Source organism: Chamaea fasciata, unplaced genomic scaffold (genome assembly GCF_029207755.1).
Source record: "Chamaea fasciata isolate MVZ Bird 193981 ecotype frontalis unplaced genomic scaffold, bChaFas1.0.hap1 SCAF_16, whole genome shotgun sequence".
Taxonomy (NCBI): Eukaryota; Metazoa; Chordata; class Aves; order Passeriformes; family Sylviidae; genus Chamaea; species Chamaea fasciata.
Genome location: NW_027094101.1, coordinates 1612680 through 1900318, shown reverse-complemented (window position 1 = coordinate 1900318; position 287639 = coordinate 1612680). Strand labels below are relative to the sequence as shown.

General features: G+C 41.3%; 2 protein-coding genes across 4 annotated transcripts; one reads left to right on the top strand and one right to left on the bottom strand.

The window, feature by feature from the left end:
• Window positions 1–23146: 23146 nt before the first annotated feature.
• Window positions 23147–62165, bottom strand: CPPED1 (calcineurin like phosphoesterase domain containing 1). 3 transcript variants are annotated; one of them, XM_066198197.1, is made up of 4 exons: window positions 62090–62165; window positions 51918–52136; window positions 37063–37485; window positions 23147–24421 (listed from the first exon to the last, which is right to left on the bottom strand). In XM_066198197.1, the coding sequence occupies exons 1-4, from the start codon at window positions 62121–62123 to the stop codon at window positions 24189–24191; spliced, it is 909 nt and encodes a 302-aa protein (XP_066054294.1). In that variant the 5' UTR covers window positions 62124–62165; the 3' UTR covers window positions 23147–24188. The 3 variants fall into 3 exon arrangements, with proteins under 3 accessions (XP_066054294.1, XP_066054293.1, XP_066054296.1); XM_066198196.1 differs by lacking the exon at window positions 62090–62165 and adding an exon at window positions 61740–61867; XM_066198199.1 differs by lacking the exon at window positions 62090–62165 and adding an exon at window positions 52605–52674.
• Window positions 62166–79690: 17525 nt separating this feature from the next.
• SHISA9 (shisa family member 9) lies at window positions 79691–255289 on the top strand. The gene is made up of 4 exons (XM_066198385.1): window positions 79691–80393; window positions 87482–87609; window positions 235005–235160; window positions 252648–255289. Exons 1-4 carry the CDS (start codon window positions 79786–79788, stop codon window positions 253013–253015), a joined length of 1260 nt encoding a protein of 419 aa, XP_066054482.1. The 5' UTR covers window positions 79691–79785; the 3' UTR covers window positions 253016–255289.
• Window positions 255290–287639: the final 32350 nt, after the last annotated feature.

Genomic DNA, 287639 nt, shown 5'->3' with positions numbered 1-287639 from the left:
TGCAACGTTTATTTCCTGTCATCTTCTTTGACAGATATTTTGAAGCGAGGATATTGGTACCTGAAAAGAGTCTTTTAACTGTAGTTAAGGAAGAGTTACCTGGGTAATAATACAGCCCCTGAGTGGCCTCCTCTCTGAGCGGCAGGTGTGTGTGCGTTATCTCCGTGGCACAGGAGGAAAGGCTGATGCGATAAGGAGTAACGCAAGTTTCCCTGGCACATTTTGTGTCATCCTCCTGAATTTCAACACCTCTTGCATACCTGTGAGCCACCCCACTTCACGGAGACAGGGCTGAAACCTGAACAGAGCGACATGGGCACGGATCAGCCCTGGGCCGGGGAGGGCACGGATCAGTCCCTGTGGCCGGGGGGGGCACGGATCAGTCCCTGGGCCGGGGAGGGCACGGATCAGCCCTGTGGCAGGGGAGGGCACGGATCAGTCCCTGGGCCGGGGAGGGCACGGATCAGTCCCTGTGGCCGGGGAGGGCACGGATCAGTCCCGGGCCGGGGAGGGCACGGATCGGTCCCTGGGCCGGGGAGGGCACGGATCAGCCCTGTGGCAGGGGAGGGCACGGATCAGTCCCTGGGCCGGGGAGGGCACGGATCAGTCCCTGGGCCGGGGAGGGCACGGATCAGTCCCGGGCCGGGGAGGGCACGGATCAGCCCTGTGGCAGGGGAGGGCACGGATCAGTCCCTGGGCCGGGGAGGGCACGGATCAGTCCCTGGGCCGGGGAGGGCACGGATCAGTCCCGGGCCGGGGAGGGCACGGATCAGCCCTGTGGCAGGGGAGGGCACGGATCAGTCCCTGTGGCAGGGGAGGGCACGGATCAGTCCCTGGGCCGGGGAGGGCACGGATCAGTCCCGGGCCGGGGAGGGCACGGATCAGCCCTGTGGCCGGGGAGGGCACGGATCAGTCCCGGGCCGGGGAGGGCACGGATCAGTCCCTGTGGCCGGGGAGGGCACGGATCAGTCCCGGGCCGGGGAGGGCACGGATCAGCCCCGGGGCCGGGGAGGGCACGGATCAGCCCCGGGGCCGGGGAGGGCACGGATCAGCCCCGGGGCCGGGGAGGGCACGGATCAGTCCCTGGGCCGGGGAGGGCACGGATCAGTCCCTGGGCCGGGGAGGGCACGGATCAGCCCTGTGGCCGGGGAGGGCACGGATCAGTCCCGGGCCGGGGAGGGCACGGATCAGTCCCTGGGCCGGGGAGGCACACGGTGTGCTCAGTCCCCGCCATCAGGCGCCCGATGAGCCCGGAGGCGGTGGCGCAGGCGGCCTTTGGCCGCAGTGCAGTGACAGAGAGCACAGAGGGGCGAGCGCCTTCCAGCGCCGCTCCGCAGGGAGCCGAGCCCTCCCTCAGGTGCCTGGAGCAGCCTCACGTGCCCTTCAGCCGCTCTCTTTGCCAGCTGAAATCTAAGTTTCGGGCTTTGCCACAAGCTTTCCTCCCTGCACAAAGCATCTGCCACATTTTTGGCTGCGGTGGGGTTTTCTCCTCTGAAAGGTCACCTCAGCTCCCAGCAGCCGCTGCTGGCTGCCGATCAGCGCTGCTGCGGGAACTTTTTCCTATTCATCAATCTGAAGTTTTCCCACACTCTCTTCCCGCGGGTTGCCCTCCTCCAGGAACCTTCTGTAAATTAAAACCGGGATGATTTTGCCGTGCTCACCTTGCCGCAGTTAACACTGAAGGGCAGCGGCTGCCCCCCGGCCACCCCCCCCCCCCGCCTCAGCCGCCACAGGCCGAGCTGGGGGAGCCGGCGGCCTCCGCAGGGGATGGGAACACCGATGGCGTCTACTGTGCCAGCACCTCCAGGAGACACAGTTTAGAGCAGATCCCGAGGCTCCCTCCTCGCAGCGCCTCACAGGCGGCGTGGGAGTGTGCCCGCGTTTTCCCTCACAACCGGCTGGGTGCCGTGCCCGGGGTTCTCTCAGGAGCGGCCCGGCGATGTCCCGGGGTTCCCTCAGGAGCGGCCCGGCGATGTCCCGGGGTTCCCTCAGGAGCGGCCCGGCGATGTCCCGGGGTTCCCTCAGGAGCGGCCCGGCGATGTCCCGGGGTGCCCGGGGTTCTCTCAGGCAGGCGTTCCCCAGCCCCGGTGGCGGCCGGCTGAGTGCGAACCCACGAGGGGAATCGGCCGGGCAGTTTACAGAACCGAGGGCTCAGCCCTGCCCTGCCCTGCCCTGCCCTGCCCTGCCCTGCCCTGCCCTGCCCTGCCCTGCCCTGCCCTGCCCTGCCCTGCCCTGCCCGCTTTCCCTGACTTCCCCTGGCATGGAGGACCTTAATCAGAACATCGTTTAAAACCACAGCTTTTAGCCCGAACGTCTGTGGTGGCCGCGGGTGTCCCCACCAAGGTTACAGAGCTCTCCGGGGAGAAGCCGCTGAGGGAAGCCGTGAGTTGCCTTGTCCCCGGCGTGCCGCGGCCGGCCGGGGTGGCTGCCGGCTGAGCAGAAAGGCAGCAGATGTTTAATGTCTGTCTGTGAAATGCGAAATGCCACCAGGCTCTTCACTGCTCAGCCCTTTACGGGATTTCCCTTATGGCTGCCTCGCTTCTTTTGTTCTTCCTTGGCAAGCTCAACGAGGAAGGAACTCGTGAATTAATAGAGGAGGAGGTGTCAAAATTTAAATGATTTTTTTTTCTTGCTAGTATTTACTCAATTTGCAACACTTGTCACTGAGGGAAGTAATATAGTTACTCATAAAAGAGAAATCCGGAGACTCTTCATGTGAGAGTTGGCGAGGCAGGAGGTTCTGGAGGAAACCTGCCTTTTCTCCCTCCTCAGAAAGGTCGAGAGTTACCCTTTCTCCCAAGGGGTGTGAGTCCTCTGCTTTCACCGTTACTGTTGTTAGCTCATTTGGCAAAAGGTTCACTTCTTTATACAAAATATATAGGAAAAAAAAACTTTACCTAACTTCATAATTGGTTTTTGAAACTTAAAATCTCAACTCATTCCTAAACAGGTCTTTGTGCTATAGATGAAAACCCTCAAAAAGCCTGGAGACCAGAAACCTTTTAGCTCTTCAAAATTAAGCTTGAAACCTTTGTCCTTTCTCTGTTCAGTCTGTGTTATAGACTCGATGCTCTTTTGTCTTTGAGTATATTCGTTTTTCCCTCGGTACTTTACTTCAGCAGCACTCACCAGGCAAATTAATCTAAAATGAAGTTTACAGCCATGTATCTGAAGTTTCCAGGCCTCAGAAGGACTTGATTTGTGTAATGGGACAGGATTTGATTCAGTTGTAATTTTTAATACAAGTTTAAGTAGCAGTCCTTCATAATTCTTTAGCCAATTATATCTAACTGCTCACAGATTATGTATTGTATGTGGTTTCAGTCAACTGTGTAGAACCGCATCAAACTGGTAAATAGAATTGTCCTCAGCTTTTGATAGATTACAGAAGGAGACACAGATATGAATAACTTTCCTGGAATGACAGATGGGACTGCAGCAAGAACCTGGCCATTATCTTTCAGTTGCACTAATATGTTATGGATCAGCATTACAAAATAAGCCCATTAACACAGTAGAGAAAGAGGAAGGCATTGGCAGAACAAGGAAAAGAATTTATGAATACCATTTCCTAATCCTTCAGTCTAAACACTAAACCCTGTAGTCATTAAGAACTCAAAAACAGAGAATATTGTTATTCCTAAACTGTGATCGTGCATTTTTATTTAAGGGTTACCTCACATATTGTATTATGGGAGATGCTGACAAAGTGGAATTTCTTAAAGGAACGACAGTCTATCATGCAAAGGCTGCTTTATTTGCAGTGTCTGTGACTCAGTGGACTGATGATACTTCTTGGAAATTCTGAGTGGAAGAGGCTACAAATAAACCAAGTCTCCAGCTTACCAGTCATAGGCAAGGAATGGCTATCTGATAAAGGGAAATTATATAATTACATAAGCACATCATTTTTTTTGCGACTGTGGAAACAGCCCCTGTTGTTCTCTTTACGGGGGCAAGTGAAATGTGCATCAGATAAATGCATGTTTAGTCTATGCATTTCCATAGGAGAAACCTGACCCTGTCCATCTTTCATTGTGAAGGGTTTTGGACAACTTCTGCATTTGAAAAAAGAACGGGTGTGAAGTGAAGGAAACATGTTTGGACCATGAGGAGTTACTTCATTAGTTCTCAAAATACAAAGGAGAACTCTCCAGCATCTGCAGCAAAGTGGGCTAGAAAGTCTTTCACAGCTTGATCTGCAGCATAATGGCTGTGGAGCAAAAAAATCCCATGTGGTTCATGTTCATGGTGTCTGTTATTACTGGTGATTAAAAGAAGCCACAAACAAACAAACAAACAAAAAATAATCCTTGATTCTTGTGCTAATTAGTGTATGGCATACTGCAACGCACCGAGATAACTATGGCTGATTTAGTTAAGAAAAAATTGTGGTAAACATGTAGAAAAATTCGACAGAAAGATAATCCTCACAAACCCCTAAATATTGCATTAAAAAATACAAAGTGAGTCCAGTATTGGTCTCTGCTGCTTTTAGCGGCGGGAGGATAATTCATCCATTACCATTCAAGGAGCAGAGGCTGTCACAGGCCGTGTTTTCTCATTGAGTATTGATGGGCTGTATTTGTACACATTGGCTGGGAGTGTTTTGGATCATTATAGCTATGCCTCTTGTGAAGTGTAGGTGTTTGCATTCCTGACTCGCACAGAGCTGCGAGGGCTTGGAGAAAACAGTCTCTGAGCTGGTGTTGAATGTGCGTGTGTGGGGCTTTCTTTAGCAGAACCAGAAGTCTTTGCCAAGCTCTCGCGTAATGAATGAACTTGCTGAAAGCAAAGCATGGAAAGGTTAAATGGAAGAGGGAAGGTAGATCAGGGCATGTCTCTTGAAGGTGAACGATATGGGAGTTCAGGGATTCAAGAATTAATCATTGGGTTCTGTGTGTGTTTATCACAGGCAATTATTGGGTACATCACTGCTGCCTTTGAGTGCTGTGTCTTCTCTCCTCCTTCGCAATAACCCAGGACTGGGTGCCAGTTTTCTTCCTTTTTCTCCTGTGTGAAAAGAAAGTTTGTGCCTTTCCTATGAAGATCATGAAAAGGGTAATTTTCCCCTCTGGTTTTCTTTTTGTACCACTAAAGTAGAGACACTGGAATGACTCCTCTAGAAGACACAGCTCCACTTCTTATTTCCATATTTTCTATACATAGCAAATCTACTTTCCTGTTTCTCTGGGAACTTGGGGAGATTTCTTTAGTGTTTGAAAATGAAGCATCATTTTCTTTTCCACATGAGAGCACCCAACCTGATCTTCTGGCTACATTAAGAAAGAAGTGCTATAAAACATTCAGGCATGGCATAATAGCCTCTGATGGATGTTTCCCATGTCAACAACTCTATTTGAGACCATTGCCTGAACCCCAGGTTTGCACAATTTCCTACCTTCAGAGGGACTGGTGAGATTATTTCTGAAGTCATTTAGTAAGAATTTTAAAAAAATAGGGCATGAGCAGAAGCAGACCTGCTCTCCTCTGTCTTTTAATGTCGGAAAAAATTGCGTAAGTAGGCCATGGAGAACAGGAATTGTAATGGAATCTGGTGGGTTCTCCACTTTCTCTAGCTTTTACATTCACTGAGGCGATTCTTATTGAAGAAGTCTCTACATTATCATCCTTTTGTAGGGTTTGTCTTCCATGTGTTTTGGAGTCAGTGTGGGTGGTTTTCACAAATCTCTCTGGTGTTACCTTTGGACACCATATTTCCTAGACTTTTCATTCTTGCTGTGGTTACTTGTTCACTTTGATATCTCCTTACACTGACAATATTTCCAAGCAGTTCTGGAATAGCTAATGCTTGTGATTAAAATCTGACACTGTTGGTAATGGAAACTTCGTTTAGATACAAGATTTAATAATAAAACTGCAGAAGAGAAATATTCACATATGATTTCTTTTAAAAGAAGTTCTGGTCTTTGCAGGGTTTTTGCAAAATGTGTGTACACACTTTCAAATATTAGGTTTCCTAAACTATGAACTGTACAGGGTAGCAGGCTTGCCATTAACTCTGTTTTCTTGTTTTTCTACAGTAAATGGCAAACTATTAAACTGGAAATGGCAAACAAAAACTGTAAAGGGAGAATATGTGATGTAAGCTCTGGCTTCTGTGGAGATAGAAGGAAAAAGGGAAAGAAAATAAAATATCCAGATTTCCCAGATTTTCATTTAATCCCCTTCTTGTCCATCTGACTGTATTGTAGAATGTAAATCTGTTACCTCGTATTCCTTTGCCTTTTCAGCTGCCTTGCTTTTTATGACGCATGCTGGATTCAAATTTAGACTAAGCCTAGTGACTTCTCCAATCTTATATTTCAGATTTGCATATAAACAGAAAATATACAGCCCCAACAGCAACGCAAATATTGCATTGCATCTATGTATAATTAGCATTAAGACTTCTAAGAAAAATGGGAAAAGGATTTATGGTTTTGCTATATGAAAAAGCTACTTACCATTATGGATCTTCATTGAAAGTTGTTGTCATCTGGGCGGTGTTTTTGGGGATTGCATACGAGGGTGTCCTGGGTTGAAGTATATTCTATCACCATCTTCAAGAACTGTTGAGACCAGGTGAGGCAGTGCTCCCTGCCTCCTCCACTCTGGCTTATCTTCTGTTAATGGGCCATCAGCACCTTTGCTACACAGCTCACAGATAACCCCCTCCTGGACTACCTCCTGTTAATGGGCCCATCAGGCCTTATCACATGACTCACCATCCCATTGTGGGATGCTCCGCCCAGAGGGAGAAACCAAGCATTCCAGCCTGGATATAAGCTGAGACTCTGAACACCAGAGGGGCACTTACCCACTGGATTCCCAGAGGACCCGAGCTACCAGACCTTTCTACAGGATCACTGCTTCAGGAAGACCACCTCATCTGGACTGCTTCCATCACTACGCTCAGGTTGTATTCTGACTCTGTCAGTGGTCTTTTGTATTATTGCATTGATTTTATTTTACTTTCTTTCCTTTTTTTCTTTTTTTCCTATTAAATTGTATCTCTGACTTGGAGCCTCTCATTTGTTTTGCCTTCAAACTACTACAGAGGGATGAAAAGAAATACACCTCCCTTTTGTCATAAGCTTTCCTTGTGACAACAGTGAATTGTCTTGCTCTGTCCTGTAGTCTGCTAAGATATCAAATTGGATTTGCTTATTCATCTGTGTGGCAGTTACACTGTGAAGTGTTTCCATCCATTTCACAGAGCCATTAGTAAGTGTTGATATGTTTAATACTACAAGACAGATTGTCTCACAGTTCCTGTTCTCAGGATGCTGTAGGGTCTGGGAGACTCTTGAAGTGTTCTTAACATTATTTCTATATTTTTGAAATGCTTTGCAGGATTATATAAGACTTACTTGGGTATTACTGTTTTTTTTTTTAAAAAGAATCTCATCCTCAAGAAACTTAATGTTTTCTTGTGAATTTATTTTTAGTTGAAGTAATAAAACTTAGGTGTCTCCCTCAAGGAATTTCCTTACAGTTAAAAAAAAACTTACAAGAATTGCCTTTTGATAGGCTTTTCCCCTGTGCTTGCTGGCTTACAGAAATCTGAGTAGGTCTGGTTATCCTCTGAGGATTGTGTTTCATGTCTTAGACTTTCCAAGCTATTTACTGCCTGTGATGGACCTTTCAGACTTTGCATCTTGTAACATTTTTGTGGTGAAAGTGTACTGGGAGAATATTCCTGAAAGATACATTTTTAAAATTCAACTTCAGTGCAGGCTCAGTGGTGAGTATGCTAAATTAATTTGGTTGCTTAGATCCACCACCTGGGGATAATGAAACCCTGCAGTGCGGAAGAGAGGCAATAACACTCCACTGTTTGTCACTCCCCTGTCCATTCCTTGGGAGTTCTGGTGTTGATCAGAACACCAATAACAGTAAAAATGCACAGAGAATCTTGTTGGGTCACTGCACAGTAGCATCCCCAGGTTCTTTGCTTGCTGTTTGCCCCATTGAAACCTCTTTTTTCATGGCATTGTGTTGGGTTCTGAATGCGAGACTCTTACGCTGTACTGTCCCTGTGTTTATCTTAAGCATTTACATGCAGTCCCCCTCTGCTAAGTGAATTCCTGTGGGGGAAATAGCTCCACTGTTTATTGAATTCCAACTGTTGAATTTTTCTGGAAAGCGTCATTGATCTGTAACAGGGTTTGCCTATAGCAGCTACATGAGCTCTGCTGCGGTGCAAGGGTAGGGAGAGAAGCATTCCTTTGGGATCTTTGCGTCACCTGCAGGCTTCCTGTTGACCTTTTTCTCCTTTGGGGTGGAAAGGGACCGCCTGCTTCTGTTATGTTGATGACACATTTTGGCTGCTGCAGACGGGATGAAGAGGATCTGACCTAGGAGCACAAGTGTGAAAGGTGGTGGAATCTCATGCCCAATCTTTGTGCAGACTGCTTTGCCATTTGACGAGCATCCAGCCAGTCACTCTTGATAAGTATTGCTGTAAGTGACCTAGAATTCAGTGTTTTTTTCATTTATTTTCCTTTTATAATCAGGCAGGCAGAAACATTTGCTTTGATCAGTCATCTTTCTATTTTCTTATTCCTTTACCCGCAGGTACCAGCTTTTATCATTTCCCACAGCTCTGTGCATACAAACACTATAAACAAGTAGTAGAGTGTCTGAGTCATCAGATATAGTTCCTCAGGGAGTCTTGCAGAAGAGAAGTAGATCCTGATTTTTGCTGCTGTTGCTGTGCTTATGTTAAGAGTCCCATGACACTGGCCTGGTCCTCATTTATAAGGAAACAAATTCATAACCAGATGAAGAAATCAGGAAAATCAGAATATTGGTTACCTTCTGGTGGGTCTTATGTGCATTCTAAACAACAGATACATACATAGCAGGAAGTCTTTCCCATTGGGTTTTAAAGCAAAAGTGGGAAATAACTGATGTCATTAACAATGACTAAATTTGCATATTTATTATATCATGCCAATGAAGAGCAAGACTGTGAATAAACTAATGTTATAACTGGCAAGGGATGTTTTTTGGCTGGTTCCTTATGTGGAATCTTATTGCTTTGACAATTGCTGATTTGATGCCTTCCCAAATGCTGCTTTTTCAAATAGCTTCTTCCAGGGGAGCCTCCTCAAAAAATTCCCTCCAGATTTGATAGCTCCTGCCATAACATGAATTATGTTTTTGCCTCCATTTCTACAGTGTTCTTTGTATTTGAGAGAGTATCTGAAGTCACACATGGATGAAATATGGAAACATTCAATGAAGGTCCACAAAATTTGAATAGATCATCCTTCTTCCAGTCTCCTTCCTCAGATAGCCTTGCAAACTTGTAATGCATGTGTATTCCAGATATTGTTTATTATTTCTATTGTTGAAAGACAATTATTGAGGAGAGGAAAATAAAACCAGCATTAACCTGATAGAATCTCAAAAAAAGTATTTTCTCTCCAGAAAGCATAGAGACAGATAAAGCACATTGGTAAGTACACTAGTGCAGGTGAAATCAGATTTAACATCAATATCATATGGTCATCAGAATCTGATGTACTGTAAATTATTAAAGATAATCTTGACAGTTGCTCCCTGCAGCTTGTGGTCTTAAGGTGATAAGAGCCTTTGGACAGAAGTCCTTGGCTAGTAATAATTCAGTAATGGTGCTGGATGTGCACTGCCTGTGGCAAGGGCACTGACTTGAAAAGAAATCTAGTGAAATCCAGGACAGAGCAATGAGGAAAGAGTAATTAATATATCATAACTGATGTGAGCTGAAATTTACATGAGGCCAACGGAGCAAGAACTGAGAGATTTGCTACAGAATTCAAGAATTGCCAGTACTGGGAGAGGCTACCAAAGGATATGGATGCTTTGGTCATGCATTTGCAGTGAACTGATTTTCAAAGTTCAGCACTAATGTGGCATCTCGCTGTTTTCAGACTGTCATGTTGTCCATGTGGTGTGTAAAAACTAAAATTCAGGTCGATGTTAGGGAGTTTTAGCGGTACGCTACATGTGACTTTGTAGATTACATGAATCAAACAAACGAATAAAGAAGAAAAAAAAAACCAAACTCAGAGCTCTTTCATTTATCTTATTGCATGTATATGTTTTGTTTCTGCAAGATTTATTAGAGAAGAAAGCAAGTCACAGTTTCTTCAGGTTTGCTTAAGGTGTAGTCTCAGTGGAGTGTGGTTCTAGCCGTAGGAACTTAATAGATATAAATTACTTTTCCCCTCATCTTGACAAGAAAAATTGGCAGACAAATTTTGTGCTTCTACAATATAAGTCTTCTAGCAGATGAAATACAAAAACACATCTCTGTTTTTAATGCGTGGATTCATGCACTCTAGAAGTTTAAAACCATGGATATTCAAAAGCTGTGATCAGTAGATCAGATTGGCATTCTCTTTGAACAAGTGAGGACAGGTTTTAATGACATGAATAAAAATAACTTTCTAACAAGTAGATTCTTACAAAATAACCTTGTCCTCATTTGCTACAAAGGACTTCAATCTCTGTTTCAAGTGGAATGGAATTTTTGGAGTAAAATTCCAGGTAGTTGTAGACGTTGGGACATCTGTTGTTTGTGGGACATTGAGTTCCAGTTTGCCCCCTTAAAGACCAGCGAGAAAATGTCTGCAAAATAACATGGATACCCAGAGTGTGAAGCCAGGTCACTGAACTTCTAATATCATTGTATTTTCTTGAATAAAAATGGAACAGTAAGTGGAACTGCGATTAGAGGGTGCCAAATTAAGATTTTATTTTTCATAAATATTTCATGCTGATCGTCACAGGAAGAAGAGGTTATGTGTTTATCTCAGCTTAAGTGCATGCTCTGAGCAGGGTCTGGGTAGATGACATCCAGAGGTCCCTTTCAAAATAAAATTGTCTCTGTTTCAATGTCTGATATATTAACAAGAGCGTCTGTATGTATGAAACAAAGTGAAAATTTATTTTTTTAATCTTTGCAGGCAACAATATGCACAAGTAGGGATATTGCAGGAATGTTTTGGTTCCCCCAGACTACTTCTGCACCTGCACAGCGATGTATGAGAACTCTTTACTGTGGCAGAACAGTTCATGGAGGCCCAGAGAGGACACACATAGACCACGCTTCTGGGTACTGTTCCCATCACCTCCGGTAAGTTCTGCTGACTTTCATTCCTTGGTTCCTTTAGCCTTCCCAGGGTATTCCCAGGCCTTCAGCTGTTTAACAAAGCACATTATTGACATTCATCTGGTTTATTACTCCTTGACCATGAAAGATGGTCCTGGGCACTTCTGCTCAACTTGTTGATGGGCTTTGCTAAACCCTTCCCTTGGTAGTTGATGTCCATTACAATCCTTGCTTTTACAAAAGGACTTGTCACAGAGTCGGTGAGTCTGGAATCAAAGTTTTGGGATCAGTTATCCTGGACTAGAGTGTGCATCTTGGAACCTGAAAGTCTTAGGATTTCTTTTTTGTTTGTTTCTATTGAAGTTCAGCGAAACAAAGTGGCTCTACTTATTTGAGACTTGGATGTTTATGAACATGCTACCCAATAGCAATGTGGAGGACAGTACAACCTGCTGCCACGTGACATACTTCTAGAGGTGGTATATGAATATGAAATTATTTCAATGATCTGAAGTTTCTTCTTTCTTCCAGCATGTCAAGAAATACAAGTATTACATGTGCTTAGAGCACTAATGTGATTATGTCTCCACAGGATACCAGGATTTAATGTGTTGGACAGAAACTTTAATATATAGTATCATGCTCTTGCTTACTATATTTGCAATTACTGTTGGGTTGAAAACTTGATCTGACTCTAAAAATGACATATATTTCATTTTTATTTAAAAAAGAGAAGCGTGTTCATTGGTCATCATGAAAGAGGTATCACAGTCAATGAGGCCCACTGTAGAAGCATAATTAGTCAGATGACGATCTGGCACGGGCAGGAAGAATCTAACAAATTTATCAGTGTGTCTGAAGCAAGTTAATTTGGCTGCCTCAATCTATGTTCCATATAATCATTATGACAAAGAGAGTAACCCAGTTTAATTTTAATGTTCAAAAAGCCAGGAGAAATTGTCATTAGTTAAAATTAAGAATGGTTCAAATCAGTGAGATAATATCAAAACAGGGCCCTGAAATATCATTCTAGCCTCGTTTTTCCAGAATCCAAAGCAGTAAAAACTCCCAGTAATTCTGTAATTTAGTTATGATCATAAGCACTCTTTAAGTTGGATTAGAGTGGAGTTCCAGATTAATGTTCCTTATTACACCCCTTAGGCTGCTTCTTTTTTTCAATATCAGTTCTGATAGCCCTATATGCTGACTGTTCTTGTATGTACAAAGGAGAAAGCTATTTGGAGGGCAATGGTTAGGTTCATCCTAATGGATGGTTGTCAAAAATACGTTTCCCTGAGTTCTTGGCCTGTAATTCTCAGTGAACTCAGTGATACTACAGGTCAGTCTCTATTCAGATGAAAACCCCAGTGTCTAAACGTGACCATTTGGAAGCAGAAATGTGTAAATATTTTTGAAAAATTTAAGTCTCTAAGCCGGCATTGGCTTTCAGAAGTGTCACCTTTCACATGCAGATCTGTTTTCTGCTCCCCTTTGCAAAGTGAAAATAACCAATCTTAAATAACCGCAGATGATACATTGTAGGACTTAAGTAATTGTAATCAGCGGACAAAGCAACTTGCAGTTACTCACTTTGATTCTGTTCCTATGCTCCAGAGCACAACGTGGTTACTGCAGTTCCTGACCATCTTAAAGACATGATTCTGAGCCTGTGCAGCTCTCCTGCTCGGGCAGCGGGGCACTGACGCTGCCGGAGCTTTCCAAGCCTGGCTCAGGCTGGCAGCTGTGTCAGGATGTGGAGTTCAGTACCTCAGCCTTCCATGTTCCTTAACATCCTCATTGTTTGCCAGGACTTTTCCCTGCTTTGATTGAACAACTTAAATGGGATGGATCCACAGAGACTAGGAGGGATGGCTGGTGCTTAGTCGACTTTGAAACCCTGGTCTGTTAATGACTGGGGCAGCATGAAGAAAATGAAGCATTTGTCACCAAAATTTTTAAAACTCATTGTAAAAATACCTGGCAAATCTCCCTAAGGCAGGCAACCCTCTTCTGCCACTGGTCATCCCCAAATCTGCTACCAGGTAACTGATGTGGAGGACTGAAAGTGACAGCACTCTGTTTGTGTGTTGAAGAAATACAACAACAGACACAGAGCTTGAAAAACATTCACTGTAAATGTTCTGGACCAGACAACTGGTTCTGCTGTCCTTTCTGAAACCACACATACACACTGTCCTCCAGAGGTGCTGCCCTATTTTCTCTCTTCAGCCCTCAGAGGGATGGAATTTGGGGAGACTGAGAGGACGTTTGCTATTGGCACAGAAATAAATGTCAGGCTACAAATTCTTCCATTCTATTTAAGAAAATCCATTTTTCACCACAATGGTGGAAAAGCTTGTGCAATTCTTCTTGTATGACTGAGATGTACTCTGTAACATAGAAACGTTAATGCTTCCTGCTGCTTTTAAAATCTGTGCCTCATTTTGACTGTGGGTTTCAGTCTTTTGAACAAATGCCTTTTTTTTTTTTTTCCCCCAACTCAATCACCCAGATTTCTTTAGTTGTATTATGCCACCTGGAATGGAAGGAAATGTTGACTGAAAACTGCTGTCTGCTAGAGGTGAATGATCAGATCAACGTTTCTTAAGACAAATGTTGGAAAGAGCTTCACAAAGATTTTTACAATTTGTAGCTCATTGTCAAATTTAATCAATGACGGTGTGAAGGCTTTCGGCTGGGCCTGTGTGCAAAGGTCATGGTAGCTGAAGGTGTTCCTGGAGTGTGATGGGCTGCACGGCAATGTTGAAGAGGCTGGCTGTGCCTTAAAGCACACTGGTGTGGTTAAAAAAGTGATGTGTTGAACACCGATATGAAAAAGCCTTCTTTTCATGTGTGCGCACATTTTCAGAAGAAATCTCCGCTGCTCTTCAGCAGCTCTGTGCTGCTGGCAGTGCCATCAGGAGCACTGATCAGCCTCACAATTACCAATCCAGCCAGCTGATCAATGTGCTTTATCAACTGCCTGCAGCTCTGGAGCTCTCTCAAGGGCTGGAACTCCTTTGTCTTTCAGGAGTTCAGCCTGTCACCCCAACAGATCATCTCTCTGTTTGCAGCAGAAGGCAGTAAGAGATCTGTACTGTTTTTCTCAATATCTCAAAGCAGTATTTGGCTTGCTTTCTCCCAGTTTCCCTTTGAACAGCATCATCCAGCAGAAAGTGGAAAACCTGCTGCTGAGAGTGAAGTTAAAGGCATGTGATGAGTGCAACAGCAGTTGGAAGCATCCCTCACTGGGAGTTTCTCTTTGTTAACACCCAGTGCAGTTATGTGTAGAGATGAGGGGGAGTTCTAATTATGCATTTTCTGAACTTAACATCTCATAAGATCATTGACAGCTAATCAGAAATTTCCAGACTCGTTCAGCATTCAAAGACACTTTGTAACCAAATGTAAACTTCAAATTAACACCTTTATATCACACCTTATGTAGATCCTGTTTTCAGGGGCCTTTAATGAAAAACACACTGGCACTTCAGAGGATTTGAAATGCTGACTAGTTCCCTCTTGCTCTAATTCCTTTAGAGTAAGCACAAGAGCTTTTAGGGAAGGTTCAACAACTTAACTCCCTAATTAGACCTATGTTCATAAATATGTTCCGAGCATTTGATTTGCCTCAGTACGAAGTAGTAACGTTCTATTTTAGAAGCAGGGTAAGGAAATAACAATTACTTCCACATTTTGTTTGGGGCAAAATATTAGCTAATAAATTTCCCAGTACCATTGCTGCTTTTACAATGTACCTGGGAAAATTTAATGTCCGGGAGCAGAGATGACGACGGGCTGACATTTCTGAACACAGCCCTTCCAAATAGTTTGATACCAGGTCGAGTAATGAAATTAGGATATTTTGGAGGATTATGAAGATTTTAATTTCCTTCTCCTTTGATGTCACTTAGAAATGGGCTAACAATTCCAGCACATCAAAATGTTTTAGAATAATATTTCTGAAGGCTTTTAGAGTCTTAATTTGAGTGAAGTTTGGTTCTACTTTGCAAAGGCTGTAAGACTATTCAAACACATAAGGCTTTCTTACTAAAAAGCTTTCTTTGCTAAATAGTTATTTTTATCAAGACTTTTAATGCATTAAAATGCATTAGTCACATGTCTTTTTCAGTACTCAACACTGAAATATTTCCTGCTCAAGGCTGAGGTGATAAAAAGGTGCAATGCACATATTCAGTAGTACATTAGTTGCTGTCATGGTGCCAGTTTTCAGGCAGAGTTCAGTTAAGGAAAGTTCTGTTTGAGAAAAAAAAAATCTACCTGTCTATCCTTTCTTCTTCTTCTTCTTTCTTCTTTATTAAGCCTCTGAATGTGGAGAGCCAGATGGACAATTTCCCTGTCTATTTCTGGGCCCAGGTGTTAATTTAAAATAATTGTATTGAATTTAAGTTGTCATAATTACTGTCTGAATTCACAAGACCCCGCTGGAAACCCGGCTTACCCTGTTCCCTCCGGGATGATTCTGTGTCTCACCCTGCAAGAAATGCTGTGCACAGTTGGAGGCTCTTTCTGCAGTGAAACCACTGGACATAATTTAGTTTTCTGGTAGTATTAAAGTAATGAGTCAAAGATGAACTTAAACATTGAAGAAAAGGTACTGCGAGCTCCCCAGCTGAGAAATAAATGGTGCTGATGGATGTGCTCTAAATTTGCAAGGGTTTTATTGTGTTGAAGAATGCAGTTTCTAAGTTGCTTTTGTTTTAGCTTGACTCTGCTTGTTAACTGAGAGATTCCACAATGAAGCCTTTTTTTACCCCTGACCTGGAAAACACTGATGTTTTTAAGAAAATGAGTCGTTGCAATTCCTTTAGGGAACTCTTTCCTATGGCCTTGTATGAGGCCACTGCAGTATTTTCCTGCAGGGAAGACAGCTCATGTCTTCACCCCCAGATAGGCAGATGGGCCAGTACAGAATAATAATTAAAAACCCTCAAGTTTTGGATTTTTTAAATATTAATAACATTTGGAAATATTTTGCTTAAATGTTTAGAGTTACTTCTACAAATACGTTCTTTGTTGAACCAGTATAGAAACTTCTTGCAATGGAGTGTTTCTAGCATTGATATAAAGAAGAAAAAGAGATACAATTCTGAGAACAAAGCTATAAAACTGTATTGAGACACCCCACAGACAGGTACATAAGATATTATATCCTTATACAATATAAGTATATTGCAGCAATTCATGTTCTACTTGCTTAATGTATATATAGAACTTAAAAAGAAAATTGCAAACTTCACGCAAACTAAGTTCAGAAGGTAAGAAATAAACCTTATTATTAATTAAGTATTACGTTAAGGATTTGTATGCTTAATGACACTTGTAGAACTATCAGGATACAGTCCTAATTATATTCTGTATTTTTCAGGGTAAGAGTGATTTATTTATCTTAAAATATATTAAATTAAAAATTCATTAAAATTAAAAATTGATAGGCATAATATTCACCAGTTATTCTGTGGTGTGTTGGAAATACTAATGCTACTACTGAGAGTGAACTATGAACTGGATCACTTTTAATATTATGCTGAAAAATTCCAAGTGTTGCCATCAAGTATCAGTTTGATGTCGGTCTCATTAACAGACCTTACTAAAGATGTCATTCATTCCGAGTTCATGGGAGGAATAATTAAATATCCTTTGTGTAGTGGTAGTTGACATGGTAAAAACCACAAGTGAGCTGAGTGGGAAGATCAGTGAGAATTTACAGCACACCTGGGCTTGCACTGAAGCTGTGCCTGAAGCTCTGGCTTTGCTCATCTTTGAGACAGAGAGCAACAACAGCCAGAGGAGAACGAGAGAACTCATCAGTAGGAATGAAAGGATTATCTCCCCAGGAGAAATGGGGAATCTTTCCAGTGTTAAGAGACAATTTTACTGCAAAGAAATACTTGGGTTGAACAGTTTCTCATGCTAAAGGACCCAACTAATTCCAATAATGGCCTGAACTTTACTTAAAAATTAAGAGGTCAACTCCTGTGGCCGTGCTTAAGGGAGATTTGGTTGTAGAGCTGGAGGCTGAGCCTCTGTCAGATCTCTGAGTGTGTCTTAACTATACTGCCTGGTTTACAGCCAACTCCGGTTTTTCTGCTCAGCCTCTGCCAGGCTATGTCCTAATTTCAAAACAATATCTTCACTACGTTTCAGTCCCCAAGGGCAGTAGCTACACCAGATTTAATTAAAACTGGGAACGCTAATCAGCAGGTCCTCCCGCAACTGAGAGATTTCTCACTGTCCCAAAGTTAAGTGGCTTTTGCCTCCTACCATTGTGGGGAGCACTGAAACAACGCTCCTGGGTGACAGATCGCAGAGTCTGCAGTGCCGACATTCCTTACCTGGAACTGGGGAACAGCAGCAGGTTCATTCAGGGAGAGCTTGCCTTCAGATACACCAGTGGAGACATCACACAACTGAATTCTGCAACAAATCCCCTTTCCACATTTGCAAATCATAAAACAACATCAGGACTTTTACTAATGAATACGTGTAAGGAGATAAAAAGAACCTTGACTAACTTAATGCCCTTCCCTGCACTGAACTGGATGACAATTACACATTATTGCAGATTTCTGTTCAAGGCTCAGAGACCTTGATTTGCCAGGCCCCTCTCTGGCCCCTGTAATCTGTGCAGCTGGACTTCCTCCCCAGGGTGTGCAGTACAGGGGCACAGTTGGAAGTAGAAGCACACTTGGAAGCAGGAAATGTCCTGAAGTTCAGCAGTTGCAACTTACCATTGAAGTCAACGAGGCGAACCATTACTTACTTTGGTGCTTTAAGGAAAGAGGGGCAGGGTGAGGAAGGGGGAATCCAGTGGAAATAGTAAGCAATAAATGTAATTGCTTAAATCTTCACTGCTGTAGTGTTGTGTTAGAGTACAGAAATTTCATGGGTTTTACTTTACTTCCACAGGAAGTTTTCTGTTTGTATTTAATTTCTGGGAACCCAAGGGCAAAGCAAAGCAATTAACACGTTGAAGACTTAAAAATAAACTTCAGAAGCTTCAAGTAAAATACCTTTAGCTGATTAGTGTTACAATGCATCTTTAATGAGAAATAAATGAGGAGTGCATTGTTTCTTAGGATAAGAAGAGTTGTTAGATATCTGCATTGATAATAGAGGGCTTAGAAATAATCTGTGAGCTGATTTTCTAGAAAAAAAAGACAAAACTTCTACATGGCCTAGTGCACAGATAATAAAAACAGTGAAACAAATACATTTGTACAAGTTTTTTTCTGTAAAAAGCTTACTGCAAGGTGAGTTTTAACACAGTCCTGTCACTCATTGGATTGTTTAGACTCACCCCTTGATATGCATCCATGTTTCTCTGTTTTGGTCCAACTGTTAGTTTTTCTTAAACTTTGACTTTACTACAAACTGATTTATATAAAAAGTGCAAGCTGTAAAACGTAGATTTAATTTTGAATGACCCACATATAAAAGACTACCACCTTTTGTACCCACAGCAAACAAGATTCCATGGAAAACAAGGCTCCGAAATAGACCTTACCAAGTATTTCTTTACAGTTATCCTGTAATGGCTGTGCACCAACTAAAGGGAATATGAAAAGTCCTTTGATTGGGAAGATTGGCAGCATCTATGTGTTTAAATCAAACGATTTTGAAATATGCATAAATTTATTCTCTTGGTTAAGTTGCTGCACAGTAAAAAGGGATGCTATTCTCTGAACAGTAATTGGTCTGTCTCAGCTCCCAAATTGGGTCACAGTAAACAGACAGAATGCTCTGGTATTTCTCTCTTCCTCTGTTACCTTGCTTTCTTGGAAAAGTGATTGAAACTGTAATCATTACTGCGTTGAGGCAGTGTACTGATAAGAACCAGTGTTTTTCATGAATGATAGATCCTCTTCTTTTGTCCTGTTTTTGATGGTATTGTATTGTAGAACAGCTTAAAGAACAATGTAGAAATCTGCAGTCTTAACAAAATATGCTGAAATGCACTGAATGAGCACAGCAATCCAAGTTATTGCTGGAGTTTATTTTTGGTAATAAACACTTCACCTTCTGTATGGGGCTGTGCTAAAATGAAATAAATTGGAATTATTAATATTACACCATTTAACAGTCATCATATTCCTAAATATGCTAAATAACACTCTAAATATCCCCAAAAAGGACTGAGGGTGGGGTGAAGGTGACAATACTGTTCTACAAAGCTCATGTGCTACATCCCTTCTCTCCAGTTATATCTCCAATTGCCCCAACAATTAAATAGGTTGGGAAGAGCTTTTTAGAAGGTTGTAGCTTTTACGTGGTGAGCCAGAGCAGGAATGCTGTGAACCAGCCAGGCCTTTTTATGGCAATAGGAGCACACTGAGAAAGGTACCATGGGACCTCTGAAGGATTCTCTGCCTGGTGTGGACACAGTGACCACCACCAGGGCAGCGGGGGAACCTTCCCCTCTGGGACACATGAAAATATATTAACAATATACCATGCAGTTGGTATTTATGTTTTGGATAACGGTGAAAATGTATTGATGTTGAATTGCTGTGAGTACCCAGCACAGGCTGGGTAACAGTAAACAGTCTGCAGGAGTGTCCTCTAGTCCTTGAGAGTGTCCGGAGAGGATGGTGCCAGCTTCAGCCAAGGAGGGAAGCCAGTAGCTCTTGATGGGCTGTTTCCCACTTCTGTTTCATTTCTCACCCCCGTCTTCTGATTTCATGGGGTGACAGCTCAGGCCCTGAACTCTCGCCTTCTGCCCCAAGCTAACTGCTTTAGGACTCCTGGGAAGGGAATCCCATGGATTAGCACAGTGGGGGCCTCTTCAGTCCCTCTGGCTTCTGCATCAGCTGCAGGACAGGATGAATCCCCTGCTGCAGTGACCTGTCTCCAGCGACAGTCTCTGGCTGGCCAGAGGGGAAAAGCAGCTTTTACACAGCTGAAGCAAAGTAAGGTGGCCCTACCTTCTCCTCACTGGCTAAGACAGAGCAAGACTTAGAATTATAAAAGGGTGAGACTGAGTTCAGCTCGGGCTTTGTAAAAAAGTGACAGAAAACAATCACTGTGTTCTTTTAGCAGCCTTGGCTTCAGTACTTGCAGGGTGCTGCAAAAACCACATTCTGCTGTGGTAATTTTGTCTTTGTCTCTCACGTGTATCCAAATAGAGTCACCGGTGTCCTACCTGGAATGCTGGTGACACGATTCAGGAAATCCCTGGACAAGCAGCTTGCCCTGCGTCGGGCTGTGGATCTTGGTTGGTTAGAGCAGTATTAGCCACCTTTCTGGATTGCTGTGTCTTTTTTATAGGGAAGAAGGTGAAAGATCTGAATACAGATAATGCCATTACCAGTTAATTTAAAAGGCCAAATGGTGTTTTTTAACAATGCTAGACCTTTGTAAGCAATGTTTGAGAAAGATAAGGATATATTTAGAAGATGAATGTTTCAATTTCTGGCTGCCCAAAAGTGACATAACAACATTTTAAATTTAAATAGGATGAGGCTTTAATGGGTCTCCTAGAGGAAAAAAAAAAGGTGTTTATTAGTAGAAATGTACTAAACTATCTGCATTTGACAGAGTGCTAGTGGAGAAAATTACTTCTAGAGAAACAAATGAAAATGTCAATTAAAAAAAAGTAATGGCTCTGAGTTGAAGGTTGTGGTTTTGGAGATTTTTTTTTTTTCTTTTCCTGAAGAGAAGAGCTGGGTATGTTTTCTGTATTGCTTGAAAAGCTTTTGATTTGTCTGTGTTGCCTCAGTTCTGTGAGTGTTGGGGGTTTTCTGGGGACACCTCTTCTGTATCTGCTGCTGCACAGTTGTATTTCATGTAGGCTGGGAGCTAGTTTAATATGCTGCTCTAATGCTTTCTCTCTGTTATATGTTTTGTTTTTGCACTTTATTTAGGGAGCATTTTCCAATAAAGTGTCCACAAGCCCAGTGTCTGCAGCTTCAACCACCTGGCTTTGCACTTCCATACGTGCCAGGGATGTGATGTCTCCTATGTCAGCAGAGACATTCCTGGTAACTGCAGAATATTAGGGAAGTGGAAATTCCCTTTTTACAATTTTCTCACCCCTATCAGCTTTTCTCCCTGGTGACTGGGAATCCTGAGGGGCCAGGTGATGTCAGGGCTTGCTTGGCAGGCACACTGGGAGCTGCTGGGGGTGTGAAGGTTGCCCTTGCTCTAAAGGATGTTGTTGTGTTCAGCTGGAGCCTGCACAGAAAGGCTCAGGGAGGGCATGAAGAGAAGCAGCTTTTTCCCAGCATTAAGCAGTGACATGAGGAGTGTGAGCCTGCAGTGACACACACACTTGTGCCGTGACACACAGGGGCAGCTGAGCCCTTCTAAACAATGAAATGTTTAGGTTTTTATGCTGCTCTTTGATTTGCTTCTGTTAGATGTGTCTTCAATTATTTGTCTCATAGCAGAATAAAACCAGCTGAGGATAATGTCTGGAAAAACCAGACACTAAGGAACCAAGTTGCTGAGCTTGAGGTAAGAAAAGAATCATTGAGCAGTGACCATGGCACAGGCTGTCTGCAAATAGGGGTGGCAGGGGAGACTTTACTTCTGCCAGTGTAAAATGTGATTAAGTTTTAACGAGAAATCAAGTGTTTCACTTCTGTCTCTAATCTCCAGGAGCTGAGTACCATAGCCCTATAAAAATACTACCTCTATTAAAACCTGCAAGATGAGATGCTGGACCCAAATGCACTAAAGGCAAGCAGCAGGCAAACAGAGTGTACTCAAATCTTAATGACTTTTTGGAAAGGTTCAGAAATAGTGTGTTCTCCGATTTGCTGCTTACACTGAGGCTGGCAAACCAGGATTTCTCTCAAAGACTTTGTTTTCAGTCATTTGCCTCACGTTCATAGGTCTCCTCCTCAGACTGTAATTATGCAGTATTTGGTTACCTTCACAGGTTGCTCTGGTGTTCTAATGTGAACTTTCCTCATTTAGTAAGAGTCATCAAGGTTTACCTCATCCTTTTGGCAGCCTAAGACAAACCAAAATGAACTGGGGTCACTTGGTGTTTTTTAATCTCTGCCCAGCCTCTTGAGCCCACAGCAATACAAGGAACCCCTTGCTCTCTTGTTTCATCAGCACTTTGTTAGTGATATCTTGCTTTAAAGGCAGTCATATGCTGACACTGACAGAGAGCTACAATTACCAGCCCTGCTGGAGGTACCAAAATAATGTCCTCAACATCAAAAGATGTTGTTTGAAATTATAATTTGGGTCTCCATGGGTGATTTGTTTCATAATCTAACATATTTTATTTTTCTTGACATAAACAAGATGAGGCACAGTGACAGCAAGGACCTCTGCCATTTCAAATTAGTTAAAGCATCAGTATTAATTCTAAATTAGCTAATTACACTGAGAAAAGCGAGGAAACGCAATTTGTCATTTATGCTGGTAAAAAAAAAATCACAATTCCAGATTATTTTTGTGACTTTTTACTACGTACAGGAATGTCCAGCCACAAACTACGTTTAAATATCCTTCCCATGATAGTATTATATGGCTATAAAATGTTCTCTCATTTTCCACATTCTACTGAAAATGAGACTGTGAAAACATTCAGCTAAGCAAAGGCAGATGGAGAATAAAAGCAAACTCACTTCTCCTCTGAATCCGACATTACGTCTCGTCAAGCTGCTGCCATGTGGCTGCAGTCCCCAGGTGGCCCTGTCCAGCTGCAGGTACAGCCACTTCCCTGCTGCAGGCAATGCTACAGAGGTGGTTTTACAGCCTCAGCAGTTCCACAAATCAGGCTTGAAGGAGACTCCTTGATCAACTGTTGTGACTAAATTGTAATTAAACCGACTCTTCAGCACAGCATTTCATACCTCTCACCATATTTAAATACCTGCAATACCCTCTAGGGAACACTGTGTTATGTGAGGACATACATAAAACATGATAGAATGCATTAATGATGCTCACTGTGTTCCTCCCTCCTCAGGTGCCAAAGCCGCATCAGTTCCAGTTCCGGATAACCCATGGCAAGGATTGCAGTGTGTTCAACCACACACTTAAAACCCCAGCAGGTGTAAGTTAACTGCATGAAGACTTTATTTGCAACAAATCAGATACATTTGCTAAGAAAAGGTGGATTGCAGCAGTAAACCATTTCGTAAATTTGTTTTTAAAGACTTATTGCAGTGAAGGAAACATACTTTTTAGGGTTTTCGATATTCTGTACTATTCTGTTCTGCCTTACAGTAAGGCACTCTACATTGCATTGGGAAATCAAAGATCTCTGCTTGTCTAGGAATCAACAGAGTGACTTCTGATTACAGTGTTCTGTACAGAATATTCTCCCCAAGCAATTATCCCAACTTCCACAGCTAGAGCCAGGATGTGTGCTAATTAAATGGCAGTGAAATTTCAAAATGGAAATAGTTGTTTCACCTTTACTTTCTGTCAGTGACATTTATATCAACCTCATTTACAGACTTTTCATTATATAAAACTATATAATGGAAACTATAAAACTATATAACATTGTATAAAACTTTACAACAGATATAACAGAAACCCAAGCTGTGACTGCAACCAGAATGTGTCTGCTCTCCTACTGCTCCTGGCTCTGAAGAGCTAAGAAAACAAGGTGTGGAAAATGGGAGAAAACATGACACCAAGGTAACAGGATATGATCCAAAAGTTGCTGAAAGTCAGCAGGAGTCTGCTGATTTCACATTTTTTGAGATTTGTTTCTGTAAAAGTGTGCCCCATTCATATCGTCCAGGAGGTAACAGAAATGACTAAATTTACTGATTTTGAAATACCCTCTCAAATTAAAGGGTTATACAGACACCAGTTTCTCTGTAATAAGAAAGTATCATCTAGGAGCAAAGCACAAATTCTCACAACTGTACTTTTCACTGACACATTACCATATTAGCTCTGCTCTCCTCCCATATTCCTCATCGGTCTCATTTTCCAAACGAAAAACACGTCAACAACTTCCTTGTTATTTAGGACGACAACAAACTGAGAGCTGTTCTGGGACACTGCAGTCAGAAATCTGTGGTTCTGCTTGGGGAAACTTTATGGAACTGTTTATCTAACATGGAAAAACACCTTCTGACACAGCCTACTTTTGCTCAGCAAGCATATCCAGCAGCTCCTTCTCTATGCCGTGGCTGCCCAGTTCAGTTAAGCTGTAGTATCTGTGCACCACCTTCTCCTCTGTCACAACCACCACTCGAAGGCCATGTGTATCCTTTCCCAGCTGACATCCTATGGCTGATGACACCACCATTTCCAGGCTTTTGTAGAACCCTCCAGCATTCCTATGGTAATGCCCGGAAAACACGGCCTTAATGCCTATTAGAGAAAGAAAAAAAAAGAAGACAGAGTATGTATTTAGTTAGCACCTTCCAGGTGTCACATTCACCTTCATTCTTTAATGGCTCACCATTTACCCAAACTTGCATTTTAAATAAATAATTAGCAAACAGTAGTAAATCCTTCTAATAGTACTAAATGATTAATCAAACTTTATTGTGCTCCACCAGCCGTGTTTAGGGCTACTGGCCACTGAGTTCGTTCTGCCCACTGCAAGGTGTGTTTGTTGTCTCCCCACTCCTTTGCCTGGAAAGAAGGGACAGTCCAGAAGCAGCTGATTAAAATGAGATACCTGCCTAGAGAATGAGGGCACTGAAACACAGTCTGTGAGGCAAAGAGAGCGGAGCTGCATTTGTCAATTAGTGTGAAGAAAATTTTTAATGACTTAACGATGTTCTGTTTCCTTTTTTTTTTTTTTAATAGATTACTTACTTGTATTTTGGACTTTACTGGAGTAAAAAATACGGAGTTTTTACAGAATTTTGGAAACAATTTGAAATTAAATGAATTGTGTCATCCTCACCTCCAAACCAGTGATTTCTACTTTTTGTTTCTGCTGTCTTGCAAACATAAACAAACAAATGGGTAGAAGCTGTGCTCGTTACTCTGAATGGCCTTTTTGATTGTCTTTACAAGTCAGATCCATGCTGCCAAATAGACTATCTTCCCCTCCCCACATTTGATAGATTTTAATGAAATGGTTTTATTACTACAAAATTATGAAATCTCCTTGATTCGGAGTAAAAAGAAGTCGTATCTTGTTGCTAAGTACTTCTCTTTCCTGTCAAAGTTTGCAAACCCCTTCACCGGAGAGTTGAGAATGCAGCTTCCTCCCCAAGAGAGAACGTTCTGCCCTAGACAAAGCTTTTAATTCACATGTTATTCCACCCTCCTTTGCCATTTAGCCTTTCCATGCTCTGCCCACAGGTACAGCTGAACGCCACAGTGAACAGCATTCAGAGTTTGGTAAAAAATATTCATCAGTTTTCTGACTAATTTAAGGTAGTGCATGTGAGACACTACAACCTTGAATGACATAAAAAAAAAAAACCTAGAAACAACTGATTTTGCCTTCAGACAGCAGAAATCCTGGAAAATATCAGAAGCAATTTGAAGTCAGAGAGCTGTAATGAGGAACACACTACAACTTCACGTGGAAATCTGTATTTCTCTAGCCAGAAAAAACTTTCCACATTTTCTCCTGCAGTAGATTCAGATCTCTTCCACAGAGATAAAATGAAAAGGGAAGTAGGTGAATCCATCTGAAAACAGCTGGCTAACATCACTCCTTTGCTTTTGTGGGAGTGATCTGAAGACTGATATAAAATATATAAACTCGGCTCAAAGTACAGTTAAAAATTAAGCAGCTTGGAAAGCAAAATATAAATTATTCTGCTGTGTGTCTGGTAAGAGCTACATGGGCTTTCAGATTTCAAATCCAAGCCCTTCTCAAACAGCAAATGAGTCAAGGTGGAACACAGAGAATGAAGCCACCTTGTCACTGAGCAATGGTGCACGGGCCTTGTCAGCTCCAACTTGTCTGTTCCCCTGTTTTAGTGTCCCAGGGCTGATTATCCTGCTGCTGGAACCACTCCTCTGGCTGCTGCATGAGTACACTGTGAGTACACTTGTGAGTGACTGCAGGACAACTCTGGGAGCTTGCTTTGACTCAGCGGCACAAACCCAGCAAAACTGGCGAAGTTTTGAAAAACCCAATGAGAATTCCTCAGAAGGCAGTAGTGGAATGCAAAAGTCAGTGCGGGTGCTGCTGGTGTAACAAGGTAACAAGGCCTTCTCAATATTTTCCACTCTTTCTGCAGGTCAGCAGAACTACTTTAGTCTATGAAAAAATTAGGAAAAAGTAAGAATCATAAACCCATAGTGGGGTGCAAGCCCATGTGACACACGTTTAGTAACAGAAATAAGTACTTTGGAAGGGAATTACATTCTCTCTCTTACTGGAAGAATCTGTGTCCTCAAGTAGCATCTTCCCACCATCCAGAGAATTTAACATTTCGATTCAGAACAGGACAAGAGGCCAAGATTTTGTGTCATCATGTATGTAAACCAAACCCTAACTAAGTGTAATTATAAGGACAGAGGATACAAAAGTCATAAAACGAACCGCAGTTATGCCAAAGAAAAAAATGTTCCACTTGTCTGATAATCTGAAAGATTTTGAGAAACCCGTCCTAGACAGAGACAGACATCAGTAACAATTTTTGCTCAGACTTCAGTTTTCAGACACCCTTTAGCGCTAGTGCCAGTATTAACTCTTGTTATTGCTGGGTTACAGCATGTTACACCTTGAACAAGGAAACAAACGAGTCACTGCTGGGTATTGACAGGAGGCTCACTGATGGGGTTTTTCTGCAGGAGCACTTCTCTGCTCACTCAGCCGTGCTGCACCCACTCAGTGAGTGAGCACAAGGAGGAAAGCTGAACCAGCCGCTGCAATAATACCAACATGAGAAGCAGGCAATTTACTTTGCTCTTGCTTTTGATCTTTAACATGAAAAGAATCTTAGAGATGTATGCACTCAAATTTAATTCATTGATTTCAGATGTTTTTCTGAAGTAATAATGTCAAGTTGCTAGCACCAGACGCCCCCACCCCTTCCCCCCTCCAGCTCTGTGAGGAAGGAACAGTGTCCTGGCAGACCTCGTTTTTACAGCCCACTTTAATGTATCCCCAGGTCACTTAAATGCATCCAGCTATACACTAAACATACAGTCCTTTCCCACTGTACCAGAAGAAAAAAAGGTAGAGCAGTGATTTGTTTTTTATCACTGGGTTCTTACACAGCAGCTGGAAGAAGCATTGATATAAAAGCTGTATGAAACACTAAAAAAATTCCTTTGCAAAGAAATGTCCAAAGAACACCACCTTCACAAGCATTCACTATTTCATTTTTTTTTGTGAAATACACAGTTATCTGAATTTAAATGTGACTGGAGGGTTCACAGTATCCATTTACTAAAAAAAGCTGGATCCATTACTGCAAGACACTATTCATACCTAATGGATTATTCATTAAAGAAAAAATGGATTAAAATCAGAATAAAGTAAAGAACTGTGCAGACAGTTACGCTAAAAAAAAAAAAAAAAAAGCCAAACAATCCACACATCCTCATCTGATGTCAGACTGCATAACAACATGCCACAGATTACAGAGTATCTGCCACGGAAAAAAGGTCTGAACTGCCAAATCAGTTTTTGATCAGGACAGGACTGCAAGCCAGAGATCCAGGGCAGACTCCATCCAGTGCTGAGTACCAGGTCTTGTTCTGTCTCTGCTAAAACTGTTCTTGGGTCATGAAAGCAGCCAAACCCACTGAGCTTCATGCCTGCTACCTGAGTTTTATCCATCAGTCAAAATGTGGAAAAAGTGTGTCTTTGTAAAAAAAGGTTTAGATACAGGAATTGGTTCTGATTTTAGTAAACCAAAGGTGTTCTCCTGCCATGCAATTTATCATTATTTTCTGATCAAGCACAAAATGTCCTTCTTAGTTCTGATCCGAAAAAGCTGAATCTAAAAGACAAAAAGATTTTCCTTCTCCAGATTTGATGATAACTCTTTTTCCCTTCAGAATAATGTATCCCTACTAAAGAATGAAATACCTCTTTTGGTACAAGTTCTTCGAGCCCAGAGCAGCCTACTTAACAAACATAATTCACGATGTAACAACAAACCCAAACAAGGGCTGTTCAAGAGTCATGTGATGAGATGTAACACTTAAATATGTTGATAAGCCTTAGACTTTACATCAGCTCAACCATGAAACAAGCATATAAACCCTTTGGTTTCATGCTAATTCACAGACTGCATTATGGCCCTTGGGGCTGTAAGGCCACACAGGGGCTGTGGCAAGGCAAGAGGGGAGTGCTGGGGAGGAGAATTACCAGCTCATGCAGCTCAGCATGCTGCCTTTGATGCTACCTGTTTCATAGGCAGAATCTTTACAGCACAACTCAACTTTAATGAAATTTCAAACTAAGTTCATATTTTAATTCGGGTATCTTTTTCCAAGGCAAAACCACATTATGAACGCATGACTCGGGGCTCCCACTGCAGACATTTTTCAAAAGGAAATTCAAAAGGGCCTCTGAAGACTTTCCTCCCCTCTTTTCTTGTTTCCCGTGTCTGCTTTCTAAAGCCAGCTCACCAAGTAAGTAGCAGAGATCCACTAAGCTCTTGTTGATTTGCATCTTCTCACTTTTAACAGCTTTGGGAAGTTGGACAATTTTTACCAGCATTTCCCATCTTGACTTTTTCCGTTGGTTCTCTCGAGGCTTTGTGACCCACGCCAGCAGCATGTATTAAAAGGCACTTTTCTTACAGAGAGGGTGGAACAGGTACTGCTCCACTGCCTCACTGGCCTAACGGGAAAGGCGTCTCTACACACGTGTCTGAGACGTGCTCAGGATGCTGCGCAGAAAAGCCTGACACAGAAAGGGATCAGGAGGCTCCAAGCAGGCTCAGAAGCAGCTGCCCATGTACAACCATCACATCCTCACAGGCTGCAGCAGCTCTAATTTTATAGAGATTATGCTCTGTAACTGTGGCCATGTTACAGCACTTAGCTCCCAAGCAACCCAAAGCAGAGAAATGTTCCGGAAGAAGCCAAGTCCTAACTGAAATATTCAACACCTTTTTCAACGCTGGAGATACTGAAGGAAACGAGAAGAAAACTTTAGCTATCCCAGTGTTGTTAGCACACTGTTGACTTTATTTCTGACAAGAACCAAGTGAGAACATACTTCATTACACAAAAAGAAACTACAATTGAGTATCGTGCAGGAGGCAGTCTGTCTGTTAGGAGGACAAGGAAGATGGGGTTATTTCGCAGAATTTTGAAAGTGAAGCATACTCCTCCTACAAATGATCATTTATCACCCAGAAAAACCCTTCTGTGGCACCAGGGAAAAGGGTCAGCATGATTTACATTGTAAGAGAACGAAGGCCTTTAGCTGTGTCTCATGGACAATCCCCCTGGGAGCGATAACGTTCCTGTCTTAGCTTATTGTGCAGCTGTAGTCCTCCAATTCCCAGACTCCCAAGTTCCCTTACTTGGGATTCTACTGCTGGCTTCTGTAGCTTAGAAAAACGTAAGGATATGGAAGACTGGGCATGTTTTCAATTCCATTTGGGCAGGAAAGAAAGGGGACTCTGGCCTGCCTTCTCTGTGTGGCCCAACAAACAGCCACATCTTTTCTATTCAGTGTTTTGACCAGCCTTTCTATTTCAGGAACAGTTAAACCATGTCAACGTCTCCATTTTAAACAAGAAACGCTAGCCAAATCATCTCTTTGCTTTATTAAAGAAACAGGTGCATTCTGTAACCGTGCAACAGTAAGATTTTGTGAAACAGGTAACACCTCTTTTCTTAACTTCTTGAAGAATTTACTGCTTTCTAGTTTAATTCAAGAAACACAGACTGAGTCCCAGCCTCTCGGGAAACCGAGTTTCAATGACACAGGATGGAAAACAATGCACCCATGTTTACCTTGAAATACTAAAAAACCCCAAAGAAACATGCACCTGGAAAACTATTTTTCTCACATAATCAGATAATATTGGGTTGTAATTGAATTGAACTAGTTTAAATTCCAGAGGTGTCTGACTCCAATTTCTGTAATTACGCTTACTTCTATGGCTTGATTCCAAAACCCCCTGAATTCAGAAGAAGCTGTTTTTCAACTCTAGTTCCAAATGTACAAACCCCATTTTTGAGGCAGGTTTGCTGTGTTCAAAATGTGACTGACCTCACCTTAGCTGGAAATCAAACCGCTCAACCCAGCACTATGGACAGAATTAAAATACAAGAAAAAAATTACCAACATAAAAATAAACCAAAGAAAAGCGAGCAGATTTTCCAAATTAGGAGGAGAATGCCTGGAATAATCAGCATAGGCAATCAGTAGCATGCTTTATTTAGACTGAGCCTTCAATTAAATAAATGCTTTTCTCAGCAAAAGCAAATGAGACTGTAAAATAAGGAGAGGGCTAAATTAGTGCAATATGAATGACATAATAAATATGTAATGGGTACAGTACAGACCTTGCCTCTCTTCCCATGCTCTCTGTAGAGAACTTGGGGAAAAAAAAAAGTGGTTCTGACTGAACCACGAAATTTCTCACATGGTTCAGATTATCACCTTTTCCGTGCTGATTAATGAACTATTTTTGACAGTAACTGCATACATGAATCAATGTTCACTGCATTTCATGTACAGGTTGATGGCTCTCCATCCAGAGAGGAGAAGGTGAAGTTCAAGGCAAAGAAAAGGAGAGCTGCGAAACACGAAATTCCCTCCTGCAGACCACTGTGAAAGCTGTCAGTTTTCACAAATCAACTGAACAAACCTAGAGAGGAATCACTAAATTGCATTATGTTGAGAACATTAATACGACACAGTAAGTCCTTGGAAGAAAAATTCTTGGAGGTGGGAAGAGGCCTGGAAAGAAATACCATTATGCACTTTTCCATCCTGTGCCCTTCACAAGAGTTTGGGGAGTAGGAGCAGCAGGAGACTGGGCTACTGAGGCCCTCATTCTGGTCCCATTACTCTGCCTTTCAGTTAGCTGTTCAAGTTTAATGATCAAATTAGATTTTAAACAGAGTTATGCTTATCCAAAAGTCCTTGAGCCACCACACAAATCTCTTTCTCAGTCAAGGACTGAAGAAAGAGGACGGACTAGAAAAAGCTGATCCAAGATATGTTTGTCCCCAAAGGTCCAGGAGCTAGAGAGGAGCACCTGTAGAGCCAAAGTGGAGAAGCAGTTCTGTACAGACATTAAATTGTATTGGAGGATCTGAATGTTATCAACACTCTGGTACCCTGTCATGGTTTTCAAAGAGAGGAGAACCAAGTAAGTATCCAGGCACAGGGAGATGCTACTCTGAGATGTGTGTGCACACCCCCACACAGGTAAGAGTACATAGGTATTTTGTAAAATGCAGTGTTTCTGGCAAATACAACCATTTAAGTCATATGGATAAATTGAGCTTGAACATTTTCCCTTGAGTATAAGGCACAAACTGGCTTTTTTTTCCTCCTTTCACTTGCAGAGTACAGCTGCTGTCTGAAGTGCTGAACAATGCGGTCGGTTCAAGAGTAATTCCTGTTCTCACAACAATTTTGCACTCCAAAATGATGTTCTTTCAGCTTCCCTACAAGAGCCACATTAACCATAGGCATTTTTTGCTGCACCTTTTTTTCTCCCCCTGGGCACGTGGTGTACCTCATCTTTTCAAGCCTCCAGTGCTACACAAGGAATGATAATATTTAGAACTCTCTGAAAACAAAATCTCTTCAGTGGAACAGAATTGATTTTATCTCATTGCAATTTCAGAGTGCTCGCATTGCCTCATCTGCCAAGCAGGTGTTACAGCAGCAAACAAAGATGTGAAAGCATCAGTCACTGTTAACTGCTCAGTGTTCAGGCAGTTCTCAGACCCTGTCATCAAAAAAAACCCCCAATGATTTCCCACCAGAGCACCAGTAAAAGGAAACAGTCCCACTGGTAAGTACTGGGGATCAATACTCTCCCTTTCATAAGCTCTTTGGTCGGCCCTCAGTAAGAGACAGAATTATTTTGTGCAGCCCTTTGGATGCTCTTTGTTATCCTTCCTCCTCAGAAGAGCTGTATGAAGAAAAGAGAACTAGTAATTAGAATTTACACTGCACAGCTCTATGAGCATCTCAATAAAAATACCCCAGGCACTCTTTTTTGCAAACATTATCCTGCAAACGTGCAGGAAACCTCTGGTTTAAATTTGCTTTGCACCCTAAAGAATCAGGAGTTTGGTGCGGCTGGTGGTCAGCGGGTCTGTGTGAGCAGGAGATGAAATATCATTTTGAAAAGTGTATTTATGTCAAAAGTTTCTTTCTATAAGACAATACTCAATAGAGCCATATAGAAAAGGATTTTAGTGTCACTTGTTTTTCCTATATAATCAGAGAAACAACAGGCACAGCTAGAGGGTGATTCCACATCACCTAATTAGAGCACTGGTCTAAATAAGCCTTTAGAAGTCCTGTCTCTAGAAGGCCACTCTGCCCTTCAAGTTCATTTCTGTGAATGCCTCTTGTGACCTTTCAGTGGAATTCACTTCCTGGTTTTGTTACTTTTTTCCATTTGAAAGCCACTCTTTCTCAGAGAGCTGACACGAACCCCAACCAGTCCATGACTGCTGTGTGCTCTATGGATCAAGAAGAAGCTTTAGCCCAGTGGATAAAACTGATTTCAAAAATTTATCTGAGAACAAATATTACTTTCTGTCCTTACAGACTGTATGTGTTTTGTACTTGCTGCTGAATTTCTGAAAAAAAAATTTAAAAATCTATGTCTCTGTGTATCTCCACGCAAGATTTACATTACCATACCTGGGGAATTGCTCTTACATAGAATATATCAAATGTGGTCACTCTACCTGGGCCATTAGTGCATAACTGCCACCTTGAAAGAGATTGATCTAAATCACTGAAGTTGAGAGTATTTAAATTACCTTAAATACTGACACATAAGCACTGAGATTACTCACTCAATGTATGGGCTTTGCCAAAATCAAGGTCTCAATGGCAGGAAGATGAAAATATTACTCCCCTGTCAACTCTGATTACACAACAAAGAAAATAATGAAACATAGCATATGTTGTCTGGTAAATTTTAGAAACAACAGCTTTCAACACTCCATGCCTTAATTTTGTGCTCAAATATATCTCAGCTGTGGATGTTCTGAGAGCTTCTTCTTCCTTTAACACTGCTCTCCTGTCACAACATTTCTAAGAGGAGAATGTAGATATATCACACTCTTTTAATGAGTAAAGGTGTTAGAAGTTACAGCACCTCCAGTCACAAATATAATGAAAAAATGCACCATTTAATGAAGTTAGGTTGATATTTTTGCCCCTATGTACGTATTAAGTACTTTTAACCACATCTGAAAAATTGCTTTGAAGACACTTGGATGAATTTAAAACTTTTTAATTAAAAGAAGCTGATGACCGTAGGGTATTTCCAACTGTATATTTCTATCTCTGGTCTAGTTATTTTTCTCTAAGATGCATCATCTCTCAGCTACGTAGACCACCTAATACTCTTAACCTAACTCTGAAAGAAGATCTTTTTTCAACCCTGTTGGTGAAAAAACCATCTATTAATTTAGGTTTTATTCAACAGAGCTCCTAAACAAATTCAGACATTTGCTTAAATGCTTTAGTTGATTTGTGCCATCAAGAAACATTTATTACTATATTGTATTAACTAATATAAGTACTGCTCAGTGCGTCAGTGATGGTTCTGAGGACAAAAAGTCTTTAAAAGACTGTCTATAGCTCACCAAAAATATCCATATTTCAGGTCATAGAAAAAAAATATTTAATGTCCTAAGAAAACTTTACTGGAACGAGATATGTAAGAAAAAAGTAGGTCTGCTATTACATAAACTGCCTAATTTGAAAACTTAATTTGCTGCTTATGTTTATCAAAGACACATGACTTGCAGACCAGATTTTTGGCTAGACCATTACTACTTCTTTATTTTCCCTACAATGCTATGAGGAAACCTATTTATATCAGCACTGTAAAATCCTTAGAAGCTGAATATGCATTTCATGCAGCAGAGTCGAGTGACTCCAGCAGATCTTACAGATGAGAACGTCAGGTCAGCTCTTTCACAGTTCCTGCACACAAGTTTTTTCAGTACTTAATGTCTGCTGGTAGAAGAGACAGAGCCTTGAAGCCTTTGACAACTTCGGCTTAACTTGCAGAAGTTATACCAATACACCTTCAGAAAGGTGTCTCTACTCAAATGCCAAACTCTGTCCTCAACTGAGCTGGTTTTCACTGTGACCGAAAACACATTTTCAAGGACAATAGTTGTTATAATGCATTTAAAAGAAACACGGTCTAGCAGGATTTCTTACACATGCGGCTTACAAGTATGGTTTAACTTTGCACAGTAGTAATACATATTTACAAGTGCCAGATTTTCAATTATAAATATTTATCATAAGGACATGATTTTATCTTTAATTAGACCAACTGTTAAGGACACTTCTAATGTGAGAAATGCAATTCAGTATTTCATACCAGATGTAGCTTCTACAGCTAGTCTTTTATCTCTGCTTGTAATGAGCAGATACTTACACCAAAACCATTACGTAACACGGGAGCGATTAGAAGAGAGGAACTACAAAAGATCTGGGCTTTGGAATTAAAATAAGGATTTTCTGAAGTTGCATACCTCAGTTTAAAGCACCTGTGACCATATGACCAATATGACCATACTTTAAGTATCTATTTCCTACACAATCCATACGGATTTCTTTGTTCTCATGAAGACCTGAATGACTCGATTATCTTTCCTTTCCTGTACCTCTTTAACCTGCTGAGTTATGGCTCCATGTTGGACACGTCTAGAAAAAGTAGAAACATGGTCCTGGGTAATAAAAAACTGAAATATGACGCCCATCAAACGATGTCAAACTCCCTAAACCATGCATGTTACTGACATAGTGACACAACAGACATGGTTACAAGCACTGAAACAGCAAGAGGCAGAAGGAAGGACTGGTGACAGGTTGGGGGAGAATAGTGGTGGTCTCTTACACAGGTAGACTGACTGTCTTTCTCCAGAATAAATAATTATACCAAATTTCAAAATTAAAAAAAAAAAAGCAAAGTATGTTGGGATTTCATTAGCAATATCCTGTGTTTTGATCCTCCAAGAAGGTACGAAGTGAACTGGGGAAAAACCAAGTTCATGCCTAAGGATGTGCTAAACTTGATTATTCTTTGGCAAAGCAGAGAAAGCAAGTGGTGTCCTTGCATCTCTGTGCCTCTACCCCACCAGCCTCTCTGCAACCCGCTGAGACCCCTGTGGTCTCACAAAGGCTGCTCTTAAATGGAATAATAAAATGGAAACAGAAGGCACCCGTTACTAAGGTAACTCGGAGCCAACTTTTGATTCAGCTCGTTTTTCTCAGCAGTCTGAGTTACTGAGCTGCCTGTTCTCTGTATTCATTTCATTAGCAGAATGTTTGATTATTGGCTTGCAAATGTTACCTATTGACTCAGTGCATAGTAATGAGCATGCCAGAGATCAGTGTTTAAAAACACTCATTAAGGAACCAAACAACTTATTAGAGATGGATGGGAATGAGGGACACAAGGAGAAATGATGGAGGGAACAGAAAAGTGGCACAGAAAGGAGTTTGGGAATTTCTTCCCTAGAGCTGTACTGCTCACTTCCCATTCTGTTCCTTTCCCCCATGATTTGAAGCCTTCCCAACTTCTGGTTAATCCTCTGGACACCCTTCTAAGGAACAGGACAACATAATGTTACAATGATAATGTTTCTTTTACCACTTGAAGAATTATATTCCCAGCATTGAGTGTTTTTAAATGTTAGTAAACCAACTGGATGACAGAAAACCCTAGAGCGGAACTGCTTTGGTTCCCACATTAATGCCAGTTTCTGGGGATACACCCATGAACTAGGATGTGCTGCAGTCCATGGTACACAGGCAGTCACAGCTGCCCAGCTCTCCAAGAGCAACACTTTCCACTATATTAACACTGACACGAAAATGAAAAAAAAGATATGAGGTGTTCTCAGCATGTCTCCTTATGGGGAAAAAAACCCCACTTGTAAATCCTAAATCTGCAGATTTATCACTGCCCTGGAGAGCCCTCAGATAGCTGTGAGTTTTTGCCCCACTGATTGGAAACAGTAGGAGATTGAGAGCTTGGAAATTAGGCTGAGTTGGATGAGGCCAGGCTTAACAATTAGACGGTAAATCAGGAACAAGATCATAAAAAATTTGCATTGTTCAGTAATCCAAATAATGTGCTCTCTTATAGATACAGAGAAAATGACATTGTGATGCAGTGATGGCAGGATGGCAGGAAATTTTGAGGGACTGGCACACTCCAGGAACATGAAGGCAATTACCAGAAAACAATGGGAACGGCATGGAGGGGTAGCTGTGTACTGTGTCTGTCTCCATGGCGCTCAAGTGGCATCACACAAAGCTGAGGGATTTGGTACAATTACTCATTTAGCACATGCTCCACCTGCCCTTCATCCCAGACATGGCCCCTATTAGAAATGGATGTGCAAAGCAGAGCAAGACTTGTTTTAACACTGAATAAATCTGGGGTGCATTACACTCTTGGTTTAAAATTGGCTCAAGTGTGGGAGAAAGCAACCTCCAAGGTAATTGTGAATTCTGTTTCCATGTTTTATGTAAAACATAAATTCTGTATTTTTCTCCTATGGCAATACCTGATCCTCTGTAGGCAGGAAAAACTCAGGTTGTCTTGGATCTGTCAGTACTCGCAAAATGGAACCCTTGCTATTTATGTTAAGAACTTTTCATGTTTAGCCTTTTACTTTTCACCCAAAGTTTTACATTTTGTTTGGTACTTTTTACAGGTGAGTAGATTCAGTTGATAATTTTGATCTACGGGAAACAATGAGGCTCATAAACTGCATTCGAAAATTCCTTGAAAACAGTGCCATACAAGTTAAATGTATTTTGTCTGGCAGCAGAGCCATTAACAATTTGAAAGAAAAAATCAAGAGTAGGAAAAGTTGGGAGAAAATACCTGCTTTATGAAACTTTTCCATTATCTCCTGACGAACCGATTTATTCAAGTTGAAATAATCGTCGTCTTCATCAGGTTTGCTCAGGAACAGAGGGATGTGCTGAAATACAATTACATGCTTGCATTTCTGCTTTGCAGCAGTAGCCAGCTGCTCATCTAGCCAGGCATCCTGGGCTTGCCTTAACTCACGGCACTTGGAACAATCAAAGTACAGCTGAGAATTCAACACAACAAAGAAAACACCTCCAACCCAAAAGCTGAAGTAGTCATCTCCCCAGTTCTTGCAATAATCATCTATGGTTTCACTTGTCGGAGTATTGCCAATATCATGATTCCCACTGACGAATACCAGCGGTATGTCCTGGTCAGTGTTTTTCAGAACATCCTTTAAATCCTGCTCTTGGTTTTTTTTCCATCGGCTTCCTGAAGGAAAAGGAAAAATACAAAACATTAGAGTGTTTATGTTTTCTCACCTTCATTTTTAGCTTTTGTTTATGGGATTGCGCACAGTAAGAAAATACTGTGTATTAGATGTGATGATGAAAACATCTCCACTTTATCCCCGCACATCCACCCAGCTGTCCCTCCCTCAGCAAGGCCTGAGCCATTTCCAGTAGCTGGCCTGAAGGCAGGCTCTGGACAGGACCCAGCAGAGAGCACAGCAGTAGGTGATGCCATGGTCACTGCTTCGCACCCGGAGCTTCAGCTGATTCCTTTCAGCTACAGACTGATGATGTGGTGAAAAAATACAGCAGCCTCGGATGGTGTAACGGCACAAGGGTAAAAACCAGGTCAACTTCTGGCTTGTATTTTATGGCTGTGCAACAAAATTAAGGGTTGTTTGGTTTGAGGGTTTTTTTTTATTTTATTTTATTACAAGAACTATTTTAACAGCAAAAATTTAATCAGTGTCTTGTGGTGACCCATTTATATAATAAGGCTCTTTTAATAATAAGCATGCCATTAAATTGAAAAAAACGTAGTTGTGTACTTTGCTAGGTTTCCCAGAATCTCTGCCTTTAAATTAATATGCATATCCATACAGGTACTCTTCTGGATGTCAGGCCTTTGTCCCTGCCTATGAAGATTTATCTTATTGACAGATTGATTTACAATCACTGAAAAAATTTAGAAAAGAAGTTTTAAAAAGGGCAGTCATTTTCTTCCAATGACAACAGAGGTTTTCCTATGTTTTCTAAGGACTAATCTTTAACTAGAGGCCACTGATATAATTATTATTATTATCATCAATGAATTAAATGAACGTGTTTATATTGGTTTTGTCCTGCAATACGTAACACACGTCTAGCATGGGTCCATTTCACAAGTTTTAACTCCATCTTTTTAACCAAAAGCTGTAACAGGGTTTTTAGAAGAACTCTGAATTCAGGTTTCTAACATACACTTGCGCACAGGTCTGTGCCAATCAATCACCGTGTACTTTTAAATTGTGTTCTACTTTCCTAACTACACACGTACCTTATACACAGAAATGCATGAATGGGTTCCTGTATTGCAACTATGAGATAAAAGGGGTTTTTACGATTTCTTCAAAATACTTATGATGAATATGTTGACAAACACTGACCCTTATTAACAAATATTTTGTTTTACATACCCTACAGTTACAGGCTTTAGTACCACCTCATCGCTGTCACCTGAATTCTATAGCTTTAGAAAAATACTGTGAAAAAAAATCCTATTAGGTCTAAATTATGGTTAAATGCAAGGACATTGATATGAGGTGCATTAAGTCAAAATCCACAACTCTCTTGGGTTGAACTGCTGCAGAGGATAAGAAGTTATTGTAGGGAAATCTTTGAGTACTCTGACAAATACTGGGCATATGATACCCAGGGGAGTCTAGAAAGCAGTGGAGAGCAGATGACTTTTTGGGGTATATTAATGGTCAGTTTAGGCTGTTCTTGTTAATCCCAGAAAAAAAACAGGGCAAATAATATCTGTATTACTTGGAGAAGCTGAATTTTAAAAAATAAAACCAAAAATTCAAATAAACCTGGCACACTGCTGTCCACAGAGTAAGGAACCTGGCGGAGAGCACTGCTTTTACTGACGCTTCCCATCTTCCTATGGAAAGAGTTGGAAATTTCAAGCTCTAAATATGAAAATGTCTGGGGGAGGAGGGCGGGGAAATGCAAGGGGAGGAAGGCTTTGTTCAGATCCATGTAAACACATTACACCATGTTAAACTCCATGCTATCACTTTGGGAAATTTAGCTAACAGTTGCAGAGTATAAAGACATTTATGCAAAAGTTAGAGAAATAATTTGCAGAATTATGTATACCTCATCCCAGTGGTGAAATTCAAGCTCTAGAGACTAACATTTAGATTAGATTTGTCGACAGCAGGGCACTGATTCCCTCGTTTAATGAAATATTATTTCTATAGCAACAGAGAAACATATTCAGTGTTTATTGCAGAAAACAGATTGCTCAAAATGGAAAACAAGGTCTCTGCCTAAGAGCCTAGGAAATCCTACTAAAGAGAGATCGGTTTAGAACAACTGCATCTCGGCTTGACCTTTCCTTGGCAGATGGTCAAAACAACTCCAAAAGACGAGAATCCCAAAGAGATAAAAGCGGGGGAAAGTGGAGGAATGTCTCAGGACCCCTTGGTGCAGTGCTGGGGAGGAAGGCTGGATGTCCCACAGGCGCTGAGCTGCGTGACCACGACACAGTGTGTGCCACAAGGAGCCCTCCTGAGGCACCTCCCCCTGACTTCACATCTGAGCTAAGTAAGAAGAAGACAAAGACAGTGGTAAAGAAGGAAGGCACTGGAACATTAAAGTGGTCCCTGCCACAGCATAAAAAAACCCCTTTTAATCTCTCTCAGGCACAGAGCTACAATATCTAATTATTCCAATTTTTATGAAAAACATTTCTGTTTGATGGACATGTATTTCTTTGGCTTAGAGGGAACTTTGTTGTAGGTGAATAGGGAAATAATACAGTGCCAAAAGGCAATACAAAAAAAAAATTATTTGTGAAGTGCCAGGGTAGATGCAACTGAAATAAATTTCTGTGATGTTTATCCTGGCATCATGTGCAGTGACATTTTTAAATCCGGGGCCACAATTTTCTGTCTTTATGTTAGGCTGTGTAAATAAAGTCTTGCCCTGAGATAAATGACTTCACAAATTAATAGCCCATAAAGGGCAGCCTGGCTTTTATGAAAAATATGAAAGTGAGAACTGTTGCTGGTGCAGTTGTGTGCAATTTCCCACAGCTTCCCAGTCTATAATTTCTGAAAGCTGAGCAATGTGAACAGGGGCATGAAGGTGCAATGTCACCGTGCCTGTTGTTTTCTGTTGTGTATCCCTGTTCGCCTCGACAGCTCCAGTGTTCCGTCCTGCACTGCTTAAAGGAACCAAGACAGCCAGCCTTCTTCACACACTGAAAAAGCAGATTTCAAGACAGTATTTTACAGCATTTCTGCTGGAGCTGTCTTCAGTCAGCAGAATTACAGATTATTCCGACAAAGGAATAATCCTTTAGCTACTAATCCTTAGTTACAGTTTTCTTTGGTATTCCACAGAAGGGTACACCTCTCCAAGAACAGGTTCAGTTTAATTTTTGTAAGGCACTAGCTATTAAAAACAATTTAAAGCATTGTTTCCCCCAAAAGCTGGGCCTGCAATGCTGATGGCAATTTTTGTATAACACAATCCTTCCCATACAGTAACCTCCACCAACTCTGTAACTTTTCCTGGAAGCATTCTGATTGAAAATTTATCAATTAATTAACAAGAGCACCAGTTTTTCTTCTGATAGGCATCAGGAGGGGGGGAATGGGTGGGTTATGATGGCATTATGAGGTGGTACCCACAGGCATTCCTGGCTTGGTGTTAGAAGCAGAAGTACTCCCCCTAAGGCAGAAGAAGCCTTCAGCTCAGACATCTTCAAATAATTTAACAACATGCAAAAATGTGGCACAGTAATTTCCTGTATTTCTCATTACTTGGTCTAGTATTTTAATATATCTTAAGTGCCCCAAACTTAGAGGAGCTGCAAACACATTGTTTCTTAATGGAAAGCACAGATTTTCAGTTTGAAGGAGAAAGAAAATAAAAATTAAGTTTTATGCCAACAACACTCATGAAAAGCCCTGATATAATAACTGCAATCTGTTTAACATTTAACCCAAGAGACTATCAAAGAACAAGAGCTACACTGCAGACAAAAACACTATACATAATATCAAACAGAAATTGTACCTACATTTGATAAAAGCTAAACAGAAAATCTCAAAACACCATGGAAAGAAGATAAGAAGATTTAGAAAAAACACTGGGCCCATTCCTTCTGTAATTTATGATGATACCAGAAATACTCTGACATCAAAAGACAACTAACTATTGTTGAAAGCAATCAAATAACTGTTAAAAAACAACAGATATATTTGGGTATTTTCCTGGGCCTTACAGTGCATCACAATTGCTTCAAGAGTCTAAGTATTTTGAGCACTTCCTGTTCTTAAGACATATGTCCTGTTTTGTGCGTTTTCATGACTGTCTGCAGCTGCCCTACTCCTCCATTCAGAGGACCTCCCCCAGCCCTATTCTCTAAATTTCCAGGGAGGAGGGGAGTCCAAGGCTATACTCAAACATGCTCTTTTTTTAGCTGCACTGGAGGAAATGTAACTGCTACCTCCATCTCTGTGGGAAAGCAGCCTCCTCCTGTCAAACCAGGACTGCCTTCCATCTCTTCTCGTCTTGGATACCTGCCTGTTTGGTCCAGATTAAGAGGGCTACAAGCAAGATCCTACATCGCCCCTGTCTGCTGAGCCCTCCCCAGGGACAGCCCCACTTGGTGCCCCTGTCACTTGGAAGACATCACAGGTCCAAACCCAATGGTATCATCAACACCACACTGTACCTGCCAGGCTCCTTCTGCAATTCCATCGATTGCTATGCACTAACATACACGAAAACCTCAGCTCTAATCCTGCCACTCCTCGAAACACCAACCCACAGCATCCCTTCAGAGCACTGATGCAGATGGAGCTTCCCCACCCTCACCTCCGGCACTGCTCCTCTCCCTGTGCTGCCTTCTTGCCTGCCCTTCCCCACCTCATCAATAGGGGTGACTCCTCCTCACTGCCAGTGCCCGACTCTTCCCTCTGCTCATCTGTTTACAATTGATCACCCCATAAAAGCAGTGATTCGATCGTGGGCCATCAGCGGAATGAAACACCACGGTCTCCATGTTCTTTTAGCCCAAGGATGCTACAAAATGTGATAATGGAGAGGGCATTGTTCAGAAAGGAAAGACCTCTCTGGCCACCCAGTTCAGTCTTACCAGTGCTCTTCACTGTTTCTTGCTTTAAACTTAAGAGCTTCCCCTCTGGTGTCTCCTGTAATGAACTAATGCAACACACTGCGTCATTCCAAATTATTACATGCAAGAATAAGCTGATCCATTTTAATAAACCCATTATGGTCATGTTCTGAAATAGGTTTTTTGCTTTAGTCTGTGCTGTAATAGCTAAATTGTCTCCTCTCTCTTTTTAAGACATATATATTTCTAATCTTCAAATAGCCTGAAGACAATTTTATGATGAACAAAAAATGATGCAGTTCAAAATAATGTAAATATGACTATATTCACTCCTGAACAAACTGACTGACTGTTCGGTCTAACTTACAAAGAACCTCATTTCATTAGTTCCAGTGAAAAGCAGAATCTGCAATACTCATTTGTCTACAGCTGTAAGCGACTTTTTCAGTACACTGGAAACAAGTAATAATCTGTTCTGAGACTCAAAAAGTGATCACACAAAAACTTCCTTACATGAAAACACAAATTAATTTTATTATATAACTTTCGGCATTAAAACAAGAAGAAATTTTAACTCTAGCTTAAGCTAATAATGAACAATTATTACACTACAGTAATGACAAAGTCCCCAGCCGAACAAGGAAGCCTATTAGGGGATCAACTGGTCCTGGTTTCAGTGCGTGACATCAAATATAATGACTGCAAATGCTGACATTTTTCTGAGTGCCAGCCACACAGGTGCCCACGTAACAACCTCATTCACGGCATTTACTGCTCCATGTTCCGCTGTGAAAATAAGTATTATCCTTCACTTAAGCTCAACTCTGCTCTTATCCCTACTCCCCTCCCAGCAACGCTGAGCTGCCACAGCAAGCACAGGCCACCACTGCCTTTGGGTCCATGCTTCTGACGAGATCATCGCAAACAGGAAAAAATACCTCAACACGCAGTACCAAAACCAAACTTAATTAAAAATGAACTTCATACAAAGATCTAGTACTTGTACTAGATTTTTAGTCCTGTCTCCAGTACTTGTATCATAGAATATAAGTCCTGAGAAAATTGTGTAACTAATTACGTCTCCAAGATTTTAATATTTAGAGATATCTATCTGCCAATCAGATTTCTAAATTCAACTGTCGACTAGATTAGAGAACATACAAAATACAAATAAATATATACTTGCTGAAGATGAAACATTTGCTTCTGACAGCCCAGTGGTGTCTGCAATACGAGCCTGTTGGATGTGTGTGGAGATCTCTGATGCTATCCTACTCTGGGCCGATTAGAGCAAATTTAATTTCACAGAAAGCTGTTTGAGGCTTTGAACGCTCCATTAGGTTTTACTAGAATCAAATAATTACTACAAAATGTTTATTTATGCAACTGCAGCGGCATTTCTTTAAACAGTTATTATGAGATATTTAACAAATAATGTGCTGCTTCCCCAAATTCTTAGCTATTATTAATTAACATTGGTGTAAGAGTTTGGAGAAGAAAACAGCCAAGAAGCATTTTGGTTTGGATTCTATCCTGCCAAGAACATCAGTTACAACAGCAGAAGAAACAGATGCAGTGAGTTTATTTAGATGGAGCTACCTTGTGGTGAGGAAATTAGGTCACATCTAACACTGCCCTATTGATCAGGCAGTGACATATTAATAGAAATGATACCTTGCACTCAAACAAATACAGCCTTTACTTATACCCTGATTCAGTATAAACATTTTAAAGCCTCTGCTTCTGCCTTGCACCTAAAAAGTCAATCTGTGTCTTTTCTGCTTCATGCTCTATTACAATTCTCCACTGACAAAGATTCAGGAATTGGGATTCAGCTGACAATTTTTGCTGAAACTGCAAGTGACACTGGAATACAGCTGCCTCCTCCCCAGCTGTGCCACGCTGCTGGGAGTTAAAATAATACACAAACTTGCTTTTGTCAGTCAACCAAGCTGCCAGTTCAAATGGCAAAAAAAAGCTAATATAGTAAAGGTGAAATGCTTACAGCCATTTTTAAAGGTGGGACCATATTTTAAGACATTATTTTTTAACCTGCTCATATGCCTGTTATATGGACAAATCAAACATCAGCATTCATGCTCTTGCCTTCTAGATGAGAAAGGGATTTTTTGAGAATTATTTTATTTTTCCTTAAAATTAAAACTTGACAAAATATCTCCTTATATACATGCCTCACTTAAGGACCAGCAGTGCAGCCTAATTTTATCTGGCCAATTTTTTTTAAAAAAAACATTAATGATCCTTTGTTTTAGCAAAATTGGTTATTTAATGGTAGTTTAAAAGCAGTATTAAAAGCAGTTCACAGATTTTTTTTTTTTCCTTTGTGGAATGTCTTACAAGATCACTGTACATAGCATTAAGAACTTGAATTGGACCTGACATTTCTCTGTAATTTATTCAGTTCACAAATGTATAAATGGCAGCTTGTGCATTTGCATGCCGATTTCAGCATTACATTCCCATCTCATCCTGTGTGCAGAGCCCACCAGCAGCAGATCTGCAGCTCCCAACACCTCGGTCCCTGCAGTGTGACCATGCCAGTCCCGCGTGACGCAATAAAGCACGAGCGCAGCACCCGCCTCGCCAAGGACAGCTCAGCAGCTGCAAATGTGCAGCTCTGCAAATGGACAGCAAAGGCCTGGGCAATACTTCCTCACAAGGAAGAACGCACGTGGGCAAGTGACTGCGGACTTCATCAAGTGTGACAAAACCGGCCATTTCCTCAACGTTCCTTTTTTAGTGGATCCTGGACCAGAAGACGGGTAGGACTTCCTGGGAAATACCAACCTCAGCTCTTACACAAACCAAGTATTTCACTGACCTTTCCTGACCAGCCTGAGATGGTGTTTTAAGTCAGAGAATTCCAAACATTCACAAATAGGTTTCAAACAACAATGCTTTGACTAGGAACATTTGCTATGGTGTGTGCTTTCCCCAGTTTAGAAAATTCAGCAAATTAAAGAGGTTTTTTTTTAGAGCTACCCTGTAAGGTGCTTGCAATTATATGCTGCAGCCTGTGTCTCGAGATTTATTGTCTATAAAACTGCACTTTTGGAGAGAGTCATGTTAAGGCCCTCCATATTTAACAGAAACAAGAGACAAATATTTTGGACCATGGCAGTTGCAAAATCCAATTTGGGCATGGGAAAGAAGCTCAAGCTAATCCAGTTGTGATTCTCCCAGGAGAGACGATGCCTTCAAACGCAACAGTGATTATAAACAGAAATGAAGCCATGCTGCTGCCTGGCCACCAGAACCATCAGCTCTGATGTTCCTCAGCTCTGCAGCTTGTCTACTCTGAATGCAAATAACTTCACTCTCCTCTGCGGACGTGTCACAGCTCATAAGAGGGACTAATTGTATAAAAGCCAGTATGCCCATCTCATCTCACATTCTGATCCTCAAATTGTCAAGCAGAAGTCAAACAGAGAAGTACTGATTTGAAAAACTGTCACTTAATTGCTGTCCAAGTATGAACTCAGAACCCAACATTTGGCACCTGTTTTTAAAATCTTGTTGCGCATCATTGCCTGCTTTATTATATGAAGAAACACTGCATGGAAGACAGCAGAGGCGATATAATTTTGAGGAGACATGCAGCCAGCAGTTTAGCTTTTCACATAAAGAACATACTGTTGCCCCAAATTGTAATTAGCTGAACTGAGCTGATGTGCCTTATCGAGGCTTTGTGGAGGAGTTAAGAGCGTTAGCGGAACGTGCGAATTCCTGGGGGAAATGCAAAGCGGTGATGCACACACCCAACTACACATGCACAGAGCACAGCATGCAGGCAGGGGGAGCTGCCTGGTGCCACAGAATGTCCCAGAAGAGTTGGGGCCCCTGGCAGCAGCAGCAGCAGCAGGACAGTCACACATCCTGGCTGTAGGCAGGGGCCCTCGATGCTTGGAGGAGAGAAAGCAGGGAGAGAGACAGAGGAAGGACACTGGCGCAGGGAGAGCACTGGCATCCCCCGCAGTCCCGCCGTGATTCTGTCAGTGACAATTCTTCCCCAAATTCATGACTGCTTTTTACAGAATGCCAGATGTCGAAGGTGAGTCTGTGCCTTTCACCAGCACAAGCTGCGACAGCTCCGGGACCTTGCCCAGGCGTTTTTACCCCCATGACACAAAGTACCGTTCTGGCAGCTCTCAAGGCTGCGGTGCCTCAATGACCACAAACACATCAGCAATGAGCTGTGTATAGTTTGGGCACCTCTGTTTTCAGCTTGTCTATTGTCAGGGCCTTTCCTGTCACCTCCCGTTTAAACTATTAACAGCAACAACACATGCCTGGGCTCCCAGCCTGAAACACACATTAGATGGCACAGGAAAAACATGAAAATATGTAACAGACATAGTCCTGAAAGATCTTACCATCCAAGTATGGCCCAACCAAGAGAGTGAGAGACACAGCAAGAACACCAAGGAGCAGTAAAAAACCATTATTAAATATAACTGCAGCTCTGTAAAGGTCATTGAAACAATCAGATGTTTTAGCTTGTTCCATGTAGAAAAGATACATTTATAAAAGCACAAACGGTGAAATGTGTTATAAATAATGATTTGAAAACCCTTAATTAAACAATTTAATAATTTAAAACAAGGGTAGGAAAAAAATGGAAAAATATCACTACTTGGGCTTAATTGACAGAAAAGGCTGATGTGAGATTACAGAGCACTGCATGACGTGGGTAGGCAATGTGTGTATTAGAGATTATTACACCTTCACATTAAGTAAAAGAATTAGTACAAGTGTTCACAGTGTATTTGAAGTGCCACAATAGTAAATTCCAGTGATTTTGATTTCTTGTAATTAACATATACACACAAACGAATTTAAAACTGCAAGCATAAACATTACTTGCTCACTGATCCATTATCACACTGCTACCAGATCGAGCTTAATCAAGTCCCATCAGTTTTTTTGTGATTATACACATTATTACACAAGTCTCGTTTCATTTAGTCTCTAAACACTTACATTTTATTACAGTCAGAGCTAAGTCAGTTTGCAAGAGACTTGCTGTCTTGTTCTTTTACTCATGTAGCCAGAACAATTCATAAAAAAACCCCCACAAACACCTGCACTAAATACATCACATAAATAACTTTCCTGGCCAGAACTATCAAGTTACTGATAGCAGTAGCATCATTAAAAAAATGCAGTTAAACAATTTCCTCTGAAGGAATTCGGCCACTTAAAAATAGTTGCTGGATTCTCAGCTTCACAGTCAGTGTTTCTCAGTGGCTTCAGCAGGGTGACCTTGGCTGCCAACAGCTGAATTCTCTGCTGCTGTAACAAAAGGTGTTGAAATGCTGACGCTGTTACCTGGACACCAATCTACACTTGAGGTGTGGGATGGAGAAAGAAGCACAACGTTCACGTTAAACTGGAACAGGAAGGACAGGCAAGAAAGAAGGGGGGGGAGTTTGCCCCATGTTTGGAGGGCACTATTGTATGGAACAGGCACCAGCCTCATTGACCTTGAGTCAGGATCAGGAAGAGCACAGTCACTAAAGGTGGGATTTTGCTACAGACCATCCAAAAGGAGCAGAAGAATGGATCAAGTCTACTACGAGCAACTTGAAAAAGTCTCTAGATCAGCCCAGTTGTTATGGGATAACTAACTTCCCTGGCACCTGCTGACAGCAGGGCAGGAGATCTGGTACCAAGAGGCAGTCTGGGACAAGTCCTTGACACAGACAGGCCAACCAGGGCCCACTCTCCTGGTCCTACTACTACAGGAGTGCTGGGGACGTGTTAATCCTGGCAGCCCTGGCTGTAGCAGCCTCCAAGGTGGAGCTCAAGATCCCAAGGGGAGCAGGAAAAGCAGAGAGCACATCTGGGGCCTCAGGACGGCAGAATGACTTATTCAGGGATTAGCTACACAGGATCCTGTGTGAGGCTGTTCTGAAAGCAAGCGTTTGAGAGGGTTGACAAGTCTTCAAAGACAAGCTCCTACGAACACAAGTATGGTCCTTCTGGATACTCAGGGAAGGCAGGGGGAGACAGAAAAATGTAGGCTACAAGGAGAATCATCTGGCTAAATGAGGAACTCATGCCCGAGAACCAAAGAAAAAAGGACATAGAAGGGGCTGGAACCAAAGACATACTTGAAAGGAAGAACACTGAAAAATTCCCTGGGTATGCAAGGCTGCTGTCAGGAAAACTGCTCTGAGGGCTGCAACTAGCAGAGGGCAGCAAAACCTTCTACTGCTACTTATGCAATAAAACAATAAAGGAAATACAGCCCACTGCTGTGTGAGGCAGTGACAAGTGACAGGTACTCACAGCCTCCTTGGCCTCCCTGCACTGAAATGTTCTCCCAGGAGAACAAAGGAGCACAGGAAACACAAGGAATGGAACCAGAATCTCCTGGAAAGTTGCAATCCAGGCCAGCCCATGGGACTGACGGGAATCCAAGAGTACTGAGAGTGCTGGCTGATGTCACTGTGAGGCGCTGCTCCACAATCATCAGAGGGCTGTGGAGCTGGGAGGTTGCAGTCTGGAGGAGTGGAGAACAAGATGGGTGAGGAACTGGCTAGTGGACTGGAACTGGACTGCTGAGCTCAGAGTGTATTGGTAATGCAACAATATTGGAAGTTTTCATAAAACCAAACAGAAGGTTCCAACTTTATATGAGAACAGTAACATTTTTAGAAATAAATTTCCAGAGTTTTAGAAAAATGCAGTCGAATAAACATACAATCTGATCAACAATATTTTACCGATTACCATTTTTGTCATACTAAATTATATGACAGTTAATGCATACAAATGCCTTCAGAAGGAAGTCCTTCATTGTCATGGTGTACCCAAGTGTAAGCCTCGAGTTCATAGAAATGATATTCAGTGACACAGTTGCACTATAAGGTATCGCTTAAAATTCTTGATGTGATTGTACCACAATATTAGTGTTACCAAGAATAGCTATCCTATTCTTGATTATGTAATCAAGAAAAACTTCTGGAAATAATATTCAGAGTACAAACTACTTTTAATCAGCAGCTAAATACCAAGATATGATTACTTCGTTGCTCTAATGACATCTGTAATGGATTCCAAGTGCTGTGCTGATTGCTTCCCAGCTGATCAGGATTCTGTTCATCACTTCTAGCTGCTGGAATTCTGAGATTTCTTGGAGTTCCGCTGCAAAAGGCTTCATCACTGGTTCACCTAAACGGCTGCAGTGCATGCTTTAAAACAGTCCATCAACAACCTTACCCTTAGTACTCCGTGATAAAATGTTTTAAGGAAAGAGAGGAAGATCTGTGTTGCCTACTCGTTTTTTACTGCCAGGCATTGATTGGAAAGCTGTATAATCTCCCTGTCCTTTTAAGCAACTAGTCCAAGACTGCTAATCCACAGGTATCTGCACCATAGAGCAAGTCACTGTTACCTCTGTCGTCAGTTTAGACAGAGAGACAAAGGGCTGTAAAATTGTATTTTTATGTACAACTTAATGGTTAAATTGTACTTGTATGTTTATCAACACACGGCAAAGCAAGCCATTTGTATAAACACAAAGGCAATAATGAAGTAAGTAATTGTTCCAGCTGAATATTCTACAGTTCCTTTTAATAGTGCATTTCCTTAACCACTTTATATAACTACATGATAACAGAGGCTTGAAAACTATTAACATAATTTCAATCACCAAGAAATTATTAGAGAAGTTAAAATATGGTGGCTCAAGTGAGGTAATCATAGAATCATTGAATCATTTAGCCTGGAAAAGACCTTTAAGTTTACTGAGTAATGAACTGCTCCTTGCAATTTCCTGGAAATTGCACAAGGCAGCTTCAAATATTTATACAAGGCACAGCGCACCCATCGCACAGTGAAGGTGATCTCACCAGTACAATCCACTCAGTTTCTTTCACGTCTGTTAGCAAAATGAATAATGCTGATGTTTTGCAAAGCCCTACCAGGTTTGTATTTAAAACATTACGAAGTCTGAGACATACACTAGCAAGAGGACAATAAGGACTACAGAGAACCACTGCTAGAAAAAAACCCAAAACAATCAAATAGAGAAGTACCATACACTTACTGTATCCAGCCATTCCGTGCCCAGTGCAAGTCAGAAGATTGCTGGCTCTCTAGTTCACACTTAAACTCCACCAACAGAGAAGCCTTACAATAATGTTGTTTCAAGTCACAAGAGACAAAAGTACTCAGAACTTTGCACTGTTTTGTGAGTATTTGAGAAATATCCAGGTAAAAAGAAACTAACTTAGCCTCCTGGATTATTTAAATCTTTTGAGAGAAACATCCTTCTCAACAGGATGGGTAACACTCCTTATTTGTCCTGACTTTTCTTCCTCTTACAAGGGATACTGAAACCAAAATATTTGGAACACCTACACAAATTAGAACTGCTAATCAAAACATTTATTAAAACTCTGCTACAGGAAGATGATTCCAACACTAATGGAAGCACATAGGCCAATAAAAATGCATCATGGCATACTTTATGATCAAGCTGCCGAAGTGTTACACAGTAGATTCAATCAAGCTCAAATCTGTTGGTTTTTACACTTCCCCACTCTTTCAGCAAAACTGTGTTCTGATCAAAAGAAAGCCTATAAATACTGTCAATCAATTTGACAGCTAAAGTCTTAAAATTAACACTGTGGGACACTGAAGGAATTACTGAAAGGTCCCCAGTGTGCTTGAAGCCCTGCTGTGTGAGCAGGGGCTGGGAAGCAGCTCCTCAGGTGCAGGTGGAGTGTGAAGCGGAGTAAAGCACACAGCACAAAATGTCTGCAGGCTCCCTGGGTGGGTTGTGGTGCTGGCAGTGACAGAGCCAGGGCTGTCTGCAGCTCTGCTGCTTATCAGGGCTAACAAATGTGAGACACTATGCTTAGATCTGCTTTCCAGACCACTTCTCAGCAGGTAACGCCACTTCTTAATTTCACTTCCAAGAAAAGTACTTCTCTTTCTTGTAACTCACCTTTCAGGGCGGTTTGGTGTTCTTCCTCTTTGTGTACAACGAAACACACTGAGCTCAGAGTCCCACAGCCACAGGACAGAGTTGCTAGAGCTTGACCTCACTGACCTTCAGCATTTCAATAACTTAAATATTTGAATTTATTAAGCACTAGGAATCTAGAGAATTCTTTAAGCCTTACTCAATTTAGGTACTCAAAAAGCCATATCTAGTTTTTGCAATTTTCTTGGCATTACTTTTCCCCAGTGGCTAGAGCCCCTCTTTGTAATCTCAAAGCAATTTGTTTAGGCGAAAGACTTTGATTTTTAAAAAAAATTCTTTTACTGAAAAGGAAGCAATTAATTAATGAAAGTACAGCCTTAACATGAATGCTACGGGAATTCAGATGAAGAAATCAGAATAATATCTCAAGAATCATCTACGGATCACAGGTTTTTTCCCCCAAAACACCAAAATGGTAACTAATACTAATGATACCTACGAAAGACTATTTTGAAGTCAAGTAAATTAGCCTTATTACCAATCTGAAATATATTTAAAACATGGAGTTACTACCTCCATTCTGCACTTTTAATTGCCTTACCTGGCATTCCATGGACAAGGTCTCCACAGAGCACAAAGAACTTGGGTTTAGGGCTTAGTTTGTTAACGGCCTGCACTGCTTGCTCTGCTAATTTAATTTCTTCTCCCCATTCATCATCTCCATTATCAGTGTCTCCATGTGTCCAAGCTTTCATCAGTCCAAACTGAGGATCTGCTCCTTGGATGAAGTAGAAGGGCCCCTTCCATTGGTACTCAGCATCTAAGGAGAAAAAAGAGGAAAAAAAACCCCGTAGAGACACTTAAAAGAGAATGAAAGCTTCCACGCATCATGAAATTGCTTGTTCTTCACCTCAGTAGGTTGACACTGCTCTAACGCAAGTACAGAATTCCGTACTCATTCATACAGGACAAATATAAAGGCAGAAGTACAAAATTTTCCTCTAATGTGTAGTTGTAATAAACGAAAGTATATTAATCTAATTATACCACATAGTAATTACAGACTGATTAGAGGAGAAGTATGTGAAGAATTCAGCAAACAGTGCTGGAAATTACAAGACTGCAACACAGCACAAGTGTGTAACGTTAGATTTCAGTTGACTCTTTTAAGATTCCAATTATTGCTTCTTTAATTAACATGTTAAAACATACACAAGTTTCACATTTTATGGTTCCAGCAGACCTTTTCTTAAATTATTAAGGAGTTAGATGCTTTTTGTTCTCATACTTTCAGAGAAAACTTGGATGCAGCACATTCTCTGGAGTCAGAACTGAAGCTGCTCAACAGGACCAAGGTCAGCAAACACTAAATCCAGCAACATCCGAATCATCAGCAACAATGAAAATATAAATTTACTGCGGCCACAATTGTTCCCAAGACCTATGACACAAAGGTGAGAACTCAGAAACAGATTTCCATTGATAGAGTCAGTGTAGGCAGAGAGTAAGACAGAACCTGTACTGGTACCATTTTTTGTATACTTCTTTCTCCAGTACTGTCATACCAAGTACAACAAATCAAGGGTGATATATACGACTACAAGCCCTACTGGAAAAAAAAACTCTCAACACTGGGCAAATCAAACAACAGTTGGCTACAAATTTAAAACAAAAATGGGTAGCCTGTTTCCTACACTTATGTCTCAAGCTGGAATTGACGTACAAACCCAAGTACACTCTGGTTTCTCCAGCTGTCTATATGCATTCATTTGCAACCTGAATATTTTAGTTTTGACAGCTCTATTTGGCTTAATACATTTACTGTTATTGGAGGTTTTTACACAGCATTTAGACATTTAGTTTAAAACTCACTGACTACATCCATCCATAGCCATTCATCTTTTGAACCTAAAAAGAAAAGATATGAATTATTTAAAATGAAAATATAATCCATAAATATAGTCTCATACGTCAGTCTTATCTGAAATTCATTTCGAGGCAAAACTGGTCTTCTAGTAACAGCAGAGAAGTAGCATGTCCAACACATGGACGGGCTTTTGATTTCCTTCCAGAAGCTCTAGAACTGAAGCTTCACACTTTTCAAGAAGGGGAGTGTGTTTCTTTCAAGGAAGGTTAGGAAACAGAGGCCAGAACTCATCTCTTGCACCATGGACATGGATAGGCTGGAGTGAGGGATGAGGAATGTAGGCAACTCCCGGAAGCTGCTTGTAATTGTCATCTGTTGCTATGGCATCAAATCTTTTTGCCAAATGAAAGCTTCTGCACTTTAGTTAAACTAACATTTCATTTCTAAACAAAATTATTTATATACCAGCACTGACTTACTCTAAATAATAATCACATCTTTTATAGACAGAAACTTCTAGTCACTCATTGGCTTTTAAGTCTGAAATAAAATTTACTCTTCAAGTTACACAACTGTTCAGAAAAATGAAATGATCCATCTATCCATGAGTTTGCAGTAGAAGCCTTATGGAACCAGTTGAATGCCACAAAGTAACTTAGATTTTTATTTTATGGCTTGCATGAAAAAAAAATTTGTCATAAAGGCAGCTTACATGATGCAGTAAAGGCACTGTTTGTGCAGAGAAATCAACTTACAGTTTTCATAGGTGGAAAGCTATAGGAAAAAAATCAGTTAAGGAAGCTTGCATCAGAAATCCTTTACAACCCCTACAAAATGAAAATGAAAAAAGGGAAAGTCTGAAACAGGAACTTGGTTTGGAGGAGTGGCACAATTTATTCACTACATGGGGAAAAAAGCTCAAAGCTTTGAACAATATGGTAGGACTACTAATACCTGTCCCTTTTCCAGCAACTTGATAGACACTACTGATAAATCAATGCTGAGAAAAACCTACTTGTTTTGTATTGTTTAATCTGAAGCCAGTACTTTTACCATAGTAGCCTAAATAAAATAGTTGAATTTATTTATTTTTACAGAGACTATTTAGAAAAAAGAGGTGTCATTTGTTTTTCAAGACTGTCTTTCAAGTATGGACAGACTGTGTTATCCTTTCAGAGCCCCAGCAAGGGTGGGTGGTGGCCACAGGCAGCTGGAGCACCTGGAGCAGTCCTGGCTGGGGGCACAGGCAGCAGGGCTGGCCCACGTCCCAGGGAGCTTCAGACAGAACACTTGAACGTGGACAGGTCTGGCAAGCAGACAATGCACAGTCAGGGAGCAGGTGGGAAAGCCACCTATTAGAATAACCAGGGCTTATTCTTATATACGTTTCAGGGGTATTTTATCTTCCTGACTTATATTCATGCCAATGCAGTAACTCTCTAGGTTTTAAGTACCTGAACGTTTCTAAGACTGTGCACAGATGCTTTGGTTTGAGTGGGTGAGTGATGGTCATGTGAGGCAAAGAGAGAGACTGATAAGATGAATTTCAAAAGAGAAGTTCAGTACACAGACAGAATCAAGAAATGGCAGAAGAAAGGAGAAACAGAAGATGCAGGGGTGGAGGTGGTGAAAAATGGGGAGAAAAGGAAGGAGATAGGAGGTGAAAAAAGAAAGGAACTGAAAATGATGCAAAGGTATATGCTATATTCTCCTGTAGGAAAGAAAAAGATAAAATGAAGAAAGTGAAGCAGGGATATCAGAAGAGAGCCAGGAATCAGGACTACATAAATAACATTTACTTAAAATGTTAGTTTAATTAACTGGTCTTAGCCAAATAATTCAGTCAATAGCTATTTCTGTGGTTTTCAATAACTCATCAAATAGTTACAAAAATAACAGCAAGGTTAAATAAATATTTTCTACCTTTGTCTTGTTATTTGATCACTCCAACCAGAAACACTAAAAAAAAATTACCCTAGCACTTACTAGTACTTAAACCAAATTCCATTAGCTTGTTACTAATCACTTGGTACTCGCCGATTTTGTTTCCCATGAAACAAAAGCACATGGGAACAAAATAACGTAAGGACACTGTTTAAACTTCCAACTTAACTTTTTACTTAAAATCAGGAATGTGCTTTAATTACTGCGAAGTACTATAAATATAAAACCAGAATATCGTGATGACAGTTGTAAAAGTACAACACCACTGGTGCAAACTTGCACCTGGCACCAATCTGAAGGCTGTTCTGAATTCAGCTCATCCCGGAGGTAGTTCTTGAAGTGCCCTCACCGGTCTGTCTTCAGAGTTGCTTTTGCAAGTTCCTCCTCATCTGTGCAAGCCATGACACCAGTCCAGCTAAAGTTTCAAGTGTTGCTACTAGTGCAATTCCACTAATTCTGCTGAAAACCCCAGGACCAGGTCTGCACGAGTGCTCTTCCAACAAACCTATATGGTAAGAGGGTGGCAAGGAAAATCTGGGAAAAGCATCTTCCACAGATGGATCCAGAAGTCTTCTCCCTTACAATGAAACGGTTTATCAACGAACCCTGTTCCGGTCATTATCCTGTACCCTCCTTTTCTCCCTCACCAGCTGCTTCTTTGCATCCACAGAACAGACACTGTGGGCAAGCAAATGAACCTTATCTGCCCTCTAAGTCAGGCCCTTCCATCACAAAATTGAATGAAGCTGAGAATGCCTGAAAATTGGCTCTTCATCCCTGCAGACATTGGAGCTGTTCGCGATTTTCAGAATTTGCCATAACAATAAGAAAACACAGATGCAGAACAAGGTTGACAGACTTCTCCAGTAACTGAAGTACATTTGGTTTCCATTTCTCAAGGACAAACTATGTCTGTGGAGCTGCTCCTGCACACCAAGCAAGAGAAAACTCCTATTTCAAATGAGTTTTGGTTACAGACCTCCTGAAAAGCACAGCTGATTGCCAGAGAAGAAGTCCAACTTCCAAACATGCTGTGATGCCTTAGTTTCAATAGCTTCCTACTCTTTTTCTGCTCCCATGCATGCCAAAGTACAGACAGAGGATCAATGCAATGTATTTTTAGCAGCACTGGCTGAAAAACAGTGCCAGCTTCTAATTTTATCTAAGGATTAATTCTGTGAAGGACCAAAGAAGTCAGCAGCAACTCACCAGAGAAAACCTCAGCCGCGTATTGTGATCACAGGCAAAAAGACACGTCAAGGACTTAGGTGGGATTTCAGCCCTATCTCCCAACTTCGAAAGAACAATAGCTAATCTCTTGCTGTCCCTTCATTTCTTCCCCTTTTGCTTTTCCTAGTTTCACCTCTCTTTTCTTTCCCCATCTCCAAGGATCACAACCACATCTACTGAGAATGCTCACAGAAACCACTGGCCTCTGACAGGCACACAGTGCTGGTGGGACTTCCAGTATTTCCCTGGTAGGATTTTTTGTAAGTACATTGGTTGGGTTCAACAGTATATTGGTGTTCTTCTTCCTCTACACTCTGCAGAATTTCATGGAAACAAATTAGTTATGGAAAGTCACTCCTGTCCAAAATCTCTCTCCAGACACTACGGTGTCAGAGCAGTCTGGACATGGACACATCTCCAGTGCCTGCTCAGTCCGTCGTGGGTAGTGACAAATACAAAAATGCCCTCATTGCCACGTTGGGTCTGACAGGGGAATCAATACCACTTCTCTGAAAATCAAAGCACAGCAGAAACACGAACATGGTTCCCTGCCCTGAGTTGTCTCTGCCTACAAAGTGTGCCAGTGACTCTTCTTCTGGGCAAAATTAAAAAGGAAGCACAACCTTGGTTTTCCAAAGAAGCTCTATGCAGGAAGGAGAATGGAATCTCTTAAGTGAGGTCAGTATGTATACATCATAGACAACACTAAGAGCAACAATTTGTTCCCATCATTCTCTGTCCTGAAATAGCTTGAAAACCAATAAAGGAAGTGCGCTACATTCTTAATAACTCCCGTTATATATTAAAATATTATCAATAGATACGGTTTAGAAACTCATAATTTTTGCATGTCTAAATACAAAAGATTTCAGTCTAAAGAAATGTGCACGTCTTTCAGGTGTTTTTTATCCATGTGTGCCCAGGAGTCTACCAAAGATACGACTAGTGAAGGTTCCGCTGAATGACCAAGGCAACCCGTCATGAATTACGCAATTTTAAGTACCAGGAAAAAAAACCCAACCCTCAAAACAGGTATTAAAATACATTTTCAGAGAGAAAATAAAACCTTTTAAAGAGTAATTATTCTAGAAATTATGTACTAAAAAATACTGTCAGCAGAACACTAAATGACAGAATATGATTTCTCAAATAAATGAGACATTGGTACTGTTATCAAAAGACATACTTTTAAACTTCTTAGATAACCATCAAGGTAAGAAATGCCCCCTCAGATACAGTTTATTTGTACTGAGGGCTACAGAAGCTAAATTCTAGTCATGCCTTATGCCCACTCCCAAATTTAACATGTAAACTCATTACAAAAACTTTACAGCCCAGAACTGTAGGTGTGAAGGGGGGTGGCTTGCATAATGACAAGGTGAAGTCACAGAAAGTTTCTCAAAACCCACATAAAAATTTCCCTAATTCATATGAGAGTTGGAGACAGTACTGGGAATGGAATATGCAAGCTGGGAAGCAGTTCTGATCAGTGCTCAAAAATATTACTGTTGAAGAGCTCTAGAACAGTAATCATAATGTGCCAAGATCCAACACTCTTCGGAAAGCAAGAAATCAACTGCGGTTGTATTTCATTTCAAAGGAAGGCGAATTATATATAATTATGATGCTTTTACAAAGTGCAAAAATCCTTGAAGGCAGCATGGAAACCATTCAAATACACTAACCTAGAGGCTCAGATCATATGCACAGCACTCACTAAGGACTTCAGAAAGACCAAGAAGAATCCAGACTGTCTAAACTACTTAAGTAACAGGCATAAGGAGTTAGTAAGAGCAGGACAGCGTCCTTTGGAAAGCTAAAGCATTCAAATAAAAAAAAACCAACAAAACAGGAAAGATTTATACACTGGGAAGGTTAGATACTCAAGTCCAAGAAGTCAAGCTAAAAAAAGTGAAGAACTGGAAACAGCATAAACCTGAGAACTAATAAAACACTGTGTAGGGGAATTAGGAGCAGGTAGCCTGCCAGACACTCACTAAGGTTAACAGATGTTCCAGACATGCAAGATGCACTCAAAAATAAAGGCTGAAAAGAAGGTACATTTTTGCATCCACCTGTATTGTGAGGGAACTTGTGAAGATCTAACGTGATCTGACAATTCCTCCTGACAGGTAGCACATCAGATCTGCCTCGAATCAAAATACCAGTAGATGATTCAACAAATAGACACAGGCACTAAAAAACCACTCAGATTAGGCGGCATCCACAGACCTTTCCAAAAGTGAAAACCAGTCAACTTCTGGAGAGTTATCCTTAAAACTGCCCTCGCACCAAAGGAACAGGGAGGCGCCCACTATTACATCTACATTTAAAGGGGTTTCCTGAACAGTCTGGTAACAACTGACTGCAAAAGTGGCATCTGTACAGACAAGTGATGGAAATGCTAACCAAGACAGTAGCTCCTGTGTTTTCTGATTCTTCAGGAGTAATCAACGGCTTTTACAGGGACATGGGAGATCCACTTTGATCCCATCTCCAAGAGGCTTCCAACAGTTACTCACCAAGCCAAGCTGTCTGGAAATACGACATGAATCCTCGTATGCATAGAAAACTGGTATGAAAAACATAAATGGACAAGAGACCTAGCTCCCACCTGGATCTGTACTGGGACCTATACACTGCGCAACAAACTGAAAACAATCTGTCACAGCAACTGAACAGGAGGAAGTGGAATTTGCTAAAATTAAGCCATTTGGCAGCATGAAAATCAGGCCTGGTTGTGAAGAGCTGAGGAGAGACTTCCTGTGCAGTGACTGTTCAAAAAAGGAGGAACTTTGTGCAAAAAAAGTGCAGCACAGTGCACATGGGAAAAACACCACCAACTTCACAGGAGTTTTACCGAGTGCTACCAAGGTGTTACTTCAATATTCAAAAATGGCAAAAAATCAGAGATTGGAAAGGAACAGAGAATAAAGCAAAATGAAAATATGAGAAGTAATTGAATAAACTTTGACAGTATGTAAAAGACTGGTAAGGGAGGCATGACAGGAACACAAAATCACGTGTGGAGCTGAGAGTGTGAGGATGCAATACTGGCTATTTGCCTGCTCCACATAAAGGTTGTGGAACCAACAGCTGAAACTAGCAAAAGACAGGTTCAAACAGACACTTCTCAACCAGTTAAACTCGCAGGACTATCACTTGTTTAGTTACTTGGAAAAAGCGTTCTACCCCTTTTCACAGAAATTCTTTGCACAGCATGCCACTGACATACTTGGGACCAGGAAAAACAAAACAAAACAAAAATCTAAAGCAAAATAACCCCCTGACTTCTGGAGAGAAGTGGTGAAGACAGCGCTTACACAAACATATGGTCCTGTTTCTTCACTCAAATACTAATAGAAGGAGTAGACAGCTGAAGCAAAATTTCACACGGGTAGGACAGAGATAATTTATTTTAGAAAGTAAAGCCAAACCATACAAAGGTCTCTTGCCAATGACGTTTTTATTTATACACTGTTTACTACGGTGCCTCATTGATTATATGGATGATTTCAATCTCTCACCTCAAGCTCCTCACTCACATGCCCTACACCGAGGGTGGAATAGAGGAGGTTACAGGTATAAACTCCATGTTATGTAAAAGCAGATTGAACAAATTACAAGTAGGGAAGAGGGTGTAGAAGAGGGACTCTGCAGAAAGGGTTGTAAGAAAAAAAGGAAATTTAGCCCTCAATCGTGGCTTTCAAATTTTAAAAGGAAACACCATGCCAAGCCACAGCAGTGGCAGTACATGCTTTATGTGGATACATGTTTAACAGGAATGGAACCCTAAGACTGAGAAAAGCAACGAAACAGAGATAACTGATTTTCCTCTTGAATTTGCCTCAGTTTTAACACCCCTTGGTTCTCTCTTTTTTTTTTTTTTCCCTATCATTTGGTTATTAAAACATGTTGAACTTTAGCCTCTTAAGAAAGACCCAAGTAAATTATTTACAAAAAATATTGCACCCGAGGATGGTAGCTGGACTGTGACAGCCTAACAATCTGAACAAGATTAAAAACAACCAACTGGTAAGAAAAATCTTTACTAATATTTAAAGAATTCCAAACCAGGACCCTTCAGGAGAAAGAAGCACACCTGGAAAACAGCTTCCCCAATGAAGTTTTCTTCCATGCTTCAGGAAATTTTCAAGGAGTTAGATACAGCTTTTATTCAGAAATTTTTACACTGCTGTTGAACACTCCTTTTGTCAAAATTTCACTATACAGTTGATTTAACTAGATGGCTTGTCTGCCATCTGTCCCCCCAGCAAATGCTAGGCATTCTGTTCCAAACCAACCAGACCATCTGCAATTAATAGGTTGCCAGAACGGCTGTATACATATACTTCACATGCTCCAAGTCGGTGATTTTTCTTTATTTGGCAACAAGCAAAGCCAAATATTTCCAGTGCAACCCAAGAAAAGACCACAAAATTGTTGGGACGGAACAGCCTTGCTGATCTCACCAAACCGTGACAATTTGAAATTCATAAATACAGAGAAATAAAAGACCTTCGACGCGTGGCCATAGGAAACGATGTCTTAACACAGCTGCGTCCCTGCAAAACCCCGGCACACTGTAGAACCTCCATCCTTGGGAGAACTGTACAAACAGGTAACGCGTTCAACGTGCTCCTCAGTGTCCAGCCACAGGCAGGAAGCAGCAGGAACAGGCGGCTGCCACCTTCGGCTCGGCCTCGTCCCCGTATCCACCCGGCAGGTGCGGACGCGCGGGAGGCTGCAGGGCTCGCAGCGCTGCTCATGCACGGCGGGGAAGGGCCAGGGGAGCCCCTGCGCTACTGACCCGCACCCTGAGCCAGGCGGAGCACCCCGGGGACAGCAGCATCTCACCAAGTTGTGAACCACCCTACGGCTGCTTTTCGTTCCAGCACCATCAGCAGCGACCCAGCGGTAACCTGCTAGGTCACCCCTACAGGTACAAAAACAGGACAGCACACTCATAGGCTATGAAACTGCTGCGGCATGTTGAGCAGCACGAACGTGTTAAGCGTTTTAAAACGAATCCGATGCAGGACGCTGTTGGCACCTTCACGGGACCCGGAGCGTGGGGAGGAATTTGTGCGGCTCCGGGCGCGCCCCGGCACAGAGGGGGCAGCGGGGCGGCCACGGCCCCGCATCCGTCCGCGCCGCGGCCGCCCAGCGTCCGCCGTGCCCCCCGCTCCCCGCCACGGGCCCGCCGGCAGACGGCCCAGGCCCGGGCGCTCCACGCCTCCCTTTCCCCGGTGCCAGCTCCTCCCGCCGCCGCCGCCGCCGCCGGGGAAGCCCGGGGCCTCCCTCCGCACGCCCCTCCCGCCCGGCAGCGCGGCGGGGAAGAGCCCGCGGGCCATGGCGCGGCTCGGCCGGCGCTCCCCGTACCTGGGCGGAAGGCGGTCAGAGTCCTGCCGCGGGCTCTCAGGAACATATCCCCCGCCGCCGCCGCCGCCGCCATGGCCCCGGCCCGCCCGGCCGCCGCCACCGCCGGGCCCGGCCGCCGAGGGGGCGGCACCGCCTCCGCCGGGGGCGGCGCCTGGCGCGGGCGGGAGGCCGCGCTGGAGGCTCCGGGGGCCGGCGTGAGGGGAGCGGGGGTCGGGCCGCTCGGGGATGGCCCCGGGAGCCGGCCGTGCTGCGGGGCGCGCCTTCGAGTGGAGCGTGCCCCGAAGGTGCGCGGGCTTTTAAACGAATTGTAATAAAGTCATAGGTTACATCGTTTTCAGCTTGTTCCTAACCTGCGAACTGAAGGAACCCCGTGTGTAAAAGCATTGGCAGCCTTCCTTTGTTCCTTCATGGGCTGTCCTCGTCAGGTTTCCTCAGTGTTTAAACGTGCTCCCGGATTTAGGTATCGCCAGCAACTCTCTGAAAAAGAAAAGTTACGCAGAAGCAGCAGAAGGAGCAAAGGCCCAGTGTCTCCCTGCGGTCAGCGCCCCGGCTCGGCCTGCCCTGCCCTGCCCGTGGCTGTGGGCGCTGTGGCGGGCACGGAGCAGGGCCCGCGCCGTTCCTGTTTCTGTCAGAACCAAGCTACACAGGGAGGGCATGACTGAAATACATGGCCGACTCTTACAAGGCGATGTTTTCTTCATCTCTTCTGACCGAGAATCCCTTTTTGACCCTGCCATACAGGAAACAATACGGTTGCAGTTTCCCAGCTGAACAGTCGGGACCCCATTATTCTGCATGGTGCAACATGCAGAGTTGTGAACGCCTCTATTCATCGTGTGAAATCTGCAGCAACGTGCTAGGTAAGGTTAATGTTGTCAGCTAAAAGGCATTCCTATGGCTAGATGGCTTTTCCATCTGTAAAATGTGGGTGTTATCCACAAGTAAAAACAGCTTCTTCAGTTTACTTGTAAACTGCTTGATGATCATTACGTGGAAAGCGCTAGGGGAAGTCTTTTTTATTAAGTAGTTTTTGTCAATTCCCCTCTTTATGAGGCAGCATGTGGTATATTAAGCAAATAAAAAACTAAAGTGCGTTTTTAAGTCTCAGGTGCAGACTATCTAAATATCCCAACACCATCGTAGGAAGAGATGATCACGGTCTCTTGGTGGAACTGCTCATGCTAATATAAGAGCAGTTGGCTCAGTCATGCAAAGAAATTTTTTACCTCTTCTGTTTCTTTTCCATTTTCTTCTCATCTGCTTAATAGGGCTGAGCAGCTATAAACCAGAATATATGACTGCCGCATGACTTCAGCTAAATTCAGGATTAATTCTGCAAGTGAAATCACATCAAGATCAGGCCAAAAAACCCAGGTTATTTTAGCACGGCGGTATAGTGTGGTTCTGGAGCACAGGGACATGAGATTGTGATCAACACCTGAATTACCTTTGTCTTAACCTGGATATGTTGCTGAAGGCAACCATGCTTCTTGTCAAGTTATGCATGCCTGAGAGATTGAATCAGACCTGGCAGAGATGGGGATTGTAAAATCTTCTAGATTTATCTAAGTCTGTAATTCACAGCTCCTTTTTTTTTTCTAGACATGTATAGGGTGCTCTCCTCTACAAAATTCTGCTGTCAGTACTGTGTTTGATGTCTTTGCAGGATGGGTCATGGATGAGCCTCGGGATGCTCAGCTCTTTCTAGGTGATGATGATGGTGAGCGTGCAGCCTGCCTGTGTTGCCTCCTCTTCAAATGGAATCCTTTGATCTTAGATCACCTTGAGCACTCCTTACGGTAATGAGGAGGCCACGAGAAATTTTAATTTTGTAATTTAAACACATTTTCTTGTGATTTTACAGCCTGAGTGCAGAAGTGTTTTCATCTGCAGAAATAAAGGAACATTTGCTTATAAACGTGAGAACTGAGAATCAGGACTGTGTGTGCAGGAGGGGGATTTCAGCTCTCTCCTGCTTCCTTTACTCTGCCAAATTTGAAGTATGCATTTTTGAAGCCAAGCTCATGGACCAAATGCTATATAGCTAAACTCGTTTTACTATGACTAAGTCGTTTAAAGTTACTACAGATCTATGTTGGTTTAATTATAGATTTTCATGGACTCATTCCAGATTGGGCCTAGATAAAGCATCAGAATTTTGTCATAGGACTTGATTTGTTTTACAGAGTGTCATGAATATAATGGCACTGAATAAATAATTTACAGTAGCACGTGTCTCCTCTTATTTATAGAGTATAAATTGAGAGTTTTACTAATTTTATAAAGTTAGTGTGAACATACAGAGGGAAATGTACCATTCTGGGAGGGCATGCACTATACTGAAAATAAGAGATTAAAATTGGGAAATGTGGGCATTGAAGATCAAATTCTTATATAAGGTTTAGCTTAGGAAGGACTGTGAATACAATAGTGCAGATTTGTGGAGTCCACATCTTGTAAGACTTACTCAAGTGTGCTTTAGATCATGCTGCCAACACTTACAGTTCTTGGAAGTTCTGAAAAATCCAGTAACAGGCATGCTACCTCATATTTTACTGCAGTTTAAAGTAAGACTGTATGCACCTTTAGAGACCTAGATAAAGTACTAATAAAACAAGTAAATGATTCTAAAATTTACTATCTCTATTGAGAAATTAAAATAAAGAGCAAAATAGCCAAGGCAGTGGTTGAAGAATGGGAATCTTTTTTTTCTAATCTCAGCAAATGACAAGATGACAAAAAATAAAACTGGAAGAGTACAAAAGGTGAAAAGGACATAACAAGGTTGGTCTAGGCATTGGAGTCAAAATTACAAAGCACAGACAGACATGCAGATTTGAAACGAAACCATTTTAATCTTATATATAGAATAGAATGACTATGTGCCATCTGGAATTCAGGGAATCCAATGAAAGTTGGAGGTGTAAACAACACACACAGCAGTATCAACATCTGTTTTCAGTGTCTGCTGATATATATGAGTCCTTGAGGGATAAGCTGGAGAAAATAATGGAAACTGATAAAACCTGATGATAGAAAAAGGATCACATATAATTGTGTTTTTTTAGAAAGAATATGGATTTACTCACACTAAAAACAAATAGTGCATACAATGTATTGTCTGTTTTTAAAGAATCTCTTCTCCCTGTAAGTCCTTGAACAGGACAGCATTCATAGCAGATGCAACTTTTTGGAAGGTTTGGCATGGGATACAGCTCCTCTCCTTCCCCAAGAACAGCTAATGGATAAAAATCAGTAAGTTCTGAAAAGCTACAGTAGTAACTCTTATGAGTGCACTCCTATGTCCTGCTGCACTGCTGAGAGTGAGACTCCAGGATGGCTGTGCCATTACAAGTAAATTTAGCAATCTGAGCCTAAAACATTACAGAATATGGTAAAACATGAGATCTGATGTTCAATACAAACAAAAATGAATTATCACACTAGAAATGAATTACTGCTAGCAATGAGTGCTAGCAATGTTAAAAAAAAGGCTCTGTTAATACTTGGCCTTGGTACCAAATGGCCTTCCATTTTCAAAGGGCCTACAGAATAATAACAAAAATATTAAAAAATATTTTTCACAAAGCAGCTCAAAAGGATTGGTTGACCAGGACCAATATTTTGTTGCTAGGAAGGGAACAATGATGACATTGGTTATTTCCACAGCTAAAAATCCACAATGTAATTGATTTTTATCTGACTCATTTAAGTGTGGGCAGGCTCCATTTGTTCAAGAAACCTGTAATATATTCCTTGAATCACTGTAACTATGAGAGATATAAAAGTTGATGTAATGAGTTAAACACGCTATTTAACTCAATTTGTTTTGCACACTGAATTCCAATTTCTGACACAGATACAGGTTCTATCTAGAGCTACTGCTCATTTTTTAAGATGTCTTGTTAATTTTCTGTGCTCACAAATATTCAAGAGTTCTACTTTATTCAAGGTGCCACTGATTTTAGAATTCCCTATCCTGAGATTTCATTTTCAGGTGCACTAAGAACTTGCAGCTTTCATTGAGTGATTGAGACTTGGGCTACCAGCAAATTTGGAAGTCGTGACTAGTAAAGACTCTAGTGAATGAGAGCCAGACTAGGAGGAATTATTTGAGCTGCTGCATATCTTTGACACATTCAGTGTCTACTCCTGAGAAGTCACGGATATTTGGGTCATGATTTTGTATTGAAACTGCTAGACAGAGAAAAATCGCACAGGAGTCCAGCGGGGCTAGAGGAAGTGAAAAAAAAATAAAAATTGGTGTTTCAATTGAAGTATCCATTTCCAAAATTATGCAGAATATTTGTGATTGATTGCCACCCCATCCTGAACTGTCTAAGAAATTTCTGACTTAACTGTTCTCCAGATTTTTCCCATCAGAATCCCTATTTCTGAAAAAAAAAAAAAATCCATCTTTCAATTATTAAATTTCAATAAACAATCACAGCATTCTGATACTTTCCAACTAGGCATGCAACAAGGGCATTGGTCTTTTCCTGTTACACTGGTTAATCCAAAATGTGTTGCATATGCACTGGATGAATCTCTTTGTTTCCTTGCTCAAAGCATTTTTTTTTTTTCCAGACTGGAAAAACTAATTTTTGCATTACAGGTGACATACAAGCAATTTGGGTGTTTTGAAAAAACCTGATACCTCCTTTTTCTTTCCTTCTATAAAGAGATTCCATCCTCTTTCAGAAAAGGTGAATTTTCTTTATTCACCTAAATTTTTACCGAATATATTTCTCAGAAGCACATGTGCATCACCAGCGGACAGGCTATAACAAACTGGATATAAGGGAACAGTGATGTCAGATGACTCTGAGAAGAAAAAAGAGTGACCACAAAAAACCTGTGAAACAGAACCCATTGTCATACCACTTTGCAAAGATGCAGCTTCTGCTACAGAGTGAAGTTTGACACCACAGAAATGTTCTCTAGGTGGACGAGATTCCACTTAGTTTTTCTGAAGTGGAAAAGGTAGTTGTACATCAATCAGGCAAATAATTTATCTTGTTGATTTGCCTTCCTGAGTCCCATTCTGCCACTACTCTCCCCTCAAAATATAGCCTAATGAATTGCATCAGTGGTTCAGAGAATCTTTGCTGCTTTGGAGAATGATTTATGTTCTCTAAACTCTTCATAGAACTCTTCTACACATTAGTATTCACTCATATTGTGTGCCAGGTTTTGCATGTGAAGTAGATCTTAAATTTGACTTTACCATCTGTGATGTCACTAATGTAGCAGTCACTGAACTTCCTGAAATAGGATGACTATGAAGGATGCATCTATTTTGCCACAGATTTCTATAAAACAAAATGTTTTTCAGTAATTAAAGCTGGAGGTGAACAAAGGAGGTACTCCGGGAAAAACACAGATTAATTTAACCATAAATGACCCATTTAAGTATTTTTTTTTTTCACTCAAGTAATGACTGAAGAAAATTGGTTCAGGGACTGATGAAGGATGCTGAATAGGTAATTATCGCTATTACAAACCTCTTACTTTAATTTGTAAGAAATGTGATTTGAAAATTAAATAGTACTTGGTTTTGGTTTTTTTTTTAGGTTTCAGTGTGGACTCTCTTTTAGCTGTGTCTAGCACTTTTGTTTCTCAGAGTTTCAAGGACCTTTCTTTTCTCATTAGTGATTGTATGAGATAGCCAGAAGGATCCATTTTTCAACAGTATTATCTCAGCAATAAATTACATTTTCCACTTCCCTCAGATTCCTGGTCTAAAGATCTGTAGGTGTTTTACAGGTCTTGGGTAAAAAGAGATAACAAAAAGTTTGGACACAGGTAGAGGTACACGGAGGCTGATTTATGAGTGAAGACATTACATGCACCACAAAGCTTCTACTTTTAAAATTAATAATAGATGAGGAAAAGGCTGCATGCCCTACAAGGCAAATGTGATTCACCTGTTTTGTACTACCCTTCACTTCAACTACCAGCCTCCTTCCCCATGTTTGCAATGATTTTTTTCAGATTCCTTCCAGTTGTACTTATTCATAACAACTAAGCCAATGACAGCAAACACTGTCTGTATTCCCAGAGTGTTCTTTCAAATTTTTAATGCTCCAGTATTTTTTAAATCTCTGTTACAAATGTAACAGAGTCCAATGTCCAAGCACAAAAATCCAGACTAATTGACACTAGGAAAGTGGCTTTCCCACTCTTTGAATTTCTTCCGGTTTCGAAACAAGGCAGAAGTAAAATTTTATTCATGGAAATATTGCTTGGTCTCATTGATCCACTCCTACATTTGCTGAAGGATGATCACAATAAAGATATGTCCCCTGTACATCAGGCAAAAGATAGAAATTAACTCAAGTGCCTCTTCTGCAGATGACTTGGAAGCCTTAAAGACCATTTTGATGTTTACCAGTTGGTTGCAGGAATACACAGTAAGGAATTGCACAAGGCTGTGTACAGCACTAGGCTACAAATGAGAAGATGCTACATCCAACCCTTCCAAAAGTACTCTGTGGCTGATAAACCCAGTTTCCTTGCAAAACAAACTGTGCCACCCATTTCTGTTTCAGACATTCTAGCATTACAATCAGATGGAATTAAGACCTTCCTGCTATGAGGCATAGCCAGGCTCATTCAAAAAGCATGGTGGACATTGCACACTGTCCCAGAGTGGGCCCGAGGGTCAGCAAATGGCACAATGCCAATCCACCGAGTAGGGACGCTGGAGGCTGTTTACCTGTAGGGACATCCTCACCCCAGAGATGGAACAAACCCTCTTTAGCCATCCTGACCACACCCACTTGCCAACACAGAGTCTGGCCACAAACCCACAGTCATTAACTTATCCTGTGCACTTACTTTATAGACCATGGTACTGGAATGAGTGGTAAACCAGAAACAGCTCAAAAATAGTGAAGTGTGATAAGCATTTTTGTTGAATGCAATTGGATGGATTCATCAACCGTAACAAATTTTTGGAACAATTAACTGTGCTGAATTTTTCATTAAAATAAAAGCACAACATTCATATGGAGTAATTACTGCGGTGTGAAACACGTCTGAATTAGAACAAGACAACTTTGTCACTGGGTAGGTAAATTCATAGTGCCAAGAAATGTTCTCCTCCCCAGGTTCTAAGAATCATGTGCCTGACAGTCTCCTGCAGCACACAGTACAAGTTACTATTAATAATATATCTAGAGCTGAACATAAGGTATGGAGGGAGTATTTAAAATGTTTAATTATTCAAATGAAGGAATTAATTGACTGTGCCTTTTTTGCAGTTCCACAATATTTCTAAACATCATAAGAACTCAGCATGCTAAGAAGAATATAATAATGTATCTGAATCTGCACTCCAAGACAAGCACTATGGAAAAAACATTATAAAATGAGGCATTTGGAACAGAGCAACTAACTTTGGGGAAAAGGCATATCTATGTATAATGTATACATATGCAAAATATGTATATAATATGTAAAAACTGTGATTAACTGGATTCAGTGGGTGAAGACCTTAGTGTGCCTATTTGATGTACAAAATGTGATGTAATACTGTATCAACAAGCTGCACTTCACAACAATATTTATGTCACTTCCTTTTAAACTCACCAATTCTCAACCAATTCTAATCTAATTTAGTCTTATCTATGATAATTTCTACAAAAAGTATTAAAGAATTGTGAAGTGGTGAGAATTTTCCAGTGCTGAACTTCTAGCAAAAGAGCATTCATTGTTACACTTCCAAGCTTACCTAGATGGAGTTCACTGCATTCCTTGCTGGAACAGGCATGTGGGAAAGCAAATATTCCATTTGCTTCTCTAAAAACCTTCAGGACTAATTTGTCCCCAGAGAAGGTCAAACAACTGAAAACCAGGTTGATTTACATATTTATTTTCGGGCAAACTGTAACTGTAACTTCTGTTTGCCCTAAGTTTTTCTCCAACAATTTTTTTGGGGGCTGAACAAACTATTTGTTTAACACTAAATTTCATTCCTGTGCAGTTGCAATTTTTTAAGCCAGTACTGTTAAACTGTAGTAGGGACCCTCCCACGGAGCATTTTAAAGGATTGAGAGATCTGCACGTGGGCTGTTCATGCCCTTGATGTGCCACAGTAATTGAAGTCCAGCTAGTGTGAAAAAGGATGGAAAGCTTGCCTAGGAACAGGTTGGGAAACCCTGACCTGAAGAAGCATCTGTTACCTTGCTATCAGCCAGAAATGATTATATTATAAGCAGGCTGGTACTAGAATTTCCAGTCTTTTCTCATACCTCCTTATAAATTTAAAACAGCAGTGTTTACTATTTAAAACTTAGAGTTAGTAAATATCTTGAGAAAGATTTAGTGAATCAATGAGACTGTTATTATTTTTCACACCTTTCCTGTAAGAAAAGAGAATTGTAATATTTCTGGGTTCTTACATAACCTAGTCTAGCAAGTATTTATTTCATCTTCTAGATAAAAAAAAATCAAGCCCCCTCATCCTTAAGTAAATCCAAGTAAACAGAAAAAGTACAAGGTAGAAGTTAACCTAGAGGACTTTCTGTTTAAGCCTCTGAACCATAAATCTCGCCAGAACAAATATAATAATACCATCCTGAGGAAAACTTTCCTAAACTGACTGAGCAGACAGGTATATAATTTTTTTTTCCAAGAAGGAGAATTCACATTTATTTATCAGTTAGGGTTTTAGAGGAAGATTTTTTTCAACACAATATATCATATGGGTGTCATTTCTGAGGAAAATCATGCACCTCTCATACAGTCTAGACTAAATCAAAATGAAGAGAGCATTTTGTGATTTCTGCAAGTAAATTCGTAAAGACCAACAGGACTCAACAGATTTTTAGGACAAAATCATAAACTTGTTGTGGTGAACACCATGATGTGTGGGGGAGGAGGGAGAGGTGCCAGCTGGATCCATCGTCTATCTTGGCATTTATGCTGTGTTCATCACCATGGTATCAAAACACCTTTACAAGTTCTAAGTGTAACCACAGTAAAGGATCTGTAGTTTCTCCTTGAGTCCCAGGAGGGACTAGGCTTTGTTGTTGTTGTTGTTGTTGTTGTTGCTATTATTACAATTATTGAACAAGCAAGTAAAAATAAGGGATTTTACATTTTATTCCTAAGGAGCTGGGATTCCTCAGGGAATCAACTCCACAGCTGTATGTCATTTGCCAAGAAAATTGTATCTGCACATGGTATAGAGATGACCCTTCTTTTGTCCCAGAAAATTCCAGCTGGAGTTAGTGAAAGGTCATGAAGGGATTGAGAAGGAGCCCTCATCCTCTTACACAGGGCACAGAGAAGATGCTTAGGATGGATGGAGGCAGGGAGGTGGAAACAAGAGTTGATGAATGCACTGCTGATTTTTCTTGGTTTCCCCAGCAGTGCAGGCAGCTTCCCTGAACGTATGTGCCAGAGAGCTCTCCTCATCCCTGTGCCAGCAGAACGTGCCTCCCTTGGGCTTCCATGGATTGATGCACAGAGACACCTGAGAGCTGGCTGAATACATTTGCAGGAAAATACAGCAGATGCACTGGAGCTCAAAGCTGTATTGTATGTGGAAATATTATTTCCTTAAATATTTCTACATTTTCTCACCTGATGAGCATCAGACTGTGGCCTTGGTAGTTTTGTCTTTAACTTTTCCTGTATCTTTTTTTTCCTGCAGCCTTTAATGTTAGATTTTGGGTTTGCTTTCCTTATGAAGAACACTAGCATTATAAAATTGCCCCATTGAAACAAACAGGATATTATGTCCTATCAAGAACATCTCAGTGAGAATGAACATATAAAATCTTGGTCCTTAGAGTGAAGTCTTCACTCAATTGAATTTAATGCTAATATTCTTGTTAATAATAATGAGTCAAGACTTTGCATACAGCTATCAATAATTAATTATTGATCGACAACAGACCTAATACTAAAAACATCTGGTGCAATGAGACAAAAAAAATTGAAAACTGGACCCAGGCTTGATCCTCCATCCTTTACATGGACGATCTATTTCTGATCTTGCTGTGCAAGTGTTTTAGTGTTTTCTCTTCTCTTTTTGTTAACCTGAGCTAAACATAATGACAGAAACAAGTGAGATAATTGGGTACTATGAGATATCTGCTCTTTTTCTCTTATGGTCATTTTATGTGTTGAAATATTTGCATTGTTTATATAGAGAAGTGATCTATTGTTCAGCCATCTAAATTATCTCTTTGTTAATCATATTATCAAGGCTCATGTCAACTCTTCCAGTTGGCCTAGAAATTACGAGCAATTTCCTTTTAAATTTTGTTATTTTTTCTTTTTAAAGAAGATCGATCCTAAATTCGCAGGGAGAATTTGTTAAACTGGAAAATCCCATTTAAGGGTTCAAGGTGTATAGAAATTACAAAATTGCCTTTGAAAAGGCCAGCTTTCTGTCAGGTGTGTGGGAGTGAATGACAGACTAATTCCCACACACACCCAAGAAAGTTGTGAGTTGTCCTCTTGCCAAGTATTCTGTTACAACTGGCCCTATAGATGTGTCTCTCTGTGTGTATATATCTGTAACCATATATGTAAGTATACACATGTATATATTATTTCCATAATTTACTGAAATATTCCTTTCACGTCTTCTTTACATTTTACTCCTCAGTTACTTGCAAATATTGATTATAGATTAAACAATCCATTCTGAAAGTGTACTCTCAGATACCAGTGTTTTGTCATAAAAGTGTGTTTAACCGTATTGTACTCTTCAATAATCTCCAAAATACATGTATTAGAGAACAGATATTCTAAGTATGTTATTATCATTAGATTATATTTAGCAGGTTAGAGATAATCTGCTGATTTAAGTAAACACTACAACAAAAAGATGCCACAAGAATCTGCTGTCAGCACCTTTTTGCAGCACTTCTGAAGACTCCCTGATGTGCATTTCACAATGCAGTTAAAATCCTTTTATTTGTCGTATTATTTATCCAGCTGTGGGATCACTGCACTTTCTCAAGAATAAAAATACCTTGAGGCAAATATATGCTACAAAACAAAAAAAATTATTAAAAATGTTCTGCTGCACATTATTTACTCTAAGCATTAAATTTTCATTACATATTGGCTTTATACAAAGAGCAAGGAAATTAGATTGATGCCTTTTCATTCAAGATAGTATAACAGAGTGCTTAGACAGATGTTCTAGATAGATATTGCATTTATGTAGGTGTAACAGAATTGCACTGTGTTCAGAACTATCAATGATGAATGCTGTTAGCATTATCAGAATGCTGTCTAGAAAGAAAACATAAGGAGCGGCGTTTACTCTTCCACCTTGAAATCTTCCTGGGTTTTTGACCCATCTGTCAGTATACTGGTTGATAGGTTATTTCTTCTCACTGGCTATCATGCTAAAGGACAGAAGAGCAAATCCCTTTGGAGCCAGTTTTAGCACTGCTCTTTACAGTTGGCTGTCAAGTAGAGTCAAGAAGGGACAGTTGCTACCATCTGCCTAAAAGCATGGTCTGGAACCTGTGTGTGTATTTGTGCACGTCAACAGCTTTCCAACATATGGGCCTAAATTTAGTTTCTGAGTTCATTATTGGGCTTTCAAATATGTGACCCGGTTTTCAGATGTACTGACCACTCAGACATCTGGTGGTTTCATGTGAGCTGTGATTATTCAGTATCTCTTGAGCAAAATCACTCAGGGCAGTGAAGTTTCCATTTTAAATCAGTGAGAAGACAGTTGTTGAATTTAGCAGATACTGAGTTGGTCTGTGGTAACCTTTGGCAACCACATCTGACACTCTTGGCCAGGCCCTCAGTCATATAAATGAATGTGACAGCCACCTGAAAACTGATGACAGCATCACCTGACACTTTTAACTGTGTCATAGATATTAAAAGGGTATCACAGAACTCTGACCATTGTTACTTTGTACCACTTATTTAATCTGTCTCGTGACTTAGCATTTTAAAATCCTGAGCATCTTTCTGACAGTTAGCATCCTTTAAAAATGGAACTGTCAAGAGAAATTTTCTTATTCATAAATCTGAAAGTTCCTGCATCTATATATTAGTACTATATGTAAGACTCAAAATACATCAAGCTCCTGATGGGCATGTTGTGACAGTGATACAGGGAGACATCATTAAAGCTTATTATCAGGGAAGCACACTAGAAAGGTCTAATTTTCAGGAAGAATTTTTGATTTTGGTTGCTTGACAGAACACTTTGGAAGACATGCAAAGTATATGGCGGCTAAAATATTTACTTGTTAAGTAATACAGCAACTTTACATTTCTGTGAAGAGCAAGTTGTTAATTTCTGAGGTTTACAGCTCACTTCTATAGCCCTTGAGGGTTATTAGTGCTGAAACTGGCAGACTTTAACTGATTCATTGATTTGACTTCTTGTTCTGCCCACCATCCATGGAGGTTTCAGGCCCAAAGAATGCACATTGTAGGCTAAACTTGTCTTCCTCTTTATCTCAGTTGCTGAGGAGTTTTAGAAGAGGTACTGGTTAGATCTGCTCCTCAACTGGTCTAACATATGCCAGGGTCAAACAGCAGAGGATCAGAAAATTTTCTCTCCTATGTGTCCTGTTCTATATCTAAGAACAGTTTCTCTATGCTCAGGCACAGTATACAGCCTATGATACTCACTTTAACCTTGACAATTTTTAATGCTATTTTAGGCCTGTTTAGAAAGGCTTCCTTTCTGCCTTGAAAATTTGAACTCATGGGAACAAAGGTGGTTTTCTTTTCACTTGGAAAGATACAAAAGCAGTTCCAATTTTTTTGATCCTGTGTAGCCTTTTTTCCCCCCCTCTTTTTTTTTTTTTTTGTTAGCAAGATAAAGATTTTGTTGGCACAGGTTTGCAATGATCTGCAGAACCTTCTTTGTCAGCTGCAGTAATCCCCAATCATTCCAGATCTAAATTCCATGTCAGTATAATTTATAACAAGCAGACACGTACCTTGTTCACAGGTACTTGCAATACTGCTACAATTCAAAAGTAACATCAGTTTTGCCAAAGAGAGAAACTGGCTGTCAACTTCTCTTGTTCAGGATAAGAGCAGTAGCTGTGCAACAGGCAAAGCTGAGGGCACAGCTCATTTTTCAGCTACAGTGCTGGAAGCTGCTTTAGACGTGTTGGCACTTTTTTCCCACTGCTGTATACTGAAGACATTTGCACTATACATGCTTTTCCTCTTGTATATTTATTTGCAAGTACTCTATTTTCCTTCTGCATTTATCTGATTTTGTCTGAATTTCCTTTGAATTAAGCTGGAGCTACAAGAACTCTTGGGATTTCATGAAGTCCACTCCAAATGTGGTTGCTGTTACTGCCTGCCTCAAAACCCAACCCATGAAATTACTACAGTTTAGGTTTTACAAGAAGACTGAAGAGAAAATGTTAGGTTATAAAGGTAATTTCTACATTATGTAATTGCAATAAATTATATATTTCTCCTCAGTAAGCCATAAAACCAAGTCTCTCATGGTTTCTCATTCATGCAGTGCCTCGGCTCATTAAAATCTCTTGATGGTGATCCCTTTGCTACGTGCAAAGTGTATTTTTTGAGATCTGATGACAACAACAAAGAGGTGCTCAATGTTTTTGAGATGTTCCTGTTAAAATTGCTATGGATCCATGAAATCATAAGAACAAGCTGCTTCTGTCCTAGTCTGTATGTGCATCTTTTCTAATGAAAAGGGAAAGGTTAGTTAGAAGGTTAGAAGATGTGTGCTGACTTTTTATAAAAGCAGATGTGTATTTAGTATCAACACGTTGCAGGTTGGATTTCACACATTGCTCTACCGATATACTAATGATTGCAGTTAGTGGTTAAAAGAGCAAAGGCTTATGAAGTGTTTCCTATGTGACTAAAACCAAATGCATTTTAAGCACCCAGCAAGACTAATACCATTGGGGAAGAACACTGCTCATAGAGCAGTGACAGAACTTGGTAGAAGCAAATGGGTCTGTCTGATCTTCATGAATTCATGAATGTAGAGCTGTTCAAAACAAACTTCTGTGCTGTGTGATTCAGGGTGTTTACACTATCTGTGAATCATAGGACTTTTTCAGTATCTATAAACCTTATGTCACTTGTAGCCTCCTTGGTAAAACATACCTCTTGAACTCTTTCTTGAAAGAGTTCTTTAACTCGTATCTGCTAAAACATTTCCAGGTCTCAAGCTTCCTAGTGCTGCCCAGCAGACATCTTCCATCACTGAACTGTTCTTTTAAAGACAGTGATTGCAAACCTGCTGCCACTTGGCCTGGCACAGAAGAATCATCACCTCTTCTGTTCTCCAGGCACAAAACATTTTGTATCTACATCCAGACACGCCACTACAGCATGAATTGAAACAAAGAAACAGACATTGACTGCTTCATTCCAGTTTCCACATGACATTTCTTATCACAAAATACCTTTCACATCAATACTGTCTGAGATCAGGCCTGTCTAGTGCTCTTTTTGACAGATATTCACAGCTCTGGAATGTCTGTTAATAATAATGATTGAGCTATAGGGCATTTCTTGGGAATTAATGATTGGCTAGAAAGCTCTGTTGACTCAGTGTTCAGCAAAGGACTATTCTCCCTGTCAGGTAATCAGTCCCAGGGAAATACTCAAAGGTTACCCCAACACTGTTGTTACCTACAAAAATTAAATACAGAATTTTGAATATAATAATTGCTATTGCTCCATATGGTCTAATTGTTCTATACTGTTCACATTTGCCACCACCTGAACATTTTCAGGTTAACTCACTGACTTTCTCTCCTAATTTTACTCTTTTTCAGACTCTCTTATTTTCATAAAAAACCCTGCAAGAATCAGTCCTATGTACAATTCCACACAGAATTCAAGAAACATAGCTTCCACGTGACATGAGTATACATTGCTACTGAATTTACCAGAAAAGGTGCCTATTTTCTAGGTTAAAGTTGAACCACAAGCACTGCCATTGATCTACATTTTCTTGGTGAAAACAAGCCAAAGAAATTAGAGGGAAAATACAACAAGAATTTAGTATACGGCTGGTGCCTAAAATAAGAATTCCACTTAATTAAATGGATATGCACTTGAGTAAAGAGAAGTCTGTAGGTTCAGGTTGAAATATATATCCTCTCAGTTACTTCAGAGGCAAAGAACATTCGTTATGGGATAAATCTATAGATAAGTAGGTAATTATTACTTGCCTTAAAGCAATGTCAGAAAGAGAAGTCTTGAAATTGTTGAAGTTTTGATGGTGGAAGATGATGGTGCGAAACTGGGAAATCTTCCATGTTTCTCAACTTGTTAGGCACAACTGAAATAAATGAGACATTTATTGACTGACTTTTTTGTGAAAAGCTTTATAAAATCACACAATGACCCAAGATATGCCTCAATACTGTCTAAGACTAATTTCTCTCAACTACTTTTATTTCCATCGTTGTAACTAAAGGTTTATATTTTGGTCATGCAGGTGTTCTTAGAACTAAATGCTAAGAAGCCATTAAAGCACACTGCCACAGGTCCAGTAGAAAGGTTTTGTGCCCCAGTCTAGAACAACATCAGTTCACTATTTTTCCAAAGCACATGCCACTTATGGTTGAGTTTTGATCTCATGGACCTGAGTCCCACAGATGTCAGGTTCTAGCCTAAATCCTTTGAGCTTCTTTTTCGTAGGAGAATTCTTAAGGAAAACCCTAGGAACTGAGCAAAACAAGAAACTTGTATCATATTTACTGAGAATTTACAACCCACGAAATAAATCCCTTTTGGATGTTATTGTTTCCGCACACGTATAGCATTAATCATCCAAAATATTTAAGCAGCTTTTTAGCCATCAAATCAAAAGGGAAACTTGCATAATCTCAAGTGCTTGACAGACTGGACCATAAATGTCTCTAGATGAAATAATAAGTATGGGAAAAATTCATTTTGAGCAGTGTTTTCAGCACAAACTGCATCACAAAGTGTTAAATAATAAATAATAGCAGAAAGAAGTATACACAAGGGAGGAATGATATGATTTCAGAGGAGACTTGAAAGGGGATGTTGATGAGGTGGAGGTTTTAAGAATTAAATATTAAAACCCAGAAAGGCTGGTTTTTGGCTGGGACTGATTGTTTTTCTCTGCTGAGAAATAAAGGGGCTTTCTAACCTACTCCTGGGCAAAGATGCCAGGCTTACTGTCAAATTGTTCAGTGGAATCATCACTGTACTCAGAGTCTATTTTTAAGAGAAGGCAAAGGATCGCAATTAGCTAACTGCAGCCCTCTCCGATTCCAAACGTCTGCTTTGTCCTCTGCCTCACCTTTCCGTTTATTTACCGTGTAACAACTCCACACGGACTTGGCCCAAGTTCCTGAAGAGCGCCAGGGGCGCAGAGGGAGAGGGAGGGCAGCCTGGCACGGCAGAGCCCCAGCACACCAGCCTTCCCCAGAGCCAAGGGCAGCCCGCGGGGCCACGGCAAGGCGCTCCCAGACGTGCCCCCCGGGGAAAGGGAAGCGCCTTTCAGCACTGTTAAATCACGCCATTGTGGGCTTATTTCCTACATTTGGTGGCAGCATAGTATTCAGGAAAATATTATTGCTACTTGCACAGGTTACCGCCGAACCAAACGACAGAGATGAGAGAGTTAAGTAACAGGGATGGAGAGCGAATCGCTAAAGTCTTTCCCAGAGTCAGTTCTCTGTTTGGGGGAAGTTACTTCAATTCTGTATCTCGCAAACAACCCGCTGCCTCACCGTGTCCTCTGGAGCCAACTGACTGACATTTTAAGGAGATTTTTAAATAAATGATGTTCAGGAGCAGCTCACGTTTAGCAGACCAAGCCCTGCTCGGCAGCACGCACTGCGAGCAGCACTGTACCTGTGCTCGGCACGCCGGGGCCGGGGCAGCGCCCGCTCCCGCCCGGCCTTAGCTGAGGTGCGGCCCCATGGGCGCCGCTCCGCCCGCGGCACCTGCCTTTGCCTCGCAGGTGAGTGCGTCTCCGGGGAGCGCTCGGAAAGAGAAGGAGCGCTCTACTTATCGGCAGAGAAGCTCTCCTGCCGCGGATCTGCCCCCGGCTCGCCCAGCCCGGCCCGGCCCGGCTGCCCCCTTACCCCGCTCGGCGCGGGGCGGGCTGAGGGAGGCAGGGGACGAGGAGGAGCTCCCGCGCTTTTGGAGACGCACCTGTGGGGAGCGCCCGCCGGGGCGGGAAGTCTCTTATGTAAGGGATGGAGGGGAGCGGGTGAGGGGGAAGAGGCGGGGGTCGGCTCTGCGGCGGGGCTGATGCGAGGAGGGAGAGCCCCACAGAGGGGCTGCGAGGGAGGAAGAGAGAGCGGGAGAGAGAGAGAGAGAGAAAGGGCGAAGTGGCCGGCCCCTCAGCGGGGCTGCCGGAGGGGACAGGCGGGCGGGCAGCCCCGTCTCTGGCACGCAGCTTCCCCGGCACGCGGCCGCCTCGGAGGACGGGCTGAGCTCTCCGCGCCGGCACCGCGCTCGCCCGCCCGCCACGGCGCATCTCCCTTCCTCGGCGGCTGGATGCCGCGGCGGGTCCGTCCAGCCTCCCGCGCCCTGCCCTGGCAGCCCGGCCCCGGGCGGGGCTCGGCGGGCGCCGCGGGTGTCTGAGGGAGTTGTGCGAGAGGAGCGCGCCGGGCTCCGCGGGGTCGCGGAAGGTGGGTGCCCCCGGCGCCCCACGCTGGCCCCAGGCTGCGCGGGGAGGCTCCTCGCTCGCCCTCTCTCCTCCTCCCGCCCCTGCAGCGCCCTCGCCTCAGCCCTCCCGCTTGGCGGCCCCTCCACGCCCCTCTCCTCCAGCCCGGCGCGGTGCCCCGCACGCCGCCGCCACCTCCACCCCTCGGTCCTCCTCTTCCTCCTCCTCCTCCTCCTCCTCCTCCTCCTCCTCCTCCCGCGCTGCCTCTCACGCGCACTCCGCTCCACAAGTGCCGCGCGCTCGCTGCTCCGGAGCGGAGCGGGGCCGGGCTGCGGACCCTGCGCGGGGGCTGCGGACCCTGCCCGGCCCGTTCGGGGCTGTCCGTGGTGCTGGAGGCGAGCGCGGGCTGAGCGGACGCCCGGCCCCTGACGGAGCCCCTTTATGTTCAGCTCCTGGCGCAGCGCAGCATCCAGCAGCTCGAGCGGCGGCGGCAGCAGCATCGCTGAGCCGGGGCTGGGAGGCAGAATGGAAGGCTTTATTCGGCTGCTCTTCGGCTACTTGGTGGCGGACCTTCTCACGCTGGTGTGTCGGGCTCAGGAGAAAGCTGGCCAGCAGCTGGGGAGCTTTGTGGTGCTCTCGGGAGGAAACCACTCCAGCCTCGGGGAGCAGATAGACCCCTCCGAGCCACCTCCCACCCCAGACTTCTGCAGGGGCTACTTTGACGTGATGGGGCAGTGGGACCCCCCCTTTAACTGCAGCTCGGGGGAGTTCATCTTCTGTTGTGGCACTTGTGGCTTCAGGTTTTGCTGCAAGTTCAAGAAGACAAGGCTGGATCAAAGCACCTGCACAAACTATGAGACGCCGTTGTGGATGAACACTGGGAAGCCTCCTTCCCGCATAGACGACCCTCTGCATGACCCTACCCGGGATAAAACCAACCTTATTGTCTACATCATCTGTGGGGTTGTAGCAGTCATGGTGCTGGTGGGGATCTTCACCAAGCTGGGGCTGGAGAAGGCACACAGACCCCAGCGGGAGCACATGTCCAGGTAAGGCTGAGTGCCAGGCAGCAGGGTCCCCTTCCCTCCTACCTCCTGCCCGGCCCCTAGAGAGGAGAGAGGAGCCCGTGTGTCCCTGCCGAACAAACAACTCCTGCCAGGCAGGCTGCATTCCCCTGCGAGGTGACCGAGAGAGACCAACTTTGGTGAGCAGAGCTCCTGTGGTGCCCCCAGCCCGGGTTATCACAGAACATGCATATTGAGGAAGACTAGGGATAACTGCACTGACAGTAGTCCATTTTTATCTGCAGTGCCTGACCCTCTCCCTAACAAGATCCAGCAAGTGTTCCCAGATATACTGTGCATAAATAGAAAAACAAAAAAAACCCCCCTGAAACCAGCAACACTGAATTATAGAAAGCCTGATGCATTCCCTCTTCCAACAGTTTCAAAGATTGGAAAATGTTTTTACTTCTCAACAGAAGGATGTAAACAAATGCCATCTCACCCTCCCTCTCCAGCTGCAAAATGATTTTGGCAGGACCTTCCCTACTCCTCCAGCCCTTGCAAGTGTGTGAGCTATTTGTAAAATTTCTAAGCTGTGAAAATGAGTCAGGGTAGAAGGGAAGAGGAAGACACAAAAAGAAAAAGCTATTGTAGAATTTTTAAACATTTTTTCAGTTACTGTTGAGAGGTAAAAAAATGTAATATGAAAGTCTTGCCTCATCCATATGTGTGTGTGTGTTTAACTCTGTCTCCACGGTGTAATGGCTGAGTTATATCAAAGAGAACCTCCCCCACCTAGAGTTAGGCATGCTGTGTACCATCTACTCCAGATCCTGGCTGCCTAGTGGTGGATAGGCAGGTGGGCAACTCGGGACAGAGCCCAGTGTCTTTAACAACATATTCCAAACCCAGATTGTCACAGCAGTTCAAAATCAAGGCATAACACATTTGTCAAGTTTGCAGCCTGTCTGATTCTTCATGCTAATCCCAGGCACATGAAAGTAAAGCAGATGGGGGAAAGGCATTAAAAAAGGCAAACAGATCCATTAAAGAGTCTAAATAGATCCCAACATATTGGGCAACTTTAGCGATGAAATGCAATGAGAGGATACCTTCTACTGGATGTGCAGTGTGGCAGAAAACTTCCTTTTGCCCTGACTGCTAGTGGTGTAGCTCACAATCTTTAAGGCTTAGATGAAGAGTCATCCTTTGAAAGACAGTCCAAGAGATCAACTCAACACCTGGAGCCTCATTTTTTACTGAAGTTTCTGCATGACTTTTTGATTAACTCCTTATCCTGAAATGAACAGAGAAAGTCACAGAAATACTCCTGAAAATGCATCATCAGTCCATGAGCTATCATTTGCTATTTGTAACCTGGTTGATATCGATGTGCTTTACTACTAAGGAAAAAAGCACATTGCAGAAATCTTAGTCAACAGCGTGTGCCAGTGACACTTCTGCAAAGACGGGCTTTGATGAGGCAGGTGTGATAATCCTTTAGACATTTTGAATATAAATTGAGAAAAACAATTAATGGGTCACAGTTTAGCTTTTTTTTTTTAAATTTTAATCTACAGAGCTTGTTTGCAAAAAGCTCTCCCTAGCTTCAGTCTCTCTCTACAGTGTCTTTGTGCTGGCAAAAAAAAAAAAGAGGGCTCATAACAGTCACAATGCCCAGAACAGAGTGAAGTTATAGCCATCCCTGCAAATAATGGCTTAAATAGGTGCTGCCTCTGTGAGTAGAAATATTTTCTGTCTAAAGTACAGGTGTGAAGTATTCTGGAAGGATATTCTGTCTCAGTTTATGGCAGTAGAATTATGGGGGATTGGAAAATCACTCTGATATCCTTCAGTCATGTGTGCATAAAGATTAGGTTTCTGAAGTGGGTCTTAGCTAAGGTCATCTGTTACCTTGATTACTTAACAGCGTCTGTGATCTTGTACATGAAACTGTTCAAGGCAGGATTATATAGAAACTTGGAAAGTCATGATCACATGGAAAAACAGTCACCCACTCAGTACACATAATAGCTTGTCATGTTCTGAAAAAGAAGATCTATAGCTTTTTTTTTTTTTTAAGTTCTCTCTTATTCCAATTGTGGGATGAATTTAACATTAATTTGAAAAGGAATTAGATTTGTAAATCCCTTTGGAAATCTATAAATATATTCATTGAGTGAAGAATTGAAGTAACCCTATAGTCCTCAAGTGAGTGTTTAACTAAAATATTCCATTCTAGCTCCTTTTACACTACTAATGTTCTGATAAAAGGCTGCAATACTTAAAAAATAGTTTATCTGTTCAAACAGTTAATAGTACCAACAACTGATATAATATGTAGGCTGTGTTCATAGTCACCTTCTTTTATAACATCACTACAATATCAGAAAAACAAAACAAAAAGGAACACCGCCTACTTTTTTTTTCTGTACTGAACCTTATTAAAAAGCAGAAGTTTAATGCATCGAGAGTGTTAGGTAGGCCAAAGCAAAAGTACTAAGTGTTACTCCATTTTGGCTGGCAGCAAGAAACACACAGAAAATGATTTGTCATCTATTTCCTTAGTTAAGATTGTCTCCTTTCCCTTGCCTAATCAATGGCTACATGAAACGTTCGAATCCCCTTCATTTCTATGAACAAGTTCACCTAGGAAAGGGATAGTATTGCTTATCAAAAAAGACAATGCATAATGGCAACTGATTTTTTTTTATGGGGGCTGATATTTTAAGAAAAATGAACAACTGAATACAACTGATGTAAATGATATATTTCCAGTTTTGATTTACTAAAAATATTTCAAAGTACGAACAGAGAATAAGAACATGTGGGAATAAGAACATTAACTTCTAAATAGGAAGCAAAACTGTGCCACACTTTTTAATTCTTTGCACTTTTTACTTCATCTTGCAGTCAGTAGATCTGCTGTTGAAGTAAGACACTGGTGTGTCTAAGAGCGGTGCAATGTTAATAAAGAAAACTTCCTTTGGTAACTGAGCATAGTTTCCATACAGCTGCCTTTTATTAAATTTTGTTTATTACTATAACGAAACAAACCAAGAACAGTCCTTTAACTTCACAGAATTTTCCTGAAATATTTGACAGTTAAAAAAGCATTGTGAAAATGTATTTAATTAGTGAAAAAAAATTAATAGGAAGACGTCTCTATTGCGCAAGTCCCTTTAGAAAAAGAGTCAAGACTTGTCCTTTGTTAGAGATCTTGTTACTTCCTTTTGTTTTGAGGAAACAGGCCAGGTATGGCACTGTTGACATGTTCGTTCTGTTGGCACAAGCTGTAAATCTGGAAGATGAACACGGAGAGGGGAGTACAGAATTAACTCTGCATGGTGTATTTCATTTCAGACCTCACATGGGTTCTTTTTCTCCTCATTTTAAAATTTGTTCCTTGATGCTGAAAGGAGATGAGTATTCCCTTCAGCTACAGTGTCCAAGACTTAGCAGTAATAGTAGTATCCAGAGTAGGTCTTCCTTTTCTCTCCTGTTTTTGAGGAGAATAAGGAAGTCAGATGGTGTAGGAGGGAGCTATGGCAGAGGGAGGGAACGTGGCAGTGTTGTGCATGAGAGGACACAGATTTGATCTGCCTGCTGAAGCAGACCAGGAGCTTTGTTAGGCATATGAGGGCAGCACGTTCTTGCTGCTTGAGACTACACCAATGGGCCTGCCAGGCTCCATCAGTTCAAGTGGAGAATTCTCTCTCAAAAATAAATAGAAAAAGCTTTACCTCTGTTGCATGGAGGAGATTATTCTGTAAATACAAGTCCACCTTTGTCTTCTTCCTTAATCCTTTGGAGAATGTGCAAACAAACCAAGAACTGAAAGGACAATGTTTACAATCCTGCTCTTATGCTGTAATTCCTGTTTTTTAAAACAGTGCCTCTGACAGTGTGTTAGCAGTTTTCCAAATATTGTGAACCATCTGAGCTCTTCTTTCTTCCTTCACAAGGAAGGAAGTGACTGGTGCTGAGCTCAAGAATGAAGTCTTGTATTGATCTTGTAAAGACATGTAGTTAAGGCCAAAAATAGCCTGACTTGCCAGAATCCTGAATCCTATGTGTGAAATTTTTTCCCTTATGGGTTTTGCCCCGGTTTTGGAGACAAAATATGACAAGTGACCTTTCATGAAATAACCTGTGTTTCAGCTTCTTTCAGCTTGTACCCAAAAGGGAAAGGCCTGGTTCCACATGCTTTGTAACACCCCAAAACAATATTACATATCCAAAAAGAAAAATCTTATGGCAAGAGAAATGCTGAAGTTTTGTGATACTAGGATAGTTCTGGGCCATGAAATCCTATGTAGGTAACATTTCTCCATTTTTGTAATACTACAATCAATATCACTGCACAGGTCTTAATGATACTGCTCCCTGGTTAGAAGGTTATCTTGCACTTTGCATTTCCTTAAAAAATCATCCAGTATATGAGAGGTGTAGGTAAAGACCCTCTGTGTAAGTTTATCTTTTCAATGGGACTGACTACAACAATTCCTTCGGATGATGAACACAATCTATATGACTATATTTAGGTGAGACAAATGCATGAAGGTATTTTAAAAGTCTTCTGGCCTATGTGGAATTTTTCAAAGCAAACATCTGTTCAAGGATTTTTTCACGTGCTGGGGAACAAGCCTCCCTTTATCCATTTCATTATATGGGCAAATCCCTAAAAGAACAAAATGCAGGTACAGCATTTCCTTTGTACTTCAGTGATACTGAAGCTGCTGCACGTTTTTGACTCTCTCTGACATTAGTGGAGAATAAGGACATGCTCTCAGTTATATCAGCTATTCTGCCCTGAGAAGACTGTGCAACTTTGGTTAACACAGTATAGGTGCTCTGTTATTAAAAACAGAACTTGATGGTGAATAGTTCATCTTTTCTTAATACAGAAGAAGGAATTGGACAGGTAATTCCTTGAAAACCATTTGAAAAAAAGCCACCCTGAACTGGTAAAAAACTTAGCATTACCATGGAAAGTCAGTAGTTCATCTGCCATCCTACAGGGTGTTATCTGAAGTTTTCAGCAAACAATATTTACCATCAGCTTAAGAGCAATGAGGAAAGGATTTCTGAGAATGCACTCTCACAAAGTTGGGAAATACTTAGATCTCACAGTTTTAACTCCCACACTGGAGTTAAGAACTTTCATTTACTTTTTTTCCCTTCCCAGAAATGTGTCCAGCTGCCTCTGGAATTAGAATTAACATTGATGTCAATAATTTCCCCTGTATAGAGAGACATATTTGCATAAATTGACCAGATATTAATGGTTTTGGTCCCCACCTATTTTAAATTGTTTTTGCAATATAATGCTTTCCTTTTGCATAATTTCTGCATGTCTTTGTGAGATCTCTTCTGCTGAATTTTTATTATTCTGCTATGTAGGCCAGCTCTGCTATTTCTGCTGTATAAGCACTGCTTCAAATGGGAGCATTACTCTGATACCATTAATCATGTGGTTACTGTCTTCTGACCTTTTCCAGGATCAACAGAGTATTCTCTAACATGTTGATCACAACTGCAACTAATATTTTAATAACATAATGTTAGCTATAAACACAAGAAAATATCAGTATTGTTCAGCTGTGTACCCAAGCAATCTGCAAGCAAGATCCAGCTCAGGATTTCTCTCTGTAACTTAAATGAAACGACGTACTTTTTAATATTTAAAAGTATAGTGCTGCTTGATTGAGAAATCACAACGTCACAGAAGTACAGTGGGGGAGCTAGGTGGCACTTGCCATGGCTTTCACCAAGGAATGTGCTTATTTAATTTATTTATTTAGTAGTTTATAAGCTTGTATTTCTTGATGTGGTATCTGGGACACTGTATACAATTTTGCAGAAAATAAAACTAAACTGGGCCTAGTGCCCAGAAAATGTGTCCACACCCTTAAAAAATTGCTCAGGAGGTCTAAAAATTAAAAACAATAAAACAAGAAGGAGGTAAATAATGGTCCATGATGCATTGACCTGAATAGAAAACATTTGCACTGAACCCTGAAGACACTGGTAACGCATACTACAGCTTTCCTTTGCCTAAGGCAACAGCTTCTGCAGGCGGGCCAATTATTTCCTAGTGTACAGTAGTTCAGCAGGTGGTTCTGTCTCATAGCTAAGGGCTAATCCTGCTCCTATGGAACTCTGGAAAAATAGCACAGACTCACAGACACAGGTATTGACACGCTGGGAGTTTCAGAGCTTAAAACTTGGTCAGAAACTCTGGCTCCACAGGGCCGATCCAGGTGTGTGTGTTTATCTGAGTGCCTAAGGCTGGCCTTCCCCTCAGCAGGGCCCCTGGCAGTGGAGCTGGTCCTTCCACAGTCACCAGAGCAGGATGAGTCTGTCACACTGCCTGCAGCCCTGCAGGGCAAGCACAGCCAGCACAGGCTGGGCTTGACCTCACTGAGGAACCTTTTGCTTACTCCCTCTTTGCTAGCACAAAGCTTTCATCCTGGTTCCCAACTGCCTTCAAAGGAGCAGGGAGTGTTCCTGGGCAAGCTTTGCTCTATGTTAAAGACTGGGACACTCACAGAAGTTAGTAAAAGACTTTTTTGATCTCCCCATCTGGATGAGAAATCCTTAAATTCCATGCTTGCTGGATTTCTGCGTGGAAGTTACATGACTTTTCAACCTGAGTGACACTTTTGAATGAAAACTGTGAAGACCACTGTGTTGTGTGTTCTAATTGCAAATGCATGTGTGAGAATTTCCTTTGAAATTAGCAGTCTTGGTGTGAAGATAAGCAGTTTGTGAAAGGTGTAGCCATCGGCTAGGTGCTGAGGTGCTGGGCTTAACCAAGATGGCAAAATGTTACTGAGCATATGCAGTGGCAGAGCTCGACAAGGCTCAAGGAGTTTAAATTCTGTTCCTCCAAAGCCAAGATACCTAAAGAACTAATGTGTTTTACTTCTAGCACAGTTAAGACAACCTAAAAAAGAGCCTTAGGTGTGAAGTCTCACAATGAATTTACTTCCCTGCATTTACTGTGAAGGGGGCTGGTTTCTCCAGCAGACATTATGATCGACTGCATCACAAACTGAAATAGATCTTGGAACACATTGTTAATGTCTCACAGATTTTGCAGATTCATTCTGGTTATGTTTGGTTTTCAGGGCTCTTGCTGATGTTATGCGACCTCAAGGTCCTTGTACAACAGATCATATGGAAAGAGATCTAAACATTGTAGTACACGTGCAGCATTATGAAAACATGGAGACCAGACCTCCTCCAAATAACTTACGTAAGTTGCACTTTAACTTTATCAATAGCTGGAATGCTGGCACTGAAAAGAGCATTATGAAATGAGTATTGCTGAATGTCAAACGAGGATCAACAGTACAAGAGTTCTTGGAAATTAGAAATATCCATTTTCTCAGAATCAGAAAAATTTAGTTTCCTACTGCAGATTAGTGCAACAGTGAGAGAAATAAATTTTGAACAGAAAAATTAGTTTTTATATTTAATTGAAATTAGTTTTCTTGGTTGGCTAATATTGGTTTTGTATCTTTGCCTTCTTCTACCTGTTGTGTTTGCTCAGCTCATCAGCCTTGTTGTACCAAATACAAATTGTTGTGGTTACAGCTGAATTTAACTATATGTTTCACAGGGCTGTAACATCCAGTAGCAAAGTGGTCTCATTAGGCTGTTAGATCATATCCACTGGTATAATAATTAAATACTTCCTTGGATTGCATCAAGTTGTATGTGGTTTTCATTTCCTCGAGGGAAAGATGAGAAGATTGTTGTTTTAAGTTTTACATAATATTTTTATTCTGTGTCTGCTGTTACATGTTTATGTTATTGAAGGCAAGAAAAAAGTGAACCTTGGAGTTTCAGATGAGATCTGGTGACATTTCAAGTGGTTCTAAAGTCCTAAACAACTTATTTCCCAGTCTCTATTAGACCACAGTACAGATGTTTCTCATGCTCAGATACATGTTCTCCTTGTGATAAACCATGCCACTGCAAATTTAATTTTGATACTTATTTACGTGACTTATATTCAACTATATCTTAAAAAAAGACATATATACATGCTTAAATTATGTATATATTTACAAAATCAAGTTCAATATCTTGATAAAATAAAAAGGTATCATTCAGGAAAGTTTAGATTGTCAGGCAGTGGGTGACTTTATTCTGTGCTGTAGATCACTGTAGATGTGCATTTTACTACAACTATACTTTTACTGCATTGGTATTTGCATTTTGAAACATTTAAAGTATGTGCACTCATCTTTTCCGTAAGTATAGAAAGAAAGCTTGCTTATATTTGGAGTTTTATTTGGACTGCATTGTGTAGTTATTGGTGCTTTTTTTTGTGGAAGGGTGTAAAGACAATGGGAGAAAGGGCAGCTCCACGTGCTGCCTGCACTGCTGGTGCCTGCTTTGTGGGAGAGGCTGGTGGCCATTCCTCATGTGCATCCTCACAGAGTAATGGGAGAGAATTAAAGCTGTGCCCTCGGATAAAGGTGCCACATACAGGGAGATGTGCCACCTCGTCATGTGACACTTCACCTGTCTGCCCTGCTCTCCAGCAAAGAGCTTCCACCTGGGGCTGTGCAGTGTGCAGTGCGGAGAGGGAATCACACACCCTACCTGTGTGAAAGCACCACTTCTGGAGGGGAGCCTCGGCTGCTCCCTCAGTCAGAGGTGCTCTCACACCCTGCAGCTTGGCCTCTGAAGGGTTAATGAGGACGGGAATGTGCACTGCATCTCTTTGCTCTGTGTATCAGCTCCTTGCTGATGTCTGATCCATCTCATGACCATGTTTGCAGGATCGGTACCAAATAGTAATGAAGTTTGAGTCCAGTATTTTCTCTCATGTGAAGTGTTTATTCAGAATCCCAGCCAATGAAGGAGCCAGAAAGTAAAGAGGTTCTTGCTGCGTTGATTTTATCTAGATTTTTGTAACGATCACACTGAGATATTTTGCTTAAAACTCTTTGTATATTCTACAATATACAACATAACATAGCAAGCCTTCAAGCTCATTGTTTCTCAGATTTGAATCCAGATTTAAGCCTTGCTTCCAGGACCTCTTGCATATAAATGCAACTCAGAGCCACATAGGTACTTCATCATGGAAGAAAAAAAATACACATTTAATGGGATGTTGATTTATGCTGACCCCAGACATCCATACCACCTCTGTCTCAGAATATGGCCTTCTGGCACAGAGAGAAGAATTATATGTAAAGCAGCTCTTGTACCACTGCAATTTACAACACAGAAGCACTGCTGCTGCTTTGGAGCTGTCCTGATCTTTTGGGTCATGTAGAGGGGCAGTGCCAACAACGCTTCTTATGCATCTCAGGCATTCCTGCTGCAGAAGGAAACATCAGAAGCCAGCAGCTCGGATGGTAATTGTTTCAGTTTTTAATCAACTTTATGCATTAAGTCAATAATTTTGGATTGTTAAGTGCAAAGCTTCAAGGGGTGAAATTACTCAAGGCATTTTATAACCAATATTACATACATTTACTTCATAGCAAGTGGATTGTTGTTCTGTATTTGTTGCCATTTTATTCTTATAAACTCATGTAAAACATGACTAAATTACCTACTAGTATTAACCATGACATCACAAGTGTTTGAAACCTGTTGAAAATGTGCATTGATGGTGCAGGAAAAAAAATCTTTATATAAAGACAAAACTCTTATGACAAATTTTCCTAGGTCAGTATCTTAGCAAATCGGAATTTTACTGGGAAGTTCTGAAACACTGCAGGAGTGGATATTACAGACAGAAACTTTGGCAGTGAAGCATTATCTACTACCATGGCTGGAAAAACATCAGGCTTTTCCAGGATACTTTAAAATAACCTAATAAACCAAACCGAATCACAGCTTTCACAGAAATTCTATTCCAGATATTTAATTATACAGAGAGAATGAAATTGTGTAGAATTATTGCATCATAAACTTTAATACTAATTTTTAAAGTTTTCTAAGTTACCACTTTCTATCTACTTGCCATCTCATAATGAGACTTAAATACTTGAGACTGATGTACTTCTCACATTGATCCAGAAATATGAAGAGGGCAGAAGGAATTTCTTAGTCTTTACATATCCCTTCCATACTGTGTCTTTCAGACAAGCTGCTGAAAGCCAAACATTATTAAAAATGTTATAATTTGAATGTTCATTTGCTCTTTCTGTCCTCTTGAAAACATTTTGCTCATGTTGCCAACACGTTCTGAAAGTGTTTTGTGAAGGGAAGCTCTTTTGTCAACATGACAAACTTCACATGGTCTCTGACACTGGAAATGAGTGTGTTTCTGTTTCTGGACTGTTTGTTACCAGAGGACAAGGATTTTCTCTGATGCCTGCAGCTATTTGCCAGAACTCACAGGCCAGTAGAAGGCCAAAAGCTCTTTTCAGAGTCTTGCAGTTTACTCAGTTTCTTGTCCCTTATTTTTTGATATTCAGAAAAGAACAGACATTTTGGAGGTTCCCAAAAAGCACAGGTTTTTCCTTTGCACATAAGAATCCAAATAACCAGGATGATTTTTAGTAAAAGCCATTTTGTCCTTAGTGGTTGTTGTCATAATTTTCTTCCAGTACTGTGCTTTCCTTAGGATTGCTTTTCTATTATTCCCCTTCATTCATACACATTAGAATGTAGTGGCGCTTTGTAAACAAGCAGCAGATATCTATCAAAATGTAGCATTCAAATCTTCTAACATGAGATGTTAAATAAAAGAAACTAAAAAATTATGTTAAAAACGTCAAACGAAAAGCAAACCTTTCTGCAGAGTTTGAGTTGTTGTGTTAATCTCTGACTTTAAGGTATCTTAAGAAAGCAGCAGCATTCAAGGTATTATTTTCTCTCTCTCTCTCTTTTTTTATTTTTTTTCTTCTTATTGTGTTAGAAGCAGGGCATTTATTTAACTTGTTGGGATTGTAACACTGATGGAGTGGGAGTTAGGAGGCTTCATAGCTACATCCTCATTTCTGAAACGTGATTACTGCTATTATTTCTGATTCATGATCTATGATAGCAGAGTGAAAAAATACTTCAGTTGGTGCAATTCACAGTCACTTTTCCTAATGATCAGTAAAAGCTCTTTTACTCTTTCCCAAGAACCAGCCTCACACTAGTAAATTCAAACAATTTATGCAAGCTCCCAAGGTAAAGATGATTTTAAAAGGAAGCCAATTATAGATTAAGGAGCTTTTTGAGATGAAAAGTACTTTTAGTTAGTTTGACATGTATGAATTATTTCTTTATTTTGAATTTAACTTTTAAAAAGTGGACTTTAAACACATGATCCAAAGAAGGAAATGTTGCGCTGTTTCAAATGGGCAATTTTAATACTGGCTAAAGATTTGCAGCACACGTGATTAAAATGACCTTTAAAAAAATATATTCAGAGTTGTGTTTGCTGCTGCATTTGATTGTCAGTTGTCCTGGATACTGACTAACAACAAATGCTAATGCTGAAAACACAGCTATACCATCTCTATAACTGGTGCCCTATGATGAGTTAACTTTTGTTTTTTCTTTATTTCTTGTTGAGACAGTAGGCATTTAAATAGGAGGGTAATTTCTGAAGTCCTTGTATATTGGAATAAAAATTCTGTATTATACATCCCTGTTCTCGTCCCCATTTCTGTTCATAGAAGCTCAGCCTGTGTTTTCCAGTGACAGGAACTGTCGCTAGTTTGACACTGTGAAAATAGAATTTGCAAGAATATTTTTCAGTCTTTTAACACTAGTGAATAAGCATTTTTGTTGTTGTTGTCTTTGGCGAACTAATTATTTTTGTGTTTAACCTACATAACATGTTTAAACCAGATGATTCATTGTCTTGCATTGCCTAAGTATAATTCCTACCGTTGGTCACTGCAAATAAGCAGGGAGACTTACTGAGAAACTTCAGTAAACAGAGGTCCCGTTGTTCAAAATGTAGAGCCCGTGGAGCACATCAAGCATGAGAACTCCTTTGCTTGCACAGCAACTGTTGGACAGTTAATTGCATGATATTGAAGAAGCGGTTGTTGAGGATGTGCAGCATTACTGTAACGTCCTGCTGCTGGTGGCAGGGGCCTTGCAACTCCACCAAACCCTGCAAAATGCAAAGGACTGAGAAAACATTGTTTGGCTTCTTTGGTGTCTGGGTTGTTTGATTACAGTGAAGTGCTTTTTAAGGCCTGCCTTTGTGCATGGGTCTAGCCCAGAGGAATTGCACTGTTTTCTTTATAAACTTCAATTGGTTGCTAATCTGCTCACTTAGATGGAAAAGAGACTGGAAAGTTGAGCTGTGGAGACAAGGCCATGTGCTATGAGTAGAAAGATGGACGACACCAATAAGTTTTCAGGCAAGAGAAAGATAGTTTGAGCAGATTGACAGAAGGAGTGAGTAAGTACTGCTGATGGAGTGCTCCAAGACAGTGAAGAACGAGGGAGAATAAACTGGCCAGCTTATCTGGACGATGTCCTTAGTGCACAGGAGTCTACAGTGCTGTGACAGAGGGGACTGTAGCCAGCAGTGCTGGGAGCTTGCTTACATTTAAAGTCTTATTCTTCGCTGCAGGTGTAAAACACTCATTTTACTGGGGTTTCTGTGATCTGTACAGGAAACAACACTGAAATAATCTGATAATTTAGATTAAATTCCTGAGCTAAACACAAATTTAGCTTTCAGTTAACCCTGGGAGAGAGCTGCTTATGGCATTCTGATTGTAATAGACAGCTAAGAGGACAAAGTCCACATTTAAATGATACATTTTACAAACTAATCATCCAAGTAAAAGCCCACACTACTATCACCAGCTATGTCAAAAGAAATATTGTGTTTTTAAATATAAGTTCTGTTCGAGTTTAGAAGCCGCAAGCTGCTTTGTCACAGCTATCTTGAGAAATTTTTAAACCTTAAAATTAATTTCTCCTTACTGACTTAAACTGAAATCTTGCTACAAGTACAACTTCAAAGCATGAGGAAATCAGTGATAGAATTTTTGTTAATATAACCACAGCTATAGCAATGCATTCCAGATATCCAGAGCTTCCATGCTGGAAACCAAATTTCCCATATAAATAGAGAGTCTGGAAATCCATTCCTCTTGCAACTCAGTCACTGAAAGACAGTAATGTTTAATCAGTTCTGAATGTGTGTTTAGCCTCACAATCATTAATATAAAACGTTTCTAATTTACATTCAGATTTTAATTCAGATGCATGATGCTGATTTATGAGAAGATGCTCTGAAACTTCTGAAACACCAATGAATATTTTCAAGGAAGTTAATTACAACCTGAGAATGAGAGATTTTGGGGTTGTTTAGGAAAGGCAAAAAGTAAAACAAATGAAAGATCTCATTTGTCACTAACTGTTGGTAGATTTGATCAATTAAAATTTAAAAAAACCAGGATGGTTTTGAAAATGTTACCAAGTATCATATACAATATCTATTGATTTATAACTACACCAATCTTCACAAAGTGTACCACATCAGAACTCTGGCATTGCTGCTACCAAACAGTTAATTCCACGCTTTTGGAATCATCCTCTTTGCTTAATCTGGCAAATGAAAAACATGGAAAGCAAAAGTAAATATAAAATTTTGCATGAACAGGACTGAGGAATTTGGTCTGTAATAAAATCAAACTGTGAATTAACATCATTCCATATCTTCAGTAGGTCCCTTCTTTGTTCTAAAATATTTCCTGTTAGATTTTATTGGAAATTCCATGAGACTGTTATGGATCCTACATGCAATTTTAGGTTTATGTTGTATTGGCTAGGTCTTCATAAGCTCTGCTGCGTATAAGGATTTCCATTAGAGCTGCACAGTGAAGTTTTTGCTCTATCTTCCTTCATTTATTGTACAATAAGAACAATGAGATTGGATTACTGCCTTGCATCCTATCATTTACTTCTATTCAGCTTTTAATTCACAGAAATCATTTGACATATCTTAATAAACATATTCATCAATGTAAAATGTATTTGGGAGAAATACAGTCAGTCACTGACATTACCCTTTATTGCAAGAATTAACATTACGGCAATAAAAATATTAAGAAAATATTTCTGCATTCTATGCTGCAGTTAAAAGGCGGAATGATTATTTAATAAAATAAAAGTATTGGTATGACAAAAGAGAGCATTGCTGTACTAGACTATTATATAGCAGCTTTGAGTCACACACCAGCAGACTTCAATAACACATCTGAAGGATGAGACTCATTTTGCTGTCATTGGGGTGCAGAGTTGTACTTTGAAATGTTGCCTGATGGTGCAGGGATGTATTTACCATCTACAAAATGAAGAGTTCAATATCTTTGGAAAACAGTGATGTGTTTCCCTTGTGATTTCACTTTCGCTTCGCAATCCAAATTTTACTTAACAAATTTACTTAATGAGGTTGTATTCCTATTCTATACTACTGAATTTAATATATAAAAGAGTATTTTATATGTTAAATTTATATATTAAATCACTGGACAGGTGCACCAAATAACAGTATTTTCATTGTTGAGTAACTTCCAGTGCCAAATATTCCCACTGCTAACCACAACTGTCAGCAATCTCAATGATCAGTGCTTCATGCCTGTTGTAATCTTTCATGTCACCGGGATTCTGAATGTCAAAAACTAGCACAGAAAACTAGCAGGAATCATGTTTTGAAAAAAAACCACAAACGATCAACACAACCTTTTTATGTTTGTATTCTGCCAGATTTGTGCTCATCTAAATGAAGAAGGGTAGAGGCTGATACACTTTATTTTTTAATACGATAAAGAGTCACCTCACTGAAAGGCAAAAAAAACTCCCTTTTGCTTTCATTGTTGGTTTGCTCTCACGCAAACTATGCTTGAATTTTTCATGCCAAAACAATACTGTTCTTAACTGTTGACTTGGAGCTTAATCATCTCTCTAAATCCTTGAACTCCCACCCTCTTATTTTGTCTCAAAGGTCATAGATTTGTAACAAAAATGACAAAAATGTAAACTCACAAATAGATCCGTTCTGTCCACATATGCAGGTGCAAGAATTAAACTGGTATATTCTCAGCTATAAACACAACTTTTCATCATTTTGGCTGTTCAAAACTTTGATACTGTATTTTAGATGTTAAAATGCTCTCATCAGAAATGTAACATTCTGTAAAATCAATTCCCTCCTAATTTTTCAATCAGTCATCCCGACTTTCCCAAGCAGAATCAAGTGCAGTGGTTACACAATAAAGAAGAAGAGGTTGGCTGCATACATTAAAAAGCTTATGAACACAAATCCCAGTATTATGATGCAATTGTGAGATGCTACTCAGGGAGAGACTAGGAAGACCAGCTTCAATCTACAGTTTCAATCATAAATGATTTTCAGTACTTTGTTCTATGTTGTCTGCTTTACATTATAAATCTCCTTGAAATGTACATACTGGCTCTGGTTCCAGTTTTATTATCACAAGATAAAGTCAAGAAGGGAACTGAGTGTGTTGAATATTTATGAACTAACTTTTTTGTTGATTTTTATAATAGAAAAAATAGTTGGGAAAAAAATGTCTGGAACCATGCTACAAAACTGCATTGATAATAATTCCCAGACGATTACAATGTGCATTTGAATTTAATCTTGAACTTTTAGTTATCACATCTAAATAGCTTTTAAGATTCCTTCAGCAACATAATTTCGGTTTCAGCTCATACATTTAAGCAACAAGTCTGTTCACCCAAACTAAAGGCTATTACTATACTAACTTTTGAATTTGTAATGAATTTGCAACATAATCCAAAATAATCCCATTTCCGTTTACTATTCACTCCTTGTCAATTAGAGGGAATGCACATTTGATAAAGAGCTATCTATACACAGCCATGAGCACACACGAAAGAGAATGTACATAACAAATTTTGGACGTTATTTGAGTTAGCACTTGTTAAGCCAGAGGTGTCCACAATAAACTCAAAAGCAGAGCAGTTTTTACCCTGAAAAGTCTGTTATCATTGTGTTAGTTCACCCTTTTCACTCCACAGCAGCACCCAAGAGAAAAAACCCCAGCCTTTGCCATGTAGACCCTTGCTCTTCAAGGGCTAATCTGATCACTTTTGAACTGCTCTCTTATTTTCTCTCACCACATTCTTTTACCCATACTGAACCTTGTGCTTCCTATTGCTGTCTCTTCTGTTGGCTGTAACGAGCTGCTCCAGCCCTGACTGATGATGCTGGCTTGGAATGTTTCGGGAAGCCCGCAGTCTGTTCTGGCCAACAGAGCAGAGAATGCCACAACACAGAAAGTGCAGTGAATGCCTGCCAGCCTTTCATTTATCAGCAGGGGACTGCAAACCAGTGATTCCAGCCCGGGAGCACAGAATGGTTGTGGGTGTGACTCTGATGTGGGGGTAGGAACAGTCTCGGAGCCTTGCAACAAAACCAGGGTTTTGGCAGTACTTAGAGTAATGGCCAGTTTATGCCAATGAGATTAAATTCTGATTGGTCGAAAGTCCTAGTAAAGCTCTCATCCTCTTTGATGGCTCAAGGATTTTACCCAGGGGCACTACAATTCACTTAGGACCTCATATATACTTTATTGAGGGGAATTGTGTTTTTGTTGTTAATCTGGAGTAAGGAGAGAGATAAAGGGATATGCAGGAAATTTATCTTACAGCTTTGCAAAAAAAAAAGATGCAGCTTAAACAGTTCAGTGTTGAAAAAGGAAAAAATGTTCACTGCCAAGAGCAATTGAAGTTAGTTAGGAAAAGTGCAGTGAAAACTACCAAATAATTTACCAAATTGCACCCACCTGAGAAGTGTTTTGAGAAGCCAGGAGGCTGGAAGGCGTTTTCAACTAGATGTGCTTTCCATTTTTGTCCTGATTTTAGGGAAATTTGGGCATCTGCAAATGAGGAAAAAGTCCATGCCCTTGGCACACAGGGGCAAGGGAGCTTCTTGTGCTCCCCTTTCATGCTCATGCCCTTTGGCAGCACAGCTGCTGTAGCTGAACAACTGTTGTCAGCCTGGTGGGCAGAACAGGCCCCTTGGAGAGTTTGTGCTGCTACTGAATCCCCAGCCACTGAACCCTGGCACAAAATACAATCACAGGTGGCAGCTTTCCCCAGTGTAAATGGTAGGAATTTTTTCTGGAATGTTGTGTGAGTAGGGCGCTGAGCACTGTGGATTTGTTTCACAGAGGCCCCTCCAAGTACTGAGGGGTCCAGGTGAACACGTTTGCAATGGGGTGTTGGCCAAGAACAGCCTGACTGGTTCTGCTGCTCTGGCATGGGGGGCGGTTTGGCCATGGGAAGCAAATTAATAGATGAATTCTTGTGTTAAAAAGAACGAGATGGTATTTTATAAAAAGCTTCCAAAAAAGAAACGTGTTTTTTTACCTCTACCTCATCAAATGACTAACTCTAGTTTAAAGAATATAATTTGCATTTATAACAACGGTTTAAACTATTTCTCATTTTTTCAAAGATCTAAGGTTGGAAAATTGCGTTCCTCCTATAGTAATTCCAGAGTCTTGTTACATTTTCAAGTTAATTTCTGAACAGCCATTGATTTTATGAGGAAACATTCCTTATCATTTGTGAAATACAAACCTGGCCATCACTTTGGTTAGAACAGTTTCAAGTTTCTAGTCATAGCTCTGTAATTAAATTGCCATTAAATGCTTTACTTAGTTAAATGAACTCCTATAAGGATTTTTAAGGCAAAATTATTTACACTCATGATTAATAACCTCTGTCCCACAATTTTAACACTTTTTTTTCTTGGATTCTTGTTTTTCCTCCTTGCTAAATGGTGCCCACTTAAGAAAAGAGGTCTGTGAAAAACAGTAAATTCTCTCAGAAACAGTTAACCCAGAAAAGATCTTCAAGAGCCCATACAAAATCAGAAGGGATAAGATATTTGCAGATTTCTTCCTAAATGTTTAACTAGAACAAGGTCTATTTAAGACCTATAATGCCAAAATTCACTTATAAAGCCATCTCTTTACTGTGACTCTGGGATTAATCTTGTGCCTACAGGTTTTTGCATCAAAGTCAGTAAACTTAAATTTTACCTTAACCATGCAAAGGTATCATGGGGGTGATGGAGAGACAGGCACTAAGTCTGGATGAAAATGTTTGTAGCAAGTCCAGTAACAAATACCAGAAACTTCTGAATCTTTAAGAATATTAAAATTATTTATGCTTCTTTGAAAAAGTCCAAATTTTAGCAGATATAGAAGATAAGCATATAAAATACAATTTATACTATGAAGCTGTCTCATTTTAAAATTTGTTCATTATACGAATAATTTTATGCCCTAATCTAATAATTAGCTGACTAATTTTTTTTCTGACTGTGATCCTATGCCTCTCAAAACGAGGTCTAACTAACTTTATGCAGATAAATTAGGTTTATTTCCTCTCAGACTAAGAAATTTACAGTAAAGAACAGCAGTGTTGCAGGGTTCCTTTCAAACACATACAAATGACACACTTTATAATATGATGATCTTGTATTGTCATGTCTAGCATTTTAGAGCCATTAACATTCCTCGTGGAAATCTGCTTTGAAATATTTATTTGCAAGCTGCACTTTATTTCTTAGGTGACATCTTTTCCATCATTTCTACAAACACAGGGAGATAGATGGAGATGTTTCTGGAACCAGAGACACAGAAGTAGAGCTATGCTGCAAAGTGTGAATCACCTATCTGCCCTATGCATAAGGAAAGATTTTCAGATTTTATAAATGTCAAAATCACCCAAACGTTTTTAGAAAGGAAGACAAGTGGTCCATGAAAATCTGGTCTCTGTAACTTAGTGCTTTACTCTGCTGAAATTGTCCCCTGGAATAACACTGAAGTTTCCCTTTCCTCTTTACCACCTCTCGTGTCTGTTCATCAGGAGGAGGGAGGACTGTGCCTCTCCCCTTGGCCCCTCTGCATCTCAATAACCCACATGCAGTACCTCAGGTTCCTCTGGTGTTCCTTGATTTTGTTTGGCCAAAGAATAATCTCTGATTTTTTCAGGGTTTCCCATCCTGGGTTCCGTATCCTGACTGATCAACAAGCAGAAAAAGCCAAGCAAACAACTATAAAGAGACTGTGGTTCAAACTTTGGTCTCCATTCAGCCATTTGGTTTCCTAGCAGCTGTAGAAACAGCTCATCCTTGAGATCTCAATAACTCCAAAAAGGGCAAAGGAGTTAAAAGCTACTAGAGGGAGTAACAGACAACTAGACAAAATAAAAATTACATTACTCTTGTTCTCTTTTAAGAACAACAAACCTTGAGTTATTTAGTGAGTGCAATAAAATGCTGCAGGGCATTGTTAGCACAAAGTTTGGATCCATAAATCACATAAGTGTTGAGATGCTGCTGTGAGAGTCTGTAATCATCAAACTTTGAGATCTAGTCATCAAAGTCTGGGAATGCCAGGAAAACAAAAAAAGAAGGATAGAATAATCTATGATACATCCTTTTCTGTGTGGATCAAAGAAGTTACTTCTCAGGAACATGTCTGCCTGCTTTGTAATGTCTAAATTAATTGTCCAGGAAAGTCTGGAATAAGTCAGGATATGTCAGAAGGTCAGACCATGGAGAAAAATACAAGCTCAAAACTTGCCAGATGGTTTATTAGCTGCTCATTATTTTTATTCCTACTTTACATGATATTAAGTGTGTATTAGAAGCTTCCAAGTGGAAAATACTTGCAATAGTTAATGGAGTTCAAAAGCTGCATTAATCCTCCTTTATGGCTTGTGACACTCTTGGGAAGGAAGGTACTGCACAGTTTCAAGGATGCAAAGGTGTAAAGCAACCTGAGGCCAACTAGCAAATTACAAAGGGCGAAGTCCTAAGTGCATATTTCCCTATGGGAAATCTCTGTATGTAGAAATGGATTAACTTACCCCACATTCCTGTAGCTTATTTAGAGTTTAAGTGCACCCTGCAAGTTGGTAGCTTTAAGAAAACTCTTATATAGATCTTGACAAATCTTGTCAACTTGGAAGGAATTAACAGAAGAGGAATAATTAAATCTAAATTATCACCCAGTAAATTGAAACTAGAATATATGCATGTCATAGTCCAACATCACATGCACGAGTGAGTGTCATGGTCAATACTCCATCATCTGAAGAATCCTTTTGAACTGGCCTCATAGTGACTTGTATCCATGGATTTCCCTAGACTTGACCTGTGTGAGATTACTGAGCAGTCTGCTTGCTCTGTCCTGTGGATTTGCCATCAGTGAAAGCTCCTAACTGTCATTCTCACCAGCTATCCCCTGGTTAAGATGTGGAGAGCTCTTTTACATCGTGCACAGGGCTAAAAATCGTACATCATTCTTATGTTGAAACAGTTCCTGACACCCCCTCCATATAAGAAATGATGAGGCCTCACAGCTGGAGCTGTGGCCATTTAAGCAAACCTGAGCTTTTTTGCCTGCCCGCAAGCCGGATACCTCTGAGCATCAGATTATCTTTGTGCTTCATATTGTAGAACAGTGTTGCAGAAGCCAGAGCAGAGCTGGCTGTGGTCCAGCATTACAGCATTATCATATTTATGTTCAGATACCAACAACTGGCTTGCATAGATTGCTGCTGCCACTGCTGTCTGAAGTGGTGTGCACTGCTATCACCAGCAGTCAGAGCAAACGAGGGTTGGCAAACTGCAGGATCCAATATCAGCAAGCCTGGCAGATCCAATTCACGAATGAGGATCAGCATAGCCTTAGCATAAAGGAATGCCAGATGAAAAGGTAAATTGCTCAGAGCGGATGTATTGAACACACAAGATGAGAGAAGCTGTCAAAGGAAGATGACAATGAAGAGCCATGTTTCACAAAGGAGATGTCAGAAGGCACACAGAGAGAGTCAGTTCTATTTAAGATGTTCCAGGGATTGTTTTTAAAAAAAGGATTCAAAATTTCAGGGCTAGGTAGTGTGGTACACCTGGAGCAGCCTGCATAGCCCACTGAACTTTCAGAACACAGAGCTGTGTCTGCAGAACGCTCATTATCCACATGGATAAAATTACCTGGACTGGATTTTAACCCTATATCAACTTAACTCATCCAGTAGAGGTTAGGATGATAGCTATATTACGTTTTTCTTTTTAAGCCACAATATCAGAAAATGAGTAAGCAAAAATAAGCCTGAAAACCAGCGTCATCATGTATACAATGTACTAATGACTGAGCCAGCAGGCCAGGCAAAGTCTCATTCCCTGCACCCCAGAGAGTATTGTGGATGATGCCATTGTTTCAGCACCCTCTCTCCCAGTCTCTTTTTTGCCCATCAAAGCTTTTCTTGCCCTCATGTTTGTGATTCTGCCTTTCTGTGCCTGACACTTGTAATGATGATATACCACTTGGGTGCCAAGGCAAGTATGCTAGGGAAATCCTGGCAGAGGAAATGAAATGAAATAGTTAATACCTGACATTGGGTTCTGGAAGTGATCACCTATGTAGAAATTTATGTAATGCTCTGTAATTTACAGAAAAATCATACTTGTTTAGAGGTCAACCTTAAGAAAAATCATACTTGTTTAGAGGTCAACCTTAATTAAAAAAAAATCAATGAAAACACATAAATGCATGGAAGAAAACAACTTCCTATTAAAATGTCATTGCAGCATAAGGATCCGTAAAGGTGATATGGGAAAAGAGAGCATATGTTTGTCTCAGCTTCAACACCAACTGTAGCTGAAAAAGTGTTACGAATTTTTAAAAGCTTGAAGTTGTGCTACTTGACTTAGAACAACAAATATGGAGCTTTTAAACAAATAATTGTGTTTTCTTACATATTTTAATGTTCTTATCACTTCAGGATACCTGCTAGTCTTTATGTGTTCTACAAAGGAGTATGACATTCCACTTCAGATTTCTGAATTTAGGCCACTTGCACACAAAAGTGTGTTTAAGCTGCCACAATTTACATAGCAACACTCAATGATCTACATCCCCACATGTGCTGTGCAATATGTAACATGCATAGCACGTTATATGCTCAGTGCAGCATTGACATTGGAGGATTTTTCCTCAGCTATGGAAGCAATCCTTGTCTTACTATCAACTTGCCTTAGAGTGTTAGTGGGGGAAGAGCCTTTTTATGAATATATAAACAAAAAGTGCCTTCTGAGAGATAATTTTTCTGTTACATTCTGCAGCTACAATCACAAGAGGCCCTGGATGAACTCATTGCACATTTTGAAGCAAACAAATGTATTTTAGCAGCAGCAGCAGCAGCCTGATCTTTTCCCCCATTATTTACAATGCTTTATAATTATGGTAACTATTAACTCCACAGGCACAGAAAAGTCAAGAAATTTGTGTCTTCTGATTTTAGGATTTAGTGCAACATAATGCAAAGGTTACAACAGCATTCTCATCCTGATACAAAACCTAGGACGGTCAGGTATTGTCTTTCCTTGCCTTTGACTGTCTTTGTATTCCATTCACTGTATCTTAACAAAATATGCTTGATGTGCAGCAGTGTAATTTGTATCAGCATAATACTATGATAATTTCAGAACTATAATACAATAAACACTATCATTGTTTAGAAAGTCATGAAATTCCCATCTCATAATCCAAGGATGCTTGTAACAATCTGTTGTATCACTCACATTAACATCATCACCTACTCTGGAGACACTGAAATGTAATTTAAACCAGAAACAACAGAGTATTGGGGATAAGGAAATGCTGATCAAAACCTTAAGGATTTCTAGAGGTCACAGAGATCCTGGCAGTCTGCCACGATCATGGTTGCTGACTAGAGAACACTTTCCAGTTTCCTTGCAACTCCAGGTTAACACAGTTATCAAAATAAACACTGTGAAAAAATCAGGAGTTGGTACTAATCAGGAGCTCATTTTAGGGTGAGAATGGGAGAACCTTAAGTTTTCCAATATTAATAAAGCTTCAAATAAGACTACTGTAATATTTTAAAAGTGTAAAATGATTCCCAAGGCTAATTTATTAATTTTTATGCAATTCACTGAAGAAATCAGCTTAGTTAGCATTGGTGGTTCAAAAATCAGGTGTGAAATCTGACTGTATGAAAAACCTACTAGTGGAATGGATGTCGGCATTGACAATGGACGTAGGCATTGACAATGGATGTAGGCATTGACAATGGATGTAGGCATTGCCTTACTGCTGTGGGAAAAAAAACAACCCTTAAGAGACTGGATGTTGAAATAGAACATGGTGCTTGTGGACTCCCAGTTTAAACACAGTCACAGTGAGTACAACAGTGGCCAGTTTGTGAGACTGCAGCCTAAACTATGTGTCACTAGATTTCCAATCCTTTGAGCATTAAATAATCTGGAAAGAAATGAGTTTCCCAGTTTCTTAATAGTGTCAGTAACCTGTTCTCTTAAGCAGACAGACTTGCTAAAACAGGGGTGAGAATGTTTATTAGCAAATGTTTAATTTATTAATACACTCTGTCCTACTGAAGAGAATAGAGGTTTTTTAAACAGAAGAATGTTATCTTTACTGATGGACTGCATTTCAGTTGGAGTTGTTACCTGGGGGAAGTGGCTCTGTGGCAGGCTGTCAGTCTCTGGGCTCTTGGGCAAAGTGGAGTGCCGGTGCTTTCTCTTCTCCCTGTGGTTACAATGGGCTTTATGCTAAAGCAATCGAGGTGCTAATTTCCCATGCTGAGGGGAGAAAAAAGGGAAAAGTGAATGGGTGGAGCTGTGATCCACAGCAGTGTGTTCACACTGGCCTCCATCTCTGACCACCTCCTAGTGGCATGGACTGGGTGGGTTCATAGATTTAAAGGAGAAATTAGTTCCATTGGATCTGTGATTTATCCAGGTACTCTCCGTAATATCCAAGTCCTATAATTTTACCCAGTAGCTCCTAGAGTTGGCATGTGGGCTGTGAAGCATAATTGCTGCTATGTTTCTATGCTAGAAGTCAGATTTTAGTGACTTTTTTGTTTTCATAATACTCGTTTAATTTTTTCTTTACTTCCTTTGGTATCATATAATAATACAAACTTGAAGTGTAAAATATCCTTATAATCCTGAGAGTTCTGTTAAACCCTAAGTGATAATAGGAAAAAGGAGAAGAATACTAATGGAAAGAGCATATACTGAAGATTTTGCTTTCATGTGGATGCAATTAGAGCTTTTCCCTTAAGCTAATAGGATAAGTAACTATATGAGGAAATCCACAGACACTGCAAATGTGCAGGAGGGAGTAGTGTTTGCTTGGTGTTCAATGGTCCATGTGTAATAAGCTGACAGTTCCATCTAGTTCCTACTGGACAAATGTGTACATCAGAAATTCCTGTTTCTCCCTTCCTCCAGCTGCACATTTGGAAGTTTCAGCAGTGAAGCCAAGAGCTGAATTAAGAGAGACATGACTACATGTTTTCAAAGCTATTTTATTTTTCTCTATTTTTTTTTTGTAGGTAAATGTATGCACACAACAAATACATTCCTATTGCATATATGGATGTGAGATTCAGGATATCAGTTGATTTCCTGAACACCTGTGCATGACTGATCAACTTACATGCCTTTGTCAAATTATTCTAGGAAATCTATTCTGATATTCTTTAACTTTGAGGTTTTCCTAAAAGCATTCACCAACTTGATACCAGATTAATACTCTGTCTCTTGAGAATAAAATAATGTTCTAGAGTTTTCAGTAGTTACTCTGATTCCTGGAAGACAGAAAATAAATGAACTACAGAATGGTTCACCTAGCTAATTAATTTAAAAAAAAATTTAAATGGTTCCTTAATGCTGGTAATTCCACAGAAAATGTGGCATATATACAGAAAACACAAACAGCGAGTCTGTGGTACTTTGGCATGGCACAGTTATTGCTTGCCTTAATTTGGTGTGCTTTATATTTGGATTTTGCCTACACAAATGCACTTCAAAAGCCATGCTGACATATCCATGAGGATCTCACAACTCTCTACACAACCAGCAGGAGACTGGCAGTTTTACTTTGCTCTGTAATATTGCTCCTGGCCAGGCTGTGGACCAGTTTTTGGTAATGCACGGTGTCCAAACTATGGAAAAGGTTGTCAGGCCCATTGCTGCATGGCTTGCGGTGAGAAGGGCCAGGAACTCGGGTGCAGCTAGCCAGAAGTTCCTTTAAATAGCTGGAGCTGTAGTGAGCACCAGGGGTTGCAGCCCTTTTAGAGGGAAGAACCACAGGGCATCAAGGACACTGTCCTTGGAACAGCTGGCCCAGGAAGTGCTTTAACTCTAGCAGCCAGGATGGCATAACTTTGAGGCTGCTATAAAGCACATCGTGAAAATACAAAAGTCTCTTCAGCTTTTCCTTTAGTTATGGACAGTTGTCATTAACAACAAGGAACTGTAAATATTCCATACACAGGATAGTGATGTGCAACTCAACCAAAAAAAAAAAAAAAGCTATCAGGAGACTTTATGCCTTTTTAAAAAAAAATCTTGACATACTGCTAAAACCATAAGTTTCCAAACAAAAAATTCTTAATGGAAAGGTTATTTTCCTGTAAAAATGTTTCAAGCAATATATATGTTCTTTCTCATGAGACAATGGCTGCTGACTCTCCAATGCCTTCTGCTGCAGCAAAAGATTCACAATTCTCTATTCAGTCTGTAAATAGCTTCATGCTTGTTATTTCATTTTTTTTGTCCTCCAACATTCCTTTTAGTGCCTACATGAGATCCCTGTGTGCATCTGATATTACTGATCCAACCCACAGTTTATACTTTTCACCCTCACGACTTGCAGGTTTGAAACAACATTTGGAATGGGGGACATTAATATCATTGATCCTTTTGTTAATGGGTCACTGGTCCCTACTCTGTGGAATGTGTTTTAATTTGCAGGCAATGTCTTGCTAACCTGACTCCCACTTTCCTGTGGAATTTCACAAACCTGAGCCCCATTCTGTGGAATCTCTCTAATTGTTTAGATGCAGAGTGACTTGTCATTTGCATCCCATAACAGCTACAATTAAACTATGCCACATGGCTTCATTATACTTTCCCCAAAATACCTTTGCCATCAACATTTCTCAGAGTGGCAATTCTCCTGAGCTTTCCAGAATTTATAGGTCACAGGTAAAACAGCATGTTCTCTGCAAATGTTAATGAGTTTACAAACTGCTGAGTATTATAATGATAAATTTGATCATATTTCTCTACTGACTTTGCATGGTCTTGGTGCTGCAATATTTTTAGCTTATATCTGCTCTCAAAGGGCCCAATCCAAAGCTCATTGAAGTCAAGGAAAAGAGGTGTATTAAGATTAGCAGCTCTTGATCAAGCCTGAGACAGTCAGTGCCATAAAAACATTATCTGTGCACATCCCTTATATGCCACTGACATCTCCTTGCACCACTGCGAGTCACTGAATCTCATTTTCTTTGCAGCTTTCTGCCTGATCAGGGAATCTATTAAGTCCAGGCAGTCAAGGCAGCTGTCTTGAGTCAGATAATTTTCAGCTTCCTACATAAAGGGATCTAATATAATATCTACTTTGTGCCCACATCACTGTCATAACTCACGTGGTACTGTGGAGGGCTTTCAGGGAGAAGGGCAGAATGTGGGCAGTGATTTCTAAAGCCCTGGTCAATCCTCTGCTTCTGCAGTAGACTCCCTGTCCTGCTTTTACAGGTACTTTCACCAACCTTCTTGAGCACAAAGTAATTGCTGTGGCTCTCAAATGCATCCTTTCACACCTGAAAGGGTATGGTGCAGGCTGGGAAGGTTGAATTTTTATTTAATGTCTCTTCTGATACAGGTACAGGCAGGAAACTGTAGTCTGATGTCTTCCTTGGGCATTTTAATACCTTTGACCTGTTTATCTCAGGAGGGTGCAGTGTTCTTGTCATGGTATATGATGGCATTAATAAATATTATTTGAAGTTCTAATAACCAGACCTAGCATGACGTTTAGGGAGAGACAAAACTGTTTACAGTGCTTTGGGGGACAATCTTCCACAAGTTCACTTGAAAATGCCGATGACAAAACAAACATTTTTGAGATGAGAATCTTCGTGAAATACAAACCAATTACTGAAGGTGCCTAATGGTAATGTATCATCTGTCCTTGTCACTGAAAAATGTGTCTTAGATACCCAGTCCCCTTAGGTTAGTCTTTTATCACAAGGCCAATAACAAAATCACTAAATCTGTAAAGAATTGTTTATTGTTGTTTGAAGTTATTAGTGCGCATATTTGAAAAAAAGTTTTATTTAGTAGTTCAGTCTGATGCTCTCAATTATGTCAAAATTTCAAATTCATGTGGCCTTTTTTGTATAGAAAGTGGTTTAAAATCTGCCTTGTCTCTGACATGTAAAAATGGGGAACCTATACCATTCATTTATTTACCAAGCCAAATAGAGATTAATGGAAGATGAGCAAAGTGAAGCACACTCTTATGGGAACAAATCAAATCTTTGGAAAGGAATGAATACATAGGACTGCTTCTGGATTATTTTTTTTTTCATGTTTTTTCAAGTCATTAAGTTTACTTCTACATAGCTTGTGGACTAATAAGTTGATACAAGTTGCTGGAAGCACCTGTCACCCCTGCCAAAACTGTTCTCTGTTAATGAAATGGAATTTTGTGAGGGTTTGTGTCATACTGTGGGATGTCACCTGTGGCAAAGGTCATTATCTAACAACACCAGATGTTGCCACGGAGACTGTCTTACGCCCGTATCAGAAACTTCCCTTCAGGTTACCAAAGAACAAGACAGTTGATGTTTGTTTGGGCACTAGATGGACTTCTTCTGAGGGCCATGAAGCATTTAAGTAACAGCTTTTATCTTTGTGATGAAACTGGTTTTGAAGTACTTGAGTTTACAAGCCCCAGGTGTTTCTGAAGTGCAATTCAATGAGTATTTTATAGTTTCATAAGAGCCTGCTCTCTTCGTAAGAGAAAGGCAAGAGATGACTGTTTCCATTTTCTGTTTTCCAGTTTTACTAACACTCTTGGCATAATGGATAACACAAGCAGTAGTCCTTTATATGCAAAAATAATAAAAGACTCTCTTCAAAGGACAGTGTTAATCCTTCCCTCTTCCATTCCACCTTGTTACGGTGAAAAAATACAAAATTACACAACTCCTTAATAATGGAAAAAAATTTAAAATTACATTTTCTGATCTCTTGTATTTTCTCTCCTCCAAAGCCTCTGCTCTGGTCAGTGTAATATATCATGTGAAAACACAATGTACACACTCCAGATACTTGCTAAAAATCTGGTGAAATGAAAATGTTTGATTTTTCAGGGCATAGGATGAATGTGCAGTGAATTCACAGGAAAAGCTCTGTATAGGATCTCTTGATAGGTGTAACTTATTTTTTATTTACAATTTCTATGACTCCTAGTTTTTATTTTCTTTTCTCCCCTGCTGTCCAAATTCAATATCAAATTAATTTTCAATCCCTCGGCGTTGCTTCAAGCTTTAAAAAAATGGACTGCAGCCAGTGCCAATTTTGGGCAACAATCCAAATTTATACACCAGCCACATAGTGCAAAGTAGTTTTTGTTACCTTTGTATCATGCAGCCACAAATTTCTTTTTATTCTCTCCATTCCCTGAAGGAATGACCTCCTTGTCATAGGTTGCCCCTACCTAGGAAATGTGCTAATTATTATTAGTTTCCTGACATGAATTGTGTTTAATTCTGTGCCTGTTGAAGGCCTGAACAGCAGTTTCATGCACATCACGTAATGTTTGGAAATGTAAAGCATAAGGGCTGATCTAGGTAGCATATGGCTCATGGTCCTTTTAGCTCTTTGTTTTGTTGGTGAACTTTAGGAGAATGGTGTTCATTATTTTCTATTTCAGTGTATTAGGAATTTTTGTCCTAGTTTTGGAGAGATACTAGAGCTTCCACAGTTCTGACATCTTTAAACACAACTTCATTGGGGAACTAAACAAGTCAGCAACAACAATGCTGCTGTTTCAGTAACAACAGGAAGTGTGTTTTGAGTCTATACCAATCTTGATTTTGTAAACACAAATAAATAAAACATATAGAGTCTATTATTCCACCATGTACTTAAAATGTACTGTATTGTTTGAGTTAAAGAGAGCAAATAATTGCATTTAATGAATGATCACTGGATTTAAAAATATTGTGAAGATAATATTTTTTAATAACAACCTCATATGACAGGGTAATTACAGAAGTGGGAACATCAAATAATCAATTTATGGTCATATACCTTGTACTTCTGAACAATTTTATGGCTATAGTTTACCACATCTGTGATATTACTACCAGTGAATTTCTTCTTTCTATGGTGGTCACGTTGCTGTTTTAAGTATGAAATATCAGAAGAATAAGAAAAGTGAACAGGCACAAACGTTTCTCAAATGGTTAAGAGACTTTTCAGAAGGTCTCTAGCAAGTCCATATCTAATAAAATCAATAATCAAGTGAACCTCAGACATACAGCTTGTAAGTTTAGCCAACAGATCCTCTGCTGCACAGTAACTAATACTTAACAGTTTTTAAGAAATATTAATCAATCGATGGATTACAAACATTTCAGCAGAACTTTGTTGTGAGTTAATGTAACTGAAACTATTTCAGCATTTCTAATTCCATATTATATGGCAATATAATCCCCAAGCTGAATATCTCCACTCAAAGCACTTACATTTCTGTCCAGTGCTTTTCATCAGAAAGAAACAGTTTGGCCAGTGTTCATGGAGAACTGCTGGTGCTTCCCGTTGGAATGTGCAGGTACCCTGTCCAGCAGTGCCAATGATGCCCATACCAAAAACTCTTCAGTCTGGAGCCGGTCAAGAAGAGAAATTGAGCTGGAAGTAGAAACCACAGCTTTGGGAGTAAAACCCCTGTGTTTAAGCTGGTTTTTAGAATGCCATCCTGCTGACAGTGAAACACCAGTGCTTCTCTCCAGCTTCTCCTGCAAAGCTAAGCAGAACTTTATTTTTGGTGTAGATTTTGTCGAGGACTGTGAGGGGGTAGTGTGCCTTCCATTTATAGTACACCCACAGGTTTTGTTATTGCTCTTTTATTAAAGGCATGGTGGACAGAATCATTAACTGTGCAGATTATTCCTTACATAAGGAGAAGAGAGCATCATGCTGTGATGGTCCAGGGGTGACAGCAGTCCGCGTTCTGCCCTGCAGCTGCCAGGCCCTGCTGCTGCCACTGGCTCCTTCCACTTTTCTTCTGGACCACAAGGCTTTGCAGTCACCTGTTCCCATCATCCTGCCCGGAGCCTGCAGCAGTGTGGGGTGCAATGGGTCTCTGACAGCTCCCCCAAAGCTGCCCTCTTGTACATCCTGCAGTCCCATTGCTTTTTGGACAGGCAGAACTCCAGGCTTTCCCACCTTCTCCCACTGTCTCCTTACTCCTGTGCCTGCCTACACCACACTGTCCTCTACAACCCCGTGAGGACAACAATCCACAGTAGCTCTTTTGACCGAATGCACCATCCCTTAACACAGAGAAAGAGAGAAACCGGGAAAAATTTTGAAATGATGTGTGCCTGGCTCAATTTTTTTTAAGAGCTCAGTGACCCCCATGCCTCAGGTACATGCCAGGAAGCCTGTGGTTTGGGCAAATTGTATTCTATTCTTCATGGCTATAGTATCACCAGACTGCATTTTCGGCAGCGGCACCACTCAGAGTGTGCCCATTTCAAGCCCTGGCCATTTGCCTTTCCCTGTCTCCCTGTTGAGGAGTGCCACCCTCCTCCTTCCCCCACTGCAATCTCATCACTGTTTCACAGCTCTCTTCAGAGTTAGACTGTAATGACTTTAAAATAACTGCAATTCTGCCGTGTATGAATTAGAGCCAGATCTGTTCCCCTCACAGAGTCCTCAGTGTGGCTTCCCAAAGTGGAGCTGGAAGCCACTGGGGCAGCTGGCTACAGCCTGGGGCCATGAACCAGCTCCTTTGTTGGCATCCCTCCACTGTTAGCTGCAGGCAGCTCATATTCTGTAGACACAAGCTTTGTTTTCAACAATTAATGTCCTTCTGAGTCTGAAATACGAGAGAAATAATCTTGCTAGTACATTTGAGGCAGACAGTGGGCACCCCTAAAGTAATAGCTGTTTTCTAAAGGACTCTTAATTCCTTTAAGGACCTCTGACTTCCTTTCTTACTGATTTCTCAATAGCTCAGAATTAAACCAAAGCAAATGCATTCGTATATTTCAATATACCAACAGAAGCTGCATAGGAATAAAGAAACTGTACATTAATCCATTGTTCTTCAAGTATGTATACAGACATAATAGACTAAGCAAGTAATTCCTCCTGGACGAGATGATCAAAGGTTCTAATTGAAACAGTTCATTTTACAATCATCTTTTCTGTTTTGTCAGCCTAATACACCTTTTAAAAATTTAATCTCTTCATTGTTTTAGTAATGTGAACCAGTGTTTTACAAGTACTTGATTGATGGACATAGCCAAATGAAACAACATGTTTGCTTGCCCTCACAGGGATTTTAAATAACTGTTTTCATTCTGTGCCTTGGATAAAATAGTTTCTTTCCTCAACAAAACAAGGGACAAACAAGAGAAATGTGATGCCTGTGTTTTTTTCTCCCTTAATTTTGTGATATTGGCTTAGAAACCTTTCAATATAAGTAACTCCCAGTATATGCATAAATTGTTTACCATGCAGTGGTTTTGTTGAGTCTCCTAGGAGCTCTGCAGGGCAGGTTTGGGAAAAGCAGTGCTATAAACCCCGCAAATAACCCTGTTTTTGTAACTGAAAAACATGAGCGATCATCCAAACAGTGGTCAATAGAAATAAGGTTTCAATCCAAAAGGCATAAAAGATTGAGTGGGAAACAAAGTGATGTTTCTTTCACAGCCAATGACCTTTTATTTATGGCCAGCAGAACACCAGCAATGGTGATGCAGGCCCGGGGAAGGACTGTGAGAGCTCCACAGTCCAGAGTGACCACACTTTGTCCATCAGAAGCTTTCACAGAACACACTGAAAAGAAGTAAATAGTGCCCTTGCTGTGGAGCCCATGCACAAAGAGAGCTGTCAGCCTCGCATCCCTTTATCTTGCAAGGTGCAAACTTGGTCCTTTTGATTATTTTTGTCTTTTCTTTCAGCCTTGCAGGCAATCAGGCAATCATGGAAGGAACTGAGCATCTCAATGACCTCGCTGTGGAAAGCAGATATTCAGTCTTTCCTGTGTAATGATTTGTACTATGATGTTTTCTAAACAAAAAACAATAGGTTGCTCTCCCCCCCCCCCCCCTTTTAATTATTTTTTTTCCCGTCAGACAAGCCTTTCTAATGGCATTTTTAGAAGTGTTGGTAACTTTTGAACATACTCTATACCAGCATTTGCAGCATGGCTGTTATTACCGAGGAACATAACTTATGACAGAGGATCTTCTTTCCATGATATTTTTCCAACAGCAAATTTTGTAAAGATACTGATTTTAATTAATTGAGAAGATTAATGGCAGAGCACTAAATACAACCATCTGATGAGTGGAGAAAGTCCAATAAGCCATTCATGACTTAAGCCAGGTTCAGACCAATTTAAAGGCCCAGAGAACTGAAAGTCCCCTTTGTTCTGTACTGTCAGGCTACAAGATGCATCACCCTGACAAAACCAAAATTGCAGATATGCAGCATTTGCTGTCAAAAAAGCTGCCTGCACTTAAAGTCTTTTGGCACCAACAGTGACAATAAGAGTAGAAACAGGAATATATTCAGCGACTATGAAATGTAGTCAGGTATAATTTCCCCTCACATTTTATTTATTAGTATAAAAGAATTAGATCAGCTCCTCTCAAGAAAAGTTCTTGAATATTATACTACTCTTTAATATTACATGTGGCTATTCAATACTATTTTTATCAGCTGTGCAAAATATATTAAATCACTAAATACTCTATTTTAATATGTGTACACACACATAGATTTATGCATAAATTTTTATGAAAATAATCCTACTTAGACTTCAATAGATGGACTTAACTCGATCCCAGGAAGGTTATCAATCCATGGTCAAAACATGCATTTTAGAAAAGATTTTTCATAGTGTGAAATGTGAACATTGAAGGTAGATGTATATTTTTAAAAGTAAGACACTTCCGTTATTACTGTTAATAGATTCTCTGTTAATTTTTCGTGGTGATTTAACATTCCATGCCTGTCCTGTGAACACAAAATTCTATCTTTTGCAGTGTTCTTGAAGACATTGTAACTAAACTAAATTAGTCTTAAGACGTATTTTCAATTCTCCCTTTTTCACAGGCTCTCCTTGTTACGGAAAATACGCCCATAATACCAGTAAAAAATCCAATTCGGGCCCATTAGGCAGCTGAGCAGACCAAAACCACTGATTGTTATTTAACAACTTTGCAGAGCTGCTGCGTAAAATTAATAAATGATTTAATAGCTTATAGGAAAAAGTTAGAATGGTTGACTTCAGTTCCTAAAATTTTTATAACTGACTTTATGCTTTCTAGTAATACTGAGCTTGTAATCCTATTAGTCAGCTCTCTTTTTCAAGGTGCACTAATTTGAACGCTTTCATTATTTTTCCTTGAATATGTGGATTCTGTGGGCACAGTTTCAGGTCTGTTCCCTTGGTTTGTGTCCCTGTGCTCCTGCAGTGGAGATGGCATTTCTGGGAAAGCAGGTGTGTGGCCAGAACATCCCCATGACTCAGTAATCCCTGGCTGCCAGAACCACCTCCTAGGACTTTTGGCTGCCAGTTGTCATTATATTTAAATCCGCTTTTCTTCTGTGAGGAAAAGACCCAAACCTTGCCAGGCTGGGCTGAAGATACACCTGGATGAGCAGATCATACTTGCACAGCACACAGAAAGGAAGTGGAATTTGCTGTACTAGAAAGGTTGCTCGGAATCCATTTAGAATATTCACAGCCGAGTTGCAAAAACCTCTGCAAGCGGGGATCAAATATTACCAGAGATGAAAGGAGAGTAATGAACAATTTGCTACACGCCACTTGTTTCAAGAAGACCTTTGCTTCTCCATGGTGGTACGGAGTAACACCTGGAGGGTCATAGCACCAACCCTTGCCGTGAAGTCAGTTATTTCAGGATTTCATTACTTATTATTTTAAAGGAGGATCTTTAAATTGATAAAGCTCATTCTTTAAAATGAGAAGCCTGTTTCCAAGGGCTGTGGATTTTAGAGCTTTTTTCGCATTTCTTTCACATTCTTCTCGTACAGTTGATGTTATATTGCCTTTTCATTGCATCAAAGGTGCACAAAAGCACTGATCAGCATTTTAGTGAGAAATTATAAAAATGTTTGTGCCACTACCCTGGAGATAAAGTCAGTTAAATGGTCCTTTTTCAGAGTGGGAAGAGTTTTCTGACTCACAGCAAAAAAAGAAATAAAATGACATTGTAGTAGCCATACTATAGATCTGTCCATAATAACTACCTAAACTAAAAAAAACCCAAAAACTTTTAAGATCCTGCATTCTTCAAAGTCTTCACGCATACAAAATGCACTATACAACAAGCAATATAGAGTCATAGAACCAAAATTTATTGTGGAAGGGACCTTCAGAAGATATCTGGTTTGATCCTTTGCTCAAAAGAAGTCTCAATAGATCAGGTTGCAAAGGGCCACGTCCAGCTGTCTTGGGCACCTCAGGGGACAGAAATTCTTTTACCTTGGTGGGAATCCTGTTGCAGTATTCAACACTTTCCTGCAGAGCAGCATCTGCAGCTTGCACAGCCGCATGAGATCCCTTCAGAGATGGGAGATACCCTCTTTGCTCTTGCTGAATTGGATGAGGTTCTGCTCAACCCATTTCCCCAGCCTGTGCAGGTCTCTGAAGGGCAGCCCCTTTCTCCAGAGTGTTCACCGCTGCCCCCGATTTGGGGCCATGCACATCCTTGCTGAGAGGGCACTACATCCCCTTCTCCTGCTCGCTGCTGAAGACATTAAATGACACTGATCCCACTGTTAATCCCTGAGGGACCCCACCATTGGTCACAGTGCTTTGCTTGTAGCTCTGCGGCCAGTTTTTCACCCATCCCTATCTCATCCTTATCTCTCATCCTTATCATGAGTTTGGTTTTAAGGACACCATGACGGTCTGGGTCAAAGGCCTTGCTGGAAAATAAATTATACAACATCCACTGTCCTCCCCTTCTCTACACGGTTGGTAACCTCACCTGAGAAAGAAAAAAAACTTATTGCATTAAGTTGAATTTTTACTGTTCCACTTGCATTCAGTAAAAAGGAAAAAATAATAAATCTGACACGGAATAAATTCCTAGTAAGTTGAATGTACTTTAGTACTAGACATCAGTGTCTTCGAGGATTTAAAAAAGCTACGGAGAGGTTGGTAGTAAGAAACATCTCCCTGACTGAAGAGAGACAGAAGCAGCATATCATCAAATGCACAAGATAAAAATGAGTCAGTTAATTTCACAGACTGTTTATAATGGAGGTATTTTGCTACTAGTGTGCAAAAATTATTGAGCACTTTATTAAAAGGCAGATAAATAACATCTCATTTATTTTCTGAGGATATGTAAATAAGAAACTCAGTAAAAAAACCCAACCTAAATCACTGTTAGTCTTTGGGACTTATTCTGTAAAGTGCTGAGCAAACACTTACTGAATGAAATGTGCCTCAGTGAATAAAATTCTAATTAGAGTAATTGAGCTTTGATAACTGCTATGTCATTAAACATAGATTGGCTTTAAACTAATTGTATTTGCATTGTATTATGATTTCTATTAATTAATGCATTAATGTTTATATTCTGCAAACTCTTTTGAAGTAAATCATTGAAGTCTGTACCACTTAATCTAAAGTGAAATGCACTTTGAGTCCAAACGTGGCATGGCCCTAGTAGAAATAGTTTTTTAAGGGAATATGGTGCAGATCTTCCCTGTCTGAGTTAAGAACAGCTGAGGACAGGTGGCTGTGGGCTTTTTGGCCTCCCTCCCTCCTGGAGCTGTCTGCAGAACAAGGCAAGGCTGGGGGGTTTGTGCCAGCTGCAGCCGTCCTGCAGTGTCCCCTAAGCTGCCTCCTCTCACTACAGCACAACCACCTGCCAGCCCAAAACAGCCCAGACTAAGAGGTGAGAGACCTGCAGCGGTGCTGAGTACACCCTGAGCAGCTCCTGATGTTCCTTTTGGGGCCCTGGGAGCGCGTGCCCTGCAGTCAGTGCTGACACAGAGCCCTCCTGTTGCACAAGTCGGGAACGCTCCATTCCTCAGTGATGCCAGTGGCTGGGAAAAACCCCCCTGACCAACAAACAAACAGCACACTAAACCCCAAATGAGCCTAGTGCAGTTTTAACCTGGCAGGGAACCTGAGGCTGTGCACATTGGAGTGTTCAGAATGGCTGGCAGCAACTGTTTGCTTTGAGAATTCCACTTTACGCAGAAAAACTTCTTTCGTAGAATTGCTCTGGCCTCATTTCGTTTCAGTTCCATCAACAGACAATAGTCAACAGATCATTTCCTAAAGCCTACTTTCAGGAGCTGGCATTTCAAAATTCACATAGAATAAAATAAAATAATTGATTAATTATATGTTAGCTGACCATTAATTTTATTTAATAAACCAAATCATCCAGTCTTCTGATTCATAGACATTGAATATTCAGTGGCTTCCTATAATTCTAGAATGGAAGGCAAGGGTATGAAAATTACTTTTCTCCTAAATAATTCTTAGCAGCTGGAATATCTGAAACTCCATTTGCCAGACAACAGCACATGTCCAAGAGCTTGCAATGCCTCACATACTGCAGGACAGGTCTCACTACCTCTGTACTGAACACTTGCTGGTGTTCAACTATTTCTTTTAAGCCTTTCAGGATAATTCTAATTTAATTCACTAACTGTACACTTGTACTTCACACTAGTATTGATATTTGGATTTCTAGAAATTGGGAGTCTTTTTTTGCCTAGATATCTCCTGCATATTCTATTCCACACAATGTGAGTAGTTCTCTGTAAGCTCAGACCAAAAGAATCCTCTGTGGAGGTGAGCTTTATCTCCAGGGTTTGGATCAAAGCTGAATGTGAACTTCTCCGGAACTCAGGCCTCGCAGGGAGGTTTTGATTTATATTCACCTGATATTCTCAGCTGTGTGTGAGGAGATAAGGTTGGTTATTACTGTCACAAGTGATAAAACCAAAGGTAAAGAAGGGAATCTCTTGAAAAATCGGTGCTGTGCATTTTTAACTTTCAGATGGGAAAAATCCCAAACAATTAACATCTTTTATTTATTTGCTATACTCATTTTACTTGTATAGTTTGATTTCCTGTCTCAATATTTTTGACTTCTAAGTTTTTTTACCCTCTTATGGTGAAGTTTCACTTATTCAAGCCACTGCATAAAGTGGTGAAGAGCTGAGAGGCACCCATACCCCAGCTCCCTCCGACTGATGCATTCCATTTTAGGGATGCAGGAAGCTGTCTCGGAAACCTCAGGAGAAGAGTAGAGGTGGACATCCTGCTTAGCAGGTCTGATGCTTTTTAGATCTGTTGAAATCACAGTGCAATTTACTGCTCTGTGTTTGCACCTGTGTTCCTTTCAGCATGACTTGGACATACTGTAGGGTTGGTTTCCTACTTGACTTCAGAGACCTGGAAATCTAGGATGACAGGTTTTTCTTAGACAACATTTTCCTGTGTCTCTAGGAACCTCACTGGGTGAATTGCCAGATGGATATTTGTGTATAGGTGGAGTTGAAGTGGTGGAACCATCAAGTCTCCCAGCATTTTAAAAATTACATGTCTAGTGGTAGAAGAATACCTTTCATTCCTACTGAAAACTCAGGTTGCCTTCATAACAAGGATTCCTCTTCTAGAATGATACGCTACAATCCATTAGATAGCTTTGGATAATTGCACATTATTGGCTATTTTAAATGTAAAGCAACATAACCAAACATAATAATGTCGTTTAAGTGTAATGACTTACTTTTACTTTTTGTACTTTTGACATCTGGCAATTTTTTTAAAGTGCTATTTGTCTAAGACAAGAAGTCCTTTTTCAAATGAATCTCTCTCCTATGCCAGAAACACAAAGTGTTTATTTAGTTCATTACAGCATGGGTGTCTATCTTCATGTGTTCTTCCAATATGTAAATAGCATAATCCTTATACTTAAAGCAATATCTACATATCCTATTTCAACATAGAAATGTATTCTCACTGCAGCCTCATGAAAAAATCAAGACTCCCTGCAGTGTTCCGAATAACAGCTCTGTTGTTTTTGCACAATTGAAGTTGTGATTAAAGCAGTGCAGGAAAAACTGTGACAAACAAACCTTACACACCATAGATGTAAGAATTCATCACTTTTTCATCAGGAACAAGGCTAAACGCTATGGATACTTCAGACCAACAACAGAGACAAAACTCGTTATTGCCCTTTGCAAAATGGCCACAGTAGAGCAAAGGATCCTTAAAATTTATAAGGGGACCAACTGAATGAAGGAATTCTGGGTGAAAAACGTGCTGTAAACAGAACTGCAGAGATGAGAAAGTGCAGGAGGAAAAGTGCTCCCTTGGTGTCCTGTCAGCCATCCCATCCCACAGTCACTTCTACATTCCTCATGCAAAACCACAGCAATTCTGCCTTCTGGAGTGTATAAGCATCTATTAGCTAGATGACCAGAATTCTTCATAACAAATAAAACCCTTCTGTTTACAGTGATAGTTTTACAACAAAATGGGAAATAGAAATGGTCTATACAATGTTACACGGAGACTAAGGGTGACAGAAATATATTCAAGTTCAACAGATTTTCTTGTGGTAAAAAAAAAAAAAAATCTGTACAATACTTTAAGTGCTGAATAAAATGTTTTGTGACAGAAATTTCCTGCAAAGGAAAAATTGGAGGAGGCATGTTTCCAGTGTAGGGTGCATATATTTGACATACTGTAAAATTCACAAGTATTTAATTGTGTTAGTAAAATATATTCAGTGAGCTCCCTGTGGCTTTCAGCCAGTGTCTTGTCTGATTAGGTTATTCTGAGGTAAATGTTTCAAAGTCACAGGCAGCCTTTGCTAAATGGTTATAACCAACCCTACCTGGTGATTCTCAGTGACTTCCCTGGCTGGAGTATGGGATGGCTTTGGAACATGGAGCCCTTTGGGCTTTGCTCACACTGTAGTTACCCCACAGGAGTTTGCTCATTGCAAAGGGCATGAAGATCCCACAATTTGGGGGAGTGTCAGCTCTTGCCTCACAGTTGAAATTTGGTATTAATTACGGAGGGGAAAGTGTAGCTTGTCAAACAGCTAATTGGAGGGTAATTTGGTTCACAAGCCGGATCACGTGGTAAAAGCTAAATTTCATCTAACCTTTGGGCATTGCACTTAGTGCATACTTACTTAGTCTGGGAGGAAACAAGAACATAGCAGGTTATAAAGAAAGTAATGTTCCTGCCCATAGATTTTCTGTCTTTTATTAAATGTCTTGAATTCAGATTGATTGCTTTGTAAATGTAATTCTTTTTTCCCTATCGGTATTAGAAAAGGAAAGTAAGCAGGATTTATGAGACACTTTAGAAGAGGATTTGAAGCAGTCTGATTAGTGTATCAGTCTTAATGATAATGTAAACTAAATAATATTAAATGATTATCTGTTGTTTTCAGACCAAAGAATCAATACACCGAATGGAAGTTAATTTTTTTTCCCTGCACTTATGTCAAGAAATGAAGACAGCTTTATGTAGTTTTAGGATAGTTCTGGAATTTGTTAATTAAATTAAAACAACCAAAAAATATTCCTCCAAAATAAAAACAAGAAACTTCAGAACTAAGCACTTGACTGCTTTTTTTAATTGATTTTTAAAATATAATTTATTTTCCCCTTGCTTTTTCCAATGGTAAATAAAAAAAGCATAAATAATTTAATTGAAAAATTAAATTAAGGAGAATCAATTAGTGACAGATTTATGGATGCATATAATGGCTCTTGACAAAATATTGAGCAGCCATACTTAATTAAAACCCAGATTTCCTATATGACCAAAATGGACCATTCCAGAAATATTATTATGTTTTTTTTTTTTTTTCACTCTTCTCATCCTGGATTCTCTTTTCTTATTGATACCATGAAATCTCAGCCCTGCAGAAGATTCTGATTCAAATGGGGAACTTGATACACAAGGAAGGTATTCACATCTTAGCTCTTAGACTTGCAGGAGATTTTTCCCCTCCAAATCCAGGAATGAAACTCCTTTCACTGGCGTTTCTCCTGCAAGTTTCGGTCTTTTGTCTCTAGGATTAGAGGACTTGAAACTATTCCCCAGATATGTTGCGGTGCTCTTTGTGCTCTCCTGGCATACCAGGGGAACAGGGTGCACCACCCTGCCTGTGCTACAGTGATTGTTCTCAATGTGCAGCAGAGTTTTGCACAAAGAGAGCTCGACGTTCAGGTTTCTAAAAGATAGTGTGTGGACCAGGAACTGATATACAGGATTTCACTGTGGTTTGCAGTGGTAGAGAAGGTGAGGCAGAATAATGCAGGTGAGCTGCCAAATAGGAAAGAAAAATTTTCAGCATAGACAAAACCCTAAAGCCTAAAACTCTACCAGTAAATGGAATGAACTGAGGACAAGTCAGGGAGACCACAGCACCTCCTCCACCCTGCTCCTGCCCTTTCCTCCTCCCATCCTGGTGCTGCAGCACGGCCTCTCTCAAGGTCAGCCATCCAGCCTCTGAAGCACCAAGGTTTTGTGCGTGGGACTTGGCATTTAAATTGCTTTATTTTATTTTCAAGACAACTTTTTTTTTTTTCTTTTTCTCTTTAAGTATCAGTTACTTGAAAATGTCAGAGACAATATCCAAGGAAAAATATAATCTTTTTTCCTCTCCCTGTCTCTCTGTATACATGGTCAGAGAACCATTTATCTCTGTATTCTCTTCTTATACAGGTTGGGGTTATTGGTTCATTTGTTCAGCCAATTTTGCAGAACTGTCCTTGGCATTCAGGGACAAATGATTCTTTCCAATCAGCAAAAGGGAGACAAAAGAGATAATCCAATACAGCGTTAGATTTGCGAGGAGTTCAGGGTCTTCCGAGGCTTAAGGACCTTTTTTTTTTTTTTTTTTTGAGAGAGATATAGTGGTTTCTCAAAGAATTATATAGAACATTCTAAATCTGAAATAATAAGTTTTAGGTGTAGAGATAGCAGAGCAAAGGCAGGATATAATTTCCTTTCAGATTCTGATGACCTTGTCACTGTAATTATGAGCAAACAGTCCATTATTGTTATGTATTTAAAAAGACAAAAATTGCCTTTACATTTCTTTAGTGCCAAAGGGAGTTCAATATTCTTTTATAAAATACTTGGAAACACCTGCACTTGGTTACAGTTCCAAATTCTGAGTTCAAGCTGCTGAAAGAAAAGATGTCAGTAAATTTTCAAGCTACCAGCCTTGGGGCAAGATAGGTCTTAAGAAAAAAAAGATCCCTAAAACAAAGAAAGATGTAGATGCCATTACTGATGTACCAATAGATACAATTTTTTTTTTCATGGTAAATATTTTCCCTCAATTAAGAGCAAAATATACCACTGAGTTAACATGAAAAGTACAAAAAGTATTGCTTAGGAAAACATACAGGGAATAGGCCTGAAAGTGTTCTTTCCACTGGCTTTTGGTGCTCAGCACTTCACAAGGTTTGACCAGAACTAAATTAGCCCCTTTCATCCAAATGCCTGCATTGTGTCACTCCAGTTAATAGATGTCATCCTTTTGCATGAAGGAAAGCCTGTAAAGAATTGCATCACGAAGTGTGAGAGAGAAGAAGTAGCTTAAACCCCAATCAGATCTTGAAATTAAATACTCTCTCCCTCTCCTGGCTGCCTCTTAGAATGTGAAATTTTTTCTTTGAACTTCTAAACACAGAGAGATCAATTTAAAGGCAACACAAACAGAGGTGGCAGTAAGGGCCTGATCTTAATCTACTGGACTAGCTGTAGCTCACTTGGACAAAATTCCTATTTATCTTGAATTTGACGGGAACGAGAAAATTGTCATTGAGATGGCATTGGCTGCTGGCTTGTGCTGGTGGCCAGTGCAGGGTCTGTGCACCAGGGATCTGTAAAGGCAGGTTCGGCTGGAGCTGGACCCCTTCCCTCCTGGCATCATGAACTGTCCAGACACAAATCAAGCCCAGTCAAGGTGCTCTGTAGTCCATCAGCCTTTGTCTACTACAGCAAGGTCCCCCTACCACAAACACAGACCTTTTTTTAATAATAACTTTAAAAATAAAATGCTGAGCCTTCTAAATATTTTTAAGGCAACAAGGTTAAAATGAAACAAATTAAAATAAAGCACGTGGTGGGAGGTTACACCTCCCCTTGTATGACTCCCTTTATGGATGAGTCTTGCTCTTTTTCATCCATTTACCGGCATAGTATAAACCAACAATAAACCTGCTTAACAAAAGTCTTAGCCTTCATACCAAGCAGCTGGAATTGTACCTGTAAAGCTGGATGTAGCTGATTTCATGGAAAAGAAGATAATCAGCTAAATGATTTATGAAGCTTCATTTATTTTTGAGAATTGAAAAGCAGAGAGAAGTGTAGTGATGTGATGTGTGGAAAGGTATTCCACCTTTTTCAGGACTGCGTGTTTGAAACAAAGATATACATGTATGAACATTTTCTGATTATTTGAATTACATATTTGAATATTTTTACCAAAACCACTGAAATATTTGAATAAAATTATTTTTTAGTATGCATTGTGTGAGGTAGGTGCACGTTTGCAGCATTTTGACGTCTCCATAATTCCTTTCATTCCAATGGCCTGACTCCAACACTCTCTGTTAGCTGCATGTTTGAAGTTCTTCGTTAAAGGTAGACCTAAACTGGAACTCTTTGTCTAAGAAAGACTCATCCAACCTTCCATCTATGAATTAAAATAGATCTTTCCTCAGCCCTTTCTCTTCTGAGTGACAGAAAATTCCTGTTTCTGCTTGTGAAGAGACTGGTGTCAGAGAAGTTTCCAAGGAAATGAAATGGTGAGCTGTAAAAAAAGAGAGATGCCTTGTGAGATAAAATTCATAGTCAAGAGAACAATACCGTCTTCAGGTCTCCTCTATCACCCTTTTCAGGTGAAAACAAATCTTCTAATACCAAAAATAAGATTTATCTACTGATCCTGAAAAGAAACACGAAAATAAGGGTGCTTTCAAAGATCCATATTCCATTCTATAAAGTTGCTTTGCAAGCACTTGAAAGCACTTTCATCCTTTTAATGAAAAATTACTTGGTTTAAATTTTCTAAATGTTAGACATAATAAGGATTTAGCTTTATTTAAGAAGAGGGCTTAAAATACAAAGGAATACTTTCAGCTAAGATTTCAAAAGCAAGCCCTTCAACTTGGAGATGCATCTTCCCCTCAAGCTCTGGATCAGGCTTCACTGCCAGCTTGGAAGCAGAAGTGTTTCTACTGAGCGACTCTATTGCTACCTTACTGCAAACAGCTACATTTCTAAACATGAAGAGTTACAACATCCTGCAATGAGCAGTAAACCCTCCAAAGAGTGCATTGAAATTGTCTTTCTGAGCAGATTTGTGTTAGCGTGCATTCCTTCCTTTTGGAGATACTTGGATCCAGCAGGGTTTGTCTGCTGTATGAAATCCGGTTTTGATCTCAAGAACCCCAGAGGTTTATCAAAGCATGTAATACTAAACTGTATCTTTTATTAGGCAAATCCGGGGTGAAAAACCCAAACTTTTGCTCCTTCAACATTTTGCTGGACCATCCAGGATCATGCCTAGGCTTTTAGCAGGCTCTTTATTTCATCTGCTGCTCCTGGAAGTTACTACTTCCTTCAGTGAAATTGCTTGTTTTCACCAAAATCTCAGTTTGGCAGTTACACTGTATCACAAAATCCCATTTAGCTCTTCATAAAAGGAATAAGTAACAGAAGTTCTGCTGAAGATCCAATTCTTGTTCGTGGCTTTTTTTATCAGCTGGTTGTGACTGCAGGCAGCTCAGGGAGGCCAGCTGCCGCAAGGGCTTCCAAAAGTTTTGCCTCTCCTGGGCAACAAGATACAGTTTGTGTTAATGGTTCCAGATGGTTACTAGAGATTAGTGTTGCTCAGCTGTATTGCACTGATGATCATTCTCAGAGCAGGCAAGCAGTAATTAATTGATTCCATCTGTATCTACATTGGGTTAGAAAGTGATTTATAACGACCATTCCTACATAGCAGCAGAGGGCATAGGATTAACAAGTCAGCCCTAATGGGCTGCAGGGATGTGGGGAGTCTGACACTAATTTCCACAGGAACATTCAGATGTACAAGTTAGGCTACTGCAGAGAACTTAGTGTAGCTCGAAGTTTGAATCCAGAACACACATGTAACCTTGCTGTGCTATTCAACGGTAAGAATCACTTCACGACAAAATTTGTCCAAGTACAGAGTCACTGAAAATAGTATCTGAAACTACTCTTGAGTAATTTTTGTTAGAAGGTCACATCCCCCCAGAGAAGCGAAGCACTTTCTATCAAGATTTACCATATAATATTGAACCAGAGATTCTCTGTCTGTGACCTATTTTAGGAAACAGAGTACAAGGATTACAATGCATATACTGAAGTTGTCTTTCATTACTATTTTTGAAGTACTTATTATTCTGATAGGTTATTACAATTACATATTCATGAAAGAACAATGTAACTTTTCCTGACTGCTACAAAGTTCCAGTATTTACTTTAAGTAAGAAAGTTCTAGAGACCAGAATTCAGACTGTTCAAAACTTGGTCTCATAACTGTCACTGCTGATGGTCAGAGTTATGATCCATATCACATAATGTTCTTATTTTGAATCATGCAGGTGATTCAAGGGCTTTATGCAATTTACAGAGTTTTGATACGTTTCATCCTTTGTTTCCATAGGATGAATCCAGAACTGTTCTCATTACTGATGACAGTTTTTCCTCAAAGAAAAATTTGCTAGGAGTAGTATTTTAGTACAAGTCAGTGGTTCTAGACTGAAGGGCAAATTTTGCCTTGTGAAGGTTGAAATCTATTTCATCATTTTTAAAATGTGTTTTTCCTGAATAGTCTGTACATTTTGAGTAGAGGTCTAACTGATCCTGAATGTGGATTTGCTTGACCAGAAATCTGCCAAGAAGAGGCAGGTGACAATTCGACGCTTGAACACAAGTTACCTTTGTGAAGGCTCTATCTTTTACACAGTCAAGCAGAGCTCATTCTACCATTTACCAGTATTTTGCAGTCCTGGTACAGGATAGGTGACTGTAGTATTTCAGTGTAGGCCTATCTATAATTAAAATAAACTTGCAAGTAATCTACTCTGACTGTGCTGTAGTAACAGCTGTCAGATTGAGCAGCACTTTGTAAATCACCTTCTGTTTAACGTGCAAGTGTTAGAGTTATTTATAACTATGCCATATAAACGTCACAAAGGATGTTTGGTGATTCACAGATGATAACAAAGAACATACTGTGGGACAGACACAGAAGAGAAAGCAGCATTGTTTTTTTTTAGACAGAACCATTGGAGCTCTTCACACTATTCCAGAGCAGTCCCTTAGGGTATCAGCATCACCACTGGATTGGATTTTTACTCTCTTTGCCTGAAAACCCAGCTCTGCTGAAGTCAGCAAGAATTTTGCCCTTGTTTTTCCAAGGGCCAAACTTTCACTGATGGCTTTATGTGACAATTAATACATATTAATATCCAGAACAATGGAGGGAAATTTCAGTCTGGTGGGTTTGCATCAAGTGAAATAACTCCCCAGGTTTTATCTACTTCTGAACCATCAGGCACTGCTGATACGAATGACTAAGTGACACATATGCTATTTCACTAAATATGCTGTAGATGACAGCAAAGTTGGCCCAGGGGTTCCACCAGCCTGAGGGGAAAAAGGCAGGTTCTGGCAAACTCACCTGAAACTGTGCAAAGCAAATATTTCTAATTTGACAAGTGAGATCTCTTTAATGTCAGGATTTTTACAAAGTTAGCTAAGATTTAAAAAAAAAAAAAAAAAAAAAAAGTCTGTCAGAATGTCGCAGGAAAGAAAGTCCCACTCTGTTCAAAGCTTGATAAAGCCCAGCTTTCCTTCTTTCAGCTTTTTGACCAGAGAAAATATTTGCTCTGTGACAATGACACCTCTACCTAGAGAGCCAACCTTTGAATAGATAGGATAATTCAGAACAAGTGTTTCCTCAGAATTTCAAAACATTATGTCATTAGCTCCATCACTTTATGTTGCTGATTGTCAGGGAAGGGAATTTACAAATATATTTAACTTTTAATCAAGAGGCCCTTGGTTATGGTCTTGTGCCTGGTGACTGTGGCCTGTGCTTCGTGATTGATGATCATCATATGCAGCTAAAACATAATAATTTTAAAAGCACTGATAAGCCTAAAATTATTTTAGCCATATTGAATTGATTGCTCTGATGAGATTTAAGCTCTGATGAACATAGAAAAGCTTTCTTCCTGGTTCCAGGGGCTCTCTCCCCTTCAGCTGTTTGGGATATTTGTTCAATTGCTTCACTCAGGAATGACTGAATCTGTCAAAACTGGTAGAAATTAGATTCACCCAGAAGTTTATTCCATAAATTTGGCTGTGAGCTGGATTAGCTAGATCCATGGACCAAAATTTTTGCTGGAGCTTTTAGGGGAGGAAAGCTTGTGGACTGGTTTTCCTGTACTATGATAGCAAATATATCTGCGTGGGACCCCCAGCCAGCAGCTCAGAGCAGGTAACTCAGCATCCTCAACCCCTGATCTGAGACGCGTTCTACCAAAGCTCCAATAAAAGGTAATAGATAGAACCAGATATGCATGTGCTGCTTTTTGAGGTATGAAAGCTTTTCTAGGGACAACTAAACCTGGTCAGCTCAAGTAGAACAATGAATAATTATTACAGAGATGAGAATTTTCTGCTTGTTGGTCAATTTTATGCAATTGATCATAGAGAGAAACATCATTTTAGTCTCCAGGCTCCTTGTCATGCTTGTCTTGTCTAGCCTAGCTAATTCAAAATGTAAAGCAGGCCTACAGAGAGGGGTAAGGTAGTACGGCAAATGCAAAAGCAACAGAAAGAAGATTTTGTTTAAAAAACTAAATATTTATCAGTTAAAAACGTTTCCAACCTAATGTTTCTAAGTAGCAGCACATGCATCTTTGCACTGCTTTAAACTCAGTAGGGCTATAGTATTTTGTCACAAGCATTGGAAAAAATCGCAACTGTCATTGAATGAACTTCATTAATTCTCTGTGCTTGACAGTGGTGTTTTGACTTATGTCACTCGAGATCACACTGTGGAAGATTCCAATGGCAAAAAAATACCTAAGCCAAAAGTTACAGGTGCAAAAACCCCTTGGTATTAGGCCTAGAATTCATTGATAGACATTAAAATTTTCTTTATGATTGTTATGTAACAGAAAAATCTACTGCTGCATCCAGACCTTTTTTTAAAATTTTTTTTCAACTTCAGGGTTTGGTTTTTTTTTTCCATTAACCCGTTCTGCTTTACTCCTGTTATGAAGCAGCTCTCAGAGAAATCATATTACAATAAATTTGTCTTTTCAGTGTACCCCCAAAATGCTGTGTCTGGTAGCCGATACAAATCAATTCAGCTGATGTGGCATAAGTTTTAATTGCTTGTTGAAATAATAGCTTGTCATTGGCTTTGATCAGCATGACTACTGCCTAAAAACTGCATGCTCAAAAACCACTCATAAAACAAGTAAATGTCCCATAGGCTTTATAAAGGCAGAAACAGTCCATCAGATCCTCATACAGCAGACCATCTAAATGTTATGTTTATTTAAATTCTTCACACTCTTTCCTTGAAATGAAGGGACAGTGTCCACATATCCTTCACAGTTCATTAATCTTACCAGGATCCAGTGGCATATTAATCAAAGCTCCTGAAAGGAATGCTGTCTGCAGCTGACTCTAGTATACACAAGTTGTCTCATTGCATTTCTTTGGAGAAGCACATTTATCCAGCACAGTATCCTTAAGGATTTAATTGCTAACTTAGGCATCCCCCACATTCGCCAAAATAAAAACACAAAGGGTCTTTTGTCAAGAATTCTTTTGTTCACTGAAGGTAAAGTTGATCATAAAGAAGAAGAAGACCAAAACAAATCAAAATTAAAATTCTCTGTTGCATTTCTTCTATTTCACCCAGGAGTTAATTTATACCTTCAGTGGGCTGGTGAAAAAGAGGTGAGCTGGAGACACCTGCTGATTAGGTGTCTCACAAATAAAAACAATAAAAATGACTCTTAGAAAAGAAAGCTATTTGTACAGCTTAATAACTGAAGAGTTTATATTAAAATATGCAACTTTGGAGTGTACCCTGGAGTTGACAGACTAACTATGATATAGAGGTTCAGGAGGAATAATGATAACAGATGCTTTGGCTTTGCTTTCGGCACTTTGACTGATGACTGGAAATCAATCCCACAGCTGCCATAGGAAGCAATGCCATTGATTGGGTGTTCTCTGCTTTTTCCATCTTCAGGAAATAGACTTTTGAAGTTGCATGTTATCAATCATACTTTAATCACTGTTTTGTGTTTTATCAAGCAACAGACACTGACATCGGAGGTTCTGAATTTTAAATGGAGTTTTAATTCCTGAGAGTTCTCTGCACTCATCATAGTAACAATGCTTAGAACTAGACTTTAAAGAAACCATATGCACACTTTTCATTCTTGCAACAGCATGCCCCAGACTGCACCTACTTTACTGTATTTCTTTGGTTTCAGAAGTGTCCCTTTCTTGTCTCCTCTCCCCATTTTAAAGCTTCACATTGCTGCTGGGTGCATCTTTCCCGGGGCACCACGCCAGCAGCCCTGAGCAAGTTCTGATACCAGGCATTCCTCAGACTGGTTTTCTGCACATCAAGAGCACAGTTATAGTCCTTGTGTTAGTAAGACTTTCCCAGTGTCTTATAAATCCCAAACAGCCAGTACAAGAAGTGCTATAGTTTTCTAGACTTTTCAGAATAAAATATAGGCGTAAAATTCAGAATCCACTTGGATAGAAGAATGGTGTTTTGGCACAGGTGTTGCAGTGCTAAAATACAAAAATAAAAACAAATGCAAAATAAGAAAATACCCCACCAGAGCTGAATTTTGATGAGAGCTGGTTCTCTGAGCTTCCATGAACTGCTACCGGCTGAGGGAGCCCCACACCCAGACCCTGCAAAAAGTGTGACCCCCTCCTCACCCTCTCCTCATGATCCACCCCCCAGACACTCGGGGCCATGGCTTTGGACTAGACTCGGCCAAAACCCCTGGAATGGGAGGACTGTGAAGTCTGTAGGCAGTAATTAAATCAAAATAGCATTGGGCTTCCTCTCATTTTATTGAGATTTGAGAGATACTGGAAGTGAGTAGAGTCACAAAACTGAAATACAAGAGGATAAAAAACAGTATAAAAGCTATATGAAAACAAACCTGCAGTGTAGAAATAAGGTAATATCCAAGGTGTTTGGGCTCTTTTATCTGATCTTTAGAGTCTTTATTCAAAGAACATTTTTCAGTCACCAAAGGCTCCTTACCTATGTTCTGAGTAATGGGGATATTTGGAAACTGAGAATTTATGCTTAAAACATACATATTTTTAAAAAATAGAGCATATATAGGTGCAATTCTTGTATAATTGCTCAAAATTTTAAAGAATCTCTAGATTGGTATCTGCAGGCATATGTTACATTTTAAATATTTTCTGTGATTTTCCCTTTAAGAACAAAACCAAAAAGTGTTAGTTCCTGGGTTATTGGGATTAAAGTTTAACTGATCTTAACCGATAAAGACTGGTTTGTGGTAGGAATAACTGAATGAATTTCCATGTTGATTCTAGCTGAATCAACATGGAAAACTATTCTTTAATCCAGTTCCTCTGGAAGGAGAATTAGTAGAGCAGGAGCCTGCAGCTGTTCTGAAAGGCAGCTCCTGGGCTGCGTTACATTGGATTTGTTTGCAAAAAGACCACTAACAGGGTCCCTTAAACTTTTCCCTACTCTGCTGCTTTGCATAATAATGGGTGTAATATCTCACCTCTTGGAGATTTTGTAAGTACCAGGGAGTGCTGTTCAGTACGTGCAATAAAGCAGGAGTGCAGAGAATGTGGACGGGATCAACTCATGTTTTAGTCACACGAATGAATCACTGTTTTCTTGGCACGGAATTGCTAATCAGAATTGTATTACAGAATTGTTTGGTGTTAATCTGCACGGGTAAAGAAACAGACTTGTTTTACCTGCAGGACAGAAGAAGGGACGGGGTCAAGTAACCCTTTCCTTGCCTAGCTTGTGTCTTTGAGGAGCTCTTACAACCCTGGCAGGGCTCTGCTGCTTCTCATGCTCAGGGTTCCTCCTCCGCCCTGCCCCGATGAGGCAGCCAGGTGAGGTGTCTGGCACTAAGGGAGGACGTGTTGTGTCCCTGTAGGAGCTGTGTCCCCTGAGCCCCAGCTGCACCACGGCGTTCGTGTCCCCTGGGCAGGGCTGTGGCAGCCCCTGCAGTGACCACAAGCGCGTTTGGGTCCAGCCCGGCCCGGCTTCGCTCATCAACCTAAAGACAGGCTGGAAAACCTGGGAGCAACACCATTGCTTTGAAATATTTATCCATTACATTTTCATCGAAGCCAAACACTCTGTGGTATAAGGAAAGGAGACGCTATTTTCCACCTCATGAATCATCTAATGAGTGTTGGCATTTAACTACCGGGAAATAACCAATCCCCCAATCAACAAAAAAGGTAGATAAATAGCAAATATTATTTAAAAATCACATCAAATTTAGCCATGTTGAATGAAGAAATCTGTGTGTATGTGCTACTGTAAGTATTTTGTTTACCTGTGTTGTTATATTTCTTTAGCATATGTTTTTCTGTTTGTATAGCAATACATTTGTAAACCAGGACACGGATTTTATCCAACTGCTGCATAGAAACTCCCATTAATTCATGTTAATTTTTTTTTTAATCTGTATTTCAACAGAATGAATTTTTGATATGGCTAGCAGTAGATTCTCTCATATAACTTTTTTTTTTCCATTCATTACCTCTAGAGTTTTCTGCCTTTCAAGCCTGCGGTTTATTTGTAGTTACTAATTTTTTCTGCTATAAAACCTACCCTTAGGTCCTCTGCACAACAGATGTCTTGGGGTAATAATAAAAACCAACCTGTTTCCCTTATCTGAAATGTAAAATATTGATGTTGCTCCACTGTTGCCCACAAAAAAAAAAAAAAAAAAAGAGAGAAATGAAGGTCATTTAATGGAAACAAATATTCAAAAGAGAGAAGTGCTATTTTATGCCAAAGATTTAATTACTGACGAACTCCAGTTGCTAACTTCTAAAAGTAAAAATGACTGAGGAAGTATTCCTAATATGTAAGCAATGAAGTTTTACTGGTTTTCTTCCCAATTCTAAGAACATAGTTTTGCTAGTTTTAAGTTAGCCTCTTTGCTTTCAGACAAATTCAATGCAGCCACATAGAACCCCACAGTGACTCTGAAACAAACATCATTATAGAGGCCTGGAGATAATAAATGCCTGTTTAGGAATGAGGACACCAGAAACTACTTGCCAGAGGTAAAATGATCTGCCACAGACAAGGGGGATTTAAACGTGAGTTTGAATTACTCACAGAGAAAGCCTTGGACTCTTGTTTGTGACTCTCCTTGTGTTGTCCAAACATGAACACTGGAACTCAAAAAAGAGTTGGTCTCAGCTCAACATTACACTGCCAGATTTTTTTTATTGTATCCTTGCTGGCTTTTTTTTTCTTTGTTTAGAAGAAAAGAGAAATATTTAGAAAAAATTAATTAGAAATATCTTAATTTCTAATTTGAAATTATAAAAAATATTCTTTCTTCCTCAAAGAATTCTCTAGAACCTGACCTTGGCATATTTTGGCCAAGATATCCTTATAGCTGGATCAAAGAATACCAACAGAGGAAGGACCTGCTCTTCCTCACAAGCATGCTGACATGCTTCACAAACTGAAAGGTGGTCGAAACTGCACACAACTCAAACACTCCAGATCTTGGTCAGCATTGAATTTTTCATGCTCTTTTATTTGAGGTGAAAAATGTTTTAGAAAATGATTAGAAGTTGCCTGGATATCAATTCAGGAAGCTTTTCATCAGAGCTTGCTTTTAGGTGGTTCTTCCATGGAACAGCCAAAGCTGGCAGCTGCCCAAGGCAGCAAACTGGGACAAGAAAAGAGCTGTGTCCCTCCTGTTTACTTTCCTCCCCCAGAGCTCTGACAGCCAGGCGGGCTCTGCTCTTAGTGATGTGATAAAGATTTGACAAACTGATGTGTGGGCCACAGCAGCCACTACACAGAAGGCCTCTCCTTTCTCAGGGGAGAGGACTAAGACCGTTAGAAGGAAGCAATGAGCTGGGCTTTGAAAGAGAATTTTCTGCTGGGCAGACTGGAGCTTGCCTGGAGAGAGGCAACTCCATGGTGCTCCCAGGCTTGGTCTGGCTTGTTCCAGTGGACACTCTGGATAACTCACCCTTGCATGAAGGACCGTGGGCTCTTTCTGACAGCGGGTTCCAAATGTGTGGAGGGAGACATGGGGCTCCATGGAGGCCATGCGCATCTCTCTCCAGAGGCACGACTTTGGGATCCGGTTGAGAGCAGCAGCTGAAGGAGGAGACGTTTACGGCAGCTCAGTGCAGTTCCCAGGAGAGGGGACTGCAGCAGTGATCGGAGTGGGAACCTGTTGTGGACATTTGTTCATGGCTGGTGCGATTAACTCAGCCTCCCAGCACAACCTTTCCGGCTCCCTCCCTGGTACCACGCCACAGAGTAGGAGCAGACGTATTTCCTCCTGATGTCACTTCCAACTCTAATTTCGTAGAGCTGCGAAGGGAGAATGTATCAGAGGAAGGCTCCTCCTGCTACCTCCCACCCCAGTGTGTGGGTTGGTACGTCATCCTTCAGTTTCTTGGGAAGGAGAGAGGAGCATGCTGGAGATGTGCAACACTGGCTTTTGTATTTTAATTTTCTTTCGCATGTTATGCCTCTGTATATCTCCTGGGATCACTGAGTGATTAGCCACAAACTCTGGTTGATGATCCTTTTAAAAGCAGTTTGCTGTGCTCCTCTAGAAAACCAGACTATCCTTCAGGCAAAAGCAGCATATACAAAATATGATGTATTTGCAAAAAATGCGCCTTTCCCTCTTTGAAGCTGCCTGTAATTACATATCCAGGGAATTGTTTGATGTTTACATTTTCAAATATACGACGGCTTGTATTTAGCATAATATTTTTCATCTTTTCCCTTTCTTGTTTCGTTTTTTGTGGTCATAAATTAAATTACATTATGTTGTGAAAAGAAAGAGGATTGAGAGCAAGTCACAGCAGTCGTGAAACAAGAGGCCAGTAACCAGGAAGGCACTTTTAGGTGGTGGCCATGTCCCCTGAGCCTTCCGAAGGAATGCCAGCTGGCTCACTCTAGCAGCTCCTGTTCAGAAGAGAGCCTGGCTATTTCCCATGATGTCTGATGCCCAAAGGGATGCACTGACTAGTCTGACATCACTTCTTGGGGAGAAAAACTGGCCAGCTGCCACAGCCTCTCCCCCCTGCAGCCAGACCAAATGTCTCCTGCTCAATAAAGCTGGCTTTGGGCCCTTGGGTTAAATTCTTCTCTTGGACTGAGGAACATGGATTCTGAAAACCTTCGTTGGTTTCAAAGGAGATATTATGGATTTACACCAGTTTCCTTGTGATCAGAAGCCAAAGTGACATCTAGAGTACACAAAATAAATCCAGGCTTTTGGTCTAAATTTATAAGGTTGCTTTAGAAAGCCTTCAAACAAGAATTATCCTCTGGTCCAAAATACATTTCAGTTGACTTCATCCTTGTCAGCCATCGAACAACATCCTAAAAATCTTCTTTTGCCCTAACACGACATTGACTGTTTACATAATATATGTGTATACGTGTAAACAGTACCATGGAAATAATTTCTACTCTAAATTTACTGTCTTCTTTAAAAAAAATATTGTGGCTTTCTGACTGTTCTTGAACTCATTTATTGCTCTCACAAACACTTTATAAAACTTTTAATAGAGCAGTTTATACTCTTTAGGTTGGGAGTTAATTTTCTTCACACAAATAGACTGTTAATGCAATTTTATGGTTGCAGACATGAGCCCCAAGTAATGGACTCTAGGAACAATGCACTGACATCAGTGGGATTTGTGTGTTTCTGCAGGCAGAATTATGTTGTTAATTTTGGAGCAATATTTGGTAGTACCTTTGGTTGTCGATATCTTGGCCATTAGAATTAGAGAGGCTTTATGATGCTTATTATAACTAGAGCCATGGAGTACTTAAAATATTCTTTAGCTATTTTCATGTATTGTCTGGAACAATTCCTGCTTTTTAAATCAGATGCTTTAAGGGATGGTCAGTACATGTGCTGTCTTGTGCTACGGTGGGCATCAGCTGCTTGGGTCAACATTTAGGACTCCTGCGCATTTCTGAGGGGATGCTGTTGGTGTGTTAGTGGGTTTGTCTTTTGTTAGGGTTGTTTAATTCTGCTTTGTGATTGTGTTCTCAACTGCGAACACTGAGAGACTTTAACCACGTGAGTTATGTTTTCCCTACTCTACTTCAGGAGACTTATTTTTAGCTAGAGAAGGCTTTAGACAGAGTCTAGCTCAGCTAAAAGGTGGGAGAAAGGCGCAGGAAGTGCCAGTGGCGACGGGGAAAAGGGGAAACATGAGGGAAGGAAATTGGGGAGACATTACTGGGAAGGGGAAAGGCAGCTCAGAGGAGTATGGAGGAAGGTGTTATACTGACCACTGAAGTCTGTGTTAAAGTGAAAGACTTTAAACTGGAGTCCTGGAAAGTGAGCTGACAGAAACAGAACAGAACTGGATAAGGAAGCAGAACCCACGGAAGCAAGTTTTTGGAGGGATAGGGCAAGCCTTGGAAGTGGTTTCTAGGAGGACTTGCTGCAATACCTTTCCATGGACTGCAGTGAGCCTTACTTGCCTGTAATGCCCTGGACTGTCCTTCGAAGAGAGCAAAGTCCCGATGGCTGGGAACCTCTCCTGCCCAGCGCAGGGTTTCCAGGCTGGCAGGCAGTGCCTTGCAGTGACCTCTGTGCTCCCTGGGCACCCGTGGGCACAGCCTGTCCTGCCCCGTGGCCTCGTGCATGTCCTGTTTGTTCCAATGCGCCCTAACCTGCCTTCTTTCACCAAGGGTGAGCCTTGCTCCGAACGTTCCCAGTGGTCTCGGAATGGGATTCCTGAGGGAAGGTCTCAGCAGTAAAAGTGAGAGGCAAAGAAGGATATTGAGCCCAACAGGCTTTTCCATGTCCTTTGTCACCAGGGCCCCAGCCCCATTCAGTGCTGATATTAGGATTTCTCCAGTTCTATGCTGATGTACTTGTAGAAATCTTTCTGGTTACACTTCATGCAGCTCATCAGATTGAGCTCTAGGAGAGCTTTGGCTCTCCTTACCCCAGCCTTGCAAACTTGGACAGAATCTCTTTGGGTCAACTGTCTCTGCTTTCATTTCCTGCATGCCTCTCCTTTATGGTTGTGTTTATCAGGAGCTCCTTGACCATCGATACAGGCTTCCTGCTGACTTTGCATGATTTTCTGCTCACCGAAATGGACCATTCTTGAATTTGGAGGTGGTGATCTTTGCAAATGAGGCAGAGGAGTTGCTGGAAGAGAAAGCAGATCCTAAATGTTAAATGCTGCCTCAGAAAAATCACATTTTATAGCTCTGCATCTGTCAAGGGTTTCCTGTCCTCCTCTCATTAAGTGAAGCACTTTAACCAAATTTTTCATTGCCATTCATTTATTTTCTAGGTGTCTCTCCTGAGTTTAAGTTCTGATTGACAGAAATGCTGAGCACTATTTACTCCAACCGAGATGAATAATTTGTAATTTGAACATTAAAGGATTTATTGTTTCAAGCACCATGTTCAGAGTATCTCAGCAGCCCTTCCACGTTAAAGGATACTTTTGACCTTCATCTCTCTGTCCCTCAATTAAATGCCATTCCTTATCTCACAAGACTTTGTGGAGTTAAATTAATTAGTCATTGTGAAGCCCTCAGAGACAGCAGTGATAAATGAGACTGAAAAGTCTATGCAGGAACTATTGCCCTTCTGAGATGGTTTGAACAGTGAGAAACAAACAAGACTGGTGCCACACACAGCATAGAAAGTGTGTCAGAGGGTGCTGAGGAGCTCTCTGTGAGAACTGTTCACCCTTGGCACTTAAAAAGTCCAGCACCCCATGGAAAAAGTGCTGAGAGATTATGAAAAGTGTATGCGTAAGGAATACAAATACAATATGCAGATAATCTTAAATTTTGGCATTTCCCAGTTTTTAAATGACTATTTTTCAAACTTTGAAGCGTTTCTACACATAGTTATGGCAGTGTCTTCAATACCTCAGCAGAACAGGTGGTGACATCAGAAGGGTCTGTCACAGCCCTTCAGTTTTTCTTTAATTTGTTACTCATATTTTCATTAGTATGCTCTCGTAATTAACACTCAGAAGGTTTTTCACTAATGAAACTACAAGAGTGTCTCCGCTAGAATAAGAAATGGTCTCATTAGGAATAACACATTTCTTAGACACAGTACTGAACTCACTATATAGTTAATTATCTGTGTTTTTCTCTGAAGTGAAATACATATCTTAAATGGCCTGTAATCACATTTCACTCAGTGCATGTCTTGACTACTGACAAAGAACATGATGGAAAACATCTACATTGCAAGGAAAATTTCCTATTTTCGTTAACGCAATCCAACAGGCTGTCTCTAAAATTGCGGTTCTGAAACCACTGCACCTTTGTCACATATTTTGCTATGTTCCTTTATTTTCACAAGTTTAGAGCTTGGCTATAAGCCTAAACTAGAAAATTAAAATGTGAGCACTCTCTCCTGTTATCTTTCCAAAAATCAGATTTTCTAGTGCCAACTTTTGAAGTTCCAACCACACAAAGTTATCTTCTTTCTAAAAGATGGAACATGCCCTTCTGATCCAGTACTTGCCGGTAAGACAGCAAAGAATTTTTGCTTCCATTCACTTCAAAGGGATTTAAAATTAATGAACTTCACAACTGAGAATACAAGATATTTGAAATTTTGCTGTGGTTAAAACCCAGCTGAAACCATGGAGTCAGCATGTTTTTACAGAAAGCTGAGGCTGAAACAAATGGGATGAGACAGTGCCCACATGCTGCTGGACTTTTGGCACTTCTTGTGCCCATCGAAACGTGTCTGACGCTACTGTGAGCTTGTTCCACAACCAACCTGCTCTGCTAACTAGAAAACTGCCTCTAATCTCTCTGTTGACACAACTGGTTTAGTGCTGCCCCTTCTTCCTCTGTGCTATTTACTTTGTGGTATGTTTTCCAAGAGTGATTGTACCAACTCTCAGCTTTCTTTTGTGGAGCTTAAACTGTTAAACTCCCACAGTCTAGACTGCAGTGCCTGTTCTGTTGGGAAAGCCCTCTCTGCATGCCCCCTGTTTTGAATTCAAGATTTTGACATGGATTTCCACAACAATAGTGTGGTGAAAGTCTTTCAAATACTTCCCATAGCAACACTGATAGCAGCCCTTTTCCAGCTGCAGAACGCTTCATCTGTACTTGCAAACGCTCTACTACCTAGTAAAAGGTATGTTTTCAACAACGGTGGCATGTGAAGGTTTACAGGTATCCTAAATTTGGCACATCTTTTTGCTCACCTACTACTCCAGCAGAGAAGAGGACACTGGGACAGTACCTTAAAGCAAAGCTCTCAGAAACACAAACTGTATGCAGTGAAACTCTGGACCGGACCTGAATTCTTCTCACCAAAGTCAAAGCAACTCATTCTTTACTGCAAAAAGAGCAGGAAAGATGACACAATCAGATAACCTATAGGAATATTCTGTAATATTTAAAATCCCTCTGAAAATTTACGCTTACTGCCTAGTAATGGTAAGGGCAAAATTTCAGAAACGAGCCTGCAGAAAGCCAGGCTACCACTGCCAAATGCATTGGAGAGGTGGGGGATGCTGGAGATGGGAGCAGGATTCACATTCCATTGCTTCTGTTAAATTCTGGGACATCAGAAACACACTTAGCAGAGCTCTCCAGGCAGCCTGGCCATGGTCCAGCTCCCAGTGGCCACCAGCACTGCCCTGCTGGCAGCAGCCCTGGGTGGGGGCTCTGTGAGTTCCTTGTGCCTGAGGAGGATGCACGACTGACTGCACCCTTTCCCTGCCACCCAGCAATCGCCACCACGGGAGGTTTACACTTTTCTGTCATTTACACGCTGAAAACTATTATTCGGAATTATGACAACTGTCAATTTCCACATAATTAAAGAGGGTTCAGCGTAGCAGAAAAAATGAATGTTTGCACTTGTGTTCGCTCATCTCTGCCCCCTCCTGAGAAGTGAATATTTAATTTCACCAGATTCTTTATGAGAGAAAAAGTGGTACTCAGAGGCAGCTGGAATCTGAACCTTCGAGTTTAGCATGACAGCATGAAAAATAATTTTTCATTAAAGACAATAAGTATCTGGTTGATGTGTTGGGCACTTCATAGTCTGAAATACTGTTAAAAATCCAACCAACCACGGGAGGTTTCAAGAGGAATATATGTATATATGGTGTGCTTCAGTTGATGACAGAAATAAATCTTTTACATACAATGTCAAAGGCAGAATTCTGCAGCCTACACAGACACAATGAAAAGCAGGATGATCCTAGATGATATTTTTAAGTCTGTACCACTATTCAGGATTACACAATCATTCATTTGACTTAGGAATTACTGAGAGGTGCAGAGATGAGAAGACCAAAGAAAGGGATGAGGTCTTCACAGCTGTCTGGCTTATTGAAAGTACCAAACTATTGTCTGAAATGGCCATACCAGTAAGAGAACCAGACAACTGTGAATTTAGGGAAAAAATTGATCAGTTTTTACAAGCCTCATAGGTCCCTTTTAACAGCTGCGTGAAACAATTTTCCTTTGTGGGGGCTTTTAAGAATTTTTAATGAATGGTTACCATTATTTTTATTCGTGACAAAAGCTACATATCTTGTGGGCAGCAAGGGCACAGTCCTGTCTTTGGGAAAGAATTGTAAATGTTCACACATTTTTTTCCATGGGAAAAACCCAACCCTCCTTTGCAAAAACATTTTGTTGCTGTCAACAGGTTTTAGTGAATTTTGCTGAAGTCAGCGATGATTTTGCAGAAGGACATTTTAGTTCGGTCAGTGCCATCTGTCAGGGAGTGATGCGCAGCTGTGGATGCTGGAGAACATGGAGTGGGCACGTGGTGTGGGGGTGGCCCCATGGCAGCCCAGGAGGACACACTGCTTGCCTCGCTCCCAGGGCTGCAGAAGTAGGATTTGTTGCGTGAGATGATCAGAGGGAAGGTTCGGCTTGTTGTGTTGATCCAGTGCTAAAGTGCAGGGCTATTCCAGATGGTGCCCATCCTGCGGTTTGTACCTTAATATCCCTTTTTCGTTTCCCAGTCCTTTTACCACCCACTTCCTGTGCCCTGCTCTCCTCCCCAACACTCACCTAATCACTTCTTTCCCTGTTGCTCCCAATTTTGCTACATCCATCCCAAACTTCCCAGTTCGGATGCCATTACCTATGTCTTTTGTGGTCTTAGTGATGCAGTTACCTTGGTGTCTTGCAAGATGTTACTCCCCCAGAGGTCTGCAGAACACCTCCCTGATTATCTGTGAAGCTGGGCCTTCTGTTCCGTTTCTCACAAAACTCCCCCTTCACCACCTGTGAAACCCAGCCCTCCTGCATGGTGCTATCTGTAACTTTAGTCATTTTCTCACTTTCCTATCAATCATGTTCACCACTTCCTCATGTAATGTCCAGTAGTTTTCCACATCTTGTTCCCTCACCTAACCTCAGGCCAGGGCTTAGTCAGTGACCCAGTTATTGATCTAACGTTGCTATCCCAAAATAGGTTTTCCGCATTCTTTTTTCCAACCCTTCTCTCAATCCAGATTGATCCTCTTCATTTTCAAATCCCATTGCATTATTTGCCTACAAGCTTCTTCCTTATCTGTCCTCCTGCTCAGCTGATCCACTTGTTCCATTGATTAGGGATGTTACAGGATGAATATTTCTTACTCTTCACCTCCTCCTATCAGGCTGTTATAATCTAAAGACACTTGCTGGCCTGAAAGAAGTGGAGTTAAGCACAAAGACTCCAGCAAAGAGAGGAGTCCTACTGTCAGGGGGGAAGCAAATGCAAGTGCTGATCTTGAGAACAGTGACATAGCCCTAGCTCTTCCTAGTGCCCCTGCTGTCTGTTCTTGAGGACAAAAGTACAGACTCTGAGGTAGGTGAAGAGATAATACTGATTTAACATTAAAATTAAGGTGTCCATCACCTGAAAGCACTTTGAATTCCCCCTTTTTTTCCCCCCCATAAATTTCTCAAACTCATGTCTCTTCAGAGGATTTTGAGTTAGGAATCCAAAAATGGACGTATCCAGAATAACTTGGGCTTTAAAGATTTTGTTAATAACAGTGAAGTATTATTCTCATGTACTCCCAGCACTGTGCAGGACTGGGACCCCACAGCACTCCACAGTCCAGCTTTTTGTTTGCTTTGTATTTGCTGTCAAAGCTGGATCCAACCAGAGCTGCAAGCCTGTGCTGTGCTGAGCTGAACACAGCACTCCAGCAGCAAGGAGAGGATCTGCAGAGTAGGAGGAGGCAACACAATGTGCTTGGAAGTAGATGTCATCCTGATGGGACTGCTTGGGTAATTAAAGTGAGCAGGGAAGCTGAAGTGATAATATAGGCATCAGGATGACTCCAGTGAATATGAGATTGTTGCATTGTGTTGGGATCCATCTTGCAATTTTCTCCTTTTCAGTGCTCCCTTTTCAATTTATACACTGTAACAAAGATTTGAGAAATTAATTATTCAGTTTTCATTAATTTCTTTTGCTAAAAGTGCACAGCTTTTTTTTTTTTTTAGTTGAAAGAAAAAAATTATAACTTTTGGATGGTCTGTAATGTTGTAGGTTTTGATGATTCATAACTTTGAGTTGGTTCCATACAACTTAAATCTCAACATTTCATGTACAACCACATATTTCATTCCTCCACCATGCACAAATATTATTTGCTTGTTTTTTTAGCAACTTTTGCAATTTTTTTTCCCCATTAGGTGTGGATTTACCACTGCAGCACATACTTCCTTATGTCAAAGTGGAGTAGCCATGGGATGGTTCTGCCTCTTATTCACAGGAGGCTGCATTCTACTCTGTCATTAATTGTCCAGAGCTATGAGAACATCCCCCTTTTAACTGCACTGTTAAATTCTGTTATATTCTGAACAAAACTGCATTAAAACCCCCACTCAAACTGCAAAGTGGTGCTGCTCTCTCTTAAATGTGCTTGGAATTTCACTACCATGAACTTTATATCAGTTAGGATCTCTTATTACTATCCTTTATTTACATTGGGCTGGGAGATAAAAATGGAATTGAAAAAGAAGAATAAAATCATTTTTATCATCTTATCTTCAGATTCACCAGCCCAAATCTGCCTCTCAGTTCTCTCAGCCTGCACAAGAGAACGTGGCAGGTATAGGAAGGGAAATCTCCTGAACAGGAGGGCTTCATTGTGAACAAATCCAGAGGCACAAAAGGCTTTCAAACTTCATGACAACACAGTGTTCTGAGACACCTTTCATGGGGGTAACCACGGCATGGTAACGGCGATGGCTGTAGCTTTGCCTGCAGCAATCCTGTCTCTTGTTTCAAGTCAGCTGAAAGCTAGATCAGGAAACTCCAAAAAAAGTGGTTCATTGGTGGGCGGGAAAACTGACATTAGCATTGAGTTAGGGGCCTTGGATGAAACAATCTGCCACCAGAGGTTAGAGCGGCCAGGAGGCTTTGATGTAGCTGGAGCAGGGATCCTTTGTTTTCTGTTTGTAAAAAGCTCCCCTGTGGAGTTTTTGTTTGGGTTGTTAAAATCTGTTTAACTCAAAAAGCTGACAATAAGCACTTGGGAGCAAAACTGTCTCTTTGAAAGTCTTTTTGCTGTTCGACCGCGTTGGCCAGCCCTGCCAATTTATGGCTCTGTTGGCTCGCACAGCTCCGAAGGCTGCTTAAGCAAACAATTAAGCTTTGCTGAGCGCTCTGAACACCCCAGTGGCAAAATGTGCACTTTTTCTATAGCCTAGAAGACACCCAGAACAAAACCATTTTTTATAGTCACTCTTTTCCAAGTCATGGCATTAGGCAGCTTGAGGTTCCTGGGATTAGTAGTCAAGGGCAACCTGTACTTAGCAAGGACTTAATTTCAGGTGTAGCAGGGCTCTGAACTAAGAGCAAAGCAATTATAGCAAGTATTAAAGATGGGTGTCATTTTACACTTGGTGTTCCTTGAGGAAGGCCATGTCTGCTCAATGCCTAATACAGTCTGTTTTGATCTCTGATCAAGGTTGTTACACCCCCACAGCAACTGATTTGATCAGCGTTACTCATTATTTCCAAAATAAACTCTGAGGCCCCTGCCTCATGCTTGCAGCCAATGCAGGCTGCCTCTTTCTTTTGCCAGGCAAAATATGATGGGCACAGATGACTGGCTCACCACTGGCTGCAGCTTGTGCCTTTAAAGCTGAAACGGGAGAAAGGTTTAGACGCAGCACAGCAGCCAGAGAATATTTGATGAAGAGTCAGTGCAATCAAGGTGCCCTGTGTGTGCTGGGATACCTGTGTGCCATGTCAGCTCTCACACTGGCCACCTCAACCTACAGGCACATGCCAGTGCCATCCCCTTCCTGCCTAAGACAGCCTCACAGAATAAGATTTGGATGTCTGTACGAGCAGAAAAAAATTTGCTCCAAGGTGTATGCCATATGCAATAGCGCGTATTATCCACAATTACTAAAGTGAAATAGTCCACGGTTGTTCTGGGTTCGATATAACAATACTAATGATACAGAATTGAAAGACGGTCTCCAAAATTTACTGTTTGTTCTATTCTGAAAAGTCTTCTGGGGAACTGGTGAAATTTTACCTCTGTAAAACCAAAACGAGCTAATGTCTATGAGAGCACCTGATTTTCCATGGGAGAACAGCTTTGAAAGAAAAGAAGCCAAAACATGACAAGTTTTTCAATCATTTCTAAACAACACGAATTTAATAAATTCAATCTCTGCTAGATTTTAGGCTGGCTTTTTCTCTCAGCCTGAGACATGTAGCATAGTACCATTGCAGCCTCTTCTCCACATTCTTCCCTACTCCCATTTACTCAGGGTGCCATGGCTAGAAAAAATGGAAAGAATCTGCTGGCCTTGGTGCTGGGGTTACTTTTCCTCTGTAAATAGTAACAGAAAGAAGTGCTTGAGAGTGAACTTTCCATGCTGTAATTCTCATGGAAACGAGCAAAGGGCCTCTTGGAGTTTGTCTGTGCTCAAGTTCCTGTACAGATTTGTAAGCAGCACTGACTGCTTTTGCTCTCCTCGTGGTTAAAGAACCTATTCCCACTGCAGAAGACACTGGATGGAAAGTCACTACATGGCAGTTGTTTGAAAAAGAAATAAAGAAGGAATTTTGCTTAATAATTTTATACTGCTTTTATCTACCAAGAATGGCAGCACTTTTTAGAACATTTGGAGAAGGCAGGAGGTGTTTTGTGGGAAGTAGTAATGAAAAATTCATGAAGGATTAAAAATAGTTGGATTTTTTTGGGGTTTAATTCAGAATCTCTTTATATTTCCCTTAGTTTCCTTCCCTATTTTTATTGAATATAAACAAAGAACTTGTTCTAAAAAAGTTAGATGAATGGGAATGAACTAGAGCGAGATAAGATATAAATCCAATAATTCCTGAAGTAGGTGGTTGAACTCTAGACCCTATATCTGTACCCAAGTGTTGAAGTGGTATGGTTTATTCAGATGTTCAGACCATCCACAGATTTCTCCACAGTTACAAGGAATTTGTAGGTGACGAATTCCCTGACAATCTGTCTGTTTTCTCTTTTTACCTGAGGAATGATGGCCTGAGACAGCGCAGTTGCATTTAGCTTTATCCGAGCCTTTCACCAAGCCTACAAGCCTTCTCTCTCACACTGCTCAAATAAAGTGTTCCTGTAATACAGGGCTGTGGAGACTGTAGGGAAAGGGATGGAGAAATTCAAGAACAGAGATAATTGATGTTGTTCTGAATCATGTTATCTGGAAGATCTCTTCAACTGTAGCCCACTAGATGACACCAAGAGGAGCACTTAAAGTGCTGTTCTCTAGTGCAGGCACCCTGACACACTCGTACAATTATCCCTCCCAATTTAATCAGACAGTTCCAAGCGTTCAGAAAAACTGCAGAAATGAGGTAGCAAGGGAATGGAGAGCACGTTGCCACTCCTTAGAGTTGTGTAAAGCCCCTGCAAGAAGAGTGTCAATCCCTGCTGAGCCAGGTTTATATAATGCCAGAGCGCAGGGTGACAGGAGCACAGGAAGATGTTTGAGGGGTAATTTCCAAACTGGAACCTCTGTCTATCACTAGAAATGCATACTGGAAATTCATAGATGATGCCATCTTTTTTCTAGTTTTCTTCTATTAAAATCCAATTATATCTGGTCACACTGACCCAAACAAAAACTAGGTATTTGGTAATTTCATGTAAAGCTGAGGTTGAAAGCCTACCTTCAAAAACTATTTTCCCAGTAACATTTTCAAGGATTTTTATAGAAAACTACAAACCCCACCCCCCTGATTTAGGTTACTCTTTCAACCTCTAAATTTCAGACAGGTTTCAGGGTTAACATTTGTTTTGCTTGTTTTCTTTTTCTCACTATAAATACGATGAGCAGAAAGATGTTGCCATGGTGAGATTTTATAACATACTTAAAAGCACTTTTTACAGTTATGTACCACAAAACCACCTTCACTTATGTGTGAATTGTAAAGACACATGAAAAACCACCCCAAAGTAGAGTCTCCTGTCTCAGATGTTTGCAACACTTACTTAAAGCACAGATGTCACAAACATTTTAGCAGCCGCTATATTATTTGGAAACCTATTCCTTTACAGCAAGAAATGGGGAAAATGGTTGAACCAAGTGAATACACCTTACACTTAAAGTGTCATCATTGTCTGTAGTCCAGCTCTGTAGTAGGCTGAGCGAGAAATTACAAATTAAAATTAGCACAGAGCTTTTGCAATCTAAGTTGCCCATTCCTAACCATGCGCTGGAGGAATCTTTGCACAGAGCTATGTGAGATGCTTCGAGCATTATTTTTCCTGCTGCAAAAGGCAGGGCTCTGACGAATTACTGAGGTATGGCATCATAGGTCCTTCTCCCAGGAAAGCAGGAGCCCTGGGGCCTGGGCTGCCCTTCAGCTAAGTCTGCTGCTCTGAAAATAGCAGGCTCTGGAGCAGACACGGCGCACCAGGCTCTGCCTCCTGCCCATTTGACTTTCTTACTGACATCTGGAAGCAAACCTGTGGGCACCGTGCCCAGGCACTGCTGGTGGCTTCCTTGTTCTCTTGGTATGCTCAAGCATTTCCCTCGGGTCTGAGCTTGAAGGTTCACTGTTTGTATAGCTTTTTAAGTCTGAGAAATTCTGGGGCTCATCTTAAACAGATAACATGGGCTTTTGCCCTGGAATTTCTCCAAGCACTTTAGAGCCCTTAAACCTCTGGCATACCTGCAGCATGTCCATACTGCTGCTTTGTCTGGGATAGAGCTGAATGGCTCCCACCAGAAAAGAGAAACTTTAATTAACATTTCTCTAAAACAAGCATTTTAAGCAGACACAGTAATGCTTTCTCACTAACCCCAGAAAGAAATGTCACCCATCCTGAGCATATCACCAGCTAAAATGAAACGTCACACCAGTCTGAGTCCAGTTGGGAAAGGGCAAACAAAGCTCAGAACAGTCTTTTCTGTGAGCTGGATACATTTATAGTCCGAAGAAGGCCCTGCAATTGCTTGCGTGTTCTGTGAGAGCTAATGTGTGCCAAGCAGTGCAGTGGGAAAGAATAAACTCCCTGAATTTCCAAAGAAGTGCCTCTTCTAAGGTTTTGGACTCAGCTGCACATCCATGTGAATGGGGCAGCAGCGGAAGGCAGCAGGGTACCTTCACCTGGAATTTTGCACAGGCCAGAGCAAAGGAGTCACACTGATACCCTTCCTTTCACCAGCACTAACTCTTGGCTCCACATTGTCACCAAGAGTCAGCCAGCTCAAAATGTCCAAGCACTGAAGGAAAAACCCTGCAGCACCCTCAGCCGTTCGCTGGCAGCTTCAGGGGCTTCAAAAGCTCCAGCAGAGTTCTGGACATTTGTACAGTATTTGTGGATGGTGCACAGTGGCCTCCTGTACCAAGCTAAAATCATACATACACACCTGTAATACATTGTTATCTACTTCATGATCTGTCATATTGTATGTACATCTCTGGAATTTACTCAGTTTTCAAAAGGTTCCATGGATTTTTGAAATTAGCGTTTCAAATGTAAACACTGCTTTGGAAAAGGGAGAACGGTGCTAAACGGACTCAGAGTACCAACCTAAAACTGTAGCACTTTGCTGACAGCATTTCCAAGGTTTCCTGGTCTATATGCCATATTTTAGAGTTCTGAAATAGTTGAATTAAAGAAAAAATACATCAAATAACTGGTTACATTCACTTTCAATACTTATGAATCATTTAGTTCGAAAGCAGGTACTCATTTAATGACTGTGTGTGATATACCTCCTGTGAAGATAAAACCTAAACACCAATTATTGCTAATAAGTAGGGTTAAATATCCACCAAAAGCTTACAAGCAGGTGTAAACACTCCCGGATGCCCGTGCTCAGATCTGGTTTCAGTCTGGGAGTAACAGGGATTGCACTGTTACTGCACTCCAGTGACACGAGACAAAAATGTGCCCAAAAGTTAATGACTGAAAAGAACAAAACTATCATTCTAGAGGTGGGGATTGTTTTACTTGTAATGCTGACTCTGTGCAGATACAATAAAGTCATCACACGTGAGTGCAACCGCCCATCCAAAGAGAGCCACTGCTGCAGCTCCAGCTCTGCTGCCACAGTTCACTGGCACTCCCACACAAGGGAGGTGCTTCTTTGCTTGGGTAGAACTTCGGATTCGACTTGCTATTTAGCATTTAGAATCTGAGTAAGTACAAAATATTCCTATAATCACACCCCATGGCCTTTGCCCTTCCTTCGGCTGGAATCAGGGAGACTTGTGTGGAACAAACCTAAGAGACGAGAGCACAGGATGAGTTTGTAAGAGATCAGTTCAGATTCTACTACCAGACCAATATGAAACGTTGCATTTAATAACAGACTTCTTCTGAAAAAAAATGAGAACACCAAATGTGCCTAGACAAATGAGAATTCCAAACCCATTTAGCTTTCAGAATATATGCGTATAGCATTAATATACCTTACCATATCAAATGTGCTTCAAAATATTGTCAGGACATGCCCAATTCGAGACAAACTTTTATCTTCTCTATTTGTACTGATGATAATGGAGTGGCAATTTCTGCAGAGTGAGTGAAAGACATTACCTAAAGCAGATGTGCATAGCAATTATTTGTTAAAAAACTTGCATATATCCAAATAACCTCTTTTGAACGTTTAGTATAAAAATGGAATACAAAGATTTTGAGGAATAAAGGAGTTTCCTGTCAAACCAAAATCAAGAGTAGTATCTGATAATATGCAGAGAGACCACAATAGGAAGAATATCAATAGTACTTCCCTCAATTGTCCTAATTTACCCCAATCTACTCCAATTCTGATTAAAAAATAAAAAATTTAAGGAAATCTGGCTTACAGCTGTGCATTGTTGCATAATATTTTTAGATCCAAACATCCTGTTACCTGATAACTTGAAACTTTTTTCTGATTATGTGCAGTCTATATTTGGTCTGAATGAGTCAATTTCTACGGTGTTACAGTAAAAACAATAGAAAATTGGATGATGTGTTTTGAAAGAAGCAGGAAAAAGTTTTAAAAATTCTATTTGAACACACAAATGCCAGCTAAAAAGAAGAAAAAACCACAGATGAATACATTTTTAAAAAGAGGAAAGATAGTGATAACAATGGTTGTGTGGAAGAAAACTATGCTTAGGAGGGTAGGAAGTTTTCAAAAGTTGAGAAGTTTGTATTTCTTTATGAAATATGTATAAGCTGTAACAGCCCCTTCCCAGCTACATGCAGCTGTATTTGAAGTATTAAACCAAGGACACTTCTATTCTCTGCAGGAGAATAGAAACCGAACAGATCTTCAGAAGCGTGAGTTGACGCATTTTATTTATGGCCAAGATTCTCAGAGATGGCTGCATCGATATTTTATTTCTCCAAACTTTTAAAAGAAGTCACTTTTGGACGGGAATCTTCCATCCAGCAGCAGAGTTCAGCAGTCCCAGCAGGCTGAAGGAGGGTTGATCCCAGGGGCAGTGGGGGCCTCCTGCAGCTCTGTCAGCTGCAGATCTGCGTGCTGGGGCAGTGTAAAACTGACTCTCCTTTACAAACCACCTGCAAATTATGCCTTTTTATTCTGAGGTACGGTGGAATTCAATTCCAGGTTAGGATTTAAATAGTCTGTAATTTCAGTCTTCCATTTCCAACTTCCTACATAATCCCTCCAACACGTACTTGGCAATGTATCTTTGTCAAACCGGCCATGTGTCCAGCTCCTTGGGAAGAGAAATCTTGGCACAACTGACAGCAGATGAAAGGACATCTCCCTCTGTTGTGCTCAACAGACCCTGTTTTTCATCCGTACCCTCAGTCCTTCCGGAGGAGACATGAGTGTGATACTCCTTAGTTCATTCAAGGTCATAGAATCACAGAGACATGGGATTGTTAGGGTTGGAAGGTCCTCTGGAGATCAGTCTAAGGCAGGGTTACCTGGAGCAGGTGACACAGGAACATGTCCAGGTGAGTGTGGGATGACTCCTGAGAGGGAGACCTACTGCAACCTGCCTGGACATCTCTGCCACCCTCAGTGGGAGGAAGGTCTTCCTCACCAGATCCTTACTAATCTGCTATGAAAGCCTTCTCTTCTGCCCTGGGTGATAGATTCTTTAATTTCCCTTTTTCTTCTGTTGGGGAAGAACAGCTCTTATACAAGGACATGAAGACCAGGGACAGCCATGTGGAAATTTTAATAATAATAATTGTAATAGCAAAATGGAATGTGAATGTCCCCCCTTGCAGAATGCATATCATATTTTAAGGTTACTATACTGCTTTTTAAAATCAGCAATCGCTCTCAAGCAGACTAGTGAAATAAACAGATATAGACATGCACTCAAACAGATGCAGAAACAGGCAGAAACGAGAAACACAATATATATATAAAGAAAGAAGCCACTATCTTATACATTCCCTTCTTTCAATTGCTCAGACTGAATCAAAAGCATGAGACCAGGCACGTTATACACCAGTATTTATGGGGCACTATCCAGTCTCACTGTGACGTACACGCACAGTTTTGTACTCATAATTTCGACACACATGCATTAGATATGCGTCCTATTTTTACCCTGTTGTACAAGCAAAGGAAAAGATAAACACGGAGCCGTTTCCCTGACGAACCAAACAGCGGAGACAGGACCATTATCTCTGCGCCATCCATCTCGAGCGCTGTTTGGCACAAACGGCAATGGCTTTCAATATTGCCTTTTTCGCTTCCCCCCTCGCTGTGTTTTTAGCAATTTTAAAGTATTTTCACAAGGGGAAGAGCGGCACTGTTTCCCCGGCCCCCTCGTTTCCATGGAGGCGCTCTGTGCGGTTGCCGTGGGGACGCGGCGCTGGGGGGGGTTCGATCCTGCTCGGGGGGCGGCGCGGGGGGGTCTGGCACTTGTAATGGGTGAGAAGTTTAATTGAAAATTAAGTGGGTGCTTCTTTTGAAGTGAGTCATGTGCTAGTGGATTTATTTTGCAGGAGCAGAAGAGTCCCGACTGCAGGGAGCAGGAGGTACGGGGAGATGAATTGCACAGAAGTGTTGTGATGATTCAGACTCGGTGCAGGTTTCTGTGTTGAAAGCCTTGCCCGTTTCTGTAGTAGTGCTTGAAAGGATTACAATGGGATGCTGCTTCCAGAACTCGGCAAGTGAGCAGAAGCATGTTGAAAAGCATATAAAAAAGCAATACTCAGGCGTAGGTTGCACTGCAGCAGCCCTGGGAAACAAAAAGGCTGCGGCTCATGCTCTGCCACCTCTGCGGAACTCATCGGGATTAACCTGCACGGCAGCAACGCTGCCCCTGAGATCGCCTCCAGAAGTACGCCAGGCAGGTTAGCTGGGCTTTGGTACATTTTTTTGTACGATGCACTAAATATTGGGTATCTTCGAGAAATATCATCTTATCCAGCAGCTGCATAGAGGGTCATGTGATCCTTTCTTTGCCCTGAGGTTTCTCTGTGAGCACTTCCATTGCTTCCACTAAGTTTTAGTGGATAGTAAAGTGTAGCTGGATGGCAAACTCTTGGGGAAGACGTTACAAAATCAAATGCAATGAGCCTTCAAAATGGCTGAGGACTCCTAATTGCTCTGACAATACTTCTTCTGGTATCAGGAAAAGTAATAACAAGAGATTGGAAGTGCTTTTGAGGAGAGCAAAGTAAGATAACGTCCGCAAAGGAAATGGATAATGAGGGGCTGCACTTAGAGAGGGTGTCTCAGCTGCCACTTCTTGTGAAAAAAAAAAATTATAATATTATCCAATTTTTCCTTCTTACCCAAATAGATTCAAATAAGAATTTGCATTGGCTGACAACAGTAAATATTTGTAGTTCCAGCATCTTTTACAGGTGTCCCAGAGTAAATTGGATAGATAATTTAACTCTTAGTAGGAGTTATAAAAAAATTCCACGAAATCATTGCAAGTCATTATCAATGAGGATTTTGCCAGCCTTCCAGCCACCTCCACTAAGCTCACCCTGAGTCCTGGCACAGCTGCATGCTGTTGGAGAAACATTATAATACTTACCCATTTTTTAATTCTTCCAAGCACTTCCCCGGTGGAATTTCTGGGATCTTCTCAATAATATCATTTCCACTTTGAATTCAAACTGCTCCCCAGGTTGTTTCCGAAACACACAAAAAGACTGTCCCTATTTGTGGAACTTGCAAGACAGATCATTAATCAATTTTAGAGGAATCAAAACTGGACCGTTTATGTACAGTTTGAGTTTAATATGAAATAAGAGTCAAATGAACTCCTCATCAATAGAAAGTCCAGCACTACCATTGTATCTGTGTTTTAAGCTTGAGCCTTGTTCTTTTTACGCCTCATATTTAGGTTTGACAAGCCAGCACAGTTCTTAGAGCAATATTGCCGGTGTCCTTCGTGCAACACGACCATCCTCAAAGCCTTGCACTGCCTTTGGCAGTCACCAGGGAAATAAATACACCCATGTGACTCAGTATTGTACCAGCGCCTCGTGCTAACCTCACTCTGTCTGTCTGTCTCTCAGCAGTATTTCTAGGGCACCACACCATGGGAATGCTAAAAATTGTCCTTGACAGGAGCCGAACCCACACATGCTCTGTTTCTGAGGGAGCAGTGTAATTTCTGGTACCAGAATGCCACTTCTAATTCTGGAAGAATGAATCCTGCTAGATAAAATAATTGACCAGCACGGTAGCCCCACACTTGAAGTGGGCTTAAGCCAAAACTCTGTTCCAGTCTTCAAATTCTGGTAGTCGATCCAATTTTTTTTATTTTTCCTCCCACCCCCACAACTCATTTTTCCACTTTAAGATCAGGAAAGGGACCTAAAATACCACCAAATACACATTTCACAGGAGTAGTGGGCTGCAGCCCAGATCCTCTAAATTTTACATAACACTGCACAAAACTGGGTGCATCTCTGGACATTTTTTAGATCCTCACATTAGTATTTCTTAGTAATATATCCTCAAAAGCCTATCTGAGAATAGCAAGTACAGGAAAATAAAGCAAACGCCATGCATGGCCATAAAAATAATTGGCACTTTATATACCATATTCCCCTAAGTTCTGATATGTTCATATTTTGATGTTAATGGAAACATGAATGGAAAACGGGCAGAGCCTTGTGCTCTTATAATTTTAGTATGCTCTAAAAACAGTTATGTGAGTGTCATCACGGAGAAGAATGACTTGGCTTCACAGACCATGTCTGCACTTAAAAAAACTTTTTTTTTTTCATTGCAGGGCTAAAAAATTAAGAATTTTATGCACAATAACATTTCTAGAGAAGCAGACATTCTGAGTGACTTGAAGGAAAGCTAATCCTTGTGGTTTGCAATTTAAAACCACTGCACAGATTCCAATCCCCAGCTTGGCTGAACATACAGGCTCTTTCCCTAGACAGCAGAGAGGGATGGAATCCTTAAAACTCTGATTGGGAACTGGAGCCTTTTGTGGAACATACATGCTAGATGTCTAAAGTGATTGCTCTGAAATCAACCCAGATTTTACACTGTGATGCATGCGTTGGTATTTTGTAACCCTTCGCATTAATTCCTGCCAGTATGTTACAACAGCAGCAACAGAACCACTTAAGAAATCACAGTTACTCTTTGCTAATAGAATTTGTGGGAGTGAGCAGGGAAATTTTTAGTTAATAATGCATACAAGTCTATGGAAAGAAAATTCAGATTTTGAGGTCAGGGCTAGTAAACATGCAAATGTGACTATTAGAGGAGAAAAAGCTTTTCTATATACACCGCAATGTATTGCCTGACAATGGTCTGAATTTTGGGAGAAATTGGCTTCCTGGGTAATCAAGGATGCAATCTTTGCATGAAACACGCACAATATTCTGTTGCCACAGCTCTGATAAAGTGCCCACGTGCTACTTCTTGTACACAGAGGCTGAAACAGGTCCTGCCTTCTTTACACAGCCCCAGCAACAGCTGCCTGTAGCTGTATCTATCCACAGCCTCTGTCCATCCCTTCCCAAGTTGCTCCTTTCTAGACTTGGCACAAGACCAGAGCCCAGGGAAGCAGCTGGCATTACTGGTGCTGGTGCCAGTGGGTTTTGCTGTGGGTCTCAGGAGGAGAAAGAGAATCACAACAGATGGAATTTACCTCCTTTTTTCACCTTCATAATTTCCTTATCATCCTAAGTTACCCACTTTTCTTTCACTTCCATACTATTAAACCTCCTAGAAATTAACAAAATATTTTCCATTTCTCTTGGGAAAAAAATTAATTAATTAGTAAAAATAAGCAAAAATAAATAAACATTGCCAGTTGACAATGAATGAGGTAAGACTTCAGGCAGCACTCTGAAGCCCTGTGGGCCAGGTTCCTATCAGGACCCACCCTGGGGGGAATGTTACCAGCTGGCAGATCAGAGGAAACTGAAAGGGAGAACAGAACAAGTTCATGGCACTAAATTTAAATGTCAGTCATACTGGCATTCAAATACATCAAACACACTTATTTGTACAAAGGTGCGACTGCTTAAAATCTTTTATTGTGGAAATAAAATCAATTTCACCATTATATAAACTAAGACATAAAAAGACTCCAAACCCATTGGTCACAGGAATGGAATTAAAATCCCTTGTGTTGACACAGTAGTGGAAAATACTGTGCGACATTTTAGGTTTCTGTGGACAGTAATGGAAAAGGTATAGAAATGAAATATGTTTAGCAATTCTGGTATGTGTATACAACATATTATGCATGGCTTGGAAGTCTGGATGCTACCGGAAGAGCAGCGAAGCTGTGGTACTATGTTAGTCAGGTCAATCCCACCCAGGTCTCCAGGCAAGATCAGAGGCAGTAGCTCATGCAAATGTTGCATTTCCAAAGGGGCTGCATAGATAGGAAAAACAAAATCAACTTGAAACAACTACAACATTATTTTTTATATATACATATATATATATATATATTATTCACAGGTCCCATTCTCTCAACTGCAGTTAAAAGGCAATCTGTGAAATAATGAGCAATAAAGTAGACAGTAATTTTTTTCTGCTGGAAGCAATTGCTCCATGTGGCTCTGAGTCCTTTTCAGTACTTCTGCTCCATATATTTAAAAATTCCCCTTTTTAAAAGCTCTACAGCTTGCCCCATTCTTTACCAATGGAGACTTAATGATGAATAAAATAATTGCTGAATAAAATCATTGCTGATAGAAGAGTCTCAACTATTAATTAGTAGAAATTTGCTGATGTTATTCTCTACTTGCATATCCATTACATAAATGTGACGAAAGACTTCTGACTTTCTCCTTCTAAAATTTATTTTCAATTTGCTTAAATTCTGCATAAATGTGGCAGATTACTGACAATCTTGAAATTGATGCAGCAGGAGATGAGGAGTTGAAGAAGGCTATAGAAGGGTGAGACGGTCAGAGAGAGGTAGAAAGATAACTTTACGCAAATATTACTCAAAGGAAAAAGGAAATCTGACAAAATGACTAAGCAAGGTGCTTCCATGTGACGTACATGAGAAGGATCAACAAAAATCCCCTTAATTTTTATGCCCATTACATCACTCTCTAAGCAATAGGGTTTTTTCAGAGGACTCATAGTCTCCAGTCAGTATTTATTCCAGCTGATATTCGACTGATCTCCTTAACAGTGAATGACATGGCAGATCAAAGGAAAGGATAAAAACCCAACCCCCAAGAAAACCAGACTGAATCAACCTCCCACTGATCAAAGAACAGTTCTGGCAATGGAAAGTGTCTTGCACCAGGCTGTCAGGAAGGGAGGCAGCCAAGTCCTGCCTGAGCACAGCAGAGGTGTGGGCACAAACTGCCCCAGGCTGGCAGCTGGAGCGCGGACACAGGGCTGCCCTGGCTGGGACAAAGCGAGCACTGGTTTGTGAACGCAGGGACATCCTGCAGGCACAGCCTGGCTGCAGCGAACAGGCACTCAGCAGCCTCCTGGGCTGAAAGAGGAGCTGAGTGTTGGGGTCTCTCACTTGCCTGTTGGGGAGGAATGACTCCTCTTGGGAAGTAACTCCTGCAGGGAATTCTGCCGCAGCGGCTGAGCAATAGATAGAATGGAAATCTTTCAGTGTTCAAAGGAGAAGACCTGAAGTGAACACTCTTCCATGGTGAAATAATGATCTGTTTTCCAGTTCATGCAGAAGGTTTTGAAACAACAGTAAGAAACTCATAGGAGGGATGGATTAAGTAACATGGAGCAACATCCAACCGAGCAGTTCCCAGAACTTCCCAATGCCATGAATACAATACTTCCCTTGTATTGTATTCGTATTGTATTTTACAAACAAAAACCCCACTTTCCATGGAAAGGGAAGAAAAATGCATGTTTTTCCTAGAGAAAAACTTCTATTTCCCACGAAAACGTCAAAAATCTCTTCAAATTAGCCACACATCTGGCGCTGACACACCAGGTTAGAAGAGACTGCTAAAAGGAGCTGGCTGGAGTTCCAATGAACAATAACCAGACGAGGGGCTGACGAAAAGACAGAAGGTGACTTCCTGAGCTGCATCTCTTGAGATGCACCCACAGAGCAGTGGCTGAACCTGAGCGGCAGCCGGGGCAGCTGTGAGAGCCTGTCCAGCCCCAGCAGCCTGGGGATGCTGGGGACAGCAGCAGCTGGCAGGGCTTGGTGGAGCCCGGACAGCAGCAACCTCCAGCTTTTGGGTCACTGCTCTGCACTGAGACCCACAGTGAGCACCAAGGAAACGAGGGAATGGGAAGCTGGGAAGACTGGGAGCTGAATCTTCGGGGCAATCAGCATATTATAGGCAGGTTATTGTGAAGGGAAAATTTGTGTGGTGGAAGGGAAGGACAAGAAATGTAAAGTAAAAAGTGTCAGTGGTCTGATTCCTCAGATTAAGGAATTCCTGGTGGAACAGCACTCGATGATTTGCCTGTGGCAGGTGGTGGGCCAGGCCTCCAGTGAGCTCTGTGTGTGGCATCCCCACACACGCTGACTTTATACAATTCCTTTTCTCCCAGTGGCAATGACACAGGTCTTCTCTCAAATGTACACTTCACAAAAATGAGCACGAATCCCGTAGTTCATAATTGATTACAATTCCATTAGGAAACAGCAATATCTGCAAGTCTTACATAATCTAAAGATGAATCAATTCTAAGTATATTAGTGCTTTTAACAATTCCAAATTCTGAGTTAAATGCTTTACAAATGATGAAATCCCCATTTAATTACTTTAATAAATCTTGTTTACAGATTACTGTGAAAATCAGTGAAAACTAATTCACTTTGACTGTTCTGTATGCAGTGCTGACATAAATAGAACAATTTTTCTTTTTACTATGGTCTGGAAAGTGGAGAAAAAAGCTTTAATTGAATATAATCACAATATGCTAACAGCACATGTTATTTTCCCACTATTATAACTTGATATTTTTAAGTTTGAGGAAGTATTGCTTTCTATGGGAAAGGACTTCAGCCTCATTTATTATGGGAAACAAACATTGAATATAAGCCTGGTAACATATTTTATTTTAGCTTAGAAGGTTTGAGTTTTGAACACGGTTATTTGTCTTAACAGTATCAATGTCCAAGACATTTTTCCCATGAGTTCATCTGTTGTAGTCATTTGTTGATGGTTAGTGATCAAAATACAGAAGGATTTGGTCTGGTGTGTTTACAAAGCTGTGGCAGCCCCTGGGTCGTATCAACCAGTTAAACATCTTGATCCTGGCTCTCCAGAACCAATCCAGCACAAAGGCAAGGATGCCACTGAAGCCTAGAGGAAACACAGGCCATGACTGTGAGTTGTTAATGACAGAAATCAGGAAGCTCCCTACTTCACCATTTCTGCCTTGTCCACATTCTTATTTGCCCACAGGCTTCTGGGAAAACCATCAATTTCTATACTTTTAGATAAACAAGCATGCAGGACAGGAGGTTTCTTCTTCATGGGGACATGGCTCAGCCTTTGGGTGAGGTTTTCTCCCCTTTTAGGCTCTCATGTGGAGCTCACCTCAGTCTATAAAAGGATTCTCATTGACATTGCTGGAACAAATGCAACCCTGTGATCCTTAGAGGAACACAGCACCAGGTTAAATGTTGGTTAGAAAGCACAAGGACTATTTTCCACTTTGGCTTAGTAGTGATTTTCCTTCTGGAACCTGGTTAAGCTGAAACAAGCCGCGCACGGCATAGCACAGAGGCAATAAAAAGAGAGTTGGACCATCTGCGCTTCCACAAAACATGAGGATCAAACCAGGAAAAACCAAACTCCGTTAGCCCTCTTTTCAACTTTCTTTCTGATACATGAATTAACAACTTGCCCAGGAACCCAAGCCCCTCTCAAATGGGTAAAAACCAGGCTTAACCAAAACTAACATGCACTACCTCTCCAGTAAATATGGGTGTAAATCTCATGGGGTGTGAGGTATGCCTAAGGACAGGGAACTTAGTCATCTGTTTATACTGACACCCATCCAGAAAATACCTTCCAAACCTCTCTCTCTCTCTTTCGAAGGGTATAATTTCTGTTGTCATACCCTTCAGAAAGGAGGATCTCCACTCTAATAGCCTTTGTCATTTCGTAGTCACGTAGACACTCTTAGAATGCACAGATTCAGAAGCCTGAACCTTTCAATTATTGTCTTCTGATTTAAACTATTCAATTATTTCAACTCTTGGCTTGTAATTTCTTACTGACCTAGTTTCACCTGAAGGAGATCTGTTGCCAGCACTGTGTTTATCAGAAGTGCTCCTTTGGAGAGCTTAGTAAGAATAGTTATGAATACAGTTGTTTTCTGTCAGTGTATTTGGAGATTATTCCAGCACTCAGAAGATTGTTTCTATAAATGAAAACAGTATTCAGTTAATAGCTGACACATTTTTGTATGTAGTAGGGCACAACATACACACACAATGGGTTTCCTAATTGCTGCACAGCACTATTATCATCATATTGCATGCACAGTATTACAATTCAAAAGCATTTTAAGCAGTATCATTTTCTTCAGGCTTGGCACAGCTCTTTTCTTTTGATTCCTGAAATCTGAACCCTGATGTGAGGAAGTGAGGGCTGTGGACATTTCCATTGTTCGGCAGCAGGAACAGGATTTGCATTCAAATGAACCAAAAAAAGGAAAGAGAAGAGGTCTGTAATTAAGACAGTGCATACAGAGTTTAGTTGATAAAAACTCTAAAAGCTGACGATATTTTCAAGGAATTCGTAGCCAAAGATAGGGTTCAAGCACACCAGAGCCTTTCCAGCGACGCATTTGACAGGAGGTCCATTTTAAGTGACCCAGCAGAAACCAGCAGGCCTAACCAGGCTGACTCGCGTGGGGTAGACGAGGATGAGAGCGGGATTCAGTTAACACGGTACAGAAAGTACCTGCACTGACCTGCGGCCTCAGTGAGAGCTGCCCCTGGCGCTGGTGAAACATTTGCCTCTGCAAATTAAGCCGTATTCTGGTATTTAAAACATCTGGCAATGGTAGGTATCTGTATGGAGGAAGGGAAGTTGGAGCTTTGGGAAATAAAGGAAACAAAGTTCTGAAACTTGTTGTAAAAGGTCATTCTTTCAAAAAAAATGTTAAGTGTGAGAAAAAAACTCCATGAAAGCTCCAAAGGAGGACTCATTGTCACAAGCCTGAGCGATCAAAATTGTCCACAAAGCTATATTTCCTGGATATGTTATATAACCCCCCCCCATAATTTATGGGAACAAACAGTTTGTTCCAGCAGAATTCCTGTCAGTCACACAGGCTGAGGAGACCATTATTTTTAAAACTGAATTTTGTCCTGAGAAACTGCAAGTCTGCTTTGCGTCTGGGAGGAAGAAGAGTCATTACTGGCCTGCAGTCAGTCATATATCAACATGTTGCCTGCTGCTGTGAAGGACATTGTGCCAAGCCAAGACTCACATTCAAGGAATTAAGAAGAATTTGAAAGAGTGTTGGTATTTAAGTGTTGCTATTTTAGAATTTTTCAGTCCTTTTCTTTCCAAGGAAGACACTGCTTTCTGCAGTGGGCAGTGGGGTGTCTGTTTACATGTGAGGTTGTGGTGCAAGTCCGTGCGAATGAGTTTTATTGCATCAGCCAGAGGCTATTAAACTGTCATGATAGAAAATTGGAGCAGTCTTTTAAAGAGCATTTTTTCCAGCCATTACTCAGGTATTTTCCTTTTCCTTGCCATCACCAGAAACACAGGATTCTCACATTTAATCAGTGATTTCCTGTAGAGTGGACCTGAGTAGCTAAAAGGCCCTGATTAATTTTAATGATGGGCTACAAGACTTTTGCAATAATATTTTCCTTCTATTCATGGATTATGTTGGCTTGTTTGACCTTCTCATGGAGACAGATTTGAAATGCTTTAGATATTAAGAGCCATTATCTCTAATTTCAGAATATTCAATACACATAATACTGGCTGAATTTCTTAGTGATTGCTCAGTTTGTGCATTGGGTGTCTGAGCTTAATTTGTCCTTGTATGGTGGACGAGAATTTGGTATTTTATCCCTCAAATAAAATCCTCCAGACCTGTGTGAGTTTCATATATTATCACTTGGAAGCCCACAGGGTAGAGCCCAGGTCCCATCAGGTTTTGTGAAGCCTAACCAAAACTTGGAGCATTTTCCAAGTCGTTTGGAAGTGCGGGGATATTGATCATCACGGTTTGCGCAGTGATGCTCTGTCATCTGCTTGAGGGCAGGTCTGACCCCCCTGACTGAAGCCCACAGACCACAGTCTTGCCTTTATAGTGCTCTACCTAATAAATGAAAAATACTACTTTCAAGAGAAACGTATAAAGGAAATGATTAAACACAGTCTTTGACAACCTCCGAAGTTCTCGGTGCTGCAGCAATCTCACTTGGAATGACGCTTACAGAAACGCTCCTGTATTTCAGCTGGATCAGATTATCCTATTCCCAGTCTGTAATTTCCCAAAACAATAGCACATTTGTGCTTTTTCACTTTGAGACTCTGCATGAAAATATTGCAGTGTTATAAATTACATGTTTGCAGTTTGAGAAAAGCATTATTTGCACCCCATGTATAAGCCAAAGAATTACTCCATCCAAGTAAATCTCAATTATCAGTGTTTCCTGAAAAACAGTATCGGGGAGCTCTGTGTGAATTGCTTCTATGGTCTCCTAATTTCAGTCACAAGCTGGTTGTTATCTTTCTGTGCTTTAAATTCAGACTACGATATGTCTGTTAGGTTTTTAAACTTGATCCAGACTTCAAAAGAAAAAAAGTTGCTTTAAACATAACACAATGTTTCTACTGAAAACGCATTAGCCAAAATAGCACTCATTTCTTTCTTACAGTGATGTGTAATTCTGCTAGGACTGAAACCAGTAACATGTGGAAACAAATCTGTTTAAAAAGTCTACAGCTTTGCATGGTTATTCAGCTACCCTTAACTGTGCTCTAAATTCCTGGAGTTTTATTTTATATGGAAACTGATCTGCAGAAAATTTGGATTCTGCTGAACTTGTGTAAGTTAAGACATCAGGGTTCCTGCTTTCTCCAGAGTACACTGGAATGGGTCTCAGGTCTGGTGAGAACCACCAGGGAAACAATGACCATGACAAAGCTTTCCTCCAAGTGACGAGTTTGCAGCGTGCAGGAGAGGAGAATGACCTCGGTGGTGGATAAATGCTCCTGCTAAGGGTTAATATTCCCTTGTCTGAATTGAAGCAGCAGTTCTGGCTGCTTTGTGCCGCCCTGTAAATAGCTCAGGTGCTCTCCAGCCTGGGTGCCAGCTTGGGCACCCCCCACAGCCAGACTGGGGTTTGTCATGCCCACCTACAGCACATACTTGGGTTACACTTGAGCATGCTGAATAGATCAATGCACATATATTCAATATGCTAAACAAGCCTGTAATCATTTCCACTGTCTAAAGAAACAAGTGCTTTCAAACAAACGTTATTTGCAAATTAGCGCTGGGAAATCTGGATATAGGAACATTAAGTGAATAGTCTATTCCCTTTAAGTGTACAGCAAAGACAGCAAAGGAGGTGGTCTGATGTTTTGATCACAAAACCATCCACCTGTTCTCAAAGAATACCATCACTTACTCTAAATTTGGCTGTCATTGTTAAGAGTAACTCCTGAACTTTGAATGCCTCTTGCTCTGAACTCGAACCGAACCCCCCCTTAAAGAGCAGTGGAAAACACTGAGACAGTTTGTTCCTTTAAATCCTTTCCTAATACATGCTTACATCTGAATTATCCTACTTTTCATTTCATTCAGCAGCTCTCACAGATCCTACCTGTTGATGGATTTATGATAATCCCATACATTATTAACAAATCCAGAATTTTTCAGCAAATGGGATAGCAAGTCCTGCGGTATTTGGAATAGCGCAGTGTGGTGTGTTGGAACAGCCATGACTTAGGAGCTGTTGGTCTGTCCATGTGACACGGTTAATTCCATCCCCACTGGACAACTGGTACACAGACATTGCCTGCATTTAGTTGATGCAAACACTGTATTTCAGCAGCACAGTGACACTCAATCCACTCGCATAAGGAACACATATGGAATTAGCAGCCGTCCTGTACATTTCGCACAGTTACTCAACTCATCATAAGCAAGTGCTCAGAGAGTGCCTCCTACAGATTCCCTAACAATTGAGCAGACCTTCATCTTTATCTCTGTCATCATTCCCTCTTGCTTGATGTCCTGGTGGTTCATGTCAGTAAGTTTCTTTGTTCATTTTCCCCCCACTGGGGAACATTTCCTAAATGGCTATGAGATAGTCCTTAGCAAATATCTGCAGTTATACTTCTAAAGGGCAGGGGAATTATTTTTCTCACTAAAAACATGGAGCTGAGTGTAACTTATCAGCTCATGTAAATCAGTCAAGCTTCATTAAACTCAGAGAAATGGCATCAAATTGGCCAAGGTGAGGACCAGACTCTTGATTATTCTCTCAGTAACAGACTTTGACCCTCTACCTTCAAACTATGGCCACCAGGCAGTTTTTAAACCTCAGCTTTTCATAAGCAACTGGGATTTCACTCAGAGCAGCTCAGATATTAAATGAAAACTAAAATGTGTATTGGGGATTCTCACTGTACACTTTAGGCATTTAATGCCACATTTAGACTTTTCATTCTTATTTAGATGAAAATTATTTCTTTTCTTACCTGTATAGTTTCATTGAGGCTGCTTCTTTAACCTTATTATTTCTACTTGAAAGCAACTGTAACAGTTTTGGTGTGCACAGATTTAAAATACCTGTTTACAAAGAAACAAATGCTTTAGTCTGAAAATTAAAATAAATTATCAAGGTCCTGTTTGCTTTTCAGAAATAAATGTCTCCTTGTATTCCTTAGAGGAAATACTCAATGCAGAAAATGCAGGTAGCTGCAAAGACTAAGTTCCTCCCAAAGGATTATATTTTAGATTTTTTCAAGAGCTAAAAGCTGTAAGGGAATCAGATCAGCTTCCAAAACACCAAGCTGGTTTGGTTTCATCAAATCAGAGATTACAGAGTGTTCAAGTGTTCCAGACATCATCTGTGTGGGACATGAGTGTGGGAGATGGTGCAGGCACGGTCCTCTCTGCACTGCCAGGATGCCTTGCTCCCTCCTCGAGCCAGGACCAGGTCCCTGAATACCCACAGCACCCTCGTGGTAATTCACTCCCAGCTTCCTTTCTGAAGTCACCAACTGGTTTTCTCTGAGAGGACACCCCAGCACAGCTGCTACAGTATTTTTCTCTATCCTCCACCAAACAGGCACTGTGGATACTGCTCCTACCCTGTTCTGTTCGCTCCTCCATGGACAAATTCTCAGGATCAGCCCTTGTGCCCTTGTGTGCCCTCACAGCAGAGTGGACACGTAATACACACCTGGCATCATTCAAAAAGAGCACAATCTTAAGAGCTTTTTAGGCACTTTGAATGCAAAAGACATATTAAACAGTAATTATATCCCCAGGTCTTGAGGGAACTTGCACAGCAAGCACTTGATCTGCTTCTGTTGAATAAATGAGGTCTGAGGACAGATCCCCGGAGCCAGCGCCGGCGGCACTCAGCAGCTCCCGGCCGCGCTGCGCAGAGCGGAGTCAGAGAAAGCTCTCCCGGATGGAAAGGCCTCCGAACCAGGGAGCAACAGGATTGCTAGGAAATGGAGCCCTGGCTGTTTTCAAGTGCTATCCAGGGTAGATGGTGTTAGTTTAACCCAGTGCTTACCGGTGCCGAGCATGGGGATATAATTCAGCAGTGATCCCAAAGGACAAATCCAGGAACAGCTTGTAAAGGATCAGAGATGTGACGCATCTCCTAGAACCACGGCTTACACTAATATAGGGCACATAAGCCATGAGCTTCCACAGTGCCCATGAAAGCAGTTACTCACTCTTCCAAGAGTGGTGTGCACTAAAAACTAATTAGTGGCGTGACGCATTTTAAACCAAAGTCGTCATTGATGTTACGGAGGAGCACAGGACAGCTGTTTCTTTTGCAAGTTATAAACATGATTTTTCACTTTTTCAGTTTGGTATGGCAAAAAAACCCCAAACAAACCCATAAAAATGTTTCCAAATTTGCCTGCTAAATTCAACTGACATTTCTATGAGAGAATAATTCATGTTTTCGAGAAAAGAAACTGGACTTTAGCAGGACAAACCAAAGTTTCTATATTTGCAATTACTATTTAAGATGGACAACTCAGGACATGTTAGAAATGCAGAGTGGATAAGAACTGCGGGTCATCTGCTGAAAGCAGTTATTGGCCTGCAGGGACTTTACATGGACAATTCCTTAAGAACCCGTGTGAAAGCTGACTTTATTTGATCTTCTCATCACAGAAATATAAAATGTCTTGGGGTGCTAATTGAATCTGCAGACGACAAAAGGTGAGAAATAGATGCCATATGGGAGAGAGCAGTATCATGCAAGAAGCGTGATCTTCAGGATTGAAATTACAAAAATCAGACAGATTCTGCCAGTATTAAACAGAATGCCAATACCTGGGGATTTACATGAAGTTCTGCTGAAATCTAGGGGTTATTAATGACATATGATGTGTTCATGCTGTGGCCCAAGGCAAAAACAAAAGGCTTCTTGGTTACTTCTGACGCAGCTCTGGTCATCTGGTCCCGAGCAAGCAAGACACACCAATATAAAGTGCAGCAATGAGGAGAAGGACTATGAGAGAGGTCAAGGAAAATAAAAATCTCCTTTACAGAATAAGACTTAAGAGGAGCTGGTGTGGCGACCCCAGCAAGGGGACAGCTGAACAAGAGACAAAACTGCTTTTGGCATAAGTGTATTGGAAGGAAACCTCAAGCAGAAGTGCTGTTCGGGCTAATGAACAAAACTGGTGCGAGTACAAATGGCAGAGGCTGGCTTTGCACGTACACAGGTTGCGAGTAATAGATTTTTAATCATTAAAGGAGTGAGTTGCCAAAACAATTTATCTACCAGAGTAAGGAAAGCAGTTGGCCTCAAAGCAAATGTGAGCCATTTATCCCACAGTTGCCCTAGAAAGTAAACAAAAGGGTTTGATAATCCAGAAAGTCTTTTCCAATCTCATTTTCGTTTTCCTGCCGTGGTAATGCAGTGATGAGAAAGATGGTTTCATTTCATTGCCATAGAGTATTTGGGATATATAAATCTATAAGTCCATGTCTAAGGATTTGGTCACAGGAAAGAAAATTTGAAACACCTCCAGTTAAAAGCTGGAGCTCTCTTATAGATAGACTTGGATTGATACAAGGATATTTTTACCCTAAACTGAACTGAAGAGCAGCAACTTGTTGTCAGGAGAAATTAAACAGTGACAAAGATCTTCTAGCTGGTGCATCAGCTGTATACATGTTTCTTACTGACTATACTTACTAAAAGCTTAAAATAGCCCAATGTGAAACAGAAGCTGTCAGGTGGTTTATGCCCAAAATTCAAATCAACCTTGAAGTTTACACGGAATGTCCTCCACATTTAAGCTCTATGTATTTTAAGTTCATAGCCTGCTCGCTGAGGGAGAACACCAACTGGCAATAAACACTGCTTGTATTTTTTAGTCTACTACTGCAATAGCTGCAGAAGGTACCTTGATTAACTATAAAAAAACAACCCTGACATCATCAGTACAAACAGGAAAGCAAAGAGGAATTACATGCATTTCTAAACAGTGTCTGAAGCCATGAATTCTCTGCACGGGAAGAAACTCCAAGGGATGTCTGCGGCACAAAGATCTTGAATCAGTGCTGACAACACAAGCCCTGGGACTAGGAGTTGTGAGGCCCGCTGATGTTGTGAGCCAATTCTGCACAAAAGCAGACAGAATTCTACACCTTTTCACAGTGCCACTCTAACACCGAGTCACGCTGGGCTCGGGTGAGCTGACACTCAGAGGTACTTCTGCTGACGTGGGGATTTTGAGCCCAAGCCTCAGTTGGTGAGGGAAGTGCGCCTACTAAATTCAAGGAAAGGAAGTTCTGCACTTGGATTCACCTTCCATTCTTCCATTTAAAATGTGTAGTCCAAGTTACCATCCACTGATTTACTTGTCTGATTAGGAAAAAGTACTTTTTTGAAATATTACTCAATCATTGTCCACAACAGAGGAAGTGGAAATATCATTGGTGACTAGCCAGCAAACCAGTCCCCTTTTCTACTGCAAATGTTTCTGAGGAAAGTTGTTACCCTCAGACTTCCATTTTACCTTTTTTATGCTGAAAAAGCAGTTTTCTGTACCTGCTTTGGGAAGGTGTGGAATCAGTTAAGCTGTTAATGAGAAGCAGGAACAAATTCCTGCTGTCCCTACAGCAAGGAGTCCTAGTCAGGGCAGAGTAAGACTGCAAGTAAAATTTCTAGCATATTTTTATTTTATGTTGTGTTTAAAACAGCAATTATAGTTCCTCTCTTGCTTCAAACTTGCTGAGGAGACAGTGAAAAAAAGAGAGAGAAGGAAGAAAACCGCACCAAGCCCCCAAAGTTTTAACAAGGGAAAGCCATCCTTGACAGATCAATTTCGGGACAAACTAAATAAAGAAGAGGTACCTAGAGCAGAACTTAGACACATTTTCAGCAATTAAAGCTAAAGGAAAGAGCAGAAAATAAAACCAGAAGAAATCAGCATTTTTTCAAATGGAAATCTTTTTTTCTATCACCCATATTCTGAGACAAATTAACAGACACTTGGTTTCTACTTCATTGCAACGCTGAGTTAATCAAGTGTACGTAAGTCACCTTCAGCAATTCAGAGTACACAGATCAGGAGAGGGACACTTGTTCCCCCTCCTCTTGGAACTGTGCACTGTAAGTAGGAAGTGCAGATTCAGAGGGAAACCACGGCAGTGATTAAGTGTGTAAGTTCCACACTTTGCAGCAGGGAGCTGTTGATGTGGGAGCAGCGCTGGATTTCCTATCCAAAAGGCTCAGTGCTGATGTCCACGTATGAAGTTAAACCACAACAGGTTCTGCACTGCCTGTTCACCGTGTAAGGTTGGGAACATGCACTGAACAAGCCAGCATCAAGAATAACAAGGATAAGGAAGCATAAACATTCCTAATAATCCAATTTAGAACTATTTAAAAGTCATTTTCTGTTAACAGAGCGGTCCAAAGGGCCTTTAATGTAAACAAAGCCCTGTATCTCAGACACTATTTCATCTCATGCATCTGTGCAATAATAAATACTTAATTACTTCCAGGGTTGTTTGGGGGCCTAATTAATAATGTGAGTAAAGTGCTCTGAGATCCCTTGGATGAAAGATAGCGCAGAAGAGCAAAGTACAAAATATATTGTGTGAAACATAATGTTTTAGAGACCAAAATAAAGCAAAGCCTAGGTCCCTTTCATATCCAAGTACGGTTTGCTGCCCCATCCCTCAGTTTCTTTGCTGCTGTTCTCACAGTTTGAATTAGTAACTGGTTTTTATGACCTCTTTTCTCATAAATGCAGAAAGCTTAAGATATTTTCCAAATATTCTTAAAATTAAAAGACGATTTACTTTTAAGAAAGAGAACTATCACAGTAACATAGGGAGACAGACAGTTCTGGATCGCTGAGGCCAGGATGGCTGTCTATGTAGAAATCCGCCCATCAAAAATTACAGCTCCATAGAAGACTGAAGAGTGAAAGAAAAAGGCAAAAAACCCACGAAAAACCCACAAAAAAACCCCCTACCCCAAACCCAAAAAACCCCCCACCAAACAAAAAACCCAAAACCACCACCGACAAAAAACTCCCCCACCTTTTTTTTTTTCCCCATTTTAATAAATGTACCTATCTTACAGTGCTATGTGTACAAAACCAGTCCCAGTTACAAATGATCCCTATCAGCTCCTGTTACAAAGTACATCACTGTGATTCAGCAGAGGTGAAGGGAACAGGGAGTACCAGGCAGGAGACTGTGCAGAGAGGTTTTACATCACACTGCCAAGGTCAGCCCCGCCGGGTGCTGTTCTGGCAGCGCTGATGCCATGTCTACACGGGGAAAGATAAGCAGGAAAGCAAACCAGAATTAATTAAACAGTCTCATTTTAAAGTATCTTCCGTATAGCCTGGAGTTCGCGTGGATACTGTAATTCGGAAATAAAGCTTTAGTTTAAGTGAAGTGAAAGGAAATTTACTTAAAGATATTTTGTTTCTGGTAAGATTATCATAGAGAGGGACACTTAAAATAAATGTATGAATATTGCAGTAAATTAATTTGGCTTAATTTTGCTTATGTGCCCCTGTCGAGACATGGTTTGGACTTACACACCTGTAGTAAATTTGTAGAACAAAACATCCTTTTAAATCTTTCTGTGTATTTTTTTACCCTTGAATACCAGCAGGAAAAGACAGAAGTACAGTCATGTTCAATGACCATTGGGGAGGTCAGATTTTTCACAGGGGTCTGTAATTCTGTAGGTGAAATTCTTTCTTACCAATTGTATCAAAGTAAATCAACGTTTTGACTCTTCAACTAAGTGCGGATTTAACTAACCAGAACAAACCACAGCTGCCCAGACAGTAAAACCCGAGTCACGAAAGGCAGCTTGTGAGCCCTCTGTGTATATCAGAATAACTGCAGCACTTCTGCTGAACAAGGTGCTCCTTTGTGAGAATGGACAGAACTCCGCAGCCATCCACACTGCACAAGATAAGGTTGTGTTAAAGGTTTCACGCTGGGCTGCTGCTTAAATTGTCCGGGCTTGGCCTCTTAATGGCTTTGTGACCCTTTTTGTAAGGCAAATCTGCTTTCTTGCCAATAAGTATTTATTTGTGGTGGCATAAAATAAGGCAGGAGCGGGGAAGGGTGAGAAGGGTGGAGGGGCAGGACACCCAGGAGCCCCCCTGGAGGCAAAGGCTGCTGCCAGACTGATGATGCCACGCATTTGAGACCAACCTCAGCCACACACACCGTTTGGAAGCTGGCACAATACAGAGAAACTTTTTGGAGCCATTCCCGAGTTTTGAAGAAACTGTTTCACAATGCAGAGCAGGTGCAGGATACTTTAAGAAGCAAGGATGTTAGCCTTAGAAGATGAAGCATTGTTAAGTTTTTTCGTGTAGGCTGAGTAGGAAGGCTTTTCTCTTGCCAGCAGTCTGCTCCCGTGCTTAGTGAGGCTCACTGGGCAGTTTATATATTCATAGGGAACGATCCTTTATAAAGAAAAACTCCTGTGTTCTCATTTACGTTGATTGGAATGAGAAATAAATGGATCATGAAGTTAACGCAGAAGTCTGGACAAGTGTGCGGAATATAATTTCTTCTCTTTCATTAATACAAAAACGTTTAAGACATGTGGTGCTAGGGGATTGAATTTTAATGTAATACACTGTGTGTTGGCTAGACAACCAGAGGAAAAAAATGGAAGGAAAGGAATAAAGAGAATGATCCTTGTGGAAGCAAGGTCATTACATATGATCAATGTCCATTTGGATAACTCACAGTTGCCCCAGCGCTCGTATGAATTCATCTGAGTGGCTTAAAAGACAGTTGAAAATCGATACCTGAACACTCTGTTAAGTGCTTAAGTGGATGTAAGGAGTGTGCCCACTGTTCTCAAGCATTTGACACGGTAAACAGGCAAAAGATTGCTTCACTAATGTCACCAGGAAGCGGTGGACAGTAATTTCACATATGCTTTCTTTTGGTTATTGAGTGGAAATGATTAAACCTGTAAAATCTGAAATAAAGAAATGGCACAGGACCACATCACCTGCTACAGAGGGTGTTAAATTATTGAGCAGTGGAGTTGTCAGAGAGGTTTTGTGTTAACTGCAAGGGAGCCATGCTCTTACTATTTTGTGGAAGATTTTGAGTAAAAGTGCTTTGTGTATTTATTTACCTTAGGCTATTTCTGTCACTTACCTCAACTGCAGTGACATGAATTTCCTTTTCATCAGGAAAAAAAAAAATAAAAAAAAGCAAGCTCACAACATGGCAATTTTTGGCAAGCTTAACCAACTACATGAGAAGCTTTTCTTGTCACATTCCCAGGTCTTTCCACAGCCTTATCTGTATAGTAGATGATAACAGCATGTGTCACATACAGCTGCATCATACAAACAAAGGTACATGCAATAGGAATTGTATGATGAAAATATTCGGTGGAAAGCTCTCTCTATTCAGTCAGGCTGTGGCAAAGAAGCTGTTTGCAGTTTCAGCTTCACAGAGGTATAACTGGGGTATCTATAGAGATCTGAACTAAATTTATAGTCTGGATCATTACCTGTAACATACCTCTTAGGCATCATTGATTCTTGTTGCAGCAAGACGCTCTTTAATTATATTTGTTACACTGTAAACGGTAAACAAATTGAAACGGAATCCTCAAATTATTTCTTTGGTAACAGAAAAATGAAAATGTTTGCCAGTCAGTGCACAGGCTCTGGAGTTTAGCTTGGCTGTGTTACTCCTTGAAGAAGTGTAAGTCAAATGAAGAAGAGTTTTCTCTTGCAGTTGTAATTCAGATATGAATGTGCCTGGATGTGGATGCAGGCAAGGCTGTCACTGCCCATCACATTGCTCTGCACAGTGAAAATGTTGTGGTATTTCAGGTGCTGCTGGTGAAGGGGTCTGGAGTTCAGGTTCTAGTGCGTGTTGTGGTGGCTGCTTGGAAGACACAGACAAAGGAGAAAAAACCTGAAAATCCTAAACCTTATACTCCCAGAAAAAGTCACAGCTGTAGTATTATAAACATTTACAAAAAATAAATTCAATATCATCCTCTTAGGATGACTGTTTCATTCCACATGAACAAAAATGAAGAAGTCTCATCTGTCATACAAAGGAGACTCCAAAAGGAGCTGATTCCATGCAAGGTTAACTGAGGGGGCTTGAGGATTCTCTGGGCATTTAGCACATGAAAGTGAACTTGTGCAATTGTTTACTGTACAAAAATTAACTGAGAAACTAATGCAAAAGATTCCCAGGGGCACAGAAGGGCTGTCAGCACTGGGCTGTATATCATGAGCACTTCTGTATTTCACTATAAAGCTACATCATATTTCTCTCCTCCATTTTTGTAAGCTGTTGTAGATGGTCCCTAGAGGTGTCAGACAGATCTCCACTCCACTGCCAGCTTCCATGTATACAGTATGTCACTTCTGCCACATGATTAATGTTCAAATTCCTAAAAGTAAATGCATTTCTCTACTTTAAATTCTATAGCAGGATATAATATTTTAAAGGATGGCATTTATTTGCAGTTAATAAATGCATTGATCTTTATTTTTAAGGAAGGATTGAAATTTAATAATGGTGCATAGTGGGAACTGAGAGATTTATTTACTTTGTTAGAAATGATTTATGAAAGTCTTGTTATGGGAGAGAAACTGACTGCAGCTGAAGGTGAATTATTGTTCACGGTTTAACCACATAACATCTTAAGCGCATGTTAAAATATAAATGACAGCTTTAAGGTTCTGATGGAAGGAAACATAGTTGAGGTTGTCAAATCAGCTGGGAACATGTCAGTATTTTAAGTCTCTCCTGAAGATCAGACTAAAGCAAAACTTTTCTTTAGCACTTATTCAATGACTGTTCTTCCTATTCTCCATCCGTTATAATGTGGAAAAGTTCTCTTCTAAGTTTCTAACCAGGACTTTAGGATACATATATTTAGATTAAATATTTCAAAGGAATTCTAGATCCATGGTCACTGGAGCAAGCCAGCGCCTGGGGAATGCCGAAATTCAGACCTGAGGAGATTATTTCTGGGGCTAGCTGCCATACACCTCGAGGAGTAAAGACAGTTCTGTTACTATTTCTTATTAATTGAAGACTGAAACAGGAGAAACTCATAAAACCGGAATGCAAACAAACAGAGCACAAGGTAAAGGCAGCAGGTATCTAAGAACACCCCAAGCACCAGCAGCTCCCAAGCCTGACAATCTGTACCTCTGGGATGTGAGCACTAGGGCTGCCCGTGAGGTGAGGTGACAAAGAGGAATCTCCAAGAGCTGGAGCAGATCACTGTGGGACAGCTGTGGGCTGTTATGCAACAGGAGAAGAGAAGAGTGGTGCAATGCAGACACTGCTGAGCAAGGCATTAATCTGGGAATTTACAGTCCCAGGGATTTCACTGGTTTCCTGGCATTTGCTGATAGAACTTCATGTTGCTTCCTGATTAATTAAGGTCTTAAATAATTAATTAACCTTCCATGTAATTATCACTACCTTATAATAGTATCTCATCTCTGCTTTGGAGTGAGAGCACAGGCATGGCAGAAAGTCCAGGAATCCCCATTCTTGCCATTGGCAGCTGAAGACAGCAGCGCCCATCCTGCTGATGAGCACGCAGCAATCACGAGCAGCTTGGTGCCATCCATTATCACCCTTGGGAGGAATGTTCCCACCTCCCTTTTCCTTCCTCTCAATGGGAAACGGGAACTTATTGCAACACAGCACTGTTTCCTAGCAATGTGCCGGGTAAAGCGAGGCTCCACACCACACACGAGCCTTTGCCTCTGCTCTTTAACCTATAGAGGTTGTTTCCAGCAGAAAGGCGGAGAGGTGAGCAAAGCTGTTGTTGCCATTCTTGTTCAATGACTTGGAAAGGACAGCAGAGGGAGTTTTGTCATCTTAAAGTGTACTCGTGCTATCTGTCCTGCTGATGTGTGTTTTAGATTAGCTGCCTGTAGGGGTGAAGAAATTCTTAACTGAACTTTTCTTTTTTCAAGGAAGATAAGTATTAAGAGATGCAGGTGCTGGAACATAGAAAGAAAAAAAGATCCAGACAAGTAATGTATGATCGTCTGTAATGTATGTGAAGTTTGCGAGTCAAGAGCACAGATTGTGTTTTGAATAATGCATTTTGTATAGAAAGTGCTCTAAATAACTCGGCAAAGAACGCAGTGTGTAAGTAAGACAATTAAGCAATTTTACCAATTAACGTATGGTCTACCTAAGGATGAGAGTCATTATTCGCAGCTGATATTGAACACTGGTAATATTTCTGAAACAACAAATTTGAAGGGGACGGGAAGAAACCTACTTCCTTTAGTGCATGTAAAAAGTAGATCAGCCTCGGTTATGAAATAAACAATAGGCCAAAATAGTCTAACCTAGATAGATACAATGCGTTCACATCCAAGGATCCTTCTGTGTGAGTGGCCTAATTGCATTTTATGAATCCCAGGGAAATCAAATGGGAGCTGCACTCAGCCTCTTTGAAAGTTGTATCATTTTTATTTAGGGTGCCTAAGATGATATTTCTACACTATGAAGAGAGCTTCAGGATTGGCATCTGGAGGGAGTGGGGCCAGGCCAACCAATAGCGACGGAGCTGGGACAGGACTTCAGAAAGACACTATTCCTGTCCTCTTGTGACTGCAAAGGTGTGATTTGGAAATCAAAGATATCCTCTACTTCTATTGCTAAATATAGACCTAGCAGAAAAGAAATCGTAGAGAGAGGAAGTCTCAGGTATTTATTAACTTAAGTGATAATCAGAAGGGGTAAACATGCTCTGGCAGAGTTTAGCCAAAGGAAAATGGAATGGCAAGACAGAACTGCAAGGCAGAACCCGGGAATTCCCAATGAGACAGACAGAGTGGGGGTCTGCCTCTTATCACTTCAGATGGAGAAGGAACAGTGCTGAAGACAAGTTAGGAAGAAAGCCTGAGATATGTTATCAGTCAGTACTAAGTTTCTACTGAGGTACTGGTTTAAAAAACATGGCTTGATGTTTAACTGTCATATAACCATCGTATGACTGCACATAGCTGGGCACATGAATACCCCACACCACCGCTATTGACATGTCTTTAAAAAGAGAGGATGGAGCACTGAGCAATCCATCTAAAACCTAAAATAATGAAATTAAATCATGAACTCTCACTTTTCAAAGTATTTTCTTTATAATTTGCTGGACTTCTTCCCATTTCCTATTTTGTTTTCTTGTCAAAGCTTTGGTTTTGGAGTTTTGGAGATCTTTGGATTTTGATGCAAAACTCTCTTAAAGAAAAAAAAAATTCCAACCAAGTTCATAACCAGGATTCCTGGAAGATAGATGAAATTCACCAAATACTGAGATTTAGAGAGATGTACAGTTTCAGAAAATGTAAACTATTATATGCCAAACTACTTCTCATGGTTTACACAGTGGCAAAAACTAGAAATAAACAAGTAAAAACTAGCTAGTTGGAAATGCTCGAGAACACCTTCCCTGGGACTCTTCCTGAGTTATAATTGTTGCTTTGAGATTGATTAACTTGAACTAGGGTCCCAGATATAGGAGTCCTTATTGTCTTCCTGATCTTTTGTCCTATTCTGCCAATCCAGAATAGAAAATCCATGTAACCAAAAGAAGAAGGATTGTTCCTGCTGAGAAATTATTGCTTCTTTCTTCCTGTGGCTATGGGGGAATACAGTGGAAGAAGAAAAGGCATATCCACACTGTCCCTGTGGCCTATGGATTACAGACTGCATCTCAAAGGATGGTGACAGAAACTTCAAGTTATAATTACTGTCGGGTTGCCAAGACACTGAAGGGCTCCATGGCATTAGCAAATGTCTGTTTGCATGATCCTAAATTTCAGTGGAATCAAGAAAATAATATTCTCACTATGAGAAGGGGGCTGAGCCCCTCTTTCGTTCAGATCCTTGTTTTATGGAGTATTTTTGTAAATATTTACTGTTCATATACTCATATCTACCTTACTAAAACATGCCTCTCTGTTGAAGATGAGTACAGGTACCTTTTGTACAGAAAATATTTTATCACAGAATCATGGAATGGTTTGGGCTGAGACCCTCCAAGCTGCAAGTGCCCCGTTGTGGGGGACCTTTCATTTGTGGTGGAGGGACGCTGGTGAAATACAAAAAATGTATTCCAGTGGAATTTACTTAAACACCCCTTGAATGGAGGATGGAAATCCTTTTAGCCAGCTCACAATTTAAGAGACTTCAAAAGATAGTCTTTGAAGTTCAGAAAAGACCTTTGAAGTGGCTGCATATGCAAAAAAGAAATTAGTGTATAGCACAAAGTACCGAACTTCATTAAGTGCTTTTGTCAATTAGAAAATACAGCAGATTTTGCATAGCAAAAGAAGAAAATTAGGGCATCCTGTTAACAAAGGCTTTGGCTATGTCCTGACAGAGACCCTGAAGTTACCTAATGGCTACAAACTACCAGGTGGCCCCGAGGGGAATACACAGACTGGACACACGTCGTCCCTTTGGAGAGGAGCGGAGCTCTCAGATAAGCATAACCATTTGTGTTCTCAGCGTGGGATGTGCTCCCGCCCAAGGGACAGAGCTGCAGCTTCGCAGAGCCCTGTGTGGTTCCCTTTTCTGCATCTGCTTCCATCAGGGCAGCATCTGCAGCAGCTGGCACAAACACTTTGAGCCATGAACTGTATCTGTGGTCATGCTCTGATAAATCTGGAAGCCTGAGCTGATTTCACTTTTGTTAACTCCCTCTTTAGGCAGGAGATGTACTTGGGGCTGCATTATGTTTTGCATTTCATTAAACACATCTTCTCCTTCTTTTGTAAATAAACACCAGTAGGCTGAAAAGACCACTTCTCCTTCAGGTTCCAACACGTGGGTTGGTGAAGGAGTGCTGCTCACATCTGAGATGGAAACTGCCCCCTGCCATGTGCAGATACAGGGACAGCAGGGGTGGACGTCTCAAGGAGCAGCCATAGGCACAGCTACCGGGATAAGTGCACAAACGTGTTCCGTCTGCTCATCCTGGTCAGCAAAGTCACTGTCAGCTCTCAGGACATGAGGGGCATCACCCTGCCTGACAGGGGCTCAGTGAAAGCTCAAGCCCCAGTAAATCCTCTCGCAGTGAGCTTTACGTCCCTTGCAGAGGGCACCTGACAGTCCTTGCTCTTCTCACTCCTTCAGCCCTCGTAACTCTGGGAGGAGAGGCAGAACAACCTTTCCTCAGGAAACCTTTAAAACAGCACCCAATTTACATCAACAGTTTCTGTCTGTAACTCACTGCTAGCTATCAATACACAAGGAGCTGGTGAATAGGTTGTGTTGAACTGAGAAACCGTCCCAGCCTGGGGTTTCTGTCTTCTTGACCAAAGCACTGAAGTTTCGTGCTTGCGTTGCTTTGGTCTGCTGGTTTTACGGCTTCTAATCCTTTCTCTCTTAAGACACAGTAACTGAGCAGGGCACGTTTTTTGATGAAACTGCCTCTATCAAAAAAGAGAGATAAGAATGTTGTCATTGTTGATGTCTACATTACCTACGTAATCAAGGTCAGGGGCTGTCACAGGGAATATCACCCAGGCATAAGAAAGAGGCAACAGATGGATTCAAGAAATAAATGGGGAGTCAAATGCCACAGTGATTCAATGTTTGGTGAAAAGAAGAGGAGAGGTTAAAGCATAGCAGCTGCATAATCACTCGGAATTTTCTGTCATCATATCGGAAAATGGCTTTAGGAAGGGATATGAAGGCAGGCAACAATTAGCTCTGTGAATGCCGATAGGAAGCTCGTGTTAAGCATGAAGATCTGTGTTTGAAAACATAACAGATGAGTTATCAGGCTGATGTCACTGCAACAGGAGAGGTTGGGAGCTGATGTATTAAGAACATCAGCGCTGACAGGTGAGACAAGGATCCGGCATAAAAATGATGCGAAACATGTTGGAACGTTTTAAGGTTTTCCCACGTGGGATCCCCTGATAAATAAAGAAAAAAGTGTGAAACATCAGTTCTAAAAGGGGGAAAACAACAACACAAACAGGAATAACACCTTGTTCTAGCACTGAAATAGGGAAAATGGCCCTGATAAAATGAATACAGATACTCCAAATGAATTTCTTGCCCAGACAAGAATATCTTTTAGAGGGTAGCCAACATCTATGGAACACTTGCTTTGTCTGTCATAATACTTTAGGCTTTAGCTAAGAATAGAATTGGCAGCCTGAAAGAAAACAATAAAACAAATGGTGTATTTTTATGGTATCTTAGCCCAGACAAGAGCAAAAAGGCAGTAAATGCTCACACCATAAAAAATGATGCCAGCAATTTCAAACTGATAGCTCAGGTTAGTCCCTGCAGATTTGAGTCCGTGACAGAACCAGAACTTGGAAAGGTCAGATACAGAGGTCTAAAAATCTGAAGCTGGAAACTGAGATGGCAGAGGGTCCTCTCATCCTAGGCACATCTTCATCCCTGCTAGTTAGAGATGAAACCCAAAACTCGTGGCAGCATCAAGCTACGAGGTTGCACAACAGCCAGCAGAGGCTTTTAGGCCATTGCCTACCACATAAGCCTCAACACCACTCACAATTAAACACTGTCTTATAAAGCTAAATAAAGATCAGATAGAGACTGAAAAATGAAAAGGAAAAAGTATATATATTTTTAATTTTTTAATCTTTCAACACTTTTACATCTAGAAGGAATACACATATAACTTTGGACGGTGCAGTTTCATGGATAATTTTGTAAAACATTGGAAGCTGGCCTGCTCAATGAAAAAGGGATTTGACTATGACATATAAATTACAGTGCCAGAATTTCAGTTAATGTAAACAGCTTCAGCTTTGGTGACTTCATACATCCCATGCTCCTTTGCCAATGGAGCAAAAATGAGTTACACTTGCTGAAGATCTCACCTGCACTCTTCCAAAATATATGGAGGAGTCAGAAGTGTAAGTGCTCGGCATTTAAATTTGCCCAATGGCAAAAAAGGGGTATTTAGATCTTTCCAGGCACTTGGAACCCAGAGAACATCATTTGAAGGACATGGATGATATGTTTTCAGTAATTGCCATCTAGTTTCAATCTGTCTCTCTCCATTTAGTTCTTTTTTATTGCTTCCTCCTCCTCCTGTCAATCCCACCCTCTGCCTCAGGGACCTTTATATTTCTCTCCTTGGCTGGCCCCCTTTAATAAGGCCATGCCTTGTAATTTTATTACTTCCTAAGTGGTCCCCTGTGTTTGGGAGCATTTGCTCTGCAAATCCGGCTTCATCTTCCAAAGCTGAAATATGGAAGTCTTTGGGCAGGATTTGTTCGGAAGGGGGTTAAGAGGCACAGTTGGACTGACCATCAGCCGACTGGCCGAGAAGCAGCCACTGCTGATGTCACCCGGTGGCAACCAGAAAGGATTTTCCGTGCAAAAGTCGCCATTTTCGTCCTGTGGATTTTTATAAGCTTTCGCTTGTAGATGTCTCACTCCTTGAGATATACCAGGTGCAGCTGTTTATATTATTCAACATTTGGAATATTATAAGAAGTTAAAGTCAAGTCCTACTTGAGTTTAAATTATAGCAGATCTGTCACTGACTTTAATATCTGCAATATCAGACCCCCTGGAATATTATTTTTGGTCGACCTGTATGCACTTTTTTGAAAATGTACGCAACGCATAACAGTTTCACTGAAATTGCTTTATGTTTTATGCAGTCAAATTATTATCTCTGCTCAGGGTCTCCAATTTTCAAGTCAGCCATGTCTACTTTTTGACTTTCTAAGCTTGCTGAATCATTGCAATGCCTGAGTCACTCTTGGCATTACTGTATTATATTGTCAGGTGTGAGAAAAGAAAAATAATACCATTTATCATAAACATAGATTTTTAAATCTATCATATGCAAGCAATGATTATGTGTTCTCGGTAATACTGCTTCGGACAAGAAACAGTCACAAAAAGGTTTCCTGATTCTTATAAAAGAGTGAGTGTAAACTCAAACCAAATAATTGCTACATTTGCAGGCACTAATCCCCCATTTATCTTTCCACATCTCAGACAGGAACATTCGAGATCCCATGTGCTTCATGAAGAAGTGAGAGTGTGACTTGGTATCCCGGGGCACACCTTTTCCAGCTCTTACACACCTCTGTTTGTTAAGGTCACCTTTTATCCTAAAGGTGGCTGCTGAAGGTAGTGAGGGAAGGGAGTGTGACTTCTCTACAAACCCCCCAAATTGTTGAGATTATTTTACACAATTGTCATACTTAAATCTGACATTTCTTTTTGATAGGACAGAAAAAACAGTCCTTTGGAGAGGAAAGGGAAACAAAAAATACTTACCGTGCCCTGGATGGTTCCCATGTCTTTAATTCCTTCCTGTTCAACTTCGGTTTCAATCCCTCACTACTTTTTTTGAATTTTCTCTATTCAGACTGATATACAAATCTGGCATAAATCAAGCCAGTTCTCTAACTCACATTTAGAATCATAACAACTCTTGAAGAATTTAAAATGTCCACTGAAGAAATATATTCATCCATTTCTAAGAAAGAGACACAGGAAAAACTGCTTTCCTCCCAGCAGTCAGATAGGTTATACTCAGGCTTATGGGGACAATACAGCACTGAATGAGTTAAAAGTTTCCTTCCCGCACCCCCAGAGTCTCTGCTATTGAATTAGCACATGTATTCATACACCCTCACCTGAAAAGCTGAATGAACTGCTCACACTAGGAAAACACAGAAAACACAACGTGTTTGTGTGATTAAACATTGTCTTACAATGCATTCAAGGAGCTAACTAGATAAAGGGTTCTTCATTTCTGCATGCTTGGTTTTTCAGACTTAATCATCTTTTAACATCTTCGCCTGTAGCCTTTTCTGAAGCAAAAAATGTCCTATTGAGTGATAATTTTTGAAGTGAGGATGGTATTATAAGCACTTGTAAGGTAAGCTTATGGGACTGTGTCCTTCCTACACTTGCTGGTCACAGTCAGTGCAGCCCTGTTATGCCTAAACCAGCTTGATATTTATGCTATTCCCAAATTGTTCTTGCCTTTCCACCAATAGACAACCAATCATTATGAACCAGGAGAATGTTTTCAGCCTCATGCTTCTAAGAAGTATTTCCAAGAAAGACATTTAGTCACAGCCTTGTGAGCAGCCCCAAGTGATGGTTGTAGCAGAAATCCTGAGCAAGCTTCTCAGACTTTGACTAATTGCTGACTGCTGACTGCTCACTTTGTGAAGCCAGAGCTACAAACACACACAGCTCTGCAGGGATATGAATCAGAGCAGGAGCAATTAGTTAAAAAAAAAAAAAAATTAATCAGAAGCGGTTAAAAATAAAACACGTGATATTTTTTTTTTGAACTTAATTGTCCAAAATTATGCATCTTCAATCTTTGCCCTGTATTGAGTCACTCGTGGAATGAAGCCTGCATCAATTTTCTTTGTGATAATAGGCACTTGTGTCTAGAGTCTTGATTTGCACGTGTTAGTTAAGGTTTGTGTGTAGAAAATAGAAAATGTCGTGTGAACACTTGGGATACAGACTTAGCCGATTTTTAGCTACCATCACGATTATAAATTACTGAAGTTGAACATAAGATGTGATAAAGAGCACAAGAATAAACACCAAAATACCCATGAAAAAATATTAATCTCTACTGGAAAAGAGAGAGGATAACAAGGATACAAGGAATCCATGCGACATCTCACTACACGATCACAAAAAACCCAGAACACCTCATCAACTGAAAGAAGGTTGAAATGTTTAAAATGGCAGCAGAACCCTTTGCTGCTACACAGCACCCCAAAGAGTATTAACAAGGCCCCAGCAGACATTCGTTCTCTGTAGTTCAGGGAAACCCTTTCAGAGTAATTAGGTGAAGTGAGGCTGCGCGAGGGCAGGGCAGAGGATTGGGCTGGAGCAGTGACGCACAGGAAGGACACAAGTGATGCCCTCACTGCAGCCGGGGCTCCTGGAGAGCTGTGCTGGGCACATCTGGGGATGCCGTGCTGGGAACATCTGGGGATGCCGTGCTGGGAACATCTGGGGACGCTGGGGACAGCAGCAGCAGGCAGCCCCGGTGCCCCAGCCCCGTGGGCAGGGTGTCACGAGGGTCCAGAGCAGTGACGTTGTCCTTGGCTCAGCCCTTGGCAGCCCCCAACGAGAGCAGCACCCACCCAAACACTCTGCACTACGGCAAACAAATCTGCTATGCCCAGAAAAGAAAAAAAAAAAGAAAAAAAGAAAAGAAAAAAAGAAAAAAAAAGAGAAAACAAACCAGAAAGCTTGAAAGCTGCAAAATATGAAAGCATTATTTGAGACATGAACATTAATCCCTCAAGGTATTTTCCTACTTCATCCTCCTTTCCCCTACTTTTCCTCAAACTTTCAGATGTCTTATGAAAAGGATGAAAAAAAATCTTAAAAGTTCTATTTTGGACTGAAAATTCCTTTCTTTCCCACTGCCCCAGGATATACTTGATTCCAATAAACTACATGAAAAATCTATTTGGGGTTTTCTGATATTCTCTCTGTCCTGACCTATTACTGTATCCTCTTTCAACACTTTGTGAGGACAGCAATGTAATAAGTGGATATTTGGAGACTCCCTGCATACATGGAGCTCAGATGCAGCTGCTAGCCACCAAAAATCAAGTTGTTGCTTACAGTGAGGGATGAAGGGGTTTTGGTTTTGTTTTTTCTTTTTAGTTACATAAGGACTATTCACACAAGGACAAAAATTGTTTAACAAACATCACGTCTTCAAGATCTATGGACCAAGGTCTTGTCTGACTGGGAGACAGAACAGAGGAAGCCAGAAATTCTCAACTTTTTAAACTGGAGCTTGGCAAATAAACCCATTACTTGGATTCTCATCCCAAGGCTTGCTCTAGGCTCTTGTCAGGGAATCTTCTTGTTTTCTTTGGGGTTTTTTCCTCACACCATTATTCCCACAGTGCCTCTTCCCTGCTGAAGGTCAGGAGTTAGTTTTGTTATTTTCCAAAAGTATTTGTCCTCAAACAAATACTCCTTGCCACCATCTCCAGTTATCATGAATAAAGATAAATGAAGCTGGCATGAGAGTGTAAGGAAGGACAACAGTAATAAATAATAGAGCAGAAAATAAATATATTTAAGCGCTGCAGTATGCATTGGCTGGAGAGGATTTATAGCATTTTCTTAAAAGATATGCAGCTTTCTGAAAATAGCTGGGTGGCTACTGTCAACTGATTTTTCTAAACATTTCCACATTAAGAAATACAAGTTTTGTGACGCTTGATACAAAAAGATTAAAATTTCCATTTAAAAATGTTTGTTTATTGAAATTGACTTTTCTAGCTCATTCTGTTCTTTGAAGTTTTCAAAACGAAAGAAAAAAAGTGAAAAAAAACCCCCCTATATTTATGCTCCAAAGATCAACATTTGGAACTAAAGAGTTTGGTATACAGATAAAACTGTTTTGCTGCATTTGGGTCTCCCAGCTAAGCGCAGGTGTGTCTGTGGCCCCCGCACTTCATTTCTCAGTGGCACAATTCTGCAGAAGGTCCATTCAAATCTCTCTACAGGAAATTCCCTGGCCGTGCTGGGGCACCACAGGAATCCTATGTATAATTTAAAATTCACATTTTGCTATGGTTGCGTTTTCCAATTTAAGATTTGGCGTTTTTTGGATCTATTCAAAGTCTTTGCAAGGCTAAATATTAAGCAGTCATCATTAACATCTCGATTATTATAGATCAGCTCGTTCAGTTCTCATCAGATATATATATATAATATGTATTATTACATAAACATGCATCCACACCCATTCATACAAATCCTTTCCAGAAGTACTTCTGGGGAAATCAGAGATTTCTTTACATTTTAACCCCTTTCAATTTCCTTTGCATTTTCACAGGCATTTGAAATGTTCCATTTTTTAAAAAACCCTCTTTGAACTCGCACAAGGGGATTAGCTCTTTAAATTGAAATCACACATTAGGTGCATGTGAATTAATTAGCAATGAAGGGAGTACCTTTCAAAGGGAATTCATTCCTTTTGACAGAAATCAAGCTCCTTTAGAACAGGCTGGTGGGGTTTTTTTGGTGTTTTTTTTTGCTTCTTCATATAATTTTTCTCTTTTTGGCTCCTGCAAATACTCTTCCCCTAGTCAGCACACCCCAGGGGGGCAAGAAAGTCCCTTTGCAGAGAGACTTGATATTTTATTACACTGCATCGAGCCAAGCTCCTGTTTGCAGAGGTGTTACCCATCCCCATATGAGTCCCACAATTTTGAAAATATGGCTGTATATGAATACAGATTTTAGCCTATAGTTTGAAGAAAACATTTTGGCTTAACGCACTTTGAAAACCCTCTTATTTCTGGAACTTGCAATGAAGATTAATGGGTTCAATTAAAAACTCAATTATTTTATTATAAGTATTCAATTCTCAGTATATTATCACTTGGAAAGTGAATTATTTCAGGTAAAGGGAATCACGGAATGTGCAGGCACCAACTGCTGAGAATTTAATTATTAGCAGCCTTGATCTGTAACTTGCAAGACTCAAAAAACCTTTCTCCTTTCCCTCAAAACACCAAGTCTGGCTTCCATCGAGACCTGAGCCCTAAGTCCATGTCCCACTGCATTCCTTGCTCCCTCAGCTGCCCCCAGAGCTTCGCCGAGCAGAGTGAAGGGGCTTTGCCTTCCTTGGCTTTCTAATCCATTCCACACTTCTGATTTCACTGTGGAGACCTGGAGGAAAGCAGTTTATCCAGACAGTGACATAACAGTCTATCCACATTAGTCACAATAGCTGGTACTAATTTACATTAAAAGGCACATATGTATTTTAAATTACTTTTGACTAATCTCTCACGTCCTCAAATATTATTCTTATTTTTATTATTCATTTAGAAATAAAACATTAATGGACTTTTATTCACAGAGTGGTTGTACTCAGAGCATCTCTTCTCAGGTAAGGCATGACAGTAAGAAAAAAAAAATGTTGCTTCTAATTTACTGAGCCTGAGGGGGTTTACAGGTCAAAGCAAGCACTTTTAAACTCAATTAGAGACAGAGGTTTCAGGATCCCGATTGCTGCTAAACTGTAAACTCGGGAAACGACTGACTTTACTGCCACCAGTTTTGTGTAGCTGCTTCCTTAAACTCACTCTGGGTGCCCTGATCTCTGCTTAGCAGGACATTGGGGGCTCATCCAATTTGCTGAACAGTGTCTGAGCTTTCTCACCAGTGCTGGGCCAGCTGGAGCCAAATCTTCATGGCACAGCTTCCCAGCACTTTTCCAGCTGGGAGAAAAACCCAGGTGTAAGGCAGGTCAGTCATGACCATGCCCAGGCCATTCCACTGCGTGTGGACTCCTGATACAACAATGCACCAGGCAGGGTTGAAAATCTGTGAATCCTCCCTCCAAAATCCCACAGAGGAATGAAAACTTGCGCCAGTCACAAAGCTCTTTGGAAAGACAAATACGAAAATGTTACAAAACCTCCTTCGGGTCAAATGAAAAATTTACATTCAACATACGGGTAAAAGAAAAGGCATTTGTGTGGGGAGTTTGCCAGATAAACCAAACTGTTGAGAAAGATGACACGGCATTGTTACCAAAGTTCTAATCCCGGTTGGAACATAAGTAAAACTAATCTGACCTGCTTTTCTCTCAGCCTTGTTCTTGTGAGTTTGCTTACCACTAAGAGGTTCCTGGTTTGAGAGAAAGCCCTGTTTTGACACTTCATCCCAAATTAATGTCACTTTGCCAGTCAGTCATATTGTTCCCATGACATGCTGTGATAAAATGTGTTGGGAAGACATGAATTTTTAAAATAGAAGCAGACATCTCCCAAAACTAGTCCCCTTCAAATTCCGAGGACTCCTGAATACCAAGAAACTTGACTTCTCCTGAGAGGGATGACTTATACTGGCTTTGCTGATGCGGGATTTAGAAGATTTGCGTTTGATTGGTGGCAGATGCAGGCCCCTGCTATGGTTCAGTAGAAGTTACTTAATGCCCTCAGCCTCAGTGCCTCATCTGATGGAAGGGAACCCTCACTCAGGCAAGTTTAGAAACTGCACTGAGCACAGTGCAGCGCTCAGATAAATGAGGATGCAAACCAAACAGCCTCCTACACAGTTTTGCCTTGATTTAGTAGCACTGCTTGTGACCTAAATAGACAAATATTCCAAAATCTAATGTTGTACAGGAGATAATTCTGAACTGTCTCGGTAACGGCCATTTGTGGGAGCGCATGGAAGCCGTGCCATGGAAAACCTGCCTCAGTGCACTGGAAACGTGACAGACAGGGCTCTTTGTACTGGAGACCAGGCTTTGGTCTGAAGTGGAAGCAGCCGTCAACCTCCAGGATGAGGTGAAAGATCCACAACCCCCAAATAAGCCAGATTTAAAGTAGAGGGGTAACAGCCACGAACAAGTAAGGGTGAAGTTCAAACACAGCAACTTCTTATTAGCCAGATTAATGTTGGGAAGAGCAAGACGAGTAAGTGCTTTCCCAAAGCGGAAAGATGCCATGGATATCGCTTTGAGGACAGCCGGTGACAGAACGCCACCACTCTCAGTGGGTCCCTACTGATTAAAAACTCTAACAAAAAGTTGAGGCAGAAGAAGGAAGTGCTGAAAAGTTACAACATTTAGGGGGGAAAAAAAAAAAGAAAAAAAGATATTCAGGAAAAGTTGGTGTCCTGCTTAATTCGGGGACAGCAAATCCACTCATGCTTATAACAAGAGAAGATGTTCAGAGATGGAATGGATAAAGTAGGACTATATGCACAAATGGATAAAAGTAAAAGGGAAATTAAGAAATAATGGTGATGGACCCAGTGACCTTTGCTGTTCCAGTAATTACAGTTATTATGTTCCTGAGTTATGCAATTCTCTCATGGTTGTGGCTTGGATTCTATGAATAGGACCCTTAGTGTTAAAGTAAATCAGGACTTGCACTATTTTTGGTTCTAAGCTAATAATTAAACAAACTAAAATAAAACCCCCAACATTCTACATTCAAATCCTGCCCCCATGCTTAAATAATAGAATGAGATGCAAGCTGCCAAAAATGGAGATACTCAGACAAGAAGCTGCTACTTTGTGCTAAAATCTTCCCCTCTCTGTATATACCTCAGCAGGAGAGTAATGATTCAGCCCTGGTATTTATTTGAGAACAAAGCCAAGTTTCGAAAATTAGTTAGACCTCAAAAAAAAAAAAAAAAATCCAAAAACTGGCACTAAATCAATTTAAAATAAGATTCTTTTTTTTTAAAGCATACATTTTGGAGGTATTTTTTTCCTATTTACATTTTTATTCTTTAGGATATACTTTCTGCAATGCTTGCAATCTCTTTGTGAAAGTAAGAGCCGTCTTCCTCCCTCCTCTTTAGATGAGTTTCTTCTGGACAAGGGCTGGAATTCTAATATAAGTTCAATTTCAAAAACCCAAGCTTTGGAGTTGAGATTTTTAAGGATATTTGGCACCTTAGTACAAAGCCCAACACGTAGTGTGATTTTCTGCTTCTCTGGGCACTTTGATACTTTTAAAAAACCTGTCCCTGCTGCCTGTTTACTCCTATCAGGGATGCTACAGCTACAGGGAAAAGACAAGGGCACGTCAGACCTAAGCAAAGAATTCCTGACACAGAAGTGTGAGCAGCACCAGGTGGTATCTGCACGCAGCAGAAGGCTGAAATACCAGGACAGTCATCTGTCTTCTGGACTCCAGACAGTCCTTGTTGGAAGCAATCCACGTTGGAGCCTGCTGGGAGGCTCTGCTGCCACAGCCAGGGTTGGGAACTTGTGCTAAAGGGCAGCAGGGACACGACGGCACCTCTGGCACCATGTGGGGAAGGACCAACTCACCATGCAGGATCAGGAGAGGCTGGAAGGGACATCACTCAAATGGAAAGAAGAAATTTGGATATTTTAGTTGAAGAAAAGACAGGAGGGCAGGTACCTCTCCTGCTCAGCTTGCTGCCTCTTCCTGCTCCATACAGCTGAAAACGTTTTAGCACATACACTTTATCCCTGAGTGGATCACTTATTATTCTTTCCTGACATGCAGTGAAGTTAGGTTCCTGGGATTAGGCTACGTAACACAGAATTCATTTTAAATGACAACGAAGTTAATTAGTGATGTTAATCTGTATCATAGCACTGCAACTCCTGCTTTATTTCAGCCTTGCAGGGAGCTGTAGGTTTCCCATTGCACCATTCCCACCTCAAACATATGGCAAGGTGCCTGAGGCCAAGACTTTACTGGGAGAAGGATTAATTGCCAAGCGACTTTGAACAGTTACAAAGTATGGGCTCTGCTGAGTCATGTGTAACACACAAACAACCTATTTCCCTCACTACCGTGTCTTTTTACTATTATTATATATTCTTCCTGCCGCATAAACGGGTTTGAAATCAATGGCGCAGAAGCTCTATTCATTTCAGTGGGAGTGTGTAAAAGATTGAAAGGAGCATGTAGAGCGCTAGCTGCTCAGGGAAGAGTTGAAGGATATTTCCATTGAAGGAAGATTATCCCATGAGATCCATCGGTACCACCATTAGGTTTTTAGGCCAAGTTCTTATCATACAGTTTCCTTGATATATATTGATATATATATATATATACATGCCTTGTAACAGTAACACAGGTTCTCATGGAGTATCTCCAAAAGCTTTTCTTTAACACAACCAGCTGTTATTTGATATTTACTTTTACTAGTTATTTGCAAGTTGAGTTCTGGCTCCTACAGAAGATCCCAGACCTGATCGCTCACCAATGTCTTTCTCCTCTCCTATCAGCAAATACAGCACTTGCTAAAAGCACAGCAGATGCTTTGTCTGTAGAAATTGGATTAGTTAAGGGAATTGACAGTCTGGAGAATTTCCATGTTGACAGAGTTTTTTAGTTTCACATGAATGACAAGGGTCTGTGGAACAGGGCCTGTGCATTTAGGTGAGTTGAGAGGAAGGGAGGAAATGGAACAAGCACTTCATGTCTTCTGTTTCCATGCAGTCTAAAAGCATTTTGGCTGTTTTCAGGACCTGTATAACCCATACTGAGAACTCTTTTAGGCAGCAAGTTTAAAATGCAAACAACATGCTGCATTGTGTTCATTACTATTACGCAAAATCCTACTGAAAAGCAGCAAACTTTCCATTAATTTCCGTAACAGCTTTCCATTTACTACCAATCATTTTGAAAGCCACTGTGCCAAGGTGTCTTGTACAGCCACAGAGACTGGAAATTATATAGTGTTACGCATGAAACCCATTTCATCAAGTACATGGAGCCTTTCAGGTGACAGAAGGAGGCACAGATCATCTGTGAGATAGACTGAAACAGCAATTGTGAAAGCACCACGCTCCTCTGAAGTATCACAGTTCGTTTAGCAAAGTTCTTTGGTGTTACTGGAACACGTTCCAAAACCCAGGAAGGCAAAACTCACCTCCGCTGGTAACCACCTCATACAATATAATTATTTGTTGCTTTGATTTTAGCTTATCTAGAAGGCACAAAGCACTGCATTCCTGAGAATTCTGTGTTGAAATCAAGCAGTACATCAAACAATGACTGCTTTAACATTTTGGTTAAAAGTTGAATGCAAATTGCATCGCAGTGACAATCTGCACAGAAATTTCAAGCCATCGTGACATATTCCAGCAATGATATTATTCTACTTCCACTGTCACAAGAAATACCATATGATATAATGCCATATTAACTGACTCCTTGGTGCAGCAGCATTTACAATGGGTGGCACTATAAAAATAAAAAGGTTGCAAACTTTATACCATGGCATTTTCAAATTGACAGAAGCGATGATTTAAAAGAACTGCTACAAATATTACAGCTGTCCAAAGACGTCCCCGTCAGGGAAACATTAATACTGGGAGATTGTTTATCTGGATAAAGCTTGACATTAACTTCCTCTGGCTGAAAAAACCAAAATCTCTTGAGGTGCTTTTCTCCAAACCAGGATCCAGGCTTTCCAAACAGCTCAGCTTTTATCTAGACTTTCAAATAAACTAATCAGATGCCAAGGACTCATTGAGCAAAACAAGACACAGTGTCTCCCCTCAAAAGACCCTTTAGTCTGCATTAGGGAAACTTAGGAACCAAGAACAGAGGTAAAGAGGATCGAACCTTTGTGAAAAAAATGTTTATAATGACATCGAAAACTTCCCTACTATTGATTTTTTTCAACTCACACTGGTTTTTGGGTTCAGGGCGTATTCAAAAGCACATTTTGGTATTGCAGATGAGCTGCACTTTGCAGCCGCTGAAGACTCTGGGATAGGCCCTGATTTCTTTTTTTCCCAACAGCTAAAGGAAAAAAAAAAAAAAAAAAAAGAAAGCAGTAAAGGTCAGCAAAAACTTATCATGTGTCATGAATGAGATTTTTTCCTTAATTTCTTAATTTTGAGAGCCCTGATTATGGAACAGCATGAGAGATGAATGGAGAGGCAAGAGTTAAAAGAGGCAGCATTTCTGCCAAGAACAGCAAGCTCACCCATGTTTGGGAAAAGTAGGGTAATATTCCAATTATGCCCATTTATTTTCTAACTGAACATTGCACTGAGCATGGCGGGGTTTAGCTCAGGTGCACACAGTAGCTGTAATCTCCTTCCTAAACTCACAGCTACAGAAAATAGCCATGACCTACGACTGCACATTGCAAGACCTTCCTCCCCATCTTTTCCTTACTTCTACAGGACATCTCTGCATCACCTATCAAATCATCACATAGAATAAACAGATGAAGCCTTTCCCTTTAATAATATATTCTGCTGTTCTGTAAGAGTGCACTGGTAATAACAGGAAAATAGCTGGGCATTGTCCGTTCCTGCAAATTCAGAATTCATCAGGATTTCAGCTTTGTTTTCCAGAAGATTTCTTGGGACTCTGCACTGTTCTGTATTAGAGGCTTTCCAGGATAGAGCAGAGCTTTGAGAAGATGCCAATGTACTGAAGGAGTTTAGAAGCAAGAAATGAAAACATTACAATAGCTGTAGCACAGTTGTTCCTGTGCAACAAATAAATAATTAAAATATCGAAGCCAGCATTTCCCAAGCCAGAGGAGCTGATCACCTCCTTCTCTTTCCTTGGAGCTGGGAGAGATCCAAGAAAGAGCAAGTGTATTCCATATTCTACACTGGAGCATCGTATTTGAGATTCAGAGGGTGGGAAAGAGGAGCAGATTTATTTTGGAAATTGGCATAGGAGAAAAATACTTTGGGGGAGTTGAGTGTCTTTCAGTACAACGACCACATCACCTTTTCGAGCTTAGTGACCAACATGTGATCAAAACTCCTTCTCTTTCCTCTGTCTCCCATTCAAATAAACAAGCTCCTCCCCACCATAAAGCTTGGGCAGAAGCTGCCCCTGAGCTGATGAGCTGCACATACCTCCAAGACTGGTTCAGCCAAAATTTGAAAACCAGACCCCAGGATCGCAGAATCACAGAACGGGTCAGGTTAGAAGGGACCGCAGTGGGTCATCTGGTCCCACTTCCTGCTCAAACGGGGCAGGAAAAAAGGTACATAAAGTGTGACTTGAAATTGCCAGTTAATTTTAAAGGGAAATGCTTGAAATACCAACGAGGGCATAATCTGCTCTGGAAAGTTAGTGATGTGATCGATTTCTGTTGCTATCTCATTACAAGATTTTATTTTCATCATTTGCTATATTTATCCTATAGGACTTCTACAGGATTTAATATTATTGCTTGCTCAGCTGCAGCAAGTGGTGGCAAAAGATTTATTTCAAAACACTCTTGTACCACTTAAAGAACCTTAATAATTTCTGCAGCAAGAGCTGAGTTGGCCATGCCACTGAAACTCGGAAAAGTATCAGCACAGTTTGTTTTATGTGGTGTGATGAGAGCTGAAGTTAAACCACAATTGTCTGAGCTGGTCCTGGGGACTTTGAAACGAAGCTGGCCATCGCAGGACATGGATATTTATGTCCTTTGAAGACTAGCTGGGATTGCTCTCTTGAATGTCTTCTACTCAAATAAAGAAGCTTTTTTCTGGGACCAGATCAGAATGTTACCATGAAATGATGAAGAGTTGAAACGATGGCATTTTTCCCAGAGAGTGGGATTATTCATGGATTTGTTCAAGCAAAGGACAAATAAATTATTTCCAAAATCTCTGTGAAAAACTCAGTCTGATCAGAAATCTCAGGATTAAATTTTTCCTTTGCGAATGACACATTTTAAAATGAGAAAGCAAAGCTCCATTTTTCAAAATCTGACTGACTGCACTTAAAATGTTTAAAAAATGTAAAAATGTGGAGGCAATATAGCTAATGAACCATGCAAAAGCATTTGACAGATCTCAGTTACTTACTGCTGTTTCTTTTGAAGAAAAAAAGAGAGGTGTTGTCAGGACTCATATACTTGAATAATAGTGGTATTTGTATAGATTTCCTTTTGCATTTCTCAAGCTGTGTTTTATTTTAAAATCTAATGTTATAGAAAAAGGATCAAATTGTCTGGGGTTTATGTCAAATTTGGTAGCACGGAGAAAACCGCTGATTGGACATTACTTCATATAAATAATGTGGCCAACTCATCCCATTCACTGTGGAATTATGCCCTCATGGTATTTATATGACTTGAAAAATTACCCTCAGAACTCTGAGTTCAAGATTAGAGCTTTTAAGAGGTAGTGTAAGTTTTCTTTAAAATTAAATACTATCAAAGGTACTTATTCAAAATATTTCTGAATAAGAACCATGAGGCAAAATTAGGATTTTGCCCAGATAGGGTTAAAGCAATGGTATAAGAAAACAAGCGGGAGTGTTCCCTGACAACCTCCACCAAGGAAATGAACAACAAATCCCGCCTTTATAAAATGATTTGAAGCTACATTTTACAACACTTGGGATGAGAACAGTACAAGATCACTACAATGGGCAAACGCTGCAGTTCAGCAATTACACAAAACATTTTTGCTCTTAGATCTTTAGGATTTTAACTGAAACAGAAGTGTTTTTGTTGAACTGCATCATGAACAAGACAGGACTAAACTGCATGCAGCACAAACATTCATTAAAACTTCATGGAAGCATTGCGAAAAGCAGAGCAAATGCCCATGGAAAGACAGCAGCTGCACTAAAGCTGTGAAGTCCACTAAATGCAAGTCGTGGGGTTTTTATTACTGATTCACCCCCAAACTTTGAGTCCAAGGATCACACATGAAGGGACTACCTGACATGATGCCCCTCTGAGAGTCTCTGAAGGAATTACAACGGATTTACTGGACCAATACACACGTCACAGTTTCAGTTACTTAATTTCCCAAGCGAGCTGGAGCAGAGGGTTCTTATTTGAATAACACTGACAACTTGGAGCTCGAAAAGCTTGAGTTCTGCAGTGATTTACCTGGGAAACTCAGTTAACGAATGACTGCAATTTATAGTCAAAACAGCGCTGCAGCCAGTTCTGATGGATCCTGAAGGTGTATTGAATTGTGCTTGGGGCTCAGATTTGCTAAAATAAAGGAAGTGTGCTCATAGGCCTATTCTTATTCAGGTCAGTGATTAGAATTGCAGAGTAATTCAGGTTAGAATGACCTTGGGAGCTCTAACCCTGTGCTCAAAGCAGGCTGAACTTGAATCCAATTGCTCAAGACCTTGTCCAGTCAAATTGTGAGCTACCTCCAATGATGGAGATACCACAGTTTCTCTGGAAATCCTCCTACACTACATCCCTCAGAGTGACTTTTTTCCATAACCAGAATATCTCATGTTGCAACTTTTGCTGGTTACCTCTTGCTTTTTCTCTTGTGAAGAGTCTGGCTTTACTTTCTCTCTGCTATCAGGGAGCTGAAGACCTCCTCTTAGACTCCTCAACCTGAACGAGCCCATTGCATCCCCACTGGCTCTCCTCACAGTCCCTGTGCTCTGCTCACTCTGCTGGCCCACACTGCCTTCACTGCCAACACCTTTTGTGTGCTGGGGAGCCTCTAGCTCGACATGGTAGCCCAGCTATCCTTTACAGAGGGTGAGACAGAGAGGAATAACTGCTTTTAAGCCCGTTTAAGACACTGCATCTGTCACAGATTTGCAGGAATTTGCAGATTTTGAAGCCAGGCCTGTGGTGTTTCCTGAACAAGAGAGTGGGTGAAGCAGATTTTGCATTTCATCAGAGAGCAGCAGAAGCGATTCCTTTACAGGAAAACTGGAAGGGCAGAGCTACAACTACTCCCCAGCTATGGCATCAGAGTGGAATTCATTTTCCTGAACGTATGCATCCCTAATTTTAGATACCTTACCGTGGCCGCCACGCCTTCATCAGCCTGGCAGGTAGACAAAGGCTTACGAGACCTGAGTGTTTTTAGGGAGGCAGCCGGAGGCAAGGCAGGAAAGCCTTCACATCAGAGGTGGTGCCTGCAGCGCCAGCAGTGTTACCGTGACCAGCTGTGGAGGCGGGGTGGCAGCACAGCTTGTCCAGCTTGTGCCACGTGCAGCCCCACAGCTGCTCCCCGGCACGTCGGCCTTCGGCACAGCCACCGCGCTCGGAGCTGGTGTGGCACAGCGTGGAGCACAGGCAGCACATGGCAGCCAGGAACTCCAGGTACAGATACGTGAGAAACACCCACATCAGACGCGCGAGCCCACAGTTCCCTGGTCACAACAAATGTCACAGCTACTCAACGGAAGAGGCAACGAGGAGGGGAATGGCTCAGTCCTGATCTAGCTGTTCGGCCTCTTTGCTGTTGCCTCGGAAGGGCTGGTGTTAACAGGGATACTGTCAGCTTGGGAATTCACTTCTCTGAGCTGACTTTACGCACCAAGCCAGGCCTGTGTGTCCTGCGCGTTCAACCGCTGCTCCAGAATCACATCCTGAAGAGAGCAGCTCAGAAGCGCCTTTGGCATTTGCCTTTCACAGCAATGTGAGTGCTCTGGCTGTTTGAGTTGCTGCTTTTTCTGCTGCTTTAAAGGACAGTAGTATCAGAACTGTGCTCTGGATGTATCCATTTACAAGGGAATGTTACCTCAGGAGCATGAAGACTTTCGAAGGGCTTACAGCAATCTAAAAATAGTTATTTATGCTGTACATTTACTTAGTGTAACTTGTTGTTTATGCTCAGTTCAATAAACAGTTTACAAACGGTGACTCATCCTAAGTGGTTCAGACAATATGATGTCTCCCAGTCCGCACGCTCCTGAATAAAGCCCCACCAACTGAAAAGATAACCAATGAGGACAAACCAGAGACAAAAAAATAAAACTCCATCTCCTTTCCTCCACCACCAACCAGGTGGGAAACTGCTCTGCAAGTGGGGAATGGAAGACAGAAGTCACAAAGATGAGAAAACAAAAAGTATATTACAGACTTATCCAACTGCCACATGAATAACATTCTCCTGAGCACATCTCAAGAAAAGAATTTACATTTTTAAAGTCTTAATTCATTTTACAACTATGCAACACCGACACTGCTTTTGGGGTTTTTTTCCTTCAATTTCACAAAAACCAATGATTTGTAAGCATTTTAATTTCAGAGTTTTAGTCCCCTTGAAAAAGAATTTTAATCAGCTGAAGTCACTTCCAGAATATGTTTTTAGGAGAGTGGAAATGAGCAGAAAGGTGTATCACAGAGCAGAAGACAGGAATGTCACCGTAAGCAGTTTCCAGTTTTAACCACACAGCCTCCAATGGGCATTCTCTGACTCTGGTGCCCTGTCCCTCCTGGAGGGACACGCTGGTTGAACTCTGACAGCGCCGAATTCTAGATGGTTCTATACAAATACTGAAAGTCTGGCAGGCTTGATGTTTATTTCTTACGCCAGCATTCCTGCAGTGACAATCTTTCACCAGTCCATGCCTCTCTCCAGAAGGGATTCGGTAGAAAGGGTGTTTTTTCCCTTAGCTAGGAACACTTGCTAAGTGTAACTCTCTGTTTAGGCGAATCTTCAAACATTTTTGTTTCCCTGCCAGGATCATATTTAGAGTCAGCATCTTTTAAAACAAAACATTCAGTGAAGCAAACATAAAGGCTATGACACCGTTTTAAAAAGACAAGGATCAATGAAACTCCTGAGACTTTTGCTCACTCCACTTCACTCACGAAGTGTATAGGTTTATTAAAAACCCTTCCCTCTGAGCAGTTGTCTCTCTGAGGTTTCTAGTAATTACTGAGTCACATCATATTAGAGTTTACAAAATGCTTAGGAAGGGATTTTAAAACTTTATTAATCTCCTGGTCCCATCTCTGCCATATTACAGAGATGTTTAGGGGCTGGCAGCCTCCAATAAAATAGGGAACTCTGAAACAAGGTACAGTTGCTAAATCTTGCCCTGCGCATCCTGTAACATGCTGGAACACAATAATAAAAAAGCGGTTAGAGAAGTTACATTTAACCTAATGAGCATCCCATCCACTCCAATCCTTCAGGAAATTCAGTGGCATGCATTGGTAGAGCTGCTTTTCAGGACACTTGAACACCAGTCAAAGAGAAAAATGAGTTCTTGAGCTCAGACCTGTATCTGGGACCAAGCAGCCATCAGAGCAGTGAAAAAATCCTGGCTTTCCTTTTTCAGGTCTCCACCATTTGTGGTCTTTGTCAACAAAATGCCTCCAACATATATAAGCGGTGTATATAGAAAAGCACATGGACACAAAAAGTGCCAAGAATCCCTTCTCCCTCTCCCTGTCTGTCACAGGGGGACTAATACAAGCAAACAAATCTTTGTCTGCTATATGTTTCTGGAACTACTGAGCAAGAATGCTTTTTTCCTTTTCTTCCGATCCATATCTGAGGTTCAGGCAACCTGCAGCCTTATGTTTTCAAATGAATATTGTGTGAATGCTCACTACAGAGCTAGAAGCAAAAAATGCATGAGCTTTTTTTTTCCTAGCCCCATGTCTTATTCCAAATCCTAACATTTTTCTTCTCTTTCCCCCATGTAAGATGGACACAGTCAACTTTTAGCTGTGTATGAATTGTAAACATCAAACAGACAGATTAGGCTGCTATTCTCTAAACAGATGCGCTTACAAACTCTGCTGACCTTTCACAGGGAAATGGATTTTGCTAAGCCACCAGCTTACTACACTGCCTGTGCTTAGTGACACAGTGAAGCTGCAATGTGCCTCCTAGAGTTTTGTCAGGAACTGCTGCAGAAAGTGAAGCTGCAGGGCTGTGGTCAATGAACTCGAGCCCATCCTTCCCTCGCTTTGTTACAGGAGCTGTGAATCTTGCTGGACAGAGCTTGAGGAAATGCATTTTGTTGAACGTAAATAGTGGGAGGTTAGTCGAGCACATAATGCTTCCCAAACAGTACAGTGACTATCACAGCAGCAGTACTGCAGGAAACACAAAGCAATTCCAGGCAAGGAAAGTGAAAGAAATATTTGAAACTTTGCTGAAACCACAGCAAGTTGGAATGACTGCTGGCATGGAAAATGTGCAATTGTTCAACCTGCTTAAAAAACCTTCCGTTTTCATAGCAAAGGTAGAGTGGTTTGGACTTCCCTGCAACTTGAGCAGTCCTTTTTTTTAATATATATCTTTGATAATCATTCAGGTAAATACAGGCAAAAACAAGAGTATGAGAAGAGCAGAAGACTCAGTGTTAAATAGACTTGGTACAAGGGTCTTGACCTCTTCTGTCTTATGGCTATGTCATTTTGCTTAATGCTACCCCATACCTCTCTTATGACACTTTATGTCTTCCCAGTATCTCCAGTGATCCCACAGATATTCCCACTACCACTTGTAGGTCCTGATCTCAGGCTCAGACCACTTTTCAGTGACTGTTCAGTTCCAGTTCTGCTGCCAACTGTTCTGTTGCATCCTTAAGCCTGTGCAACTATTTTTGACTTTCAAGAAATCAAAGAACATGGGAGGAATATTGGTTAAGTTTGCTAGTACCAGAAGAGATCTGTTGTTAGGTACATGTGTTTTACTTTTTCCTGTAGGTTTCTCATCCTATTATTTGAACATTGCACAGACAAATTAGCTCTGCGCAGTGAACTCGGGGCTCTGGGCTTCCTGCGCCTTTTTGTTCTTCAGTTCATCTGTCTCAGAGTTCTCCACCAGCACCCGTCACCATAGAAACTGAGCACGTTTCAGTGATTATGTTGGGAGTATTATATAAACTTCAGATATAGAAAGAGAGCTCTATGAAAGGGTTGGAAGCGGGCCTCAAAGACAATCAGCATGTGGAAGTCCATTCCCCAGTCCGCGTACTGTCACCTCAGGCTTGGCAGCCTCTGGCACTGGCTCAGGCCTGGCTGATGTGGTGAAGTGAGATCTGCTGCAGTAGCTTAACCTGCTGGTCACTGACAAGATTAATATCAGAGCGGAGAACTGGCTGGGAGCCAGGAGCTGGATCAGAACTCGAAGTGGGATGCATGTGGAAAACTATCTTAAGAAGACATCAGGCCCCTACCAGCTCTTGAAAACACTGTAGCATCAGCACAAAGGGCTTTGTCAAAGGGACCAGGGCTGTGACTGTCACCAGCAGGTTGACAATCTTGTGGCCATGGGGGAAAGCAGCCAGCCAGGCAGCATTTCTGCTCTCACTGGTGTCACCGTGGCTCTCAGTATGAAAAAGTGCTGTATTGCAGTGACTCAGATCCTATCTCAGTCAGCAGCAGCTTGTTGTTGCTAATACAGAAACTGTCCAAAGGTCAGGTGGGCTGTGCTGGTATTCAGACTCTCATCTGCGGCCAGGAGGATTTTATGGAGGTCTCCATGCCACCACAGCTTCCATTTAGCAAGGTGTTTAGGCACATCCTTGACTAAGCAGGTGATTAATCCTACCAGCTCCAGGCTCTTCAATGACAAAAACTCCATAAAGGACCCAGCTCTGCTAGTCTAACCAACCTGCACAAAGAATTTCCTTGCAGTGTAACAGTGGAACAATAAAACAAATGCTAATATGAATATTAATTGTGCAGTCAGGCCCCAGGCAGGCGAGAGAACTGCATGGGAGAGGAATTGAGTCTGCTCTCCCAGGACCCTGATGCTGCACATAGGTGCCGCGTTCCTGCAACTTGCCAAAAGCTGTAGGAGTAACACAGCTGCTCATATATTTCAGCTTAACAAAACAGATAATCTCAAGACTATTATTAAAGTAATTTGAAGTGGATGTAAAAGCAATCCTTAATTAATGAGAATGATTCAGTGTGTACTTTTGTGGAATACCAGTCTATACTTATTTTTTAACCATAAGAAGAAAAATGTCAGAGTTGAGAAGTATGTTGCTCAATTCATCTTGTATGGAATATATTACTTAGAACAATAGGGAGATGGAGGCAGAAGAATATAAATAGAAATGTACGCCACTGTTTGCTGGTCAAGCACATGAAAGTCTCCCAGTATGGCAAAATAAGCGTAGGAACAGCAAGCTGATATGCTCCAAAGTTTGTATTTGGGATGTTTTAACATTTTCCAGAAATATTTTATATTGCACTAGCAGCTTTGACATTTTTTAATATCATTTCTACATAGACAGTTTTCCTGAGGCCACTATTGCGGGAACCAAGAAAATGCTTCACATGCATTAAGTAAAACCAAAGGAAATAAATTTTATTTTTTTTTCTCAACTACTAATTCCCGACAAGTTACACCGCAGTTCCATTTCACATGGGATGGTAATCATGTCATCAGCATTTCTGTTATTCTGTGGGCCAGAATCTGACTGGCTGCAAGTGGGAAATAGGATTCTTAGTTGCAGTATTGAAAGAATTAAAAGAAGAGTGGAACACACAGTATTTTAATGCAGAATCTAAATTATACTGAGGTAAACAAACCTCTTTGTGGCCATTAAGCACCCATCTGAAATTTCATAGGTAATTAGTGACATTACACACACACTAACCATTTCTCAAAATAAAATATCTCGAGCAGTTACACGTTTTGATCATTCGTATTAGTGAAGGAAGTTAATGTTCTAAGCTGTTGAATTTAAATATCTGTCTCCAGGGAAGAAGGTACTTTCGATACAGGTTGATAAATTGTCGCACCACTGAGTAAAACAACGAGCCCCGGGCTGGGGCTGCGGGGTGGTGTCCACACCTAGAGCTGTGCGGGTTGATTCTTTCGGTTGCTTTTCCTAAGGAGAGGTGAAACAAGAGCTGGGGACTGCCCGTCTTTCCTTCTAGAGATGGAGGAAACAGAAGGAAGCCTCTCCTTTTTTGCCTTCCTTGTATCCCTCCTCCTGTTTCTGACATGGGGTGAGGGTGAAGCCGTTTCAACTTAAATTGGACTTCACACTGAAGCAATTGTCAGTGAACATGAAGCTAAATTCCTTCTAACAGAATAAGTAGGGCTTCAGATGCCTGTTTTGAGTGCAACGAGCCCCCGAACCTGCCTGCAGGAGTTAGCACTGCAGAAGTTACAGTGACGTGGACTCCAGTCTGCCACAACGAACTATTGCAACCATTGAGGCAGATAAAACCAGCTTGTTTACAGTTCGTAGAGGTCTAGTGGATAAAAAAAACCCCAACAACTTCTGATTCCTACTGCAAGCCGGACATATTTGATAGAAAAACTGAGGCAAAAATATTGGATGCTGTAGCATCCCCTTTCCAAAGACAACCAACTGTGAAGTACTTTTAGCAATTCAGTAAAGAATTCAGAGCAACAGACATGGACATTTACAGCAGATCTGTATCTCTGTGTGCTACTGCTATGGTTACCCTAAAAAGCTTAGAGGGCCTGAAAAGGATCAAGAGAAAGTAAAAAGTCAAAGCAGGATGAAGACTAAATAGTAGAGAGCCTCAATCTCTTCTCTGTGTAAGGGAAGATGTAGGTCACCACACAAAACTCGGGTAGAAAATGAGCTTCCTGCCTTCTGGAAAAGAGGAATAAAAAGAATGGAGATGCGAGGCACCGAGACTGGGTGCTGGAATTCAGATCACCTGAGAATTAAATGAAGTTGAATTTCCTGTAACAACCCAGAGGATCTTCTGCATTTTGCATTGGGAGACAGGGGGAAGCACAGGACATAATTCAATTGTAGAGTCCAAAGCCGAGTAAAGCAACTAGAGTGAGTTTATTGATCTAAAGAGAAAGAGAAAACAATAAGGGTAGATAGGAGCGTTTCTTGTTGTTGGTGTCATGAATCCAACACATCTCGTGACCGTCCAACTTAAAGACTGTCTCCATTGTCTCCCCGACAGCATTTTACTCACACTCCTTACTCACTTTGATGCAATGCACTCTAGATGCACAAAACACAAGGAAATATAAATATCACTTCCATGCAGCCATTTCATTTGTCTGCCTGATGGGAGGGACAGATTCTCCACTCTTGCTGATTGAGGAATGGAACAGTAAATGCACAGCAGTAAATGTGGCACTGTTGTTAGAAGTCTGGCTGCAGTTGGGGTATTGATGAGTCCCTCTGGGCTTAGAAATCTTTTAGAACCTCCTTTTTTAAGGGTAACAGCTTAAAACCCAATGTAGTCGCTCACCCAGACATTTTATCAGCATTTAAGTGCAAGTCCTCTTTTCTGGGCATTTTGTCGGCCAAGAGTGCCTGTGTCATATGATTCACCAGACAGAAGACAAAAGAAAGTTATCAAAGGACAGCGTCAGTATTTCCTGAGCAATAAAGCTCAGTGTCCTCAATAACCTGCACCCAGAGCTCCCAAAACTCTTCCAGGAAACAAATAAAAAATCATTGGCTGTTAAATCAAAGCTTGATGGGATTGCCAGAGAGAGCACTGCAAAGTAGAGAAGCTAAAGAAAATCAGAAGTTCACAATTACAAGGATGAACAGAGCTCACTGGGGTTGGGCTGATTTGCAGCTGTCTTCCTTATCATAGCAGGATTCTCACCACAAAAAACAACCTCATTAGATAGAGCTCTGTGAAAGAAAAAAAAATTAAAGCAATATTCTATTTTTAAAAAGGGAAATGACTCAACAAAGACGAATAAATCAATGACAGACAGCATGATAGACTCAGTCCTGCAGGTAGTTCGTGTGAGAACTTGTGATGGTATGCAGTACATAAAGCACCCCTGGGCACACACAGAATTTACATGTACTGGAAAGTGGGAAAGAAAATGACAAAACAACAGAAGTGAAAGACAGGAAGCAGTGCTGGAAGGTGCAGTTCTAGTGGACACCTTCTGATTGGATGTCCTGAGGCCAAAACCAGGCCCAAAGTTTGTCACCCCCAGTCTCATTTTCCCCATGGCAGTCCAAGGGCAGTGGCACTTCCCTGATAAAGTGGGAGTTCGGTTTCTGCCACCAAAAGGTACCTGCTTAGCACAGAGATGAAACCTCACAGAGAGCTGATGCTCCCCTCGACCTTTGGAGCGTAAATATGAACCGAATGGTGAGTGCTTGGTTGGGAGCTCTCAGGGCCATCGATATCCAGGAATTTGTTGTGCCATTATTGCACAACACTGTATCAGCCTTTATGGCACTGTCTGTGCTGTGGAGCATGAGAGGAGGGTTGTAGCTGATAAGAATGGAACTTCATAAAGAATTTTGCCCTCAGAGGCACAGCTGACCTGCCCTCATCCTCATTACTTTCTCCGCTCTCTACTATTGCTCTTTAAAAACAAAGCAAAGCAAAACAAAACCAAATCCAAAAAACCCAAACCAACCTAGAATGTCACGACCCGTTTTACTGTGTGGACCCATAAACAGTTGCATCTGTGCAATCGAGTGGCTGATAAGCCGCACCATGGCAGGACAAATAAGTGGCTGGCAAAGAGTGGGAGCGTTTGAAATGGGCTTTGGTGGCAATAAGAATTGCAAGAAAACATGCAAAACGCTACAGAACTTTACTTCGTCTTTTTTTCCTTTCTACTGAGATGAATTATAATAGAAGTGAAAAGAATAGACGAGAACTTCCAACTCTGCCGAAATGCAAGTATTTGAAAATTGAACCAGGGCAAACAGGTAATTACAGTCCCTGTGCATTAGCTGTGACAGCATGGTAAATCCTAGCACACAGCTCAGGGGGAATAAACAAGCGCAGAGAACCCAGATAAGAATATTGCTATAGGAAGGAATGCTTAAAAACCTGAAAATTCATCAGTTCATTATTTGCCCAGAACAGGTAGAGGAGAGAACGTGCTTTCTCAGAGAATGTTATGGAACTGGAACATTTCTTTTCATAAGTTCTGTGAAGGCTAAACAAACTTTTCTGAGTGATCCTGAGGACCACTACTAGAACTGTAACCTGTGCTGAAGTTTCTGTTTGCTGAGATGCACTGACCTCTCTCAGGGAGCGCATTGATTATCTGATGTATCTTCCAGAAAACCACAGCTCTTTGGAAATTAACGTACGGTCCTGCCAGTGAAGAAGTTTCAGATTGAAGGGCTTACAGCCCAGTTGGTAAATGCCTTTCTCAAATGGGCATCAAAAACAAATCTGAGAAGATGTGCCATTTATTTCTGTTGCCTAGCAAATATACGGCCTTGGTAATTTATGTTGATTATAAGTTTTCTGCCACCACTTACGATAGCTGAGCTTGGCAAGTAACAGCGTTTGGGGAGCAGTTTGTGCACATTCCGCATCAACGTTATGAAATTTGTAAAGCAGATGGACTCTCTCTGCTGCTGCAGTTTCAGCACCCCTGTGGCCCTTATTTGTCAAAGACACTCATTGCACAAACATCCTGATTGCCTCTGCCATCAAGGAGATCAATAATATCCCAAGTGCTGAGCCAGAGACCTCCTCAGTCTCATCTCTGGGACAGAGGAACATGAGCAGGACACTGGCCAGGTGCTCCAGCATCCTATGGATCATCAAATCTGCCCAATAGATTTGTCAAGGAACATGTTCAGTTACAAGAGCCTGTGAACAAAGAGAAGAAGCACTGTGGCTCTACTGTAAATTTGGACTGCTGAGCAAACGAGATGGAGGTCCTGTAGGTGAACGTATTGCCATTTTATATGCACAACTCGGTTGCTTCTTAATGGCTCTGCTCTCCACAGCAGAGCTTAAGATTTCCCAGTTGACTTTATTGCTGTATTTATCCAACTAAATATAGAGAATACTTGACTCAGATTTGTAGACCGCCAGTGCACTATTTCTCTCAAGACAACCATGCTAGCAAATACAATTAATGCCCTGGAGTAAAGCCACGCAGAGTGTCTGGGGATGTAACCCTGGGAATGCCCTTGGGGTTCTCCCAGCAAAGTCCTGAGGGACACGGAGGCACGGACAGGGCATTCCCATGTTCCCTGCCCATAAAGACACCCCCAGTCTCCAACACCAGGGACACTCTTCTTCTATTAAGTGAGATTTCCCTAATCTAATTCTGGTAATGGCATTTGCAACATTTCTGATTGTATAAGTATCCACTAGACTGGTGACAGGGGAGGGTTATTTTTAATTGGATGGTAGCTTTCGGTGTATTTATTTAATTCCGATTAATATTTCTCACTATAGTAAATGCAGGTTTATTGAAGCATTTGGTTTTTCCTTCCGTGCAGAGCTGAATGTTCTGCCTCCCTAATTCCAACTCCTAGAGATCCCTAGTAGACCTTTGTCCTTTTAGGGTGGAACACCTGGCCAGCTGCTCCGCTTCACGTGATCCTTTTAGGACGGAACAAAACAGAGTGGCCAAGGAGGCAATTCCTGCTCCTTGGTAATATTGAGGAGAGTTTGTTCCTTTGCCTTGCTCGGGTTGGAGCAGCACAGGAAGGAGTAGCACTGCAATTACTCCCTTTGATACAGATTTCCTTGGAGAAACCCTTATTGTGGTGAAGAGATATGCATGGGAAGTACCCTGAGCAACAAGAATTTGTAGGATTACAAATTTGCTTTCAGCATCAGGCCCTTGAACTCTGGCCTGCTTCATGTCTTTGGACCTTTGCAGCCAGTAAAACTACTCTAGAATTGTGAGAATTAAAAGCAGTTCTTCACTGAAATAAATTTTGTCTTTCAAAAAAGAAAAAAATAATTGTTAAAAGCACTTCGGACCTGTCACAGTATTCCCTTAATTGTAAATTCAGGTTTTCCTTTTTTTTTTAATGAGGAACTTAGAATGCAAAAAGCATTATATCTAAGCTTCTTTTGCTTTTCAGCTATGACAGTTTCTAAACACACTAAAAAATTGGGGTATCTTTAACAAGTTGCAGCACCTTGCTGTTCTTTACTTTTCTTTAAAAATTAGATAAAAAAGAAAATATTAATATTTTACCTGAAGCATGTATTATACATTAGCATTAGCACAATTCCAAAGGTCTCCTCTATTAACACACCCTTAGGGAGTGCACATGCTTAACAAGGTAAAGAGACTTTTCACACTCAGGCTCCGTAGAAGAGTGTTGATTATTTTAGCTGGGAAAACACGACATCCATCTACACATGTATGTATGGGAACAAAAATGACAACAATATACAACAGACACCCATAAAGTCCTATATGTGTCGTTTTTGTGGTTTTCTGACTCAACTGATAAAAAGAGAGGCAGTCATAAAATACCATGAAGCCATTAATTCAAGCACATAAGCATAAAACTCCGCAAGCATTGAAGCATAAAAATCCTGAAAAAAAAATAAAAAAGCTTTAGCTCTTACAGTACTGTTCCTCCTGTCCATCCATTTGTCCAGTAAAGGAGGGAAACTGCTTTAGAATTTGAGAAATAACTACTCTGTTGTAGGCTGCTACATTAATTGTTTCTTTGCGAAAGCTCAGGTAACGTCCAACTGTGGGTGCTTTAATACTAAGATACACCTCTGCAATATAAAATACACATTTCTCAAGAAAAGACTTTGTAAGAAGAGCAGGGCTTTCCTCTCAACCTGTACCACTAATAATTTCTAGTCAGTTGCAGAAGAGGTGGGGATGGCTCACCATTTCCTGGTCTGGTCAAGTACTTCTTAAGCGCTTAGGAATTATTTAGCAGCGGTTTTAAAAATTAAAACATCTTCGCTTTTTTAGAATAGCAGACACCTGAGTGTAGTGTGGCACTTAGCAGCAGGAATTGGAGCAGAGCTGAAGTGGCTGCACTTCTGGAGGAGATCACAGCGTTCAGCAGCGGCTGCCAAGCAGGAGAACGGCACCAGTGGGTCATTCCCTGCCGGGAGCATTGGAGCCACAACCCACTGGTGACTGCAGCACTTTGTGTCCCCTGTGTTTTCATCTTCACAGCTTCCTTTGCCCCTCTCTAGAGATCAGCAGTAATGGCTGGGAAGTTTGCAAAACTAACATGCTTTTCTCTCCTGCTAGGAACAGAAAAGATTCACCAGGACCAAAGGTCAGTCACTGGGGCACTTCTGGCTTTTAAGTAGCGTTTTCGCATCCTTCCATCTGAGTACATGAAACAGCAGCCAGACTTAAGCAATCATGCTTCATTTCAGAAGTAGTTACGTGGTTCAGAAGGAAAGAGTTTTTCTGAAGGAGCTCATGTGGGCCGGCCTTGGGAACGTGCCCACAGACTGTCACACACAGGAGAACCATCACAGTCCAGCTATTGCTGACACAGAACCCGCCTTTTGACATAGAGTAAAGGGAAATTAGGTAAAGGGAATACAAAGAAAAGAAATTTAAGAACAATCAATGGAAGAATAAAGAATAAAATATTTACCCTAGCAAGTTTGTAAACTGCCCCTTCCAAAAAGAATCAAGCAATTGTGTTCTTTTAAAGCCTGGTTTGGTTTGAGCACGTTGCCATCATCCTGCCCCTCTGTGGTCTGTGAATAAGCACACACATAACCTGCAGTTCTCATTCTCTCCTGACAGCCAAGAGGGTTTTGGGTTTGTTTGTTTTTTTTTTATTTAAGAAAAGGTAGAATATTGTCTAATGCTGAATCTTATTAAATACTTTGTTAGAAAAAAAACTGAACAAAGTTTGAAGCTGAAAAGGTATTTTCCTTTTCAGGACTTTTATATAAATTCTCTGTCCCCTCATAGTCCATCCTATACCTAAAAGATAATGAATCAGATATTAGGATAAGGAAAAGAGAGGGAGTTGTGCCAAGGGAGAGAGACACTCAGTTATCCAAATAGTGTAGCTGCCTGTCTCTGTGAAGGGGCTCACTTTAAGAAATTTAAAAAAAAAATATCTCTAAAAACGATATTAAATAAATTTCAATACTTACTGTAGCCAAAAAATGTCAAGCACTGATATAAAAGAGCAGTTATGTGGCAAGTTTCAGCGTTTCTGGACTGTGTCTTTCACATATAATTGTTTGGCATTTATTTATCCTCTGAGACAGCTGTCCCACTCACTTAGAGACATGCCAAGCCCCACGTAATCCTCTTCTGCTGCGTGTCAATTTAGACACAGATGTGAAGTCAACCTCAGTTCACTGTGTCACTTTATAGATGCTGTAATTCCCCTTTTGGATGTTTTTCTTGGCCTGCTACATCACACATACCTGTACCTATCAACTCCTATCAAAGGAGTGTGAGGGCTGGATGTACCACTGAGGACAGGGTAGACAGAAATAATAGTTCTTTTCCTAGAGAATGCAGACGAAGGATTTAATATGCACATTCATTTATAGGTATTAATCATCTTTTCCAAAATGTCGTTCTGTTTGGGCAGCAGCATTTCAAAGCAACAGTAGTAAACAGGGTTATCATACCAAGAACTACCTTTTATTTAATCAGGTCGTGATGCTGCACATAGATGCAGAACTCCCTTATCCTTCCAGTCAAAAGGATTTAGGATTCCCCATGAAACTCCTCCTTAGATGGACTACTCAGAGACTCTATTCTGCTACCATTATAATAATTATCAGTAAATTCAAATTTCAGACAAAAATGTGGGTTTTACATGACATGTATTAATGGAGAGGGGAAAGGTTGGTCACACATTGACATCCCAAGTTTTATAACCGCTGATCTTAGCTGAAGGGACACACCCATGGAATTCCAGAGGACAGATCTTTTCAGTTTGGCTAAGGCCAAGAGATGTATACAAGTATAATGCTGTGAGCCTAAGAGCCTTTCCCAATGGAAAAAGTCATGGAACGCCTCCCCCATATACCCACTCATCCCACCAAGAGAAATTAAAAAACTCTCGTCGAGCACATCTTTTCCGTCATCCTGCAATATTTCCGTACATAGTATCAAGACTCAAGGTTGCTATTTTTTTCCTCTACGACGCCACCAGCTCAGAAACTCCTGTGCTCAAGTTAACACTCGGCAGGAATGTGCGTAAGCGACTCCTCCCGGGTGATCCAACAGATCCCAGCAGTGACAAAGAACCTGTTCAAGCTGTTACTGGGGAATTGATACCCTGCTGTGCCAAAAGGAGAGCAGCAGGGTCCAGAATGAACGTGGGAACGGGATTTGGAATCCCCTGGGCCTCTGCTGCTGAGCCCGCTCCGTGTGAGTGCCGGGAGAGTCCGCGCTGCCAGGGCTCAGGTGGAAAAGGGAAATTTCACACCATTTAACCAGCCACCAATGCAGCAAAACAAATCTTGCACTCTGGATCCTGGTTCATGAGAAGGAACTGTAGAAGTCAACGGAGCTGTACCTGATAGAGGGGATGGGAGGATTTGGCCCTGATAGCTTTGAACCAGGAACGGCAGGGGCACAGAAAACAGCTTTGTGAGGGAGCACTGTTCAGAGAGCCTTTTTAATATTGATGAACGTTTCTTTTCTGGAATAATTTCTCAGGACTTTTGTTTTACAGTTTATGCAGTAGCAAGCTTCCAATCTCCTTCAAGCCCCAAACTTTTCCTAATCTGCTCTGGACCAGGCAGCAAAAAAAATAGGACCAAACTTTTTTGTGCTGCTTGAGCTGCAGGTGTGTGTAGAGCAGAAGATCTGCATCTTTCCCCAAAATGCCTTTCTGCTCTAAGACAAGGAATCCATACCAACTCCATGTCCCGTGGCAGTAGTGATGGGGCAGTCAGAGCATTCACTGAAGGATTAAAGCTGGGTAAAACTTCCAGGCACATCCATATGCTCTCTCTCATAGTTTGCCCTCTTTTAACTTCAGCAAATTATAGGTGTTTTGGGGGAACATTTTCCAAGGAGCAAGTGAGTTGTGCTGATGAATCTCATTTATTTGCTAATGAGATGTGTAATTCCTAAGTACCATTTTGAAAATGTACCTCATACTGTTTAAAAGTATCCCTGTGTTCTCTAAGGCAGTTCCCCTGAACCTTGAAATGAGCTGGTAGAAGAAATCAGGACTTCATGCTTTCTGGGGAAAACCTAAATCACACAGAACTGTATCAAAGTAACAACTGGTGTAGGCAGGAAAAGATTATAATGGTGTGAGGCTGAGAACTTTATTTCAGACTCCTGAGTAATTGCAACGAAAAGAAAATCTCACTGACATGAGGCTGAGAAAAAGCAAAAGTGAATATGCTGCCATTTATGTATTTTTAAATGGAACAGGCAGTTCGGAAATTGAATGGTTGTGCACAGCTGGCAAAGTGTGCCCAGAAAAATAATCAAAGAAAAGAGGAAAGGGAGGGGAAAGGGAGGGACAGAGGAAGAGAGGAAGATTACAAGTAAAATCACCACAATGGAAATAGAGGGGAACTGATGTGGAAGATGCACAACCACATAAAAGATACTAAAGGAGCTAGAAATAAAAGCAAACAAAAATAAAATAATATTATTAAGTAATCTGACAGTAGTTATTACTTTGCTTGTTGGTTATGTGGGTTTGCACAGTAAATATTATTTTATACATACACAAATTGAACCATTTTGGCTTGGTAGCAGAAGGAAAAGACAGTAACACCTGGAAGCTGAGTTTGACATGTGCACTATACACTTCATTCAAAGCGTCTTCTCTTCTGATGTGCCACTGTTGCTAAAACAGCTTGCCCAAAAATGGCAGCAATCACAGGAGAAGTGATAATAATTAATAGCACTGATGTAATTACATGATGTCTGTTTCTTTAGTAAGAACTAAAATGTCAGTAGGAACAAAGGCTTTACAATAGCTGTTTAAACGAGCTAAATAAGTTGAATTAAGAGTGCTTGGAAAGAAACTTCTGAGTATGAGTGTTATGGGTAACTATGCATAGCTTGAGCGACTTCAGTTCCTGCATCACCCCAATGATTCAACCCTTTGAGCATGGCCTCACTCCTGGACACCTCCAGCTGGCTTTGGAGGTTACCCTGGATAACCAGCCAGAGATATTCCAGAATCATCAAGAGAGATTTTGGGAAGCAGAGATAAAGTATCAGCAGATTTGAAGATATTCTGGGGATGAGGCCAAGACACCTGAAGGAATCTGTCTCTGAAATCACAGCTGCCTTTCAGACTCTGGTATCGTGACCATCATCATCATCATCATCATCAGTCAGTCTTATGTGAGTTCCCCCCCTAAAACTGGTCTAGAGCACTGCGACAATCTCAGAGAAACAGAATTGCTGAGAAAGTTGTCTCCTCTAATTCACATTAGTCCAAGTCTGCCCACACAGTAAAATCAAGTAATGATATGCTTTTAAATTGCATGAAAGGGAAAAAAAAAAAAAATCAAAGTTGTACTTGTGAATTTGGAGATGATAAATACAGTAGATTGAAGTGAAAATATGTTTATTCCCTTCTATTTGCCGTTTGCTGGCTGTTCTCACACATGTAACTTACCCTGATGGAAATCTGCAAAACCAAAGTCAGGCGTGTGTTTTCACGGCACACTTTTTAAAAACACAAGGACTGCCTGGAGGGTTAGTCCTTCCCAAGGGCTAATTATGAGTTAAACTATGCTGAGAAGTTAGCTTTGTAAATTATAGCTATTGTATGCTATTAAATACCAATTACTAGGCTAAGCTGATTCCTACCACATATTTATTAAGGTTAATTTACAAGGTGTACTGTAGGAATTATTGAACATTAAAAAAAAAAAATGGAATAGCTATGATTATTATTCAGTGATCCTGACAACAAAGAAATCCCTCCTGTTCTTCACTGAGACCATGAAATTCATCAAGTCTTTCCAAGGAGATGGGACTGCCCTGGCAGGGACAGCAGTCGTGTTTGTCAGCTGTTGCACTGGCACAGAAGGGTCTCAATCCCGCAGGGATGCTGGACAGTGGCACTGGGGCAATTTTCCTGTACGGTGTGTGGGAAAGTCTCTTCCCTCTCTCTGGCTGTCACTTCTGCCTGCGTTTAGTGATATTTTGCTGCCTTCAAAAGTTCCTATTTCTGCAACAGGGGAGACCAGCCTGAAGGAAATGTCTCTAGAAGTTAGCTGACAAGTAAGGGCTTAGGAAATTCCAAAGCCATAGATAGAAACTTATGTCCAAAGTCCATTGTCGGAGCAGATTTTCAGTATTTATTCAATTTACACATGATGATTTGAGGACACAGATGGCTGCCATTTTGTCATGTACAAGCAACTCCCAGCACCTATCATAGCTGTTCACAAGAAAACACAATTTCAGGGAGCTAATTTTTTTTCATTTTCTCGTTCATTTTATTTGTCTTTTGTTGTTATGACCTTTAAAAAATGTTATTTGTGCGGTTTTCATTTGCACCTTCATGAGCTGTCCTCTCATTTGCTTCTCTTTCCTTCCTACATCCTTCTCAATCTCTACACAACATTGTCAGTGGGTGCATTCCTCTCTTTTTTATTTTTTTTGTTGGCCTTCCTTGAAACATATTTTCCTAACATTTGGTTTTCTATTAGCCTATGTCCCTGAAAACACTAGCAACATGATTAATCAGCAACTGATCTTTTTCTCCTGCTCCCTTTACTAAAACATTTGGAAAACTATTCTCTGCTGCCCTGGTGACTCCTCTACAGCTTGGAGCTCGGGTTGTTTTTCCAAGGGTAATTCATCTCCTTGCTTTCTATGCACAGTTACTAACAAATCAATCAAACTCCTACCTCTGAGCTGAGGAGAGGCCTGGGATGGCAGGCGACACTATTTCAACTTGTATCGAAAAGGGACATGCAAAAAAGAGACAGAAATGCTCCCTCATTTTGTTTGAAAGGAAAGAGCTATTTATTTAAGTCTACAACTCCCTGGAAATCTGACACATACTTAGTGGAAATACCACGATTTCTTTGGTGTAGTAAAACCTAAATTTCCCTCTACATTTTTGGAGGGCCTGGGCAGAAAGATGAATCCCTGGGATGAAAGCTTAGTTGTGATAAACTTGTTAAACAACTGGTTATAAACATCAGCACAGTTAGGGAACATTCTGTCCACCTGCACATTATGTAGATATGGAAAAATAATTACATTATAGGTGGAATGATTACTGTAGGTGACAGAATATGTTTCCTTTTTGTCATCAGTCTAGTCAAAGTTGTAGGGAACATAATGTCTTTCACTATAATATTAGTACACTGGCATTAAGAAACCATTAAATAAAATAATTTCTCTGAGGTATTAATTAGAGAGGCTTTGATTTATGCTCCCAAACTATTTTATATTTTTTTATAAAGGTCGTTTTGTGAAGGTCTGAATGTTTTCAATTCTGGGTGTAAAAACCTGCACCAAGTGGAGAAAGAAACAAAATTTAAAAAAAAAAAATAAATAAATAAAAAGGTATTTTCCAGCATCCTTTATACAATGCTTCTTCCGATATACACCATGTGGGACAAATAAATGCAATTCTTCCCTGCCTCCTATCAGCTATTTGTAAGGGCAAAATAAAATATGATCTCTGACAAACTTGGGAGCCTTTTGCTCTTTACAGGCATCCCCGTGCGCCAGCACTGGGAATGGCTGTAAGGAAAAGAGCCCTGGGAAGGCTGCATTGGCCTCCTTGCCACGGCGGCCACTGGAGCTGGGCAGCCAGGCAGGGCCATGGCCAGGAGAAGGAGCCAGGAGCCCCAGAGCGCTGGGCAGCCTCTGCTGCTATGCAAAAACCCTGCTGGGCTCCCTTCCCACCAGGGCCAAGCTGTGGCAAGCTCCGTCCGTGCACTCCTCTCCTTATTTCTTTCCGAGAGAACTGGGCAGAACGTAGCTCCACCTCACTGCAACAGGCGGAAATACTTGTTACTGTGCCTGTGACCCCATCCGAATCCCTCTCACACTCATGTTCTGGTGCACGCCGGTTGAAGAAAGAGCCCAGCTGGCTCCCTTCCTACTCAGCCTCTGCAGCAGCGAACAACTTTCTCCAGCAGAATGAATCACCCTCCCAAAGCTCTGCACCAGCCACGAGCGCTTCCGAGCCTCCGACGGAGCTCCTGCCGCTGCTGGCCTCGTGCTGGGACGCAGCGACCCAGCGACTCTGGAGCCGCACAGCCCAGGGCTCAGGGAAGGTGCCAATCCCCTCCTCCGCTCCCCGAGCTCTGGGGTGCAGAGTTCTGCCAAAATGCATCACAAACCCCACGGGCTGCCCTGAGCGTGAGGACCGAGCTCACCTGCAGCCATCCATCCGAAGAGCCACCCTGCAAAGTGCTCGTGAGCCCCTGAACAGGGCTCCTGTGGGCCTGGGGAGCAAAGCTGCCCTGGCGTAGGGCGTGCCAGGCAAAATCGACTGAGAACTCTTACACAAGGTCTAAATAAATCCCACGTGCCATAGGCGCTACCTGTTTCCTCCATCCACAAGAGAGAATCTCACCCCGATGCACAGCCTTTGGGGCATTTTTAGACTAAGACACAGGACGAGAGAGAGAAGCTTTGACTGATTTACCTGCAAAGTGCAGCATCTGGGAGTCAGAGCCTCTCCTCTGCCTCAGCGTGCCCCGTGTCTGAGTGTAACAGCACGTTTCCGAGCGGCAGGTTTCAGAGGAGCAGGTCTGAGAACGGCACATTGCAGAGCAGCCTCCTGCAGGATGTGCAAACACCTGTAAACAGCCACTGCGGTGTGGCCAGCACACAAGCAGCACTACATCAGCTCCAGAAAAGTAATGAAGTTTTTAATGGTCCAGTTATGCCTTTGGCTTTAAGGAAATAGAGAAAAAGGGGTTTTATACTTTCTCACCTACATAAACATCCTTTAGAAAAGAACTAGTAGAACTAGGAGATTGTTCTAGAACTTCAGTTCCGTTCAGAAAGCCAGTTCCTAGTTTAGAATACTCTTCATGACTTTTTTTTTTCCTGCTGATTATTGTCATTATTTGTTTCTAATAACAACAGGGTCCTTACATGCCCTTTCACACGTTTTCAGTAAAATTTGATTTGAAATATTTAGTTTCTTTCATATTTATCTTTGCCATTCTCTGCTTGGAGGAGGCCTGGCTGGTCTGAGGACTTACAGTATCAGACAGTCTGTCACTCCTCATGTTTCCTTCCTCTGTCACAATTTAATATATTTCGTCCTGCTAGCTGCTATGAAGCAGGAGCTCGATTTGATTCGAAAGGAGTCCAAAGGGGTGAGCAAGTGGCATTACATAATGACCAGCTACAGCTGGAGTCTGGGTCCCTGTTGTTACTGAGCTCTCCGGGTCACAAATGGTTGCTCACTGTCTCCTACCTTGGCCGTGCAGCAGCACTCTGCACCGCTGCTGCCTGTCAGCACATGGATCAGAGGCATCCCTCTCTCTCCTGGTCTGTGGAATGTGCATGTGAGCAGCGTTCTGGATCCTTCCTCCTTTCACCCACCAGCTTGGCACCGTGGGATTCCTGGAAATGAGACAGGGTCCGCTTTCCGGTGTGTGCAAGCCGCAATAATTGCCAAGATTACTTTCCATGATCATCCTCGTTATCCCAGTCACATACCGAGTTTTTTTCAAGCAGCCTTTTGTTTGTGAGGAAATAGACGTGACCAGGCAGCTGAGAACTATGGGAGACAGCATAAGACCAAACTTGGTGCTTATGAAAAATCAAAATGAAGCCTCTGCTCGTGAAACAGACCAAGCGCCTTCCGGTGCCCGTTTGTGACAACTGAATTAGAGACATTGTTCAAGCAGTTCATTCTTTTATAAAGGTTAAACTTGTAAAGGTCAGCAGAATACTGAGTTATTTCCTACGAAAATATCGATGGCTGAAGGATGCTTTTCTAGGGTAACTAGATTTTCAGGACATTTTGCAACTTTGTTTATATGATTTTTTTTTCTGCCTATGCATTTTCCAGGAGAGTATGTTCAGCACTTTGGTTTGCTTTGGAGATGGCAGTTTCTAGACAAAGAAATCTTGGATATATGTTATTGCTCGTTAACAACTGACTATGCCTCCTTTTATTTTCCTGCCTACTACCACAAGAAAACACTGCTATAGGTACAACCTAGAGCAATAAAGTAAGGGGAGCAGATAATGCTTTGTGCTTGGAAGGGTTTTGAAATTTCAGAATTTGGTTTGTTTCTGGTTTGGATAAAACCAGGTATTTTAGCAGCCCCTGCAAAAGGCCAGCCCAGCACTGGCTGTCCTGCATCTCATGGACGCAGCTGTGGAGCTGGACAGCCAAGTCCTGAGGAGCTGCAGACTGCAAAGCCAAAATCCCAGTGCCACGTGGGCGCCCTGCACAGCAGCCAGGAGCTGGAGCCACGTCCCCAGCAGCTCCTCAGATGTGTGGCAGAGGCCGAGGGAGCTGAGGGCAGGGAACAGAGGTGCTCGGCCGGCGGAGCAGCTGCCAGACCCTCCAAGCCAGGGCCACTCTTCATCAGCCTTTGGTTAAAACCACACTGCCCCTGGGCGCTGCTTTGATCTGCGCAGAGCAGCGCTCTCCGCTCAAAGGCGCCCGAGCGGCTTTAGCTGAGGCTCCAAAGCACAGATTCCACGAAAGCTGGACGCCTGTCTCCATCAGGCTCCTTCGCAAATCCACTCCGCTGAGAGCGGCCCATTGTTGGGACGCAGGCCTGGTGCCACAGCCTTGAACGTGTTCAGGATTAGAGCCCAGTGGATTTCACACTAAGAACAACCAAGAGGTAAACAGCAGCATTCTGTGACACTTGTGAAGTAGTCTGTTTCTGAAGACTCGGTACAAGAGAAAAGCATTATAGTTACAAATATTTTAAATATTTAAATTTTTAGTCCTCATTTTACTCTTCTCAAAGAACACAAAATACTCATAATTCTACGCTATTTAGGAGTGGGGAAAAAAACCCACATGAATAATAAATGTCATTAATGCCAGCAGCAATTGTAATTTAATTGCCCACAGACATTTATTTCCGCTTATTTTTCTTCTCACCGATACCACCACAGGAAAACATGAACTCACGACTGAATCTGATATCATTTTACATAGCTAGAATTAAGACTCACTATTTTTCTTACATGAGGATGATGATACTTGGAGTTAGTTGACATTCAAGAGGCTGTTCTAGTTTTCCTTTGTTTTGGAATCAGAACTATTCCTTTGACACTCACTAGAGTTAAGCCATGGGCCTTAAGTTTTACCACGGGGCTTGAAGTCTCTGCACAGACTCCTTTAGCTTCGAGTGTTTGGGGGAATAAAAGCGAATTCATAATTTAACAAAACATAAGTTATAGTCCTTTGTATTTTCTCTGAGGCATTACATATTATTAAGACTTCTAGCTTTGGTGCTTTCAAAAAAAAAAAAAAAGAAATTTCCACCCCAAATCCACCTGGCTTTTCCTTGAGACGACGGCTGACCTTCCCGAGCAGTTAGTTGTTTCACCTGAATTCTTTTCCCGGCTGCGTCTTTTTAATTCTTCAAGGGGTTTTGTTTGTTTGTTTGTTTTTTAATTCTTTCAATGACTATAGCATTCCACTGTAAAAACAGAGATTTCCTGTGGAGCAGACACATATACAATCACTGGCTCAATATATCCACACATTTATGCCCGTTTAGTCTTACACAGCTCCGAGCGCAGGAGTGGGTGGCTGTCCTGGCTCACACGGAACTGCTGCTGATGAACAATAATTAGCCAAACTTTAGAGCTTTAGCACGTCTCTCTCCATTCTGTTCTTGGAAACAATCACACCGATAGCACACTAGAGTGATAGAATGATGTAGGTTATTACCAGGTGCTGTTTCTTATGGCTGCGTGCAGCTACATCGCTCTGTGCTGTTGATATTGGCTCTGATAATGCTCAGTTGAATTCCACCTAAAAATAGGTGTGAACGAAAGCTATTTGGAGGAGGATATATTAAAATTTTATACCATGTCTTCCAGTGCCTCATGCAAATCTTGGCTATTTCCCTGCATAATCAGCTTGCGTGGTTGAAGGTTGAACTGCAAAGGGTTGAATCCTGAAAACAGCAGCTCCTTAAAACCATATTGCTGGAACATGGGGTTTTCTCCAAGCCCCCCCCACACAACGAAAACGATCCACCATCAGGGACTGGACTGAGGATATGTGGTCTTTGGCCAGAGGAAAACTAAGGTGCCTGCAGAGTGCCATTGTGTGGGATGGCTTTAGATGTTCAGCACGTTGTGCTCAAGCAGTTTCATCAAATGGGTCCCATATGGAAAATAGAATAGAGGTTAAAGCCTGCTCCTGTGCCTTCTTGCCCTCAGCTGGTCTAGGAGCCCAGACGAGCCCTGTGGCTAAACGCACAAGGTGATTATGTGCAGTACCTGGTCTAGCAGGGAGCAGGCAGGTTTGGCTTTGGAAGCAGCCGAGCTGGGCTGTCCCAGACACAGCTGTCCCGCTGAGATACCTGAGTGCACTCAAACTCTGCTCCTGCACTGAGCTGGGATTTGACAGGCTCAGATTTAAAAGGCGAAGTAGTGCTTTTTCCCCCCTGCTTTTACATCATTTGTGTTACTGTGTCACACATAATATGACATCAGAGGCTGAGCAATGTGGCTCCCCAAGCAAACTGGGATAAAATGAGCAAAAAAGTCAGCAACCTGCTGCTGGCAGAATAGCTCACTCATTCCAAACCACAGCACCTGTTTGCACCTTCACTACCCAGAGAAGCCTCTCCTTTTAACACCCCGAAGCACAGAACGCATAATTTACTTACAGAAAAAAAAAAAAAAACAACCTTCTGAAAAAACCCAGAATTTAATTGTTTAATTCATAGTCTCTTTCTGAACTTCCAGCTTCAAATAATAGAACAGAGTAGAACGTTCCAGTTGGAAGGGAAGTGCAATGATCACCGCACTGCCTGCCTGAGTTAAAGCAGGTTCGAGGCGTTGTCCACATCCCTTCGACACTGACAGCCCTGGGGCGTTGACTGCCCCTCTGAGGAGCTTGTTCCAATGCCTGACCACACTGTTGGTGAAGAAATACCTCCCGATGACCTGCCTAAACCTCTCCTGGTGCAGCGCTGAACCGTCCCCTCACGTGCTGTCACTGCGCCCTGGGGAGAAGGGCTCAGCCTCTCCCTCTCCATGTCCCCTTCTCGGGATCCTCCCTGAGCCTTGTCTCCTCCAAAGCACACCCGTCCTTATCAGCTTGGCACAGGGCTCCCCCCAGCCCTTTGGCAGCTTTCTTGCCCTCCCCTGGGCACGTTTAAGCAGAACTGTCTTTAGCTGAGCAAATCTCTCAAGCCTTTGTTTTGAATGCACAGTAGGAAGCCCAAGCATCAGTGTGAACAAGGATTATTCTCTAAGGAAACCTTGCCAGGAAGTGACAACAGTTATCGTTCTAAAACAAACACATGCTCGTGTACACCTACGAGACGGAGTGCCTACCACATCAAATTGTTCCTCACTTATATTCCCTTTATCACGATAAAGGTCAGGTTCTTTCACCAACCTCTAGTCAAGTGGACTGATGCATGTATAATAAATTACAGAAATGCCCTTTGAGCCTCTATTATTTTGTGAAAAGAAATAGCTAAGCAAAGGGTGCTCATCCACCCATGAGAAAAAAAAAACAACTCAAAGCGTAATAGAAAAATCTTTCTTCTTTTCTTATTGAATTTCAGAGAGACAGAAAAGTCCTATTACATTTTTTCAGTTCTGCCAAGGCCAAACAGATTCATAATTGGCAGTTAAGCACATATTTATCTGCCTTCTGGGTCTGTCTCCAATCTGAAGAGAGAAAGATCTGACAATCTATTTCAATCAATGCAATAACGGTTGACACACAAGGATGAATTCTGACAGTGTTTATCTGTGGGACAATAGTCTCAGAGTGGCACAGCCTTCTCCAGCTTCTGCTGATCACAGGCAAGCCACAGAATTTTGTAAACACACCTGAGCTGCAAACATTTAAACAAAACCTAATAAAAAACATGGGGAGAAGCTGGACACACTTTCAATTTCCATGTTCTGTGTGGAACGTGAATGTATTGCCTCGTTGATACCCAGAACAAGCAATGAAATATGTACAGCATACAGAAAAAAAAAAAAAAATCCATTTTCTCCCACAGTTTGCTGCAAGAAATAAGGATTGCTGAGCATTTGTTAACCCAAACTTAAGTCAGATAGAGTGTTCAGAAGAGAAGCTGTTCTGACACCTGATCCTGTGTCTGTGTATGTAACGCTCTCTACCTTTTGTACTCAGTGGATCACTCTGAACTGCAAGGACAACTTGTGTTTAATGAAAGGAAAACTCTGTTTTGAAGTTTTTTGGGGGCTTTCTGATGTCAAAAATTAATTTGGGGTTTTTTGGATGTGAATTCCTGTAAGCACTAGAGGATATAACAAAACATTAGTGGTTCTCTGTGGATATAAATGATTCTGCTACAGAATTTAATCAAAAAGATCTTGCTGCTGAGGTTACTTGTCCATATGCTGCCTGTGCATTAAGATCACAAGTTCCAGTACAGACATCTGAGCCTCTGGCTACAGTCTTACATTTTGTGTGGATTGTGCTGGATGTGGAAAAGCTCCACACTGGATGTACTGCCATAGAATGGCAGATCCATCTCTCTTGGGGATATTACTGCTATTGCCTTGCTATTCATACTAAGATATTGCTATTCCTACAAAGCTACCTCACACTATTCCTTAGTTTTCCAGCCACAGAGGAATCTGTTCTTCCGGGCCAGTGCAATGAGCAAACACAAACTCCCAGAGTCTGGACAGATCAATTTGAATTTTTTCCAAAAAACCCCACTTTTTCTTTTTGTGTTATAACAATTCTTTAACTGAAGATGCAAAAAAAAAATCCCCGCTGTCAGAAGTATATGAAGTGTTTCCAAAGACCAATCTTGGCATGCTGCTAACACACAAGTCTTGCGGTGACTTCACTGTGAGCACACAAAATCACTCCGGTGGAGTTGGGAATTGAGAGGTTGGGCTCTGAGTCCACAACTACTGTTTGAATAAACACCTGCTTGTTTCCTCCTGGGAGAGATGGAAAGAGAGGCAGGTTACTCTACCAACCAAACCAAGGGATGTCGCATCAGCGAGAGCCACCCCTGGGTGAAACATTGCAGTTGTTTCACGGGGCAGGGACATTCCACGTAAGAGATTAAAACATCCATAAGATACAGAAGAGAAGACTAAATGATTGCTATATGATTAATCTGTTATTATACCGGAAACTAATTATTAACCACCAGTATTTCTGGCTGTAAATATAGAATACAAAGAGAATTTTCCTGATGTAGCATTGATTAACGTTGGAGGTAAATTATAATAAATACAAAGAGAAAACCACTTACAGCATATTGAGCTTCTGTGGGAAGTTTGAGTAATGATCCAGTATTGTGGACAGAAACTATTTACAGTACCACACTGTGAGAAGCAATGGTTCTGACAGAATTAATACATTAATACAGGGACATTGCCTTTGGTCACAGAGGAAGTTCACAGGCATGCAAATATCAGAGCTTCCAGCAGGCTCCCCTTAGGGCAGGCACTGTGACTTTTTCTGCCTGACAAATTCTTAGCACATCAGGAATAAATAAATAAAAACAAGACTGCATGGGAAAGTGTTCCTAATAATCTATGGAACATTGAAAGAGTTCATTGCTTCAGTCAGCTGAGCAGGAAGGTTCTTGCCCAGGAGCAAAAGCCCTTCAGGCAGGTAACAGTCCCAGGGATGAAAACCTGACCCCACACTTAGCTCCTGTTGATAATGTTGTGCCCAGAATTTCAGTTTTCAGGGACTGGTAATTCAACTTGTCATAAGTGAAAGTTGCCAGAAAACAGGCCCTGAGCACCTGCCTGTATTTGTCACTAAGGCAGAGAAGGTTGAGACTTTGGCTTCTAGGAGCTCTAGAGCAAGACTGGATGGAAGGAAGAGTATCAAAGCTGCTGCCAAGACAGTTTTGCTCCCAACAATAAAAGAAAAGGACAGCATACAAATCATAGGTGTGCGTGCCTGGCAGGAGTCCACAAAGCTTTGTTCTTGGAAGACATTCTGAGAAAGCCAAAGAGGCATTCTGCAATCCATTAAAAATAATGTATGCAGTGTAATGGCTTACAGCTAGAAATGCCTGAGAATAGAAGCATCAATTTCACTTTCCCTTCTGGGCCTGTAGTAAGTTTTTGAGACGAAGAACTACACTGTGAAGGACCAGTGGGTGACAACAGTCCAGCTAATGAGGAGACAGACATGACAGAAGAGGCTGTATTATAAAGGGGTATAAATTGTCCCCTACTCAGCCTGACTTCCAACACGTTTTGCTTCAGGCAGGTACCGTTGGGCAGACGCTCAAAGTCTGTCCTGGGTGTTGCTCTCCTGCCAAGATGCACTTCGGTTCAAAAGCACTGTTAATTAGCATCATTAGCGGTCCCTCATTCATCATGTGTATCAGCTAATCACGGTTCTTAGGGGAACTTAAATTTGATGTAGTGGCACTGCAACAAATTATCGAAACCCAATAGCCGGTATTTCTGTTTGAGTAGCAATTTATCAGGAGGGAAAAGGTCCAGTTTTGAAAGGTTCCTCACATTCTGTGAACCCAGCCAACTAACCCTGCTGAGAGGTAAAGGACTGTAAGACAACAGCTCCTTGCTTGGATTGTAGCTAAGTGAAGGAAGAAAAATCCCCAAGACAGTGAAGTCAGTCCTTAGTACATTGCCCCATTTAGATAATCCTGCATGGATACGGATGCCAGTGAGAGTGTATTCCAGACTGGAAATAAAGTCCCTGTGGCTTAATAAAAGACAGAGCTGAGGGAAATGTCATGGGATGAAAATCACCCCACCTTCAAGGCTTCAGTGCAAAAGCAACCCGTGTTCATTTGCAAGGGACTGAGAGTTAATTTAACAACTCATTTTTATTCAGTGGCTTTTGTGGAAGGGGTTGTTGATTTCAGTGACGTTGCAAAACACAGCTCTGAAAGAGAAACTGCTGAGTTGGTCTTGTCAGGAAGGTCAGGGGGACGGATGGGGTGAGATGTGCTCTCTGGGTTCTGGGGTTTCTGTGTGAGGCAGGGCACACCGGTCATGAAACATGCAGATAAACACAGGCAGTGCACTGTGCTGAGGAGGGAAAAGGCACTGTGAATTTAATCAGCAGTAGCACAGTTGTAAATTGAGCAGTGCTGAGGTACCACTACTGAGGATGTGCTGAACCACTGAAATTCAGTTTATAAATATTGGCCTAACTCCATTAAAGTAGGTGTTCATAAAACACGTTCAGACTGAGCTTTGGAAATGTTCTGGATTTCTCTGATTCTGCCATTCTCAAAATGCGTCTGTTCCACCAGGAGCAAAGTAAAGTCTGAGCACTGATCAAAACTTCACACTAAATAATAGAGTTTTCAAAATATCAGCTCTACGTTTTTATACTTTTGCCTCAGCTTACAAATTATACAATACTTGAGTTTGAAATGAAGTAGAGAAAAGAATGAAGTCAATAGTAAGAAAATAGAGGCCATGAAAGGAATAACCTACTAGCAGAGAGACTTCAGGAATGAGTACTTTTTCATTCCAGAAAAAGAAAGAAAAGAAACTGTCCAACAAGGAGGTTATGGAGGCAACTTTCTTTGCTGTAGACACACACCAAAGTGGAAAGCAAAACGTTAGACTGGAGATCCTTTCCCAGATCTGTATCCTATTGCTGCCTCCCTGAGACGGCACAGACACCCGTATCCAGGAGTTTTTGAAGGCAAGGTAGCCCAGCCAGCCATAAACTCTGGAGACACGGCTGAAGATGCCCCACAGCCGAGCACATTCCCAGCACACATCACAGGGAGCAGGAAGACAAAGAAATGGTCCAAGGCTGGTGTAGAACAGAAATCAACTAAAGGAAAGGGAAGGCTCTGAGCGAATCCTGACAGCAGGACAGTTCCCTGGCCGGAGCTGTGGTGTCAGGGCTCCCTCTGGTAGGATAGGAGAGGAGGGAGCACGAGGCAGGACCACACCCTTGGGACACTGAGCCAGCAGAGGTGTCCTGGCTGCAATCCGTGCAGCACTGCTGGCTGCAGCACTACTGACTGCAGCGCTGCTGGATGCATCACTGCTGGATGCATCACTGCTGACTGCAGCGCTGCTGGCTGCAGCACTGCTGGCTGCATCACTGCTGACTGCAGCACTGCTGACTGCATCACTGCTGGCTGCAGCACTGCTGACTGCAGCACTGCTGACTGCATCACTGCTGGCTGCATCACTGCTGACTGCAGCACTGCTGACTGCATCACTGCTGGCTGCAGCACTGCTGGCTGCATCACTGCTGGCTGCAGCACTGCTGGCTGCATCACTGCTGACTGCAGCGTTGCTGGCTGCAGCACTGCTGGCTGCATCACTGCTGACTGCCTCACTGCTGGCTGCATCACTGCTGACTGCATCACTGCTGACTGCTGCACTGCTGGCTGCAGCACTGCTGACTGCAGCACTGCTGGCTGCATCACTGCTGACTGCATCACTGCTGACTGCAGCACTGCTGACTGCAGCACTGCTGACTGCAGCACTGCTGGCTGCAGCACTGCTGACTGCAGCACTGCTGGCTGCATCACTGCTGACTGCATCACTGCTGGCTGCAGCACTGCTGGCTGCATCACTGCTGACTGCAGCACTGCTGACTGCAGCGCTGCTGACTGCATCACTGCTGACTGCATCACTGCTGACTGCAGCACTGCTGGCTGCATCACTGCTGACTGCATCACTGCTGACTGCAGCACTGCTGACTGCAGCACTGCTGGCTGCATCACTGCTGACTGCATCACTGCTGACTGCAGCACTGCTGACTGCAGCACTGCTGGCTGCATCACTGCTGACTGCATCACTGTTGACTGCAGCACTGCTGACTGCAGCACTGCTGGCTGCAGCGCTGCTGTGCACACCCCACAGAGGACACCTGTGCTACCTCTCAGCTCACGGCAGGGCGCTCCCCACAGCCTCACCTGCTCAGCCTAACAGGACCAGTCCACCCCGATTCCACCGGTGGACAGGTGAAGGCTTTTCCAGCCTCCTCCTCCTGTCGGCTCAGTGTCATTCTGGCCTGTGCAACAGGCCCACGATCACGTAGCCCACTAAGCCTCACTCCCAAAGGAACAGGGACCTGTGCCTGGCCTACTGCAGTTATTTTGGTAACTGTTTTCAGCAAAGACTGCTTAGAAGAAAACATTTGCATTTTGGCAAAGAGATTGCAATTGGGTGGACAGTTTCAAGGTGTGCTCAGGTGAGGGAAGTCTTTCAAAAGCCACTGAAATTTGCTTCTCCAAAGCAGTAGGATTTTCTCATTTATTGAGACGTATCTTCCTCATTGTTCTTTAAGAGTAGAGGTGTCACTCTGCAAAAGGCCATTAAAATGCAAAAATAGAACTAGGCCATCTTCATGCTGCACGTCAGGGTATGTGCAGGGACGGTATTGATCACAGAAATTACACATAAGAGGTTCCTAAAATAACACGAGGGGAGAGGCAGCAGCTCTCACGGTTGGCTTTTAAGTCTGGAGGTTCAAAATAAAGTGGGATCATTATTGAGATGTGAAATGGGAATATAAAGTTCCTGTTGAACACAGGATTGCCTGTGTCCTAATTACGGAAAAGATTTTCTGTCCTCCTTTTCCTCCAGTCTCCTATCTACTTGGCACCTCCTTCAAAAGGATATGTCCATCATCAATAGAGAAAACCAAATAATCTGAAGGCTGAAGTCACACTTTTGAATGATCCTTAAGATTATTTGTAATATTAAAATTAAATGCTAGCTTAATTTCCTTAAAAATTTGCAATATAAACTCAAATTAAAAAATATAAAGTGAGTCTCCTCTCCTAGTAAATGCCTGGGTGGTAATTCCAAGGGGGGAAATGGACAGATATTTGTCTCCCACTCCTCAGGACACGTTCTGAAATCTACAATTTCAGGTGCCAAAAAAAAAAAAAAAAAGAGCGTATTTTAAAACCAGTTTCTTCATTTTTCTTGTCTCCAGTGCCTAAGCATGAAGCAGAGTTATTTTACCTCTTGCTGAAATGTCATCAGCGGCTGCACCAGGAAAGATTTGCGGGTAAAGGAGTGTTCGGGCAGCGCAGTGGCGTGCGGTGGGCTCCCAGCAGGAGCTCTGGGCCGAGCGGCTGCACCCCAGCACCCCTGGCCTGCAGGGAGCAGGAGCCTCCTGCAGTTCCAGGCTGGGGCTGCTCCTGGGGCAGGGTCAGACACCTCTCCACGCGGGGTCTGGATAACCACATTCTGCAGCCACTGGGTTGGACGTGATTTACTTTAAAAACCAGAGCTGGACGCTGAGTAGCTCTGTGTTTACTCACACAGGGCATGCCCACTCTGCTTTGCCTGCAGTATTAGGTTTGGGGATTCATTCGCCCAAAGCAAATGAGATGGGCTAAATCTCAGAGAGATGCTAGGAATACAGCATTCCCCCCACCAAAGACTTCGTTTTCTTTCTCAAAAGGAGTTATTTGTCTTCTGCTGTCTTGCCTAATTATTTTCCCCTGAAACTCTTGCGCATATATTTGAATAAAACGGCATTATGCAAATATAAAATAATTGAACTCTAGAAATTATTGCAATAACAATGTGGAACACATCATAACTAAGCAGCTAAATGTTAGGATATTATTCTACATAAAGGGCCAATCCAAATGACTGTGGCTCACATAAGTGCCTGCTTAGATAAGGCCTGGCGTTGATTAAAAGACAACCGTACATAGGGCTCCAAAATACTACTTTTAAAAAATTTATTTATTTTTAGTTATTAGAAGTTAACATCTAAAGGTTCAAAGAATCAAATTGTCTCTTTTGGAAGACAGGACATCACTATTCACTAAAAAAAAAAAACCAACCAAAACAATTTCAAGAAACCAACGAAAAAATCAGAAAACAGAGGAGGGAACATACCTGAGGAAAAGAGGGGCAGGTTTGAAGAGCTGTTGGAAAAATTATCTTCTGTTTCTATTTGATAACCCAGAAGGATTCGTCTGCACCCTGGGAAGAAGGCCTTGGGCCCACCATGTGTCATGATCTGTGAGAATTCACCCAATGGATGAAATTCTGTAAAACACTCTGAAACAAGGTGTGCTGTCAAGCCTTTAACAAGAACAGAACACAATTCAAATGATTTAGTATTCATTTAATTCATGAATTAAGGGACAAGGGAAAGGAAGGGAGAAAGGAATAGAAATGGACATGGTCATGAATGACCGCTAATGCAGATTTCTCAGGAATAAATGGAGCTTTACCTGAGCAATTCCCTTTCATGTCAATGTAACATGCCCTTTGGATGGGGGAACACTGTAGCTATAAAAAAATCCTGATGTTTAACAGGCTTTCAGAAGCTGTTTCTAAAAGGTTGGTGCAAAATTGAAAATTGCTTTCAGAGAATGATCCCAAATGATTCCTATTTTCAATGGAAGGATGCGGCGAATGGAGCGATTTCTGTAGGGATTTTATTCTGCCTCCAATATTTTCAGTAATGATGAGGACAGTAGGGCAGCGTCCATACACTTATTAAATTTGTGAACACCACCAAGCTGGAAGGTGTTTCAAAGATTCTGAAGTACAGGACTGGAATTCAGAAGATTGTAATAAGATGAAACATGCAGTGAAAAACAAGGTGCATTCCTATTAAATGTGTTTAAGAACAATCACTGTGAAGAGGGCTCTGACATAAAAGGATTTCCGGCCTTTAGGGAATTGAAGGCAAAAACGGATCAACAAAACTCTGCTGATGCCAGAGAAGAAATTGTGTATTAGGGGGCATAATTAAGTAGACATCCTGCAAGATATGAGACATATGAGAAGACATGAAATGCCAAACCTCAAGAAAGATGTGTTCAGAAAGGCTGGATTTCTGAAACCTCTAATGATGCTATGTGAGAAGAATTAAAAGACTCATTCTGTGGTGCCGAGACTTCAAAACACATAAAATGCTGCAGCGCAAGGAATAGTCATCATCCTTTGAAAAGCCAGTCATTTGTATTTCCTGTGAGCCTGTGCAACAGGAGAACACACAACCTACCTCATAAGCAATAAATTTTGGTCTCTGCTGTTTTAAAAGATAACAAATTATGACTATTTATCTGAGAAGAGACCTCTAATTCTTCCCTGACCTTCTGTCTTTTTTCTCTGAGCTTTTGATTGCTTAGCACAGAGTAACAACCTGACATTAACAAGATTGCACATGGGGGTCGGGAAAGGAGAGATCCATACCTGGATGTTACAGCTTCACTCTAGTTCCTGACAGAATTTCCTCTTTAGAGCGACTCTAAAAGAATAAATTAGATTATGCCAGAAAGTAAAAAGCACACTCTCCGTTGCTGGGCCAGCTATGTCAGGACAGCAGACGCCACTGGGATGTGCTTCAGGTGAGATAAATATTGAAGCAAAATATTTCTTAAGCCTCACATAAACCAGCTGATTCACTAGAGAAATTGTCCTCCACCTTTGCTGGATGCATGGAAACAACAATGAGCAACTTCCTCCCTCTTTTAACTCTTCCTGAAATCTTACTCCTAATTGCTTTTGCCCTTGAATGATGCGAGAATCCTGCAGGGAATTTGTTACCCAAAATCTACAGGCAAGGGGCTGCTAACTTACTGCTTAGACCAAACAGTAAATAACTAAGGCATGAAGTTGGCTTCTATAATTTTATACGGTCTGGTCTCTTCCTTCTAAACCGTTACTACATGGTATATGGATAGGTAACAGACAAACTAATGGGATGCCTGAAGCAAGGCAATTTTTAATGCATTCAAACCATTACAGTTAAAGAAAACAATAAACAAGGCATATAAATATTTAGAATAACATTATAATGACATGCACGTTCCCATTGTGTAAAAGTATATTAATTGCTGGAAAGAAAGTAATTTCATTGAAAGACAAAGCAGTCAAAACAACAGGTCTGAGCTGGCTGCCTCATCTCAGCAGACTCTTTATTTCTGGGGAGAGGTACAGGAGTGTTTGATTTGTAAAACAACTGCTACCTTATGGGAAGGTATAAAGAACGTTCTTCTGGGCAAAAAAAAATTATTCTGTTGTGTAAGTCAAATTTGCTGAATTTATCTTTTCTTACTTTGCATAGCTAAGGATATTTGCAGTGCTCAAAGAGTGTATAACTGGTGGGTTTAATTAATTTCCCAACTCTGCTACTTGAGGCAAAAGAAGATGAAGAAAACCAGAAACGTGGGCAGGAGTGAGAACACAGCACTGCTCCCTGCCCTCCCACAACTCAAGCACTGGAAATTGATATGAAAGCAGGGTCCTGATATCTCCAGAGTTCATCTGCTTATTGCCTCCTTAGAGGTTATAATCCTCTGCTTGTGAAGCCACAATGGGTAGCTGTAGAGAAGATTACAATGTCACAAATCCTATCAGAGGATTATAAGTCTGTCAGGTTGTGAGTAATTAAGATGGAAAAGCAAACCTCCAGAGGACATAAAAATAACCTTCATAAAAGGAGATCCAGTGCCACATAATGAAAGTCTACATGGAAAACCAACCTCAGACTGCAGCTCTTTTGCAAAGCGAGAGCCCAGAAATCATTACAGGGATGCGAGTGTGATGGCACAGCATGGAGCCCAGGGGAAATGAAAAGCAGAAGAGAGAGGCTTCCAGCCAGTTTAGTCACAAGGCCAGTGATATTCCACTCCCACCCTCCTCGGATGGCAGTAAAACAGCCAACCGATTGCACAGAACTCGGCTCCTACACACTTGGAGCCTAACCAGAAACAAGGAGCCCAAACCTGAAACATGATGAATGCCCCATCTCCTAAATCCCTGTGACCACAGAGGATTCAGCACCTCACAGCATCACAGACTTCGTCTAGAAGACTGCTGGAAACTTCAGTCTACAGGTCTTGATTTTAACTGATAGGCAAGGATGCAGTCGCCTCTTTTCCCATTTGCAACCTGTCACAAAGAGTTCAGAAGAGCTCATGGGCACAAGATTCTTGTGTGTGTGCATATATATATATAATTCCCATAGATTTTAATATGAAGTGATAGCAGCATATTTAGTAAGAAAAAGGCCCATTTGCAGGAACACAGAGTGCTCTTCCCTGGCTGGACACAGATAGCAGTGCAGCCTCACACCTCTTTGGCCACACTGCTATTGATTTTCCTCCTTTTATGTTTCAACTCCACTCCCACCCATTCACCCACCCCTTACGTCATTATTAAAAGAAGTACAATCTCCGACTTTCACATAGGTAAGGGCCTGAAGGACGTAGATAAAAAATTAAAGGGGTGGAGGGGGGAGGATTTGCACTGTAAAATTAGTGCTGTCCTCATCTTCACTTCAGATAAAAGTAGTCTGAATGAAGGGTCCATCTGGTTTTGAGTGTGTGTAGACAGCATTGCCTTCATCTGACAGCAGCAGAGAATTCCACAGCACTGGAAGGAAACTTGGGAATTTTGACGTTTAGCAATAGACATGGGGCATTGTTTGAGCAACAGCAGCGCTGTCGCAGCACAGCTCACCAATACATCCCTGCTGTTCATCTCTCCTGCCAGAGGAAAATCAGCTCCCCCTAAGATAAGCAGAGCATCATGGATTTCATGACCTGGCTCCTTGACCTTCTTTCCCATGTCCAGATGTGAGGCATTGTCTCCGAACATCATCTAATGAATCTCCCTACCATGATTCCACTGAACCTTGTCCATGGGTGTCTCAGATGAGACCGGGGTGACAAGAGCTGCCGCGCTGTCTCTCCTGTGGTGGCACCAGCACTGTGCTCCGTCACCAGCTGCTGGTGCACAGCCACTCAGCAGGGGTGGGTATCCTTCCCCTGCCTGTGCTCTGGGCTGCCAGCACAGCCTCAGCACCACAGGGCCTCCCCTCTGCCAGTGTCACTGCAGGTGTTCCCGCATCTCCTGCACAGGGAGGAAAGCTCGTCCTCAGAGATCCCGTGGGGCTGTCTGTGTGTGAAGGACCACACAGCCTTTACCGTGGGAGACAGCAGCAGAGCAAGAGGTCAGTTGTGCAGGAAGTGAATAGAAAACATAAAGCGTCAGAGGTCAGTGTGCTGAGAGACTCCTGCACTCAGTGGCACCACGGAGAATCCCAACAGGACGGGGCTGAGTCCTACAGTGACTTGCCAGGACAGGGAGAGGCAGAAGTCAGTATGTTTGCTGACACGATTTTACAGCGTAGACTGTCACTTCCATGAACAGGAACGTTATTTTTTTGCTGGATGAAATGCCATCCCAATCATCTCAGATCGTTTCTGTGATTGTGATTAGATGGGTAGGTTGTCTGTGTTACAAGAATGTTTTTGTGATGCGGTGCAGAGACAGAACAGATCACTGACTAGCATAAATTGCCATGAAAAATATGGATTGTCTCAGAGCTATCACATTCAGGGGCAAGACAGCTACTCACATGATTTGTGCATCACTGATGAGAAAACAAAGTCTGCAGATATTAAGGGGCAAAGTTATTAAGGGATGGCTCACAACAGCATTATATACAGAACAACTCAGCTCCGTGGATTACTGAGGGTAGAAGCTCATTCCAGAAGCTGCATTGCAAGGCCACACGTGTTGAGAAATGGCAGCAGTAATGATCAAAGACTGGAAAGATTGAAAGCAGTGAAATTGTTATTTCAGATAAGAGACAAATATTTGAAAAGTGGTAAAAAAAGCACTTAAAATAATGAATGATAAAGAAGTTGAACTGCAAGCTCTGTTCTTGCAAAAATACAAAATCACTTAAATTGCAAGGCAGAGAAATTAAGATCAGATGAGAGGAATACTTTTCACTTTAAGACTTGTACTAGACTGGGGAAAATGTTGCAGCAGAATGCCATTAATTTGTTCAGAGCTGAAATACCATTTTTCAGCTATGTGGAGAATAAGACCATGGATATTTGTAGCAGCAAATACAAACAAAAGGGTTCAAGTTTATAAGCTTTTGGGCATAACCTGTTTTGCTGGTTCTGGGAATAACCCCTAGAGTAAGGGGCAGGCACAGACCTCTCAGAGACTGTTTTGCATGTCAGCACCACGAGCTCCTGCAGCCTCCTGTCCCACAGTTAGTGGCTGCTCAGCTGCAGGGACCACTGCATCGCAATACCTACAAAGATGCAAAATACTGAAGTTATAAAGGTGTAAGAAAATGCACAAATGCAAAACCTCTGTGAGGCTCAGTTCAATTGCAGTGGGACAACCTACAGACAGGAAAGAGCAGATGCACAGGGCAAAGGCTGGAGTCCTCCAACAGGAGGAATGGACAACAGTCTTATTATCCAGGAAGAAACTGAAAGGAATTACTTTACAGCCATAGCCAAGTTGTTGAAACCCTGCACTCTTCATCATATGTGGGATTTTTCTGAAACAGTATTTGCAGCTTCTCTCGGTGGAGCTTGTAGGAACACGAGTATGGATTCACAGTGCTGGATGAGCTGGACTTATAATTAAGTATATTACACTCAAGAACAACGAGGCAAATATGCTTCTTGTGTCAGTGTAGTTACGGATGGGAGGAGAGCGATTTTACACTGATATTCTCCAATCACTCAGCTCTATCCTGTTTTCATAGCTGTTATTTTCAATTTTAGTTAGTTCAGAGCATATCTTTTTCTCCTGAGTATCTGAAAATGCTCAGCTATTATTATATTTTGCTCTGAATTTTCTCTTTTCCCCCCCTTTGACTTCCCAGACTTCTTTTGTCTGTCTTGTTCTCATTTCTTTTGTATGTGTGTCTGCAGGTGGCTTTTATAGCAAAATCTCATTCTGCTTTCCTGGCTTCCCCCCACCCTCTCCCGTTTTGTTACTGCATTGCCTTTCTCATTTGTGCTTTTCCTGATGCCTGTAACCACTCATTTCCTAATAGATTCCACTCTGTGCCTTTGGAGTTTGTCCATTTTCCCTGTCCTCAAGCACTGAATCATTGACTTCATTGTACAGAAAGGAATGAATCCCCAGGCCACTCTGCAGAGCAGGTTTCACTCTCCTGTGGCTGAAGAGGAGGAGGGAAGTGGCCGAGCTCAAGGGATGCCCGTGGCAGGCTCTTGGCTCTGAAGCAGTCAACAAGCTCATTATTGCTGCTGCTGCCTCCCTTCCTCTAACCCTGAGTCTCCCATGGCTCTGGCAGCTTTTTGACAAGATTAATCAAACTAGGTGAACACAGAATGTGTATAGAAAATGCAGAGATCAAACCACTCAGCTTTTGCCTTGCCTTTGAGGCTTTTGCCTTGTCTTACCCTGCCCATACATGGGACCGTGATTGGTTTTACATTGAGTTCCTACTTGTATTTAATACTTGCTAACTGCCCATTGCTTGGTTCCTAAATGAAGCGCACAAATCAGACATGACACCATCTTAAGTAGACAGAGTGCAGAATAATTACAGTGACCAATAACGCTATTGCCACGTGATTCACACTAAACTAACTCCAAAATTCCCAATCAGAGAGGAGTGCCAAAAAGCGTTTTCACTTGAAAAATGCAGGAAACAGTTAACTGTAATATTTTCAGTTGCTGAGATTTAGGTCAAGGTAGTAAAGAGACCGGACAATGATCAATATTTGTCAGCTACTGGGAATGTGACCGGAAGCCAATGCCTCAGACATTTCCAAAGGTTCACTGTTGGTGGTTGGAATATAAACCCCACTTTCTCTAACTATAAACCCCACTTTCTCTAACTATAAACTGGTTTTGGTGCAGCTTCCTTCCAGTTATTTTCTTCTCCATCTGTCTCCCAGAAGCTTTTCCATACCTCGAGGTCATAAAGGAATTACAGGCAAAAACTCTCCGGCATAAAAAGAACAACTTCATTTTTCCTTTTTTCCCTGTCTCGTTTTCTGCCCATCAGACATCTAGCTTGTGTGCGGTGAGCTTTTGGGCTGGTAGCAGGAAGACAAAGAGCAAACCACAAACATTTCATCCACAATAACCCCTCAAAGTCTCAGAAGGTTAGGGAGCAGGCTGGCATTGCATTTCCTCGCTTCAGCAGAAAATAAGATAGGTTGGGAATATTGCAGGTTCTTCACAATATCACCATTGCTAATCAGGTCTGATTATTCATGCTAGAAGCTGAGGCGCAAACAGTTTTTGAGGCTTTGTGATGTTCGTACTCTCTGCTTTTTAAAAATAAACACATAACTTGGCAGGGGCACAATGCAGCTGGTTGTATGGAATACTGTGGTGGACAATACCAGTGTCACATTGCCAAAAATAATCTGTAAGCACGGCCACGGCTTTCGGGTTAAAGCTGTCCCCATTCAGTGAAGCAGCTATTTGCAAATACCAATCACAGAATATTTGGTTTATGAGTATAAAGGGTTTCACTTGGCACCAGGGGTCACTGGTAAAGCTGGTAGGGATTTTTCTGGTTAAACTTTCTTCCAATTGAAACCAATACCTGGTATCACTAAATATTTTGAAGAATCCAAATGATTATTATATCCTCCCTGAAATGTGACACTATTTTTTCCAGATTCAGGGGGAAAAAAAAAAAAATCTCAGATTTTGCACAAACACCTTGTGAAGTAGTTGTAGACAAATGTCTTATTTCCTGGGAGAATCCCTATAACACGACACTACCGAGGCCAATCCCTTTTTTAGTTATAAAGTGGATTGCCTCGAGGTAGGGCAGTGCTGCTCAAAACCTCCCAGATGCTCACAGCTTACTGGGCTCCTGCAGTGCTTAGGCTGCCACTGCCCATCGCCCAGACTGCTGCAGAATTTACATGGCACCACAGCTGCTTCAGTTATGAACGTTTCCTGAGTGGTATCCAAATACAGGTGAATTTACTTACCCACATCGCCATGTTAACTGCAATGGAAGAAAATGACACAAGAGTCCTGTTTGCTCACTTGTTTCTAGAAAACCAAAGGTAAGGAATCAGATCGCACGCTTTAGTGAGCCTGTGAACACATGCAAGATTCACCAGCCAGTTAGACTAAAATTTAGTTTGATTCAGATTTAGACAGGTGCATACATCAAGCTAAGATTTCTCTTGTAGGTCCTAGGAGTCCATTCCAATGGGAGCCTCTTTATAAACAGGAATCATCCTCCAATATGGCTAAATGGCCAGAGGTGGCCTTTTGCTTGATTCGCTTTGTGCAAATGGCCAGCTGAATGAGTCATTTGAGCTGAGTCTTCTGTGTAATGACTTAGTCTTGTGTAAGCATCTGGCTTGAGTGAGGGGCTCTGTGCTGGTCTGTGTGGCAGTGTAAGAATGACTGTCTTTAATTCACTTGAAATTCATAATTTAGAAGAGTTCTGGGCTTTTAACAAGACAGGAGAGGAGTCAAAGAAGATCTAGAAATTGAAAACATATTTCTTTACATCTTTGTAAACACTCAGGGGAGCAAAACCCAGCACCATTAGTAACCCAGCAACCGAGAAACAACAGTCTGTCACTGAACAGCTGGACAAAGCCCAAGTTCACCTCATTCACCTTCCCCAGCACATTCCTGGGGCAGCTTTCTCCCTGTGTTTAGAGAGATGACTGAATACAACTGACGTCTAAATAAGAAACACATAGAGAAACTAGGCCTAGTTAGCTACACCTTATTTGCATTGTTTTTTCCATGGGTGGAAGTCATTTCAGTGAGTGTGGTGCTCATAATATTTTTAATGCAGTGAAATCGTGCTGTTTTGACATATTGAATAATAATTGCCACAAGGGAATGGTAGCGTTATGGTAGCATCCATGAAGTACTGATTTTGCTCTACTCAGAAGAACAATTAATGACTGTAGGGTGAAGAGGTTGACACTTTCCTTACAGTGAAGGTCCCACCCAGGCTGGTACCTTCAGTGCTTCCCTTCACTGAAATGCAGCTGTGCTGGCATCCCTGCTCCAAGTGCACTCAGAGGAGAGGGGTATTTGGAAGTGGAGATGGTTTGGAAGGAATGGTCGGCTCTTCACTGGTTCAAACCGTTCTATCAAGAGGCTTTCCTCAGCTGTACTCTAGGGATGGAATTGGAATGGCACAGGATTGCAGGAACTCCTGCTCTAAGAGTCACTCAGTTGCCTCAGACATGCCAGTACTGGAACTGAACAGAAACATACTTATTTTATACAAAATAAAAATTACTTAAAATAACAACTGTTTCTGTGAAATTGCTGACTTCACCAACTAACCCTTTCGAGGTAAACTATCAAAAAGGATTTGAAAGGTGCTCCAATGGTTTTAGGGGAATTCTGAAGCAGAAAAGTTTCTCATTTTCAGTTCTTCCTTACTAAGAACCAGTAACAGCGAGAAGAATCATCCTTTTATTAAATGACAGCACTGATACCATTTTTGTCCAATTACCTCAGGGTCCCCTCCCAACCTAGGCACAAGTGTATGGGATGGGCAGAGCTCTGATTGGGCAGGGGCAGCCCCAGGGAGAACAGCAGCGCCTGCAGCACACACCCGAGACAGGGAAGAAGTTAAAAACCACCTTTGGTTCCTTTTCCCTCCCAGCAGTAAATCTGTTAACTGACTTCAGAGCTCCCGCTTATTAATGAGCTGTGGAAAGCCAGGTGGCTCAATTCCCTTAAAATCCTGGCAAACTGCAGGGATATTTGGCTCCTGCCAGATCCTGTGGGCACTCGGAGGATGGTCCAATCCATCCATCACAATAAACCACCTTTCCCATAACTGACCAGCTTTCTGTCTACATGATCTCTGCACTGTGCTTGATGCTGTGGGAGTTACTGTATTGTCACCAAGACAGCACCATGGTCTCATTGCAGGAGAAAAACGTGCTTGTCCGTGATTGCAGAAGCCACGAAAAGGTTCTAGAATTGCCAATCAGCTCCAAATATCTCAAAATACATAGCTCAGAGAAAGCCTCAGCAAAAAAGATACAGTGACCATGTTGAAATCTGTTGAAATTTAGGTTTGCAAATTGAGTGTATCGTACAATTATGATCAAATGTTTGAGAGGCTGTAACTGAACACTAGAAACAACAGAGAAATTTTATATTAGAAAGAAAAGCGTACAGGCTGTACTCTCTACTGTAAAGGAACAAATCAATTTCAGAAAGGATATAGGGCGAGTGGTGGCATAAAACTGTACATAGGCAGTGATCAGCTCCTGTTTTTATGTACGTCTGCTACAGAAAACATGATCTTGGTATGATATTACAATACCCAGTGTCAGGTGAGAGGAGAAAACATAAGGATGAAGTGTGTGCTTTGAAGAAATCTAACGACAGTCATGAGGCAAAAAAGCACATTTTAAGCTGTGATGCTTGTCTACAGAACACAACACGATGCTGTGCAAATGACGAAGCTGCTCCTGGTTTTAAAAGCAGTGTAACTGTGAAATGTGCAGCAGCCTGAGCCAATTTAAATGAGTTTGGCTCTTTTAGTGCAGAGAGCCACTCTACTGCCCTATATTCAGTCTAATTTGGAACAAACTCCATGTTTTGCTTTGTATCTTAATGCTGCAGCAAACTCAGTATTGTTGGTGTTCAATTGTTTTGCAAACCTATTTTTTAGTTCAAAGATCTTTTCATACAAAAATTATTGTGTGTTGCCATAATTACTTGTCAGCTTTTAATCATACCATTAACTGTTCCAAGTACAGGTCTGCCGTGCTCCAACTCCCACTTCGTAACAAATACTGCTTTTTGCATTAAATCTCAGGACATATTCTGTCTAATCTGTACTCAGTGATGTGAAAACCTTAAGACTAATTTACTTTTTGCTTAATGCCTGTCGATTTTCTTTAATACAGATCCACCACAGATGAATAATGTCATGCCAACATCTCCCCTCCTTCCTCAGATGGCACATCAACATTCATATCCCAGCCTGGGACAGATCACAAACCCATATGAGCAGCAGCCCCCAGGCAAAGAACTGAACAAGTACGCGTCTCTAAAGGCAGTCGGTAAGTAAGCGGCGCGACGCACGACTTCTCCTTTAGCTCAGCATGTTGCACTTGCTGCTGGCAGCTGCCATTCTGCCTCCAAGTTGAAAACAAGGTCTTGCTCATCTGGGCTATTTCATGGCAGAATTTCATATTGAACGTCCCATGGTAGGATTTAATCTGGATTAACATGTTACTTGGAGACCCAGGGAAAATTAAGACGAGGACTGCAATTAAGGGATAAGAAAAGCACATGCAAGAATTGGTGATGGCGTGATGTGAACTCATACATCCCCACAAAACCACCCCATGGCCCTGCAAGACATTTCTCAGCAAGTTTCACCTGCGTTGTACACACAGTGTTCAGCCCCAGTTCTTTATGCCCCAAACCTGCGAGGAGCAGGGAGCTGGACTTGACGGTCCCTGTGAGTTCCTCCCAACCTGAGATATCCTATAATATGCCTACGTGTGCATTGTGATGTGTGTTTCCCACAGCTTTCTACACAAATGAGAGAGAAAAACATCGGCTTCTGATTTAGACACCTGCTAAATACCGCCAAAAAGAAAAAGCACTCACACAGTTCTGAAGTAAGAGCTTTCGCATTTCCTGCAAGATGTACATTAGTAGGTCACTGACAGAATGTTCTGAGGTTTTATGATTTCGAACAATTAGTGCATGATAAAACTCCTAATAAAGATCACAGTGGCGACTATCTTCTGTGCCTGATTAATATTATTTTAAGGTAATGAGGTAACATCCTCAAACAAACAGTTGTGGGGAAGGAAAAGCAGAAAAGTGAGTAAAAAATTCAAAATAATTTTCATAGTGAATGCCAAGCTTCTAATAGTTTTCAGGGGCTGTAAATACCTGCTGCACACCCTGTGATGACAGAAAGCCCCTTCTAGACTATAATACATTAAGAACTGGGGGGGCCCTTCCCACTAACCCTTGCTTAGCTTTCACATATAGATGTTAACATCGCTTCCCCTTAAATTTAGAGTAATGCCACACTCCCTATTTCCTGGCAGAGATATGTATCTAGAAAAAGAGTGGAAGAGCTCAAAGCTTTCTGACTTAAGAACAGAGTATTCACCATGCCAGAGAAAAATTCTCATCACAAACTGACATTCCTTTATCTGCACTTCAAGACACCAGACCTCTAACAAAACGTGCATCCAAGTCCCATCTCAAATAGTTCAGTTTTACTTCAGCTTGTTGGTTTTGTATCCTACAAGTGGCATTTGAAATCTGTTTATCAAAACAAGGGTTAATAGCTTTCTGCTGGCTTTTGAATACCAAGCAGCTTCACAACTCCTTCTTCAAAAGGTGCTACTGTGTAATGATGTGGTGATTATCACAGATTTATGCACTGATATTGAGCTTCTTTTTCAGATGTCAATTTAGGTCAAGCCAGTCATCAAAGCTGAAAGGTATTTAAGCATAACAAAATGAGAGATGAAACACTCTAAAAACTTCCCTCATCTGCCCAAGAGCCACTGAATGTACCTTTCAAAAATATTATGAAATTAGAACTTAGATATTTCTCGTGTGTCTGAGTACAAGTTTTTAAAACAGCTAGATTATAACCATACCATTAAGTCAACCTTGAAAGATTGTGCACTTCAGCTCCAGAAGTTGTATAATGCCTCTCAGAATCTTAAACTAAATTAAACATAACTTTCAGGGACATTTTCTTCCAGGGGGATTGCGCCATCTTCCCATGCTTTTCCTCTATTCTTCCTAGCCCTTCTCTCTTTTTTGCCCCCACGGATCTACTGCTCTCAGACCATATTTGCCAAGTTTCAGAGGCAGGTGAATTTTCACAAGTACAAAACTGCTGCATTGTGATCCAAACTTTTCAGCAGAAAACAAGACAGGTTTTGAAACTTACACACTCACACCTTCCGTCTGGACTCACCGAATGAGAACTAGCTACACTGAGTTTTCAACCCTTTTCAGACACTCAAGACCCCGATTCCTCCCAAGAGTACCTCCTGAGTACATCCCAGGGTCACAAAGAGGTTCTCCCACAATGCCAGCCTAGGTCTGTCACCACGCTGACATCCAGCTCTCCAGACTGCAGGGTTCGTGTTGGCTTTCGGAGAGCTCTGACAGGAAAGAGGAGCTGGCCAAAATCAAGCCCACCGATACAAATTTAACCTGACAACATCTTCTGAACAACCAGGCACAGACTGAGTTCACCCTGACCTCATGTCACAGGGCAAAGGCATCTTTTCCTGCCTACATTCAGACTTGTATTTAGGGATCCCCACCGCAGGTTCCTGAGTGTGTGTAGTCCATTTCCTTTTGCATCCATTGATAGTGGCTTGAGGGTGCATTCATTTGCCACAAGAGGAACTTAATAAGGAATGTGTTCTATATTTCTCCGTGCATTTGAAGCAGACCATATTCATTTAAGTGCCCCTTACTCTGCATGATCCCATTGTTTGGGTATAGTCCACTGTGCTTAACCCTTTTCTTTAACAAGGGAGTGGAGGTCTTCCCTCCATTTCTAGTGTTTTGTAGCAACTGTAGCTATAGTACGTTAATATCCCTCATCAGAATGCGGCCATAAGTGCTAAAAAGTTTAGATAACTGAAAAAGTGAAGCTTTACCAGAGGCAACATTAAATTAATTTCTACACAGCTGCTTTCTTCCGAACTACAGATGTCCTAAAAAAAAAAAATTGGCTAATTTTAGAAGCGAGCTACTCATTCCTCAGTGACTGTCTGCTGTGAAAATTCAGTTTATGGAAAAGTAGCGAGTCATATTAATCTCCCTGTTCTGGTCATATTCAGGTTTTCCATTAACTTCAGTAAAGACTCACGTGCTTGTGAAAACAAGAGACAACAGCGCCCTTGCTATTAATTTGCATTGTGCTGCCAAGAATGATCCATACCTTGGTAGAGAGAGCGGGCGGATCCCCAGGAAGCAATTCTAAAGCTGCTCCTCAGACTCCAAGGGACAGAGCTTAGCAGAGCGTGGCTGGACGTTGGACCGTTCGTGGACGTGTGCAGTGCAATGTGTGCATTGCAGTGTCTGATTCAGCACCACGGGGCAGGAGAGAGTTGAAAAGGCTGCTGTGGATGTATTTTATTTAAAAAAGCTAAATATTTTTACTTGAACGAGGCCTAAGGGCACAATCAAACCCTTTAACACTCAATGGAGGAGGATGTTTTCCTCATTTCTTGTTAGGAATCCCTTTATTTGTTGCAGCCTCCAGAATTCCTTAAGTACTGACCATGGCTGTTGACCAAGTTCACCTTTTCCCCCTTACTGCCTGCTGGCATTTACATCTCGGAATGATGTGAGGACATTCTGTGCCTATTTTATGTTCACAATGAGTGCCTGGAGTACAGCAATGCACTGGTGAGTTGACAGGTGCTTCCTGTTTTCCTCACTGCACCAGAATTTTACTCTCCACACACCACCAGGGAACAATCAGCAGAAGGCATAGGACCACTTGGAAGTGAGATAGAGAACACGTGTTTTCTGAACAAATAGATAAGAAAATTTCCGTCCTAGCATCTCTAGCCTATCGGGCTGACTTATTGTTAGGTACACTCTGTTCATCCATTGTTTTTCCATTTTCAAGCCACAGAATCTCTTTTCAACAGTGCAAAATTTTTCCCTCCTCAGAACGTGAGAGACTGTCTGAGGGAAAAGGGTTAATGAGCTCCAAGACCAGTCCCAGCAGAGGTGGTCATTGAATGTCAGGTAGCAATTAACACCCAGTGTTCAGAAATTCCAATTCTTTGGTCAGCTGATTCTACATAATCCTGGTTTCCTTCAGTGTTTTGATTATTTATGTAAAAAGTGCAGAAAGAGGTTTTTCTGCATAAATTATTCTTATTTCCAGTTCATCAACCATGTTTTTACTCCATGCTTAAATGGTTATTGCTCACTTAAGCAATACTGACATGCCTAAAGCTGTAAGTGGATGGAGATCTTGTAGCTGAACACCTTCATGAAATTCAAGTCCCAGGACATACAAAGGTAGCTCATCACAAATTTTTATGCACATCATTTGGACATTCATTTGGAAAACACGAACAATCCAACTTCAAATTCCACTCTGCTAAGCTGTAAGAGTTGTAGTCCGTCCCGTAGCTTAAGAGTTTCCTAGAGCTCAAACTGGCCTCATTATCCCGAGTTATTAGTTAGCTATTCAGTCACACTGTTCTCAAGCCCGGCTCAGTAATGGTTAATTCTCTTTCCTGAGTTTCAGGGAATGCAAAGTCACTAAATATCTTTAGACTTTCTTGAAGAAATGAAAAAAATACTCCAAATCCAACTTCTAAATCTCTGGAGGACTGGAAAAATGATCACTCAGCTGCTGGAGAGGTGCACAGACATGCAAGGAAAAACCGAGAATACAGATATTTCTACAGTTTAACATGATTTTCTATTTCTTTCATAAATTTTCTTCTTCCCTTCTCTCTCACACACAGACACACAAACATCTGAGGAACTGACTGGACATTGTCAAGAGAAAAAGAAATAAAAATACAATGGACAAAATTCTTTCCTGAAACACAGACCCAGAAAGCCTTCCCTGATGCTGGGAGCTGTTAATCTCCTGCGGGATTAAATCAGATCTAATTGATTTGATATAGCGAAGCTAGGAGGATATAATTGGCAGCAGACCCACCACCACAACTCTGAGTCTCCAGCTCCCAGCATTTCCTGAAGCTGCGCGGTTCTTTGATCCCAGGGGAACCATTAGACAGTGATCCAGCTCTGCCTGCAGTTGCAAAACTGCAAAGTGAGATTCTGCAAATACAACACTCAGAGAATAAATATCTCCTGGTTAGGTCCCTGCAGGAAGGAGTGTGGCCACAAGCGTGCCAAAGCAGCAGGCAACACCTCCCCCAGGAAGGTGAAGCATGTGAGCAAACTGACCTGGCCCTGCGTCCTCTGCACACACTGAAGGATCCAAAGGGAAGATCACCCTAAGGTTAGCTCTGGGCTGTTACCCTTGAACCATCTTCTTGTCTGATGGGAGATTTGTTACTGCCTTCTCCCGAGCTTCAGACCTTCAATTTCCATGGAAATGACTGTAACTCTGCGCTGGTACAGGATCTGCCTCTCACCATGAGACTCCGTACCATTCCCTGTAGTTCACAGTGCTCTGGCCTGGAAAGAAACGCTGTAGTTGGAAAAATGGAAACACACAACATGCCTGCCCACGAATTCATAGGGTTGATACAGTCCACTTTTAGGAAAAGCAGAACAACAAATTTATTGGACACGGTATGTTTGTATTAATTTGCTTTCCTATACCAACCACACTGTTACACTGAGAGGTAAATATTCATGTTTCTTTGGAAGGCTTAAAAAGGAATTGTGCTTTCTTTCCAAAGACAAAAGGAATTTTCAGTTACCGCTTCCATAAGCAGTTACACAAAGATGGATCCAAAAAAAAAAAAAAATCTGGGACATAGGAGTATCTCACTGGATTTAACACCACCAAAAACTGACAGGGAAGCACAGATTAAAGCATCACTTGTGATATCCAGAGGGTGATTCAGATCATGATTTCACATAACCAGAGGTATGTGCTGTGTCATAAATAAGGCTCAACCAGGGGATCTGCCCAGCCTAACATTGGAACGACAGAGCTGGCTCAAGGAGGCGTGACATAAAACCTGGGTATCTCATTATTATTATTATTATTTACTCAGCCCAGTGTGGCTGGAGAATTGGAAGCTTTTGAGCGTTCATCTGTTAGGGAAGTTTTTCACATTTTAATCCTTGCTTCTACTTCGGGCACAAGAGAAAAGCCAAGCAGCACTCAGGAGCAAGGCTTACTTTAGCAATAATCCCCTTGCCAGCACCTTCCCTCAGCCTCCCCATTCCCCAGCCAGAGCAAGTGGAGCATCACTCGTTTCACTCACGTCTTCTGATGAGACCCAGCAAATTTCACAGCCTGCCCAGTGCATGCAGATGAAATTACAAGACTTTTTCTTGCTTCCACTAAATCATTTAATTATTTTCTCTGTTGTTTACCCACTTGGCTTCTGATACCCACAGGCACACTGTCATAGGTAAATATAAAATGCTTGGAGAGTCTTGATCAAAATATTTCCCTGTTTTTTCATCCAGAACAGTCATTTCTTCTTCCAGCGAAGTGCTCATATTTTAATTATAAATATGGCATTTATGCAGAGCCTCAGTATCTGCTTTGCTGACATTCTTTTTTGGCTTTTTAAAAAACAACATTTCACTGTAAAATCTACAGGAGGATCTTCTCTCTGAGGATGGGGAATTGCGCTCTAAGCAATCAGACTTCCAAGCAGCCACTGCCCATTCCATCCTTTAGCAAACAGACGGATTTGTGAACTTTTGGGGATATGTTGGTCTTGGCAGAAGTGGCATCGTGGCAGGTGGAAGGAAACTGGAAATAGTCCTCCTTTTACAAGAAACAGTTTTAGCACCAAAATAGGATTCTCTTAAACACTGCCATCTACGCTGGCTCATTTCTTAGACATCAGCGACACAATGAACTTGGGAAAGAAAGAAAATCTGACCTTGAGGTCTATTTAGTTTGGGTTTAAACTTTTAATTCTGTGGGTTGGACTCACACCTGGTGAATCTGGTTTTTCTGAACTTGGTCCACTCCCTGGTTTAGGAACGGCTGAAGAATATGCATAAGAATTTATTAAATTTTAACCTGTTTTTTCAGGCCAAAAGAACAGATTTAAATCTGTTCATCGTAATTCTGATCCTGATGTTGATATTCTTTGCACCTATGCTCCCTACCACAGAAAAACAGCCTCTTCTTTTTTTTTTTTTTTTTGTTACCAGTACATTAAAATAATGAAAACTAAATCTTCACCAGTCATTCATAGAAGTTCAACTTATAAACACCACTCCACATTCCATAAAGCTATGCACCACAGAGAACTCAAGCCCTTTCACTGAAAATTCGGTTGGTTCTCTGGAAACAAATTGATTTTAAAAATCCTTATTATGCGACCATCAATCAAAATGAAACAAAAAGTTATTTTCTCATTTTTATGAGACATAACGGAGAGATCTAAAATAAAAGTACCAGAAACCCATCTCACTGCTAGAGAACGGGGGTTTTGCTGTCTTTTGGTTGTCTTCTGGCCTTGAAGGTAGAGCGTTCAGAGGTAAAGAGCTTCCAGTAACCAGGCTTATTTCCATCCATTGAGATCAGTGGCGGCCCCAGGAACAAAACAAGTAAATCTAAATCAAGCATGGGTTATTCCAACCTATTTCTGTGAAATGCTGATGAATTATGCATGAGATTTTTTTACACATTAAGAGATGTGAAGACATGAGTGCAACTTTATGCTCAGGCAATAAAAGTGAGCCAATGAAAACAAGGCTCAGCTCACGCGATGGCAAAGCCTAACAATGGTGAGCATTTTCACTTGCAGCCCTTCCTAAAAATCTCTCTCTGTAACTGCTTTATTTTGCAATATAAACACACTTCTCATTCTGCGATGCAATTTTTTTTTAATCAATTATTTAAGCGTGGAGATTGATCTGAAAGATATGAAAACAACTGTGAATACTTGCAGATAAATAGCAACACTGTGGGATCCCAACTCAAATCTAGATTTAATCTCCGGTGTGGCTTGTAACAGTTCCCACCACGGAGCCAACGTATTGCACTGCTTGCTCTTAACGTCCTCCACCCCTTTTCCCCTCTGAACTATTAGCTTTGTAGGTAACGTATGGCAAGGAAGAATTTCATCCCTGTGTTCAAGATCTGATATCACGTTTTGAGACCTCTCAGCTTTGTACATGGATATATGTCCAAAGCAGAGTGCAATGTTCTTCAGGATTACCCACGAACACAAAGGATAGTAACACAAGTGATAGGAATGAATCCCTTATTAACAATATCATATAAATAGCAGCAATTATCTGTCCGCTATTTTGATTCTGCAAAGGGAGCTCTAAAGACAGTAAACGTGTTTTTAAGAAATTGCACGCATAAAAGTCACAGAGACCATTGCTTTATTCCTACACATCCACACTTGAATAACAAAGGGCTTGAGGCATGGAGGGAGGAAGAGAAGTAACGTGATTTGCAATGCACAGTTAATTTCTGCAAAAGTCCTTCCCTAACAGCTTATTTGAAGAAGGATAAGGGGAAAAAGAGAAGCTGGAAAAAAAATCTGATACATAGTAATGATACTACTAGCATTCAAAAAAAAAAAAATTCACCACAAAGATATCATTTTGTTGCATTCTAAGGACAATATGAAGCACAACAGGTAGTTTTTGTAGTGGAAAGGTTTGCGAAGCTTTCTAGGCTATGGAAGGCGCTACTGTGGAGGGCAGCCAGGGCCCTGCCACAGGGGAGGAGGCAGAGCTGCAGCTCAGCACTGCTGCTGCTCATCTCCCCAGCAATTGAGACGATTGCAGTTCCTGGGGAAAAGGGAGAGAGGAGCCGTACACTCCCCTGTGGCTGCAGTCTGGTGTGTCACTATCAACTATTCATGGCAGGGAGCTGCATTTCCAATTCTTCCTGGGCCGGCTGTCAGTCACTGATGCTGCTGCCTTACGTCAGGGCTCTGCTCAGAGCAGGCATCGCTTCTGCTCTGCTTGGACTTGGCCCAAGCTGCAGGAAAACCTGAAGGAATTCATTTCCTTCTGCCAGGGCAAGTTTGGGAATTGCCGGGGAACACGAGTTCCTTTCAGTTTGACACACATCTCGGCTTTGGAAACCTCTGGCAACCATGCTCAAGAGTTTAGTGATACAAATGCTTTAGAGTCCAAAAAGAGGGAGACAGGAAAAGAAGAAAAGGAAAAGAATAATCCAGAACTCAGTATGTATAAGTATAGCTATGAAATGACTTCATTCTTTTTCTTTTTCCTCCAGAGGAAAGAATAGAAAAAAGATAACTTTCCAACAGAAACAACTTACGCCAGAACTATTTTGGAAAAAAATCAACTTCAATCCAGAACAATTACTAAAAATCCTTTCAAATTAAAGCAATTAAGAAACAGATCAAATAAAAATAAATTAGGCAAAAAATAGCTGTTACATCACTGGGACTTTTTTTTTTTTTCATTTAACCAGTACAATTCAAAAAGCCTGTAGGCCCTTCTTCACTGTTGAGAAATAACAGTGTAGATCTAGGATGACGGCAGTTGAAAGGCATAAAAACGCAAGTTTATTTCAGCACTAAAACCACATTTTAATTACATGTTCTGACTCCGAACTGGGTTCTCTGTGTTCTCATGCAGCTTTCTACGGCATCACACCTGGTATTTTCAGCCCATCTGTACCTGATTCAGACATAGGTGTAAGGCTTACAACCAGCAGTATACTAAAAGAAACAAAAGTATCAATCAAAAGTATTAAAATTGAAAACAAAACTGAGCACACAGAAAAAAAAAATGCCAACAGCGACGTGTGAAAAGAAAATTCAATTACGTTCATGCTAAGAACAGTTATTACAAATAAATGTGGTCAGGAATAGCAGAGCTTTTTCAGTCAACGTCAGATAAGGTAAATTGACACCTGAAGGAAAACCAAACAGGCGTTTTTAGATGCTAAGCCCCTGGCGCAAGACGGTGAAAATTCCGTTCTGCTGTGCCCCACTTCCCCTCCGTGTGCAGCCCCCAGGAGCAGAGCACCCCTGGGCAGGCTGCAGGAGCAGGAATGGCTCTCAGGGCTCTGGGAGCTCAGCACTGCACACTGCTCCTGCAAATGCAGAGGCAGCAACCCCTGCAGTCCTCAGGAGGATGCCCTTTAACAAACAGAAGCTCCTCACCAACCAAAAAAAGGTTACCAACCATTTCATGTTACTGTTGATGTATGGAAGCAAAACTTCTGACACAATCAGATTTACCCTGAGAAGCATTAAAAACCACCCAGTGAAAAAGCGAGCAAGATCACCGGAGGAAGAAGTGGAAGAAGCCTTTTAAGCAAATCTCCTAAGTGTTAACCTCTTTGGCTTTGGACAGCATTTTTAGAAAGCAAGCCAAACCCTCCTTTCCTAAATCAGTTTATACTGCAGTCATGCTTTATTCAGAAGTTAAGCATGACAGCATGACTCCCTGGGTAGTTTTCTATTTCGAAAGGCAAATTTTCATACCATATATAAGGTTTCCAGTAAAAAAAACCCTGATAAATATGCTTAAATGAGATAAAATTAAATAAATATTTCACAGTAGAATTTTTCACATTTATTTGCCATTGTAGATGCCATGAAAACCACAAGCTTAGACGCCTTTAGGAGAAAAAAAAAGTAATGAAAGAACAGATTTACAGTTACAGGACAGCCACTGGCTGCATTTTCAAAGAAAAGTCAGAGATTTAAATACATAATGCTTTTAGACTTCTTTTACAATTTCATCCCTTGGATCAAGAGTAGAATTGGTGCTCTTACTTCCTTCTAAAATTGATCATTCATTGTATGACACTGAACCAGCAGTTTAGCATGTTGGTGCTTGAATTGAAAATGTTAAATCACTTGAGGATACAACCAAGCAGTGTGATCTTTGTCTATCTGCATGCAACTGATTTCAGGTTTCCTGAAAACATTTACAAATCTAATGTTAATTTAACGTGAATCACCCACCACTTGTTTCCAGCTTAACAGAGCCTAGATTCTGGTTAGTCAGAAGAAGTCTTGTTTTTCTTATGCTGGTTAGATTCAAGTATCTGCATGCCACTGGTCCCTTGGTTAGGCAGAATGTGTGTGTGTGTGTGTGTCCGGAGTATTTTGATCAAAAACCAAATCACAATATCACCGCAGCGCTTTGCAAAATTGAATCATAAATATTGCAATTTAATACTATGTAAATCAATGCAGGCAAGTATACAAAGCCCAGCTGGAAAAGCTGTTTTACACGTCCAAGGAGAAACCTGCCCAAGCTCACAGAGTAAATAAGCATTTGGAAAAGGAGAAAGAACAAACCGGAGTTTGCAGTGCTGTGCTTTTTGGCACATTGTCAGAAGAGGGGCACTGCTGCTCCCAGACATGTGGCTACTCTTGTGTTCCGGGGAATGGCAACGCTGCTTCTGAAGCACACATCCCGTCTGATGCCTGAGGAGCTCATCAAAATCTGTCTCAGTGTTCCCAGCCAGGCAGCAGACTTTGCTGTGGGGGTTAAAGAGCATTGCTGAGACTGGAGGCTTCGCTTAGCCAGTCTAATTACATTCCTATCCTAAACCAGCGCTAAGTGTCTCAAAACCCAGAAATGTTCTAGCCTCCTCAGCCTTTCATAAACTGTCATGAAAATAATCAAAATAAGAGGAGAAATGTTTGGGCCTGCATTTTTATCTTTTCTTCATGTCTCATATCTTGAAATGATTTTATTTCACTGGGAAAACAAAATGTAGTCTTGTGTCTGGAGGTGGATAAGCTCTTTTCAAACAATGTCTGAGAAGAAAAGGTTGATACGGTTTGTCTTTTCGTGCTTGGTCTCTCTCCAGATCACTGTAAGAAATCAGTAAATAGATGAAGTGGTAAAGGGAGTCAGGAGAGGAATAACACTGAGCCACAAAAAGTAGGTTCTACAAAACTTATGTGGGGTTCTATGCTTCATGTGTTTTTCTTTACTTCTGCCAGCAGTAGGAAATAAAAACCATGGGAAAGAATCCAAAGACATAAAACAGTCTTCATCTTCAGAATGTCTTGAATAAAGGCAAAATGGTACTAGAAGAAAACGTTAGAAGAAATATTTAGGACAGAAATCAATGCAGGCCACAGGCTGAATTCTGAGTCTTCAAAACTCAATACAAGAATGAGAAGGAGGGCTGCAAAAACGATTTTAAACGGCATTTGCCCTTTCTTTAAATTGAGTATGGTTGAAAATTGCCACCCCAGTGCCTATGAGATGAGAAGAGTGACCAGCCATGAAATAACCACACTCCCTTCTCTTGGCCTCAGATAGATCTCTCACATCATCCTGCCCATTCCCCATTCTACCAACAGAATCCTGTCTGGCTGAAATTTCCCTTGCAAGTCTTGTTTTCCAACCCACTTCATATTATGCAGAGCAAATTCTTCTGTGGTCCCTGATAGTTGGTGAGCCCCTTAATTCAAAACACAGGTCATTAGTTATTTGTTTTACTCGATGGAACACATTTTTCTGTGAATTTATTGGATCTAATTCATACCTAGGGGCAGCTATCACAACCTCTGTCTGTGTGAGTTTTTTTTCCCCTCACCCAACAATAAACTTGTGCTAGTGTACAAACGATACTTCTTTGATTTTCAGATGAAATGCTGCTGCAAGAACTCTCAGGCAGAGCTGGTTTATGTCCTGGAAGCCTTTGAACACACTGTCTTAGATGCTAGCTTGGAAAGGCAAATGAATAAGCAATCACACATTCCGAAAGGATCAACAGCACCACCAGAGGCAGCAGCCCACTACTTCCCTGGGCAAAATTCTCATAGTGTCTCTGAGTCAGGATTCATTACCCTTCTGTCTTTTCTTGAGTTTTCCCTTCCATTACTTAGAGAAATACAAGTTTCCCGCAGCTTCAGGTAATGAAACCATCATCTCAGCAAACTCGCGGTGTCTGTGGAAGCAAAGCCTTGTTCCAAACTGCTGCATATCACACAGAGAAACCTCCCACAAACAGGTCTCGCTTCATTTCAGCCGTGATCTGGTGTGTCACTGTAGCAATCCCACTGCTGTCCTGTCCTCAGCCCTTTCCAGCGCCTTGCTTCCTGCATATGTGCAAATATGCGCAGATAACAAACCGTTCTGTAAACATCTAGTGAGAAACTGTGTCCCTATATATTTTTATGGCTTCAGACTGTGACTGTAAGCTCACACGGGGGTTTTCCTTGGGGTTTTCGGTTTTGGGTTTTTTTTAATGTCTTTAGATCTTTTATAGGGGCTCACGCCTTTGTGTGTTCTCTTCTCTCGCTCCAGAGGCTTCTTCCCACTCCTAGGTGCCTGTTTTCACAAAAAACTGCAGGACAGAGCAGTCTTTCAGGATTCTATATTCTCCCACAGCTGTAAGAAGGGGTGCAAGAATTCAGAGCCATGTTATGGACCCAAAGAGATAAGAGCATTATCAGTAAGGAAAAGAGTTAAAACCTCCTGTAATGTTTTACAAGACAAATAAAGCGTTCGCAGCGATAGGGCGTGACCACAAGACTCTGTGCCACAAGTGCTTGCACGGTGATGCTGAAGACTATTTAAGGTGGGGAAGAGAACATCAGATAGTTTCAGGGCCACCTCACAAATACAGCTTATATTCAAACAAGATCACTGAGAAATTTTGGCCCTTTGGCAGCCACAAGGATTTTTTTCCACTGATGTTCAAGAAAACACATTTTCATCCACGGTATTCACTTGGCAAGCTGGTTTCCATGCTTTTGTTACACAAGTATGGATTATGGAGAAAGATGTGAAACTTCCGTGTCATGCCAGGCTCACACTTAAGGTTGGGAAAAAAATATTCCTATTTCAACATTTCTTTCCAGACGAACAGTAAAACAGTAACTAAATTTATGGGTAGAGTACCTTAAAGAAGAAAAAGGCTTACAGAAATATTGAAACTGAGAACATTTTTATGATTAGCTACAAAGAAGGAACACAATAATACTTAGAATTAAAGCCCTGCTATTATTATTTGGCAATGTTGCAAGTATAATTCTTTACTCCTTTTTCAAACACAACAGTGGTATCTTTAAATCAGATTTTTACCGATCAAGATACGGAAGCCAATGCAAAAGGCACTTCTATAGCGCCTTTCATCCGAAATCTCAGAATACTCTCCAAATAGAAATTCAAATTCCTAACACAACTGCCTCCTCCAATGTGCTAACAGCTCATTTTACAGCAGGTGAAACCAAGGCAGAGGGAAGTTGAGTCACGTACCTAAGGGCACATAACAAATCCATCCTCTAACTCCAAAATATCTCTTTGGATGGTTAAAGTCCACAAAAATATTTATAGGGTCTGCTTAAGAAGAAAAACAAACTCCCTCAGATTCACAGTTGATTTTTTAAGTAGTTGGCTTCGGGATACTATTAATATACTTTTCTTGGTAAAACATTTGTTACCAAACCGTGCTCAATGTTACTGTTCTGAATCTTTTCTGCTTTGAAAATGAAAAGTAAAAAAAAACCTGTTTCCACTCTGTAGTAGCATCAGGTCACTCTCGTGGGGCGCAGCCCACCGCTATTATGAAACCTGCGTGAAAGAACAAGGATGGTGCTAAGAGTTGCCAAAAGCCCTCTTGACCAACTGAACAATTCAGGTCTATCACTGCTGATTATGCTCGTAGTTGCTACAAGGGTATCTCCTCCCCCCCATTTTTGGTACCTGTGCCTGTGTGCACACCTGTACATGCAAGCAGGAAGAAAACAGGATGGAGGGAGGTTGAAATGCTCAGTGCAGGGTTGCCTTTCACTGCCAGCACTGAGCGCTGCGGCACAGGGAAGAGTCCTCAGGCAAAGGCTGCGAACCGCTCCTGGATCAGGACAAACACAAACAGCAGCTCTCCCACACTGGCACTGCCACACAAAACACGAAGCAGCCACTTGGCAGCTGTTTGCCAGCTTTCTGATTCACTTTGCTGATGAGGATTTACAGTTCACGTCCTGGTTTGTTCTCTTCAAGCCCAGCTTCCAGAGAACAGTTGAGAAGTCCCTAGAAAGGGACTATGTGGACTATATTAGTTAAAGCAACTTTATTGGAACCAAATTTACAGAAATAATCACTTCGTTTTCTGTGTGGTTTTCCACAAGGAACAGAATTGAAAATCTGACATTATAACATGGCATAAACAAGAGCAAAACCAACTTCAGACTTGTCAGAGGCACAGTCCTTGTGAGGCTGATTTCTTCCTCCCTGTTTCAACAGTGAAGGTTTTCTTTACATACAACAGAAATACAATTTGCTCTTCTGCAGGACAACCTTGATGTGATTGGAGACCTGAGTAGCGTATCTAATGTCAGATAAAATTCAGAGACCCTGGACCGTTGCAGTGGGAAAAGGTACAAGTGAGGAAAAAATTAATAGAAACTGAGGATGTAGCTTGAGCTTGTTGTGGCCTCAAAAAGAAAAATGGCAGGAAAAGCCAGACAATAAAAATATCTGCAATTTATGGTCATTATTTACATAGCTGCATCACCACTGCTATTTCTAGAAAGAGAAGTCATTATTTACCTTGCAGCTGATTAAAGATCTTGGCTACAGAAGACAAATTGCTGCAACTTAACTAAGATAAAATTAAAACGACAAACTTACACATTTACTCTAGTCTTATGTTAGATTAGCAAAATTTTTAATTTTTGTATGCAAATTAAACTAATTTAAATGTGAAACAGGCAGACAAATGTATCTCTATTAAAAGCTGGACATAATTAACTGTGCTGAACTTAAATTATATAAGCTAGTGTGACTTTTCATAAATAGCCAAGGTCTAAGTCATACGACGTGGAAACTCGCTCTCCGAACAGCTGGCCTGCAGTGCCTTTGATGTAAAAATGTATAAAAATGAAGACTTGTGTGAATATTCACAGGGCCTTTTCTGCAACCATTTCTTTCAATTATTGATAACAGATTAACGAGATAATAGTAACGCAAATGCGTTTCCACCTCGTTTTTATTCATAACGGTTCTGTGACATTCCGAGAATATTAACGAATTAGAAGGACAAGCCACACGTAGAACTGGAAACAGTTCTTCCAGGGAGAAACAGGTACAACTTGATTATTCAGATTACAGCTCTCTAAATGAAAGAACTCGCTCCAAAATCAAAGCAGAACTTCACAGACTGTCTCTGTAACACATGACAGGCCAATCAGCAATTGCAACTGCACGCCCTGGGCTGAAATGAGAGCGGGCCATTATCTGCGTTCTGTGATTTGTTTCGAGCAGAAGACACCTGTACGCTATAGAAAAGCATTCACTCAGTGACTGAAAAAGGAAACAGATGGAGTTGGGTAGAATGCACAAAGCCCAATTTGACAGCACAGAAAGGAGCAATTTCAGCCCATTGGAGAAGAAACACCTCTTTAATGACAAAATTAAGGATTTAAGAGCAGAGTCCAGTCGCACAGTCATTTATACAAAAAATGTCATGAGATAATAAATAGCGGCTGCCTTTGGTAATATGCCTCCCTGTGGAGGGGCCAGGACAAGGGGGATGCACAGCTGAAGCCTGATCTTGAAGATTAATATGACGCTCCTGGGAATTTCCCCGCCTTGCAAAAAGATCCAGTTCAGAAGTAGAGACAGGGAGAAAATTCAAAGTGCAATGAAAGCCTCCCAGGAATACTTGGGCGAGAGCAAAAGAGGGAAGATACACAAAAAACAGTGCAGGGAATTAAAAACCTCGTGAAGGCAAGAGGAGCTGAGCTGTGCAGAGTTGTGCAGAGAGGCCTCACATGGCATGGCTTCAAGGAAAATGGATGGATCCAGCCAGAGCACAGCAGAAGTCAAATCCAGGCTGACACAATACGTATTCTGAGCACACCACTGCTGATTAACACAGTGCCAGTTGATCTACGTATTTGGTGCTATCTTAAACGAACATCTAAATTTTTGAAGGGGGAAAATAAACACTACATAAAAGGAAAGATCTTAAAAAATGAAACTCAGTTAAGCTTCCCTTAAACCTCAGTCTCGAAATTGAAATGAGTTGCTGGATTACTGCAGAATGCCTTTAGCTTTCTAAGCATGGTTCATACTTTCAAGCAAGGCCAAATGAATGCCAGCAACAATGACAAACTTGAGCAAAAACGTGCACCGGAAGACACTTGCCTAGGAAATCACAGAGGGCAAAATCCTGGTTTGAGAACTGCAATGCAGTATTTGTTGACAGGACGGTTGCCGTATTTCTTAGTGGCACTGACCCCAGAAAATGATGTCACAGCCTTGAATTTAGGATTTTCATGGTCTGTGAAATCACAGGGTAAATACCCAACCTTCAACAACCCAAAGTATTTTCAGCCCCATAAAGCATAAGTGAACTTCCAACCATTTAGGAGAACAGATCCCATCCTTAATATTGCCTTGAGGCGTTATTGAACAAAAATGGGTCCACCTCATCACACATCACCAGACCTTACAGCTGGCTGGGTTAAACACCCACCAGTCACTTTGCATTTAAAGGGATGCTTGGGCTGCTCTCACACAGCAATGCAACCCAAGAGGCTGCAGCATTCTCAGGAAAACCTATGTACATCTGTAGACTTCCCAAATTTCCTGTGCTATGGGACATGAACAGTGATAAGATTCGTAGGACTTCTCCCCATAATGGAAATGTCAGCACAACCGGAGTGATTTGGGGCAGGGACAGTCTTTTCTTCAGGGGCAACAGGGTTTTGTCTGCATGCTTGAAAGCCTGGCACAAAGGCATTCAAAACTCTGCCCCAGAGCAAAACTAAGGGCTGGGAGGTGGCGTAGATTTCCTTTACTGAGGTACCTGTAAATGTTCTGGTCCGCAGGTGGAACTGGGTAAGACCTACTTTGTTTTACTTTACTGTTCACCGTTTTTCTTGTGTCCAACTGATTCTTTTTGTCCCTCCCCTTTTGACCCCAACTAGCTGACAAAGTCAACGATGACTTCTACACCAAGCGCCGACACCTGGCCGAGCTGGCGGCCAAGGGGAGCCTGCCCCTGCACCCGGTGCGCCTGGACGAGGAGAGGGCCTACACCATCGACAGCGGGCTCACCAGGCAGAACGGCAAATCCAGGATGGGCAAGATACACACGCACCCGCTGGGCTACAACACCCACTACAAAACCTGGGATCCCAACGACCCCTCCCTGAGGCGGCAAGCGTTCACAAACAAGGGCAAGCACGGCATGGGAGACCCGACGCTAAGCGACCCGCTGACCACCCGGAGCCAGCACTACTTGGGCCCACAGCCATACTTCATAACCAACAGCAAGACAGAAGTAACTGTTTGAGTTTGTTTTCTTTCTCTCTTTTTTTTCTTTTTTTTTTTTTTTCTAATGAAATCCTTTAAAAAAAACACACGCAAATGTATACACAACACAAACACTCAACCGAAAGGCAAAAAAAAAAAAAAAAACGACAACAAAAAAACCTAAAAATATGAAATAAAACAAAAAAAGAAGAGGAAACAGAAGAAAGGAATTTCCACCTGGACACTCTTGGTATCCAGCCAGCTGTAGGCCGAAGAGTGGGTTAATACCATTCAGCAATACACACTGAAGGTTGAATTATAAACTCCATTTGTATTTCACAATGGAACACAAACCCTTGTGACTAAATTTTTTTACTTGAAACTAAAATCCATGATGAGAAGTAGCACAATCTAGAGAAACTTTATGTCTGCTTAAACATTTACACTATGTTCCTGCCTTGAGACAGAGGAAGAGAGAGAGAACAGTATACTGTAATATATTAATTCAGAGAGGAATTTTGTATAAAACCTATTAATAATCACTAGACCTGTGAAAAACCAAGAGCAAACATCTTGGTATGATCCCTAACATCTATTATTGTTCTTTCACACCATCCTATAGAGAACGCAAAAAATATATATACAATAGGGGACAAAGACAATTTCACAAGGAATTTATGAGGACTGTTATGATTAAGAGCATATGGGACCTTTCTGGCTGGTAGAGAATTCTGCAGGATGATTACAGCAGATTTCATTTCAGTTTACTCCGTTTGATTTGAAATTTTTGGGAACCTCCAAAATAAGAAGAGATGCTTCATATGACACAGAAAGCTGCTGGGGGAAAAAGGGCATCAGAATATTCCCTCTCAGTCCTCCTGTTTTCAGGCAGATGGTAACAATTTCTCACTTTGCAGACTGTCAGGATTTTTTCTTCACCTAAATGTTTTGCCTATCTTCAACTGCTTCAGACTGAAATTAAGCGTGGGTGGTGCCTTTACTGTATTACTATTGTTCAATGACAGTCTTGTTCTTCAAAGTGACCCCTCTGTTCCTTTAAGCTATTTCCTCATGTTTTGCTAAGGATGACAAGGGTTCTGCCCTGTTCAGCCTCCTCTGTTTGTTCCAAAAGGAAACTGGACTACATCTCCATGCAGTGGTTGCACAGTCAAGACTATTTAGTTAGCCCCTTCATTTTCCCAATTTCAACTTTTCCCCTCTAGTGTCTCATTTTGTATTTGCTTTTAGCCATGGTAGTTCTCTGTAGTTCAAGTAAATGTTATCTGGTATATTGTCTCTATCGTTTGGCTTTCTCTAGTGGCGTTCCCTCTTGGTGGGCTGTGTGGTGGAAGAGGCTGGTCCAGCCTCAAACATCAGAGATCTGGGGTTAAACTAAACAAACATTCGGACTCGTGGTCTTGACTGTGGTTCTGATGAGCAGGATGCCTTGTCTGTGCGAGTAAAACCACTCTTGAACCGGGCACTGGTAGCAAACTCACAGTGCTGAGCCTGTAAAAGGCTTCAGAACATCCACAAAGAGACAGAGTTGGGATGGGATGGCAGGCAGTGCGTTCAGTCTTTCAGTAAATTCCTGCCCTTCCCCCAACACAAGTCACTTGGCTAAATCCCAACTAGCTGTCCTACTACAGCTGCATTCTCACCAGCTGTCAATTCTTCGGGAGATTAGGTTTAGAAGAGTATTCAGGGAGGAGTGAGAACTGTCGCAAGAAGAACTGGAAGTGGCATTCCTTACTGTACTCAACCGACTGTCAGTGCTTCTGCTTAGTCAAGGATGCAAGGGCTAAGATTCTGAAATCTGGTTAAATAGAGATACCATTTTTTTAGCTATATCAAGATTGATTTGCATCCTGAGAGCACCGGTATCTCTCCATAAGTGCGCTGCTAAATTTTATGATCATATGTTTTAAGACTATCAGAAGTGGACAAAGCCCACAAGACAAATACTTTGCACACAACCCAGACTCTCCACTATCTTACTTTTATTCCTTTAATCTTTATTGCCTTCACAACTGGCTGACTTAATTTGACCCTTTATGGAATGTTGCTGTTAATCCATATGCTTTAGATACACATTACAGCTGCACTCTAATTCACACAGGTTTCGTGTAACTTGAGCATATTTTATGTGGAAATATTTTAGTAACTGTATGTTCTGTAAGTAAACCCGTGTTAATACTTGTTAACTACAGAGTTTATGATACCAATAATACTTCCTACAATAAAATGTTTGTTTGTTTTTTAAGAATGTTTATTTGTAAACATATGTATTCACTATATTACTATGAATTTCTTACCTGGCAATAAAACTGATTCTAAGTGAATCCAACTTGCTGGCTCATTCCTAAACTTGTATCACTGGGCCAATTTTTGAGTCTGAACTGAGCTTTTGGAGCACCTCACTGCAGCCAGTGGGGTTCATACCAGCACGAAGGACGGTTTGCCTCTGCCAGCGTGAACAAGGGGTTCATTGGAAATCAGCTGCACGTTATCTGCATTACAGAGAAGCTGGGTGATGTTTGAGGCTCCTTCCAGGCCTAACCGTTGTGTGATTTTATGACTGCCTGTTGCATGCAATGGAACACAAGATACACAGGGATTGCCGGCCTTGCAAAGCTTCATGGGCCCCGTCATCCCTCCAGGCACCACACACACACCTGGTGCCACTTGATCAGTTAATTAATGTTCTGAGGAACAAAACCAAAATGAAAAGCATGCCCAAGGGCAGAGGCTGGTCCTCATGAATGGGAGTTTTGCAATAAGCTTCAGACATTTTCAAGGATTGCAACTACCCAGCGAGAGCAGATGAAACACTGACGTATACTGCTCCAAAACTTTTATATGTTCATTAGAGAAGATCCTGAACACAGTATCTGTGTACCAAATCTGCTGGAAAAAGAAAGAAGTCCTTACAGGCTTTTTAGCAGTGCTAATGGCTCATAAAGCTGACAGAACCTTGGGAGAGGGTCCGGGCAGCTTCTTCTCCTTTCTTTGCTAAAATGATAGCGAATGAATTTCAGAAGAGTAAACGGAGTCAGGAAACCCAGCTTCAGAATCCGCCTACTGCATGACCTGGTGCAAATTCTTTAGACAGTTTATGAGCCTTTGGAAGCCGTGACACATTATCAGAGGGAAAACATCAATTCAAAAGTCTCCAGAGTTAGCCTTTTTGTACAGTAGAAAAACCTCATTTTCAATATACACATTTGTGAGTGCCAGGAAATAGTTCGTAAAAGCCCCATTTTCTGTTACAGGAGCATCTCCCTGCCTCAGGTGCAACACAGTTTGGTCAGTGCCAGGAAAATTCTGGGCAGCCGTGGACCCACAGGGAAGCCTGGGTAGCCCAGTGGAACACAAGCCTAACCTGCAGTAGACACAAGTTCCTGTTACAGCTCCACCACGGCCCATCTACTCACGGGTTGTTGCTAGCAGCAAATTCCTGACTGGAATCACAGTGGCAAGAGGGCCAGCTGCTTTGCTAGGTAGCAGTCTCTCAGCAGAGCGTTTGTTCTTTCAGGTACATTAAAACCTCCAAAGAAAACCCACTGGAATGTGATTCTGTGTTTCCACATGGGTTTTTTTTTTTCTCTTATGACAGACTGACCCTTTTGACACCGCTAGCAAGAACGGCACTGGGCTCCCATCAGAATTTCTTCCATGAGGCTCTTTGATCTTAACACAGGCGCACTGACTACAAACAGAAAAGTACACTGTCAAGAAAGGATGATGTTCCTGTACAGAGCTACGGAGTCTAAAGCCCAAAGGCTTCTGGTTTAGAGCCCTTTACCCTGGAAACATCTCTTCTCATGACTAAATCTTTAGAGCATGATGCTTAGCTTACACAAACTGAAGATGCGATGGCTTATATAAATAGAGGATCAAGTCTCATGGGATTTCACACTACGAGGTGTCTCCACGACTCACAACTTTAGATTTTAATAGATCTGGGAAAAGATTCATGCTTTGCTCTGTTCTTATAGAATGGTTATTGAATTTTCGGTACTAAATAAATAACCCTAGCCCACAAATCCCTTTTGCACACAATTCTGAGCACTTGATTTAATCCTGGTCTCTATACTTGAATGCGTGAAGGACTTCCAGTGATAAATACAGTCTTCACTGTAATTATATCATCTTTCTATTTGGCATAGATAATTTTATTTTGCTAAAAACAGTTATGACAGGCAATATTATTGCATTAAACTATATAATCTCATATATCATCTGCTGCTGAAAATGTGATCCATAGGTGAGTACCACATTACCAAAAAGTGAACACTGTTATTTTTATCAGTGGGAAAGTCATACAGTTCTATTTTGAAAAGTGTCTGTAAAAACAATCTTGGAATTCATGCTTCATGCTTTAGACATTTCCAGACTCAAATTTGGCTCAGCCTGCAAGCTAGGTGAGTCCTACACCTGACAACTTAATCAGTAACATTAGCGTGAAACCAGGCCTTTCCTCCGCTTCCAGGTGCCCCAATGAAAGCCAGAACCAAATTCAGGCGTTGCTTATACCCCATACCTGCACAAAAGCTGCTCCCATTTCACATAAGAGAAAAGAATAAGATGCATTTTGTGCCTAGGTTCACGAAGCACTGCTGGACTAAGTCAGGTCCTTCCCGGATGCATGAAGAGGCTCTGTACTTCTCTTTCTCTGCAGGGAGCTTGAAGCTAATTTTTCATCCCCAAGCAATCATTCTGTAAAAGGTTTTATTTTTATTAGTAAAGCTAGAATTCAGAGTTAGAATTCAGTTTTTGCCTATGCATTTTGTAATTCACTGCTACACACAGTTGCATCTTGTCTGTTTAAGTCAACTCGAGCTGCCTTCACTTGGCACCTTCTACGTTTACATGGTAAGAGGCATTGTTGCACTTAGCAGGGGTTGATGTGCTGGCAGGGTTCCTCTTCTGAGCCCGCACACCAAGCCTTGTGTGCATCTCTCACAATATATAAAGCTGGGAGAACAATATGTTAGCAAAAGTGATGATTTCAAATCAAGAGAGGACGTCAGGTAGTGTTGGTGCTGTTTGATCTGAGGTTGGGCTACAAACAAGAACCAAACACCAGCAATAATCGCAAGCCTTTCGGTGGTCACTGAACTATGTGGCAGCACTATTTGACATGGAAACAAATCCTCCCCAGCAGCAGGTGCGTCAGCAGAGCCACTGACACTCCCTGAGCAGAAGCACATTCTTCTTTTTACTGCAGCTGGCCTCAAGTTCACTCTCTGGGATTTGGGCTTACACTGACATTTTGATCACAATGGTTGTTATTAGAGAGACTTTGGCCAATTTCAGTGAATATATTCCTTGAAGTAACTGATCCCCAGAGAAAAGACTGCTTCACCTGACACATTGTTCCTTTAAGCAACAGAAACATCCCAAAAACTTGGATAGGGAGTTGGAACTAGACGATCCTTAAGGCCACTTCCAACCAAACCATTTTATGATTCTGTGATTAACTGTACTTTTTTTTTCTCTGCCACAGGTGATGAGAAGCTTGGCTTTGCTTTGTCATTACCTGCCTGGGCTAAGAGAGCTCAAGGACGGCTGCTTTTTCTGCCTCTTTTCAAGGCAGAGTTCTAATTCAGCGGGAGTCTTTCATACACATCCTGCAGGAGACTGCACTGGCTACTGAGCACAGAGGCAGCCTGTTGGCTCCCTCATGCACTGGGAGTGAATAATACATGCAGTTGAAAGACATAAAGGTAGACTGGACTGCTGTGGCATCAGTACTGGCTTTGCAAGCTGGCAGCTACTTTCCAGCCCCCCTTTGAAGAGGTCAGGAGAACTGTGCGGTATTTTCACAACTGATGCTCTCAGTGAACTCCTGCTGCCTTCCTGAGCACCCCCTCACACACGGCACCTCACCTGGGCTCTCACCTTCCATGCCAAAGTAGCAGTTGTCCCTGGGGAATAACCCCGCTTTGTGCACACCCGCATGCACAGACGCATCTTACATCACTTGAGCTTTGGAGCTTGACTCCCAACATCATTTGTGTTTGCAACACCATCAAAGGGCACCACGGATTTGGAAAATCCACCTAACTGCCTCACTACGTTTTAGGGGCCTTATTTCAGTTTTGAAGATGGCCTCTATATCCCTAATTTACTTTACTGCTTTTGAAAATTAAATACTAAAGAATGTGACATTCTAAAGAAGAGACAGTCTGAAGTTTAGGGATGAGAAGTGTCCTTTAGGGCTGTAATGCATTTCGCCATCACTGCTTGGGGAATAATACTAAGGATGATAGAAAGCAACTTGACAGGATTCATTAAGGCAGAGACAGCATGTGTGTGCTGTGATGCACAGGACTCTGCACAAGCCTGCCTATGCAGAGCAAACTGTTCTGGTTTTCACTAACAGTGATTTATGAGTTTGTTTTTGTGGATTTGTCTTTCTTCTTTTTTTTTTTTTTTTTTTTTCTGCTCTAAAAGATGAATCTAAAATGCTGGGAGTGCTTATAACAAAGGTGCCCTGTTGAAAACAGCAAGTGGCACAACATTGTACAGCGTGACTGTGACAGCAAAGGCCCCGAGCCCATGCTGCTGAGTTAGTGGCAGGATTGTCAGCGTGTGGAAAACCAAAACCCACAGTCAACACACATTCACTCTTTGATATGCAGAACTTTTAGACTCCACTACAAGTGATTTTTCTCAACCTGACACCAACTAAATGGTATAGAAAAGGAAATGCAGTAGATACACCACAGGATTGCACAGATCTTCTAGACTGAATTACAGCTGAGACTGCAGTTCGACAAAATAATGGCTGCAACTTTGCCTTGTAGCAAACCACAGTCACCCTGCCAGCATCTCATCTCATCTCCCTGGGTGTCTTGTACCTTTGACACAGCTCGTAATGAGCAGGGAAGACTCTGCTCTCAGGCTGTTGCTTGGCTTCAATGTGCACATTCAAAGTCCTTGTGAAAAACAGCTACTCCAGCCATTAGGACACTGAAGGCTGCATAAAGTCAAAATCCAGGGATAAGTCTTACAACTTTCTACAAACAGCAGCAAAATACATTGAATTTTGAGTCTAATTCCCTTGTTAATTTCTGCCTAGCTTCTTCAAACACTCCCGTGTTACACACTCTTTATCTTCTTTGACTTTTAGTTAATATTTAGCTGCTTACCTACTAGAATGTTTTTCATGTTTCTACACAAAATGAGCATCACAAAAAATACCGGTATTCTTCAGGCTGTTAATTCACTGTCTGCAATGTATTTTCTTGTTAAATGATAATTTTATTAGGTGAAATGTTCTCCAGAGACAGCAGTACTGGAGGAGTGTTAGCAGGAAATTTCCCTATCACCCCCAGATCTACTGATGACGACTGCTGGGTTATCTTTGGGGTGGCACTTTCTTGACAGGTTAGTAATATAAAAATTTACTTTTTAAAAAGCTCCTATATACACTATGAAATCTATTTTCCCATTTTAAACACGTTTCCTTTCAAAACAGGCAGGCAATGCACATATATTTTCAAACAGTTTGTGTTTTTATGGACTGTGAGTAAACAGGTAGAAGAGAGGAGATGCTACACTTCAGTAAAGGGAAAACACTGAGTGTTTCACCAGCTCAAATCCCATTCCTCATATCTATGACATTCCAGCCACAACCACTGTATAATAAATACTTTCCCATACAAGAATACTACAGAGGTTGAAGCGTAGCCACTGCATTTAAACAACTCCAGGGAAAGATGAAGTTGACGTCCCAGTATGTTCTATTGTTCGTTCTTCAGTTGTGACCTTTGAGGATGGGTCAAGCTTCTGAGAAAAACCAGAGAGTTACAAAACTGCATGGCTATTCTGTGTAAAATATCACAGTAATCAATCGCCTTATTGTCTAATCTGAAAAACACGGGCAAGGCGTCCTGGCGTGCCACTCCTCTTGTTAACACTGTCAGTATCACGGAACGCTCCCCAGGGAGCAGCTTACCAACACCCGCAGAAGCAAGCTTGCATTGATGCAGTTAATCAGCTGGAGGACATCGCTTCACAAAGGTGTAATGTTGTTCCTTTGTCCTCTGCACTGCCTCTGGGGATTGGTTGGTTCCGTTCGGCTGGTAAATTTTGGGTTTGTCAATGTCAGAATGGGCATGTTCCTGCCATCGAACAAAAGTAGAGGGAAAACCAGATTACCAAGAAGAAATCCACTAGATAAGGAGAAAGGTTACAAAACTTCAGAAGTGACTTGGCTGCACTAAGGAAAAACATACAGACTTGATAGTGCTGCCTGCTAATAACTGCAGAAGTTTTACACCATCTGCTAATTTCCCCTTTGTCAGCTGCACAAGGGAACCACATGAGAGACACCGTAATAAACAGAGGTATTTTTTCCTCCCTTGGAGATCATAAGTCTCCAGAACCTGTGGCATATATGTTCACTTACACCCAAGCTGTTAATATATACAAGTGAGAAGAGAACCAGTATTTTTATCAATGTGGAATAGCAGCTGAGACAGACAACACAACCTCCGCAGAGGGACACATCCATATGTTACACAAGAATGGATGCCAGAAAAATAATAGCGGTTGTGGCTTTTCTTGGAGAAAGGCATTTTAACCAGAGGTCAAAAAACTCTTGTCCTGTAGCTGGGCAGGACTATACAAAACTGTAAAGACTCTGCAAAAAACCAGGGATCTTAAGAAAACAACCCCAAAACATCTGGAAAGTGCTTGCTTTACATCAAGCCTCTGCTTCTATTATCCAGTTAGGACATACGCTTGGTTCTGCCAAAAGCCCTGCTATGCATATACTGTATTTCTTGATCTTTTCTGTTGCCTTGCAAAGGTTTTCGAATTTGCTGCCAATTCAACCCCTGAAGCAGAGATGGGAATAAAAAGCATCTTATCTCCTAGCATACGATTCCATATCGTGTTTTCTACTATTTTCAACTGTACAATCTCTCAAGCTGCATGACATGCCTGTTTCCCTTGGGAGACTATTTCAAATACACCCAGAATCTTAATTCCTCTGTGCATATCCCTGCATGTGAGGCCTGAAGTTGTAATAGAGAGGAGCTCTATGCTCTCGTATCTTTTTTTGTCTTGGTCTTTCAGCAAGAGGAGAAGAATTGCCAGAAAGCTGTTTCAAAAGGTTCTCATCCAAAACTTCAGACCAACTGGAATGTTAGCAGGAAAGGCACTTCGGGGGCTTTGTTGGTAAGCAGAGAGAATTTCTCCTGAGCAGCCTGATAGGGGTGCGTATTTCTGCCCTGGGTTCACCCAGTGACATCTTAAAAATCGATGGCTGATTTCTAATGGTAAGGTCTCCGATCCAAAAGATGCCAAGTAGCAGTAGATGCCATACACTTTATCAAGACTTCTTATTCTGGCTTGTCTCATTTTCCTAATAAATTAGGGGAATGTGGGTTAAATAAACCTACTCTAAAATATGACCCTAATGGAAGAACACAATTATCAGTAACCTTCTGCTAAACCACACAGAGGAATCAGGCAACATTCTTCAAATTTTGCTTTAAACTATCAAAATGCATTTATGTTTCACTGTCTAAATCAGTGAGGAAGAGTATTAAATTTACATGTACCTCCTGTCAGCTTAAAAAAAAAAAGGAAAACAATATAGGAATCCAAAAGTGTTCAGCACATAGCACGGAGGCATGAACTGAACAGGGTGGAGCACATACACACCGTTATTCTATATGACAGGTAGGAAGGAGAACACAGACAAACAAGTTTCAGAATTACAGTTCAGGCAGCAGAACTGCAAAACACAGGGCTTGGAATTCTAACACTGTAAAAGCTGCCTATGAGTCAGGAGATACAGGCAGGTCAAATAGTAAAATCACATAATCTGATGTAATAAAGCCTCAACTAGAATATTGTTCCAGGCCTTGGCCATCGTTATTCCAGAGATACAAGGGTCAACTGGAAAGTATCGGGGAAGAAAAAAAATCAGGAAGGTTGTTAGAATCAGTTATTACTTCAACAACCAGTATGAATAAGCAAAGGTGTGGAGAAAACAAATTGTGAGGAAAACAATGGAAAAAACCTGCTGTTGTTTATGCTGCGAAACAGATAACTGAGGAGAGGTACAGATTACATATTCTGCAATAGAGTCACTGAAAAGAGGATAAAACCGTTCATGGCTAGAATATGGAAAGAGTTAGGTCTCATCCTAGCCTTCCCTGAGAAGGAAAGGCTCCTGAAGAAATTCATATTATTCCAGTACTTTAAAGGGTGGCTAAAAAGGGATGGATGCTCTCTGCTCACAAGGAGCCACATGGAGAGGACAAGGTGCAGCTGGGTGCAAGTTGCATTGGGAGAGATTTCATCTCAGTAAAAGAAACTTTTCTTCTTTTACAGTGAGAACAATTAAACACCGCAGCGACCTTGCCAGGGATGTGGCAGAATCCCCATCACTGGATTTTCAAGACCTCTACGAACAGGCTGCTGGATCAGGTCAGCTAGGCTCCCTTTCCTAGTAAAGGTTGGACCAGAAGCCTGCTCAAGGTCCTTTCCAGCCTGGGTTATTCTGAGACTTTTCAGCTTCTCCATTTCCACCACTGGCAGTGCAGGTAAGGAGTGACATACATAAACATTGAGGCTGACACTGATCCCTTGATATTTAAAAAACAGAGGATTTTTTTTTTTTTAGAAGACAAATTACAGTCAGCAACTGACAATAAATCATGTTTTAGAAGACATTATTATATCTATGCAAAGAGCTGCTGAAAAGAATAAGATAATGTACAGCACTAGAGACAGGAAAAAACCTCTTGTTGGTGTAAGCACTATTTAGTCAGATATTAAAAGAAAACCCTTTTGAATGGCGTGGAATGACAAGCAATGAAACGCATTATATACAGAGGCTGTGGAGTTTCCATTGCTAAATGATTTTAAAGAAACACTGAACTGATTCTGTCAAGAATGATTAGATATTTTTGAATTCTTCTTGAAGAAAGATGGACCATTCAAAAGCCATTACAGCTCTCCTGTTATTTTCTCTTCAAGGCCCGAACCAAAGATGGGGCAGAAAGTCGTTTTCCCCAGGAGTGAGTTTTTTTTCTCACGTCCTTTTATCAGTTAGCAGCAGATGAAAGCTGTAATTAGAAGCATAAAGGTGTCTGCTGTTTCCCCCAAAATCAGTGTTGTTACACTGCGATTGCAAATCAGTGCATAATGTTGCCTGGACAGATTTACACAGCAGCTAAAAGCACATATATTCAGACATGCTGCAGACTGTCTGGGAACAAAGAATCCTGAGGCACAAACTACTCCAACTGTCTTATTATGCATTATCAATATCAACTTCATTTTACACTGAACAGTAGCTCTTGCATTGCATGTCCTCCCCTGGCAGCCAGCCACAGTTTTAAAAAGGTCAAAATCCTCATCTTCAATATAACATCCCACACAGATGACGTGATCTCAGAGGTAAGGAAAGAACCTGCCTCTGCAAGTCAGCTTAGAGCTACAATCTGAATAAATCATGACTCTGAATTCCATGAAAGCACTTGGAAGGGCAGAAGAACTGAGAAGGGAGCTAGGACAGTCTTTAAACCAAGAAGGAAGATGGGGCTCCCAAAAACCACAGGTTCCATTTCCTAGCCTGAAACAGACTTCCTCCTAGCATTTAGGATGAAACAGCTCATTTTCTGCGGTATCAGTTCAGTTAAAAAGTTAATTAGTTCACTTTAAAAGATCAATTATTTGCATAAAACAACATGCATGGCCCTCTGACCATCAGTTTCCTGGGCCAAATAATCTAACCCATGCTATTTAAGGGGAAAAGGTCAGGAAAGGAATACGTTCCCAGCTGCTTCCAGCAGAGTTCATCAACAAACTCGAGGCAGTCCTGGGATGCACACAGGGTTAAAGCTCCAAACAGATAAATTCACTGAGAATTTAGGCAATGATGTCACCATGACCAGAAGTCGGCCCTAAGATAAATAAATGGGCTTTCACTATTCCCTTCAGGCATTTGCTGTCCCTTGGCACCAAGATGAAATCATAATGCTTTGTAATTACAGATAAAAGGGCTTTGACATGAAAGCTCTCCAAACAAGCCAAACATCCTGAAAAGTGAAAAAAAAAAAAGCAACAAAAAACCCCAGCAACTTGCTTGCATGCTCATTCTCCAGAGTCAATAATAACCATCAAGACAATTTTCTTATTATTAGCAGTTGTTCAGAAATCAGTGCTGGATTCATTGGTTAAATCAGTGGGCTTTCCCAGAAAAAAAAAAAAAAATATGGAAAGAGGAGGATTTGAGAATAAATTCGTCAGACTGCAACAATGTCAAAAACATGAAAATCTATAGCTCTGGCATGCAAAAATTACACAAACCCAAATCCCACTAACAAAAGATAGATGCTAAGTGTAACTGAATAACTTAAAGTATAATCACCCATTTTTAAGTCACCACAGAGGATCAACTCATCTGCAAAGACTCCTCTGAGAAAGATTCAAGGGATAAGGAAAATGTATAAGGAAAAAAAAAAATCAGAAATGTTATGCACTGCTATGCCTGTAACTTGAAAACCACTCTAAATTATAGTTGAGGAAATGTTGCCATCACCCTGCAAAGGACAGCATGAAAAAGTCTTTCTATTTTCCTGTAACAAGATCATAAGGCATACGAACAAATTTCTTAAAATTACCTCTGTGAGCGCTGGTACAAGAGTGCATGTCAGTAACATGTTTAAAACTCCTGCGTTGGTTACTTGTCCATGTGCTCTGTGGGGAAGCCCCTGGGGGCTCATTCTGCAAGGATTCACTTTTTTGACCTGCTTTGGAGCTGTGGGCTGCTGCCAACATCAGACTCTCAGCTGCACAGAGACATTTCTAAAAGCCAGTGACACTCACAAAAGAGATTTCTCTCCCCCGTCAGGAAACTCGGCAATCCAGGTTATTAGTATTAACCCTCTATAGAGAAAAAGCACTAAAAAATAAATGCAAGTTGCATTTATATCAACAATACAGATGTGCATGTCAAGTGCATAGCCCAAAGCCATACTTACAAAAGCCTGTACCCACTTTTATTGATGAACTAGAAAAACTGCTTAAAATTTTAATTGCAAGGATCCAACATTTGCAACAGAAAAACCCCAAGCGTGTTAATTCTTTCCTCAGTGAGTTCACCATTAGCAAATGAAGACCACTCTAGGAAACTCAAATTAGCAGCAGCAGTGATTATTTTAATGCTATCCTTTTCATCCCTTAAAGCCTTTTCTAAAAAATTAAAACAAGAACAACTCTTAGGCTGAATTGTTCCTTCAAGGTATTTTATCTTTAAAATGTGAAACACTTTGGCCTAAATAACAGAAACTACTGATGTAATTGCAAATGTGCATCTAAAAAAATAAGTAATTATCTAGTGAAAAACTTTGTATAAGTTTGGGCCGCTAATTTTCTACTTGCTCTCAATATTTGCTTTGCTGCTGTTTTGTCCTGGTAGTGCTGGTTGTATGAGAATCATTGTCTTCAGTTTTGTAAACGCACCTCATGGTCTTTATTGGTAAAGTGTGCGGTGTGTTGAAAGAAGAACGTAAAACAGGATTTTTATTTTCACTTCTCCTGGTGAGGATCCCTCTCCCTTGACAGACAGTGCCAAAGAAATGCCACGTATCTCTTCATTTTGTGCTAGTACCACCATCCACCAACAACCATACTCTGTAAACACTCTAGATCTGAATAAAATTATATATAAAATATAAATAGCACCCCTACAATTCAGTCTGCAATGTAGAGATAGCTTGTTGATCTCATTAAACTATGGAATAGGTCATTTAGCATTTATAAATGTAAATGTAAAACAATTATTCAGCTATTTCACAGGGAAATTGGTGATTTTTGTTGAATATTGCTTGCAATCATAATTTGAAAAGTTTGTATACACAAGCTTGGTTCTTGAAGAGAAACGAACTGCTGGGAGTATAAATCGGATCAATAGTCTAAAAATCATTGTAAATTCTAGAAAGAACAAGCCAACTGCTCCAGCACAGGAAGCAGCAGGATCCCTTCAGGGAGATGAAATTCCAAACAGGGCGGCAGTATGGCCAAATGTAATCCTGCCAGGCACGGCCTCCCTGGCGGCCTCTGCCCAGCAGGGCACTGGAGATGCCTGACCTGCCCCTGCCACCTGGGGAGGGCTCTGAGCTGACACCTGAGCTTGCCCTGAGCATCTCATGGCACTGGGCTCGGGGCCCAAACACCTCACTAAACCCAGGGGGATTTCTAAATCCGAAGGATGACACCTGAATGTGCTGCACCGCCCAGCCCAGCACCACAACCTGCTGAGCTCTTTCTGCTGGAGCTGCTCTGACCAATACTGACTTCTGCAGCAAGATCCCTCCCTTGCACTAACAGTTCTAGCCTCAACAAAAAGAGGAATTACCTAAAATCTTTTATTCTGCAGCCTAACACGCTAGCTGTTGTTCCATTAGTTTTATTCATTATTTACATATATTTACATAAATGTATGTATTTATAGTCTAAAGTAGCACATGGTAGAAAATCCCAGCTTGCAGATGAAGTTCTGCATTTCTAATGCATCATTTCCCTTTTCCAACGCTCTGTATCTCCTAAGCAAATAAAGTTACCAAGTTGTAGGACAGTTGCAGACTTATTATTAAATATTTTCTTCTTTTTTTAAATAAAATTCCATTCCTTAAATATTCTGAAAAGGTAAAACAGAACAACAACAACAAATCCCAAACCAAACCAACCAAACAAAAAAGGGAAAACAAGTCTCTGAGTGCAAAAATAGAGAGCAAAGTGAAGAACTTTTTTTTCAAGCTCTAGCAATAGCTAATGCCAGTTTTTGGAACAAAACCAGTCACTGGTAGCAACTGGTGAGTTCTGAATGGCCTGAGCAACTTCAAGCAACTTGAGATCCCTTGGTAGATCTTGACAGATTTTCATAATTTGTTAACATTTTGTCCCTGTTTCTAGATAGTTGTCAATTTGTCTGAATTTTTCATTTTGATAGCAGAAATTTAATCTAAACAGACCTGTTTTCAGATTGGAAGCGCAATCTTTACGTCTTTACCGGAGAAAATTGTCACTACAGCATTAATTAGTCTCTTCATTCTCTGTTAAACTGCTGCATTGTAAGGGGTTTCTTGTGAAAAAGTATGTAAGGAAGAGAGTTTCGTTTCAGCATGAGATTTTTCTAAATTTTTTTTTTTTTTGGCTACTGAACTGAAAGAAAACCTGTAGTCTACTGCTGGAGGGAGCTCCCTCAAGTAAAAGTCATGAAATCATGTTCACTCAGGTCATTTTAAAAAAAAAAAATCTTTTTTTTTTCCTCTGTAACTAATAAGAAAGGTAAACAGCTTGGTTTAACAGTCCCCTAAGAATGCCTTAGAGCTATCTGAAGCTCGTGAGCTTTTAGATATGAGATTCCTCTTGATTTCAGTATTGGTTCTGTGTTTTAAAAGGATGAAAGGTTGCCTGTTTTCACTTCCACACTTTATCTATAGATAAGCTCTTTGTGATTTTCTCTCCATTCTTCAGTTTTCTGTAAGTGACTTTGTGCACCTTGCATGCAACTCCAGCTTTGTAAGCAGCGGCAGAATAGAGGAATGGATAAAACATGATCTTCAGTTAATGGAAGGTTGCAGTGAAGACAGACATTTCATAAATGTGTAAAAAAGATGGATAGCAAGTCAGACAGAATTTAAAAAAATAGATAGGCAGTATCAATCTACATCACATTGTCCCCTGTCAAGGAATGGGTGATCTTAAGTGTGTGTAAACAGCAATATTATTCATGGTTACACCACGGTGTAATTGCTTGCTGGATTTGAATGGGGTTCCTCTGAATATAGATGAAGAGACTAAGTGAAGATAAAGGAACCATCTGAAGCTAGAAACAAAAAACCCCCTAAAATTAAAATGATGAAGTCAGATGCACTTCCTTTTATTGTGTGTATGAATAAGAATGATTATTAAACCAGCAGATTTATAACAGTAGCCAGAATGGAGCACAATGGAGGGAGAAAAAGGTTTCCCAGTTCCATTCTGCCAGCGTGCCTCAGCCTTGACACCCAGCATTATTGCCAGTGGAACCCTAAGCCTCTTTTAAATAGAGTCTTGAAATTGCTTCAAACTGTATCAGAAAAAACTGGTGATTTTTAGGAAGATAAACGATTGCAGAACCCTCACAAATCCATATCCCTTTGTGCCAAGGGAAATCTAACACCAAGGTCACTGGTGCTAAGAGGCATCAACCAGGCCTGCCCCATCTTCAGCATGTTGATTATTAACTGAAAATTGTAACAAGGAACAGAAGGCAATTTAATCTGCCATTGTCAGCGTGCTGCCGTGACTTGGAGCAAACCCAAGAGAGCAGCAACATTCAGTGTGCGATTCCCTGGTGCCAAAACCAGAGCCAGAGGATCAGGCCTAAACCCTGTGAGATGTCAGCTGCTGAAAATGCAAAATGCCAACACACGGTGTAATCCACCTGAACTCCAGCCCCGCGTCAGGCTGGGACCTGATCCACCACACTGGCAAGGCAGGCAGGAACCAGGACAGAAACTGTCAGGGAAAACTGACAACAGAAAATGTGGCCTGAGGCGGCTTGGAATGAGGAGAGAACCTGCGCTCCAGTATCCAGTACAGAGGGGACGGGAGGCTCAACGTGACAGAAACAACAGAGCAGCCCAGAACAGGTGTAGGAAACACTACCAACGAAAACAGACCACAAAAAGACACTGTCCTCGTCCAAACAGGCATCTCCGTACGGAGCAGACAGAGTTTGGGTTCCTGGGCTAATCCGGGCTGTCTGCCTCCCACGCGGCCACTAGGACAATGCTAATAACAAAAGACAGCAGCAAAGTCAAAGGTGCCGCAGCCAGAAAGGTCTTGCTCCATCCCCAGAAAACCACACTGGAGTCTGCGATGGCAGGCCCAGAACAACGGATAGATAGATTGGCGACCTCGTCAGCCCATAGCGCAGCCACATTTCTAGAGATTAGCTGAGCTGGACTCAGCTTTCCCTCTACTCTTCCACCTCCACCAGACAAAGACCGGAATCCAGATTTTAAGAAAAGGCAGACTCTAACATTCGCTTCTGAAATATAATTACTTATGATTCAACATGTTAGAAAACTTTTTAAATAATTTTGAAATGTTTCTGCTCCAGGCATTTCAACTTTTTTAAAGTATTTTAATTTTCTAAATTTAAAAATGAAAAGTTATCGTACGATAAAATTAGATGTTCCTTTCTCTGCTTAATTGAGACTGATGAATCTGAACTTTAAAAAAAAAACACCTGAGTTGAACAATTGCTCTTAAACAGCATTTCCCCATGAATGTTCTGTATCGATATCCAGGCAACATTTGGCTATAGTTTTTTCTTGATAAATGTACAATTAACTCCAGCTCCTGACACAACAGTATTAATACCTGAACCTGTCTCCATGGGCACACCTGGTGCCTGATCAGGGTACCCATTTCCTAGAGTAAAGCAGCTCATACCCATCCAGCCTTCTTTCAACCCTTCTGAAATACAAGAACACTTTCCAAAATGATCAAGGAATTCTAAAAGCTTTCATTTATATACATAGGGCTCAACTCATAATTTTGTTTTTACACTTTTTTTAAACTCCAGCTGTAGTTGTTTCCCTATTTATTTGTACGGCAATCTGGTTCACACTGTTAGATGTCAGCTGAGGTGACATTTTGTATTATTTAAGACTCCTTCTGCAATGACAAAAATACTTATTTAGAGGATACTGAGAACCTGTTTTACATGCTCAAATGTAGTGGGGGAAAAGGAAGCCAAAGGCTTCTTACATCAATATTTGTGGGAATTATTCATTGTATTTCAGACTCTCTATCTTACAATTTTGATCACAGCAGATTAGTTGCATAATGTCATCTTCCAAAAGTAAAAATAAAGCTACAATTGGAGCTTAAAAACATCTAAGATCAGTAAAAGAAAAGAAAGGAAATGACACCAATCTTAGGGAGCAAAGTCATAAATTTGGCATTTCGATGCTTTCAAAACTTGCTGTGCTTGAGAAGAATTTCATGGCAGATGGGATTCCCAAACTTAGTTTTCAAATGCTGAGGTTAATTTTAATTTTATTCACTCAAATGCTAAATCTTGGACAAACATTGTTAAAAAGATTAAATCAAATCAGGCATAAAAATTTCAACAGAAACACCTGTGCCATCTAGAGTACTAACGTTTGAATGAATACATGCAGAGTAAAACCTATTATTAAAGCATTATAAATGGCAAATGTTTAACCAAGGAGATAATCCAGAAGCAGTCCAACAGAAAGACGGGGTCAAGGGGAAAAAGCACTTCAATAGAAAAAGAAGTGTAATGTAGGATCACCCTGAATCTCGTCTGTCACAATGGGTAAAAATCCCAGAAGCAGGAGAAAGAACAGGTGAAATGAACTTGTACTCCCCTGGCTTCCAGCAGTTTGCAGTTCAGGTTCTCCTGAGCCAGGTATGGTGTCTTCCTGTTTAAAGATCCCCACTGGATTATTTTTCTTTCTTTATATTTCCCAGTCACTTTTTTACACATGTGAAGTTTTAGAGCCCTCAATACCCTCAGACAGACATTCTGTACCGTTGCGTATCGTAGGAAGAATAAGCTCCTTTGCATTTACCTCCTGCTAATTTCATTCGATGCCCTCTGAGTATTTTAAAAGATCAGCTGGATTTAGGGTAAAATGAAGTTGTGAACACCAGATTAACTGCTCTTTATGGGACTTTTACATCCATTTATTAGTGCGTTATCCCAACATTTAACAGTCAGTAAATGAAAGTTTGTGTATTTTGTAGGGTAATTGAATTAAAGCTTAAGGTCACAGAAAGAGGAGTAAAGAAACACTGGTACAGAACTGCTAAAGAAAGCCACAGAGGAAGGGGGAGAGACAGGAACATGCTGGCTCCTAAAGTGCTCCTGTAGGATCCTAGTCCGGAACTTTTCCTCTCACGGCTTGCAGACATGCAAGGGCCCATGGGCTGCTTCTACAGCCTCGGGAAGAATTCAGTACGAGGAGAAAGTCTCATCAATAGCTTTAAATCTATAATGCAGAGGTCCATTTATCTTAAAAAAATCTAACCTATGACCTGAAAAAGGCTAAAAATCCCTTTGCAGTCAAAGAAGAGCAGACAACTGTGTAGAGGAAATAGCCATTAATCTGTTGAGCTACAGGGCACTAATGAAAAATACTGTACACCATTGTTTTAAAATAATAATAATGATAGCTAAAAGAGCTTTTTTCTTATTCAGAAGGAGACAGAGTTTGACAAATCAGGCTGCACAGTGGATCTTCCCCAATGTCAGGAAACTCACAGGGCTGGTGATGAATTCCTCTTCATTTTGCTGCAGGTCCCCTTCTGCTCTAACAGATGGTCAGCCCCTGGACAGTATTTGAGAACCAAAGTGAATTTAAGCTTCAGAGCAAGGTATGCAGAGCAAGAGATCCAAGTTTAAGGCTAAAGTTCCACTGGATACCTTCCTTAACTTCACCATGACAAGCAGAGTCGAGCGGCTCTTCCAGAAGAGTCTCCTTTCCAAAGCAAAACTGACATGAATGAAAGGAGAAATAAGAATGTCCGAGTCAATCTAAGTTAATTACCTTCTAAAGAGCTTCAGGATATTTAAACTATTAAGATAAATTTTATCCCTTTTCATTAAAAAAATAAAAAAATCTAATGTCCTTGTTTCCAAGGATTTCTGATGGGAATGGGAGTTTGGCAGTAGTTCTATAACTGTCAGCCAAATCGTCAGGCATAGAATGTTGCTTTAATAAAGGATAAATGGCAACAGATTTAAAGTCAGCAGGTATGTAACCTGGGGACAGAGAGGCATTAATTAAATCAGTAAAGGCAGGCAGAAGCTCAGGAGGAAAAACCTAAACAAGAATTTGTGAAGCACTGATAAGACTTGATTTCCTCTCTGCAGAGCTTTTGCCTCCAGCAATTCAGCCCCTAAGATGCAAAAAAGCTGTGAAACGAGCTATCAGAACCCTTGTCAATCACTGGACAAGCTCTATCATGGTCAAAAGGTACTTCTAAGGCCTGCAGGAAAAGAATGGAATTAATCTACGATGTGTGTTTATCAGTGACTAACCGCAGATTTGATTACTGCAGCAAAGAGGCTTAAACAGAAGGGGGAGAGTGATAATGGATCAGTTAAGGATTATCGTTCTCACTCTCTTCTCATTTCAAAGACCATTTTATTGTTCCAATTGCGTTTGCTAATTTGCATGTTACGGGAGACTTTCTGTGTTATGGGGAAGAGGGAGACAATTCTGCAAATTGTTCACTGAAACCACATCAGGTGGTGCTCTTCTTAATTCCAGGTTCAGGGGGTTGAACGTTCCACTGGCAGAGACAGACATTTACTCCTGGAGACGCCTGCTCCTCTTTGAGGAAGATGCAATACACAAGGGGAGAATAAGAGCCCAGACTCAAACGAAATTTGATAGTTGTATGTTTTACGCGATTTTTAGTAAAAAGAAATTTGAAGAAAGTCTTGGGAATACACGAAGTGTATTCATACGTATAAATATATAAATGTGTATCTATGGATAGATAGATAGATAGATAGATAGATAGATAGATAACATTTATGAGCTTTGTGTGGAAACTACTTGTTTCACCAGTGGAAATTATATTTAAAATCCACCAAACTATCAGTTAGTTGCCTGGAGTCTTTGTTATTGGTCTGAACAAGGACTCCCATGAGAATTAACTTCCAACTTTGGTCTATGTAATCTGTACCTTATCAGTTCAATTTGGAGGCAAATTAAACACATCAGTACTCATTCTCTGGATATAAATCTGTCACCTTACTCTCAGGTGAAGAAGTGTTTTCTGTCCAGTTAATCAACATGGAAGATTAATGCTGTCACCTCCTTTGTTTAAGTGAAATTAAATTAAGGTGATAGTTAAATGGAAGATACACGGTTGATGATCAAATATGTTCTACAGATCCAAAAATACAGCCTGGAGCAGGCGTCTGTGTATTTCTACATCTTTTTATTATACGAATGTAACAATTTGAAGGGATCTGGCTTTGTATCAAATTTCAGCAAAGCAAGAGAAACACAAAGAAGCTTGTTCCGCTCTTTAGAAATGAGGTGGAATGAAGAACATGGAATGCAGTGATCTGGTAGTCAGAGAAATGTAACATTAGAGAAAAAGCAGAGATTTACAACACAGCAGCTGAAAATGTAGTCCAATTTTCAAAGGGTCGCTAAATCAGATTTGTTTAATTACCAGCAACAGATAAAATATGCAAGCAGTTTTCAAAACACCGTGTGTGACGTTGTCAGTAGGTGACCTCGTCCTAATCTCCATTCTTGGTGGAATGAAGCCAATCCAGATCCCTCATGGAGAACCGGATCCCGTTCCCTGCTTTTTGGAAGAGCTGGAACAGGGTGTAATAGGCAGATCAGGAGAGGAAAGAGCTGCCTCAGAGTGCCTACTGCAATCACCTAAGGTACCAGAAACAGACAACAGATTTCCACAAGGAACATTTTCTAAGATGTTTGCAGCTGTTCAAATGACAGATATTTTCCATTTGCTTCTCCTTATCTTAATATGCAGCCAAAAGAGGATTTTTTTTCAGCGTGTCACTTTTCTATAAAGCCCTCAAACTGAGGGAGAAGTTCTATGCTTCAGTTCTTTAATTTCTTCATAAAATTTTTTGCATTTCATAACTTCTCTCCCCTCCCCCCCCCCCCCGCCCCCAAATTACCCCCAAGCAAAATCAGCATAAAAAGGGATGTTTGGAAAGGTATTTCAAATTATTTGCACTGCACTGAAAACCCAGCTGAATAATGACATCCACTTAGTTAGGCTTTGATGCCAGGAGTCTTAAAGAGCTTTCTCACCAGTAGAAACCTTCTGTTAGTGAAGAGTTTACCTAGAGAAAACTACATCAAAACAATTCCAAGTGCTAATTATGTTCTGCATATGAAGGTGCTCCACCTTCATGAGCACGAATAATGAAGAGACAGGTTTCTTAATAAACAACTTCTCTGACAGGAAATTAGAAAGGTACATCCCTACTGAAGAGAAAATAGCAGCCGAGCTCATTTTTAATTCAGTGAAAACAATGCAGCAGTTTAGTCAGAGCGGAAGGACAGATCACTTACAGGGGACTTGTGCATTAGTGACAAAACTAATCTGCATAGGCTTGTACAGCTCTCTCCAGAGCCCAAGTCAGAGGAAATAAGATGTGACAAAATGGAAGCGCTGCAAAGGAAAAAAAAACTGAAAACATTTGTGAAAAGGCTCAGTACTCCGGCAGCGGACTAATCAATCACCAGCTAAGTATGTGATCAACACACATGGGAATCCCCAGTGCAATAATAATAACAACAGGTAGATAGATTACGTGATACAATTTTGCTAGCTCTGCTGCTACCACTGGGAAGCAGCCATTCATTCTGGGGATGACAGTTATACCCTCTGGCCATCACCACTAATTAAATCCCTATCTTTCCTATTCCATTTTCCCCCAGATACATATGCGATCAAAGACAGAACAATATAAGGAAGGAACAGGAAACTAGATTTAGGTAATAATTTTAAAAGCAGAGCGAGATAGTCTGAGATATTAATTCACTCCCCCAGGAAAACAAAGCATGCTTCTGTGGCAGGAAGGCAGGTGCAACGGTGTGTGAGGTGATGTGTACAGGACCATAAGGTTATAATCAAAATCTTGTGCCTCTCACAGCTCGTAGAACTGCTGGAAAAACACAGAGCACATGCAAATGGGAATCGTTGACGGATGTGCTCGTGTTTTCCGTGTTTTCCGCAGTGTGGTTACAGCATGGGTGGGCGAGGGAAGAGCACCTGATGTCATCTACCTGGACCTGTGCCGAGCATTTGTCATTGCCCCACAAGACAGCCTTGTGTCTGGAGTGGGCAGACACGGATTTGGTGGGGGGTCACTCAGACGGGGAAGTGGCTGGATGGTGTCCCTCAGAGTTGAGGACGGCAGCTCACTGTCCAGGTGGAAGGCAGGACATGGAGCATTGGGAGTCCTCAGGGATCAGCGCTGGGGCTGGCGCTGTGTGACACCTGTGTGGGTGACACGGACACGGGGGCTGAGTGCGCTCGCAGGGAAAGGTGTCCGAAGGAAAAGTTGGAAGGGGTTGGAACAAGACAATTTTAAAGATCCCTTCCAACTCAAACCATTCTATGGACCAACGATTCTGGCATTTCTTTACGATTTACTTATTTCTTTGAAAGATACTTCAGGTTTTACCTCCTCATTAACAAACTTTGCCAAACCAATGGCTCAGCAGATCTTCGTGTCAGGGTCCAACAGGGAGTCTGGCCATCATGAAGACAATCTGTTTCCTTCAGCCTCATGAGCCTGCTCTAGTACAATTAGTGAGGCCTCAAGGAAAAGGGGCATTCTTCAACTCCTGAAGCATTTTATAACGGCTCATTGTCTTTTATAACCTGCAATACTGCAACTTATGTTTTAATGTGGAGACTTATCTGGCTGCCTGCTCCTCTGAGGAAGAGGATGATGCCTTCTATCCATGCTTTTTTTCCTTAAAAACAAAATCAAGAAAAACGTGCAAAAGCTCCTCACTGCACAAGGATGCAAAATGTAGAAAATTAATATAAGAAAGCAGAGCTCCAAATTAAAAGCGGGACTGCAGATCACCACTGCAACTTAAAATAAAAAAATCCAGTTCTTAGGGAGTAATTGAATCCCACACTTTAGTCATACTAACTTGCAACCCGATGTCCTTGCACACTTTTTTGGGCTAGATCCTGGAGCCCAGATTCAGCAGGACACAATTCCTTGAGCCTAAGCAAAAGGCACAAGGCACATTCTAACTGCAAATGCTTGTTGCTGTGCTGGGTGTCGAGAAGCAGGGTCTGAAAACTACGGAAAGTCCTTCCTTACACACCAGCCCTCAGTCTGCAGCTCTTTGATCACTCATATCTTTCCCTGGTCGTTCTCTAAGTACTGACATATCCTTGGAGGAATTTTGCAGCTTAAGACGTTACTGGCCCAAGCTGTCAACCTCGACCTTCCACAGAGGTCGCTTCCAAGTGCAGCTTTAACAGGAGATGCCAGCCTGTCAGCAGGGAAAGGCGCGATGTGCGCACACACCCTGCCCTGTCAGCACTGGCATGGGCACGTTAACCTATGGCACGGGAGATGGGGCACAGTGCCAGAAACTGCTGCAGCAACATTCCTCGGAGGATCTCTGCATCCTAAACACCAGCCTTGTCACAGAAGGGGCTTCAAGGCGTTTTAGCTTCGGTACAGCAAGTTATTATACCTATGAACAATATGGCTGAAATGAGGGTGACTGCACATACGTGTAAAAGAAGACACTTGCTAAAGTACTGCGCTGAATTGGGGTTTAATACCAATTCCACATTGGTATTTCTGCAGCAGTTAATGAATAAAAAAGCTGGGACATACCAGCAGAGCTCCCCTGGGAGCCCACATTGACTGAAACAATTGTGGAGTTGACGTACAGTTTGTTTCTAACCAGGCATGCCAACTAAACAGAGGATAGAGAGATACAAACCCTGGTACTTCCAGATATAAAATAATCAGTCTCAGGACTGAAAGCAGTTGCCCTGAGAGCTGAACACCCAATGGCTCTCAAGAGGTGTCATGTACTTGGTGACAGCTGTGGCCACATGGGACACACACAGAGCGGGTCTGACCCTTTACAGCAGCTCCTCCGTTCTGTTTCTTTAGGGGATGTGTTTATTCTATGGCTTCATAATTCCTGTTAAAGTGATTAATGCTGGGGGGAGTACAGACTTCTGGAAGACAGAAGGTTTGTCTAGGTGCAGCTATTAATAATCACCCTTTGTGAACGTGGTGCAACACTCCTGGGGCAGAAATGCAAACGAAAACAGGGCTCAGGAGCTGGCCAGAGGATGGGCAAACACTGGGCAGGTGATCGTGGCACCGACACACAGAACTATCCCAGACTCAATTCCCTGCTTCAAGGGAATGCAGTCTGGTATTTCCAGGAGTAGCTCCAATGCCAATAGCTTTTAAGACATCCATTTAGTATTTTTTTTATTACCCTGCAGTGACAGCAGCAATAATTAATTCTGAAAGAAATAATGCCTGAGGAGCTGTAGAACTACACTGAGGTTTCACTGATCCTCAGTATGCTTGTTATGATACATATCTATATAGGTACATATCTTTGCATATATTCAAAAAGATATCAATCTGCAATGCAGATTTCAGAAAATGCAGAACTGAAAGATAAATTGAAGCGCACCTAAATTTACTCCCATCCTGAAAGAAGCAAAATGTAAACATATTATTAAAGGATGGATTAGCATGTCTAATTCCATGGAAATGAGAATATAGATAAAAATTTAAAACCGTAATTAAAAGAATGAAGAGAGAACATTAATAGGATGAATTATACACTCTAGTGCAAAATGGTATGTAAAATTGTAGGCCTGTTTTCAAAACTAGGAATTGAGGAAGAAAGACAGAGTCTGTTCCTAGGAAAAGATTGGTAATGAGCAGTTAAGAGTTATCACACAAAAACTGTTGATAGGTTCTAAAACTTGTTAGATGTCTTTATTATTCTCAGGTATGTAGAAGGTTTTTCATTCTGAATTTTACAAAAAGAATGAAAGGGAGTGATTTTTTTTTTTTGTTACAAATACTGTTGAATAGATTGAAAATTATGGTTTTTGTAGTTCCCTGGCTACAGATTAAAACTGCAGCTTTATATTACCCATTTCAGTCAAAATGGGTGGAATTTTGAATTTCCATCTCTAACTATAAAACAGTTTTCAATTTCAAGTTAGAAGTACTTTTTGGCTGAATTTCGATTTCAGTTTGGAGTATGATAAACTATTGTCATGTTATAGAATAGTTTGGTTAAGAGCTGTCCAAATCAATCAATAGTGAATAAAAAGAACACCAAAGGCTTTTCTGTTCCTGATGCTGAAGGGCACCTCCTGGAGCAGAATCAACAGCTACAGTTCTAAAATAATGAAATCTTTTTGTCTTAAACTGATCTATGAACTCATTTCCATGGTAACTTTGGCATTCCACAAAGCTCTAGCCCTGGAATTTCCCTGTTGTACCCAACAGATGATGATAATCTGCCTCTGAAGTCATTGTCTACACACTGAGTTGCAAGAGCTGTATTTCGTGTATTTACAGGTGCAAGAGCTATGAGAAGATTTATATCCCTTCTCTACTTTGCAATTCCCTGCTTACTTCAGTTTTGTTTCTCTGCTGATTGCTTTTAATCAAGATTTCATTTTTAACTAAACACAGACATGTATTCAAGTGATTCCCACAGTAATTGAACCCTCTGCAGCACAATAAAATCCCTCCTGTGTGTCAAGTCGGTTTTCTTGCTCCTGAGCAAAGGGTACGGGTTCTGATCGTTATCTAGTTAACTCCATTTAACTCCAGCTAAAAGAGCACCCCTGCTCCTACAAACAGGTATATTCACAGCTGTGTCTACAGTCTCAGTTTTGGAATCACTTTTGGGAATCATCAGAAAATACCAACCCAACAGAAATGCTCGTGTGCTTACACACCCAATCTACAGCCAGACAGGAGGAAAGGTGGGAAGCAAGCTATGATTTCAAGCACTGCAGCCAAACCATATTCACTTGCAATGCTCAGGAAGCAGAACCCATTTTATGTTTTGATAACTATTTACTTCATGGAGAAAAATGACTGCTTCACTGTACAAACTAAAAATACAGTGTTCGGGGGGGTTTTTAACCCACTGAAGGAATAACTTCTGGTAAATCTTTTACTGGTTACTACTTCGGTCCTAAATAGATTTTTCTAGCAATAACAGTTTACATGGATATTCACAGAGATATTTCAAAGATAAAATACAGGTGATCCCTCATAATTTGGAGATCACAACTAGATCTCATCAACTAGAATTGAGGTTTTTATCACTGCATGTTCACTGTTCTACAAGGCACATTATTTAAGCAGCAATTTCCTAGGTACAACTTCTTCCAGCAGACTGAGGAAATCACCGGATTTATGACCCTAAAACCCAAGGAATTGTTCTTCGGCGTAAGAGAGTTTTGGGCGAGGTGTCCTGACACGCAGCCCGCTAGCAGTGGAATCCTCTGGAGCAGCCTTAGGGTCAGAGAGAAGCTGCAGGCGAAGGGAGTGCAGCAACTCCCACGGGGGCACGGGGGACTGGTGTCCTTTGGAGAAGCTCAGGGGATGACGACCTCAGCACAGGAGCTGCAGGATCAAAGCTGCGCCTTCAGGCCAGGACCGATGAACCCATTTCACGGATGACTTAAGTCAAACTTTGATGCAGGAGTGACTCATTAACTCGGTCTCCCTGTGGCACCAGGATTTGTAAGCCACCTCAGAGAGACCACAGGATAATTCAGGCTGGGACCCTGAGAGGATCTAGCCCAGCTTCCTGTTCCAAACTTCCTTTTTCTCCTCTTTCCACACCTTATATAAATATATATATATGTAACACACAAACACATTTCATAACCGTATGTTTAAGCAAAACCAGGTCAAAAAGGAGATTACATTTAATGACACTGTTTTGCTCGGAGTTAAGGAAAAAGCAGACCTGCTGTCATGTGAAAAAGAATAAAACAACCAAACCTCTGAGGCAAAATAACACGGAGCATAAAGCATTAACTTTAAAGCCGCGTTGTCTTTTCTGCTAGCGGCAAAAGTGCACACAAGAGTTAACATTAAAAATGAAAATGAAATAAATATGCTCTCTAATGAACTAATATACGTGGGTAAGGTAACATCTGCTACTTTGTTTATAACAAATGTGTCAAACATTAGATTTGCCAGCACTCATGCACATGTTCTGATGGAAGTTGGAGAATTTGCTTTATTTGCCCAGCAGAAAATGGAAGATTTTATGTCATGGCAAAGTAATGTCAGACCTGAGAGCGCTGGGAGAGAGAGGCAGAATTTTCTTGTGAAGCAAAGAGGCAGCCCATCCAATGACTCCGGTTAGCTGGGTACCACAGAAAAGAACTCTTAATTGGTTTGGGAACGAGCAAAGAAAACATTTTTTAAGAAGTTCTGACCTACTTTCTCTCCCTAAAACCAGGATCTAAGCAAGGAGTGATTAGTAAACTGCACTAGGTCAGGATGGATAATCCCGGGAGATTTTGTGACCCTGCTGCTTCCTTTGTATTTGTCTTCCCTTACCAGGGAAATCCCATTCTTTCCCAAGGCAATCCAGACCTGCTCCCAGAGAACATGGGGGATTGTTCCCTACTGCTTCACAAGCATCCTCTCTTCCTTTACAGAGCGTGGGCACTGATGATTCGTTAGTGGCCACCTCAGACAGTCAGCAGGAAGATTCTCCACCACAGCCTATTTCCTATTTGCCACAGCGGCAGGTGAGAATGCGGAGCCTAAAGCCTCGAAGGGGCCCTGGGAAGGAGCCCCAGACTGATCTAACGCCGCTTCCTCCGGAACGACACACACTGTGCGCAGACATTTCTTTGGGGCCGTGGATAACAAACCTGCAAAGCTTGCTGCATCTAAACATTTGACAAGAAACTAGGCGAATTCCTCCATTTTGTTGGTAAAGTTCAACAGTTCGCGTTAACTGAAAAGCAATTTTAATTTGCCCGCAGTCCGCAAAGCAGAAGGTTGTTAAATAATAGAAACCCAGAACCCTAGGAGTCAATAAAAACCCCCACGATTTCCATCCACTTGTCTGGATTCTTTGATGAAAAATCATGTCTAGGATTACTAACATGGAGTAATTTTTGCTTTTTTTCTTTAATCCCTTTTCACACGAAATATTTCAGATGTTTTTACCCTGTTAAAACCCTTTCGTTTTTTTTGGTTGGTTGGTGTTTTAACGTTGTCGTCTCCCTTTGCGTAATCACAAAAACATAACTCACTGTGATAATCTATCATAATATCACATTTACTTATTCCTGAAGCACTTTTATATGAAAATGAAGTATAAGAATATGCAAATATGCTAAAATGTAGAGTATTAAAATTGCTGTGCCTGTAGCATATTCCAAGGCTATTGAAAGCTCTTCAGCGGCAGGAGGACGAGGAGGTCACAGGCACTAAAAATTGCTATTTAGGAAGTTTCTTTGACCAGCTCTGAAGATTACCTGGAGTAGGTGATTTCCACTCATCAGCCCTATTCTCACTTCTTGGGAACTTGACCCTCCCACTGCTTTACTGACAGTCTTTTCAAGTTAATACTGGAAATGCCTACAAGCTCCCAGTCATTATGCTGTACTTCAGCTCAGCTTCTTCAGGGAATTTTGTAATCAGTGGTGTTTTCAGAGCACCGAATAGACATTCTTCTGACGAAATATACCTAAGGAAATATTACTAAAATTATTTCAAATATGCTGACAGTACTAGAACACATGCTTTCCTCTACACCTAAGCTGCACGTGGAAACTATTTTAATATGAAAATCACCCAGTCTTAGTTATTAATACAGAAATCTCTTTAATAGTCCAAACAGTTCTGTGGATCTCACCATTCCTCTAATCTCCAAACAGCTCATAAAAACTTAAACATGAAGTAAAAAAAAAAAAAAAAAAAAAAAAAGTAATATGCTGATTATAAGAGAAAACCTGTGATAATAGCAATTTACTACATATCTCCTGGAACCTTATTAAATCATTCATGCTGCTACTCGTAGCACCTTAGCATCAAATTGCACCCAAACAAATTAGTCCAGGAAGTTTGTTACAACCTCAGGACTTTCAGCTGTCCAGCTGTCACCTTCCCTCTACTTCTGCACAACAAAATGGAAATTATTTTCCAAAATCTTTTCCAGCACTACAAATCACATACAGACAGAACTCGGTTCACAAACTATTTCAAAGGAGAAACACAAAATGTCTCATGCATCCTACATGCAAACACTGCATTAACACTCGGAAAGCTACCAGAAAGTTGCTTAAAAGTTTAAGTGATATCACTTAACATAAGATGTTTAAATGCTAAAATGAAATTGGACTGCTGTGAATCATCTATAAACTGTGTCTTGAAAACACTAGATCAGAATGAATTAAAAGATTATTGCATACAGTGAAAATGAGATAAGAAATAATGTTTTTATAGCTATGCTATAGTATTAGAAATTATCCACTAATTCTCCTCCTCATCTTGAAAAGGAGACTATCAATGAGAAAATTGTAGGAGTGATAGACTATGGCTTCAAAACAATTACCTAACTATAGATGTCAGCACAGACTCTCATTATTATTATTACAAAACCATTCAAAAAGACATTTTAAGCTGTGATTCAGGAAAATTCTCTGATATTCAGCACATCATTTCATAGGTCCTGAATATTTAAGGGGGCTGCCTTTCCCAATCTTCTACTGCGTTTTCACGTAAAGTTCTCAGAATGATATGCCCGGCTCACATTTTCTGCGAGCGTCTCCATCAATATCCAATAGACTTGGGTGATCTGCAGCTGGTTGGCCAAACAAGTTTTAATTGCCATATGGCAGAAACAGAAGTCTGCTGGTTTTATGCCAGGGCTGCTGTGTTAAAACAATTTTTAGGCTCACTTCAATGATCATTTGAAAGAATGAAAAATACCAAAGACCTGTGGGGAGATTCCATGTTCATCTCTAGTGAATTATTTCATAATTATGGAGGGATGGAGGGGTGGAAGTCACTCAGGTTATCACTGGAATGAATGATCCTTGAACAGCCCTGAGGACACTTGCAAATAATCCAGTACACTGGACTGCAGGGAGGAATGTATTTGTGTAATTTGTACTGCCTCGAAGATCACAGATGTAATCTGGCATTGCAACTGCAGGTTCAACACAGACACGAAAGTTTATTCCAACACAACGCTTGCGAAATGTTAGGTAAAAACACACAGAAAAAAATATGCATGGAAGCACATCAGAGATTCAACTGGCAGTCAAGTCTGGCAGAAGTCTATCACCTAGTGACAGCTTCCTTTTCCCTCAGCTGTTAGGATGGTATAAAGAGAAATGAGAGCAACTTCCTAGGCTTCATTGCTGTAGGAAGAAAATGGTCCCCAAGAGAAAACTGATCAGCACATTCAAGTACTTTGATAAAATGATCAAAAAGTCATAAACACTTTGCGATGTTCTGAGGCCATTCAAGTCAGCTATGTCCATATTTGATTAAAAATCAAACTTGCTGATATAGACAAAAACCCACTCACTATTAGGGACGGAGAATATTTACTGGAAGTGTAAAAGAAAGGACTGAAATCTAACTCTGACCTCTAAATCAACCATTGCCAGCTTAGAGGAAGGGAGATTTGTCTGGTGTAAAAGAACTGTAGTTGCAGTATCCTCCTTTGAGTTTGGTGTTTATGTCCCTAAAACACAACTGTCGTGCTTGGCCATCTTAGTCACCGGGTATTTGGGAACACTGCACATGTCAAAAGAAAATATCACTGGTAGGAACACCATAGGCAGCATATGAACATCATTACTGGGAGGTAACACGCACAGTGGGAAATCTTAACTCAACTATTGGGAATCAGAACTCTGCAAAGACTTGAGAAATGAATCACTCTTCCAATGTTTTCTCTTATCTAGGAAAAAAACCCTCCTCATATCTCTCTTCTTTATGGTTGAATTTCTCTTTTGTTTGTTTTCACTTGCTGATGGAGCTTTAAAAACTACACCAGCGGCTTAACACCTTCACTGCAGAGTGTTTGTGAAGGAAACCAGAACCAAAAAAACCCCAGTCCGAGCAGTTAGCAGGTAATACCTTCTGATAGACGTCCTTGCAAGAGATCTGGTGGCTTTTATAAACCAGCCAGGCAGGTGCACAGTGTGGGCCCATTAAGACTGTGTAATGATGTTTAGTGAGCTGCAATATGGAGAGCTCAAGATAGTTTTGAATTTATTTCCAATATCAGATGGGTGAAACAAGCCAAAAAGAGAGAAAGATTACACAGAACATGGTGGGTTTGCTGTTTAATTTATGAAGTAATTCCTTCTAAGAAAAAAACATGTAAGCACTAAAGAAGTCTCTGTTCTGTTCTCAGTCTTGTAATGACTGAACTCTAGTGTGAAAAACTAGCATGAACTCTAGCCTGCAAAACAGTGATGTAAACATTCTGCAGGTGTAAAAGCCTCTAAAAGGTTTCCATTTGAAGCTTACAGTTCAGGTAAGCTCTCAACACAAAGGGCTTCGGAAAAAACTGCCTCAAAAGGAATTTCTCACTTGGAAGAAGTGCAAACATTTTCACAAAATAAAGCAAAGTAGGACTGCTGTGAGATAACCAAGAGAGAGTCTACAAAGATTCAGCTATTAGTCACTGGTTTGAGCAAATCCTCGCTTAAAAAAAACCCCAATGTCTCCACACATTTCATTACTCACAGGGACATTGTGAGGACACTTTGGGACTGATACTCAAAAACATGTATCTCCAGTTTGTGGCTCACTCTAAGTGAGATTTCTGTACACTGCAAGTGATTTCAGTAGTAACTGACTACCCACATGTGCCCTATTCCAACACTCTGGCATGAAACAAGGTGCCACAGTAAAAGAGTTAAGTAATAAAACTTGGGTTTGAACCCTTTAAAATAACACTTGTCAAAGCACTCAAGTTGTTTTTACCATAACTTACCTTCTTCTCATTTAAATTACCTTCCCCTGGTGTTTTCCAATAAAGATCCATATTGTAGTGACATTGTTGAGACCTTGGCAAAGTTCCCTCAAGCAAGAGGAACATGAGGAGAGAAATCAGTTTCGTGCACGAGCACATTCCTGCAGAGCCCCTGTGGAACTTTGCATCATAGGCTTAACTCCATTTTTTTCCCTTCACCTTGTTGAGTACATACAAGTACTTCCCTACAAGTGCTGGAATACATTCAAGGGGAGAAAGGGAAAGAAAGAAGGAATGATGACAACACAGAGGCAATTAGTTTCAGATTACCACATGTAACAGGCAAGGGAAGGAGGCAAGGGTCAACCAGACAATATTGGAAGTAATTTTAAATTTGCTACATTATTAAAAAAAAAAAATCAGAAAACCCATCTGGTTAAACCAAAGCTCTATATCAACGGGAAACTATACAATAGTATACATTTAAAATACTTCTTTATTACAGAAACCCTCCTGCTTCTGAAAACTGAGAGCTCTCTGCATTTCTTGAGGGGATAATTAAATGACAGACCTTTCTTTTAAATCTAGCGCTGAAGTGTATAATTCAGTTTGGTTCCAATGAAGGAATCAAAACATTTTTAATTTTTATACTTCATTATCTTGATCTCTTAGCCTTGGCCTGAAGCATTGCCAAAAAACATTCAGCCTTGGTAACAGAATTCCACTCATTCCAAACTACAGTAAAATTCATCAGAAAGCTTTGTACTTGGTGTGGACACAAAAAACTTCTGCTGGTCATTTTCTCTGGGTGGATAAAAAACAGTGTCTGTCAGCTCACAACACCTTCATTCACGCCTTGTTCAAGATGACATTTGTCTGCAAAGATAATATATGAGCTATTTAAATTTAGCCAATGTGATTTCAGAAAGATACTGCCTTTGTACTCCACAAATACTGCACCCCACGAAACTTTTCAGACTCTAAGTTGCAGCAGAGCACTTGAAGATCTTAGAAAAGCTAACTATTTTAAGCGTCTGAATATGAAAGACATTGATTAAATTGCATAAAGTGATGTGGTTGGTCTAATTCAGGATTTAAATAACTCATTTCACGTGTCTTAATTCACCTTGACTGTAATTTAGATCAAACCAAATTGAGACCACTTCAATAGTGAGTAAGGTTGTCCATGCAGAGATTAAACGTTGTTTTAGCTGCTGCAAAGAACTCAGTGCTTGCATTGCCGTTCTTGCAGGATGCGCTTCCGCAGCAGCTGCTCCCCAGTGGCAAAACCGCTACGAAATGGCCACGTCCCTCCGACATCTTTTGCCCCAGCCACTGTTCTTGTGCCCCACGCTGCAGTTTGTCACACAGTTGAAGTGATTCAAAGTGAAAATAACTTTGTGGAGCAAAGTTGCTGCCTTTTGGCAAGATGTAAAACAACCTCAGACCTGGCAGTCACACAGCACAGCCAGACAGGCCGGCCGATCATCCACTGCATTTTCTTCTCAGTCCTGGCTTGCTTTTTCTGGTTGATGTTATCCCCCTCCGTTCTGCTGACGGCTTCCTCATTTCACTCAGCACACCTCTGTGATGTATTGGGAAGCAGAGGAAATGCTGCCCCGCTGGGCTCACCTGTGTTCAACCACAGCTACACCACAAACTGCTGTGCTGATGATTTGAGCCACTTTTAGTGCATGCGATCCCTGGGAAAAAATATCCAGGGTATGATGCTCTTGAAACATAGCGAATTGTCTGAACCAAATCGCCTGTGGTTGCTGTTAGCATTACATTTCTTGTCTGCTTTCAAATCCACACAGTTGAGGACCCTTTTGGATAGAAAACAGTCATGACATTATAACCTGCAAGTGCCAAAGATGTTTCAAAGGTCTGTTCGAATCCATCGCTTTTTTTAACTGAGGCACCTACTAAAGTCCATGCAAATTTCACTGAAGTTATATCTGATTTTAGCTCACAGCTTCACGTGGAGGACAAAATATATAAGATATCATGCTTGCCAGATTATGGGCTCCTAACAAGAGCTAAAAGAGTCAGCTCAAAAGCAGATGGGAAATACAAATGCTAAGCTTTGATTTC

Coding starts and splice junctions, on each gene's coding strand:
- CPPED1 (XM_066198196.1), bottom strand. CDS start 61,812: ATGGCGGCGGCGGCGGCGGCGGGGGATATGTTCCTGAGAGCCCGCGGC. Junction 37,486..51,917: donor CCTTGTCCATGGAATGCCAG/GTAAGGCAATTA, acceptor CTTTTCCTTCAG/GAAGCCGATGGAAAAAAAAC. Junction 24,422..37,062: donor GGAAAAGTTTCATAAAGCAG/GTATTTTCTCCC, acceptor TTTCTCTAATAG/GCATTAAGGCCGTGTTTTCC.
- SHISA9 (XM_066198385.1), top strand. CDS start 79,786: ATGTTCAGCTCCTGGCGCAGCGCAGCATCCAGCAGCTCGAGCGGCGGC. Junction 87,610..235,004: donor ACCTCCTCCAAATAACTTAC/GTAAGTTGCACT, acceptor TCTTTAATACAG/ATCCACCACAGATGAATAAT. Junction 235,161..252,647: donor CGCGTCTCTAAAGGCAGTCG/GTAAGTAAGCGG, acceptor GACCCCAACTAG/CTGACAAAGTCAACGATGAC.